This window comes from Stenella coeruleoalba (assembly GCF_951394435.1).
Source record: "Stenella coeruleoalba genome assembly, chromosome: 4".
Classification (NCBI taxonomy): domain Eukaryota; kingdom Metazoa; phylum Chordata; class Mammalia; order Artiodactyla; family Delphinidae; genus Stenella; species Stenella coeruleoalba.
In genome coordinates this window covers 81,286,345-81,574,702 of record NC_137149.1, presented here as the reverse complement: position 1 = coordinate 81,574,702, position 288,358 = coordinate 81,286,345, and the positions used below count along the sequence as shown (strand labels likewise).

The 288,358-nt window shown below is 34.7% G+C and overlaps 1 long non-coding RNA gene across 1 annotated transcript; it reads right to left on the bottom strand.

The window, feature by feature from the left end:
• Positions 1-89,404: 89,404 nt before the first annotated feature.
• LOC307185895 lies at positions 89,405-259,623 on the bottom strand. Its single transcript, XR_013828200.1, has 4 exons — positions 259,485-259,623; positions 249,298-249,415; positions 156,930-157,104; positions 89,405-89,727 (listed from the first exon to the last, which is right to left on the bottom strand). It is a non-coding gene; the product is annotated as an uncharacterized lncRNA (long non-coding RNA).
• Positions 259,624-288,358: the final 28,735 nt, after the last annotated feature.

Genomic DNA, 288,358 nt, shown 5'->3' with positions numbered 1-288,358 from the left:
CTAGTCATTCCTCTTAGAAATTCATACAAAGAAATACACGTGATTAACGGGAAGACCTTCAAGTCGTGTACTTCTGATTAAGTTTAAGATATATTTAATAATGAAGATCAGTACATTGGCTAATTGCTGCATACAGTGCTAAGAATTAGAAAATTTTTAATCCAATATGCAGAGATAAGCAGAATTGAATTCCTGAACTATCAACTAACAAGCAAAGCACTACCAAGCAGACTACATTTCCTCCTAGTTCCAGACTGGGAATAATGTGGAATCATTTTAGGTGATACGTATTTTTACTTTTTAAACACTATAACAAAATTTAATATAAAATGCAAAAAAAAGTTCTTTCATGCTCAAATAATTTTACATTTTGGTTTCAGATACCTATAGTAAAAATTTTAAAGAGTGTCTTATGTAAATGATGGACTCTCTTCACTGTTTTATCAAATAAGCTAGGTCCAGTTACTAAGAAGTGAGGTACTTCTGTGATTCCAAAGTACTTTATACTGAGCATAGTGTATTAAGTCATCTATGCCTTTTGTAAATTAATGAACATCTCTGACTTCCCACCGTGCCCTAAAAAGTCTTTTGCTTCCTCTGCAAATTTTATTAGATACTGAATGACTTATTTTAAAATAGTTTTGTCTTGGTAATCATTTTTCACTCTGTGTAAAATGGGTGATGATTTCATAATCTATAAATCTTAAATGAATATTTTTTTAACATCTTTATTGGGGTATAATTGCTTTACAATGGTGTGTTAGTTTCTGCTTTATAACAAAGTGAATCAGTTATACATATACATATGTTCCCATATCTCTTCCCTCTTGTGTCTCCCTCCCTCCCACCCTCCCTATCCCACCCCTCCAGGCGGTCACAAAGCACCTAGCCGATATCCCTGTGTGATACAGCTGCTTCCCACTAGCTATCTACCTTACGTTTGTTAGTGTAAATATGCCCATGCCTCTCTCTCGCCCTGTCACAGCTCACCCTTCCCCCTCCCCATATCCTCAAGTCCGGTCTCCAGTAGGTCTGTGTCTTTATTCCTGTTTTACCCCTAGGTTCTTCATGACATTTCTTTTTCTTAAATTCCATATATATGTGTTAGCATACGGTATTTGTCTTTCTCTTTCTGACTTACTTCAATTTGTATGACAGACTCTAGGTCTATCCACCTCATTACAAATAGCTCAATTTCGTTTCTTTTTATGGCTGAGTAATATTCCATTGTATATATGTGCCACATCTTCTTTATCCATTCATCCGATGATGGGCACTTAGGTTGTTTCCATCTCCGGGCTACTGTAAATAGAGCTGCAGTGAACATTTTGGTACATGACTGTTTTTGAATTTTGGATTTCTCAGGGTATATGCCCAGTAGTGGGATTGCTGGGTCATATGGTAGTTCTATTTGTAGTTTTTTAAGGAACCTCCATACTGTTCTCCATAGTGGCAGAACCAATTCACATTCCCACCAGCAGTGCAAGAGTGTTCCCTTTTCTCCACACCCTCTCCAGCATTTATTGTTTCTAGATATTTTGATGATGGCCACTCTGACTGGTGTGAGATGATATCTCATTGTAGTTTTGATTTGCATTTCTGTAATGATTAATGAAGTTGAGCATTCTTTCATGTGTTTGTTGGCAGTCTGTATATCTTCTTTGGAGAAATGTCTATTTAGGTCTTCTGCCCATTTTTGGATTGGGTTGTTTGTTTTTTTGTTATTGAGCTGTATGAGCTGCTTATAAATTTTGGAGATTAGTCCTTTGTCAGTTGCTTCATTTGCAAATATTTTCTCCCATTCTGAGGGTTGTCTTTTGGTCTTGTTTATGGTTTCCTTTGCTGTGCAAAAGCTTTGAACTTTCATTGGGTCCCATTTGTTTATTTTTGTTTTTATTTCCATTTCTCTACGAGGTGGGTCAAAAAGGATCTTGCTGTGAGTTACGTCATAGAGTGTTTTCTGCCTATGTTTTCCTCTAAGAGTTTGATAGTTTCTGGCCTTACATTTAGGTCTTTAATCCATTTTCAGCTTATTTTTGTGTATGGTGTTAGGGAGTGATCTAATCTCATTCTTTACATGTACCTGTCTGGTTTTCCCAGCACCACTTATTGAAGAGGCTGTCCTTTCTTCACTGTACATTCCTGCCACCTTTATGAAAGATAAGGTGGCCATATGTGCGTGGGTTTATCTCTGGGCTTTCTATCCTGTTCCTTTGATCTATCTTTCTGTTTTTGTGCCAGTACCATACTGTCTTAATTACTGTAGGTTTGTAGTATAGTCTGAAGTCAGGGAGCCTGATTCCTCCAGCTTCGTGTTTCGTTCTCAAGATTGCTTTGGCTATTCGGAGTCTTTTGTGTTTCCATATAAATTGTGAAATTTTTTGTTCTAGTTCTGTGAAAAATGCCAGTGGTAGTTTGATAGGGATTGCATTGAACCTATAGATTGCTTTGGGTAGTAGAGTCATTTTCACAATGTTGATTCTTCCAATCCAAGCACATGGTATATCTCTCCATCTATTTGTATCATCTTTAATTTCTTTCATCAGTGTCTTATAATTTTCTGCATACAGGTCTTTTGTCTCCTTAGGTAGGTTTATTCCTAGATATTTTATTCTTTTTGTTGCAATGGTAAATGGGAGTGTTTCCTTGATTTCACTTTCAGATTTTACATCATTAGTATATAGGAATGCCAGAGATTTCTGTGCATTAATTTTTTATCCTGCTACTTTACCAAATTCATTGATTAGCTCTAGTAGTTTTCTGGTAGCATCTTTAGGATTCTCTATGTATACTATCATGTCATCTGCAAACAGTGACAGCTTTACTTCTTCTTTTCCAATTTGGAATCCTTTTATTTCCTTTTCTTCTCTGATTGCTGTGGCTAAAACTTTCAAAACTATGTTGAATAAGAGTGGTGAGAGTGGGCAACCTTGTCTTTTTCCTGATCTTAGTGGAAATGCTTTCAGTTTTTCACCATTGAGGATGATGTTTGCTGTGGGCTTGTCACATATGGCCTTTATTATGTTGAGGAAAGTTCCCTCTATGCCTACTTTCTGCAGGGTTTTTATCATAAATGGGTGTTGAATTTTGTCAAAAGCTTTCTCTGCATCTATTGAGATGATCATATGGTTTTTCTCCTTCAATTTGTTAATATGGTTTATCACATTGATTTGCGTATATTGAAGAATCCTTGCATTCCTGGAATAAACCCCACTTGATCATGGTGTATGATCTTTTTAATGTGCTGTTAGATTCTGTTTGCTAGTATTTTGTTGAGGATTTCTGCATCTATGTTCATCAGTGGTATTGGTCTGTAGTTTTCTTTCTTTGTGACATCCTTGTCTGGTTTTGGTATCAAGGTGATGGTGGCCTCGTAGAAGGAATTTGGGAGTGTTCCTCCCTCTGCTATATTTTGGAAGAGTTTGAGAAGGATAGGTGTTAGCTCTTCTCTAAACGTTTGATACAATTCGCCTGTGAAGCTATCTGGTCCTGGGCTTTTGTTTGTTGGAAGATTTTTAATCCCAGGTTCAATTTCAGTGCTTGGGATTGGTCTGTTCATATTTTCTATTTCTTCCTGATTCAGTCTTGGCAGATCGTGCATTTCTAAGAATTTGTCCATTTCTTCCAGGTTATCCATTTTATTGGCATAGAGTTGCTTGTAGTAATCTCTCATGATCTTTTGTATTTCTGCAGTGTCAGTTGTTACTTCTCCTTTTTCATTTCTAATTTTATTGATTTGAGTCTTCTCCCTTTTTTTCTTGATGAGTCTGGCTAATAGTTTATCAATTTTCTTTATCTTCTCAAAGAACCAGCTTTTAGTTTTATTGATCTTTGCTATCGTTTCCTTCATTACTTTTTCATTTATTTCTGATCTGATTTTTATGATTTCTTTCCTTCTAATTTCCGGATTTTTTTTGTTTTTCTTTCTCTAATTTCTTGAGGTGCATGGTTAGGTTATTTATTCGAGATGTTTCCTGCTTCTTAAGGTGGGCTTTTATTGCTATAAACTTCCCCCTTAGAACTGCTTTTGCTGCATCCCATAGGTTTTGGGTCGTTGTGTCTCCATTGTCATCTGTTTCTAGGTATTATTTTATTTTCTCTTTGATTTCTTCACTGATCACTTCGTTATTAAGTAGTGTATTGTTTAGCCTCCATGTGTTGTAAAAATACAGATCTTTTCTTGTAACTGATATCTAGTCTCATGGCGTTGTGGTCGGAAAAGATACTTGGTACAATTTCAATTTTCTTATATTTACCAAGGCTTGATTTGTGACCCAAGATATGATCCTGGAGAATGTTCCATGAGCACTTGAGAAAAACGTGTATTCTGTTGTTTTTGGATGCAGTGTCCTATAAATATCTATGAAGTCCAGCTTGTTTAATATATCATTTAAAGCTTGTGTTTATTTATTTTCATTTTGGATGATCTGTCCATTGTGAAAGTGGGGTGTTAAAATCCCCTACTATGAATGTGTTACTGTCGATTTCCCCTTTTATGGCTGTTAGTATTTGCCTTATGTATTGAGGTGCTCCTATGTTGGGTGCATAAATATTTACAATCGTTATATCTTCTTCTTGGTTCGATCCCTTGATCATTATGTAGTGTCCTTCTTTGTCTCTTGTGATAGTCTTTATTTTAAAGTCTATTTTGTCTGATATGAGAATTGCTACTCCAGCTTTCTTTTGGTTTCCATTTGCATGGAATATCTTTTTCTATTCCCTTTCAGTCTGTATGTGTCTCTAGGTCTGAAGTGGGTCTCTTGTAGACAGCATATATATGGGTCTTGTTTTTGTATCCATTCAGCCAATCTGTGTCTTTTGGTGGGAGCATTTAGTCCATTTACATTTAAGGTAATTATCGATATGTATGTTCCTATTCCCATTTTCTAAATTGTTTTGGGTTCATTATTATAGGTATTTTCCTTGCCTTGTGTTTCTTTTTCCTTTAGCATTTGTTGTAAAGCTGGTTTGGTGGTGCTGAACTCTCTCAGCTTTTGCTTGTCTGTAAAGGTTATAATTTCTCCATCAAATCTGAATGAGATCCTTGCTGGGTAGAGTAATCTTGGTTGCAGGTTTTTCTCCTTCATCACTTTCAGTATGTCCTGCCACTCCCTTCTGGCTTGCAGAGTTTCTGTTGAGAGATCAGCTGTTAACCTTATGGGGATTCCCTTGTGTGTCATTTGTTGTTTTTCCCTTGCTGCTTTTAATATGCTTTCTTTTTATTTACTTTTTGACTGTTTGATTAATATGTGTCTTGGCGTATTTCTCCTTGGATTTATCCTGTATAGGACTCACTGTGCTTCCTGAACTTCATTCACTATTTCCTTTCCCATATCAGGGAAGTTTTCAACTATAATCTCTTCAAATATTTTCTCAGTCCCTGTCTTTTTCTCTTCTTCTTTTGGAAACCCTATAATTTGAATGTTGGTGTGTTTAATGATGTCCCAGAGGTCTCTGAGAGTGTCCTCAGTTCTTTTCATTTTTTTTTCTTTATTCTGCTCTGCAGTAGTTATTTCCACTATTTTATCTTCTAGGTCACTTATCAATTCTTCTGCCTCAGTTATTCTGCTATTGATCCCATCTAGAGTATTTTTAATTTCATTTATTGTGTTGTTCATCGTTGCTTGTTTCATCTTTATTTCTTCTAGGTCCTTGTTAAATGTTTCTTGCATTTTGTCCATTCTATTTCCAAGATTTTGGATCATCTTTACTATAATTATTCTGAATTCTTTTTCAGGTAGACTGCCTATTTCCTCTTCATTTGTTAGGTCTGATGCATTTTTATCTTGCTCCTTCATCTGCTGTGTGTTTTTCTGTCTTCTCATTTTGCTTATCTTACTGTGTTTGGGGTCTTCTTTTTGCAGGCTTCAGGTTCGTAGTTCCCGCTGTTTTCGATGTCTGTCTCCAGTGGCTAAAGTTGGTTCAGTGGGTTGTGTAGTCTTCCTGGTGGAGGGGACTAGTGCCTGTGTTCTGGTGGATGAGGCTGGATCTTGTCTCTTTAGTGGGCAGGTCCACGTCTGGTGGTGTGTTTTGGGGTGTCTGTGGACTTACTATGATTTTAGGCAGCCTCTCTGCTAATGGGTGGGGTTGTGTTCCTGTTTTGCTAGTTGTTTGGCATAGGTTGTCCAGCACTGTAGCTTGCTGGTCGTTGAGTGAAGCTGGGTGCTGGTGTTAAGATGGAGGTCTCTGGGAGATGTTCGCCATTTGATATTATGTGGAGCTGAGAGGTCTCTTGTTGACCAGTGTCCTGAAGTTGGCTCTCCCACCTCAGAGGCAGAGCTGTGACTCCTGGCTGGAGCACCAAGAGCCTTTCATCCACATGGCTCAGAATAAAAGGGAGAAAAAGTAGAGAGAATTAATAGAAATAGGAAGAAAGAAAGGAGGGAGGGAAGGAAGAAAGAAGGAAAGAAGGGAGGAAGGAAGGAAAAAACACAGAAAGAAAGAAGATACAGTAAAATAAAAGTATAATAAAGTTATTGAATTAAAAAATATTTAGAAAAAAAAAAGGGACGGATAGAACCTTAGGACAAATGGTGGAAGCAAAGCTATACAGCAAAATCTTACACAGAAGCATACACATACACCCTCAAAAAAAGAGGTAAAGGGAAAAAAATTATAAATCTTGCTCTCAAAGTCCACCTCCTAAATTTGGGATGATTCGTTTTCTAAAGGAGGGAGGAAAGGAAGGGAGGGAGGGATGGAGGAAGGAAGGAAAGAAGGTAAAGTATAATAAAGTTATTAAAATTAATTATTAAGAAAAAAATTTTTAAAAAATGGATGGATAGAAGCTTAGGAGAAATGGTGGAAGCAAAGCTATACAGAGAAGATCTCACACAGAAGCATATACATACACATTCACAAAAAGAGGAAAAGGGGGAAAAAATCATAGATCTTGCTCTCGAAGTCCACCTCCTCTATTTGGGGTGATTCGTTGTCTATTCATGTATTCCACAGATGCAGTGTACATCAAGTTGATTGTGGAGCTTTAATCCGCTGCTTCTGAGGCTGCTGGGAGAGATTTCCCTTTCTCTTCTTTGTTCTCACAGCTCCCAGGGGCTCAGCTTTGGATTTGGCCCTGCCTCTGTGTGTAGGTCGCTGGAGGGCATCTGTTTCTTGCTCAGACAGTACGGGGTTAAAGGAGCCGCTGATTCGGGGGCTCTGGCGCACTCAGGCCGGGGGGGGAAGGGCACTGCGTGTGGGGCAAGCCTGCGGCCCACCGTGCTTTCTCCCGGGGAAGTTGTCCCTGGATCCCGGGAACCTGGCAGTGGCGGGCTGCACAGGCTTCCCGGAAGAGGGGTGTAGATAGTGACCTGTGCTCGTACACAGGCCCCTTGGTGGCAGCAGCAGCAGCCTTAGCGTCTCCTGCCCATCTCTGGGGTCCGTGCTTTTAGCCGCGGCTCGCACCCGTCTCTGGAGTTCCTTTAAGCAGTGCTCTTAATCCCCTCTCCTCGTGCACCAGGAAACAAAGAGGGAAGAAAAAGTCTCTTGCCTCTTTGGCAGCTCCAGACCTTTTCCCGGACTCCCTGCTGGCTAGCCGTGGTGCACTAACCCCTTCAGGCTGTGTTCATGCAGCCAACCCCAGTCCTCTCCCTACACTCCGACCGAAGCCGGAGCCTCAGCTCGCAGCCCTGTCCACCCCGGCGGGCAAGCAGACAAGCCTCTCGGGCTGGTGAGTGCCGGTCCGCACTGATTCTCTGTGCAGGAATCTCCCTGCTTTGCCCTCCACACCCCTGTTGCTGTGCTCTCCTCCGTGGCCCCAAAGCTCCCCCCTCCGCCCGCGAAGGAGCCTCCTAGTGTGTGGAAACCTTTCCTCCTTCACGGCTCCCTCCCACTGGTGCAGGTGCTGTCTTTATTCTTTTGTCTCTGTTTTTTTTTTTTTTTTCCTTTTGCCCTACCCAGGTATGTGGGGAGTTTCTTGCCTTTTGGGTGGTCTGAGGTCTTTTGCCAGCATTCAGTAGGTGTTCTGTAGGAGTTGTTCCATGTGTAGATGTATTTCTGGTGTATCTGTGGGGCGGAAGGTGATCTCCGCGTCTTACTCTTCCACCATCTTCCCAGCACTCCTTAAATGAATATTTTAACAAAGAGCATAGATTATATTTTTCTCTGATCTCCAGTGGCTGTGTATCTGAACTTGTTTGTGCAGTCTACCTCAAATATGTGAAAGGAATCATTTGTCATTTTCTGGCTCAAGAAAGAGTATATGTCTCAATATAAAATAAAAAAATCACTACAGTTGATTAGGGATGGGGAGTTAGGGGTGAGAGGGGAGAATAGTGGATGTGATAGAGGATATAGGATTTCTTTTTGGGTTGATGAAAGTGCTCTAAAATTGACTGTGATGATGGTATAGATATCTGTGAATATTCTATAAAATCATTGAATTGTATTCTTTGAATTGATGAATTGTATGGTATGTGGATTATATTTCAAAAAATCAGTTAAAAAAAATCTCAACCTGCTTTTCCTGGCTTTGAAGATGGAGGAAGGGGCCATGAGCCAAGGACTGTGAACGGTCTTTAAAAAGTAGAAAATTCAAGGGAACAGATTCTCCACCAGGGCCACCAGAGACCTAGAACAACCTTGTCAACACCTTGCTTTCACCCCAGTGACTCCATTTTGGACTACTGACCGATGTAACTGTGAGATAACAAATTTGTGTTGTTGTAAGCCAGTGAGTTTGGGACTTAAACAGACAACAAAAAAATAATACTCCTTACCTAGGCTACATCACTGTATTTGTAGCCATTTAGTTGACAAAATTTCCAATAGATTCACACATAATGGATTCACCCAATGGACAGACAAATTCTATATTAAAATAAGATAGGGAGCGAGGGGGAAGATGGTGGAAGAGTAAGACATGGAGATCACCTTCCTCCCCAAAGATACATCAAAAATACATCTACACGTGGAACAACTCCTACAGAACACCTACTGAACGTTGGCAGAAGTCCTCAGACCTCCCAAAAGGCAAGAAACTCCCCATGTACCTGGATAGGGCAAAAGAATAAACAGAGACAGAAGCATAGGGACGGGACCTGCACCAGTGGGAGGGAGGGAGCCATGAAGGAGGAAAGGTTTCCACACACTAGAAGCCCCTTTGTGGGCGGAGACTGCGGGGAGCAGAGGGCAAAGCGGAGAGATTCCCGCAGAGAGGATCGGTGCCGACCAGCACTTACCAGCCCAAGAGGCTTGTCTGCTCACCTGCCGAGGCAGGCGGGGCTGGGAGCTGAGGCTCGGGCTTCGGTCGGAGTGCAGGGTGAGGACTGGGGTTGGCAGCGTGAACACAGCCTGCAGGGGGTTAGTGAACCATGGATAGCCAGGAGGGAGTCCGGGGAGAAGTCTGGAGCGGCTGAAGAGGCAAGAGACTTTTCCTTCCCTCTTTGTTTCCTGGTGCGCAAGGAGAGGGGATTAAGAGTGCTGCATAAATGTGCTCCAGAGACAGGTGCCAGCCGCGGCTAAAAGCACAGACCCCAGAGACAGGCATGAGACGCTAAGGCTGTTGCTGCCGCTACCAAGAAGCTGCCGCTACCAAGAAGCCTGTGTATAAGCACAGGTCACTATCCACACCCCTCTTCTGGGGAGCCTGGGAGCCTGTGCAGCCTGCCACTGCCAGGGATCCAGGGACAACTTCCCTGGGAGAACGCATGACATGCCTCAGGCTGGTGCAACATTCTGCTGGGCTCTGCTGCCGCAGGCTCACCCCTCATCCGCACTGCTCCCTCCACACGGCCTGAGTGAGCCAGAGCCCCCCCAAGCAGCTGCTCCTGTAACCCCATCCTGCCTGAGCAAAGAACAGACGCCCTCCAGTGACCTACACGCAGAGGTGGGGCCAAATCCAAAGCTGAGCCCCTGGGAGCTGTGCGAACAAAGAAGAGAAAGGGAAATCTCTCCCAGCAGCCTCAGAAGCAGCAGATTAAAGCTCCACAATCAAACTGATGTACCCTGCATCTGTGGAATACATGAATAGACAACGAATCATCCCAAATTGAGGAGGTGGACTTTGAGAGCAAGATTTATGATTTTTCCCCTTTTCCTCTTTTTGTGAGTGTGTATGCTTCTGTGTGAGATTTTGTCTGTATAGCTTTGCTTTCACCCTTTGTCTAGGATTCTATACGTCTGTGTTTTTGTTTCTTTAAAATTTTTTTTTATTTTAATAACTTTATTTTATCTTTATTTTATCTTCTTTCTCCCTCCCTCCCTTCCTTTCTTTTTCTCCCTTTTATTCTGAGCCGTGTGGATGAAAGGCTCTTGGTGCTCCAGCCAGGAGTCAGGGCTCTGCCTCTAGGTGGGAGAGCCAACTTCAGGACACTGGTCCACAAGAGACCTCCCAGCTCCACATAAAATCAAATGGCGAAAATCTCCCAGAGATCATCTCAACACCAGCACCCAGCTTCACTCAACGACCAGCAAGCTACAGTGCTGGACACCCTATGCCAAACAACTAGCAAGACAGGAACACAACCCCACCCATTAGCAGAGAGGCTGCCTAAAATCATAATAAGTCTACAGACACCTCAAAATACACCACCAGACGTGGACCTGCCCACCAGAAAGACATGATCCAGCCTCATCCACCAGAACACAGGCACTAGTCCCCTCCACCAGGAAGCCTACACAACCCACTGAACCATCCTTAGCCACTGGGGACAGACACCAAAAACAAGGGGAACTACGAACCTATAGCTGGCAAAAAGGAGACCCCAAACACAGTAAGATAAACAAAATGAGAAGACAGAAAAACACACAGCAGATAAAAATGCACCAGACTGAACAAACGAAGAGGAAATAGGCAGTCTACCTGAAAAAGAATTCAGAATAATGATAGTAAAGATGATCCAAAAATCTTGGAAATAGAATAGAGAAAATGCAAGAAACATTTAACAACGACCTAGAAGAACTAAAGAGAAAACAAGCAATGATGAACAACACAATAAATGAAATTAAAAATACTCTAGATGGAATCAATAGCAGAATAACTGAGGCAGAAGAACGGATAAGTGACCTGGAAGATAAAATAGTGGAAATAACTACTGCAGATCAGAATAAAGAAAAAAGAATGAAAAGAACTGAGGACACTCTCAGAGACCTCTGGGACAACATTAAATGCACCAACATTTGAATTATAGGGGTTCCAGAAGAAGAAGAGAAAAAGAAAGTGACTGAGAAAATATATGAAGAGATTATAGTTGAAAACTTCCCTAATATGGGAAAGGAAATAGTGAATCAAGTCCAGGAAGCACAGAGTCCCATACAGGATAAATCCAAGGAGAAATATGCCAAGACACATATTAATCTGTCAAAAAGTAAATACAAAGAAAGCATATTAAAAGCAGCAACGGAAAAACAACAAATAACACACAAGGGAATCCCCATAAGGCTAATAGCTGATCTTTCAGCAAAATCTCTGCAAGCCAGAAGGGACTGGCAGGACATATTTAAACTGATGAAGGAGAGAAACCTACAACCAAGATTACTCTACCCAGCAAGGATCTCATTCAGCTTTGATGGAGAAATTAAAACCTTTACAGACAAGCAAAAGCTGAGAGTTAGCACCACCAAACCAGCTTTACAACAAATGCTAAAGGATCTTCTCTAGGCAAGAAGCACAAGAGAAAGAAAAGATCTACAATAACAAACCGAAAACAACTAAGAAGATGGGAATAGGAACATACATATCGATAATTACCTTAAATGTAAATGGATTAAATGCTCCCACCAAAAGACACAGACTAGCTGAATGGATACAAAAACAAGACCCATATATATCCTGCCTACAAGAGACCCACTTCAGACCTAGAGACAGATACAGACTGAAAGTAAGGGGATGGAAAAAGATATTGCATGCAAATGGAAATCAAAAGAAAGCTGGAGTAGCAATTCTCATATCAGACAAAATAGACTTTAAAATAAAGACTATCACAAGAGACAAAGAAGGACACTACATAATGATCAAGGGATCGAACCAAGAAGAAGATATAACGATTGTAAATATTTATGTACCCAACATAGGAGCACCTCAATACATAAGGCAAATACTAACAGCCATAAAAGGGGAAATCGACAGTAACACATTCATAGTAGCAGACTTTTACACCCCACCAATGGACATATCATCCAAAATGAAAATAAGGAAACACAAGCTTTAAATGATACATTAAACAAGATGGACTTAATTGATATTTATAGGACATTTCATCCAAAAACAACAGAATACACATTTTTCTCAAGTGCTCATGGAACATTCTCCAGGATAGATCATATCTTGGTTCACAAAATCAAGCCTTGGTAAATTTAAGAATACTGAAATTGTATCAAGTATCTTTTCCAACCACAACACTATGAGACTAGATATCAATTACAGGAAAAGATCTGTAAAAAATACAAACACATGGAGGCTAAACAATACACTACTTAATAACGAAGGGATCACTGAAGAAATCAAAGAGGAAATCAAAAAATACCTAGAAACAAATGACAATGGAGACACGACGACCCAAAACCTATGGGATGCAGCAAAAGCAGTTCTAAGAGGGAAGTTTATAGCAATGCAATCCTACCTTAAGAAACAGTAAACATCTCGAATAAACAACCTAACCTTGCACCTAAACAATTAGAGAAAGAAAAACAAAAAAACCCCAAAGTTAGCAGAAGGAACAAAATCATAAAAAGCAGATCAGAAATAAATGAAAAAGAAATGAAGTAAACAATAGCAAAGATCAATAAAACTAAAAGCTGGTTCTTTGAGAAGATAAACAAAATTGATAAACCATTAGCCAGACTCATCAAGAAAAAAAGGGAGAAGACTCAAATCAATAAAATTAGAAATGAAAAAGGAGAAGTAACAACTGACACTGCAGAAATACAAAGGATCATGAGAGATTACTTCTAGCAACACTATGGCAATAAAATGGACAACCTGGAAGAAACGGATAAATTCTTAGAAATGTACAACCTGCTGAGACTGAACCGGGAAGAAATAGAAAATATGAACAGACCAATCCCAAGCACTGAAATTGAACCTGGGATTAAAAATCTTCCAACAAACAAAAGCCCAGGACCAGATGGCTTCACAGGCGAATTCTATCAAACATTTAGAGAAGAGCTAACACCTATCCTTCTCAAACTCTTCCAAAATATAGCAGAGGGAGGAACACTTCCAAACTCATTCTACAAGGCCACCATCACTCTGATACCAAAACCAGAGAAGGATGTCACAAAGAAAGAAAACTACAGGCCAATATCACTGATGAACATAGATGCAGAAATCCTCAGCAAAATACTAGCAAACAGAATCTAACAGCACATTAAAAGGATCATACACCATGATCAAATGGGGTTTATTCTAGGAATGCAAGGATTCTTCAATATACGCAAATCAATCAATGTAATACACCATATTAACAAATTGAAGGAGAAAAACCACATGATCATCTCAATAGATGCAGAGCAAGCTTTCGACAAAATTCAACACCCATTTATAATAAGAACCCTGCAGAAAGTAGGCATAGAGGGAACTTTCCTCAACATAATAAAGGCCATATATGACAAACCCATAGCCAACATCATCCTCAGTGTTGAAAAACTGAAAGCATTTCCACGAAGCTCAGGAACAAGACAAGGTTGCCCACTCTCACCACTCTTATTCAACATAGTTTTGGAAGGTTTAGCCACAGCAATCAGAGAAGAAAAGGAAATAAAAGGAATCCAAATCGGAAAAGAAGAAGTAAAGCTGTCACTGTTTGCAGATGACATGATACTTATACATAGAGAATCCTAAAGATGCTACCAGAAAATTACTAGAGCTAATCAATGAATTTGGTAAAGTAGCAGGTACAAAATTTATGCACAGAAATCTCTGGCATTCCTATACACTAATGATGAAAAATGTAAAGTGAAATCAAGAAAACACTCCCATTTACCATTGCAACAAAAAGAATAAAATATCTAGGAATAAATCTACCTAAGGAGACAAAAGACCTGTATGCAGAAAATTATAAGACACTGATGAAAGAAATTAAGATGATACAAATAGATGGAGAAATATACCATGTGCTTGGATTGGAAGAATCAACATTGTGAAAATGACTCTACTACCCAAAGCAATCTACAGATTCAATGTAATCCCTATCAAACTACCACTGGCATTTTTCAGAGAACTAGAACAAAAAATTTCACCATTTGTATGGAAACACAAAAGACCCCGAATAGCCAAAGCAATCTTGAGAACAAAAAACTGAGCTGGCAGAATCAGGCTCCCTGTCTTCAGACTATACTACAAAGCTACAGTAATTAAGACAGTATGGTACTGGCACAAAAACAGAAATATAGATCAGTGGAACAGGATAGAAAGCCCAGAGATAAACCCACGCACATATGGTCACCTTATCTTTGATAAAGGAGGCAGGAATGTACAGTGGAGAAAGGACAGCCTCTTCAATAAGTGGTGCTGGGAAAACTCGACAGGTACATGTAAAAGTATGAGATTAAAACACTCCCTAACACCATACACAAAAATAAGCTCAAAATGGATTAACGACCTAAATGTAAGGCCAGAAACTATCAAACTCTTAGAGGAAAACATAGGCAGAACACTCTATGACATAAATCACAGCAAGATCCTTTTTGACCCACCTCCTAGATAAATGGAAACAAAAACAAAAATTAAACAATGGGACCTAATGAAACTTAAAAACTTTTGCACAGCAAAGGAAACCATAAACAAGACCAAAAGACAACTCTCCGAATGGGAGAAAATATTTGCAAATGAAGCAACTGACCAAGGATTAATCTCCAAAATTTATAAGCAGCTCATGCAGCTTAATAACAAAAAAATAAACAACCCAATCCAAAAATGGGCAGAAGACCTAAGTAGACATTTCTTCAAAGAAGATAAACAGGTTGCCAACAAACACATGAAAGAATGCTCAACATCATTAATCATTAGAGAAATGCAAATCAAAACTACAATGAGATATCATCTCACACCAGTCAGAGTGGCCATCATCAAAAAATCTAGAAACAATAAATGCTGGAGAGGGTGTGGAGAAAAGGGAACACTCTTGAACTGCTAGTGGGAATGTGAATTGGTACAGCCACTATGTAGAACAGTATGGAGGTTCCTTAAAAAACTACAAATAGAAGTACCATATGACCCAGCAATCCCACTACTGGGCATATACCCTGAGAAACCATAAATCAAAAAGAGTCATGTAACAAAATGTTCATTGCCGTTCTATTTACAATAGCCAGGAGATGTAAACAACTAAGTGTCCATCATCGGATGAATGGATAAAGAAGATGTGGCACATATATAGAATGGAATATTACTCAGCCATAAAAAGTTATTTGTAGTGAGGTGGATGGACCTAGAGCCTGTCATACAGAGTGAAGTCAGAAAGAGAAAGACAAATACCATATGCTAACACATATATATATAGAATATAAGAAGAAAATGTCATTAAGAACCTAGGGGTGAGATAGGAATAAAGACACAGACCTACTAGAGAATGGACTTGAGGATATGGGGAGGGGGAAGAGTAAACTCTGACAAAGCGAGAGAGAGACATGGACATATATATACGCTACCAAACGTAAAATCGATAGCTAGTGGGAAGCAGCCACATAGCACAGGGAGTTCAGCTCGGTGCTTTGTGACCACCTGGCTGGGTCGGATAGGGAGGGTGGGAGGGAGGGTGGTGCAAGAGGGAGGAGATATGGGAATATATGTATATTTATAACTGATTCACTTTGTTATAAAGCAGAAACTAACCCATCATTGTAAAGCAATTATACTCCAATAAAGATGTAAAAAAATAGGAGGGAAAATGATGGTCAGGCAAGTATGTCCTATAAGTATTATCATTTTAAAATAATATAAAGTAATGCTGACAAGAGTATTTGCATCATGTGAAACAACAAACTCCAAATTGTTTAATTGATATCATTGATTTTTGTAGTATAAATAAAATTAATAAGTAAAGCCTTAATGTATCCTTTTTACCTCTTATTGTTCTTATTAAAATAAAAATATTTACCTCATTTTCTTTAAATATTTTTTAAAAAAATTTATTGAAATATAGTTGATTTACGCTGCCGTGTTATTTTCAGGTGTACAGCAGTGATCAGTTTTTATATACATATATATATATGTATATATATATATTCATTTTTTTACATTCTGTTCCATTATAGGTTATTACAAGATAATGAGTAGAGTTCCCTGTGCTATACAGCAGTTCTTTATAGGTTATCTGTTTTATATATAGTAGTGTGTGTCTGTTAATACCAAACACATAATTTATCCCTCCCCGCCTTTCCCCTTTCGTTACCATAAGTTGGTTTTCTATTTCTCTGAGTCTGTTTCTGTTTTGTAAATAAGTTCATTTGTATCATTGTTTTTAGATTTCCCATATAAGTGATATCATATGATATTTGTCTTTCTCTGCCTAGCTTACTTCACTTAGTATGATAATCTCTAGGTCCATCCATGTTGCTGCAGATGGCATTATTTCATTCTTTTTTATGGCTGAGAAACATTCCATTATCTATATATACCGTATCTTCTTTATCCAATTCATCTGTCAGTGGACAGTGTGGTTGCTTCTGTGTCTTGGCTGTTATAGATAGTGCTGCAGTGAACATTGTGTGTACATGTCTCTCTTTGAATTATGCTTTCCTCCAGATATATGCCCAGGATTGGGACTGCAGAATCATATGGTTAACTCTATTTTTAGGAACTTCCACTGTTCTCCATAGTCGCTGTACCAATTTACATTCCCACTAACACTGCATGAGGCTTCCTTTTATACCACACCCTCTCAGCATTTATTATTTGTAGACTTTTTGATGATGGCCATTCTGACCAGAATGAGGTGATAGCTCATTGTAGTTTTGATTTGCATTTCTCTAATAATTAGCAATATTGAGCATATTTTGATGTGCCTGTTGGCCATCTGTATGTCATCTTTGGAGAAATGTCTTTTTAGATCTTCTGCCCATTTTTTCATTGGGATATTGTTGTTGTTTTTTGATATTGAGCTGTATGAGCTGTTTGTATACCTTGTTAGTCACATCTTTTGCAAATTTTTCCTCCCATTCTCTAGGTTATCTTTTCTTGTAACATTAGGTTGTTTATTTAAGATTTTTCTTGGTTCCTGAGGTAAGTTTTATTGCTATAAACTTCCCTCTTAGAAGTGCTTTTCCTGCATCCCATAGGTTTTGGATCATTGTGTTATCATTGTGTTACTGTCAATTTCTCGTTTTATGTCTGTTAACATCTGCCTTATATATTGAGGTTCTTCTATGTTGGGTGCATAAATATTTACAATTGTTATATCTTCTTCTTGGGTTGATCCCTTGATCATTATGTAGTGTCCTTCTTTGTCTCTTGTAACAGTCTTTAAAGTCTAGTTTGTCTGATATAAGTATTGTTACTCCCAGTTTCTTTTGATTTTCATTTGCATGCAATACCTTTATCCACCCCCTCACCTTCAGTCTGTATTCGTCTCTAGATCTGAAGTTTGTGCTTGTAAACACCATATATATTGATCTTGTTTTTATATCGATTCAGTCAGTCTGTATGTCTTTTGGTTGGAGCATTTAATTCATTTACATTTAAGGTAATTATTGATATGTATGTTCTTATTGCCATTTTGTTAATTATATTGGATTTGTTTTTGAAGGTCATTTTTCTTCCTTTCCTCTTTTGCTCTCTTTTCTTGTGATTTGATGAGTTTCTATAGCGTTGGGTTTGGATTCCTTTTTCTTTCTTGTGTGTATATCTGTTATAGATTTTTGGTTTATGGTTGCCATGACGTTTCCATATAGCAGTCTATTTATATCCATGATTGTTTTAAGTTGCTGGTCTGTTAATTTCAAATGCAGTTCACATATTCTGATTTGTACTCTCCTCCTCTCAAGATTACTTGTTTAGATATCATATTTGTGTGTGGATGATTTCCTACCTTTACTGTATGTTTGCCTTTACTGGTGAGCTTTCCCATTCATAATTTTCTTGTTTCTATTAATAGTTGTGGCTTTTTCTTTTCTGCCTAGAGAAATTCGTTTAGCATTTGTTGTAAAGCCAGTTTAATGGTGCTGAATTTTTTTGCTTTTGCTTGTTTGCAAAGCTTTTGATTTCTCCATCAAATCTGAATGAGAGCCTTTCTAGGTAGAGTATTCTTGGTTGTAGGTATTTCCCTTTCATAGCTTTAAATATATCATGCCACTCCCTTCTGGCCTGCAGAGTTTCTGCTGAAAAATCAGCTGATGGTCTTATGGGGATTCCCTTGTATGCTATTTCTTGCCTTTCCCTTGTTTTTTTAAAATATTTTCTCTTTATCTGTAATTTTTGTCAATTTGAATTTGATTGCTGTGTGTCTTGGTGTGTTCCTCCTTGGGTTGATCCTGTATGGATCTGTGCATCCATTCTTTTTTTTTCCCATGAGGCTTCTGGGATCTTCGTTTCCTGACCAGGGATTGAACCCAGACCCTCAGCAATGATAACGTGGAGTCCCAACCACTGGACTGCCAGGGAATTTCCTGTGCATTCATTCTTTTCCAGAGTTTTTGGATCATCTTTATGATAATTACTCTGAACTGTTTCTCGGGTGGATTGCCTATCTCCACATCACTTAGTCTTCTGGAGTTTTATCTTGTTCCTTTGTCTGGAACATATTTTTCTGCCATACCATTTTATCTAAACTCCTATTTGTATTTTTATGTATGTGGAAGGTTAATTATGTTTTTAGACTGTGGAGAATTGGTCCTCTGTAGGGCATGTCCTATGTGTCCCAGCAGTACCCTCCCCTCTTGTCACCCAAGGGCCAGGGACAAGCTGGTCCCAGAGTAGGTTCTGACCTCTGTTTGTGTACTCAGTTCCACAGGCTGTGGGATTTTAGTTTTCTTGCTTCTGGTGTCTGCCCCGATTGGTGAGGCTGCTCTAGAGGCTTGTGCAGTCTTCCTAGTGGGAAGGGCTGATGCCTGCTCACTGGTGTGTGGAGCTTGGTTTTGGCCCTGTGTTGGTGGCAGGGCCATGTCTAGGGGCATGTCTAGAGGTGGTTATGGGCTCTGGAAGTCTTTAGGCAGCTAGTATCCATGACGCAGTAACTACCTCACTTAGAGGCTTGTAAGTAGAGTAAAATCCTAGACTATTCACAATTCTTGATATTAAGAAGGAATTTCAATATAGTGTTGTGATACTACAATATTGGTGACCAAAGCAAATAATTGTAAGTGGATGGAATTCAAACTTCTAAGGACAGATTGCCAGGAATTTACATTTGCCACTCTGACACAATGTCTGTGTCTTGTCTAATATTTGTTATTTCTAACCAGTGCTGTTTCATGTTGAGTTTACTGGTCATTCTGGACACAAGGACCTCTGAGTAAACCAGAGACTGACTAAATCTTCTTATTAATGCATGACTGTGATCCTAGTTTCTCAAGCTTATCTATTACCCCAATTCCCTTTATCTCACATAGAACTGACATTCTCAATTGAAAAAAATTTTAAAAACTTGAATTGTTGCTTTTCCATACATTGCAGACCAGTCCCACGTTCTTGAATTAGAAAGCATAGGATTTTGGAGCCTGTTGCTATTACACTGTTTTTCATTAAGATGTTATGGGACCACTACTTAGGTTTGTCATATTTAACATTTTCTTTTTTCTCTCTAGCTGTGCTTCTTCACACCATTATTCCAACTACAGTACATAATAAATACCATTCATTATTCTTACATCATCAAGAAGCAATTCCCCAATAGTTTGTCTCCTCCCCAGCTCCTTTGAATGAAATTTATGAATATTCCCTTAACACATGGAGCTAAATTCAGTCATTAAACAAATATTTTCTGAGCCCTTAAATCCTTTACTAGGAAATTAGAATTTAATTTTATTCCTGAGAAGCTTCTAGTCAGTCCTTTGATGAAAACCAAAATGTCTTCTGAAAAGAAGTGACAGTTAAGAAGAAAAAAGTTGACACGTAGGTTGAGGGAAGATAGTGGAAAATTCTAGGGAGAGGGAAGAGTGCATATGAACATAAAGATTGACAATAAAATATGTCATGCTCTGAGTAATACAGTTTTATAAAAATACATAGTAGCTTGCTGAGATGGAGATATATACACACACATATATGTTTATTTATTTTTAGGACTACTACCCTCTCACAGACACAATTAAATAAACACCTACCCACCACATCCTATTCGTTTCTTTAAGCCACAAAGGAAGTTTAGCCACAATAAAAAAAAAGTAATAGTTGACATTTATTGAGTGCTCATTTGTGATATTATGATATAATATGACATGATACAATATAATATATTCTCATAAAAGCCTAACGGTGACTTTATGGATATGAAGTTGCTACTAGTATCCTCACATTGAAGCTAATGAGATGGGGTAGAAGCCAAGTCGATTTTATATACTCTATACACTCGTCCACAAACTACATGATGTGTAGTTTACAGAAGCTGTTGGATGGTAGAGTGTGATTGTCCATCTCTAAATGAAGTTCCAACATGTGTTGGAACATGTCACATGAGTTCTAGCAAGAAAATACATTAATAGGCAAACAGAGTGTTTTTTTCATAATTTGAGACTTAACCATGGAACCAGTCAAACTTATTTGTATTCAGTTATTCCATTACTCATCAACTTATTGACTGAAAAAAATGGTGATCATCAATGCTGTACTGTTGGAAAAGTGAAAATATTTGATAACTTCTTATAACTGTATATATAATACACATATATAATGCACACACACATATTGAATTTAGAAAATAGTATGAACAATATTTTCTCAAGTTAGTTATGTATGTAGTGTTGTCTTTCTGAGTAGGGAGTAGTTTGTAATAATGAATAATCTCCTTTATATAGTTCCCTAAACTCATTCATTAAAATTTATCCTTGATATGCTGACATTTATTTCAGTTTAGTAATCCATACTGTTGCTTGAAAACTGATATTATGTTTGTTTCAGTCCATAAGATAAATATTGTATAGTTGCTGTGCATCAGGAAACTAAAAAAGGAAGAAGTCAGGACTTGTTCAATTTCATTATAAGGGAAAAGTAAAGATAATATTTAGTAGATCTATGATTTGAATGTAGATTTGTCTTATAGCCCAAGGTACTTTTAATTAAATCATAAAGCAAAATATCAGGTTTAATATTTAAGTTATCTCTAAAATATATCTTGTATAATCTAAAGAACATAGTTTCAATATATGTGTCCAAATCTTGTCTAAATAGACAAAACAAATACAAGCTATTAGTAGAAACAGATACAATTTACTTATGCCAGAGTCCAAGGTGAGACAAGCTCATTCTAATAAGATAGTTCTCAGTACTACTTTCTCTGCAAATTAGTGAAGAGCAAACGAAAGTAAAGGTAATGCTTTGGGAGGTTTTGGTGCTTAGCATTATTTTTTTATTGTGATAATATACAAAATATAAAATTTATTATTTTAACCACTTTTTTCTTTTATTGTGTTAAAAACACTTAATACAGGATCTACCCTCTTAACAAATTAGGTACAAAACACTGCTTTGTTACCTCTAGGCATGCTTTTATGCAACAGATCTCTACAACATATTTATCTTGCATAACTGAAACTTTATACCCATTGAATAACAAATTCCCTTTTCCCCTAACTCCAAACAAGCTAACTTTATACCTCAAAGAACTAGAGAAAGAAGAAAAATCAAAGCACTAACTTTATACCTCAAAGAACTAGAGAAAGAAGAAAAATCAAAGCACAAAGTTAGCAGAAGGAAGAAAATAAATAACAAGCATCAGAAATAAATGAAATAGAAGAAAATAGAAACTCAAGGGGAAAAAATCAACAAAACTAAAAGTTGGGGTTTTTGTTTTTTTTGAAAGATCAACTAAACTGACAAACTCTTGGCTATACTAAGAAGAAAAAGACTCCAGTAAATAAAATCATAAGTGGAAGAGGAGACATTACAGTTGACTCCACAGAAATAAAAAGGATCATAAAAAACTACTATGAATAATTATGCACCAACAAATTGGATAACCTATAAGAAATGGATAAATTTATAGAACATACAACCTATTGAGACTGAATCATGATGAGGTAAAACATTTATATGAATAATAAGTGAGTAATTAATAATCTCCCCATGAAGCAAAGTCCAAGATGAGGTGGCTTCACTGGTGAATTCTACTAAAAATTAAAAAAAAAAAAACACATTTACACCAAACCCTTTTAAAGTCTTCCTGGAGAAGAAGGAACACTTCTAAACTCATTTCATGAGGCCAGCAGTACCCTGATATCAAAGCCAAACAAAGACACTATAAGAAAAGAACTATACAATACAATATCCCTGGTGAACATAGATGCAAAAGCCCTCAACAAAATGCCAGCAAACCAAATTCAACAGCACCTTAAAAGGACTATACACCATGACCAAGTGGGATTGATCTCTGGGATGCAAGAATAGTTCAACACACAAAACTCAGTTAGTATGATACAGCACATTAAAACAGAATAAAGGATAAAAATCACATCATCTCAATAGATGTAGAAAAAGCTTTGGACAAAATTCAACAATCTTTCATGATAAAAACTCTCAACAAATAAGATATAAAAGGAACGTACTCCAAGACAGTAAGGGCCATGTATGAAAGCCCACATCTAATATCAGACTCAAAGGCAAGCTGAAAGCTTTTCCTCTAAGATCAGGAACAAGACAAGGATGCCAACACTCCCCACTTTTATTTATTTAATACACTAGTGGAATTTCTAGACAGAGAAATTAGAAAGAAAAAGAAATAAAAGGCATACAAATTGGAACAAAAGAAAACTCTCACTACTTGCAGATGAGACGATACTACGTATAGAAAACCTTAAAGACTCCACCAAAAACTGATAAAATTAATAAATGAATTCAATAAAGTTGCAGGATACAAAATTCTATACATTCATAACAAACTATCAAAAAGAGAAATGAAGAAAACAATTCAATTTACAATAGCATCAAAACGAATAAAATTCTTAGGAATAAATCTAACCAAGGAGTGACACTGTACACAGATAACTACTGGACAGTGATGAAAGAAACTGAAGAAGACACAAACAAGCGGAAAGATATTCCATGCTTATGGATTAGAAGAATTAATATTGTTAAAATGATTACAATACCCAAAGCTATCTACAGTAGCTATCAAAATGCCAATGGCAATTTTCACAGAACTAGAACAAATAATTCTAAAATATGTATGGAACCACAAAAGACCCTGAATAGCCAAAACAATACTGAGAAAAAAGAACAAAGCTGGAGGTATCATACATCCTGATTTCAGACTGTACTACAAAGCTATAGTAATCAAAACAGTATGGTATCAGCATAAAAATAGACACATACATTGAGATTGCTGCAAGATGGTAGAGTAGGAAGACCTGCACTCAACTCCTGTCATGGGCACACCAAAATTACAACTATTTACAGAGCAACTATTGATGAAAAAGACTGAAATCTAATGGAAAAGCAACTAAAGATATAAAGAAGGAATCACAGCAAGACAGATAAGAGAGACTTGTGGTATGGTCAAGATCCATACCCCTGAGTGGTTAACCCACAAATGGGAGAATAATAAAAATTGCAGAGGTTCTCCCCAAGGAGAGGGGGCCTGAGCCCCACATCGGGCTTCCCAGCCCAGTGGTTCTGTGCCAGGAAGACAAGCCCCGAGAACATTTGTCTTTGAAAGCCACCAGGGTATACTTTTGGGAGAGACAGAGGGCTGTGGGAAAATAGAGACTCTGCTCTTAAAGGACACATACAAAATCTCACGAGCTCTGGGACTCAGGACAGAAGCAGTAATTTGAAAGGAGCCTGGGCCAGACCCACCTGCTGATCTTGGAGAGTCTCCTGGAGAGGCAGGAGGCAACCTAAATTCACCTTGGGACAACAGACACTAGCAGCAGCCATTTTGGGGAGCTCCTTCTACCACATGGACACTAGTGCTGGCAAGCACCAATCTGTACTCCTCCCTGTAGCTTATGACCCTTGGGACCCAGCCCTGCTTCTTCCCACAGCCTGTAGGCACTATTACTGGGACACCTCAGGCCAAGTAACTAGCAGGGTGGGGACATAGCCCCACCCACTAGCAGGCAGGCTGACTTAAGAACCTCTGAGCCCAAAGCCACCCTGTACATGGCCCTGTCCACTAGTGGGCACAGGAACCAACCCCACACAACAGGAATGAGACCTGGGACCCCCAAGGCCCAGCAACCAGAGACCCTAGGACCCAACTCTGCCTATTACTGGGCAGGCATGAGCTTCAGAACCCACTGTGCACCAGCGTCACCACCACCAGACAGACACTAGCCCCAGGATCACAACAGTGCTGCAGCCTGCCCTGGCAGACCCAGTCCACCTACCAGCAGGCCAACACCAGCCCTGGGTCACAAAGGGCCCCATCCCTGTGCATCAGCTGGCAAAGACAAGCTCTGAGACAACTTGGGCCCCTCAGCCCACCTCCTTGGAATCCAGCCCCACTCACCATCGGGCCAATACAAGCTTTAGGACAAGATACCCTGGAACCTGCATCCAGCTATGTCAGGAACTGGACCCACCCATCAGCAGTCCAGCAGCAGCTTTGAGGTACCTGGGCCCTGCAGGAAGCAGCTTTGAGGTACCTAGGACCCACCTCTGCCTGCTAGTGGACCAGCACTAACTCCAGGATCCAACTTAATGCTCTGTTGGGTGGGTAGCAGCCCCAGGATCTACTGGACCCCATCCTACCCACCAGCATGCAGACAGCAGCCTCAAGACAACCTCAGCCCAGCAGCCTCCTTTGTTAGGATCCAAACAGCATGTCAGCAGGCCAGCAGCAACCCTACAACCACATGGATTCCATCCCTGACAACCAGCAGGCATACTCTGGGACACCTTGTGCTCCTCAGCCAGAATCCTTGAGATCCAGCTCCACCCACCAGCAGGCTGATACCAGCTTTGGGACATACAGGGATCTACAGCCAGAGACCTGGGGACCTGGCTCTACCCATCAGTGAGCCCATATTAGTCCTTGGACCCCCTAGAGTTCTACAGCCAGCTGCTGCATGACCCAGACCTGCCTACCAGCATCCAACAGCCTCCACACAAGGCAGGGACTGGCAACCAAATGGATCTGGGACCAGCCATACCTACAATACCACCTTCAGTAGTCAGCTCTCCACAACAGAAGGACCCACACAGTGCACATAGGAGACACACCTAGAGCACACAACATACAGAGGGGAGGTTGCTGCTGGGATGTATAGGACATCTCCAACAAAAGGATAATATTGCAAGGTCATGAAATGTAACCAGCCTACCAGATACACAAAAAAGGAAACAGCTGATTTGCAAAATGAGGTGACAGAGGAACATGTTCCAATAGAAGGAACAAGATAACACCCCAAAAGAACAACTAAGTGAAGTGGAGATAGGCAATCTACCCAATAAAGAATTCAAGGTAATGATTGTAAAAATGCTCAAAGAACTTGAGAGGAGAATGGATAAACAGAGTGATAGAAAATGCAAAGAAGAACCAGAGATTAAAAATACAATAGCTAAAATGAAAAATACATTAGAAGGAATCAACGGTAGATTAAATGATAAAGAGGAACAGATCAGTGAGCTGGAAGAGAGAGCAGTGGATGTCAGTCACTGAAGCTGAACAGGAAAAAGAAAACGAATAAAAAGAAATGAGGACAGTTTAAGAGACCTCTGAGACAGCATCAAGTCTACTAACATTCACATTATAGGGGTCCCAGAAGAAGAGACAGCGAGCAAGGGGCAGAGACTATATATGAAGACAAATAGCTGAAAACTTCCCTAACCTGGGAAAGGAAACAGACATCCAGGTCCAGGAAGCAAAGAGAGTCCCAAACAAGATCAACCCAAAGAGGACCACACCAAGACATATTGTAATTAAAATGGCAAAAATTAAAGACAGACAATAATAAAAGCAACAAGGGGAAACAATGTTACATACAAGGGAACTCCCATAATGCTACCAGCTGGCTTTTCAGCAGAAACTTTGCAGGTGGGAAGGAAGTAGCACAATATATTTAAAGTGATGAAAGGGGAAAGCCTACAATCAGGAATATACTACCTGGCAAGACTCTCATTCAGATTTGATGGAGAGATCAAAAGTTTTACAGATAAGCAAAAGCTAAAAGAGTTTAGCACTACGAAATGAACTTTACAAGAAACGTTAAAGGGACCTCTCTAAGCAAAAAAGAAAAGGCTACAAATAGGAAGATGAAAATTACAAAAAGAAAAAACTCATTGGAAAAGACAAACATAAAGTTAGTAAATCAGACCCATATGAAGCTAGTAGGAAAATTAAGACAAAAGTAGTAAAATCATCTGTATATACAATAAGTAGTTAAGGGATACCAAAAATGAAAACATGTAAAATATGATGTGAAAAACAATAATTGTGGGGGATTGGAGTAAAAAATACAGAATAGTTAAAATGCATTTGAAACTAAGAGATAAGCAACTTAAAATCATCATGCATAGATAGATAGATAGATTGCTATATTTAAACCTCATAGTAACTACAAACCAAAAAATCTATAAGAGATAGATACACAAAAAAGAAAAATCCAAAGATAACAATAAAGATAGTCATCAAATAACAAGGTGAGAGAACAAAGGTAGAAGAAAGGAATAAAAAAGAACTACAAAAACAACCCCCAAACAATTAACAAAATGGCAGTAAATGCAAACCTATCAGTAATTAATTTAATGTATTGGGTTGCCCAAAAGGTTCATTCGTTTTTTTCCGTAAGATGGCTGTAGTAGCACTTAGTTGTCTTTAACTTCATTCAAAGCAATTTTGTTAGATTGTATGTGACAGCTGTGATATCAGTGTGCACTAAAAAAAGACTTATGAAAATTGGTGAATTTTTGTGTAGCCATTTTAATATTGAAGGTGGTAGAGAAAAAGCAACATTTTTTGGCATTTTATGCTTTATTATTTCAAGAAAGGTAAAAATGCAACCGAAATGCAAAAAAAAATTTTGTGCAGTATATGGAGAAGGTGCAATGACTGATCGAACATGTCAAAAGTGGTTTGCGAAGTTTTGTGCTGGAGATTTCTTGCTGGATGATGCCCCACGGTCGGGTAGACCAGTGGAAGTTGATAGCAATCACATCGAGACATTCATTGAGAACAATCGTTTACCATGCAGGAGATAGCCAACATACTCAAAATATCCAAATCAAGCGTTGAAAATCATTTGCACCAGCTTGGTTATGTTAATCACTCTGATGTCTGGGTTCCACATAAATGAAGAAAACCTTCTTGACCATATTTCTGCATATGATTCTCTACTGAAATGTAATGAAACATTCCATTTTTAAAACAAATTGTGGTGGACGATGAAAAGTGGATACTATACAATAATGTGGAATGCAAGAGATCATGGGGCAAGCAAAATGAAATACCACCAACCACACCAAAGGCTGGTGTTCATCCAAAGAAGGTGATGTAGTGGTGGGATTGGAAGGGAATCCTCTTTTAGGAGCTCCTTCCAGAAAACCAAACGATTAATTCCAACAAGCACTGCTCCCAATTAGACCAACTGAAAGCACTGCTCCCAATTAGACCAACTGAAAGCAGCAGTCAATGAAAAGCATCTGGAATTAGTCAACAGAAAATGCATAATCTTCCATCAGGAAAATGCAAGACCACATGTTTCTTTGATGACGAGGCAAAAACTGTTACAGCTTGGCTGGGAAGTTCTGATTCATCTGCTATATTCACCAGACATTGCACCTTCGGATTTCCATTTATTTCAGTCTTTACAAAATTCTCTTAATGGAAAAAATTTCAATTCCCTGAAAGACTGTAAAAGGCACCTGGAAGAGTGCTTTGCTCAAAAAGATAAAAAGTTTTGGGAAGATAGAATTATGAAGTTGCCTGGAAAATGGCAGAATGTAGTGGAACAAAAGGGTGAATACATTGTTCAGTAAAGTTCTTGGTGAAAATGAAAAATGTGCCTTTAATTTTACTTAAAAACCAAAGGCACTTTTTGACAAACCCAATAGATGGAATAAATGCTCAAAACAAAAAAAGTTGAGTGACTAAATGGATACACAAACAAACTCCATACGTATGCTGCCTATAAGAAACTCACTTCAGATCTAAAGACACACAGATTGAAAGTGAGGGGTTGGAAATTGTTATTTCATGAAAATGAAAATCAAAAAGAAAGCTGGGTTAGCAATACTCTTATCAGGTAAAATAGACTTTAGAACAAAGACTGTAACTAGAGACAAAGAAGGACATTATATAATGACCATGGGATCCATCCAAGAAGAAATTTGTAACATTTGTAAATATATATGTACCCAACAAAGGAGCACCTAAATAAATAAAGCAAACATTAACAGACATAAAGGGAGAAACTGACAGTAATGCAATAATAGTGGGAGACATTAAATCCCCACTTACTTCAATGGACAGATCATCCAGAGAGAAAATCAATAACCTTCATTGACACATTATATCAGATGGACTTCATTGATATATAGAACATTCCATCCAAAAAGAGCAGAATACACATTTTTCAAATGCACATGGAACATTCTCAAGGGTAGATCACAAGTTAGGTCACAAAGCAAGTCTCAGTAAATTTGAGAAAATTCATATCAAGCAACTTTTCCAACCACAATGCTATGAGAGTAGAAATGAACTACAAGGAAAAAAACTGCAAAAATTACTAACATGTGGAGGCTAAACAATATGCTCCTAAACAACCATGGATCATTGCAGAAGTCAAAGAGGAAATTTTTAAAAATACCTGGATGTCAATGAAAGTGAAAACAAAACCTTCCACAATATATGGAACACAGCAAAATCAGTTCTAAGAGGGAAGTTTATAGTGATACAAGCCTGCCTCAGGAAGTAAGAAAAATCTCCAAGAAACAAACTAACCTTACACCTAACAGAACAAGAAAAGGAAGAACAAACATAATCAAAAATTAGTAGAAGTAAAGAAATCATAATAGAAAAGGCCAATGAAAATAAAAGCTGGTTCTTTGAAAAGATAAACAAAATTGATAAATCTTTAGCCAGAGTCATCAGGAAAAAGAGAAGGCCCAAATCAATAAAATCAGAAATTAAGAAGAAGTTGCATCTGAATCCACAGAAATACAAAGGTTCACAAGAGGTAACTATGAACAACTATATTCCAATAAATTGGACAACTTAGAAGAAATGGAAAATCTCCTGACTGAACCAGGAAGAAATAGAAAATGTGAACAGACCAATTACCAGCAATGAAATTGAATCAGTAATAAAAATCTCCCCAACAAACAGAAGTCTAGGACCAGATAGCTTCACAGGTGAATTCTATCAAATATTTAGAGAAGAATTAACACCTATCCTTCTCAAACTATTCCAAAAATTTGAAAAGGAAGGAATGCTTCTGAAACCATTCCACAAGCCAGCATCACCCTAATACCAAAACCAGGTAATGATATCACACAAAAAAAGAAAATTATAGGCCAATATCACTGATGAACATAGGTGCAAAAAATCCTCAACAAAATATTATCAAACCAAATCCAATAATACATTAAGGGTCATACATTTTGATCAAGTGTAATTTAACCCAGGGTGCAAACATGGTTCAATATCTGCAAATCAGTCAGTGTGATTCAGCACATTAACAAATTGAAGATTAAAAATAATGTCATCTCAATGAATGCAGAAAAAGCTTTTGACAAAATTCAACATCCATTTATGATAAAACGTCTTTATAAAGTGGGTATAGAGGGAACATATCCCAACATAATAAAGGACATATATGATAAGCCCACAGCTAACATCATACTCAACAGTGAAAATCTGAAAGAATTTTCTCTAAGATTAAGAACAAGACAAGGATGCTCACTCTCACTACCTTTATTCAACACAGTATTGGAAGTCTTAGCCACAGCAATCAGAGAAGAAATAAAAGAAATCCAAAGCGGAAAGGAAGAAATAAAACTATCACTGTTAGCAGATGACATGATACTATACACAGAAAATCCTAAAGATGCTACCAGAAAACTACTAGAGCTCATCAATGAATTCAGAAAAGTTGCAGGATACAAAATTAATACATAGAAATATGTTGCATTTCTATACACTAACAGTGAAAGGTCAGAAAGAGAAGTTATGGAAACAAAATCCTATTTACCATTGCATCAAAAAGAATAAAATACCCGGGAATAAACTTACCTCAGGAGGCAAAAGACCTGTATGCCGAAAACTGTAAGATGCTGATGAAAGAAATTGAAGATGGAAAGATATACCACGTTCTTGGATTGGAAAAATCAATATTGTCAAAATGACTTTACTCTCCTAGGCAATCTGTAGGTTCGATGCAATCCTTATGAAAATACCCATGACATTTTTCACAGAACTAGAACAACTAACTTAAAAATTTGTACTAAAATATAAAAGACCCTAAATAACCAAAATAATCTTGAGAAAGAACAGAGCTGGAAATATCATGCTCCCTGACTTCAGATGGTACTACAAAGCTACAGTCATCAAAACAGTATGGTGCTGGCACAAAACACACAGATCAATGTAACAGAACAGAAAGCCCAGAAATACACCCACACACTTATGGTCAATTAATCTATGACAACTGAAGGAAGTATATACAATGGGGAAAAATACAGTCTCTTCAATAATTGGTGCTGGGGAAAATAGACAGCTACATGCAAAAGAATGAAATTATAACATTTTCTTACAATGTATACAAAAATAAATTCAAAATATATTAAAGACCTAAATATAAGACTGGAAACAAAATTCCTAGAAGAAAACATAGGTAGAACACACTTTGACATAGATTGTAGTAGTATTTTTTTGTATCTGTCTCCTAAGGTACAAAAGCACAGTAAAGGAAACCACTGACAAAATTTAAAAACAACCTACTGAATGGGAGAAAATATTGGCAAATGTATAATTGATAATGGGTTAATTTCCAAAGTATATAACCAGATCATACAACTCAATATCAAAAACATAAACAACTTGAATGGGCAGAATATTTGAATTAAGATTTTTCCAAAGAAGACATGCAGGTGGCCAACAGGCACATGAAAAGATGCTCAACATCATTAATCATCATGCAAATCAGAACCACCTTGAGCTATCACTTCACATCTGTCAGAACGGCTATCATCAAAAAGACCACAAATAACCAATGTTGTCAAGGATATGGAGAAAAGGGAATCCTTTGTACACTGTTGGTGGGGATGTAAACTGGTGCAGCCACTGTGGAAAACACTATGGAGGTTCCTCAAAAAAATTAAAGGACTACCAAATGATCTAGCAATTCCACTCCTGGTTATGTATCCAAAGAAAATGAAAACACTAATTCAAAAAAATTTATGTACCTTGATGTTCACAGCAGTATTTTTCACAATAGCCAAGATATGGAAGCAAAGTGTCCATTAATAGATAAATGGATAAAGAAGATGTAGTATATGTATACAATGGAATAGTACTCAGACATAATAAAGAAACAAATTTTGCAATTTGCAACATGATGGATAGACCTGAAGGAGGGTATGATGCTTAGTTAAATAAGAGAAAGATAAATACTATATACTATCACTTTTATGTGGAATCTAAAAAATAAAACAAATGTATATAGCAAAACAGAAACAGACTCACAGATATAAAGAACAAACTAGTGGTTACCAATGGGCAGAGTGAAGTGAGGAGGGGCAAGAGAGGGTTAGGGGACTAAGAGGTACAAACTCCTATGTACAATATAAATAAGCTACAAGGAAATATTGTACAGCAGAGAGAATATAGCCACTGTTGTATAATAACTATAAATGGAGTATAATCTATAAAAATTTTGAATCACTATGTTGTATATCTGAAATTAATATATTTTAAATCAACTATACCTCAATAAATAAATAAATTTAAAAATGTTTTTAAAGAATACTTATGATTCTATTTCTGTAAAATTTTATAGTGACAGAAGGCAAATGATTGGTTATCTGTGGGTGGAATTGTGTTGGTATGGGAAGGAGGGAGAAATTACGATGTGGCTGAAGAACTTCTGGGGTGATGGATATTCTAATTATCTTAATTATGGTGATGGTTTCACAGGTATACACATATGTCAAAACTTATCCGACTATGTATCTTTAAAATTTACAGTTTGTTATTTGTCATTTACACCTCAGTAAATCTGGGGATAAAAAGATCAGAGGAACAGAACAGAGAGCCCAGAAATAAACCCACCCATCTATTGTCAATATATGACAAAGACAGCAAGAACATATAGTAGGGAAAGGACATTCTCTTCACAATAAGTGCTATTTGGACAACTAGATATCTACATGCAAAACAATAAAACTGAATTACTGTTTTAAACCATACATCTAAATTAATTCAAAATGGATTAAAGATTGGAACGTGTAAGACCTGAAATCATAAAACTCCTAAAAGAATACCTAGGTGGTAAGCTCCTTAACATCAGTCTTAATATTTTTTCTTTTTGGATCTAACTCCAAAGACAAGGGAACAAAAGAATTTTTTTTTAAAATGGGACCACATCGAAATAAAAAGCTTCTACTCTGCAAAGGAAACCACCAACAAAATGGGTTTTCCTTGAATAGTGTTTCTTAGATTTGCAGAATCTCTAAATTATTTAATGTGTATTCAGGGCATGAAATACAGGTCATTTTCTCCCAAATTTTGTGTTATAATTTTTGTATTAAAATATGTTCTATTTATTAACAGTAATAAATATTATTTTATATCACTTAAAGGAATACAGTTGTTGTAATGATAGATATTTTCACCCATGTGTCAAATACTTCATCTATGTCTAGTAGTCTGGTTTGGATTATTCTTTCTCTTTTATTTATTCATGTCTACTGATATCTTAATCAATTTGGGCTGCTGTAAAAAATAACAAACTTAATTGCTTATCAGCAATAGAAATTTTTTCACTCACTGTTCTGAAGGCTAAAAGTCCAAAATCATGATGCCAGCATAGTCTAATTCTGGTGAGAGCCCTCTTCCAGGTTGCAGACTGCTGACTTCTCCTTGTGTCCTAACATGTGGGAAAAAGGGAGAGAGAACTCTCTAGGGTCCCTTTTTACAAGAGCATTAGTCCCATTTATGAGGGCTTCACCCTCATGACCTTAAAACCTCCCAATTACCCCACTTGCTAATACTATCACATTCATCATATGAATTTTGAGGAGACACATGTAGTCTACAGCAACTGACATTTTTGATAGTCGATCTCAAGTTTTAAATACTATATGTAGACAACTCTCAACTTTACATTGTACATCTCTTCTCTGAACTAGAAGCACATAGATTCAAATGCTTCTTTGATATCTACATTTTGATATTGGATACGCTTCTCAAAATTATTATGTTTATAAAGAAATACCTAATCTTTGCAACACTACCTTCAGTTCAGGTTCTACTACTGTTTTGCCCATGTCAGCCAAAAACCCATTTTTCCAAATTTTCAGGACCAAATTTGTAAGTCATTCTTCAGGCCTTTTATTATTTCTCCCTTAATTCCAATCAGCCAAGGAAATGTGTTGGCACTTCTTTCACAGTATCAGAGAATTTGACTGCTTTTCACCACCTTCACCACTAGCATCTTGATTCAAATTCCTATCATCTCTCACAATTATTATTATAATCCCTAGTTATCTCGCAATTCCACCCTTTAGTTTCCACGATTTATTCTTACTAAGGGCTGATAATAAATAATAATAGATTTATATAGGAGTGATATAATGGAGGCCATCCTAAGTCAGATTAGAGTTTTAAATATTATTTGGTCAATGAGAAGTTTTATGAGACTTATGATCTATAAAGTTTTAAAGAGACCATTCTGATTATCATGGAGGGAATGAATTTTGGATAAGCAAATGTGAAAAGGAATCCATGGCTATTGTCATTATTAGGTGAATCATGATTGCGTCTTGAACTGTATTGGTAAAAAAATCAATAGAATTGAATGGATTATAATTTGAAAAGAAGACAAGATTTATGGATGCCTTATTCATGTGGCATAAGGAAATGGGTATAATCAAGGGTTGATCAAATGGTGAGTGAACGATGATAATTTTAAAGTTTGAAGACTAGGAGAAAAATAGGTATAGCAACAGTGAATAAAGAATTCAGATTTGGAAATATTAATTTTAGAATCCTATAAATAAAACAAGGAAGTATGTCAATCAGGCTGTTTGTATCTCATGAGAGTGGTCAATTCTGATGTTGTAAATTTACATCAATAAAGTTATAACTAGATCTTAGAGTTTAGATGGCACCCAACAATTATTACCCATTTTTCCTTCCAGAGCACTAAATAAATTTAGAAATAATACTGAAAAGTTTCCCTTCAATATTGTCATTAATATTCTAAATTTCTTTTGCATAAGTTGTGATGGCCATATTAAAATAACATTTAAGATGTTAAGAGAAATGTCATAAAACTTTTTTCACCAGTTTTACTTCTTATTCTAGGTACTAAATAACCAAGTCTTCTTTCTTTTTTGCTCTTGTCTTTGATAAAAGTTAAAAGCCAAAATTTTTATTTAAAAACAAAAGTTATTTGAAAATCAAAAAAAATATGATTAAAATCAGATAAATATTTTTAAATGTCCAGTTCGAATTGGTAGTCTCACTGAATTCACACTGAAAAAGCTTTTAGCAGTTAACTCATTTTTAAAAAGTCACAATTTGTGTTCATTTAATTTGGATTTGGATACATTTAGTGTAATAAAGATTTTTGAAAGCTTGGTGGAAGGTTATTGAAATACTTAGCTTGTTAAATAATGAAGACATTTAATCATCTTGACATAGGAACATCTGACAGTTAAAAAATATTTCAACATTTTAAAATACTTGGGGATACATGGCGAAACAGTAATTTAAAAATTTAAATCCTTCAAACCATAAACAAATAGTAGTATCTCAATTTGCATGTAATAAAATACATGCTTGTAATCAGGCCTGTCAAAACCTGGTTATACTGATAAGGACAAATAAACATTTGAAAATATTGAGAAATTATGTCAGTATATACAAACACATTTTAAAATTTTCTATGTTATTTCCGTATAATTTTTTAATAAAAAGTAAATCTGAATAACTAATTTCAAATTCAGTATTGCTTTGTGATATGAATTTCTGTAATGTTTTATGAGCAATGTAGATTTTGAAAAATGTGCTTCTAGTTGAGTAAAAGGTTTTTATAATGCCACTGATTTCCTCAGTGAGAGTGACTATTTCATGCCTTAGAGATTATTATAAAGCTTGAGAGCAAAGCATTTCAAAATGCACAGGTGTTGTGCTAATGCATTTCTTGGAATTACATCCAAACACCAGATAAATTTTAGCATTCTTGGGATCAATAATTGGAAATTGAGTTTCTGTTCTTTATCACACTTTGCTGAGGAAATCTAGAAACATAACAAATGTATTTATATTGTCAATACGATATATGACATTTTGATATAAATGAAAAAATTCATTGTGATAGTAGTAGATTAAATAATAGCATTTTACTACCTAAATAACAATGATGAAATTTCACATTAAAGCATTATATTTAAATCGAAGGTGAGTTAACAATACTATAGTTACTTGCACTGTCATGAGTTCCTGACATTTACATTGATACTAAATTTTTATTCTTACAGTGTTGAAGTCAAAAACATCAAAAACTCAATAGCTGTGAAAAAAATTAAAAACTTAGATTAAAAAAAATCTACTCTACCATTTATTTGTTAAAAAATATTAAATGTGCCTTTTTTGTCCTACTCACAAGCTAGGAAACAAAATGCCATATCAAGTCTAACACTGTTTTATAATCACACCGTATTCTGTTAAGCTTCTCACTGCCATCACAATTTGGCACTATTAGCTGTCCATATGTTACAGACTATTATTAACTATATTTGATGTAGGAAAAAAACATAATAGAATGCCGGCTTAAAAGAGAACAAGAGCCATGACCTAAATAGAAAGTTTCAACAATTATCACGCTTACTGTCGTTTAAGTAATGCATTTTAAATTTAGGTTTAAGGCAAGTTTCATTCAGTCTGCTTTCCTTCTCCCTTTGTCACATATTAAATGGAAAATTGTTCCCCAATTGTCTAGAGTCTCAGGACTTCTTCAGTGCATCTTCAATCAGCTGCAATTTATTATTGTATTTGTTCTCTAAGAATGTCTATTTATTGATTGAAAAGTTAAAGAAGAACAGACAATGCTTATACTATATGTATGCCCTCCTTGGATATCTCCTTGGTAACAGGTAATTTATCTTCTTCCTCTTCATGCACTCTGTACCATCTAGTACAATGCCTTGGACATAATATTATTTAACATATATATATATAAATTTTGAATAGTCTCAAGTAATTTCTGGGTGCCTACTGTGGCCATATATTGTACCAGGGCTTAATGTAATTCAGATATTGTGTTAGTTGCAGTGGCTCACTTTCCCTTACATTATTTAGTAAAATGAGAAATTCAAACTTATCCTGTCTGTTGAGGCAGATTTATAGTTGTTTTGAGCTTTAGTAGTTAGATTCTTAACACCATGGGCAAAAATATTAAGTATTGTTTAATAAATTGCCAATTCATTATGATGTTCTTTTTATAGTTAAGAGAGGCAAATTTTTAATTTCCTATTTTAAACAGTAATGCAATAAAATGATAAGCTTTATTTTTTAACAATGGTGTATCACCTTTTGTAACACCGGATGTATTTCATTTCATGTCTGACACTTTTGCATGATATACATGTACAGATAAATAGATTGAGTAATGCCTTTTTTGTTCTTAATAATTTGAAAATATTAATGTCATAATTTTATAAAGTTAAATATCTTTTAAATTAAATCGATGTGTTTTAACTTGTTAAACTATATGTTTGATAGACTTTATACTTCTTTCTCTGGTGAGGTTAAATTAAAGACTTCAAGGTAATAGAAAGTTCTCTTAATACTCTCCAGTTTCTAGCTCAAAACTAATAAAACCACCGTGTCAGTAGAATATATGCCCAAGATAGGATGTGGGGAACAGCAGTGCTTTCTCTCGCTACATGCTGTGGTAGTTCTGTTTAGGGAGTTCTGCCTAAGCAAAGCGTTAAGTCTAAGCATTGTTGAAAATTTATCACATTTAATTCTTTCAATAACTATGTTTAACTATTACTGGTTTTAGAGCGGAGGAAAAGAAATTCCCTAAATTGCCCAGACATGTGGCTAGCTTTTGCTAGAGCTAGATTTGAAAGTCAGTCAGTCATATTTCCCAAGAGAAGTGTCTTCAAGAAAATAGTTTTATTCAATCCCTTCCTTAGGCCATACTCTAAATTGAATTGGAAAATCCTGCAGGTAAGCACAGTGTTTAATCTTTTAGTTTGTTTTATTGTTTAGCTTAGGTGGCTGGTTGTTCTAATAAAGAGCTAGGCAAGAGCACATGGAGAATTTTCCACACAGAAATACACCACCTCCACTTGCCTTGTGCTGTACTTAAAATTGCCACATTTATTGTTGTTCTAGTTATGTTTTCTTAGATTCTGTGTATCTATTAATCACCAGGCCAAACTATCAGCCAAAGTATTTACCTCTCTCCTGTAAGTCAGCTTGCCTGGAACTGGCCTTTCCTGTGAGGATCCAAGGCTATGCCCCCACCCACCTTCTTATCTCATTCTCACACACCAAGTCAGTGTTTCCCCTGTCCTAAATCATTCCAGGGTCAGGTACCAGGTGCTAGAGACCACCCCTGTAGCCCAGAAATGGCTAGAATTACTCAAACTAGCCAGTCTTACACTGTATACCCTGCCCTGACTTGCCTTCCTACAGAAACCCCAATTAAGGCCCTGGCTCAGGCTTTCCCCTCACTCAAGTCTTCTACCTCCTGACTCCTGGTGTTTCCCATGTGAGCCTGTGTGCCCCTTCTATAGGAAAATGTAAATAATATATTCTTTCAATGACATTGGCCTCTCTATCAGCACTCAGTGATAGCTTTATAAATTAAGAATAAATGTCACATGAGTTCATAACATCTGTGGCACAGAATAAACGTCCCATTAGTTCATAACATCTATGGCACTACTAGTCCTTTACATCATTTGCACATGTCTTTATTAGAATAAGGAACAGAGCATGGATCTTACTTATAAAAGTATCTATAACTTCCACCCTTCACCCCAGATAAGGTAGACTACTGAAGGATATTAAGAATGTGGACACCTGGATTGGTAGACATTTATTAACTTACTATTGTTTAACATCATTTATGAGAGTAGTAAATGTCTCTCCACTTCTAACAATACATTCTGATTGGGACAAATTATATTTATGCCAGTTGGAAGAAAAAGGATTCTACCTGAAATCAGTCCCTGGAAGTATTTTTTAAATTTATAAATGGGAAATAGTATATTTTAATTTTTTTAAATGTAATAATATTTATCTGTGATAAAGTTAAAAAAGCAAGCTTTTTTTCCCACTAATAATCATTGAGCATGGATTGGGTTACAGCATGAATGAATAAGCAATAGTCATAATACGCTCATGTAGTTGAATAATTTTCTACCTAATTGCACATTAGATACACTAAGATCAATGGGGCTAATTCTGTACTTTTGATAAGTGAAAACAAACATGCTTAGAGATAAATAATGATTCCTAAGCTTATGCTTTTGTTAATTCCCCTGTAAATATAGTTAAAACAAGCAACAATATCAAAAACAAGCTACAAAATCTATTGCAATTAGTGCTTTTTAAATTTGTCATTTTTAGTTTGATTACCCTCATGGGATCAAGAGATGAATCAAAATCTCCTTGGAACAGTTGGATATGTGAATATTATGTTTATATTCAGCATATTTTGAGAGATATTTTAAGATAAGAATATTACTACACTAAATTACTTAAATGCAGCTTAATGTGAACTAATTTTCTAGAAGTTGTGCTAAGGTGAATCTATGCCAAGCTACTTTTATATTTAGTAGCTTTTGGGACACTGGGATCTAACTTCCCAGTAGACCGTCTTCTGGACTGAAAATGTTGCAGTAATTTTTCTTTTCCTAGTACAAAACAGAATTACTGAACAGTGGTTTCCAAACAGCAGGAAGGTTTAATTAAATTAAAGCACTGAGTCAAGAAAACAAGCATCATGCTATTAGCATCAAGAGAACAGGGTTTCTGAATGTTGGTTTAAAAATGAAATCTTGCCCCCAGATTCTGGGAATGGAAGTCAGAATATCTTAATAAATTCATATAAAATTATTCAAGGCAAAATATAATAAGGCAGTGATAAACTTTACAGCAATTATAATTTTATTCAAATGGTGGCTGATGTACAAAATAGAGCAAAATCATTTTTTTCTATTACTACTCTTTTTAACTTGACCTCATGTTTTTATATTTACTTGGTAGGAATAAAAATTTTTCTACATTTTTCATATATGATCAAAGTGAACAGATAAGAGCTAAAAATACTTTTCTCTAGCTTAATATGCTATGTCATCTCTGATATCTCTCATTCTTAATGAAGAATTTTTGAAATGTGAATTTTTAATAATACATTTGTATGAATTTTGTGTAATACAACTATATTTTACCATCTCCTTCAAAATTAAATAAAATTCCGCAAATTAAAATACATAGTTAACCTAAAATGTACTTTATTCTTAAATTGTAGGTGTCATTTTAATCACTGTTTTAATGAGAAGATTGAGAACTGACCTAACCTTGGTTTTCTGAATGATGATCCTGATCTCTATCAGTTTTGTTCCTCATGACAAGGTAAATTCACAGCATAAACAAACAGCAGCTACACATGTAGTACATAAAGAAATATTGACTACCATAACTTTTTTTCATTGTTGTCAATGACTAAGTTAAGACGAGGGATACACAATGTTAAAATCGATTTTATTCAGGCCATTGTACATTCAGCTCAGCATGGTTTTTCAATTTTATAAACAGTAGGATAATGAGGTAAAACAGGACCATGAAATTTCTAGCAGTTTTTGTTTTTTTCTTTCCCTTTGGCCATTCAGGTTCAAATTTTAATGCTCTTAAAAGTCAAAGCTAGATGGAAATTCTGGAATTCCCAAGTAACCATGATTCATGTATGTGTCCTACATATATAGTGAATGCCCAAGCGTTTATACTTTTAAGAAACATAATAACATTGAGAAATAACAAAAAAAAAATTATAAAGGAGAAATGGACTGTGTACTTTTTCCAAATGTTTAAACAAGCTGGACTTATACACTAGAGTAAATTTTAAAATGTAATTCTGAGTCATAGATATTTACTTTAAGAATATTTTTCAGATCTCTATGAAGATAGTAATCTAGGACTATCAAGCCTCTTTGAGCATGGTATCTAAAAAGTTGAGCATTCCCTAGATATAGATGCAGTATTTCACTTACCCAGTTAACATGCTTCTAACCTCCTGCTCTTATTCATATCATTTTGTATATAAGTCTTTTAGAATATCAGCCATAATGAGTGCATAAATTTTTCCCTAGCTTTTAACCATAAACTCCTATCTGGTCTTCAAATTTCAATACCAATTGAATTTTCACTGTGAAATATATATAATATATGATTCTCACATTATGATATTTTTGTTAGGTATATAACTATTACACACTGGTCTACATATTCTTTGAAAGTGAACATGTCTTTCAACTCTATTATAGAATACTGTTGGCAAAGAAATAAAACATGAATCACAAATGTGATCCAAATATATAATTTTACATTTTAAAGAAATCACATTAAATAAGGTCCAAAAAAAGTTAATTTTAATGATACATTTTGCTTAACTCAATGTTATAATTTCAATGTGTAATCAGTATAAAATATTAGCAAAATATTTTACATTTTTTCCTAACTGTAATCTATTGAAAAGTATTGAAAATCTGGTGTTTATTTTACTCATACAGAATGTGTCAATTCCACTGGCCCCATTCAAAGCTCTTTAATTGCCTCATATGCCTAGTAAACACGCTATTGTGCAATGTAGATCAGAATGATATTTGAACATGGCAGATACTTGTTAAATTGATGGATGTGTGTGTACACATATATATTAAAATAAGACGTTAGAAAACATGACAGTGATATAGTAAACAGTCAAATTAATAGTTGTTAAAGGGAAATATATTAGGAAAAGAAATAACATATCTATTCTGTATATCTAGCTATAGAATCATAAGTAAAAAGACATGAAAGGAAATGAACCAAATTTTAAGAAGGGAGAACAAAATGATTCAATTATAAAGTATTTCACTTCTTATAGCACAATGTTTAATATGCAATTCACTTAAAGATGACTTTCATCTTTATATAAAAATGTATGTAAAATTTTTGGTGGTGGACATGTATTATTTATATTCATAGCAGAAAAATGAAACAATATATGTTACAAAGCAAAGATGGCCAAAGTTTGCATTTTATCCAGTTAATTATTTTAGCCCTCTAAATTTTTTAAGGAAAAATTAATGTCAGTGATTAGAAAGTCATTCAAGCTATCCCGAGTTTATTACAAGAAGATGTACTTCACAGGTCCAAGGAAACACTGAACCAGTGAGCAATTGTAGAAACAAAGACACTTCCAGAGTTCCCATCCAGGGAATCTTAACAGCCTCGACCACCACTCATAGGGCAGTTTGTTTTCTGTTTGTCAATAAATTGGCTCAGTCTGCCAGTGTTCCAGTTTAAAATACTTAGAAGATACAATCTGATTGAAGACTGGATCTGCTCATTCAATCATTATGACTAGGAGAGTAAGGTTAGTCACATCATACGTAAAACTAGCCCTTTCAGTTGGTCACATGATTGTCGTGTAAATACTCTCAGGAGAAATAAAGCAATAGAATGGTATCTGTTGTAAACCTATCATATATTACAATATTATCTTCATTATATAACTGCCATCACGTAATTTGTTATATTTCTTCCCTTTCTTTCTCACTGACATACATTTGAAAAGAAACATGCCTTATTTTAATAAATAATTTGTTTCTCTTTAAATTTACAATACAATAAAATCTTACTCAGGAAACAAAAAAAAAATCACAAATAAAAACCTAACCTTACACCTAAAGCAACTAGAGAAAGAAGAACAAATAAAACCCAAAGTTAGTAGAAGGAAAGAAATTATAAAGATCAGAGCAGAAATAAATGAAATAGAAATGCAGAAAACAAGAGAAAAGATCAATGAAACTAAAAGCTGCTTCTTTGAAAAGGTAAACAAAATTAATGAAGCTTTAGCCAGACTAATCAAGAAAAGAAGGGAGACAGCTCAAATCAATAAAACTAGAAAGGAAAAAGGAGAAGTTTTACAACTGACACCACAGAAATACAAGCAACAATATGCCAATAAAATGGACAACTTACAAGAAATAGACAAATTCTTAGAAGGGTACAATCTCCCAAGACTGAACCAGGAAGAAATAGAAAATATGAACAGACCAGTCACAAGCACTGAAATTGAAACTGGTTAAAAAACTCCCAACAAACAGAAGTCCAGGATCTGATGGCTTCGCAGGCAAATTCTATCAAACATTTAGAGAATAGCTAACACCTATCTTTCTGAAACTGTTCCAAAAAACTGCAGAGGAAGGAACACTCCCAAACTTATTCTGTGAGGCCACCATCACTCGCACACCAAAACCAAACATACCACATACACACACACACACACACACACACACACACTACAGGCCAATATCACTGAGGAACATAGAGGCAAAAATCCTCAAAAAAATACTAGCAATCCAAATCTAACAATACATTAAAAGGATCATACACCAAGATCGAGTCATAATTATCTCAGGGATGCAAGGATTTTTCAATATTCACAAAGCAAACAGTATGATACATCACATCAACAAATTGAATAGTAAAAACCATATGATCATCTCAATAGATGCAGAAAAAGCTTTTGACAAAATTCAACACCAATTTATGAAAAAAAACCAACTCTCCAGAAAGTGGACATACATGGAACATACCTGAAAATAATAAAGGCCATATATGGCAGATCTACAGCTAACATCATACTCACTGGTGAAAAGTTGAAAAGAATTTTCTCTAAGATCAGGAACAAGACAAGGATATCCACTCTTGCCACTTTGATTCAACATAGTTTTGGAAGTCCTAGCCTTGGAAGTCAGAGAAGAAAAAGAAATAAAAGGAATCCAAATTGGAAAAGAAGAAGTAAAACTGTCACTGTTTGCAGATGACATACTATACATAGAAAATCCTAAAGATGCTACCAGAAAACAACTAGAGCTCATCAATGAATTTGGTAAAGTTGCAGGATACAAAATTAATACACAGAAATCTCTTGCATTTCTATACACTAACAAAAGATCAGAAAGAGAAATTATGGAAACAATCCCATTCACCATCGCATCAAAAAGAATAAAATAGAAATAAACCTATAAATAAACCTACCTAAGGAGACAAAAGACCTGTACTCTGACAACTATAAGGTGCTGATGAAAGAAATCGAAGACGACACAAACAGATGGAGAGATATACCACGTTCTTGGATTGGAAGAATCAATATTGTGAAAATGACTATACTACCCAAGGCAATCTACAGATTCAGTGCAATCCCTATCAAATTACCAATGGCATTTTTCACAGAACTAGAACAAAAAATCTTAAAATTTGGGGCTTCCCTGGTGGCGCAGTGGTTGAGAGTCCGCCTGCCGATGCAGGGGACACGGGTTCGTGCCCCGGTCTGGGAAGATCCCACATGCCGCAGAGCGGCTGGGCCCATGGGCCATGGCCGCTGAGCCTGCGCGTCCGGAGCCTGTGCTCCGCAACAGGAGAGGCCACAACAGTGAGAGGCCCGCGTACAGCAAAAAAAAAAAAAAAAATCAAAATTTGTATGGAGACACAGAAATCCCCATATGGCCAAAGCAATCTTGAGAAAGAAAAATGGAGCTAGAGGAATCAGGCCCCCTGACTTCAGACAATACCACAAAGCTACAGTCATCAAAACACTGTACCAGCATAAAAACAGAAATAAAGGTCAATGGAACAGGAAAGAAAGCTGAGAAGGAAAGCCATGCACTTATGGTCAATTAATCAGTGGCAAAGGAGGCAAGACAGTCTCTTCAATAAATGGTTCTGGGAAAACTGGACAACTATATATTAAAAAAATGAAATTGGAACATTCTTTAACACCATACACAAAAATAAACTGAAAATGGTTTAAAGACCTAAATATAAGGCCGGATGCTATAAAACTCTTAGAGGAAAACATAGGCAGAACACTCTTTGACATAAAACACAGCTAGATCTTTTTTGAGCCATCTCCCAGAGTAATGGAAATAAAAGCAAAACTAAACAAATGGAACCTAATTAAACTCAACAGCTTTTGCACAGCACAGGAAACCATAAACAAAATGAAAAGACAACCCACAGAATGCGAGAAAATATCTGCAAATGATGCAACTGGCAAAGGATTAGTCTCCAAAATTTACAAACAGCTCATGCAACTCAATATCATAAAAACAAACAACCAGATCAAAAAATGGGCAGAAGATCTAAATAGACATTTCTCCAAAGAAAGCATGCAGATTTCCAAGAGGCACATGAAAAGTGTTCAACATCACTAAATATTAGAGAAATGCAAATCAAAACTACAGTGAGTTGTCACCTCACACCTGCCAGAATGGCCATCATTAAAAAATCTAAAAACAGTAAGTGTTGGAGAGGATGTAAAGAAAAGGGAACCCTCTTACACTGTTGGTGAGAATGTAAATTGGTACAACCACTATGGAGAACAGTATGGAGGTTCCTTAAATAACTGAATATAGAGCTAGAGCTACTGTATAATCCAGCAATCCCACTCCTGGGCATATATCTGGAGAAAAACATTGTCTGAAAGAATACATGCACCCCAGTGTTCGTTGCAGCACTGTTTATAACAGCCAAGACATGGAAGCAACCTAAATGGATAAAGAAGATGTAGTACAATGAATACAATACAATGAAATATAACTCATTCAAAAGAATGAAATAATGCCATTTGCAGCAACATGGATGGACCTGGAGTTTATCATTCTAAAGTGAAGTAAGTCATACAGAGAAAGACAAAATATCATATGATATCACTTATATGCCAGATCTTTTAAAAAATGATACAAATGAACTTATTTACAAAACAGACTCACAGACTTAGAGAACAAACTTATGGTTACCAGGCCTGAAGGACGACGGGGAGGGATAGATTGGGAGTTTGGAAGTGACATGTACATGCTACTATATTTAAAACAGATAACAAACAAAGACCTATGGTATAGCAGAGGGAACTCTGGTCAATATTCTGTAATAACCAAAAAAAAAAAAGAAACATGGCCTATTTTAATAAATAATTTTTTGTTTATACATCAAGCAACACTTCTTTATTATTTTGCTAAATTGGCACATTTTAACATATTATTAATGAAGTTTCAAGCATTGTGTTGCCTGTCAAGATAGTACAGAGAAAAAGGGTAGGTTTATTCCTGATGTATTCCTGAAAAGTAATGTGATGTTACCTCAAAAAATATTCCTAAGAGTCCTTACAAACTCTCTCAATATAAAGTGCTCTCAAAATTAGTGCATTTAAAACAACCAAGTTCTATTTGGGGATGGTTTAATAGTTCAGATCTCAGTCATTTCTAGCATTAATTGCTTATGCAAAACACCTTTGGAATTGATTTTATTTAAAAAAGTGCTCAATTATAACACAAGTTCAATAGCTATTCATAATAATATGAATATGAAATTGAAGGAATTGAATTTTATTACACATCATTCCTGAAAGCAATAAAAATATGCTTAAAGTACAGTCAAACACCACCAGAACAAGTGGAAATGTGTCTGCCAGAATTTTATGCAAACGTCTACTTGTGAGATTAAACCCTCATCTTCCAAAAAAAAAAAAAATCTAAAACAATTACTGTGACATGAAAATCATTAGATTTCTCAACATAGAAGAAGGTCTAATGATGACAAAATCAGTAACGTCAAAGAAACATATTAGGAATTTTAACTAAAAACATTACATGAATGAGAGGATAAAGAGAAATATCTGAGTAAATGTATTTTTGTATAGCATATTTAGAATATATACAGATAAATTAGTGTTTGATATTTAAGTAGATATTGGACTATTTTCATCTATATGTCTAAAATTTTATATTGTCCCTTCCAAGAAAAGAATATTTTTAAATATTTTATTGTTAAAAATAGGATGTTGTATATTATTCAGAACTGTGTAAATGTGTGCCTAAGAAATTGCCTTATGTTTTAAATATGTGCATATAAAACAACTATATAAGTTAGAGTCTGAACTGGAAAACAAACAAAAAAGTAAGTATGACTAGTTCAAAGAAGGAGAATTCAATTCATGAATTTAGTTAAATGATGCAAAGTCCAGTCAAACATGAGTTGGTGATGAAATTATGAATAAAGCATAAAGCTGAGAGTAACAACAACAAAAAGAAACACAAAATAAGAGGAAGGTACATGATAGACTCTGGAACCATGTTAAGAGATATATCCATTGCTGGAGATAGATACTGCTCAAGGCAGAAAGCAAGAGAAATATATCTTGGCTTTTCCCTTCTTCATGTCTTGTTATCCAATTCTATTCTAGAACCTGTTGTCCAAATCAACCTGTAACCATATGTGCAGGTGGATGGACAAGAGTGAGGAAGACAGCCTACTGTATTAAACAGAATAACAGAAGAAGGGTGAATAATGTATCTGAGGGCAAACAGATCAAAGAAAGATGAACAACTCCAAACAACCATTTGATATAGATTTTATTTTAAAAAATGAAAATACTAACCAATATTCCTAATAAAAATAAGAAGAAGCAGAATTTATTTCAGGTTAGAGGAAGACCTATGCAAGAAGCCACTGATGATTATCTCTTTTCTTATTTTCCATGAAATTAACCATGAAGATATATGAAAGACTTTTTTAAAGAGTACAGTCATAATATCTTTATTTTTTTAAATCTTTTGGAAGGATATGGAATGAGTTTCCATTAAATAGAAACTAGATATTACTTGTTGGGGAGAAAAGACTCCATACCTGCTAGTCATTAACTCATGTAGGAGAGTAGCTCAAATAATACCATCTGCCTGCAATGATTGTTTTTTTCCCTATGGATGCTGACTTCTAAAGAAAGGAGCTCTTAGGCAAAAATGGAAGAGATTAATGTGTTTCATAACTACAAATATTGTAAAATAACTTTTATTACATACCACAATATTTCTCAAGTTCAGTTTCATCCAGGTACTAGGTAGCCATTGCTTTGATTAACAAATATTTAAGAGGAACTCTCAATTTTCTATGGCATAGGAAACAAAGTTCAAACATTGTACTTCACAGAATAATATAAGAAAGTAGGCATTCAGTAAAAATTGCAATGCTCTTACACACATAGAAGGAAGAAGTAAAGGTAAAATGGGAACTGTGGTGGGTAGGATAATGGCTTTCCAAAGATGTCCTCATCATAATGTTCTAGCTCTGATGTCCTAATCTCTAAAATCTTCAAATTGTGATGGGTAGAAAATACTGTGTTATGAAGCTGGGCCCAATCTAACATATAGGTTCTTAAAATCAGAAAGTCTTTCCTAGTTGTGGGCAAAGTGAGATGTTAACTGTAGAAGAAGAGTCAGAGAGATGTGATGTTGCTGATTTGAATATGGAAACGGGGGTCCCTGAAGCAAGGAAGGGGGCAGCCTCTGGAAGGTAGAAAAGGCAAGAAAATAGATTCTTCCCTACAGCCTTCAGAAGGGGATACAATTCTGTGGACACTTTATGAGACTTGTGTTAGACTTCTACAGAACTATAAGGTAATAAATATGTGAGGTTTTAAGCCACTGATTTTGTATTAATTTGTTACAACAGTAATAGAAAACTAAGACAAAAAAAGACACTAAAAAAACCCTCCTTATCTAGTGCAGGAGGATCAGGCAAAACTTCATCAAGAAGATGACCTTAAAGCTTCTTTTTAAAAAGAGAGTAGAAGTTAGGCTGGCACATAAGAAATTATTGCCCCAGGCAGAAAAGACAATGTAAGTGAAGGCAAAGAGGTGAGGCTTTTTTAGTAAAGTTTAAACACAGAAGGCGAGGGGTAATTACTGAAAGGTGAAACTACAGAAATGATTGGTGATGGACCAGAAACATGATAGCTTGGATTTTCCTAGGGCAATGGATAATCAGCAGGTGAGTGGCATGAATAAAATGTTATTTTTTGAGAAAGCACAAATATTCTAATGTACAAGATGGAATGGGGGTAAGCAGGAAACTAAGATGACACTGAAGTGAGATCAAAGTATAGAGTGACATGGACTAAGGACAGTTGTGGTAGAAAAGAAGAAAACTGAGGAAGCAGAGATATGTAGGAGAAAGAGGTAACAAACGAAGGCCTGGTAACTGAATGAAGTTGGTTTAAGGGACAAGAAGCAATCACATACAAATCCCAGGTGTCTGGATAAATAAGTTGAGCATAGTATAGTGTCACTCACTGAGGCTGGGGACAGTGAGGAAATAAATGGAAGGGAGAGAGTAAGTTTATATTTGGACATGTTGTATTTGAGATTCCTTCTGGATATCTAACTAGATACTTTAGTAAATTATTTCATATATGTTTTAAACACAAAAGAGGTATTTGATTGGATATTTGTATCTTGAAATTATGTTACTTATATGGTCATGATGTGTGGATGTCAAATGAAGCCAAGAAGGAGTAGATATCAAGTCCAAAGAAAAAGAGGTTGTAAAATATATACCTAAGGAATACCAACTTTTATAGCTAGATTATGGAGAAAAATTCAACTGAATGTTTCCAGAGAGGGAAGATGAAGTCAGGAAAGAATTATTAAGACACCCAAGGAACTTAAATACATGAAATTCAGCTCAAATAAAGGAGAAAGGTGCTAAGGATCAACTACTCCACCTCAAGTCACACTTCAATATATATATTTATATTTTTAGTTAATCTGTTCTGTGAACTATATAGTCTTTTATGATCAACAGGTAGATATAGATGAATAATGTTTAACAGTTGCTTATGAGACTATTATAAAGACTCTTATTACAAGTAGCAATTATTTCTCTTATATTTGGAGAAGGTACCTCTTTGAATCTCAGTTGTTGTTTCTAAGCCCAGAGAAGAAATATTTGATCCTCATGATACTTTCAAACTTAGTTCTAATAATAAGATTTACAGAAAGGTTCCCATGAATATTTCCCATGGAAGGCATACATTAGAAATTAAATTAAAACTTACTGTTATGAACTAGCTACAGATGCATTCAGCAATATTGGTGAAATTCAAAAACATTATGCTATGTAAAAGAAGGCAGACTGAAAAGGCTTCATGCTGCATGATTCCACTGATATATTCTGGAATATATGGTGATACCATAGTGACTGAAATCACATCAGGACTGGGGACAGGTGGAATGTATTGAATGCTAAGAAACATGAAGGCACGACTTAGGGTGATGGAATGTTCTGTATCTTAATGTCGGAGGTAGTTCTGAAACTATATACAAACCCATAGAACTGTATGCATAATTACATCACATTTTGATGAAATCTGACTTTAAAAATCTGAACACACTGTAATGACTAAAAAGCTTACTATAGGGACTTCCCTGGTGGTGCAGTGGTTAAAAATCTGCCTGCCAATGCAGAGGACACGGGTTCGATCCCTGGTCCAGGAAGATCCCACATGCCACGGAGCAACTAAGCCCATGTGCCACAACTACTGAGCCTGTGCTCTAGAGCCCATGAGCCACAACTACTGAGCCCACACGCCATAACTACTGAAGCCCACGTGCTCTAGGACCTGCGTGCCACACTACTGAGCCCACATGCTGCAACTACTGAAGGCCATGTGCCTAGAGCCCGTGATCTGCAAGAAGAGAAGCCACCAAAATGAGAAGCCTGCGCTCGCCACAACTAGAGAAAGCCCTAACACAGCAATGAAGACCCAACGCAGCCAAAAAAAAAAAAAGCAAACTCTAATACTATATAGTGTATGTGCCTAATACAATACTCATATTCATTCAATAAATGTATTAACATACTAACAAAAGATATCTATTTAATGAACTCATGCTTTTATTATTTTTAAAAATACTATTCTTTTTTAAAATGAGTGAAGTAAATTCACCCTGTGAAAATTTTATGACCGATAAGTTTCTAATTATGTTACTCATATGTTGGCAGTATGTAAGCAATTAACTGATTTAATTAAGTTGCCAGTTGATAATTCATGGCTTCTTACTTCACCTTTCCCTTTTAAGAGATATGTTGATTTTGGTGAATGGGTTTTGAAATGAATCACAGTGAAAGATTTTAAAATAAATGCATATTCATAGTAATATAATGTATTTTCCTATTTCCATTTTTAAAGGCGATTTACAATAAAAACTTAGAAAATAAAATGTCAGATTTTACCTAAACATGACAGTCCATAATACTTTTGAGTACAGATGGTCCCCAATTTAACGATGGTTTGGCTAACGATTTTTTGACCTGAGGATGGTATGAAAGCAATACGCATTCAATGGAAACCATACTTCAAATTCTGAATTTTTATCTTTTCCTGGGCTAGTAATATGCGGTACATACTCTCTCATGGTGCTGGGCAGTGGCAGCGAGCCACAGCTCCCAGTCAGCCATGCCATCACAAGGGGAAACAAATGATATACTTACAACCATTCTGTACCCATAGAGCCATTCTATTTTTCACTTTCAGTACAGTATTCAATAAATTGCATGAGATGTTCAACACTTTATTATTATAAAATAGGCTTTGTGTTAGATGATTTTGCACAACTGTAGGCTAATGGAAGTATTCTGAGCCTGTTTAAGGTAGGCTAGGCTATGATGTTTGGTAGGTTAGGTGTATTAAATGCATTTTCAACTTACAATATTTTCAACGTACTATGTGTTTATCAGGACATAACTCCATTCTAAGTTGAGGAAGACCTGTATATTTACAGCAAATTATATACTACAATATTTAATCAAATTGTATAGTTTATTAAAAGCTTAAGTTTGCAATAACAGTAAAAAAAAATCTGTCATATACAGTTTTCACTAATTACAATACGCTATCTGAAATTTTCTGTGAATTGACTAGTTATTAATGCTTTCCACATTGATTCTCATAGTAGTTATATACATAGTTACACACACATGCACACATATATAACCAATTAAATAACACATATGTATATATATCACCTTTGTTGTCATGTGCTATACTTTCTAAGGAAAGAAAGGAAATTTTAAAATGAATTGAATGACCTAATTAAATATTATTTCATTTATCACAAGCTTATTTGATCATAAATGAGTAATTATCTGTTAGTGAATTACTTTGGATTAATACCTGTCTTTGAATACTTCAAATACTTCAATACAGAAGTTATCAATTTTAGATAGAAGGTAGTGAAATTCTTACTGCATGTGTGAAGCTCAGTATATCATTTGAACCCTTGGAGCACCTCAACAAACACTTTCATTCAGTCATTTTTACTGTTCTCTGGTTTACCTTCAGAGGTTCTGATCAATTTATATACATGTGCAGGTAATTCTAATTATTTCTCTTGGTGTGCATTGCTTCTCCATATTAAATCACATCTGCTCTCTAGTTCTTCAATCAAAAATTTAGATTATATCCTTCTGAGTTTTTCACAAACAACCAATATTTGAACTAACATGAGTACCCCTCCCGCTTTTTTGTTAATCTTAAGTGCCTAATGATTTTTTTCCTTAGTAAATAGGTCAATGGATTACTTCCTAACATCAATTTTATAGCACATATAGTGCACTCTTTTCAAAGAAGGGATATATTTTAAGTGTCTAAGACATTTTGCCATCATTTTCTCCTTGGTTTCTCTGTATCAGTAACTATTATAGTTTTACCTATACCTGATTTAACATATTATAAATAAGGGCTGAATATAGTTCTCAATTTTATTTAATTGGAAAAGAAGCGTTGTTTTAAAATTTCTTAAACCTATGTCAGTATTTTTTTCTAAAAGCCAACTATAAATAACAAAAAGCATATATTCTAGAAAACTTACTAAAGTAGCAACAACCAAATCTGGGTAAATGTTCCTTTTCTCTCCAATCTGATCTTGTGATGATAACAAAGATTTGCAGTTCTCCTTTAACATTATTACATCAACCTGTGGTTAACTTTTTAGAAGAGTGTATTTATTTTACATGCTTCCTGTTCTCTAATCCTGACAGGGTTGCAGTTGAAGTTCTTGGTAATCACAGGAAAAGATTCTTTTAAGATAACATGGGGAAAGGGGCTAACAGAAAGATAGAACTGCTCATTTAAAATACAATATTTTACTTCAATCCTTGGTAAAATTTTCACTACTCAGAGAATTCACCCTGTTGTTGGTTACTCTTCACATCTCTTCCACCTCTTTGTTTAATTTATTGGTTAATATGTCTTCAAATAACAGGTCTCTTATCTATCTCTAATATCTCATATATTCTTATTTAATTCTCTTATTCAGATATGGAAATTCTGACTTGATTTTGTGCAATTTTCTAACCTCACTGCTAACTACGCCTTGTAATATGTTTAACCCAATTTTCTGGCCTTGATCTCTGTCCATAAAAAACCTTGGTTGTAAAACTCCCTGTAAAAGTTATTTTGAAAAAATAAGTTAGAGCCACTTTGGAAGATAACCTGACACTTCCTTACAAAATGAAACATACTATTACCATATGATCTAGCAATCACTTTTTTTTTAGTACTTACCCAAATGAATTGAAATTTAAATCCACGCAAAACGGAGCTGCAGGAATCATATTCCCTGACTTCAGATTATACTACAAAGCTACAGTAATCAAGACAATATGGTTCTGGCACAAAAACAGAAATACAGATCAATGGAACAAGATAGAAAGCCCAGAGATAAACCCAGACACCTATAATCAACTAATCTATGACAAAGGAGGCAAGGATATACAATGGAGAAAAGACAGTCACTTCAATAAGTGGTGCTGGGAAAACTGGACAGTTACCTTTAAAAGAATGAAATTACAACACTCCCTAAAACCATACACAAAAGTAAACTCAAAATTGATTAGAGACCTAAATGCAAGACCAGACAGTATAAAACTCTTAGAGGAAAACATAGGAAGAACACTTTTTGATATAAATCACAGCAAGATCTTTTTTGATCCACCTCCTAGAGTATGGAAATAAAAACAAAAGTGAGACCTAATGAAACTTAAAGGCTTTTGCACAGCAAAGGAAACCATAAACAAGACGAAAAGACAACCCTCAGAATGGGAGAAAATATTTGCAAACGAATCAATGGACAAAGGATTATTCTCCAAAATACATAAGCAGCTTATGCAGCTCAATATTAAAAAACAAACCACCCAATCCAAAAATGGGCAGAAGACCTAAATAGACTTTTCTCCAAAGAAGACCTACAGATGGCTCAGAAGTCCACAAAAAGCTGCTCAGCATCACTAATTATTAGAGAAATGCAAATCAAAACTACAATGAGGTATCACCTCACACTAGTCAGAATGGGCATCATCGGAAAATCTACAAACAACAAATGCTGGAGAGGGTGTGGAGAAAAGGGAACCCTCTTGCACTGTTGGGAATGTAAATTGATACAGCCACTATGGAGAAGAGTATGGAAGTTCCTTAAAAAACTAAAAATCGAACTACCATATGATCCAGCAATCCCACTACTCGGCATATACCCACAGAAAACCATAATTCAAAAACACACATGCACCCCAATATTCACTGCAGCACTATTTACAATAGCCAGGTCATGGAAGCAACCTAAATGCCCATCGACAGATGAATGGATAAAGAAATTGTGGTACATATATAGAACGGAATATTACTCAGCCATAAAAAGGAACGAAATTGAGTAATTTGTTGAGACGTGGATGGATCTAGAGACTGTCATACAGAGTGAAGTAAGTCAGAAAAAGAAAAACAAATATTGTATGTTAATGCATATATGTGGAACCTAGGAAAATGGTACAGATGAACTGGTTTGCAGGGCAGAAATTGAGATGCAGATGTAGAGAACAAATGTATGGACACCAAAGGGAGAAATTGGCAGCTGGTGGTGGTGGTGGTGTGATGAATTGGGAGATTGGGATTGACATGTATACCGTGATGTGTATAAAATGGATGACTAATAAGAACCTGCAGTATAAAAAAAGAAATAAAAGAAAAAAAATACAGGGGGATATTCCAACAAATATATAAGAAATCATTCAGACTACTCTAACACTATTTTCTAACAAAATGAAATTAATAGTTACTCCTTCTCTGTTGATCTGGAGGTTAATCTTATTGTCATTTTCTATACCATTGCTTACATTTGTCTCAGTACCAAAAGGAAGTATTCTCCTGGTATTTCCTTGATGACTACAAAGTAAAAAAATAAAGTCTAAATTAAATGTTAATTTTGCTTTTGGACACTAATGTCTGTTTTCACACCTTGCTGTTAATGCAAAACACAAACAGATTTTAATTTAAATGTGATTTCCTTAGGGGATTTCAAATTAGTGAGGCACAATAGTGGTAGCAGTGGCCCAAATATGTTAGCATTTTTAGTTTTCACTATCCTAAGAGAGGTGTAAAACAGTTTCCATTTATTGTTCTATCTTTGCCACATACATTTCTCTCAGCTTCTCATACCTATTTGTCAGAACAAATTGTACCATTTCCCACATGTTTAAAATTCCTTTTCAGATGCATGTAAAAACTTGCTCTTTTTTGTGAAGTGAGAGGTAGTGAACGTCAGGAAGGAAGTCTTTGGCAGGTTATAAATGTTAATTCACTTTTAAGGACCTACATGATGATGATAAGAGGAGAAAGATGATAACAACATCATGATGATAAATTCAATACCATAGTTAATTAAATTGCATGAAAAATAGGCCATTTTCCTTAGTGCTAATACAGATTTGTATCATTAAAAAAAAAAGCAGCTTACAGGTGCCTGTGAATAAATTTGGATGAATTTGTAAAAGCAGATTTTTGTCTCAGCATAACCAACTGGAGCATTTCATAGAATAGCTATGCTCCACAGTTTCAATCTCCAGGACTATAAGGGAATTCCTGATTGCTTTATATTGGATCCCTTACTAATAGTACTCAAAACTTGAAGCTCGAGCTCTTAGATATTTCCTCACTTAATGATTCCCAGTTCTTCTGAGTGCCACCTAAATTATTCAGATATTGGTTTGTCAAGTCCCTTATTTATTGCCTCTTTTTGAATCTCCCTGCTGAGCTTGAGTGTGCACAGAGGAATGCTCAGATAAAATAAATAAGGAATTAAAGAGCAATAAGAGTGCTGTTTCTCCACTCCAATAAGAATATTTAAGACACACATGAGATATTTATTTACTGTGATTGACTCTCACTTTTATTAACACATCTTTACTCAAATAGATGAAATAGACAAATAGCTATTCCAGTATGATCCTTGTAATACTTAACAGGGGATGGTGATGCAACACTATAGCTAAAGGATTTTCTTTCTCCCAAGGTATCAGCCCACATATAAATGGTATATCTAGTATAGAGTTTGCTTTGTAGCTTTGTAGTTATAAGAAATTCAGGAAAACAAAAAACAAAATATAGTATGTTTATATATTCTGTATAATATCTCTGAGGATCTTACATAAGATTTAAAACATATCTCTAAATAACCCAAAGTAGCTAAGCCATGTTCCTTTCTTTACACTTTGTCTAAAAAGTTTCCCTAGAACAGCAAATAATAAAGATTAGCATACTAATCTTCAAAATATTCTTAAATTAAGAAATTGAAAGAATTTATTTTTTGAATGAATGAATGGATGTTTGACAATTTTGCAGTGAAAGTTTGTCGACCTTATTAGAGATATTATTATCCTTTCTTTCCCTTAAGGAAAACAGCTAAACTTATATACAGAAAAGTCTTACATTTATTGTAAGATTTAGCTTTCATTATGTACTTTCTAAAGTTTTGAAAATTTTGATATGCTCTATAAAAAAATTAAGAAACTGATCTATTTTGATTTCTCCCTTAATAATGACATGGAATTTGTCATGAATTGACCAAGAAGGCCTTAATCTTCCTCTCAGTTTCACAAAACTTTAGACTGGCTTTTACCTGACTCTAGAACCCTGACCTCCCTTTCCTTATAACATTAACTTCAAAAATAAAACAAAACAAACAGATAAACAAAAAACCCTTGTAATTGTATATCCTTTGCCTCTTTGAGATGTAAATCTTTTGAAAAGCCTCTTGCCAGTTTTACAAAGGAGGACTGACTGTCTTTCTCAAGGACTGTGAGCCATCCTTTTGAAATGTAATTAAGAAGGAAGATAGTACCTCTATCTCCCAGTCTCTGTTGGAGGGCAGGAGCCTAACTTTGGTGGGTACCTCACTCCAACTTGTAAAAGCACCACTTATGTAGACAGAAGAAAGTTTACTTTTTCTTTGGGAAAGGCCAATATCTTCCACTATTAATACCCCGCCAACCTTTGTTTCAGTGGCGTTGAGATCAGACTGCATTCTGGATTCTCTTCCCTCTTGCAACAAACTTGAATAAAGTCTTCCTTGCCTACTTAACTTTTGCTGGTGCAATTTTTGCTATGACATAATATAAATAACTTGATAAAGGATACATATTTCATACAGAAAGCACCCTGGTTGAAAATACAGGTTTTTTATCTGTGAGATAAGAGATTTGAATCTTATCTCTATATTGGTTTGGTGTTAAGTAAATGGAAATATTTCTCCCTGTTTTTGTATTATTATACTCTTTTTTTAAAAAAATACTTCCAACTCTCACACAGGAATGCAAGGATTCTAAAAGTAAGCTTCCCAGTTGACTTAATATCAAGAAAACTCTGCTACTGGTCTTAATTATTTTTTTAACCTTTTATCTAATTTACCCTGGTCTTGTGGCATATATGGGCCCTTGCTCAATGCTTGTAATTCATTAGTGTATTACTCTGAGTAATACACTAACAGAGAAACAGAACAAAAAGAAGATAGACAGATAGATACACACACACGTATATATGTATATATATATGTGTGTATATATACACATATGTATACATTATATATACCTAATGTTATATTTATTATATATTACAACATTATAATGTTATATAATATTTAACATATAATAAATGTATAACTGTTAAAATCTATAATATATTAATATAACAATATATTAATATATAATATATCTGGTCATAATCTCTTGGTAGTAGAAAATTTAGCACTGATTTGAAATTTAAAAGTTGCTCAGTCTAACAATGATCTTTGTTAAGTCCTAATTATATTTGCACACTAATAGGAAGACATCATTAAATATGGGGAAAAGAAAAAAAATCCTAGAAGAATACTAACAGATTGAGGCCATTGGAAATGCCCTTATGATGGGGACACCTGCTGCTTTGATTAGCTTGGTAGTGCTTGTCCTTTGGAGACCAGGATGACAGAGGAGGCTGCTCTCATGGAGTTGGAACATCTGATATTACTGTGGGTCTGGGGATCTCAGATTGTAGAGGCCAGTTATTTAACTATGCAAATTGGGATAATTTAAACAATGAAGAAGTTGTATTCCAGATGCCTTGACCTAGAGGAAGCTCTGGCATTGATTAGTAGATTGATTTCCAAAGCAAAAATAGTTGGTCAGATGACTAAAGTTTTGCTCAATTTGTGGAATTAGACAAAATAGGAAGGTATTTTCAGCCATCCCAGTGTAAAAATTTGGTAGCTTACTTCATTTTGAGTTTTTGAGCCACTTTACAGATACACACCCAATGACTAGAAGCTGAGTCCCATTGAATAGGGCCAAAAAACACTGCAAGTGATCTCAATACATAATCCTTCAATTTTTAATAAGGTATTTGTACCTTTTTATTTGTACCTTTTTCATAGGGTAATGGTGCACAAAGGAAGAGGGATTATTCAGCTATTTCAAAGACAGACATAGGTATGAGCTAACACCAATGCCAGGAACATGGACTGCTTTGATGAATTTCTGGTTAGAGTTTGTGCTTATGAAAGCAAGGAGATTAAAGGAGTGCTGCCCTAAATTCATATTATAGAATTCAGCTGTGAGTTTTTTATTTGATTTTGAAGAAAGAGTATCTTGTTTTTAGTAAATCTAGTTCTTGTTTTTAGTAAATCTCTTTATCTTTACTTTTAATTACTTCTACTAGGAAATAATATGGAGTGAGGTTTTTTTTGTATTTAATTTGATTCAGGTTCATAGTAATTCTTTTCTTCCTCTTAACTATATATTTGTTTTCAGAAGTACAACATACATAGTTGAATTCAACACCATCAGTACATATTTTTCTCAAGTTCACATGGACAATTCAACAAAACTGACCATGTTCTAGGCCATAAAACATACCTTAACACATTTGAAAAAAATAGAAATCAATGTCTGCTCTCAGACCACAATGATTTTAAACTAGAAATCAGTAACAGAAAGATACCTGGAAAATCCCCAAATACATGGAAATAAAGTATCACACTTCTAAATAACACATGCGACAAAGAAGAAATCTCAAGAGCAATTTTAAAAATATTTTAAACCCAGTGAAAATAAACACATGATATTAAAATTTGTGGGATGGAGTGAAAGAATTGTGTAGAGGGAAATTTATAGAAACGAATGTATATATTTGAACAAAAGAAAGGTAAAAACAATAATCTAAGATTCCACCTTAGCAAACTAAAAAAAAAAAAAGAAAGAAAAATAACCAGAAGAAAAGAAATAATAAAAATTTGAGCAAAACTGATGAAATTGAAAATAGAAAATTAGGAAACCCTGTCTGCTCTAGGGGCTACGCATCAGGAGAGAAGACAAAATGGCAGAGTAGAAGACGTTGAACTCAGTTCTTCCCACAAGAACACCCAAAATCACAACTAACTGCTGAAGAACCAACAACAAAAAAGACTGGAACCTGCCAAAAAAGATATTCTACATCCAAAGACAAAGAAGAAATCACAGTGAGATGGTAGGAGGGGTGCACTCATAATATAAACAAATTGCATACCCCCAGGCTAGGAAACCCACAAACTGGAGAATAATTATATTGCAGAAGTTCTCCCACAGGAGTGAAATTTCTGAGCCTGATGTCAGGCTCCCCAGCTTGGGCTCTAGCATCAGGAGGAGGAGCCTCCAGAGCTTTTGGCATTGAAGGCCAGGCGGTCTTGATTGCAGGAGTGCCACAGGACTGGGGGAAACAGAGACCCCACTCTTGGAGGATGCACACAAGTTCTCATGTGCACCAGGACTCAGGGCAAATCAATGACTTCATAGGAGCCTGAACCAGACCTGCCTGTTGGTCTTGGAGGGTCTCCTGGGGAGGTGGGGGGCTGACTATGGCTCTGTGGCAACTGTGGGACATAAAACTTGGTAGCAAACATGTCCAGGAGTACTCATTTGAAAGCTGACATCTTGCTTGTGACATAAGCACCAAGATCTGGCCCCACCCAACAGCCTTTAGGCTGCAGTGCTGGGATGCCTTAGGCTAATCAACAAACATGGCAGGAACACAGTCCCACTCATCAACAGACACGCTGTCTAAAAACTTCCTGATCCACAGCCACCTCTAGACACACCCCTTGATATGGCCCTGCCCACCACAGGGGCAAGACCCAACTCCAGCCATGAATGGGCAGGCACTGGCCCCTCCCACCAGGAAGCCTGCACAAGGCTCAATACCAGCCTCACTCACAAAGGGGCAGACACCAGAAGCAAGTAATATACAATCCCACAGCCTGTGGAACTGAGTTTATAAACACAGGTCAGAACCTACCCTGGGCCCAGCTGGTCTCTGGGTATTAAATTATGACAAGGGAGTGTACTGCTGGGACACATAGCACATCCCCCACAGAGGACCAATTCTCCATGGTCAAGAAACATAACTAACCTTCCACATACATAAAAATACAAGTAGAAGTTTAGACAAAAAGAGGTGGCAGAGGAAGATGTTCCAGATGAAGGAACAAGATAAAAACTCAGAAAAACAATTAAGTGAAGGGGAAATAGGCAATCCACCTAAGAAAGAATTCAGAGTAATGTTCATAAAGATGACCAAGGCACTCAGAAAGAGAATGGATGCACAGAGCGAGAAGTTACAAGAAGTTTTTAACAAAGAATTAGAAAAACAACTTGCCAAACAGAGTTGAAGAATACAATACCAGAAATACACTAGAAGGAATTAATAGCAGAATAAATGAGGCAGAAGAACAGAAAAGTGATCTGGAAGACAGAGTGGAGGAAATCACCACTGCAGAACAGATTATAGAAAAAAGAATGAAAGGAAATGAGGACAGTTTACGAGACTACTGGGACAATATCAAATATACCAACATTCGCATTATAGGGGTGTCTGGAGAAGAGAGATAAAAGGGCCTGAGAATATATTTGAAGAGATAATAGCTGAAAACTTCCCTAACATGGGAAAGGAAACAGTCACCCAAGTCCAGGAAACACAGAGATTACAATACAGAATCAACCCAAGGAGAAACATGCTGAGACACATAGCAATCAAACTGACAAAAAATGAAGAGAAAATATTGAAAGCTATGAGCAAAAGCAAAAATAACTTATAAGGGAACCTCCAGAAGGTCATCAGCTGATTTTCCAGCAGAAACTGCAGGCCAGAGGGAGTGGCACAATGTATTTAAAGTGATGGAAGGGAAAAACCTACAACCAAGAATACTCTACCCAGCAAGGCTCCTGTTCAGATTTGACAGAGGAATCAAAAGCTTTACAGAGAAGCAAAAGCTAAGAGAATTCAGCACCACCAGACCAGCTTTACAACAAATACTAAAGGAACTTCTCTAGGCAAAAAAGAAAGGGCCACAGCAAGAAACAAAACAAGTACAAAATGTGAAAGCAACAGTTAAGGCAAACATAAAGATAGGAAATCATCCACATACATATATGATATCTAAAACAACAACTGTGAGAGGAGGAGAGTACAAATGCACAGTATTTGAAATGCATTTGAAATTAAGAGATCAGCAAATTAAAACAATCATGGATATATATATAGACTACTATAGCAAAACATCATGGTAATGGCAAACCAAAAATCTGTAATAGATATGCACATAAATAAGAAGGAATCAAAATACAACACTAAGTAAAGTCATCAAATCAAAAGAGAAGAGAACAAAAGAGGAAAGGAAAAGACCTAAGAAAACAAATCCAAAACAATTAACAAAATGGCAATACAAATATACATATAGATAATTACCCTAAATGTAAACAAATTAAATGCTCCAATCAAAAGACACAGACTGGCTGAATCGATGCAAAAACAGGACCTATATACGCTGTTTATACAAGACACCACTTCAAATATAGAGGCACATACAGACTGAAAGGGAAGGGATGGAAAAAGGTATTCCATGCAAATAGAAATCAATAGAAAGCTGGAATAGCAATACTTATATCAGACAAAATAGACTTTAAAGGCAAGAGACAAAGACTACATAATGATAAAGGGATCAACCCAAGAAGAAGATACAACAATTGTAAATATATATGCACAAAACATAGGCTCACATCAATATATGAGGCAAATGTTAACAGACATAAAAGGAGAAATCAACAGTAACAGGCAAATGTTAACAGACATAAAAGGAGAAATCAACAGTAACACAATAACAGTAACACCACATTTACACCAATGGACAGATTATACAGACAGAAGATCAGTGAAGAAACACAGGCCTTAAATGACATATTAGACCAAATGAACTTAATTGATATTTATAGAACATTCATCCGAAAGCAGCAGAATACACATTCTTTTCAAGTGCATGTGAAACATTCTCCAGGATAGATCACATGCTGGGCCACAAAGCAAGCCTCAGTAAATTTAAGAAAATTGAAATTGTATCAAGCAACTTTTCTGACCACAATGCTATGAGATTAGAAATCAACCACAAGAAAAAAACTACAAAAAACACAAACATCTAGGGCTTCCCTGGTGGCGCAGTGGTTGAAAGTCTGCCTGCCGATGCAGTGGACATGGGTTCATGCCCTGGTCTAGGAAGATCCCACATGCCGCGGAGTGGCTAGACCCGTAAGCCATGGCCGCTGAGCCTGCGCGTCTGGAGCCTGTGCTCCACAAAGGGAGAGGCCACAACAGTGAGAGGCCTGCTATCGCAAAAAAAAAACAACTAACATCTAGAGGCTAAACAAAATGCTACTAAACAACCAATGAATCACTGTAGAAGTCAAAGAAGAAATCAAAAAATACCTAGAGACAAATGAAACCAACATGTGGATCCAAAACCTATGGGATGCAGCAAAACAGTTCTGAGAGGGAAGTTTTTACCAGCACATACATACGACAGGAAACAAGAAAAATCTAGAGGAAGAAGAACACCCAAAACCCAAAGTTAGCAGAAGGAAAGAAATCATAAAAGTCAGAGCAGAAGTAAATGAAATAGAGACTGAAAAAAAAAATAGAAACAATCACCAAAATGTAAAAGCTAGTTCTTTGAAAAGATAAAATTAATAAACCTTTAGCCAGACTCATCAAGAAAACAATGGGAGCAGGCCCAAATCAATAAAATTGGAAATGAAAAGGGAGAAGTTACAACTGACACCAGAGAAATTTAAGTGGCTGTAAGAGAACACTACAAGCAACTATATGCCAAAAAAAATGGACAACCTGGAAGAAATGGACAAATTCTTAGAAAGGTATACTCTCCCAAGACTGAACCAGGAAAAAATAGAAAATAGGAAAAAACCAACTAGAAGTACTGAAACTGAAACTATAATTTTAAAAGATCCCAACAAAAAAATGTCCAGGACTAGGTGGCTTCACAGACAAATTCTATCAAACATTTAGAAAAGAGTTAACACCTATCTTTCTGAAACTGTTCCAAAAAATTGCAGAGGAAGGAACACTTCCAAACTCATTCTGTGAGGCCACCACCATCACCCTGATACCAAAACCAGACAAATATACCACAAAGAAACAAACTTACAGGCCAGTATCACTGAGGAACATAGATGCAAAAGTCCTCAACAAAATTCTAGCAATCCAATAATAAATTAAAAGGATCAAACACCATGATCAAGTGAGATTTATCCCAGGGATGGAAGGATTTTTCAATATACACAAATCAATCAGTGTCATATACCACATTAACAAATTGAAGAATAAAAACCATATAATCATCTCAATGCATGCAGAAAAAGTTTTTGACAAAATTCAACACTCATTTGTGACAAAAACTCTCCAGAAAGTGGGCATAGAGGGAAAACACCTCAACATAATAAAGGCCATATATGACAATTACACCTAACATCATACTCAATGGTGAAAACCTGAAAGAATTTTCTGTAAGATCAGGAACAAGACAGGGATGCCCATTCTCGCCACTTTGATTCAGCAGTTTTGGAAGACCAAGCCATGGAAGTCAGAGAAAAAAAAGAAATAAAAGGAATCCGAATTGGAAAAGAAGTAATAAAACTGTCATTGTTTGCAGATGACATGATATCAAACATAGGAAATCTTAAAGACGCTACCAGAAAACAACTAGAGCTCATCAAATGAATTCAGAAAATTTGCAGGCTACAAAATTAATACACAGAAATCTGTTGCAATTCTATACACTAACAATGAAAGATCAGAAGGAGAAATTAAGGCAACCATCCCATATACCATGTCATCAAAAAGAATAAAATACCTAGGAATAAACCTACCTAAAGAGGCAAAAGAGCTGTACTCTGAAAAATATAAGATGCTGATGGAAGAAATCAAAGATGATACAAACAGATGGAAAGATATACAATGTTCTTGGATAGGAAAAATCAATATTGTCAAAATGACTTTACTACCCAAGGCAATCTATAGATTCACTGCAATTCCTATCAAATTACCAACAGTATTTTTCACAGAACTAGAACAAAAAAAATTTTAATTTCTATGGAAACACAAAAGACCCCAAATAGCCAAAGCAATCTTGAGAAAGAAAAACTGAGCTGGAAGAATGAGATTCCCTGACTTCAGACTATACTACAAAGCTACAGTAATCAAAACAGTATGGTACTGGCACAAAAACACAAACATAGATCAATGGAACAAGATAGAAAAGCCCAGAAATAAATGCATGTATGTCTGGTCAATTAATCTGTGACAAAGGAGGCAAGAATATACAATGGAGAAAAGACAGTCTCTTCAATAAGTTGTGTTGGGAAAACTGGACAGCTACATGTAAAAGAATGAAATTAGAACATTCTCTAACACTGTACACAAAAATAAACTAAAAATGGATTAAATACCTAAATGTAAATCAGGTACTATTAATCTCCCAGAGGAAAACATAGGCCAAGCACTCTTTGACATAAATCACAGCAATATCTTTTTGTATCCGTCTCTGAGAGTAATGGAATTAAACACAAAAATAAACACACAGGACCTAATTAAACTTAAAAGTTTTTGCACAACAAAGGAATCCATAAACAAAACAAAAATACAACCTACAGGATTGGAGAAAATATCTGCAAATGATGTGACTGACAAGGGATTAATCTCCAGAAAAGAGCTCATACAGCTCAATATCAAAAAAAAAATAAAAATGGGTGCAAGATCTAAAAAGACATTTCTCCAAAAAAGACATACAGATGGCCAACAGGCACATGAAAAAACTGCTCAACGTCACTAAGTATTAGAGAAATGCAAATCAAAACTACAGTGAGGTATCACCTCACAGTAGTGAGAATGGCCAACATCAAAAAGCCTACAAACAGTAAATGCTGGAGAGGGTGTGGAGGAAAGGGAACCCCCCCTACACTTTTGGTGGGAATGTAAATTGGTACAACTACTATGGAGAACAATATGGAGGTTCCTTAGAAAACTAAAAATAGAGTTACCATATGATTCAGCAATCCCACTCATGGGCCTATATCTGGAGACACCATAATTCGAAAAAATACATGCACCCCAACATTCATTGCAGCACTATTTACAATAGCTAAGACATGGAAGCAGCCTAAGTGTCTATTGAAAGACGAATGGATAAAGAAGATGGGGTATATTTATACAATGGAATATTTCTCAACCATTAAAAAGAATGAAATAATGTCATTTGCAGCAACATGGATGGACCTTAAGATTATCATAAAGTGAAGCAAGCCAGAGAAAGGCAAATATCATATGATATCACTCGTATATATAATCTAAAATAACGATACAAATGAACTTATTTACAAAACAGAATAGACTCACCAAGGTAGGGGGTTGAGATAAGTTAGGAGCTGGGGATTAAAATACACACACTACTATATATAAAATAGATACCCCACAAGGACCTACTATAAAGCACAGGGAACTATACTCAATATCTTGTAGTAACCTATATTAGAAGAGAATGTAAAATATATGTATATATAGGTAGATATAATATATATATAACTGAATCACTTTGCTATATACCTGAAACTAACAAACATTATAAATCAAATGTATTTCAATAAAAATTTTAAAAAGTAAAAAAGTAAAATTAAAGAAAATAGGAAATCATCAGAGGAAATGAAACCAAAAGCCAGTTCTTTAAAAAGCTCAATAAAATTCAAAAGCCTCTATTCAGCCAAAGTACAAAAAAATGAGAGTACACATATTACTAATAACTACTAATATATGTGGAACTGAAGACTTACATCTGCAGAAAAACCTGCACATGGATGTTTATAGTAGTAAATTCATAATTTACTAAACTTGGAGGCAACTTAGATGTCGTTCAGTAGGTGAATGGATAAATAAACTGCAGTACATCCAGATAATGGAATATTATTTAGCACTAAAGAGAAATGAGTTACCAAGCCATGAAAAGACATAAAGGAAACTTAAATGCATGTTGCTAAGTGAGGGAAGCCAATCTTTAAAGGCCATGTACTGTATGATTCCAACAATATGAAATTCTTGAAAAGGTACACCTATGGAGACATAGAATGTTCAGTCATTGCCAAGGACAAGGGACAGGAAAGAGATGAATAGGCAGAGCATGGAGGATTTTAAGGCAGTAAAAATAACTCTGTATATTATAATTATGGATATGTCATTATACATTTTTCCAAATCCATAGAATGTACAACATCAAGAGTGAACTATGAACTCTGAACAACTGTGATGTGTAAATACAGGTTCATCCTTGGTAAAAAATATACCATTCTGACAAGTGATGTTGATAATGGAGGAGATTATGCATGTGTATGGGCAGAGGGCATATGGGAAGTATCTCTGTACTTTCAGTTTCTTTTCAAGCCTAAAACAGTTCTAAAAAATAAAATATTAAAAAAGCACAAGCTACAGAATGGAAGGAAAGATTTGCAAATTATATCTCTGATAATGATTTAATATCCAAAATATTTAAAGAACTTCTACAGCTCAAAAGCAAAAACCTAAGTAAAAAATTGGATGAAGGACTGGAGTAGTCTGTATCCAAAGAAGATGTCAAATCGTCAGTAAGTAAGAATCTGAAAAGTAAGAATCTGAAAAGATGCTCAATATTATTAGTCATTAGAGAAATGCAAATCAGAATCATAATAAGATATCACTTTCCACCAACTAAGATAGGTATAATTAACAGAAAAACAAAAGTGGAAAATAATTTTAAGCAAGGATGTGGAGAAATTGAAATTTCTGTAATAGTCACATTATTAGAGTCATAAAGGAAATTAGAGGTTATCAGGGACTAAAAAGGAGGAGAAATTGGGAGTTTTTGCTCAATGGGTACAGAGTTTCTGTTTGGGGTATTAAATTAGGTTTGGAAGTAGATAGTGGTTATTGTTGCACAACAAAAACTGAATATAATGCCACTGAATCACACATTTAAAAACTGTTAAAAGGGCACATTTTATACATTTATATATAACCACATTAAATATTATCTTTTTAAAAAACTGAACTGGTGCTAGAACAATGTACATCTACATGCCAAAAAACAATCAGTGTAGGCACTGAGCTACTTACACTTTTCACTTTCACAAAGATTAATTCAAAATAGATCATATACCTAAACTGAAAACAAACTATAAAACTCCTAAAAAATAACATAGGTGAAAATCTAAGTAACATTTTGTTTGTCAAAAATATAATCCATGAAAGAAAAATGTTAAGTTGAACTTTATTAAATTAGTAACTTCTGCTCTGCTCTGCAAAAGTCATAGAGAATGAAAATACTAGGTTAATACTGGGAGAAAATATTTGCAAAGCATGTATGTGATAAATGACTAATATCCAAAACATACATGCTTAAACCCTAACAATAAGAAAACAAAAAACCCAATTAAAAAATGAGCTAAAGATCTGAACAGATACTATATCAAAGAAGATGTAAGATAGTGACTAAGCATATGAAAAGGTCTCAGTATCATATGTCAATAAGTAATTGCAAATTAAAGCAACAATGAGATATTACTACACACCTATTAAGAATACCTAACATCCAAAAACCCACCAATACCAAATGTGGATGAAGATGCAGAGCAATAGGAACTTTTTCATTACTGGTGGGAATGCAAAATGACAGAGCCACTTTGAAAGACAATTTGCTAAATTTCCTATATAGCTAAATATAGGCTTACCATATGACCCGGCAATCAAGCTGCTAGACATCTACTCAGTTTAACTGAAACTATTCTGTGTGATACTGTAAGTGTGGATTTATGACATTATACATTTGCTAAAACATTTAAAAATTATACAACTCATGGTTTAATATAAACTATGGACTTAAGTTAATAGTTATGTGTCAGTATTGTTCATTAACTGTTAAAAGATGTTAATAATGGGACACTGTGAATGTGTAGGGTATATAGTAATCGCTGTACTTCTTGATTTATTTTTATGTAAGTCTAAAATTTTCTTTAAAATAATCTATTAATTACAAGAAAATAAAGTGATGCTCTGTATACCAAATTTGGCTACGAAATCTTGAACAAATGCTATTTTTCTGAAAATCAGGGCCAGAAAGTAGGTATCAAAGTATTCTAATTCTCTCTATTCTGTCTTTCTCTCTTTTTGTCTTATCTTTCTCATTTAATTATATGTATTTTAATTATTCCCATGATTCCTATTTCTCAAAATACCTCCTTGTAACCTCTAACCATTTTCTTTCTAAATCCTTTGTATGAAAGAAGAAAGGCAGTATATTCTTGTTGGATGGCATAACAATTTTGTTAAAATGGCTTCTACTTTACTACTACATTAATTAAAACATGGGGTACTAGGAACTTACACTTTCATTACTATAATATCCCCAAAGTAAATCAAGTTTGAGAAATCATCAAGACACAGCATGAATTTATATTATACCACTTTATTATAACATTGGGTATACAATTTAAAAGAGATAAAGTCTTTGTTCTGTTTATTCACTTGTCATTTCTTTTTATTTACTCCACTGATAGAGATATAATTTTAAAAGACTACATGGTATATTAATATTTAATGATTTACACAATTTATTTCAATCTTTAGCTATTTATTCAGTATGATTAAAGGGAAGCAGGCATGCCTGATTTGTTTGAATAGGTCACTTGTACCAATAAATCCTAAAAATTTCAACTCTGATCCAGATAATGAAACATGCTTTAAAGTGTACTTTTAGCATTTTCTTTATAATAAGGAATATTTTAAATGAAAATGGTAGTCTAAGAAATTAAGCAAGTTTAATAAGAATCCAAAATACAATTAATCCTTCACTCAGTTTTTTGTATGTTGATTCTTATTTGCTTGTATATACAATGTCAAAATGCTGAAAATATTATGTCTATAAATTGTCCAATAGAAATAACTTATTACTTAAAAATGGAAGGAGCTTCAAGATGGCAGAAGAGTAAGACGTGGAGATCATCTTCCTCCCCATAAATACATCAAAAATACATCTATGTGTGGAATAACCCCTACAGAACACCTACTGAATGCTGGCAGAAGAACTCAGACCTCCCAAAAGGCAAGAAACTCCCCACATACCTGGGTAGGGCAAAAGAAAAAAGAATAAACAGAGACAAAAGAATAGAGACAGGACCTGCGCCAGTGGGAGGGAGCTGTGAAGGAGGAAAGGTTTCCACACACTAGGAAGCCCCTTTGCAGGCAGAGACTGTGGCTAGCAGAGGGAGGAAGCTTTGGAGCCACAGAGGAGAGCACAGCAACAGGGATGCAGAGGGCAAAGTGGAGAGATTCCTGCACAGAGGATCGGTGCCAACCAGCACTCACCAGCCCGAGAGGCTTAACTGCTCACCTGCTGGGACAGGTGTGGGCTGGGAGCTGAGGCTTGGGATTCGGAGGTCGGATCCCAGGGAGAGGACTGGGGTTGGCTGCCTGAACACAGCCTGAAGGGGGCTAGTGTGCCACAGCTAGCCTGGAGTGTGTCTAGGAAAAGGTCAGGAGCTGCCGAAGAGGCAAGAGACTTTTTATGCCTCTTTGTTTTGTGGTGCGAGAGGAGAGGGGATTCACAGCACTGCCTAAACGAGCTCCAGAGATGGGCACGAGCTGTGGCTATCAGCACGGACCCCAGAGACGGGCATGAGATGCTAAGGCTGCTGCTGCAGCCACCAATAAGTCTGTGTGCAAGCACAGGTCACTATCCACACCTCCCTCCCAGGAGCCTGTGCAGCCCACCACTGCCAGGGACCAGTGATCCAGGGACAACTTCCCCAGGAGAACACACGGTGCACCTCAGGCTGGTGCAACGTCACGCTGGCCTCTGCCGCCAAAGGCTTGCCCCACATTCCATGCCCCTCCCTCCTCCAGGCCTGAGTGAACCAGAGCCCCCTAATCAGCTGCACTTTTAACCCAGTACTGTCTGGGCAGGAACAGATGCCCTCAGGTGACCAACACACAGAGGCAGGGCCAAATCCAAAGCTGAACCCCAGGAGCTGTACGAACAAAGAAGAGAAAGGGAAATTTCTCCCAGCAGCCTCAGGAGCAGCGAATTAAATCTCCACAATCAACTTAATGTACCCTGCAACTGTGAAATACCTGAATCCACAATGAATCATCCCAAATTGAGGCAGTGGACTTTGGGAGCAATGATATATATATATTTTTTTTCCTTTTTCTCTTTTTGTGAGTGTATATGTGTATGCTTCTGTGTATGATTTTGTCTGTATAGCTTTGCTTTTACCATTTGTCCTAGGGTTCTTTCTGTTTTTTTTTTTTAATTTGTTTTTTTTTTTTTTAGTACAGTTTTTAGCGCTTGTTATCATTGGTGGATTTGTTTTTTGGTTTGGTGGCTTTCTTCTTTCTTTCTTTCTTCTTTGTTATTAATTTTTTTAAAAATTTTAATAATTATTTTTTATTTTTATAACTTTATTTTATTTTATATTTTTCTTTCTTTCTTTCTTTCTTTCTTTTCTCCCTTTTATTCTGAGCCATGTGAATGACAGGGTCTTGGTGCTCTGGCCGGGTGTCAGGCCTGTACCTCTGAGGTGGGAGAGCCGAGTTCAGGACACTGGTCCATCAGAGACCTCCCAGCTCCATGTAATATCAAACAGCGAAAATCTCACAGAGATCTCCATCTTAACGCCAAGACCCAGCTCCACTCAATGACGAGAAAGCTACAGTCCTGACACCCTATGCCAAACAACTAGCAAGAGAGGAACATAGCCCACCCATTAGCAGAGAGACTGCCTAAAATCATAAGGTCACATACACCCCAAAACACACCACCACACGTGGACCTGCCCAACAGAAAGACAATATGCTGCTTCATCCACCAAAACACAGGCACTAGTCCCCTCCACCAGGAAGCCTACACAACCCACTGAACCAACCTTAACCACTGGGGGCAGACACCAAAAACAAAGGGAACTATGAACCTGCAGCCTAAGAGGAGACCCCAAACACATTACGTTAAGCAAAATGAGAAGACAGAGAAACACACAGAAGATGAAGGAGCAAGGTAAAAGCCCACGAGACCAAACAAATGAGGAGGAAACAGGCAGTCTACCTGAAAAAGATTACAGAATAATGATAGTAAAGATGATCGAAAATCTTGGAAACAGAATGGAGAAAATACAAGAAACATTTAATAAGGACCTAGAAGAACTAAAGAGCAAACAAACAATGATGAACAACACCGTAAATGAAATCAGAAATACTCTAGAAGGAATCAGTAGCAGAATAACTGAGGCAGAAGAACGGATAAGTGACCTGGAAGATAAAATAGTGGAAATAACTACTGCAGAGGAGCATAAAGAAAAAAGAATTGAGAACAGTCTCAGAGACTTCTGGGACAACATTAAAAGCACCAACATTCGAATTATAGGGGTCCCAGAAGAAAAAGAGAAAAAAAAGGAACTGAGAAACTATTTGAAGAGATTACAGTTGAAAACTTCCCTAATATGGGAAAGGAAATAGTTAATCAAGTCCAGGAAGCACAGAGAGTCCCATACAGGATAAATCCAAGGAGAAAAACACTAAGACACATATTAATCAAACTATCAAAAATTAAATACAGGGCTTCCCCAGTGGCACAGTGGTTGATAATCTGCCTACCAATGCAGGGGACCTGGGTTCGAGCCCTGGTCCAGAAAGATCCCACATGCCACTGAACAACTAACCCCATGAACCACAAATACTGAGCCTGTGCTCTAGAGCCCATGAGCCACAACTACTGAGCCCACGTGCTGAAACTACTGCAGTCTGCATGCATAGGGCCCATGCTATGAACAAGAGAAGCCTCAGCAATGAGAAGCCCATACAGGGAAACGAAGAGTAGCCCCTGCTCTCCACAACTAGAGGAAGCCTGCAAGCAGCAATGAAGACCCAACGCAGCCAAAATAAATAAATAAAAATTTTAAAAAATATATATAATATTAATAAAATAAATAAAAATAAATTTATTAAAAAATGAATTTAAATATGAAGAAAAAATACTAAAAGCAGCAAGGGGAAAACAGCAAAATATATGCAAGGGAAATCCCCATAAGTTTAACAGCTGATCTTTCAGCACAAACTCCACAAGCCAGAAGGAAGTGGCAGAACATATTTAAAGTGATGAGAGAGCAAAACCTACAACCAAGATTACCCAGCAAGGATCTCATTAAGATTCGATGGAGAAATTAAAACCTTTACAGACAAGCAAAAGCTAAGAGAATTCACTACCACCAAACCAGCTTTACAACAAATGCTAAAGGAACTTCTCTAGGCAGGAAACACAAGGGAAGGAAAAGACCTACAATAACAAACACAAAACAATTAAGAAAATGGTAATAGGAACATACATATTGATAATGACCCTAAATATAAATGGATTAAATGCTTCAATGAAAAGACATACACTGGCTGAATGGATACAAAAACAAGACCCATATATATGCTGTCTACAAGAGACCCACTTCAGACCTAGGGACACATACAGACTGAAAGTGAGGGATGGAAAAAGATATTTCATGCATATGGAAATCAAAAGAAAACAGGAGTAGCAATTCTCATATCAGACAAAATAGACTTTAAAATAAAGACTATTAGAAGAGACAAAGAAGGACACGGCATAATGATCAAGGGATCGATCCAGGAAGAAGATATAACAATTGTAAATATTTATGCACCCAACATAGGAGTACCTCAATACATAAGACAAATACTAACAGCCATAAAAGGGGAAATCGACAGTAACACATTCATAGTAGGGGACTTAAACACCCCACTTTCACCCATGGACAGATCATCCAAAATGAAAATAAATAAGGAAACACAAGCTTTAAATGATACATTAAACAAGATGGACTTAATTGATATTTATAGGACACTCCATCCAAAAACAACAGAATACACATTTTTCTCAAGTGCTCATGGAACATTCTCCAGGATAGATCATATCTTGGGAACAAATCAAGCCTTGGTAAATTTAAGAAAATTGAAATTGTATCAAGTATCTTTTCCGACCACAACGCCATGAGACTAGATATCAATTACAGGAAAAGATCTGTAAAAAATACAAACACTTGGGGGCTAAACAATACATTACTTAATAACGAGGTGATCACTGAAGAAATCAGAGAGGAAATCAAAAATTACCTAGAAACAAATGACAATGGAGACAAAACAACCCTAAACCTATGGGATGCAGCAAAAGCAGTTTTAAGTTGGACGTTTATAGCAATACAAGCCCACCTTAAGAAGCAGGAACATCTCGAATAAACAACCTAACCTTGCATCTCAAACAATTAGAGAAAGAAGAACAAAAAAACCCCAAAGTTAGCAGAAGGAAAGAAATCATAAAAATCAGATAAAAAATAAATGAAAAAGAAATGCAGGAAATGATAGCAAAGATAAATAAAACTAAAAGCTGGTTCTTTGAGAAAATAAACAAAATAGATAAACCATTAGCCAGACGCATGAAGAAAAAAAGGGAGAAGACTCAAATCAGTAGAATTAGAAATGAAAAAGGAGAAGTAACAACTGACACTGCAGAAATACAAAGGATCATGAGAGATTACTACAAGCAACTCTATGCTAATAAAATGGACAACCTGGAAGAAATGGACAAATTCTTAGAAATGCACAACCTGCTAAGACTGAATCAGGAAGAAATAGAAAATATGAACAGACCAATCCCAAGCACTGAAATTGAAACTGTGATTAAAAATCTTCCAACAAACAAAAGCCCAGGACCAGATGGCTTCACAGGCAAATTCTATCAAACATTTAGAGAAGAGCTAACACCTGTCTTTCTCAAACTCTTCCAAAATATAGCAGAGGGAGGAACACTCCCAAATTCCTTCTACGAGGCCACCATCACCCTGATACCAAAACCAGACAAGGATGTCACAAAGAAAGAAAACTACAGGCCAATATCACTGATGAACATAGATGCAAAACTCCTCATCAAAATATTAGCAAACAGAATCCAACAGAACATTAAAAGAATCATACACCATGATCAAGTGGGGTTTATTCCAGGAATGCAAGGATTCTTCAGTATATGCAAATATATCAATCTGATAAACCATATTAACAAATTGAAGGAGAAAAACCATATGATCATCTCAATAGATGCAGAGAAAGCTTTTGACAAAATTCAACACCCATTTATGATAAAAACCCTGCAGAAAGTAGGCATAGAGGGAACTTTCCTCAACATAATAAAGGCCATATATGACAAGCCCACAGCAAACATCATCCTCAATGGTGAAAAACTGAAAGCATTTCCACTAACAACAGGAAAAAGACAAGGTTGCCCACTCTCACCACTCTTATTCAACATAGTTTTGGAAGTTTTAGCCACAGCAATCAGAGAAGAAAAGGAAATAAAAGGAATCCAAATTGGAAAAGAAGAAGTAAAGCTGTCACTGTTTGCAGATGACATGATAGTATACATAGAGAATCCTAAAGATGCTACCAGAAAACTACTAGAGCTAATCAATGAATTTGGTAAAGTAGCAGGATAAAAAATTAATGCACAGAAATCTCTGGCATTCCTATATACTAATGATGTAAAATCTGAAAGTGAAATCTAGAAAACACTCTCATTTACCATTGCAACAAAAAGAATAAAATATCTAGGAATAAACCTACCTAAGGAGACAAAAGACCTGTATGCAGAAAATTATAAGACACTGATGAAAGAAATTAAAGATGATACAAATAGATGGAGAGATATACCATGTGCTTGGATTGGAAGAATCAACATTGTGAAAATGACTCTACTACCCAAAGCAATCTATAGATTCAATGCAATCCCTATCAAACTACCACTGGCATTTTTCATGGAACTAGAACAAAAAATTTCACAATTTGTATGGAAACACAAAAGACCCCGAATAGCCAGAGCAATCTTGAGAACGAAAAACGGAGCTGGAGGAATCAGTCTGCCTGTTTTCAGACTATACTAAAAAGCTACAGTAATCAAGACAGTATGGTACTGGCACAAAAACAGAAAGATAGATCAATGGAACAGGATAGAAAGCCCAGAGATAAACTCACGCACATATGTTCACCTTATCTTTGATAAAGGAGGCAGGAATGTACAGTGGAGAAAGGACAGCCTCTTCAATAAGTGGTGCTGGGAAAAATGGACAGGTACATGTAAAAGTATGAGATTAGATGACTCCCTAACACCATACACAAAAAGAAGCTGAAAATGGATTAAAGACCTAAATGTAAGGCCAGACACTATCAAACTCTTAGAGGAAAACATAGGCAGAACACTCTATGACATAAATCACAGCAAGATCCTTTTTGACCCACCTCGTACAGAAATGGAAATGAAAACAAAAATAAACAAATGGGACCTAAGGAAACTTCAAAGCTTTTGCACAGCAAAGGAAACCATAAACAAGACCAAAAGACAACCCTCAGAATGGGAGAAAATATTTGCAAATAAAGCAACTGACAAAGGATTAATGTCCAAACTTTACAAGCAGCTCATGCAGCTCAATAACAAAAAAACAAACAACCCAATCCAAAAATGGGCAGAAGACCTAAATAGACATCTCTCCAAAGAAGATATACAGACTGCCAACAAACACATGAAAGAATGTTCAACATCATTAATCATTAGAGAAATGCAAATCAAAACTACAATGAGATATCATCTCACACCAGTCAGAATGGCTATCATCAAAAAATCTAGAAACAATAAATGCTGGAGAGGGTGTGGATGAAAGGGAACACTCTTGCACTGTTGGTGGGAATGTGAATTGGTTCAGCCACTATGGAGAACAGTATAGAGGTTCCTTAAAAAACTACAAATAGAACTACCATATAACCCAGCAATCCCACTACTGGGCATATACCCTGAGAAAACCAAAATTCAAAAACAGTCATGTACCAAAATGTTCACTGCAGCTCTATTTACAATAGCCCAGAGATGGAAACAACCTAAGTGCCCATCATCGGATGAATGGATAAAGAAGGTGTGGCACATATATAAAATGGAATATTACTCAGCCATAAAAAGAAACGAAATTGAGCTATTTGTAATGAGGTGGATAGACCTAGAGTCTGTCATACAGAGTGAAGTAAGTCAGAAAGAGAAAGACAAATACCGTATGCTAACACATATATATGGAATTTCAGAACAAGAAATGTCATGAAGAACCTAGGGGTAAGACAGGAATAAAGACACAGACCTACTGGAGAAGGGACTTGAGGATATGGGGAGGGGGAAGGGTGAGCTGTGACAGGGCGAGAGAGAGGCATGGGCATATTTACACTAACAAACGTAAGGTAGATAGCTAGTGGGAAGCAGCTGTATCACACAGGGATATCGGCTATGTGCTTTGTGACCACCTGGAGGGGTGGGAGAGGGAGGGTGGGAGGGAGGGAGACGCAAGAGGGAAGAGATATGGGAACATATGTCTATGTATAACTGATTCACTCTGTTTTAAAGCAGAAACTAACACATCATTGTAAAGCAATTATAACCCAATAAAGATGTTAAAAAAAAAAGAAAAAAAAGAAAAGAATTTTAGTAGAATAAAATGAACACTTAGATCTTGTCAATTTGGTAGTCATTAGAAATAAGTGAGGTTAATTTACATTAATTGCCAATCTTGGTGCTAAAAGTGGAATATTCTAGGTAAAAACTAATTTGAAAAAGAAGGTTTTTTAAATACTACTGTTCTTAAATTGAAACTAGCTAACTAAAGTGGAGAGTCTCTGGTGAAGTTACGGACAAAAGAGCAAGTGAATAACTCTTTAAAACATCCCCCCAAATAAATCAATATTTTTAGAATAATGTTAGATATTCATGAACAATAATGTTGAACCATTAAATAAAATTCTCTTTGCAAATTGCTTATAGAATTATTGATGCATAGGAAAGTTAAAATTATGCATTGTAATTAGTTAACGTAAAAGCAAAACAAGTTTTCCTTATATAAGCTTTTTATCATTTAGATTTATTTACTTTATAAACACAGTGTATTTCAAGTTTTCTGTTTTAAAACTTTCTCTGAAAATCTTCAACACAATAATTTAACCTAACAGTCCAAATGTTCCTAAGACAAAGGGAATAAGTTTATGCTCCATGAAAAACCATAACTTGTGTACTTAATGTATATCTTAATATTGTGTGGCAATTAAAGATCAAATATCAACGCATTTCAACACCAAACCCAATTAATTGAATTTTACTTTAATTTGAAATGTATCTTCCTTTCTTTTTCATTATTCATTCTTATTATTACCATCTTATAGCACTTGTATGTAGCCCATAGTCCAAAATCTTTCAATATAACTACTGTGACAAGTTTGCTTTTTAAAGAGCAAACATGGATATCATCCACAGAATAGTTGAATTACAGGGCATAGAGTTGTTCTTTATTTTACTAAAAATACTGGTTCATGAATGTGAAAGAAGGAAATGAATAGAAGCTCTTCGACAATGTGTATGTGTTATTGCAATGAAGAAAGAATATGGAAGAAGTAGTGATAAAATAAAATCTATTTAAGTTTACTGATAATTAACAAAATGCAAGGCTTTAATTTGGTAATTCATGTCACTACAACAATTCCCTGCCATTTATCAAGTGCATCTGCCAATCTGTCTCTCTAGTCATCCATCAATCCATTTGTCCATATATATAAATATCCATACAGAATATTGACTGTGATCTTGGAAGAGTATTAATTTAGCATAGTTATTTTTGCTTAACATTGAACTTCTCTTTCAATCAAAAATCTGTTTTATTTTCTCTTGCTGGGCATAATGGCATAATCTCACTATTAAAATTCAAATACATAAGTTTGGCAAAATTAGCTTAAAATTAACTGTATACAGATCTTAATATGGGAGAGCACTCTATTCAACATTGGAATAACTATCTCCTATTTCTTACTAAAATAATTTAAAATTTCATAAACAAAATTTTATCTGACTTTGAAGAGATTTTTTATAATAAATTTCTAATACTTTTGCAGTTTTGTTATTACATGATTATTTTTCCTCTCAAATGTTTACATGTTCTTAAGATCTGCCACAGACTCACCTCATCCAGGCCCTAATATTTATTCAAGAATTGTAAATAGTGACATTGATATATATCAATAAGTATATACCTTATTGATGGATAAGAAAATGTTTCTAATATTATTAAATGACTATTAGTCTTCAAATGTGAGTCAATGAAGTAATTAATGCTATGATAGAAAAAATATTTGGAAAATAAATATGATAAATTGAAAGTTTAAAAAAGAGCAGTGAAAAAGTTAAGACACAACCACCAAAATGAAACAAATGATGCATTAAAATGTATCCGTACCTCTTAATTTTTGAAATATTTCATGTACTTTGCATATATTAATGTATCAGTTTCTAAATGATCTATATGCATTTAGAATAATGGGCATAATCAGGCATGAATACATTTTATACCTCATGATAAAAAAACCCTAATTTTATTTATATATCAAATAATTTAGCAAAGTCAGATGTAATTTTGAATTCCTTAAAAGTGTGAATAATTGCACAAGGTTTATATCAAAATTAAGTGGTATAAATACATTTACAAGGTGTACATTCACCAGTTGATAAATAGTGATAAGGCAATAAGGCATGATAAACATCTACAAAATAATGAAATGCAGTGATTGTGTGCCACGTAAAGCAAGCACCATAGCATTCTGTTAACATTAGTAGGGATACATGGCTATTATTCTAGTTGCTGTTCCAATATCTAAATCAAAGATGTCTAAAATGATAATAAAATCCTTTAAGAAGTCCTTAAATGCCACTTACAAACTTTGAAATACATCATTTTCCTCAACAAACTTTTTCTAAACATTTCAAAAAATACAAAGGAAAATTTGCAATTAGAATTGAAGCCAGCAATTTTCTAGAACTAACATTGTTTACTTAACAATCTATGAATATAAAGTATTTCCTGGTTAGTTTTTAAGAAACTTACTGTCTCTCCTCTGTGTTTAGAACATCTTATCACTGCAATTATATTTCAATATTGTGAATAAAATGTCAAATATCTTCATAGTTATTGCCAAATAAAAATACCCAAACCTCGTAAGTGTATGCACAGTTGTTAAACTAATAGCCTTTGAAATATGGTAAGTTTTTAGCAGTCACATCACAAATTGTTGATAGTGACTATATAAAGAACATTTTTAGGTTTATGCGTTTGCAGTTACCTTTTCAAACTCATGATGGGAAGCAATGTTGTGTTGTGATTCAACATCTGTCATGGGAAAAAAAATCTCAATATTGCCATATTGGTGTGATCTTGGCAAAACTGCATTAATACCTTAGCTCTTAGTTTCCTTATATTTAAAATGTGGATGATGAAAGAATTTAATCTGGATACACTAAATCAATAACCCAGTGCCTAGGACATGGCCATAAGCCCTGATGCCTTCTAAATATGTCAATAAATATGAGCTATATTTTAAAAAAGAGAAAAAAGTCACCAATTCATCATGAATTGAACAAATTCAGTTATTTTTGATCTCATGATATATTCATGACACTTCATCAGATTATGGCAAAAATGTATAGCTTAATTGGATAGACTTATGTTCCTAAGAAAAGTTGAGTGAAAGATAAGTATCAGCAATGAATAAAAAGATAGTACACGATATCTAAATATGGTATATCTATAGAATATGCATTATCTACTATTATACAATATATCCATTTAGTTTAGCTCATATAGATTTAGGAGGAGAAATACGTATTTTAATTTCCATTTAGGTAGAAAATAAACTCAGTATATTCAACAATCATTGATGAATAAATGTAAATTAGAAGTAAAAAGCAAACTGTCTTAACTCAAAAAGAATATTTATCAAAAATTTACAAACATCAAACACCATACAACTTACTGGCACAAGTGAGCCTTTTCTTTAAAATTAGAATCAAGATGACTATGACTGCTATTATCAAATTGATTTCAACAGTGACCTACAGTACTATCTAGATAAATTTTACAAAGGAAAAGTAAGAATATATTAAAATTGGATATGAAAGAAAATGTAGGTAGTCCAAAATATATTATTGTTAACAGAGAAAATACAAAAAGTTTTTCCACCAGATAATTAGAATTAACGAAAACTGTAAAATACTTGGATCACTGTTTTAAAGAAAAACAAAACAAAACACTTTTTATGGCTATTACTCCATTTTGTATATATACCACATCTTCTTTATTTTTTCATCCACCAGTAGACACTTAGATTGCTTCCATATTTTGGCTATTGTAAATAATGTTGGTGATGAACATTTGAGTACATATATCTTTTTAAATTACTGTTTTTGTTTTCTTCAGGTAAATACCCAGAAGTGAGATTGCTCTATCACATGGCAGTTCTATTTGTAATTTTTTTGAGGAACCTCAGTATTGTTGTCCATCTGGCTGCACCAATTAACAATCTCCCCAACAGTGCATAAGGCTCTCTTCTTCCCCACATTCTCACCAACATTTGTTGTTTTCTTTTTGATGATAGCCATTCTGACAGGTGTGAGTCTCTGTCTTTAATTTTTGACAGCTTTATTATAATCTATCTTGGAGAACATCTTTGTAAGTTAAATTTGTTTGGAGACCTATGAGCTTCATGAAATTGAATGACAAAATTTCTCCCAAAATTTGAGCTCCTTGCCATTATTTCTTTATATTTGCCTCTGCCACATCCTCCTTCTGTTCTCCTTCTGGGACTCTAATAATTTGAACATTGCTTTTTTTTGATGATATTCAATAACTTACATAGGCTTTCTTTACTATTTGTTCTTTTTTATCCCCAAACTGGATGATTTCAAAGGTACCTTTACTCCACAGATTCTTCTGCTTGATCTGATGTTGATGCTCTGTATTGCATTTTTTCATTTCATTCATCATATTCTTTGGCTTCAGAATTTTGTTTTTTTTTTTTTTTAATTTCTATCTCTTTGTTAAACTTCTCATTTTGTTCATGTCTTATTTTCCTTATTTTGTTCAATTATCTTTCTGTGTTTTCTTGTAGCTCCTTGAGCTTCCTCAAAATGGCTCTTTTGAATTTTTTGTCAGGTAAATCACAGATTTGCATGTCTTTGGGGTCAGTTACTAGAAGATTATTGTGATCCTTTGCTGGCATCACGTTTCCTTGATTTTTCATGTTCGTTGAAGTCTTGCATTGCTGTCTTTGCATTTGAAATAGCAGTCTTTACTGACTGACTTTGGTAGAGAAGTACCTTCCATCAGCCCTGCTAGGAATTCTGAAGCTCTCTCAGGCTATGGCTATGCCTGATCCACTCTTCTTGCTCCCTCTTGTGGCCGACTTAAGATTTTATGCTTCCTCTAGATCCTGCAATACATCAGTCTGCATGCTGATAGTCTTCCTTTCGCTTTCCCAGAGGTAGCACTAAATGCTGATTTTTGCCATATCCTCTTGGTCTTACAGATTCAGACAGGCTTTCACAATTAGCCATCTGTGAAAGTTCCCTCTCACTGCCATTAGAAGTGCACACAGGAGCTGGCTACAAGGTGGCTGAGGGATGTGTAGGTGAGGCAAGCTCTGGGTTCCCATGGTCCAGCTGTGCGGATGCATAGTCATAGGCCAGCATCCTGACGAAATTTGTCACGTAGTTAGTAGAATGTGCATCCCTTTGATGCCTTCCTAGATGCTGTTCTCCCAGCCGCTAACTAACCCCTAGTTTGTAGCTCACAACTTAGTACACTGGATGGACTGAGAGAGAAATGAGCCTCTTTATCTGCATCTCACACAACTGGGAAAACTGGCACTGACTCATATGCTCTTTTTCCCACAGGTGAAATCAAAGGTCAAGAAGGACTTTATTGGTACTGAGCTGTGCCGCCTTGGTAGACAGGAGTCATAGGTAATGCCACAGTTTTCCTCTCACACTCTCCAGTGTGTCTAATCTTGGATTTTTTTTTTTTTTTGCTCCAGCAATGTGCTGAAACTTCTCTGGTAGAATCTTGGACTTCCACAAAGGCTCTCTCATCTATGGGTGATTTTCTAAGTCAGTATTTTCCAGGGTTCCCCAGACAATGGCCAAGAGGGGCTGGAGCCAGTTCATAGGCCACTTCATGGTCCACAGCTGGGTCCAAGGTCTAGATGTCTATTACTTGACACACAGGGGTGTGAGACTCCTACCAGGGTCCATCAGAGTATGGTGCTGGATCTCACAGCACCCACAAGGCACTTTGTTCCATGATGAATGCCAAATATTTGTTGAGGGAGAGATATGGGCTAGGTACGTCTTACGCAGTCATCTCACTACTGTCACTCCTAATTCAAACTTTTTAGAAAGTTTTATTGTTATTTCTTGTATGTGTATTTTGTTTGAAAATGCTTAATAAGAATAGAAAAGCAAATATGAATATATCAAATACCAAGTCTCTTCCAAGAAAAACAAGCATACTGATCTGTTTTTACTTCATAAATTTGTATAAAGGAAGTAAGGGATTTCAGATAAATTTTACAATGTTATTCACATTTTCTGTCACATTAATGTATGGTATTTGACTTAGCTGCTTTATTTCCTCTTTCTTACCTGGGAGAAGCCATTAATTGAAAAAATTTTGCTTTGGAATGATTTTCTAAAGTCTATATAACAAAATAAATAATTTTATATGAGAAGAATACAAAATGACAATATCTGCTTTTCCATTTCTAATCAAGTGCTTAGGAAGACAATAAGCAATATTTTAAGTAAATTAAAATGGAATTTGCTTTTCACCATGTCTTATAAATGCCAAACAATGAAATGATTTAGTTTTCAAAGTTATTATATCCCAATTGATCTTCCAGGCAATGGACTTATTATCTAATTATGAAGATATGCACAGTTATCAAAAGTTAGAACCATCTGTCTCAATTCTGTTTAATTTCATTATACATTCGTCATTTAGACAGTCAGCTTATGACATAAGCCTTTACCGATGAGTAATTCTATACTGATTATCACTCGACTACGTGCACAGGTAGACACCAGTCAACTCTTATTAGTCTACTTTGAAATTAAAATTCTACTAGTAACAGGCTGCTGACTAGCCAGTCATCACTGATATATGCAAGAATCATCTCTGGTATTCCTCTAAAGAAACGTAAAACTGCTAATTTCTTTCAGGAAATTATATAAACTTAACATTCATAAATTCTTCTTGAATTGAGAAGTAAATACATTTAGACCCATCTACATATATTCAGAGTTCTCATTTTTAGATAGAGGAAGACCAGAAGAGAATAAATATAATTTAAAGAAATTTCTATTAAAATATTTATAACGCTCATAAGATTTTATAATTCTGGGGAATATATTAATAATCCTGGTTAGTGACTTTGGGTCAAAACACCAGATTAGATATGGAATATAATTTCTTTTTCTTATATGTGTGATTATTATTGACAGAGATGAGTAAGAATATGGGAAATTATTTACTGGAAACACTTTGCCTCTTTTTGTGTATCCAGAATGAAGATTAAAAATATCTGGCATTCTATTATAAGCACACTTAAACTCATTAGAAAAATATCATATGTCAACTCATAAATAAGAATACAGCAAGTTACTGCAAAAAAACCAAATGCATCTTACATATGGCACATCTCTGTACCTGTCATTATGGTCATAAATAACACAAATGATAGGCTCAAACACTGTCTAAAGGGAAAACTGAATCCCTTCAATCAAATCATATGTAACGATTTTATGTATATTGTTTATATATGTATTCATAATATATATAATTAGCACATTGGATAAAATGACTTAAATAAAATATATTTTAATTTAATAGCAATTTATATGAAATGTTTAAGAGAAACTATGTGTTTCTAAATAAAGAAAAGTGTTTTATATTATAAGGGAATCTGGTTTTCCCAATTTACATCATACTGAGAGATTGACTGTCAAAATGATTGCAATCTCAACCAAGAGTATTCCTGGGAAGACAGACGCCAGAGCCAGTAAGAATGGGGTAAAATTTGGACCAGGTGGCCAAAGAATTGAAATTGCTATAGAGTTAACCCGTGGGAGGACTAACAAGCAGTGTGTTACTTGGCATCCAGAGGGGCGATGCACTCAGAATGATATTAGCCAATATTAGTATTTAAGAAGGAACAATATGTTGGATAGGACAGCGTTATGAACAAAAATGGAAATGTGAGGGAAGTCAGATATACCAGTAGTTTTTTTTTTTTAATCCCTTCTTTTTTAGAAAAGGTTTCTAGCCAGCAGCTGAATTTACTACTAACCCGACCAAATTTATCCAATGGAAAAATATAGACAAAAATACTATATTAGTATTCTGACAACAAAGACTGTAATTTCAAACCCATAATGATATTATAATGCTTACCAGGATAACCAAAACAGAAAGTAAAGGGTACATTAAAAATTGTTAATCCTTTCACGTGGTACATATGCATGATGGGCTAACTTTAAACATCATAAAAACAAACATTAAGGTGATAAGAGCAATTCAGTACTCTACCTTCTTGTCACATGGAAGCTCAGAACTTAGTGATTGTTAAGACTGACAAAGTCTAGGCTGTTGTTTCAGTTAAAGTCTTTGGAATAGAATGAATGACTCACATTCCAAGGAGTCATTGCAATGTGTTATCTAAGACCAAAGGCCCTAAAATGTTAGTGTATATAAGAATTACTTGGAGAGTTATAATAAATGCACGTTCTACATCTTCCCCCTCCCAAATTTAAACAAACATTCTGAAATAGGTGGTAAGTGGTTTATGCTTTGTTGTATGCTATTCTAGTCAGATCATCATGACTGTTTAAAGGCACTATTTCCTCAAAGAATTCTGACTCCTTAGATGACATGCAAAATTGCAAAGGTGGCATTATGATCTAGGAAACTTAGAGGATTCTGAAGGCAACAATGAGCATGCTCAGCCTCAAGCTTTTATTTATCTCTAAAGGAACAAATATTAGAGGGACAATTTTCTACTTCATCTATATTTGTCTGAACCATTCTGAGTCATCAAATCAAAGGGACTAATTTCCCTAACTCTTAGGTATACTAGGTTTTTCAAGGAATCAGAACAACTTCAGGAAGGAAAGGAAAACAATGAGATCAAAGCTCAGAGGCAGACACACAGACACTCGAGTCCTTCAATAAGTAATCTTTCTTTGGAAACATTTAATTATTTGAATATTGTGTATTCTTTATTTGTCCTTGTCTGTAGAAGGCAAGAGTGTATGTGTATATATAGTCCAGGATAATATTACCCACAGTATAGCCTAATATGGGTAATTATGAAGTTGAAACTTTAGAGATTGCTTGGGTAAGCTGCCTTAACTCACAGATCTATGAGGTCTCCTCCATATCTTATTGAATATATAAGAGAGATTATAACACTATCAATTGTAGAAAATTTGAATTGACATTCCAAAATAAAGAACTTTCTTAATCTTGGGAACTTATAGTAACGTGAGGGTTATGTATTGTCTTTAAAGGTCCTGTAAGATGAAAATAATGTATAAAATTACAGACACCAAAACAGCCACTTCCTAGGTTCTCCTACCTCATCAATCTATGCAGAGCTTCCCTCAACATTTCATGTCATTTAGCAGCTCAGTAAGCTGCAAAGAGTTGTTTCTAATTTAATATCTCAGCATAAAACAATGAGATTTTATGTTTATTTCACAACTTATCTTGAGATATATATATATATATATATATATATATATATATATATATATATATATATATATATATATATAGATTTAGGCTATACTTTTGCCCATTTTTATGGACAAATTATACCTCTTTGATGTTGATCCAAAGCATTCATTGTTACTTTAGAAATCATCCTGTCACATCCGATGAAAGTTAAAGTGGACAGTAATGAACTAAGGATAAACTCATATTTGAAACTAAAAAATAAAAATGACAAATGACTTCCCACCTATTTTTCTTTTTTATTTGAACCTACAGTATTTTGTTATAAACTAGAAAAATGTATTTCTGGCATTGTAAACAAGAAAAATATAACATAGGGAATGAAAAATATTTTCATTTATTACATTACAAGTGAAATCTTCAGAAGTTAAATACCCATTGTCTTCCAGCCTTTATTGTTTTACAAGAAGTCACAGTTTTATACTGCTTGTTTGAAACACAGTGTTGCTTTTTCTCCAAAGACTACTTTACGATATTTAATTTTTTGTCTTTGGTTTTCAGTAGTTCTTTCTATTATGAGCATATGGTATATACTGCTTTGGGAATTTCAAGTCTTCTTGAGTATGCAGAATAATTTATTTTTTAATATTGAAAAATTCTTAGCCATTATTTAAATACTTCTTCTGCCTTATTCATTCTTATTTTCTTCTGGGACTTAAAATAAGCATACGTAAGCCTTTTCACCACAGACATATTTCACTACCATGCTTTCTTTCTGTTTTTTATCATTTCTTCTCTCCATGTGTCATTCTGCATTTTTTTCTGAATTTCCTCAGTTCATACTTTCTCTTCAGAAGTTTAAAACTAATGCTAAACACGGCCACTGAGTAATTTACTTTTGTTTATTATTTTCATAATGCCTATAATTATTTTTGATCTTTATAATTATTTGCTGTTTTCCATTAAAACTCTGATAACCCTCTCTAATAAAATCATCTATCTCTTATTTCAATTCTATCATCATAGTAAGGACAGTTATTTGGAAGTACATGACTGCTGAATTTAGTTTTTTGGGTCTGCTACAGTGTTTTGCTTTTGTTTTTTCTATTTTCCCTTGTTTTTGGTTATATTGTCTTTTTTATGTTTAGCTAATATTGATATATTCTTATGAATTGCAAATTGAGAATTACACAATTGGACTTCCAGTTTCAGTTCCAATATGTAAAGAACTTAGAACTTGTCACTCCCATCATGACAAAAAAGAAATATGTGAACAAAATAAAAATTAACAATTTTTCTTACACCTATTAGAGAACTGGAATTGCAGGGCAAACCACCATCATGAAATCTAGACAGACAGGCAGATCAACAGAGGCATAGACAAGGTCTTACCTAAAGCAGAAGCTTCATCAATTGGAGCCATAAACTAGTAGGGATACTTAGATGGTAATGCTGACAAATTTCTGGAAGCTGATTGCTGATTTTGGATTAGATTGAAAGTGAGAAACTACTAGGAGCTGCAATCTTAGAGGGCCCTACACTTTCATGGGTTTAACCTTCAGGAATTCCACAAGACTGTCACTGTATATAGCCAGAAATGATTTCCCAGTGGTTCTGGCAAAAGATGGAAAAGACTATCCATGATGAAATAAGCCAAGAATGCTCTTCATAAAAATTCTCCAAGGTAAAATACGTTACCAGAGCCTTATTACATGTAAGCTAAGAGAAGTTCTCTGAGTCTAGCACTGTCTATCTTCCCTTTATCGCTCAAACGGGGGAAAAAAAAAAAAAAGAAAAGATAAAACACTTGTGAAAATAATAGCCCAGAAACTCAGAGACAAACCTAACTAAAACAATGAGATTTACTCATGAGATGATAGAACACTTCCCTTCCCACACGCCCTACCACCACTCTGACAGGGTACCCCTGTAATAACAATGGATTATAGCTGAAAGAGCAGAAAGACACAGACACTATTTGATAAGGAGTTCTTATGAAAGCCCAAAGACAACAGAGGAGATAAAATCAAGGACACTAGAGGATTTGAAGCCTTTGGCACATATAGCTACAATAATCAGTTAGTATTGTCAAACTCTAGAAATATTTACATAAAATATCACACTAAGACCTGTTTATCAATACCTCAGTTCTTATGACCTGATACATTATATTTGGCTTTCAACAAAAATTACAGAGGATGCTTAGAGACAGAAAAATCAGTTTGAAGAGACAAAGCCAGCTTTAGAACCATACTCCATTATGACACAGATTTTGGAATTGTCAAAATGGGAATATAAAGTAACTATGAATAATACGTTAAGAGCTCTAAAGAAAAATCAGATAGTATGTAAGAACACATGGGTGTTGTAAGCAGAGAAATGGAAGCTCTAAAATAGAATCAAAAGGATATGCTTTATTTCAAAATATCTTTGATGGGCTAACCAGGAGACCACACACAGCTAGGAAAAAAATAAGTGAGTTCGAAGATAGGTCATAAAAAGATAGAACATACAAATAATTGGAATACCAGGAGGAGAAAAAAAAGAAAATGGAGCAAAAGAAATATTTGAAGTAATTGCTGAAATTTTTCCAAAATTAATGATAGACACCAAACAGATCCAGGAAGCTCAGAGAACATCAATTAGGATTTAAAAAAAAAAAAAAAAGACATGTAGACATATTATATTCAAACTGAAAAAACACCAAACAGAGCAAATCTTAAAATAATCCTAGGAGTGGTAAGGGGGTAACAAAACACCTTAACTTTAGAGACACAAGGATACAACTTATAGTAGATTTTTCATCACACCATGCAATCAAGAAGAGGGGTGAGTAACATTTATACTGTTGAAAGGAAAATGGTACTAATCTAGAGTTCTACGCCCAGCAATATTATCCTCCAAAAGTGAAAGAGAAATATATTTTTTCAGGCAAACAAAAACTGAAGTAAATCAATGCCAGAAGATCTGTCCTATAAGAAATGTGAAAAGGACTTCTTCAGCAACAGGAAGGGATGCAAGTCAGAAACTTGGATTTACATTAAAAAAGGAAGAGCATCAGAGAAGGAAAACGTCTTAAGGTAAAATAAAGCTTATATTTTTCTTATTCTTAATTGGTATAAAAGTTAACTGTTTAAAATAATAGTATTAAAAAGATATTGGATAATTAACACAACATTGTAAATCAACTATACTTCAATAAAAAATGGTGTTTGATGATTACAGAATATGGATAAATGAAATGAATGATAGTAATGATATACAGGTAAAAGGAGGGAATTGGGAACACTGTTATAAGGTGCCTGAACTTAAAATGAAGTGGTATAGTTTTATTTTAGGTGGAACTAGATTAGATTAGTTGAAAATGTATATACATTGAAAACTCTGTGAAAACTACTAAAGTTTTTGTAGTATATGTGATGTGCTAAGAAAGGATATAAAATAGAATTAGAGATAATTCTTAATTAAAATCAGAAAAGGAAGCAAAAGGGAAGAAGTAAAATTAAGAACAAGGCAATAAATAGAAAATAGTTAAAACATGGTATATATTAATCCAACTATTCAATGTCACTTTGATATAAGTGGTCTAAATACACTGTTGGTAAAATAGACATTGTCAGAGTGGATCAAAAAGAAGACCTAAGTATAAACTGTTAATTAAAAAATACTTAAAATGTAAAGACTCTGAATGGTTAAAAGTAAAGGGAGGATAAATATCAATATATACAATGTTAATCATAACACAAGCAAACAAACAAAATCTAAAGAAGTTATATTAAATTGAGACAAAGCAGAATTCAGAACAAGGAAAATTATCTTAAATAAAGAGGGATGCAGTATGACAATGAATGGATCAATTTTCCAAGAACACATGATAATCCTAAATGCACGTAACAACAGGAGTATAAATATGTAGGTAAAACTAGGTACAATGAAAGGATAGGTAAGTCCACTTACAGTTACAGAAGTCAGCATTCCTCTTTCACAGACTGATATATCAAGAAGGTAGAAAATCAGCAAGAATGCAGGTGATCTGAAAAACACCATTAATTACCTTTATCTAACTGAAATTTATAGAATATAGACTAGCCCATCCAACAACAGCAGAATACACATCTTTGTCAAGCTCACATGAAAATTCACTAAGATAGTACATATTACGGGCCATAAGATATACTCTAACATATATAAGATAGAAATAATACAAAGTATGCTCTTAGGCCTTAATGGATTTAGACTAGAAATCAAAAACAGATAGTTGGAAAAATTTCAAATTATTTAGAGATTAAACAACACGCTTCTAAATAACACATAGGTCAAAAAAGTAATATCAAGATAAATGTTTGAATAAATTAATTAAAAATGAAATGTAACTTATCCAAATTTGTGGGGTGCAGCAAAAGCAACTGCTTAGAGGGAAATGTATAGAATTAAATGTATATATTAGAAAATAAGAAAGATAGGAAAAGAATCACCTTGGGAAAATAGAAAAAGGGGAGCAGTTTTTTTAGACATTTGTAGATTTATTGATTCTCAGTTTTCAGATTGAGACAGATAATTAAATAATTCTAGTGACAACGATTTACACATTTCCCCACTGTACCCCATGTCCCTACTCCTTTAACTAAAAAGCCCAGCAGTTCTACTTTGCTGCCAGAGACATCAGACAATATTTTCACAATGTAAATAAAGGGGAGCATGATATTCACATAATGTTGGTATTTAATGTTGATGAAGTTAGTGGCACAGGACAAGTTTTTTCTTCAAGTAACATCATATTTTCCTTTGGCCAAAACGTGGAAGCCAGTCCCAACCAGCTCAAGAGCAATTTAAGTATATAGCAAGCAGAAGAAAATAAATACAAATTAGAGCAGAAAACAAAGAAATTAAAAGTCAGAAAACAATTAACCAATCCAACTAAACCATAAGTGGATTCCTTGAAAAGATCAAAAAATTATAAACCTCTAGCCAGGCTACCTAATTAAAGGTGAAAAGACACAAATCGCTAATACCATCAATGAAGGAAGAGTTATCACTACTCATCCCATGGACATTAAAAGATTAATGAAGGAATACTGTGAACAACTTTGTGCCCATGGATTTAATAATATAGGTAAAATAGTCTTACACCTTGAAAGACATGAACTACCAAATTTAACACAAGGCGAGATAAATTATCTGAATAGGTATATATCTATTAAAGAAATTGAATCCATAATTAATCATCTTTCAAAAAAGAATGCAGCAGACGTAGATGGTTCCACTGGTGAATTCTACCAAACATTTAATAAGGTGATATTCAGCCTCCACACTCTCTTTCAGAAAATAGTAGCAGAGGAAAAAGCACTTTTTAATTCATTCAATAAGGCAAGCATTATACCCTAATACCAATACCATATAAAGATATTACAAGAAAGGAAATCTACAAACCAATATCTTTCATAACAGATGGAAAAATCTCAAAAAATATTAACAAATTGAACAAACAAGGCATTAAAATAATCATACAGCAGGAACAAGTGGGATTTATTCCAGGTATACAAAGACTAAAATCAATCACACAACATCAACATGCTAAAGTAGAAAACACATAAGATCATATCAATTGATACAGAAAATCATCTGACAAAATCCAATATCCACTCATGACAAAAAAACTATCAGAAACTAAGAACAGTTTGGAATATCCTCCCCTTCATAAAGAATGTATATAAAAAACTGATGAAACACTGGATGCTTCTTTCCTAAGTGCAGTAAAATGTTTATTCAATGCACTACAACATCAAGAAAAGTAAATAAAAGTTATGCAGATTGGAAAGGGAGAAATAAAATTATCATTGTTTACAGATATATATACAGAAATATACATATGTATATATATATATAAATTATTTTCCTATATAACTTCCATGAACAATTAGAATTTAAAATTAAAAGGGAAACATCATTTACATTAGCACCAAGAAATGAAATATGTAGGTATATTTTTAACAACATGTATATAGGAGGAAAACTACAAAACCCTGATGAAATAAATCAAAGAACATATGTATGTATACATATAAATCGAGAGGTATTTTATGTTCATGGACTCAATATTGCTAAGATTATCAATTCTTCCCAACTCATTCAATAGATTCAATGCAATTCCAATGAAAATTCCATCAAACTAGTTTGTAGGTACAGATAATCTGATTCTAAAGTTTATAAGACAGAAGTCCCAGAATAGACGAAGTAATATGAAATAAAATGCAGTTGGAGAAACTATATTATCGAATTTTTTTTAATTTATTGAATTGAAATAACATTATAACATTGGTTTATAACATGTAAGTTTCCTGTATACAACATTATGATTCACTTCTGTGTACACTACGATGTGCTCACCATCAAGAGTTTAGTTTCCATCCATCACCACAGAGCTGACCCCCTTTACCCATTTTTCTCTCCCCCCTCCCATTTTCCCTCTGGTAACCACACTCTATTCTCTGTATCTATGTGTTTGTTTTGGTTTGTTCATTTATCAAAAATGTTTTTTAATATTCCACATATGAGTGAAATGATACGGTATTTATCTTTCTCTGACTTATTTCACTTATAGTATACTCAAGGTCCTCTTATAGCACACTCAGGGTCCACTAATGTTGTTGCAAGTGGAAAAATTTCATCTTTTTAAGTCTGAGTAGCATTCAGTTTTACGTATTACATACCACATCTTTATCCATTCATCTGTCGATGAGCATTTAGGTTGTTTCCATATCTTGGCTGTTGTAAATAATGCTAGGGTAAATGAACATAGGGGTGCATATATTTTTTCCAAATAGTGTTTTCATATTTTGGGGATAAATACCCAGAAATGGAATAGCTGGATCGTATGATAGTTCTATTCTTAAGTTTTTGAGGAACTTCCATCCCTTCACTGAGCCTGTTTGTCTTTAGACCTGAGATGAATCTCCTGGAGGCAGTGTTTAGTTGGTTTTTGTTTTTGAATCCGTCCAGCCACTTTGTGTCTTTTCATTGGGGAATTCAATCCATTTACATTTAGGGAAATTATTGATAAATGACGCCTAGTACAGCCATTTTATCTTTTGTTTTCAGGTTGCTCCATATCTCCATTTGTGTCTCTGCTCCAGATGTATGTTTTGTGGTTATCATCAGGTTTGTATAAAACCTCTCATAGATAAAATAGTCCTATTTTCTGCTGATAGCAGTTTACCTTCATTTGCCTGTAAAGGTTCCATTTTTTTCCACTTCCTTATTTATGTTTTTGTTGTCTCAAATTTTCCCTTTTTATGTTGTGAGTTTGTTACCAAACTGAAGTAGATATAGTTGTTTTTACTGCTTTTTTCCCCCTTCAAGTATATGCTATACTTTTTAAATAACCTATTCTGATATAGAGTTGCAGTGTTCTGATTCTATTTATTACTTTACTCCAAGTTTTGTGTACTTATGCCTTTTCATTTTAAGTAGAAGAGCTCCTTTCAACATTTCTTGCAACGTACGTCTAGTGTTGATTAAATCTTTCAGCTTTTGTTTGGGAAAGCCTTTATTTCTCCTTCATATCTAAATGATAACTTTGCTAGATAGAGTATTATTGGATGACAGTTTTTATCTTTCAAAATTTTGAGTATGTCATTCTACTCTCTCCTAGCCTATGAAGTTTCTGCTGAGAAATTTGCTGATAGCATAAGGAGGGTTCCTTTGTAGGTTACCATCCTTTTTTCCCTGGCTGTTTTTAAATTTCTTTGTCACTGACTTTTGACAGTTCTAATATAACTGTGCCTTGGAAAAGGTCTGTTGAGGTAATTGTGCATTCTCTTAGCTTCTAGACTTTTATATCCACTTGCTTCCCCAAGTTTGGGAAATTCTCAGCTATTATTTCTTTGAATAAACCCTCTGCTCCCTTCTCCCTCTCTCCTGGGTTACTCATCATTCTAATGTTGCCCATCCTAATAGAGTGGGATAGTTCTCAGAGAATTGCTTCATTTTTTTAGATCTTAATTCTCTTTCTTCTTCTATCTGTATCATTTCTAGATTTCTACCTTTGAGCTCGCTAATTCTTTATTCCTGTGGTCTTCTCTGTTACTACTGCTTTCTAATGTGTTCTTCATCTTATTTACTGAGTTCTTCAGTTCCAGAATTTGTTTGGTTCTTTTATAGACTTTTAATTTCTTTGGTAAAGTATTCCTTCTGTTCACTAATTTTATTCCTGATCTCACTGAACTGCTTTTCTGTGTTTTCTTATATCCTGTTGAGTTTCTTCCTGATAAGTATTTTGAATTCTCTGTCAATTAGTTCTCAATATCCTGTGACTTTAAGTTTGGTTTCTAGAAAATTGTCATTTAATTTCTGTGACACTATGTTACCATGGTACTTCACGCAGATTTGCTCCTCTGCATTTGAAGTAGTAAGCATCTTTTTTCTTTAGGTAAAGCCTTTTTTTTTTTTTTTACTTGATTCTAATGACTCAACAGTTAGTAATTAGAAGCCTTTCTTTTGTTTTTCAGTAGGTGACTATATAACACAAGTTGGGTTTTTTTTTTTCATGTTTTTTTTAACATCTTTATTGGAGTATAATTGCTTTACAATGTTGTGTTAGTTTCTGCTGTATAACAAAGTGAATCATCTATACGTATACATATATCCCCTCCCTCTTGTGTCTCCCTCTTACCCTCCCTATCCCACCCCTCTAGGCAGTCACAAAGCACGGAGCTGATCTACCTGTGCTATGCAGCTGTTTCCAACTAGCTATCTATTTTACATTTGGTAGTGTATATAGGTCAATGCTACTCTCTCACTTCATTCCAGCTTACCCTTTCCCCTCCCTGTGTCCTCAAGTCCATTCTCTATGTCTGCGTCTTTATTCCTGTCCTGCCCCTAGGTTCTTCAGAACCTTTTTTTTTTAGATTCCATATATATGTGTTAGCATAACACATAGCACAAGTTTTGGATTTCTCTTACCTGAATTGCCTCTGGTTGTATTTGATAATATGCATTTTTTCACCTTGCATCACCTCTGACAGAGGTGTTGCCCATTCTTCCTGCTGCTAATGTCATTGGTGCTTTGCTGCTGGGGGTCACTGGCATTGCCACCTGGGGCCATGAGATGGGGAGGGAAAATCGGGGGACCCAGGGCTTCAGGTGCCTCTGCCAAGTCCGGGGTTGTAAGGTTTGTGTGTGTCATCACTGTGGTCAGGGAAGGCAGAGTTGTTGGGTACCTCTGCAGCTGGAGGGAACAGGGTCACAGGTCCCTATGCAGCTGCTCAGTTCCCTGTAGCTGCAAGTGGCACTGCAACCAGGAGGTGGGAGTCTGTGCCACTTCCTCTTATGCTACTAGATTCTCTGAGGCTGTGAGCTCAGCCATCTGGCCAGAGGTCCAGGATCACAGGCACCACCTCTGATATTCCCCTCGTTTCACTTTCTCTATGTGTTCCAGTGAACCCACCTTTAGATGTGTAGATGTGTGGATTTACCCAGCATCCTGGTATGTTGAGCAGAGGCACCTTTGTTCAGTTATGGTTGTTTTACTGGTTGTAGATTGAAAGGAAGAGACAAAGGGAGCATATCAGACCACCATGATGCTTGCATCACTTTAATATTACCTAATTTTTGTTTTTTTGGTGGTACGTGGGCCTCTCACTGTCGTGGTCTCTCCCGTTGCGGAGCACAGGATCCAGACGCACAGGCTCAGCGGCCATGGCTCATGGGCCTAGCCGCTCCGCGGCATGTGGGATCTTCCCAGACCAGGGCACGAACCTGTGTCCCCTGCATCGGCAGGGAGACTCTCAACCACTGTGCCACCAGGGAAGCCCTAATATTATCTAATTTTAAGCCTTACTATAAAACTACATTAATCAAGATAGCATCGTATTGGTGATAGACACCAAGATCAGTGGAACAAAATGGGAGAAAACAGAAATAGATCCAAATAAATATAGTCAACTGACATTTGAAAAATGAGCAAAGGCAACTCAATAGAGAAGGAATAGACTTTTTAACAAATGGTACTGGAAAATTTGAATGTCAATATGCAAAAAACAAAAACAAAAACCCCAGACACAGACCTTACATCATACACAAAATATAATTTAAAATGGATCATAGACTAAATGTAAAACTTTAAATTCTAAATTTTCTAGAGTAAAACATACAAGAAAACCTAGCTGACCTTTGGTTTTGCCATGAGTTTTTAGATACAATATCAAAAGCATGACTGATGAAAGAAAAAATTGATAAATTGTATCTGCTTAAAGTTAAAAACTTCTGTTATGCAAAAGTACAGTTAGGAGAATGAATACCCAATTCTCAGACTGGTAGAAAATATTTAAAAAACACTTCTATGATAAAGGACTTACATTCAAATGTACAAAAGACACTTAAAACTTAACAATAAGAAAACAACCCAATTAAAAATTGGCAAAAGGTCTGAGCAGATGCCTCACAAAAGAGGATATAGAGATAGAAATAAGCATATGAAATGATGTTCAACATCCTCTGTTGAAGAGGATTAGAGGATTGCAAATTAAAATAACAATGAGTACTGGTACATACATATTGGAATGCCTAAATTCAAAAATATATGACAATAACAACTTCTGGGAAAGATGTACAGTATTATTATTCATTATTGGTTAGAATGTAAGGTGGTATAGCCACTTCGTACTACAGTTTAGCAGTTCCTTGCAAAGCTAAACATAGTTTTAGCTTATCATCAAGCAGTCATGATTTTATGTATTGAGTTCACTGATTTTAAAACTTAAGTAAACTCAAAAACTTGCATGTAAATGTTTACAGCAGATTTATTCATATCACCCCAAACTTGATGCAACTAAAAAATGTCTTTCAATAGGTAAATGGATAAACTGTGGTATATCCATATAATGGAATACTATTCAACAATATAACAAAATGAGCCATCAAACAACAAAAAGACATGAAAGAAACAAATGTATATTTATTGCTTAATGAAAGAACCCAGTCTGAAAAGGCAACATACTCTATATAGGAATCAGCTATCTCAGTGGTCCCCAAACTTTTTGGCACCAGGAACCAGTTTCGTGGAAGACAATTTTTCCACAGATTGGGGTGGGGGGTGATGGTTCAGGTGGTAATGCAAGTGATGGGGAGCGGCAAATGATGCTTCACTAGCTCGCCCACCGCTCACCTCCTGCTGTGCGGCCCGGTTCCTAACAGGCCATGGACCAGTACCAGGGGTTGAGGACCCCTGAGCTATATGACATTCTAGGAAATTCAAACTATAGCGATGGTAAAAAGATCAGTAGTTACCAGGGGTTTGGAGGAGGAGGGGAGAATTAAATGGGTGAAGCACAGGGGATCTGGGAAAGCACTACGGTAGTGTAGTTATAGATACGTGATATATTGCTTTGTCCAAACCCACAGAACTTTACAGAACAAAAGTGAAATTTCATGTATACAAACACAGATTACAACAAAACAACGTATTTGTATTACACGTGTATGAAATGATCTCCCTGATATGAGTGGGAGCAAAAGTTACTGATCTAAGTAATTGAAATGAGTAGAGTCTGTAAGACTAAAGCAAAAGAAACTGGATAAGCACCATGCCTTAGTTTATAAAGTTATTTCCCAGGGATGTAACAGTGGGTCCATAATTCTGACACTGCTGTATATGTACACTTGGACAATTAAGCAAATGGGTGGCAGATGGTTGGAGCTAGGTTTCTCACGTGTTGGAACATGGAGTTAGAGATAAGCAAGGGGGGAGGATTCTAGAATGATCTATGTAGTAAAGGATTAGAGTTTGAGATTTCAGTATGAACTCATGTTTAGCTTAATATGTGTGTGTGTATATGCAGCTATATATAGAAATGTTTATGGGTCTATGTAAATAATAGGTGTATACACACACACACATATTTCCTTGTTCTGTCAGGTGAGATGGCTTACACCTAGCAGCAATAAGCACATCTAGCACACAGATCTTGGTTTCTAATGCTTTCTCAATGAAAGAAACAAGATTTTCTTGCAGAAATGTCTAATTCTAGGATTGGGGCATCAAGTATACATGATGAACCTGGAACAATCTGGCTGTACAAGAGAGCAAGGAAGTACTCCAAAACAAAAATGAAACAAAAGCCTATAATGATGGGAGTATGTCAGGGGGACATGGGAGCCATCTCAAAGAGCTCCCAATGGCCAAATCTGGAACAATATGAGCAGGGAAATAAGTACAGCAGTATTGGATTATAACCCAAGGTATAAAATAAACAACAATTAGTCTATTCTGATATAAATCAATGATAATTAATAACTAACTGGAGGAGAAAGGAAAAATACTCTGTTGAAGAAATCCAAATATATTAAATTATGTAGATTCCTCCCCTCCAACATATTGACTTCCTTCCAAAGAGTACAGTATGGAAAAGGGGCTGGAAAAGGAGGTGAAGAAACCTGACTATTATTTGAGCCATATGACTATGGTTAATAGCAACAATATAAGCCGTGTTGATAGTATTTATCATTGATATGATGTAATGAAAATATCACTTTACTTCTGTGGTATTCCTCTGGAAAACCCATAACCTCAGTCTAATCATGAGAAAAATATCAGACAAATCCCAATTGAGAGATGTTCTACAAAATACCTGACCAGTACTTTTCAAGAAGTGTCAAGGTGATCAAAAAGAAGAAAAGTTTGGCAAACCTCTCACAGCCAAGAGGAGCCCGAGGAAAGATGACAATTAATATGTATTGATTCTGGGTGAGATTGTGAAACAGAAAAAGGACATTAAGTAAAAGCTAAGGAAATATCAATAAAGCATGCCTTTAGTTAGTCATAATGTATCAAAATTGGTTCATTAATTGTAACAAATGCACCAAGCTAATATAAGACACTAATAATAGGGGAAAAAGGGCATGGGGCATATGGAAAATCTTCATACTGTCTTCACAATTTTTCTATAACCTTAACCATTTTAAAAAGTAAAGTTTATTATTAAAACACTTTTTACAATTAATTTAAGGTAGAGGTGATGTCATCTTTATCCAAAAATGTTTGCATTTCTTTTCATCAAGGCCTTTAGCAATAATAATCACCTTATCCAATCAGAATTGAGGATTGGTGTATTTCTAATTTATTCTTTCTCCTTAGGGTGTTCCTTTGAAGTCCCATGCCAGAAGTTTGTTTTTAAAGAAGAAGAAGAAAGAAAGAAACTATTCTCATTGGAAACCCTGATCTACAACCTTTGTTTTCCTAGCCTCCTGAATCTGTCAAAATTCTGCACAAGTATTCCCGTTCTCAAAAGGTACAATAGGCAATTCTAGAAACTGTCCCCACATCCTCAGCTCACTTTTGTGAGGTTCCCTCCTTTGATTTATCTGGATTTTCATTCCACAATTCTTGTTGCCTGCATCTTTCTTATAAACCTTCAAAGAGATGTTTAAACAATACTATTTTTTTTCTATTTCTTCTCAGGTTATCAGACCAAACCCCTACCAATCATTATAATAAGTGAATCCTTAAGGTATGTTTTTAAGCATAAATCTGCTTTCTAATGGGTTCTCCATGATAATTTAACTTTGAAATGTATTTCCTGGACTTAAGTAAATTATTTTAATTTATGAGATCACTCAGAGTTCTACATTTTGATGATAAGACTTAATACTCAAATAATAACAAATATGCCTTGGACAAAATTGACAATTGTGTTTTTGGAACCCAGATCATTTTAATTCTAACCTATTACTCTTCCCACTATACTATACTTTGCACAGACTGAATAAGAACTACCTAGACTGCATAATGTGTTTTCATCTGCTTTCTCCTTCTTTCTTCTAGGAAAGTATGGTCAAATGATAACTGAATTAGACGAAAAGAAACAGGAATACCTTTATAAACCTAGATTCTTAACACTGTCTCCAATCCAACAATGACTTCTGCACTTGTGTATATGGTGGACTTCAAGGGACAAAATCAGTAAGGATGGTCAAATAAACAAGAATGAGTGGGATTTATCTCCCTCATTTAAACTTGCATCGAGTTACTGCTATACTGTAGTTTTACAAAAAATCTATTATATGGACAAGAATATAGGTTAAAAATAATTTGGTGAGCTTCCCTGGTGGCGCAGTGGTTAAGAAACCACTTGCCAATGCAGGGGACATGGGTTCGAGCCCTGGCCCAGGAAGATCCCACATGCTGTGGAGCAACTAAGCCTGTGCACCACAACTACTGAGCCTGCGCTCTAGAGCCCACAAGCCACAAATACTGAGCCCACGTGCCACAACTACTGAAGCCTGCATGCCTAGAGCCCATGCTCCACAAGAGAAGCCACAACAATGAAAAGCCTGCACACTGCAGTGAAGAGTAGCCCCTGCTCACTGCAACTAGAGAATGCCCACAAAGCAACGAAGACCCAATACAGTCAAAAATAAATAAGTTAATTAATAAAATAAAATAATTTGGTAATTTTCTCTTCAATTACCTTTGTTATTTACATTTATTCACAAATTAGTTTTAAATATTATATTAATTCTTCAAATTTTAAAAATTTCATATTGATATGAGTAATTGGCAATAAATGTAGAATTTAATTATGTGTATTAATTGTGCATACTGCTACACTGCTAAACTTATTTACTAGTCCTAGGATATGATTTGTAGATTCTATGGTATTTTCTACATTCTACATAATCATGCTACCTATCGATACAGAAAGTTTTATTTCTTCTTTTCCAATTGTATTTTTTTCTTGTCATATAGCTGACCCTTGATTTATTCCTGATACTCAGAAGTTAAAAGCTTTTTTTTTTTTTGGCTGTTAGGTATAATGTTACCTCCTATAGCTATTTTGTAGATGCCTTTTATCAGGTTAAAGGAAGTTCCCTCTATTCCTAGTTCTTTGAGAGTTTTTGTCATGATAGATAGTTGGATTTTGCCAAATACTTTGTCAGCATCTATTGGGATGATCATATGATTTTGTCCCATAGTCTGTTAACACGGTGATTTGCATTAGTTGATTTATGAATGTTGAGGCAGCTTTGCATTGCTGGGATAAACCTCAGTAGGTGATGATCTAGTATTATGTTTGTATATTGGTGGTTCAGTAACACAAAATGCAAGATGCGTATGTCCAGACAGCAAAGACTGTATGAGTAATGTATATTAGTGTTGACTTATCTCAAGAATTCAGCACTTAGAAACTTGCTTAGAAATGTCTTAACGATAGTGCAATTCACATGGACTGTTCAAGGAAGAATTAAACTATTTTCTACTTTCTACTCTTTTTTAAATAACAGTAGTATTTGTCAATTATAAAATTTGATTAAACAAAAATATGTGAATTGAAGATATAAAAACAGACATTGATATTGATATTTATGTAAATGTTAAGTGCAATATAGTGAGTGGTGTGCAAGATGAAAGACTTATTGTGATTTTCAAGAAAAATTTTTCTCACTGAACAGAGCTACAGATATTTCTGGCTGTTGTCAGGGATACAAAACCTTATAAGGAAACTACTATTGAGTGTGTGTGCAACTTCCTATGTATATTTGGGCATGAGATTAGAAAAGGAAGATACTAGTTGCATAAAGGAATTCCTTTCCTCTACTGTCATCTTTGAATACAAGTTGCACTCATTTAAAATAAATAAGCATAGTGAAACTTTCTAGAAAGATACTTTGATAGAATTCTGTTGTAGATAATTGGTTTTATAATAGATGCATAATTTGACCCTACAGTAAAAATCCAAATTAATTAACTTTTATTAAAAATAGTGATAGAAATATCTTATGTCACTGCAACACAAGTTTTTTAACTAAACACTCCAATGATATGAATAAAAACAAATCAAATCTTATTCTGTAATTAAACAAAAATTAATCAAGTGAAGATAATTACTTCCATAGAAATGAGACCTACTACAATGGGAAGACCTGCTGTGTTGCCTTCAGAAGTTACACCTCTTCACCTGACACTTCAGCAGGCTTTTCAAACAAGACTTCCCACTAGGCCAGATTTTCTAAATCCTTCTGACAGCCAAGATGGTATTTCAGATAGTCTATGTTCTTCTGTTTATCCAGGAACTCTCCCATGAAGTTTAAAAGATCAGTTTCACTATTCTTAGAAGCCAAGATCTTCAGTTCTTGTTGGACCTTGCTTAACATGTTCTCCAATTACAAAGCAGACTTTAAAGCTTTGTATAAGAAAACAATCTCATTTTTTCTGAGTGTAACATTTAAAACTTTTTAAATATAATAATCTCCAGAATAAGCTTTTGTAATTTCATAAACTATAGGTTTAAAGAATATACTTCTGTAAGAAAGCCAATAATTTTATGTTTTTGTTTTTTTTAATAATTTTATGTTTTAAAGCATTATTCCAGTGCACTTGATTGGATATTTGATATGCCTTTTTTTTTTTTTGCCTTTTAATATATTGTTTACTCTCTTTATTTATAACAAATAAGATATTCTAAAATGAATATATTAAAGGACTAAAACTCATATTGCTTAATCAGAAGATAATGATTTGAGGAGATGATAATATAACCATACTAAACTATTTTTCATCCATGGTGGGCCTCATTGCATATAATTAATTTTCTCCATGTGCTTTAAAAATGATTAACAACATCTAGTTCAATAATTCTGTTAATATCTAAAATGGAAACACAGAAATCATAAGAGTTAAATAAATATTGGTACAGTTAACAGCTTCTGACAAGTTAAGACCCTTATTCAGATTTTGCTTGTCATAGCATTTCATGGATGCTAGAAATACATTCTTTCTGGAATTTATTCAATAAGTTTATGACTTTATGCTAATTTTTCTAAAGAAAAATTGTATTCACCTTTCTTAAAGGAAAAGAAAGAAGGAGAGAAGGAAGGTAGGCAAGAAGGAAGAATGTTCCACTTCCATGCCTGCCTTTTGGGATGTTTTCCTTTGTCTACTTCCTCCTTAAATATAACTGAAGTAGGCACTGTGGGGTATAAACTTTTGGGGACCATATAACTTTTGCACACTGCTTCCTGCTAGTGAAAATTTGGTAACCCAATAGTTATTTTTGGCTTTCACAAGACAGACTCATGTTTTCTTAGGAAATAAATTTTCCTTAGGAACTTAGTAAGCTCATAGTGTCTGCTTCCAGTCTGTTCCATGTACCAGCGACTATTCCCCATGTTCTTTTCCATACACCATTTTTATATCTATGTTGTTACTTTTCATACTAGCTCTGCCTCAGGGAGCCCACAGTGAAATACAACTCATGGCTTATATACCTTCCACATTCACCCCAGTCCTGATCATGTGACATTTGTACAATAAGGCATTAGCAAGTATATTTCAGAAAATTGGTAAGTGCTTATAGATTGGGGCTTGATTCCTTGGAATGTGCTTGTTAGAATCCAGATGTGATGAAGAAAAGAAGCTCAAGCTAGAGTACTCAGTAATAAGAGGCCATATGGATACAGATCCTAAAAAATAAAAAAGAGGCCTTCTTGGATGTACCAGCTCCTGCCAGCTCTATGCAGTTACATGAATAACTTCTCCTAAACCTGAAGAAAAGAACAGCCCAGATGATCCTAGGCAACCCACAGAATCATGAGTAATAATAAATCATTATTGTTTTAAGCTACTAAGTTTGGGGGTGGCTTGTAACACAAGCCACCACCACAAGAGAAATACACTCTTGCTTTCTTATATTAAAGATCATTAGCTTGAGGCCATGTAAAAAAATACGGTTGGAAAAAGATTGGAGTCATCATCTTAATCTCCCACATTTTGGGTCCTAGAGAACTGGACTTTTCAAATCTTTGAGTCCTCTAATCTCAAGACTCTATGAGAATTATAGAATCATTATTATTAGAATTATTCATCTCTCTTTGCAACTTGCTGCATTTTATTTTTGTTTTTTTGGTAATACATTCTAACTGCCACTGTACTAATAGTTGGTTATTTCAACCATTCCCCTAAAACTACTGGCTTGGTAGGATTACCTTCCTAGTTCTTATAAGTGGTAATTGTTCCACCTGCAATTTTTGCTCCCTCTTTCCTTGATTTTAAATTACGAAGCCGGTGGAACATGTTTTATATTGTTAATGGGCACTCCCTGTTCCAACAAGTTGATCTGCTCTAACAAGGAGACCCAAAATATAATTATTCAGTAAGATGGAATTCTGTTTCTCTCTAATGTAGAATGTTTCTTTTCCATGTTAACATTCCGAAAGCTAAGTTTCCTTTCTTCTCTTGTATTTTGATGGTTTGCTTTTGTTTTTTGTGTGTTTGTTTTATGGTCAGCTCATAGAGCACCATCATTATCTGCATCCAGTTCATAACAACATTAGAGAAGAGAGAGTTCAGTTAGAATTGCAGAATATTTAGTTATTTGGGGTCCTAGATACGTCAGTATTAATAAAGTAGGTAAAACTATTTTTTTTCAAATAGTAATAAAAGGAAGAATGGGGGGGGGGACTCTAATGTTCATCAGAATTAAGTGCCTCCCAAGATGACTTATTTAAAAATTTATCCTCTCTTAGAATCTCTATTGCAAGAACTTTTAACTAATTTTAAGGATATTGACATTCTCCTTTAAAAGAAGGGGGTTAGCTCTCTATACAAATTGTCATGTGATGTCTTTTTCTTAAAGCTAAATTCGAGGAAAAAAAGCTATATCATTTTTTCTTTCAATATATACTTGTGTTCTTTGCATGAATATTGAATCTTATAAATAATTGTTTCACCTGCTCCTACCCTGTCCGTCTCTCATGTGACCACACAAGTTTTTGACCAGATAAATGACAAATTTGTGCCTCAACTTCAAAAAGTGTGCAGTAAATTTCTTCAAAAGCCGAATTTTATATTTTGTCTTGATCTTGACCCTATATGTGTGCATGGTATGTGCATGCACGTATGCATGGTGTGTGTATGTACATGTGTGTGTGCATGTGTGTTATTTTGAATACTGAAAGAAAAACAATAAAAATATAGAGGATTTGAAAATTTACCATATTTTCATGAATAAGAATCAAACATAGCATTATTTTCTCATGTGTTTCAAGTATTTTATGATAAAAGTAATAAAATAAGGAACCCTCCTACACTGTTGGTGGGAATGTAAATGGATACAGCCACTATGGATAAAGTATGGAGGTTCCTTAAAAAACTATAACTAGAACTACCATATGACCCAGCAATCCCACTCCTGGGCATATATCCAGAGATAACCATAATTCAAAAAGATATATGTACCCCAGTGTTCACTGCAGCACATTTTACAATAGCCAAGACATGGAAGCAACCTAAATGTCCACCAAAAGAGGAATGGATAAAGAAGATGTGGTACATATATACAATGGAATATTACTCAGCCATAAAAAAGAATGAAATAATGCCATTTGCAGCAACATGGATGGACCTAGAGATTATCATACTAAGTGAAGTAAGTCAGAGAAAGACAAATATATGATATCACTCATGTGGAATCTAATTTTAAAAAATGATACAAATGAAATTATTTACAGAACAGAAACAGACTTACAGATATTGAAAACAAACTTATGGTTTCCAAAGGGGAAACGTCGGGGGAGGGATAAATTAGGAGCTTGGGATTAACATACACAATATTCTCAGTATTCTCAATACTCAATATTCTGTGATAACCTATATGAGAAAAGAATCTGAAAAAGAATGAACATATGCATATGTATAACTGGATCACTTTGTTGTACACCTGAAACTAACACAATATTGTAAATCAACTATAATTCAATAAAAATTTTTTAAAGCAATAAAATAAGTAGAAATAAATATTTTCCATCCTCTTTGATCCTGACTTCTTTTCCCTTTCTTTCTACTCTATCCCAAACATAAATAACATGTTTTCATTATGAATGGTTTTTAAATATTGTTATGGTTTTATATACATAGTTTATTTATTAAAAATTAATATTTTTGACTAGTTTTGAAAACTATGAAAGCGTATTCATATTTATATCACTCCATTCTTTTTGTAGCTATATGCTTTTCCATATATAGTCATAGATCCTTTTTTCAACTACAGTATTTAGTCTATCAATACATCATATCCTATTTCTTCATTTATAGTTAATAATTTTATCTCCAGTAAGTGCTTATAACAAATATTACTGTAATAAATGCTGTGCCTTGTGTGTGTCCTAAAGACCCTATGCCTGAAAGTAGGATTTCAGACTCTTAGAATACACATTTTTAAATATCCCTACGTCATGTGAAATTGCTTTTCAAATTGAATAGTTTCATTCATTTCTAGACCCTTGAGAACTGCATATTTATTTTTCTAAAAATGGTAGATAAATTATTTAAAAAGAAAAACAATTTCAGATATAATTTTTTCAATATTTATAATACACACACTATTAACCATGTATTTTATTTTCTATATTCTGATGCTTTGACATCATGGGGCTTTGACGACCTTAAAAGGATTGCCTCTCCCAGGGTTAGCTAATTCCTAGAGAGAGTAAAACAGTTCACCCTTGGAGTACGCCTTTGATATTCACACCAATCAATCCAGAACCCATATCTCCAACCACTTATTTTATCAGACTCTTACACTCTTGGCCACTATCCATCTGTCCTACTCACCCCAGGGCCAGGTACTATGTAATTAAGGACACCTGCTCTGCCCCAGAACCTGATGAAATTATTTGAACTATCCAATCCTTAACCTACATACACTGTCTTGCCTGTTTCTTCCTACAGAAACCATGATAAAGGCTCTCTCCCTTTGCCTTCTCACTGACCCTGGTACCTTCCCATGTGGCCCTGTGTTTATAGGACCATGCCTACTGTTTACAGGGAACTTTAGTAAAATATTTTCCTTCATGACAGTCATTTTCATGTCTGCATAACTTAACATACCTTACTAAAATGAATCTGGGTAATTGCAGAACACACACATGCACATACACACACAAACATATAATCTTCTTTTTGTTCTTACATAGATTTTGTGCCTTGTACTAACCTTGTCTGATTTGGGTATCAGGGCTATACTAGCCTCATACAAAAGTTGGGAAGTGTTTGTTCCTTTTTTAAATAAGACTCTTGGTAGGCAGTTTTTTTTGTGGAAAGTTTTTTTTTTTTTTATAAACGAAATTTCTTTAACAGAAATAGAGCTATACTGGTCATTAATATCTTCTTGGGTCAGTTTTGTTGTTCGTTTTTTCACGGTATTTATCTGTTGGTGACTGACTGGCTGTAGTTATCAATGCAACTTTGTACATAATGTTCTCTTATTGTCTTTCTGATCAGTACAGCTATTTTCTCTTTTAATATTTTATTAGATACATTGAATACTCAAAACATCCAAAAATCCAGTGTTGGAATGATGTGGTTCCTGCTTGATACATGTTCTTTTGCTATCAAACTCTATCAGAACTCTTTTATAATGTGACTTACTATTGCTTCACTATTGTTAATACTAAAATTATAAAGGAATTTGTCTGAAAATAAACATACTGAAATGGTAATCATTCACATGGATTATTTAAGATGTGATTCACAGAAATGTTGGGAGGGAGTGGTAACTGAGACAGGAAATGAAAAGAAACCAATAACAGAGGTTATCAAACCAGTTACCACTGTGGGTAACGGGTTTAGTTCCAGAGGACAGCAGTGATCATTTAGAACAAGCACTTCAGAAACATCCAACTGCACACTGAGAGACCACAGATATTTATCATATTAATTCCTGTCTGCCATTATTTGATGGCTACACCCAGGGGCATCAAAAGTCCATCGGTTTTGGATTGCTAGCACAAATAAGTAGAATGGGCTTTAGCAATCAGAGAAAAGACCCCCAATGATGAGACTCAACTGCTGGCACTGGGTTATCTGGCCAGCATGCACAGAAATCATAAGGGCTGGGAGGATTTAGTGAGACATTGAGATCTCAGATGCAGCTGATATCCTTCATTATTTCAAATCTCATGCTCAGATAAAATTAGACACCCACATCAAGAGTAGATTTAAGAGGTAGGGTCGGCTGGGGCTTCTACTATGAATGTACCACAGTCCAACATCTCCTCTGTCCAATCCTGCTTGCCTCATACTGGATAGGTATTGAGTCTACCCAATAAAACTCCGGCACACAAATCTCAAAATCTCAGATTCTGTCTCCTGAGGAAATCAACTAAGGACAGTTCTCAACAATGAACTGCATTATACAGATCTATATCTATAGATGGAGGAGTAAAAGATGCCAGCAAATGTATTCCTACAAGTTGACAGAAATGGTTGGCTATTGGAGAGATTACCCCAGATGGTGGAATAGAAGGAGGTATGCTCACCCCTTCTTATGAGAGCACCAGAATCACGATTAAATGCTGAGCAACCACTGACAGAAATGCTGGAAACTGCCAAAAAAGATACCCTACATCCAAAGAAAGGAGGCCACAATGAAAGTAGGAGGGATGCAATCGTGATAAAGTCAAATCCCATACCCACCAGGTGGGCAACCCACAAACTGGAAAATAACTGTACCACAGAAGTTCTCCCACTGGAGTAAGAATTCTGAGCCCCATGTCAGGCTTCACAGCCAGTGTGTCTGGCAATAGGAGGAGGAGTCCCCAGAGAGTCTGGCTTTGAGGGCAAGTGGGATTTGATAGCAGGACTTCCACAGGACCGGGGTAAGTAGAGGCTCCACTCTTGGAGGGTGCACACAGTCTCATGTGCATCAGGAGCCAGGGGAAAAAGGCAGTGACCCCATGGAAGACAGGGCCAGACTGACCTGCTAGTATTGAAGGGTCTCCTGCAGAGGCAGGGAGTGACTGTGGCTCACTGAGGGGACAAAAACACTGGCAGCAGCAGTTCTGGGAAGTATTCACTGGTGTAAGCCCTCCTGGAGGCCACTATCAGCCCAGCCAAACAGACTGTAGGCACCAGTGCTGGGCTGACTCAGGCCAAACAACCAGCAAGGAGGGAACACAGCCCCACCTATCAGCAGAAAAACAGATTAAAGTTTTACTGAGCACAGCCCTCACCACCAGAGGGACAAGACCCAGCCCCACCCACCACCAGTCCCTCCCATCAGGAAAACTGCATGATCCAATTAGATAGCATCATTCACCAGAGAGCAGACAGCAGGAGCAAGACAAACTACAATCCTGCAGCCTGTGGAAGAGAAACCACAATCACAGAAAGTTAGACAAAATGAAATGGCAGAAGAATATGTCTCACATGAAGGAACAAGATAAAACCCCAGAAAAAAAACAGTGAAATAAGTAGAGACAGGCCACCTTCTGGAAAAAGAATTCAGAATAATGGTAGTGAAGATGATCCAGGATCTTGGAAACAGAATGGAGGAAAGGAACAAGAAGATGCAAGTAATGTTTAACAAAGACCTAGAAGAACTAGTTTAACAAAGATCTAGAAGACTAAAGAACAAATAAACAGAGTGATTCACAGAATCACTGTGAATAATATAGTAACTGAAAGGAAAAATTCACAAGAAGGAATCAATGGCAGAATAGCTGAGGCAGAAGAATGGATAAGTGATCTGGAAGACAGAATGGTGGAAATCACTGCTGAAAAGAATAAAGAAAAAAGAATGAAAAGAAATGAAGACAGTCTAAGAGACCTCTGGGACAACATTAAATGCACTAATGTTTGCGTTATAGGGGTCCCAGAAGGAGATGAGAGAGAGAAATGACTTGAGAAAATATTTAAAGAGATAATCGCTGAAAACTTCCCAAACATGGGAAAAGAAACAATCACCTAAGTCCAGGAAGTGCAGAGAGTCCAAGGTAGGATGAACCCAAGGAGGAACACACAGAGACACATAGTCATGAAACTAACAAAAATTAAAAACAAAGAAAAAATATTAAAAGCAACAAGGGAAAAATGACAAATGTTCCCAAACATAAAATGGAACTCCTATAAGGTTATCAGCTGACTTCTCAGCAGAAAATCTGCAGGCCAGAGGGAGAGGGACTATATAATTAAAGTGATGAAAGGGAAGAACCTACAACAAAGAATACTCTATCTAGCAAGGGTCTCATTCAGATTTGACAGAGAAATCAAAAGCTTTACAGACAGGGAAAAGCTAAGAGAATTCAGCACCACCAGACTAGCTTTGCAATAAATGCTAAAGGAACTTCTCTAGGTGAGAAAGAGAGCAGCAACTTAAAACAACATTGTATATATATAGATTGTTATATCAAAACCTCCTGCGAACAGAAAACCCCAAAACTACAATAGATACACACACAAAAAAGAAAAAGCAACCCAAACACAAAACTAAAGATGGTCGGCAAACCAGAAGAGAAGAGAACAAAAGAGGAAGGGAAGAAAAAAGACCAACAAAAACAATTAGAAAATGGCAATAGGAACATACATATCGATAATTACCTTAAATGTAAGTGGATTAAATGCTCCAACCGAAAATCACTGATTGGCTGAATGGATATAAAAACAAGACCCACATATATGCTGTCTACAAGAGGCCCACTTCAGACCTAGAGACACATACAGACTGAAAGTGAGGGGATGGAAGAAGGTATTCCATGCAAATGTAAATCAAAAGAAAGCTGGAGTAGCAATACTCATTTCAGACAAAATAGACTTTAAAATAAAGACTGTTATAAGAGACAAAGAAGGACAGTACATAATGATCAAGGGATCAATCCAAGAAGATATAACAACTGTAAATATATATGTGCCCAACATAGGAGCACCTCAATACATAAGGCAAATACTAATAGCCATAAGGGAGAAATCAACAGTAACACTATAATAGTGGGGGACTTTAACACCCCGCTTTCATTAATAGACAGAGCATCTGAACAGAAAATCAATAAGGAAACACAGGCCCTTAAATGACACATTAGACCAGATGGACTTAATTGACATTTATAGAGCATTCCATCCAAAAGCAGCAGAATACACATTCTTCTAATGTGCACGTGGAACATTCTCCAGGATTGACCATATGCTGGGCCACAAAGCAAGCCTCAGTAAATTTAAGAAAACTGAAATCATAACAAGCATCTTTTCCGACTACAATGATATGCAATTAGAAAAAGGCTGCAAGAAAAAAACTGTAAAAAACACAAACACATGGAGGCTAAACAACATGCTACTAAACAACCACTGGGTCACTGAAGAAATCAAAGAGGAAATTTAAAAATACCTAGAGACAAATGAAAATGAAAGCACAATGATCCAAAACCTATAAGATGCAGAAAAAGCAGTTCTAAAAGGAAAGTCTATAGCAATACAATCTTTCCTCAGGAAACAAGAAAATTCTCAAACAACCTAACCTTACACCTAAGCAACTAGAGAAAGAAGAACAAACAAAACCTAAAGTTAGTAGAGGAAAAAATTATAAAGATCAGAGCATAAATAAATGAAATAGAGATGAAGAAAACAATAGGAAAGATCAGTGAAACTAAAACATGGTTCTTTGAAAAGACAAACAAAATTGATAAACATTTAGCCAGACTCATCAAGAATAAAAGGGACAGGACTCAAATCAATAAAATTAAAAACAAAAAGGAAGTTACAACTGACACCACAGAAATACAAAGGCTCATAAGAGACTACTACAAGCAACTGTATGCCAATAAAGTGGACAACCTGGAAGAAATGGACAAATTCTTAGAAAGGAACAATCTCCCAAGACTGAACCAGAATGAAACAGAAAATATGAACAGATGAATCACAAGTAATGAAATTGAAACTGTGATTAAAAAACTCACAGCAAACAAAAGTCCAGGACCTGATGGCTTCACAGGCAAATTTTATCAAATATTTAGAGAAGAGATAACACCTATCCTTCTGAAACTGTTCCAAAAAATTGCAGAGGAAGGAACACTCCCAAACTCATTCTATGAGGCCATCATCACCCTGATACCAAAACCAGACAAAGGTACCACACACATACACACAAAAATTACATGCCAATATCACTGATAAACATAGATATAAAAATCCTCAACAAAATACTAGCAAACAGAATCCAACAATACATTAAACAGATATATACCATGATGAAGTGGGATTTATCCCAGGGATGCAAGGATTTTTCATTATTTGCAAGTCAATCAGTATGATATGCCACATCAACAAATTGAAGAATAAAAACCATATGATTATCTCAATAGATGCAGAAAAGCTTTTTGACAAAATTCTACATCATTTATGATAAAAAATCTCCAGAAAGTGGTCATAGAGGGAACATACCTCAACATAATATAAAGGCCATATACAACAAAACCTACAGCTAACATCATACTCGACAGCGAAAAGCTGAAAGAACTTCCTCTAAGATCACAAACAAGACAAGATGTCCACTCTCACCACTTTTATTCAACACAGTTTTGGAAGTCCTAGCCACAGCAATCAGAGAAGAAAAAGAAATAAAAGGAATCCAAATTGGAAAAGAAGAGGTAAAACTGTTCCTGTTTGCAGATGACGTGATACTATACACAGAAAATCCTAAAGATGCTACCATAATACTACTAGAGCACATCAATGAATTTGGTAAAGTTGCAGGATACAAAATTAATACACAGAAATCTTTTGCATTTCTATACACTAGCAAAGAAAGATCAGAAAAAGAAATTCAAGAAACAATCCCATTTACCATCTCATGAAAAAGGATAAAATAACTAAGGATAAACTTACCTAAGGAGACAAAAACCTATATCCCAAAAAGGTATAAGACAGAAATGAAAGAAATCGGAGACAACATAAACAGATGGAACGATATACCATGTTCTTGGATTGGAAGAATCAATATTGTCAAAATGACTGTACTACCCAAAGCAATCTACAGATTCAATGCAAGCTCTATCAAATGACCAATGGCATTTTTTACAGAACTAGAACAAAAAAATCTTAAAAATTGGAGACACAAAAGACCCCAAATAGCCAAAGCAATCTTGAGAAAGAAAAACAGAGCTAGAGGAATCAGGCTCCTGTCTTCAAACTATATTCCAAAGCTATAATGATCAAAACAGTATGGTACTAGCACAAAAATAGAAATATAGATCAATGGAACAGGACAGAAAGCCTAGAAATAAACCCATGCACCTATGGTCAATTAACTGATGACAAAGGAGGCAAGACTATACAGTGGTGAAAAGACAGTCTCTTCAACAAATGGTGCTGGGAAAACTGGACAGTTACATGTAAAAAAAATTAGAACATCCTTTAACACCATACACAAAAGTAAGCTCAAAGTGGATTAAAGACCTAAATGTGAGACCAGACACTATAAAGCTCTTAGAGGAAAATACAGGTAGAACACTTTCTGACATAAATCACAGCAATATCTTTTTCGATCTGTCTCCCAGAGTAATGGAAATACAAACAAAAATAAACAAATGGGACCTAATGAAACTTAAAAGCTTTTGCAAAGCAAAGGAAACCATAAACAAAACGAACAGACAACCCACAGAATAGGAGAAAATATTTGCAAATAATGTGACCACCAAGGGATTACTCTCCAAAATTTACAAACAGGTCATGTGACTTAATATCATCATAACAACCCAATCAAAAATGGGCAGAAGACCTAGAGACATTTCTCCAAAGAAGGCATACAGATGGCCAAGAGGCACATGAAAAGATGTTTAACATCACTAATTGTTAGAGAAATGCAAATCAAAACTACATTGACATATCACCTCACACGAATCAGAATGGCTATCATCAAAAAATTCACAAACAGTAAACGCTGGAAAGGGTGTGGAGAGAAGGGAACGATCCTACACTGTTTGTTGGAATGTAGATTGGTACAACCACTATGGAAAACAGTATGGAGGTTCCTTAAAAAACTAAAAATAGAGCTACCATTTTATCTGGAGAAAAACATGGTCCGAAAAGATACATGCACCTCAGTGTTCATTGCAGCACTGTTTTACAATAGCCAAGACATGGAAACAACCTAAATGTCCATCAACAGAGGAACAGATGTGGTACATATATACAATGGAGTATTACTCAACCATTAAAAAGAATGAAATAATGCCATTTGTAGCAACAGGCATGGACCTAGAGATTGTCATACTGAGTGAAGTAAGTCAGACAGAGAAAGTGAAATATCATATGATATCACTTATAAACAGAAACTAAAAAAACTGATACAAATGAACTTATTTATAAAACAGAAAACTGAATCACAGACTTAGAGAACGAACTTATGGTTACCAGGGGGAAGGGTGGATGGAAATTTTAGGGAGTTTGGGATTGACATGTACACACTGTTATATTTAAAATGAATAACCAAAAAGACCTACTGTATAGTACAGCGAACTCTGCTCAGTATTATGTAGCAACCTAAATGGGAAAAGAATTTGAAAGAGAGTGGATACATGTATATGTATGACTGAGTCACTTTGCTGTACACCTGAAACTAACACAACATTGTTAATCAACTATACTCCACTATAAAATAAAAAGTTTAAAATGAGTAAAGAGTCCTCCATTATACCCTATTCTACCAGAGCAGCCAAACGTGATCTTGGATGATCCCATACCAACACCTACTGGGAATAAGCTTGCCTGTATTTGGCTTTTTTCTTAGCTGCCTACATTGCCTGACTTTCTTCTCAAACTCCTCTTTAAAGAGTAAGCAATGTGATAGTGGGATAGGACAATTTAGTAGACCTTAAATAGGAATACTCAGTAAGTTAGACAGCAACTCCAGTCTTGCTTGAAAAGCAAGGCCCTGTCTCCCTAGATCAAACAAATATCAGTATATGTAGTCCTCTTTAGTTGGCAGTGAGAAGTGGAGAAAGGAGGGAAATTGTAATAAAAACACTAATTGCACCTCAACAGAGGGTGGCGAGGGAAAGAACATCAGTTAATTTCAAGATCATGTGGATTGGTGAAAGATCACCATAAATATTCTAAAATGAAGAAATATGGTTTAGAGTATGAATACACAACATATAAAGTCATATTTCTTTGTTTAGTGCCTCTTCTAATCAGTAATCCAGACTTCTTATTAAATAGGAATAGTGCTAATGTCCAAAATATATATTGTAAGTATTCTAAAACTTTATATCTATATCTATCTATATACACATATATACATATATATATACATAATACATATATACATATATATATATACACACACTGTATATACAGGCATATGTCATTTTACTGCACTTCACTTTGTTGAACTTGGCAGATACTGTATTTTTTACAAATTGAAGATTTGCTGCAACCCTGTGTTATTAGATGATGGTTAGCATTTGTCAGCAATGAAGTAGTTTTACATTAAGCTATGCAGAGTTTTTTTATTTTTTTAGACATATGCTATAGCACACTTAATAGACATAACATTTTGTGTATCGGGAAACCAAAAATTTCATGTGACTCACTTTCAGATATCCCCTTTATTGTGGTGGTAAGGAACTGAACCCACAATATCTCCAAGATAAACCTGTCTCATAATGGATATAAATAGAGTGAATATTTATCTAATTCCTCAACATATTTGAATAATACAGAAGAGCTCAAGTGGTCATCTAAAGTTTTCTAACTCAAAGCTAATAATTCAGTGCCCTGTTAATTTTGAATCTACAATACTGCTTTCGGTTCAACTAATTAGGCCCTCTGAAAAATTTTGCCTCTAAGCAAACAGCTTGTTTCCCTTCACCATATCCTGCAAACGTAATACTTCTCATTGCAATCAAGTTTTAAAGTAACATGTCTTCAGGCAATATTGTTAAGTAAGTTTCAAAACAAAGTGTGTTAAGCCAAGATGGAAAGTAATTCAGTAAAACTTGGCTAAAACCAAAACTCTAGGGTCCATAAAAATTAATATAAAATGGGTTCACATTATCATATTTGGGGAAGTTAACTTTACATTTAATTATGGTATAGGTTATTTTTACCTAACCTTACAACTATTCATCTAAAACTTATTTTTATAAATGTAGTGGCAATTTCTCCCACTAATTTTCTGATAAGAGTGTGGTAGTTCATATACTAAACCATTTAGGAAAACTTGAACTCATTTCTATTGCTGCATTTTCACTGGATTTATCAATTTTGTTGGAGAAATATTATGATAACACTAATAGACATTCTAAAGCCTGTGGATAATATTTACAAACTTACCAAAGAACAGAAATGTAGAAAACCTACTCTAAAACAAGATATATAAATATATAAATTATAATATTTATACTAACAATATTTTTTCTTTATATATTATGGAATTCAGCATATTTCACCTATTAAATTCAAACTTTTATTAAATTTACTATATTTTATAATTTAAAAAATTCTAGTCACCAATATGATGTATTTCTGTTGTTTTTTTATTTTTGCTCATATGTAAATTTCTTATATTTTCCAAAAGTTCATTTGACTTAATACTAAGCATGTTTTTAAAGAACTCCAGGATAGTTATCCTTCCCTCTATAGCTGGCAAATGTGCACTGTTGTGTAAAAAATAAAGCTCTATGTCCTGTGTATATGAGCATTCCTCCCAATACATTTCAACATTTCAAACAATAAAACAACAATGTCTAAAATCATGTTATAATTAGCAAATATATTCAATATGGTACCGAAGTTGTAAAACACAGTTCATATATCTGTGTCTTCCATGATAGTAATAAAAAATTTCAGCAAAATATAATTCTGGGGAAATGAAGTAATTGAAAGGTCAAATGTAAGTTTGGTGAAATAAATCATACTTTTATCCACTGTTTTTAGTAGAGGAATTACAGCTGAACTTAAACAACACAGGTTTGAACTGCATGGGTACACTTATACACAGACATATTTCAATAAATACATACTATAGACCCACACAATCTGAGGTTGGTTGAATCCAATTCACTGATGCAGAACTGTAGATACAGATGGAGGGTAAACTAGAATTATGCCAGGATTTTCAACAGCATGGAGGGCTGGCACCCCTAATGCCTGCATTGTTTATGGGTCAACATATATTTAGATGACAAATGCAAAAGATGGAGATATTTTCTTAGTCAGGAGAACTACTTAAGAAAAGAGAATGCTGAGTTATTAATTGTATTTGTTAATTTTAAGTGTCAACTTGGCTGGACTATAGTGCCCAGATATTTGGTCAGACGTTATTCTGGATATTTCTGTGAGGGTGCTTATCCAAAGACATTAACATTTTAGTGGGAAGGCTTTGAGTAAAACAGATAGCCCTCCATAAAGTGTGTGGGCCTTACCCAATCAGTTGAATGCCTTAATAGAACAAAGACTGACCCCTTCCTGAACAAGAATGACTTCTGCAGCATTCTGCCCTTGGACTTGAAATGTAACATCAGCTCTTCCTTGAGTCCCCAGCCTGTCTGCTAAACCTGCAGATTATGGACTTGCCAGCCTCCATAATCTTGTGAACCAATTCCTTTAAAAAAAAAATTATCTATCTATCTATCTATAAATCTACACATTCTATTGGTTCTGTTTATCTGGAGAACTCTAGCACAATAATAGTTTAATAATAATAGCAAGCTTTGATCACTTAATCTGTGCCACACAATTTTCAAGGAGCTTTACATATGTTATCCTAAATAATTCTAAAATTCATTCTATGAAATAGGTATTGGTATTACATTTTTACCACTGAAGAAAACTGGCATACATATCAATTAAATAACGTGCCCATATTTCCAGCTAATTGTAGAGCTGGGACTCAAATACAGGCATTTTGTTTCCAGAGTATGAGAACCTATTTATTATTCTAATCTGTCCACATTGATAGGCAATCTGACTTCAGAGCCACAGGAAAATTTTTACAATATTTTGGATAACATTAAGGGGGAAAAAGAAGAACTGATAAACTCAGTGTATTTCTAAATTTCCTGGTTAATGTCCCACATACAATTGTGAATTAAAATAAAATTTTATAACATAAATGGAAAGTAATATTAATAGCACTCCTTTCTGGGCTAAATAACTTTTATTTACTAATACAAAATTCAGAATTTTACCATCTAAATTTAAAGAAAATCATACCTTAAAATCATTTCAAGAAAATATAAGAAAGTATTTGGAAAATCATTAGTGTTTAATAAAAATATACTGATTCTGTGTTATAAAAAATAATATTCCAATAGGCTGGAATATTTCGATCAAAATGGTATATGTGGAATTGGATCTGTTGCAATCAATTTCAAATTTTAACTAAAATCCTTATAAAAGTATAACACAGAAATACGTAAAAACTTCTAATACAACTGACATTTTAAGATTGATAAAGACCATGAATCTATGAGGAATTTTCACAAGCTACAATATTCAAAGATCAAGACGAAAGCAAAGCCTCTGAGTGGCTACCAAAGCTAGTGTTCATTAAACAGGCATGGCATGGCACAGTATAATAAAAAGAATGAAAGATAATTTCGTTAATTGTAAGAACTGACAATAAAGTATACAACGAAAAAAATGGAGAAGCCATCTTTCCCCAACATGGGTTCTATATTTTTATTTAGAAAGTACAATCCTTTTCAAGTTAATGTAATTATTCTTTTCTTTTTTTTTTTTTTTGCGGTACACGGGCCTCTCACTGTTGTGGCCTCTCCCGTTGCCGAGCACAGGCTCCAGATGGGCAGGCTCAGTGGCCATGGTTCATGGGCCCAGCCTCTCCGTGGCATGTGGGATCTTCCCAGACCGGGGCACGAACCCGTGTCCCCTGAGTCAGCAGGTGGACTCTCAACCACTGAGCCACCTGGGAAGCCCAATGTAATTATTCTTATAGCTAGTTTTAGATTTACCATTTTGTTTTTGTTTTACGTTTTTCCTGTTATTTCTTCCCTATGTTCCTCTTTCCTTCTTTCTTTGAGATTGATTTTTAAAACAGTATTGTATTTTAATTGCTCTATTGAATTTTAAGCTATATCTATTTGCTTTATTTTCAGTGCTTGATCTAGGTATTATAATATGCATCATTAACCTATCAAGTTTGCATGGAGTTAGTATTTTACTACCTCACATAAAATGTAAGAACCTTTTAATAGTACAACTCAATTTACTGCCCTGTCTTATTTGTAGTTATTGTCACATATATTATATTGAATATAATTTAAACATACAATACTGTGTAATGATTTTAAAGATTTTTAACTTCCCACATCCACTGCTCTTCATTTCTTCCAGGAGAGCTGAGTTTCCACCTGGTGTTATTTTCCTTCAGCCTGAAAAACTTTTGGCTTATTTTCCAGTACACAGATCTGCTGGTTATGAATTCCTACAGTTATGAGTTATATAAAAATGTTATTTCACCTTTATCTTTGAAATATGATTTTTCTGGATACAGAATACAAGGTTGATTTTTTTTTTCCTTTCAATTCACCACTTTGCGTATTTCATTCCTTTGACTTCTAGTTTCCATTGTTCTGATAGAAGTCAGTCTCATTAGTATAGTTGGCTCCCCTGTAGGTAACATGGTTTCTTTTTTCCTCTGCCTTCTGGCAGTATACATAGAAAACTTTAATTTTATTTTTTAAAATTTTATTTTCAACAGTTTGATAATCTTAGGTATGTTTTTTTTTGTTTGTTTTATTCTTGCTTAAAGTGGGCTGAGTTTCTTGGATCTGTAATTTATTTTTAAATTGACTTTGAGAAATATTCACCCAATGTTTCTTAAAATATTCATTTGCTCAGTTCTCTTACTCCTATCCTTCTGGGTCTTTTATTATATATATGTTAGAGGGCTTGATATTGTCCCACATGTCGCTGTAATTATCTTCATATTTTTTCAATTATGTCCTCTGAAGTTAATTTTTATTCTCAAATTCACTAGCCCTGTCATCTGCTCCCTCCAATCTTCTGGTAAAGCCCATTCAATAAATATCATTTTAGTTACTGTGCTCTTCAGTTTTAGAATTCTCTTTACCTATTTGTATATTTAGTTTTTTCCTCTCATAATATTCTACATCTGTTTATTATGATCGCATTTACCTTTAAGTAGTTGAATATGTATCTGATGATTACTCTAAAATCCTTGTCTTGGAATTCCAACATTTGAATCATCTTTAGGCTGTTTTCTATTAAGCTGTGCTGTCCTTTTCTAATTTTTACATGCTTAGTATTTTTTTTTTTAATTTTGGCCACAATACTGGGAATAGTAATATATTTGGTTATCTTTCCCTGCCGTGTGTGGATTTTGTCCCAGAAAGAAATAATCTTGGCTGGGCTTACACTGCAAACTCAGTTTCCCCAGCAACAGACAGCAGCTGAAATCTTCACTCAGTTCAAAATGTTACTTTCCACTAGCTCCTTGGATTCTCCTCTATTAATGCAGTTTATGAGCTCAGCCAAGAACTAGTGTGGAGTTTATACAAGTATTTAGGCTTCTCCATCTTCAGCTCCTTCCTTTATGTAATTTTCGTCTTCACCTTTCTGCAGCTGTAGCAACCCCAAACTGCAGTATCTTGCTACTACTGCAGGAAAACCAGTGCATTCTTCTTGAGTTCCCAGCTCCCGTCTCTGACACCTGTGGTTTAGGGAGCACTCTCAGGTAAGAATTCTCATATATACAATCTCAGTTCTCTTCTTTCATGTTATATTTCTTCTGTAGTTTTGCCTATTTCATTTTCTCACAAAAACTACAAATACCTGTTTTCTAAAATATGTCCCATAGTTTATAAGTGTTTAATAGAGCTCGGTCTGATACACTTACTTATGTATTATCAGAAACAGAACTGATGGGATATTTTGATATGGCCAAATAATATTCTTTTCCCTTACATATTTTTACATTAAGCTAAATTGTATATTATTAAGAAGCAATTTCACAACATAAAGTACATACACCAAACACATTTTCTTTTTGAAAGACAGGGTACTCTCAAGTATAGTTACTTGGAAGCAGTTTATTTTGGGAATGGCAGTTACTTGTTTTATTTTCTTTTGTTCAATTAAATCAGACTATCAAATATGCAATAATGTTGGGGAATGCTTATTAATCCATACAATTTGAGCTCTAAGCTATAGACAACAGCTTATCTACTAATGAAAATGTGAGGAAAGAATTCACCCAGTGTAAAAGGGAGGATCACGTTTTACCCAAGTGATCTCGCCTATGCCTAGTGACTAAAATCATACACTAGAGTCTTAGGACTTTCATATATTTCCTTTGTGATTTATACCACCTTAACACAATGGCTTTTTTAACTTAGTGAATTCAAATCTAGGCATCTGAAAACCAACATGTCTAAAATTTAATTCATCATCTTTTTCCAAAACTTTCCTACTCTTGTGAAAAAGAACAGAGAACATTGTTCACCACCCAGTTCTATAAGGATTAAGTCATAACCCACTGCTGTTGCTGACCGACAGTGCACTCTGAGAGGAAATTAAGACAATAACAGGATGACACCCTCCATGCCTTGGACAAGCAGGCCCCTTAGGTAGGTAAACATCTCAGGAAGAATCATAATGACCCGAGAATCATTAACTTGAGATACCTGTTCTTTGTGACTAGCAGTAAACAAGATGTATGCTGCACATATTCCCCAGCCAAAAATCTTATGTAAACTGGTTCCTTTTCTATCTCTTCAGAGCAGTTTCCTCTGAGCTGACTGAGTGGTTGTCTCCCAGGCTCTAGTTCTCAGTGAGACCCTGAATACAACTTAAACTCACAACTAATGTGTGTCTTTCTTCAATTTGAAACTATTAAATCTATACGTTTCTTTCCATCTACCACAACACACATATAATCACTATCATCTTTTATGTGGCTTCTTCAAATAGCTTTCTTTCTGGTTCCTCTCCTTCCGAACTTGCTTCTTTCTAATCGTTGATCTGCATAATGTTCAGAATTATAGTTTTAAAACATAATTTTAATATATTACCTTCCTTAAAAAACAAACTATGAAGAAATATGTTTTACTTTGTAAAAAAGAAAAAAGTTCCCAGAAGGTATTTAGAATTATCACTATAATTTCTTATTATTTACCTTTATACTTTCATCTAATATATTCATATTAAGTATACATGAATTTTACATAAACATTGATAAAAATTGAACAAATCAGCTTCATTGACAAGTAGTTAGAGAAATAGAGAATAAGATCAACATATATACTCAAAAGCAAGTATTTTGGCAGAATCACAAAGAGGCACTCAGCAAGAATTGAGTAGTTAAGTCCTATGTGAATGAGTGTTCATTTTGAATACAATATCCCATAGACCATTTTATAATTTCCCATATGCTATATAATTACATAAATTTTGGTATATGCTGTGAATATGCTGCAAATTAACAACATTTCTTGTTTCTGGAAAGAAAGTGAGAGATTAATTTGGCAAATGTCAAGTTCAGTTCATGTCAAGATGCTTTTTGTGTCATGATCCATCATGAAAGATTAAACAGATATGTTCTACTAAATATCAATTTGGGGGCAGCAGCTGTGGCTCACATTCTCTCATTTGGCAGATTCATTCCACCTGATTTCAGAGAAATTGCTAAGATGATGTTTTCATAGCATGAGTATGTTTTAGTTACCTTTGCCCAATTCAGTTGGAGTTGGAAGAGGAAAAGAATACTTTGTTGTATTATGTATCATCAGTTGAAAACAGTAACTATAGTAGTTTTATTCATACACCAATATTTAGAAAATAAATACGTATTAAAACTTCATAACCCTACAGTTTAATATAATGTGGAATATCTATAAATGTCATTAATTGTTCTGAATGAAATATAACTTTATAAGATTTTATAAGACCACAATGAAGATGGGTATCAGTGGTGTACATATTATCTCCTGGTATTCTAAATTACACATATTAAAATTGATTTTGGGGGGGTGGACAGTTTGTCATACTCCACAGGCAAGAGGTATTTTAAGTGTCTTACTTCTGATTCCTTGTTGAACAAAAATGTAACCCAAATTTCATCATTTTACACTTTCTCTCCATAGTTGTGTGGTATAAAATTACTTCTCATGAAAAGGGCATTTTTAACACATTTTTACCAAAAGCAGACTTTTGAATAACAAGTTTAATTTATGTCTTGGAAAAATACATATACTTAAACACTTTGACTTATTCTGAATTCCTTTCTTACTTAAACATTTACATAACTTTTGTAAACATATCAAGGCTTTTAACAACTTAGTTGTCAGGCCTGTGAGATACTCTGTAACAGCCCGAGGGACAAAATATAAAGTGGTTTCAATATCTGCATGTGTGTCAGACATTGCACTAGTCATTTTACATAGGTTATCACCTTTAATATTCATGATAGATTCTATTACTCCTATTATGCAAATTGAAACTACAGATCATAAAATATTAAATAGCTTGACCAAGTTACATATTCAGCAAGTGGTAGTTGGAAGTCAGTGCAAGTCTATCTAGTCAATAACATGTGTTTTTAATCTCTGTGAGGAAACGGACCTAATAGCATTCACCTCATCCTTTCTACTTGGTCAGACTGAAGGATATGTAATGGTCTTCTGACATCCAAAACAACATGACCTTCTCTTTGTTCCAAGTGGAGACAATTGTTGAACCTTCGGTTATCTACTGTTGAATCATTTAACTGACATATGAACTTCAGACATATCTAAAATCACATGCATAATTATCTATAGTTCTTTTTTTGAAAGTTTTAATGTGGAAGATTTTTATTCAGGTAATTTTTATATGAAAGTTAAAGTACTATTATTATTACTGTGAATCAGTGTAAATTTGAAGAATATTTACACTAAATCCTTTATCCAAGTCACTGAAAATATTCCAGATACCAAATACTCTTTAAACGAAATTAGCCTACATTTTAAACCTCCAGTGATCCAGATAATCTCTTTGGGGAATTCATCTTACTATTTAGTGATCCAAACACAGCACAGCATACTCCTTAAAGAATAATGCTTTTAAAATAAAATTTAAAAAACAGTGAAACATCGCATCTATTCACAAATATATTTTAAGATTATAATTTAATACTTGCAGAAATATGTTCCAAATATGTCTATTGATTTGAAGGTTTAAATGCATAAACAAATGTATGCACCACTTAAATGCAAATATGACAGTGGTATAGGACATTGTATGTTACTTTCTGTAAAACACTTGAGAGGCTATTCGATGAATTCATGAAAATGAAAGGCCCCAGAGGCATAAAGATTGACAATGATTTTTTTCCTGGAAAAAAACCACAAAGAGGAGGCATACATAATATTATGCCGAAAGAAAACATGTGAGTTTATTTTTCTTCCTTCTCACACACAAAGCTAGTGAATCCATCTCTTTGAATATTTTAAATTCTTAATAACACAGCTGGGAATAAATATCACCTTCAGAGCTCTGCATAGGTTCCAAAGGCTGGCCGTTGGACAATATATGATTGTTTAGAAACAGGACAGTAGAGAGTATGGTCCCAAATCAGAACATTCCCTGCATATTCAACCACCAATAAGAAGTAAAAAATTTAGAAGGCTGAGAATTTTGCAGCATGAAAAAAAAGATTTAATGAATAATGTCTATAAATTTTTTGTTTTCTATTAGAAAAACTTCTAAATTGTTAAAATTGTATAAAATTGTATTAAAATTATGGATTACCTGATTTCCCAGTTTCTACATAGATTAGCATAAATATATAATAATTCTGAGCTATCAAAAGTAATTAAGGAAAATGTGCAACTTATCTCTTCTGTTCATCCTGTTCCAATGAAAGGTTGAACTATGATGCAGACACTGCTTCATGCAGAGTTCTGGACCCAAAATGACTTTTCAGAATTGTCCACCTTAAGTCAAGGAATCTGAGCCTTGCTACAGTAGTACATGGACCTGTCACTGTATGCATACTGCACCCTGGGCCAAGAGAAATGACCTTGGCTAGGTGGAACTTTTCAACCAAGAACAATTCTCAGAGGCCTCAGTTTATAGCACAAAGCCAACAACACTCCCTGCAGAGGGAGGAATCAGCATCTCAATACAAAAAGGGGATCTGGGTTGGGCCCTATTGTACCCATTAAAAACCTCTCTTGCAATGTTCAAGTCCATTATGGGAAGTGGTTGGACTAACAAACTGGTTGGACTCTTTCTGGAGAAACTTCAAAGAGTAAGATATATAGGAGAAATGATCCTCATCCCTGCAGCTGTTCTCAAAATGGCAACTAATACTTATCACCTCTCTGCTTCACCCATTGGAGATTCCTCTAATCTTTGGTTAGCATGTTTATGGGTTTGTATTAGTTACAGAGGGCTGCAGTAACAAATTACCATAAACTTGGTGGCTTAAAACAACAGGAATTTATTCTTTCACAATTGTAGAGCCTGCAAGTCTGAAATCAAGGGTTTGGCAGGGCCAGGTTCGCTCCAAATATTCTAGGGGAACTGTTTTTCTTCAGATTCTCGTGGCTTCTGGCATTCTCAAGCAAACACTAAGCAAAACCTCAGAAAGTAGTGCTAGATGAGGTCTTGTAGGTAGAAAAGTAAACCCATATGCCAAATATATGTCTCATTCACAGTCAAAATAAATCACTATCCCATTCATGTGGAAAGAATCAAGATAAGTAACTTGTCATGACGAAGTGGCTCCTGGAATTTTTGAGAGATGGTATGTTGAGGGTTTAGCATTTGTCCCTGTTGATGGAACATAGGACACCATGCAATCTCAGTCTTGTATGACAGGGGTCCCCAATCCCTGGTACCAGTCCATGGCCTGTTAGGAACTGGGCCGCACAGCAGGAGGTGAGCAGTGGGCAAGCAAAACTTCATCTGTATTTACAGCCACTCCCCATCGCTTGCATTACCACCTGAGCTCCGCCTCCTGTCAGATCAGTGGCAGCATTAGATTCTCATAGAGCTTGAACCCCACTGTGAACTGAGCATGCAAGGGATCTAAGTTGCGAGTTCCTTATGAGAATCTAATGCCTGATGATCGGAGGTGGAGCTGAGGTGGAGCTGAGGCAGTGATGCTAGCACTGGGGAGCAGCTGCAAATACAGATTATCATTAGCAGAGAGGTTTGACTGCACAGAGACCATAATAAATCATTTGTAGACTTATATAAAAACCTTATCGGTGACTGGCAAGTGAAAACAAGCTCAGAGCTCCCACTGATTCTGCATTATGGTGAGTTGTATAATTATTTCACTATATATTACAATGTAATAATAATAGAAATAAAGTGCACAATAAATGTAATGCACTTGAATCATCCCCAAACTACCACCCTCCCCCCCGGTCAATGGAAAAATTGTCTTCTATGAAACTGGTCCCTGGTGCCAGAAAGGTTGGGAACTGCTGTTGTATGAGAGTCCCTGCTTTTGGACCCACAAATATTCTCCACCCTTGCTCCCATGGCTACTCTGTTTATGAGCACACTGGGCCATTTGCGTAGGGTGCTGATGACAAAGGCTGTCTGATATCAACTGGCCAAGACATTGTGTCTACTTGAACGTCTTCTATGTTGGATGTTCTATGAAGGATGTCAATATGTGTTACAAAGATCACACTTTGTATACATTTTCATGTATCCATCTGCATGCTTCCTCCCTAGACCTCCAAATCACCAAACTTTCAATCTTTCTCTTTTCAGGCCATTGATCAACTTGCCAAACAATTCACCAATGACTATGTATCAGGGTATAGTCCTACCTCAGGTCACTTCTCTTTCCACACAATATGATGACCACATTCGCTTCTTGGAACTATGCCCATTAAGAGGATTTTTAAATTCACTGGCCTTTCAGACACACAAATGAATTAAGCTGTTATGCAATAGCAGTCAATTTTTTAAAAACTGGAAACTGTATCCTTATAATAAACCAACTCATGTATGAGGCAAAACCACCCCTTTCCTTCCTCTGTCAGCTGGCTGTAAAGACTCACGTGGCCATGAGTGTGAGCTGGGGGAGAACCACTGGCAAAACAATGGTGGATGACATGGTGTACCGTACACCATGCGAGATAAAAATCTTCCATGGATTTCTCATGCTCCTACATATGTTCTTGGGTGTGTCAAGAATGCAAGGTTAGGGCTTCCCTGGTGGTGCAGCGGTTGAGAGTCTGCCTGCCGATGCAGGGGACACGGGTTCATGCCCCGGTCTGGGAAGATCCCACATGCCGCGGAGCGGCTGGGCCCATGAGCCATGGCCGCTGAGCCTGCGCGTCCGCAGCCTGTGCTCCGCAACAGGAGAGGCCACAACTGCAAAAAAAAGGCCAGCGTACTGCAAAAAAAAAAAAAAAAAAAAAAGAATGCAAGGTTATAACCACTCTTGGGCCATTTCTCAGGGTTGTGTTTGCAGTGAGAAATTGGGAAGGTTGAGGTAATATTTCTCCCAGAATAAGAAAAGTCAGTGTTTCTCAGCTGTGATGCTGTACAATATGCACAGTATTCATCTACTTCTTCCTGCATCACCACTTTAGGACCTGGGGGATAAGAGGAATCAATGCTAACAAGAATCTCATGCCGCCTGCTGTGCCATGAATGAAAAAACTCTTTGTCTCTGTGTCAGGAGTTTCATGTCTTCTGTCCCTATCAATAAAACATACAGGTTAACTTAATCAGGTTCTGAGTAGTGTAAAATCCTAGCACCTGTCACTTAATAACGTAGCTCATGTTTGCTCACTTTTCCTGCTTATGATAAATCCTGGATATACTACTTCTATCATATGGTAGATTGCTGATGGGCCTAACAAACCTTACAATTTGTTGGTTCTGCATCACTCATCTTTTGATAAATACTCTGGCTGCACAGTAACTTTATTTTACATAGTTAGGTGCTCTATATTGATCTGGAACCAGTTGTATACTGGGTGGTATTAATCAAATAGGGTTTATATCTTTGGCAATAATAATTTGGACTTGTCCCAAAACCTAAATAAGGAGTGGATATATGGTGTGTATGTGTATGTGTGTAAGCATACTGTTGCATCTTCATTTTAGAGGTTTATAAATGTGTTTATGAAAGGTATACATTGAAGAAGTTAAAACTGTAAAGTCTTAAATGTTGTGTTAATCAGCATTCCAAAAATCTCCTGAGGCTTTCCTGATTCACTAGGATACATAGAAACTAGTAAGTTGTGGAATCAATGAATCTTAGCAGCAGAAATTTCAGTAGATACTCTCCAAGGGTTCTCCGATTAATATGTATATCTTACCTCAAGCATATTAAAAAGCAGAAACCTGTGTGAATTCATTTTGTCATAAAGAAAAATGTCCTTCAAACTCCATTATTTTGTCAATATAATGAAGTTTGGTAACTATCTCTACAACAGAGTTGATTTCGGCTGGTTATACTTTTCTTTTTTCATAATCATGTAACTACCTTTTCTTCAAATTTTATACATTCTCTAAGAAGTGCTACACTTTTTCTTACCAACTAATTTTTATCCACATTTTAAATAAAGATGAGAAATAGTAAAGTTTAGAGTAGTAGTAGTAAAAGAAGAAAAATTCAGTGTAAGGAGAAGCGAATTACCACAAGACACTAGGGGAAGATATAAAGTAGTAAATTAACAAATAGAGAGTACATGTCATATGTTTCCATTTCTATACAATTCTAGAAAGTACAGACTGATATATAGCAAAGAAACTGTCAACAACAAATCAATGACTGCTTGGAAATGGGAAGGGAGCAGTGAGAAGTTAAGAGGAGAGAGAAAATTTGGGTGGATGAACGACAACTTTCTTTATATTGTGTTGATGGTTTCAGAGATATTTGCATCTACATCTATGTCTACATATTACTATTCAATATGTGCATTTTGTTTTGACAATTTACCTCAAGGCTGATGTTTAAAAATTAAAATTTAAAAAACATAACTTAAGAAGCCTCAAGTTTTTTCTAGTGGACACTTCTCTTTTTTCTTTTTCACATAACCAGAAATCAAGTGATAATGAGAATGTTAAGCACAATGCTATCTTGCTATTGAAGTTGAAGGAGAAATACTGGGGAGATAAGGTCAGCTTCATTCCAGATGCTTAATGAAGAACTAGGGGGACTACATCTCAGGACAATATGTAGATACAGGACAGAGTACAAACTTTTGTAAACACAGCTAAGAAAAAACAATGTAAAACTTGAAGTCTGACATGAAACTATTAATTAATGAATGGAAAATACTAATTTGATCCACCCAAAAGTTCTTAATAAGCTCTTACTGGTAGGATAGATTTGCAAAATCTATGAAAAGATGAAGAAACTGCATATACATGAAAGACTAATAATTTAATTTTTTCTAAAATTTATTTTTTACTCCATACCAGGCAATGTTTTAGGCACTGGAGATAGCAGTAAAGAAACAAGATCATGACCTTATGTAACTTAAATAATAACATTTTGATGATATTTCATGTAACAAGAGAGATATATTTCATTAATACGTGCGCTAGCTATCTTTTAAATATTTCCCTGTTTAGCTTCCGTACGTACTTTTTAAATATATGTATGTTTAAGGTTTAGTTCATCACTGTTAGACCATTGTTAATATCACTTTGGTTGTAGTACAACTCAGTATGTAAAGAAAATACATTTTGGTAATGTTTTGTGCTACTTGAGGAAGATCCTCACTTAGAGTTCTATAATTTTGTAGATCAACAAAAGGACTGATTTTGTTTTTTGTTATTTATTTTTGGCTGTTTTGGGTCTTCATTGCTGAGTGTGGGCTTTCTCTAGTTGCGTCAAGAGGGGGCTACTGTTCATTGCGGTACACAGGCTTCTCATTGTGGTGGCTTCTCTTGTTGTGGAGCACAGGCTCTAGGCGTGCGGGCTTCAGTAGTTGTGGCACACGGGCTCAGTAGCTGTGGCTCACAGGCTTTAGAAGACAGGCTCTGTAGTTGTTGTACACGGGCTTAGTTGCTCTATGGCATGTGGGATCTTCCCAGACTAGGGATCAAACCCGTGTCCCCTGCACTGGCAGGCGGATTCTTAACCACTGTGCCACCAGGAAAGTCCTAAAAGCACACTTGTGTGCTCAAATGTGGCTGACTTTTTATACTAGTGTGGTGTCTTTTACATTACAAATAAAAGTCATTTTGGCTACTGTGATTTTCTTTTTTCTTCCATAATGCTTGCTTTCTAAAATCTTAATTACATCTTAACCATATGATTGTCTTCTTTCTGATTTATATTTCATATAATCTTTAGCAAATAAATTATAAAGTAAAAATACAAAGCAAAAAAGTTAAAATCCTAACATGAACATATTGGCTTTTACAGATACAGTATTACTTCTGTGCCTGTATGACATATTCTATTTTCTACAACTTCATTATAAATATTACCTTTTTTCTCCCTTTATTTACATAGATATGTGTTCACCCAATAGTTTCTTTTCTTCATCATTTTCACATATATTTCCCAGGAAATAGTTATTAGAGGGCATAGCATTTTCTTATATTTCTATATATCATTTTCACAAATACTTTGTTTAAAAAGTAGAACGTATAACCAAGGAGTAAACTTGTTACCTGCTTTCCTATAACTTACTAGCACTTCATATCTCACATTTCTTTTGTGTTATGCTTGCAGCAGTGTAACCGAATCCCTCCCGTGTTTGTGAACTCCATCCATATTGAAAAGGTAATGAAAAACTGTCTCCATGATCAATGTTCAGGTTTTCTATGAATAAATGCTTCCTTATGTTTTATTCTATAAAGATTAATTATAATGCAAATACTCATCCTTTGGAAATGAAATGGAATGTGTTTACCTGAAAACATTTCTATATAGGGATGGTGGTTATGAATATTCTTCACTGGTCCTTTATCCCTGGAATAGCCACTTGTAATTGACTGTGGGCTGCAATTAGTGAAGGCTATTTATATCCCCAAGTTATAGAGAGCTCTATATGAAAAAAAATTAACGTGTTTGGCTTGGCTACCAAGAAATAAACATTGAGAAATTTTTCTTTTATTTCTCTTTTTAAGAGTATTCAATAACAATGGGTTTTCTCTTATAAAACATATAGTCATGTGGTAAATTACAAGAAATGGCTACCAATTTTTGTATTCCACTTTTGCAATGTCACATTGCAGCCTCCTACATAACCTGGTGGAGTCCATTCTTCTACCACTTGAATGTAGCCTAGACCACGTAATGTACTTTAGTAAGGGGACAATAAAAACTATGATGGGTGAATAGCTTTGGCTTATTCATTGGAGTTTACACACTTCTGCTCCTCAAACTCTCCCACCACATAAAGTAGCCCTCATTAGCCTGCTGGAGGATGAGGGATTCACTGGAGAGAGGCATCAGAGGTTTCTTATCATCTATCTCCATAATTCTCTGTTGAGATACCAGAGAATAATTAAGTTGAGCCCTGACTAGAAGGCGCATCCAGTCAAGCCCAGACAAAATTACACACCCACAGATTCATGAGCTAACAAAGTGATTATTATTTTAAGGTGTTAGTTTTGGGGGTGTTTTCTTAGGCAGCAAATGCTAACTGAATCAGTTATTAAGGTGAATTAATTTTAAAACTGCGCACAAATTTGGCAATAACATTGTAAATAGTGACTTTTCCTGGATTTCTTCTTTACTGTTGATTATAATCACATAAAAATCCAGGATATACAGAAACATTATAAGATTGGGAAAGCAAAGAAAACCAAGAACTATAAGAAAGTTAAAAGCGGTGGATTGAACCTCTGTTCAGTTAAAAGTGGTGGATTGAACCTCTGTTCAATGTTTACCTTTGTTTCTTACCTAACTTCACTTAAAATATAAATGGAGAAATAACAAGTATAAACCTAAATGACAAATACTTGGAGAGGAAAGTCTAGAGGATTCTCAAATTATAGACAGAATATGGGGAACTTAGCAAATATAAAAGAACTGAACACCAAGTACCTACAGATGGGGCAGGCAATGAGAAAAATGCTAATCCATGTCACAGAACCAAGGCCAGGTGCAGATAGGGAAAGCATTGTGTAATGTGAATGGTTGAACTGAGACATGATAGAGAGAACAGAAGGACTGGTAAAAATTCTATAAAAGAAGATTTATGTTCCCAGTGGCCTTTCTTGTTTAATTTGTTGGTATAAGTAAACTGACTCAAACTCTGCAGGTGACATAAATTTTATTCTATGTAGAAACTGAAGCAGATATGGTCCATTCCCTGAAACAAGAGCCACAGAAGAGGAGAGACATCCTCTTAGGAGCCACATTCTAAAGAATGTGAGGAATTAATAGAAGGTTTCTTAGTGGAAAGTGAGATACCCAGGTCCTTATATTCTCAGAAGGAGAAGAACCAAATTTTGTTGATGAACTGGGGTTACAAATAACATACTTATAATCACAGAGTTTCCGATACTTGATTTTAGTGCTTCTCAAAGAAAAAAAAGACCAGAAAGAAATGATGGATATTTAATGAAAGCATTCTTCCCCATGTAAACTTAGGAGCTCAAAATCTACAACAAAATAAAGAAAAATGAATTCAAAAATTTTTTTTCAAAAGGAAGTTGAAAATAGAAACATTTTAGTAATATGTATAATAGTCTCAAATATACAAAAAAGGTATTGAATCCATTTGAAAAGATGTAATTTAAAAGGAACAGTCTGAGAGGATGAAGTGCTATTTGTCAACCTCAAAAGTGCAATAAATGATTCAGAAGGATAAGTTAAGGATATTTCCCACAGCTAAATTACAAAAAGGTCTAGAATAGTAAAATATTAAATATTCAGAGTGTTTCATCATGTGATTACTTGATATTTCAAAAGGTAAAAATCCATAAAAATTGAAGTTAAGAAAATTTGAAATAAATAATATAAAAAACAGTTCCCAGAAATACAACACATGATTTTTTAAAAGTTGGAAACATCTAACAGAAAATCGAGGTGGGGAAACACCATGCCAAGTCACTTCTTAATATATTTTCAGAACTTCTTGTGTCAGGTAGAAGGTTCAAAATCTACTAGAGGAAAAATTATAGATAACATATAAAATGTATAAAGTTTTATGGTACACATTATAAGACTTAATAGTAGACAACAGTGAATCTATGTCTTCAGACTTCTGTAAAGAAAATTATTTCCAAATTGGACTTTTATAATCAGAAAACCTGTCTCTCAAATATATGCCAATGATATTTTAGACATGTAAGAATGCAAGAACTATATCTTTCAGTAGCCCTTTATCAGTGATCTACCAGAGAAGGGCCCTAATCTAAGGAAGAGATAAATCTAAAAACAAAAGAGGCAAACAAGTTAGGCAAACAGAAAATAAGTTAATAAAATTTATCATGAGAGTTATAGATCAGGAATGGAGAGCAAGGGGACAAAAGATTCCACCTGGGATGTCTCCAGAAAGGAAACCAAAAAGAATCTGAGAGATTTCCTGATATGTCTAATATTGTCAAAAATGATAAGTAGTTTTAAAATTTTTGTTTGAGAATTTTGGAAGTAGTATTGATAAGTACATAGAAAACTATAAATAAATAAATAAATCCATCCATCCATCCATCTACCCATCCATCTATCTGGTGGGAGAGTTACAGAGTGATTATCCACTAATTATCCACTAATTGGCTCAGCGATAAAGAAATTGATTGAGCCCAAATACCTAGTTCATCTATATTGGGCATTTAAGGAAATGGTATTGCTTAGGTTGAGGTAGGTGTGTAAAAATTACTAAATCCTTATATTCTATAATAAAATATCAATAACAATATTTTAAAGTTATATTCATAAATTAAAATAGCAGTACCTCTTATTATTTTAAAAGATGATTGTAAATATCAGAGGAAAAAGTATGTGCTATATGTGTATGCCTTTAGAAAGATGTTCTGATGGGTTGGTAGGAGTCTATAATTTTTTATGTAGTTTCAAGATGCCCTCAAAATTATGGACATATTTTGGAAAAACTGTTTAAAAAATAAATGACTTCTTATTTAGTCTCGAATTTAATATGAACTTGGTTAAATACATTAAACAGATTTTTATTTTTGAGCATCTATTTTAGAGCCAGGACCCTAGGTTATTTCCAGGTAAAAGGACTGTCAGGAAGGAAAGATTAAAATGTAATTAGGAAACGACTATCAGAACATATTCACATGGAATTATTTCTCTTCAAAATATCTTTTTTTTTTGAATAGTAGAGTTACACACTATATATGCTTCATATATAGCTATAAATAAGTAGAATTAAAATATATCATAAATCTCTACTGAAATGTATAAATTAATAAATAACACTCCTTTCCCTCAAACAAATTTTGGGTGAACAGATAATAAAAGTAGAAGAATGATGCATGGAGGACTGGATAAAAACGAGGCTATCTCATAAAACACGTTCCAGATACAAGATCAACCAAGAGTCATGTTGGAGGAGATTCTGCATCATTTCAGCCAGGCCTTAAAATATTGAGAAGAAATAAAAACTACTTAATAGCTATAGTCTTTATTCTTAATAAATCCTTAAAGGTACTTGAAAAGCCAGACAAAGGCCTGCAAAGAAATTGTCAATGAAACCTAAGAATTATGAAGAAGAAAAGTTTTGCTTGAAAGTTTGGTATATGTGGAAGACTTCATAAATTATACACAGTTTTTAAGAAACATGGCTCATGTTCTTTTATTTATACTAATAATTTGGAAATAGCAAATATAAATAAATAACTTTGAAATTAGGTAATAGGAAAAGGAAAACTAAAAAAAATATTTAGTGCTTAGTTAACAGTGCTTGGTTTCCCAGACCTTCCACTAATTAAGTATGTATTCTTGGATACTGAAGAAGTTTCCCTGGCATGTAAAACTCACAAGAAATTTGATTTAAAAATTACTGATTTTGATGTATTCTGAACAAGATATCTTCAGGTTTTTGAAACATATCAGCAATTTTCAAGTAATTTTCAAAGTGATAAAAAGGAGAGGTGATTAATTGAAATAATTATTCAACTTTTCATAGATTTTGATTATTCTGTATATCTAAGTGATAACTTTTGATTTTGCATGAGTCATTACCGCTATTTAGAATTAGACTTCATTTTAAGGCCCCAAAACAGAAAGACTGGAAAAAATGCAAAAAACAGCTGTACTTTCCCCCAGAACAAATGCCATGGCTGACCTAGTAGTATTTAACAGCACTGAGAAATGAAAATTGATTTCCTTGTTAACAGTTTGAGTAAGTATCAGGTTATAGGTTTAACATAATAGGGCTTATCAGACCATCTGTTTTCTGGGTCCTGCATCCTGTATGGATGAGTCTTTGCTGGGTAGACCCCTGGAATCTGTTTTACACACCTCTCTGGTTACTGTTATATGCACTAATGTCTGAGATAGCTCTAGCAAAGTTTTCTAACTCATCCACTAACCTGATACAAGTTAATTGCAAACCCATTGTTTTAAAAAATGCTCATCGGGGCTTCCCCGGTGGCGCAGTGGTTGAGAATCTGCCTGCTAATGCAGGGGACACGGGTTCGAGCCCTGGTCTGGGAGGATCGCACATGCCGCGCAGCAACTAAGCCCGTGAACCACAACTACTGAACCTGCGCATCTGGAGCCTGTGCTCCACAACAAGAGAGGCCGCAATAGTGAGAGGCCCACGCACTGTGATGAAGAGTGGCCCCCACTTACCACAACTAGAGAAAGCCCTCGCACAGAAATGACGACCCAACACAGCCCAAAAATAAATTAATTAAAAAATGCTCATAAAATTATATTAGCCTGAAGCCCTTAAATTTCAGAACATTTCTTATAAATAAATATGGCATTTTAAAGGTATTTTGCAACCCAATGTGTAGCAAGCATACAGAAACACAGCCATTTAGGCTCATTTTCAATACATATTACTAGCATTAAATTTTGACTCTTTTTTCCCAAAACTTCACCTTGGAGAAATCAATCTGGGATAAACATAACTATTCATATAAACAGATCCTGATGGCAAAAGTAATATAGTTCAAAAGTAAGAAACACTGGCTAATGGGATTATGAAGGTTGGGAAGTTCAAAATCTGCAGTGTTAGTTGGCCATCAAGCTAGAGATCCAGGGAAGAGCTTTTATTGAAACTCAAATCCAAAAGCCATCTGCTGGTGGAATTCCTTCTTGCTCAGAGATCAGTCTTTTAATCTATTTAGGCCTTAAGGAAATTAGGATGAGGCCCATATTGTGGGCAGCAATCTGCTGTATTCAAAGTCCACTTTTTTACATGTTAACCTGATTTTTAAAAACCCTCACAGAAACATCTAGAATACTGTTTGAGCAAAAATTTGAGAACCATGACCCAGCCAGTTTGACATAAAATTAAGTATCACCCGTGTTTTATATTTTGTACATATCAGGTAAAATATATTATTAAAATTTATTTCAATCATCTCCTTGTAGATCTTTTAATGTATCAGAAAATTTTAAATGACATATGGGCTTGAATTACATTTCTGTTGGACATTACTACTATAGACATTAGGATTGGATACAGAATATTCATAGGGAAATATAAGAAATTATACAGGGAATTGATAATAGTACTTATTTTGAGGTGACTGTGGGCAACTTTTAAAATGTTATTCTATGTAATCTTCTGTTTACTAAATAGTGTATAATTAACAGACATTACTGTTAAAAATGGAAAAATGCATTTACTATTCTATATAATTTAAATAATTATGTTTTATAGTAAAGTTTGCAGATTGACAGGAAAATAATCTTCAGGATTACATTTTTTGATTCAGTGGTGAGAGAAAATTCAGCTGAGTAAATAAATTTTATTAAGAACCTCAGAAATTTTTCCTAGGCCTTGTGCACTAAATAATGATTTTCTAAGTCTACATACTGATGATTCCTAAAAGTTTAACTATTTTTTAGCTTTGGCCAAATTACTGTGACATTTGATTCTAAAAATTGAGTATGTTTTAAAATTATTAAAAAAATTATCTGACATTATGAAAAGAAAGACACTTTGAGTTTTTATCTTTTCATTTTGAGATTTGCTTCTCCATTTGGGCTTGTGTATTTTTAAAGTTTCTTTTCCTTCTCTTGCTCCTAGAGTTATAACGGTAGGGCTAAAATGCTACTGCTTCTGTGGTATTTCTATGCAAGATTGTACTTCAGAGCAAAATGAATTTTTTTGTTGTTTTTTTGTTTTTTGTTTTCTGTTTTTGCGGTACGCGGGTCTCTCACTGTTGTGGCCTCTCCCGTTGCAGAGCACAGGCTCCGGATGCAGGCCCAGCGGCCATGGCTCACGGGCCCAGCTGCTCTGCAGCATGTGGGATCTTCCCGGACCGGGCAACGGACCCGTGTCCCCTACATTGGCAGGCGGACTCTCAACCACTGTGCCACCAGGGAAGCCCGTAAAATGAATTTTAAATGCAAAACAAAGCCATCATCCTACGATGACTGAAATATAACAGTCTGAGCATAAGGAAAAACTAAGCTAATTAAAACAATCTGCAAGACTCAATTAAAAATAATACCTTTGAGAAAGAGAAATGTACATTGAATTAGATTTTACTTTTGTGAAAATAGACAAATGAAGTTTTGAGTATTAAATACATCAGTTACTTGAAAGGTTTATATTAACTATATTAATTATTCTTTAAAATGCACTGAAAATTAAGTGGAAAACATCATCAAAGCTAAAAGCAAGGGGAGATTCACTTAAATAACTGAGTATTAATGGGTTTATTATTGTGTTTCATGTTGAAGAATTAGAATATTTTACTATAGATTCTGCTTTGTGGAACTTGAGACATTCTTTCTTTCATTCATTTTAAACAACATTGATAATATTTTTAACTGCCTGCTATTTCTAAGTTATATATATTAATTATACTAGTAATCATATAAAATGTATTAATTAATTGTAAGTTAGTATATAATATATATAAATTAATTTTCTTTTCAATTTGAGAGAGCTATGGTCATTATCAATACTATTATATAAATGTATTAAGGAACAGTTTTTAAATTTTTATAAAGTTTATCATTATCATCCTTACATGGGTCTCTGGGTAGTGGGAGTGATTGTCACTAAAACATTTTAAAGAAGAAATAAATTTCACAGATTAAAAAAAAAATCAAATTTAATAAAATTAGTAAGCCTAGTTTTGGATATAAGAACTTTGGGTTTTTACCCATGGTAGACAGACTTCTAGGGTGGCCCTTTCATGATCCTACCTCCTGATGTTCATACCCTTCACTTGAGTGTGGTGGGACTTATGACCTGCTTCTAATCAATGGAACATGACAGAGATGATGGGAGATATGATGTCACTTCATAATTCTGTTACATTATAATGAAAGACCACATTCTTAGCAGACAGACTGCTAAGAATCTCTGTCCCTATTTGGCTTTGAATAAGCAAGCAGTCGGTTTGGGAAGTCCATTTGGCAAGGATCTGAGGGCAGCTTCTAGGAGCTGAGATAGACCTCCAGCTGGCACTTAGCAAGAAGCTGGCACCTCAGTCCTAAGGACATAAGGAAATGAGTTCTGCCAACAACCTGAATGTGCTTAGAAGTGGATTCTTCCCAATTTGAGCCTCCAGATGAGAATACATGCCAGCTGAAGCCTTGGTTGTAGCCTTGTGAAGCCTTCCCCAGAAGACCTCAATAAGTAGAGCTCAATTTCTGACACACAGACACTGTGAAATAATAAATGTGCATTGTTTTTAACATTAAGATTGTCATAATTTGTTAAGAAGCAAATAATTAACTAATACAGATTTTGGTACCCTGAAGTAGGATGCTGGTGTAATAAATACCTAAGCATGTAGAAGTAGCTTTGGAAGAAGGCAGTGGGTAGAGGCTGGAGAACTTCTGAGAAGCATGACAGAGAAATCCTATACTGTTTTGAATAGGCTATTACCATTCAATAGGATGCTAACAGTGAGAGCTTAAAAGCATGTGATGTTATTGGAAGCTAGAGGAAGAAGGATCCTTGTTATGTAGTGACAGAAACTTTAGCAAAATTATCTGAGATATATGGAAAGCAGAATTTTAAGTGATGAACTTGAATATACAGTAAGTCTCCTACATATGAACCTTCAAGCTGTGAACTTTCAAAGATGCAAAAATGCATTTGCATGTCCAGTCATATAAGTTAGTTCATGTGTCTGGTGTCCACTGTCACATACATGCACCCTTTACAAGTGGTTGTACTTTTGTGTACTTTTACTATACAGTACTGTATGGAGTACAGTAGTATAGTATCTTTATTTCAAGCCCAGGATGAACAGAAGCAAGTGTAAAAGCAGCAGTGATGTAGCTGGTACAGTTAAGAAGCGCCAAGAAATAACGATGGAAACAAAAGTGAAAATAATTGAGAGAATGGAGCAAGGTGAAAAGATGGTAGACATCTCTCATTCTTATAACATGAATCACTCAACCACTGGCATGATTCTAAAGAACACGGACAAGATCATGGAACACGTGAAGTCTGCTGTGCCGACAATAATATCAAAGAAGCATGGAAAAGTGATGGAGGAGATGGAGAAACTCCTCAGTGTGTGTATACAAGATCAGCATCAGTGTCGAGTCCCACTCAGCTTAATGCTGATTCAAGAGAAAGCTAAAAGCCTGTATGAAGACTTGAAGAAGAAACACGGCGAAGAATCAGAGGGTGCATCTTTTAATGCCAGTCATGGCTGGTTTCATGGGTTCATGGCTAGAGCCAACATTCACAACATAAAAGTAACTGACGAGGCAGAGAGTTGCAGATATGGTAACTGCCCAGGAATTTCCTAAATCACTTTGAGAAATTACTGATGAAGGCACATATTTTCCTGAGCAGGTTTTTAATGTGGATGAGACAGGATGCCAGACCGAAGTTACATCAGTGAGGAGGAAAAGTTGATGCCAGGCTATAAAGCAGCAAAAACAGGCTAACTCTATGGTTTGGTGGCAATGCTTCTGGCGATATGAAGCTGAAGCCTCTCTTAGTTCATCATTCAGAGAAACCAAGAGCCCTTAAAAACATAGCTAAGGGCTCTCTTCCTGTTGTGTGGAAGGGTAACCCCAAAGCCTGGGTTACACAGGCTATTTTCCAGAACTGGTTTTTCAATTACTTTATCCCAGAGGTAGAGAAATATTTACTGGAGAAGCGTATCCCATTCAACATTCTCTTGCTGTTTGACAATGCTCTGGGCCACCTCCCATTCATGGACGACTTTCATCCCAACGTCAAAGTAGTGCATCTGCCACCAAATACTACGTCGCTCATCCAACCTATGGACCAGGAAGTTATAGCGACTTTCAAGAAATATTATTTATGTCACACTTTTCATCAGGCAGCAAAGGCAAGTGATGAATCAGGAACAACCTTGTGACAATTTTGGAAGGATTATAACATCTACAAGGCCATAAAAAACATTGACTTTGCTTGGTGTGAGGTTACAGCCATCACCATGAATGGGGTTTGAAAGAACCTGTGCCCGTAGTTTGTTCATGAAATTTGTGGATCTGAGAATGTGGATGAGGAGTCCAAAGAGGTCTTCAGTAACTTAGTGACCCTCAGTGAGAAGCTGGAGCTAGATCTGCAAGAGGACGACTTCACTGAATTCCTTGCTGTGCAACATGAGGAGCTTACTAATGAAGACCTGATGGAAGTGGAGGCCCAGAGAAAGGATGAAGGGAGACAAGAGGAAGGAGAAGTAACTGAAGAACTGAAGAGATTCACGATGCAGGAAATGACAAGGGGATTTTCTTTGAGGAGGCACTGTTAGCTTTTGAGGCACAGGACCAGAACGTAGAACAGTACATGAAGGTTGCAGCAGCAGTTCATAATGCAATCCAGTGTTCCCATGTCATCTATGACAAGAAAAAAAGAGCTACTATGCAGACATCACTGGATCATTTTTTCAAGGGGGTAGATAGAACTGAATCCAGCAAGGAATCAGAACCTGTGCCATCAACATCAGGCGTGAGTGAAATTGCAGCTTGCCCTCCATCTCCTATCGCTGACCATCCTTCAGTTCTACCATCTCCCATTTCCTCTTCCTCCTCCAGTCAGTAACTCTTCTTGCCTATTCACTTGATGCCAGCCCCTGTATGCCAGCTGTTGTACTGTACTACTGTACTTTTCAGGGTACTGTACTGTAAGATTAAAAATATTTTTTTGTTCATTTTTTATGTATTATTTGTGTGAAAAGTATTATAAACCTATGACAATACAGTACTATATAGCCGACTGCATTAGTTGGGTACCTAGGCTAACTTTGTTGGACTTACCAACAAACTGGACTTACGAATGCACTCTTGGAATGAAAATCGTTTGTATGTAAGGGACTTACTGTATAGTTAAAGAGATTTCCAAGAAAAGTACTGAATGCCTACTGGCTTCTTCTTACTGATTACTGTAAAATGCTAAAGGAGAGAGATGAATTGAAGAAACAACTGTTAAATAAAAAGGAAACAGGACCTCATAATTTTGAAAATTCTCAACATTCCCAGGTAGCCAGGATGCTAAAACTGAGAACTGGCTTTCAATCAATGTTTAAAAAGTGTGAACTAGAGAAAAAGACAAGGATTGACTCTACAACATTTTCCTAAAACTGCAAAAAGATCGAAAGGTCAGAGTATTCAGCCATGCAAAGTGTTCTTTGAAAATAGTAAAGACTCTTAATCTTATGCCTCACATACTTTCTCAATAAACCATAGAGGCTCTAGGAAGCTTAATGGGGTTGTCCCTCAGCCATCTCAGCAGGATCCCCTGGTAGTGAAGGGCTTATTTTGAAAAGATCTATATGTGTAGTTGATAGAGTGAACCCCTGTAAAATCCACTAAAGCCCTACAGTTTTCTGAGACATTTGTTTCTTCAACAACACTGCCGACTTGGACTAAAAGAAGAGGAAAGTTCAAAAGAAAGAAGGTTGTCAAAGTCTCAAAAGTCTACTGACAGGAAGCAGGCTGATAAAATAGGTGCTACATCTCATGAAAAAGGAAGAGTGACTTGGAGAACAAAATCAAGGACCCAGAGACAGCTGAGAGGCATGGACAATTCTTCCTAGGTATTGAAACCTAATCAAGGAAAGAGCCAACATTTGCCCAGCTATATTTCAAAACTGCTATAGACCATGGACTCCTTTGTGACTCTCATTTATGGATGAATGTTTATAGCTATTATCTCATGCCTGTCCCACCATGTATGTTGCATGTATGGGGGAGGGGGAGATAACCAGTCTCTTCAGTTTTACAGATCAATGTAATTTTACAGGAACTACACCTAAGTAACCTCATCCAAATATAGACTTAATTTAGATCCTGTACATTGAACAGACACTGTAATCAATTTATTATTGGGACTTGGGACATGCGATGGTGAATGTATTTTTCATTTGAGAGGAAAAAGAATCACTGGGAGCTTTAGTGTAGACTGTGGCAGAGACTCCAGAGTGGTCCTCCATAATTCCTGCCTGCTGGTCTTCACACCCTCTTATAACAAGCCCCCATCAAGCACTCGCATGTGGTTAGGTCCTCTAACTTCTAATGAATAAAATATAGCAAAGTTGGTGGAACAGCACTCCTGTGATTATGTTACATTATATAAGAACCCATATTTCTAGCTGACTGGCTCTGGAGATTCTTTACCTAACTGCCCTGGAAGAAGTAAGCAGCCATGTTGCAAAACCCACCTGGCCAAGATCTAAGGGAAGTTTTCTGCCAATAGCCAACAAGAAATTGGAGCCCTAAGTTCTATACATGTAAGGAAATGAATTCTACCAACACTTTAATTGAACCTGGAAGTGGACTTTTTCTTAATTTTCACAAAAGAATGAATTCTAGCAGATACCTTGATTGCAGCCAGGTGAGATTCTTAGCAAAATACCTAGATAAACCTTGTCACTCCTGACCCACAGATATAATAAAGTGTGTTGTTTCAAGCCACCCAGTTTGGGCAATTTGTTACACAGCAGTAGAAAACCAACACAGGACCAAGAAAGAGTATGATGAAAATCAAGTCCTACTTTTGACTAAACTTCGACTTCCTTAGTAAGGAAAGTTAGGATATTAACAACATATATCTCGTAAGATTTTGGTTTGAGGGATAAGGCATTTTAAGTGTGTAGCATAACTTATATAGCTTTTTAGTTTTATAAAATAGTAGTCCTAAGTTAATAATATTAGAATTGTTGTTAAGCACTACAAGTATATAACTGCTAAGTGCTGGATAGGTTCAAGATTGAATTTTCTGATACAGGATTATTTTAATTAAAAAAATAGACTTTCTGAAAAGATTGGAGGCCATCACTACATGACACCTATTTGCTCCCCCTGCTGTCCCAGCAGCTGTTCCCAGTTCTAGTTCCTTGATCGTTATGTACGATGTGGATGTTCTGCACTCGATGGAGCTAAAGGGAATTTTAAAGACTGATTTTTTGGTAAAACTTTTATTTGAGATTTTATGTTATCCATAATAGAATGTACTCATTGAATTTTCTTATTCTGTACAAGAATGTGAACAGATTCATATGCTGTCATTAGAAGTATTAATGGTGTTTCCCTCTGATTTTGTTTACCTTTAAAAAGTTTTATTTAAAAAAAAAAGATCACATACCTTAGGAGATGACACATAACTGAAAGTATGCAATGTTGTATCATGTGGCAGACACAATACAGTTCTAGAGAGTTGGCCCAGAAATCTCCAGGGAATTGATCATTATGGAATTTGGCCTCAGTATTGAATATATTACTGACATATGCTATGTGTTATTTCATGCTTGTAATTATACGTAATTTGCTACACACACACACACAAAATAGACTTTCTGTTCTATTTTTATCTGAGGCATAAACATCCTAAATGAAGGCCAGTCACCTGAAGCAAAATGCCAGCTTCCCTACTGTTTAAAAAAAATGGCATATAAAATAGAATAGTGAATGCTTACTTAGCAAAAGCCAAGATCTGACTTCAGCTCCTCTGATACAAAATCTAGAATAGAGTTGACCACAGAATGATAGTTGACAAAGGTCCTTGATTCTTCAGCTCCAGATTTTTTTAATACTCAAAAATTCATAAGCAAGATTAAAGTTTTCAGCATATTCTTTAAAGAAAATTATGGATAAATTATAGAGTGACAGAAAAAATGTTGAGAGGAGGTTACTGAATTAGAGACAGGAATTTGTATTACTATTGCCATTACTGTGTGTAATACAGGTGCTGTGTGAATGCTAATGACAATGGCAATGCTTGAATATTTATATTTAAAACAGAAGTTATTGCAGACATTGTGTGAAGGCATAAAAGTTGAAAGAAGCAATTTAAAAATATCTGTGTGTAGATAACTGCAGAATGGCTCACTCTTATGTGCCTTACTGTGCATAAGAGACTGGAATGCTAAGGACTGGGCTTTCCAAACTTCCAAAATATTCAGATCTTGCATAGAACATAGCTTCTGCCAAGCAGTGCATGTGGACCAGATTTTGCAGATAGATATGGATATTTTGGGTCATGCCTCTATAGCTGTTTTGTAAGAAGTGCAGAAGCAAAGCCATAACTGAGTGATCAGTTTTTTAGCCAGCTTTGTGGATGTCACAGTTGGGTCGATCAATCTGGTTGCAGGGGCTGTAAAAAACTAGTGTGGTCTTGGAGCCAGTACTCTTGGCGTGGCTTCCTGATTACTCAGCTTTGAAATCCTGGAATTCACCACTGTTCCCTTGAAAGACTGTTTGCTTTGCTGTTCTGAGAAAAAGAGAGTCTACTAGTGATGCTCTTCCAACAAATGTAAACCTCCTAGTTCTCTGAATTAAATAATTTTCTGCTTAAATTAGAATGGATTCTTGTTGTCAGAAACTAACAGAAAACATTCAGAAATTTAAAAATATATATCTAAGATTTCTATTTTTTCATTACTAAAATACTGTGTTAATATATGTAAATATATCTGAAAGCATAGAGATCATATAGTCTATTTAAGTAACATAAGTAAAAAAATTATGTCACCACAATATTTACCATTTTAATAGCTATCATCATACATAGAATATGAATACTTAATAATTAATGCAATCCTTCCATCATTGCTGGGCATTTGGCAATGGTTAATTTTTGGTGAAAAATAACCACACAAGATAACTGGTGACATAAATCAGGACTATAATTTCTGATTACTTAATAATTCATATTTATATTAATTTCTGAATATTTTGAATATTTAATTAATATTTTCACTGATATTCAAGAACAATTTACACTCCTAGAACATCTTTGATAGTATCAAAAAAATTTGTCTTCTATGGATGATGTAAAGTTACAGCCAAATATATTTTACTTTGCTTTGGCTAGTGTTCTTAAATAATTAGTAAGACTCATCAATTTAAATATAACAAATGGCCAACAATGTCACCTTTTGTGTTTTTCATATACTTGACGTTGAACAAATGATTGCTTTACTATTTAAACTTAAAAAATTTTGGAAGAAAACAATTCTTCTAAGTGGTAAATACATTATATTCATACCTTAAAACCATTAGTGCAAAGACTGACAAATTTGACTATACATTAAAAAATTACATAGAAGAATGTATTCTAGGCAAAAAATAACAAAACATGCCAAATGTTAGGTACACACTTTTGGGATATGGTGTATCCCATGGTACTGATCCTCCTGTTAGCAACTGCCAGGGCATTCTCTAGTTACACTGTGGTCTCAAGTCAATTTCTATATGTAAGCTCCATTTAGCTTTCCTTATTCTATGCTTAGTAACTGGGGTCATACGTATTGTGACCTTAGATATGATACTGACCATTGTTTAGGATACTCAAATCTAATGAACTTCATTTGTGTGAGCAGAGTGTTGGAACTTATCTTCTGGCTCTAGGGTTTTTTGCCCCACCAGCCTCTTAAAAGCAACACCACCCAATCTTGGCTCTGAGAGATAATAGAGATGCATATGTGAACATAAAAATTAAATCTATGCTATCCAAATGAGACAATGAAGGAAAAGCCCAATGTTCAGTTGTGTCTCATTTGTCCTTCATTTTTTTATCAGACAAACAAACACATTAGAATCAGAAAAATGATTTAAAGTGTCTCCTACTGCAAAGACCTTCGAGATGGCAGAGGAGTAGCACATGGAGATCACCTACCTCACCACAAATACATCAGAAATACATCTACATGTGGAAAAACTCCTACGGAACACCTACTGAATGCTGGCAGAAGACCTCAGACCTTACCAAAAGGGTCTTCATGCTCTGGCTGGGTGTCAGGGCTGTGCCTCTGATGTGCGAGAGCCGAGTTCAGGATACTGGTCCACCAGAGACCTCCTGGTTCCAAGTAATATCAAACAGCAAAAGCTCTCCCAGAGTTCTCCATCTCAATGCTAAGACCTAGCTCCACTCAAAGACCAGCAAGGTACAGTGCTGGACACCCTATGCCAAACAGCTAGCAAGACAGGAACACAACCCCACCCATTAGCAGAGAGGCTGCCTAAAATCAAAATAAGGTCACAGACACCTCAAATCACACCAACGGATGCGGTCCTGCCCACCAGAAAGACAAGATCCAGGCTCATCCATTAGAACACAGGCGACGGTCCCCTCCACCAGGAAGCCTACACAACCCACTGAAATAACCTTACCCACTGGGGGAAGACACCAAAAACAATGGGAACTACAAACCTGCGGCCTACAAAAGGAGACAGCAAACACAGTAAGTTAAGCAAAATGAGAAGACAGAGAAACACACAGAAGATGGAGCAAGGTAAAAGCCCAATAGACCAAACAAATGAGGAGGAAAGAGGCAGTCTACCTGAAAAAGAATTCAGAATAATGATAGTAAAGAGGATGTAAAACTTGGAAACAGAATGGAGAAAATATAAGAAACATTTAACAAGGACCTAGAAGAACTAAAGAGCAAACAAACAATGATGAACAACAAAATAAATGAAATTTAAAATTCTCTAGAAGGAATCAATAGCAGAATAACTGAGGCAGAAGAACAGATAAGTGATCTGGAAGATAAAAGAGTGGAAATAACTACTGCAGAGCAGAATAAAGAAAAAAGAATGAAAATAATTGAGGACAGTCTCAGAGACCTCTGGGACAACATTAAACAAACCAACTTTAGAATTATATGCATCCCAGAAGAAGAGAAAAAGAAAGAGACTGAGAAAATATCTGAAGAGATTATAGTTGCAAAATTCCACAATATGGGAAAGGAAATAGTCAATCAAGTTGAAGAAACACAAAGAGTCCCATAGAGGGTAAATCCAAGGCAAAAACACACCAAGACAAATATTAATCAAACTATCAAAAATTAAATACAAAGAAAAAATATTAAAAGAAGCAAGGGAAATACAACAAATAACATACAAGGCAATCCCCATAAGGTTAACAGCTGATCTTTCAGCAGAAACTCTGCAAGCCAGAAGGGAGTGGCAGGACATATTTAAAGTGATGAAAGGGAAAAAGCTACAACCAAGATTACTCTACCCAACAAGGATCTCATTCAGATTTGATGGAGAAATTAAAATCTTTACCGACAAGCAAAAGCCAAGAGAATTCAGCACCACCAAACCAGCTTTACCAAAAATGCAAAAGGAACTTCCCTAGGCAGGAAACACAATAGAAGGAAAAGACCTACAATAACAAACGCAAAACAATTAAGAAAATGGTAATAGGAACGTACGTATCAATTACTACCTAAAATGTAAAAGGATTAAATGCTCCAACCAAAAACACAGACTGGCTGAATGGATACAAAAACAAGACATATATATACTGTCTACAGGAGACCCACTTCAGACCTAGGGACACACACAGACTGAAAATGAGGAGATGAAAAAAGATATTCCATGCAAACAGAAATCAAAAGAAAGCTGGAGGGCTTCCCTGGTGCCGCAGTGGTTGAGAGTCCGCCTGCCGATGCAGGAGACACGGATTTGTGCCCCAGTCCAGGAAGATCCCACATGCCATGGAGTGGCTGGGCCCGTGATCCATGGCTGCAGAGTTTGCGCATCGGAAGCCTGTGCTCCACAGTGGGAGAGGCCACAACAGTGAGAGGCCCGCGTACCGCAAAAAAAAAAAAAAAGAAGAAAGAAATCTGGAGTAGCAATTCTCATATCAGACAAAACAGACTTTAAAATAAAGACTATTACAAGAGACAAAGAAGAACACTACATAATGAACAAGGGATCAATCCAAGAAGAAGTTATTACAATTGTAAATATTTATGCACCCAACATAGGAGCACCTCAATACATAAGGCAAATGTTAACAGCCATAAAAGGGGAAATCGACAGTAACACAATCATAGTAGGAGACTTTAACACCCCACTTTCACCATGGAAAGATCATCCAAAATAGAAATAAATAAGGAAACAAAAGCTCTAAATGATACATTAAACAAGATGGACTTATTTGATATTTATGGGACATTCCATTCAAAAACAATAGAATACATGTTCTTCTCAAGAGCTCATGGAACATTCTCCAATATAGATGATATCTTGGGTCAATAATCAAGCCTTGGTAAATTTAAGAAAATTGAAATCACATCAAGTATCTTTTCTGAACACAATGCTATTAGACTAGATATGAATTATAGGAAAAAATCTGTAAATAATAGAAACACCTAGAGGCTAAATAATACGCTACTAAATAACCAAGACATCACCAAAGAAATCAAAGAGGAAATCAAAAAATACCTAGAAACAAATGACAATGAAAACATGAAGACCTAAAACTTCTGGGATGCAGCAAAAGCAGTTCTAAGAGGGAAATTTATAGCAATCTTACCTCAAGACCAAGAAACATCACAAATAAACAACCTAACTTTACACCTAAAGCAATCAGAGAAAGAAAAACAAAAACACCCCAAAGCTAGCAGAAGGAAAGAAATCATGAAGATCAGATCAGAAATAAATGAAAAAGAAATGAAGAAAACAAGAGCAAAGATCAATAAAACTAAAAGCTGTTTCTTTGAGAAGATAAAAATATTGATAAACCATTAGCCAGGTTCTTCAAGAAAAAAGGGAGAAGACTCAATAAAATTAAAAATGAAAAAGGAGAAGTAACAATGGACGCTGCAGAAATACAAAGGATCATGACAGATTACTACAAGCAACTATATGTCAATAAAATGGACAACATGGAAGAAATGGACAAATTCATAGAAAAGCACAACCTTCCGAGATGGAATCAGGAAGAAAGAGAAAATGTAAACAGACAAATCACAATCACTGAAATTGAGACTGTGATTAAAAATCTTCCAAGAAACAAAAGTCCAGGGGCAGATGGCTTCAAGGGAAATTCTATCAAACATTTAGAGAAGAGCTAACACCTATCCTTCTCAAACTCTTCCAAAATATAGAAGAAGGAGGAACACTCCCACTCTCATTCTACGAGGCCTCAATCACACTGATACCAAAACCAGACAATGATGTCACAAAGAAAGAAAACTACAGGCCAATATCACTGATGAATGTAGATGCAAAAATCCTCAACCAGTTACTAGCAAACAGAATCAACAGCACATTAAAATGATCATACACCATGATCAAATGGAGTTTATTCCAGGAATGCAAAGATTCTTCAATATACACAAATCAATGAATGTGATACACCATATTAACAAACTGAAGGAGAAAAACCATATGAATATCTCAACAAATGCAGAAAAAGCTTGCAACAAAATTCAACGCCCATTTATGGTAAGCACCCTCCAGAAGGTAGGCACAAAGGGAACTTACCTCATCATAATAAAGGCCATATATGACAAACCCACAGCCAACATTATTCTCAGAGGTGAAAAACTGAAACCATTTCCTCTAAGATCAGGAACAAGACAAGCTTGTCCACTCTCACCACTATTATTCAACATAGGTTTGGAAGTTTTAGCCACAGCTATCAGAGAAGAAAAAGAAATAAAAGGAATCCACATCAGAAAAGAAGAAGTAAAGCTGTCACTGTTTGCAGATGACATGATACTATACATAGAGAATCCTAAAGATGCTACCAGAAAACTAATAGAGGTGATCAATGAGTTTGGTAAAGTAGCAGGATACAAAATTAATGCACAGAAATCTCTGGCATTCCTATACACTAATGATGAAAAATCTGAAAGAGAAATTAAGGAATCACTACCACTTACCATTGCAACAAAAAAAATATAATACCTAGGTATAAACCTACCTAAGGAGACAAAAGACCTGTATGCAGAAAACTTTAAGACACTGATGAAAGAAATTAAAGAGGATACAAACAGATGGAGAGATAAACCATGTTCTTAGATGGGAAGAATCAACACTGTGAAAATGACTCTACTACCCAAAGCAATCTACAGATTCAATGCAATCCCTATCAAACTACCACTGGCACTTTTCACATAACTAGAACAAAAACTTTCACAATTTGTATGGAAACACAAAAGACCGTGAATAGCCAAAGCAATCTTGAGAACGAAAAACGGAGCTGGTGGAATCAGGCTCCCTGACCTCAGACTATACTACAAAGCTACAGTAATCAAGACAGTATGCTACTGGCACAAAAACAGAAAGATCAATGGAAGAGGATAGAAAGCCCAGAGATAAACCCAGGCACATATGGTCACCTTACCTTTGATAAAGAAGGCAAGAATATACAATGGAGAAAATACAGGTTCTTCAATTAATGGTGCTGGGAAAACTGGACAGCTACATGGAAAAGAATGAAATTAGAACACTCCGTAACACCGTATACAAAACTAAACTCAAAATGGATTAAAGACCTAAATGTAAGGCCAGACACTATAAAACTCTTAGAAGAAAACATAGGCAGAACACTCTATGACATAAATCACAGCAAGATCCTTTTTGACCCACCTACTAGAGAAATGGAAATAAAAATAAACAAATGGGACCTAATGAAACTTCAAAGCTTTTGCACAGCAAAGGAAAACATAAACAAGATGAAAAGACAGCTCTCAGAATGCAGAAAATATTTGCAAATGAAGCAACTGACAAAGGGTTAATCTCCACAATTTACAAGCAGCTCATGCAGCTCAATATGAAAAAAACAAACAACCCAATCCAAAAATGAGGAGAAGAGCTAAATAGACATTTCTCCAAAGAAGATATACAGACTGCCAACAAACACATGAAAGGATGCTCAACATCACTAATAATTAGAGAAATACAAATCAAAAGTATAATGAGGTATCACCTCACATCAGTCAGAATGGCTATCATCAAAAAATCTACAAACAATAAATGCTGGAGAGGGTTTAGAAAAAAGGGAACCTTCTTGCACTGTTGGTGGGAATGCAAATTGATACAGCCACTATGGAGAACAGTATGGAGGTTTCTTAAAAAACTAACAATAGAACTACTATACAACCCAGCAATCCCACTACTGGGCATATACCCTGAGAAAACCATAATTCAAAATGAGTCATGTACCACAATGTTCATTGCAGCTCTATTTACAATAGCCAGGACATGGAAGCAACCTAAGTGTCCATCAACAGATGAATGGATAAAGAAGATGTGGCATATATATACAATGGAATATTACTCAGGCATAAAAAGAAATGAAATTGAGTTATTTGTAGTGAGGTGGATGGACATAGAGTCTATCATACAGAGTGAAGTAAGTTAGAAAGAGAAAAACAAATACCGTGTGCTAACACATATATATAGAATCTAGAAAAAAAAGAAAAAGAAAAATGGTTCTGAAGAACCAGGGGCAGGACAGGAATAAAGACTCAGATGTAGAGAATGGACTTGAGGACATGTGGATGGGGAATGGTAGGCTGGGACGAAGTGAGAGAATGGCATGGACATATACACACTACAAATGTAAAATAAATAGATAGTGGGAAGTAGCTGCATAGCATAGGGAGCATAGACACATAAGCTAGCATAGCATAGCCACAAAGCTTGGTGCTTTGTGACCACCTAGAAGGGTGGGATAGAAAGGATGTGAGGGAGATGCAAATGGGAGGAGATATGGGGATATATGTATATGTATAGCTGATTCACTTTGTTATAAAGTAGAAACTAACACACCATTGTAAAGCAATTATACTTCAATAAAGATGTTAAAAAAATTTTTTTTTAAATTGGCCATACCTTTCCTGATAAACAGGAAGGTGAAAAGAAAGACATTTCAATTTTTAACAAGAAAAAAATAAAATAAGAAAAATAAAGTGTCTCCTACTGATATAGGGATAGAATTGATGCCCACAAATATAAACATTTTTCCTACACAAATATGAAAAGTTTTTACTTAAATGAACAAATTTTAGTTAGATATACAATATGCAATTTTACTTACAAACACACCTTTTTAAGGTAAAATATTATAATACTAAAACAAAATAAATAACATTTATACAAATTTCTTTTGATTGGCAGAAATTAATGAATTAGTGTAGGAAACAGTATACAGAGAAATAACGTGAAATTCAAGTTATTAGAGATAATATACAGATACTGATATTAATTCAAATTATATTAAAATAAGTTATTTAAATTCCTAAAGACTTCGCTCCTATCAGATTACCATATAAGGATATTAGAAACCAAAATGAAGCTCATTATATTGCAAAATGTTCAAGTCCTCCTTCATTAGTTTTATTTATCACTTTGTATATGTGTCCATAAAAATTCATGACCAGGCATCATTTATTTTCACAATATTACTTGAGTAACAAAATTTTTTCTTCATTATACAGTCAAAGCCAAGAGTTTTTTGTTTTTTTGTTTTTTTTTGCGGTATGCGGGACTCTCACTGTTGTGGCCTCTCCCATTGCGGAGCACAGGCTCTGGACGCACAGGCTGAGCGGCCATGGCTCAAGGGCCCAGCCGCTCCGCGGCATGTGGGATCTTCCCAGACCGGGGCACGAACCCGTGTCCCCTGCATCGGCAGGTGGACTCTCAACCACTGTGCCACCAGGGAAGCCCAAAGCCAAGAGTTTTAACTTCATTTTAAAAAAGTAAATTTGGGGGGAATAAAATAAGTGGGAAGATTTGGATAATGGCTATATTATTCATGGTAATGTATTTCTAATTTATGAGCGCTTTGAATGTGTCATTTAAATTGCTATGCCACCAATTAAGCCAATTTAATTAATGTGATGACTCTACTTTGTCTGAATATTAACTCCTTAGGCTACTTTTTAAATAAAAAGATAAAATTTATTTTTTATTCATTTATTCACTTTAAAATAATTTGTTTTAGTTTTAAAAATAATTTTCTACCCTTTTTTCTTTAATGACTTTTAAACATAAATGATGCAAATGTACATTTGCATTACTGCAATCTTTAATAACATCAGCTTATGTTTGTATGTGTGTGTGTATGCATCTTTCTATTTCAGATATTTAAAGAATTCTTTTTAGAAAAAATATCGATCTCCCTCCTCCTTCAGATTAAGTTTTTGCATTTGAAAAATATTAAAATATAAAATTTATGTGAAAATATGTAAATTATGGTCATATTCCAGACATCTTAATCATATTTGCTAAATGTTTTTAATTCCTAATACTGAACAGCAATTAAAGAAATCTATCAAGTGTACCTGAATTTCACTTATAGACTAAATTTATTTTCTGATAAATTAACATCAAATAATAACAATTTACCAAAGGAAAAATTGATTATTAATCATTTTTAAAACTATGAAATAATAATCTGAAGTCAAGACTTAGTGTTCACTTTATTAATTTAAGTCTCTATGAATTTGTATAATACTGAATATCCCCATAACTTATTAACTGGCCAGAGGAGATAGTATCTTTGAACATAAAAGTTAATTTATCATTTTAAATGGTAGTAGATCAATTTTTATCCCCTAAAGTTTTGTTAATTAAAGATAGCATTAAAAGCTTAGGTTGCATATGAACACTAACTATATTCAAACAGAAATGCAGAACTGAAAGGAAAAACACCAGATACATTACACTGAACCACATGAAGTTGCTAACATTACCATTTTAACCTACAAGAATGGTGAGCACATATAATTTAACTTATTATAATCATCAAAATATGAAGTAGAATACTAAATTTCAAGTACTGGTAAGAGTTAGTTTACCAGAGGAACAGCAAAAGTTGTTCTTTTCCTTTTCTTCCAAAATAAAGGAGAAAGATGTTGAGTATCAAGAGTCTTTAATGTGTCTCATGTGTATGAGTAGACAAAGTGAATATCAGAGTGCATACTGAGAACTTTATTTGGCCTCTCTTTCAGACCTATTCTAACAGCATCTCCAGTCAGAAGTCATCTCCTATTTAGCCAACAGTTTCTTATCTTTTATAAGTCTACAGGCCAATAATGTCATAATATTTACAGTATTAAATAAAATGTAATGGCCAAAGATTTGTCTCTGACATTTAAAAAACCCTGTGATAAAGTTATATTTGCACTTCTGATTTTCTTAGATACTTGCCAAATGGTTTGCCTAAAGCTATGTCATCAGATAATAATAATGTGTTCCCATTAAAAAACCACATTGATGCTGTCCTTTTCAGTTTTATTCAGAATAATGTTGAGTTAAGCACATATGAGGCTTAGGTTTATTCTCTAATTACTTGTACAGTTTTTACCCTATTTTACATAATTATTTTAGCTTGATAATAACTGCCTTCTGAAAATCTGACGTGATGGAAATTACCATCTATTTAGAGCAGACGATGAGAATTAATTTAGTAATTATTCATTGGCTGACATATTCCACAGAGACAAAATCTTCCCACTTCTAATGTGGAAAGAGTATTATAACAAAGTTCCCTCAAATTCATATGTTTTAGTGTCGTTGCTCAAATGATAAGGTGAGGTCCTTGTCAATATCTAAGTAAGGGTATTGAAGGTAAGGAACTTTATACTTTATGGCAAACAAGATAGAAGAATGTCAAAATGTTTCTGGATTCATTAAAATAAAAAAATAACTTTAAAAAAGTTAATGTCTTTAAAGAAGACATTAACAAAATACATGAGTAATATACATAGCATGTTATGTGACTTAAATGCTGCAAAGGAGCATAAATTAGAGAGGGGAAGAAATTTGTAGGAAGGAAGCCACTCCAATTTTAAACATGGTGGTCAGTAAAGGCCTCACTGATGAGGTGACAGTGAAGGAAATATGAAGGAGGCAAGGGATGGGGGAAAATATTCGAAGAGGAAACTGCAAGTACAAATTTCCTGAGGTAAGAAAATAGCCTTGATGGAAAATACTACAAATTATGGGCATTAGTCTAACCTTCCTAATGGAATAGGTGATAAAGGAAAGAAAGGAATCAGGTATGACATCTGGGTTTTGGTCCTAAGTGGGCAGATAACTGAACTGTGTTATTTATTGGAAATGAGGAAAGGTGAAGTGCGTACAGTTTTCAGAGGGCAAACCATTCTCCTGCAAGTTAATTTTAAGGTGATTTTAGTCACTTCACTTGATCCTCATCCCTAATGGCAGTCTTTTCCAGTCCTAAAAATTAGTGTCTCTGTATGAATAAATATATAAATATGTATAGCATAGTATATATAATAATACACCTGTATATGATATATTTGGACTTGCTGATATGTTGTAATTTTGTGATTTTCATTCTCTGGAAAAATCAAAAATAAAACAGTAAAATTAACATAGTAAACTTAGCACTGCTATTATGGAGAAGAAGAAATATAATTGAAATTATAATAACTCACTCAATTTCCCTAATACTGAATTCTGAATATTAAATGATGATTTATTTGTGTAGAGTTATAGAATATATCATGATCACTTCTAAGTTCTTTAACAAGAATGTTATTTCAAAATGCACAAAGGAATTGAAACAATAACCAAAAACAAAGCAAAACATATATGTAACAAAGCCCAACAGCCTTAAATCAGGGGAAATCCTCGTATCTTTGAAACAAACTATGAAGTGAGTGATTATCATGACAGAAGTAAACTTAACTTATATTGTGTCCCTCCCCTGCCTAAAATAACATTCCACTGTCAATAAAATAAATTGCAACCTCCACAGCATGGCCTACAGGGTGCTTCAGGATTGGTTCCTAAGTATCTATCCAAAATTATTGATACATCTAGCTTTTTTCACATTGCGAATTTCCTATCCATTCTCCCCATCTTCATTTAAAATGGAACATAAATTTTTCTTATGGTATCAATGTGCCAAGCCTAAAAACTTTAGCTGGATTGTCCTGGATCATTTGCTATAGGTGGCCATGTGAGTAATCCTCACCAGTAAGACACAAGAAGAGCCTACTGTCTTGGGCATCTATTCAGATGGAAAGGCATATGCCTTTGCCCTTGGACTTTCCCCCTTTTCCTTCCTAGAATACAAACACAATGACTATGGTGATAAAAGTCAGTGAAGAAAATACCTGATTCATTGATTGACTTTCACAGATGTATACTGAGTAACCAAAATCCTTGCTAGGTGAGAAAATAAACTCCTTACTGGTCTGGACTACTCTAGACCATTTAATCCAATCTAACAAAATTTTGACAGGTACTCTAATGTTTTTAAAAATTTTTAACATCTTTTAGTATATTTGTTACACTACAATGTTATCTGTATTTTCTCTTCCTTCTACCATGAACATTTCCCCAAACAGTACCTCTACTCTTCTCACGGTTACTCCTCTTCTTTTAGTACACTGCTTAAATGTCCCTTCTTCAGAGAAGCATTATGCAAAAAGTACTTTTTTATATCCCTTTTAACCTTATGTATTCTTCATTTGCTTATTCACTATAGCATTTCTTCAAAACACTTAGTGAAACAAAATACTTTAAATTTTTCTGCTTACTTATTGCGTGTGTGTTTCTTCCATTAGAATGTGGCAGACAGAGAACATGTCTTATTATTTTTGCATCTTTATTGCCCAGTATAATTTGTATTACATAGTAGGTGCTTAATAAATGATTTTATAATAAATAAATGGATGGAAGTCATTTTGAAGCTAAAAAAGATTTTTGACCTAATAATAGAGTTCAATGTTTCCTAGCTTAATAAAAATTATTAGGTAGATATTCATGGTTCATGATGAGGAAAAGCTGGTAAAACCAGAATCATCCAGTCTCACTTTCCATTGTAATAGTGTTGAAAGCAGAACAAGAGAGGCAAAGAGCATGGCAACTATTCATATTGGTTAACATTCTGCTAGATACATGAATAAGTTTTCACTAATCATAATTCAGGGAGAACCATAAAGCAAACTCGTTGAACCATTTGGGAGAAATAGAAAGTAGGAACCACTTTTAGTATATAGCTTTAAAAACAAAAACAAAGCCATGCTAGCTTGAAGGAAAAACACAACCTTTTTATTGCATGAGAGCTTTCTAGCTCATGGATAGTTATGTTTCATAACTAAACTATCCAATAAAGTTCCCATTTCTGGTCTTATTGTAGCAACACTTTACGACTGAGTATAGAAGTGATCAATGGATAGAACCTTACCTTCATGATGTGATGCTGGTGTTTCGAAGGAGATAATCCTAGAAGTGGTGTGCAAGTGAATATTGCGTAGAAGGGAAAAAAATGGCTTGCATAATATTGTCACACCTAAATTTCTCTTCTTAAATCAGTTGGCTAGGCAGCAGGTAGCAGAAATCCAATGTAACTCAGATCTGTCCTGAATAAAACACAAAAGAAGATAAGAAAACTGAAGAAGCTGTACACAATAACAAGCACATTACCTCTACACCTGAAATTATACTTCTACCAATAGCCATATGGACAGTAGGGGCCAACAGAAATAAATCTATATATAGTTTTTTTTGTTAAATTGGGATTTCCTTGATATTAAAAGCCCTCTCATGTTACAAAGAAACACCATGAATAATTAAAAAGAGTTAACAACAAAAAGGACAAACATTATAGAAAAAAATAATTTGAAAACATATTCAGTTAACTTTAGAAAACTGTAGGAATCATTGGATTATAATTTCATTAAAATTTGGAAAATCATATATATTATAAAATAAGTGATCAAACAGGAAATGTAAAGTGACCTAAGACTACAAAAGAGCAGACTAGGGAAGCATAAATATATTGCTTAAAGTACACTGTCCTTCTGTACATATTACACCCATCACTGAAGACGTTTTTTGCCCATGGTCTCCTTGACCTAATCTAAGCAGTTCAGCTCCTGAGGGTACCCCTTGTAGTGGGCCATAACCCTGGTGTCAATTTATACAGGGAACCTGCTAGAAATCAGCATTTTTCTCCCAGGACCTTTTTGTTTCTTTTGTCTTCCTAGTGGTTCAATTATTTTTAAGATCATGCTAATTTTTAAATGTATTATCTTTATGAATTCAAATAAAATTATATCAAATTATATTCTACCTTTATTAAAACCATTTTTAGAACTGTAAGCAAGAAGTGCAGTGGTATTGGAAGATTAATGTTTTTTTCCAATAAAGTTTATTCCTGTAAATAGCATGTTATATGTCAAAATAATAAATTATCTATAATTATAAATAGAAAAAGGCACTAGAGACTTGAAAACCTCTGCCACTAACCTGCTCTATAACTTGTAAAATCCACTAATATTTCTGGTCATTAGTTATCCTAGTTATAAAATAATGACATAAACTATATTATCTCAGTGTTCCATGCCATTGGTATGATTTCAAATAAATTTGCCTCCCACTGATTATTTTCAGTACCTGAAGATTATTTTTCCTGTTTGAGCTTCTTTGAATATGTTCGATTACTACAAAATCAGTAGATATAGATTTTTAGTAAAGAAGGCTCAGAGAAATGCTGGTGATTAAGTATCATAAACACTCCAGCTTCTAGTAAATATTTTAAAATATTTAAATGTTAAAAATATTTAAATATTTAAAATATTTTAAAATATAGAAATTTAAGCGTGTAATAATCACTATTCACTAAGCTTTAATTTGCAAAGTTAAGGGCAGTCATTATTTTTTCTCCAATACTAGTGGAAACCCACATCTGGATTTTAAATACTCTTTTCTCTAAAAGCCTAAAGCTATAGTTTATTACAATAATACTGCACCTGTGAATAATGCATATGAATTATAAAAGCATATCATTCATAACTCTTTATCACTCAACAGTTATTCACTGGCAGCTTGATCTTATGTAAGAGAGAACGATATTGAAATGAATATAAACTTTGGAGTAAAAAACACAGTGTTCTAAAAACAGGTATTAATAACTGCTTAATCGATCCAGTGTACTATGTGGTGGGCATATAAAAGTAAACCAATGTCCCTAACTTCAAGTTCATTTTATAGTTGGTTAGAGACACAAGCAAACCAACTCTGGTTTCTTTTCTCTATTTTTTGGTTATAGGTTTTGTGTTTTTAGAGATCCAAACGTGTGAAAATAACTCTGCTCTATTATATTTGTTAATAAGATTTTTTAAAATAAAATTTACAGAGGCATTCAAAGATGTCAATATTAATGCAAATGATAGTAGCTGCTACTCATTTAATATTTATGACAGCACATAAAGCTGAGTTTTTTTCGTACATTGTATTATTTCATTCTTAAAACTGTATGACTTCTGTAATAACAGGTGGGAAAAAAGAGGATAAGAAAAAATATTCAATTTGTCCAAGGATACAGTAAAAGTAAGTTGCAGTGAGAATTTGAATTCTGATCTTTTCTGCCTGCAAGGTTGTTGACCTTATACTATACCACCTGTCCCTACAGTCTTTATGTTTAATTAACAGAAAATTCTGTGTAATACATAATCTTAGTATAATTCTTCTGCATGTTATCCATTCCTTAATAAATATTTTATGATTAACTTGATAAAATAACCCATTGATTCAGGTTATATACTCATGCATTATAGAATTTCATAATGAGTTAAAAGGGACGTGCTTTCTGTGCTTAACACAAACTTGAATTTGGAGCTTATATTAGGAAAGCAGAAACAAAATATTTATAAAATTCAGATATTAGCCAATTACCAGATATTCTTAAAGAAATACAGTGCTTTGAATATTCTGAGAAAAATAAACTCTGCTCTCGGTTTTCTAAGTAATCTCAATTTCAAAAATAATTGACTTTCTGAGAACAGATTTATAAATAAACAGTAGAAAAATATGAAATATTTATAAATAGGAGTACAAGCTTATAAAAATAGCAGTCTACTACAGAAAGAGCAGAAGGTTTCTAATAATGTTGAGAAAAATATATATAACTTTAACTCCATTCAGAGTTAGATTTTAAAAATGAGGACTAAATAAATGTTTACTTTATATAACTGAAATTTTTAAATTGCAAAAATGACATTTATACTTAAAATTATACAACTAAGAATTATTACATCAGATGAAAAGCAGATACTGCTAGATTGGAATCAAAATTCAAGAATCAGGAAAACTCAGCAGAAAATGCATAGCCACTTTTATTAACTAAATTCCCAGGGTTACAATTATTATATCATGATACTAAAAACAATTAAACTGAGGGTGATTTCAGATAAATGTTGATGATGTTATGAATCATAACAGCACATGAAGGCAATAAGATAAAGGATAAAATAAAGGATAATATGTGCATAGCTCTATAACTGGTGCCCTATATCAGTGTCACTTAGGTAACTGAAATTAAGTGTCATGAAGGTAAATATGTGTTAAGTGTCAGGAGCTCAGCCTAACTGGGCAAGATAGCTGTTAGGTGTGGAGTAGCCTATTAAAGAAACAAGCTAAAATGGAAAGAGTTAAGCCTTTATCACTTACTGCAATGGTATAAGCAAAAGCGTAAAGCCAGAGAACACAATGACTCCCCTCTGTTTTATTTCCCTTATGAAGTCATGCACTGGTTCAGGGGCAGGTGGATCAGCACAGATGTGGGGTTGTCTCACTGTTTAGGGAGCCCCAAACAAAAGGCTCTGAGAGTTTTGTGAACCCCAAGGATGTGAGGAGGACAAGGGGGAAGGACTAGGAGTGAACAAGTGCTAAGTATTCAGTCAGAGTGGGGAAAAGTCTATTCAAGGTGTCTCCCTCCTCACCACATGAGGAACTCTCACCAGAGGCTCTTAAAGAGGGCCTCCCTGAGGGCCTCAGGTATGGAGACCTAAGAGTGAAGGTCCTGTGAAACCTGTCAGATACAGCCTTTGCAATTGAATATGGTCAGTCATCACACAGAGGTTTTTAACCAGGAGCTGGACTCCTCGGTAAGCATATATTTGAACTATTAAACAATGCTTGATAACCAGTATCATGATCAGAAAATGGTGTTCGAAGTTTCCATTCTGAAAAAAACGGTAATAAAGGATCAAGAGATTGTGAGAAGTAAATACTTAACTGGAATGTTTTTAGAGAAACTTGAAAAACAAGATATACCAAAGATAAAAGTCAGAGAATACAATAAATGACTTTTCTAGGTCTGTTCATATCTTTGAACAGTACTCAAGCAAAGAAGTAATCAATATGAAACTTTCCTATTGTGAAGAAGTATTGTACCACAGTAAAAAGCCTCAGTTCAAAAAAAGGTAGAAAAACTACTCTGAGGGGAGCCTTTGCCTCTCCCAACAATAAGCACTGGTCACTGATCTTCCTTTTTAAAGGAAAATTTTTAGTCATCACCTCCAGATGACTAAACAGGGCATCAAACTGAACTCTAGCCCTACCACTGTGAACCACTCTCCATGAGTAACCTCCTGTTAAAAGGAGGGAGAGAGGAATGGTTGTGTGTACTTCTGATTTAACTGCTGCATGTGAACAAATAAGCCCCTATTTTAAGATTTGGTATAATCAATGTTTAGTTTAAATAAGTGCATTCAGGCTATAAAGAACATTAGGAAAAAGTATAAAAGATATAAAACATTTGGAATGATATGGTTATTCAGTTTTTTAAAACTCCCTTAACTGATAAACACTGAAAAGAGATGAAAGAGAGGAATTGAGGAGAAAATGCAATCTTTAATGAAATAAGAGATTAGCACGACATAAACCATAAATTATGTTATACACCTGCCTAATACCATGAAATATGAACTAGAGTAAGAGTGCTGAGGGCTGGTATACAACTGCTTAGATATATAAAAAGTTCCTGTACAAGTTAATTGATAGTACTCTCAGCAATAATAAATGGCCAGGTTAAAATAATTAGTCTAATTATGATAGAGAATAAATTCAGGCTGAGCAAATCTTGACTAAAAAAATGGGTGCACTCACAATGCAGTGATGCTGACCTGAATTTGAATAGTGGTCAGGAAGATGGGAGGGATGCATGGATTTGGAAGCAATTAAGGAGTGAAACTGGCACCATAATTTATGTACTGTGGAAAGTGAGGAAGATGGAGTTAAGGATATCATACAACTTTCTGGCATAGTGAAATTAAAGGTAATAACATTCCTTGGAATAGCCACTTTATAATAACAGCGGACTGTTGACACTGTATGGAAGGTGGAAGTAACAAGTGCTTTGGAAAATATGGACTTGGAGGCATCTGTGGACTATTCTAGTAGAAAATCAAACTAGCGTTGATTTTGGCAATGTCAGAAATGGCCAGGGATCATCATTAGGGTGAACCAGAAAAACCAGAGCAAGCACACCTGAGGAAATAAGAGAAGAATACTTGAGAGGGTATGTAGTCCACAGAAAACCACAAAGCTATAGCCAAGAAGGAGATGGGCCTTATTCTCATCCAGGATGTCATTAAGGTATTCAGAGACTAAGGAGTCAGTGTGATAGGAAGAGAGATAATAACAGAACAGACTACATCATTCTGTGCACTTCTTTAATTTCTTTAGGAAAGATCATATCTCAGTGAGAACTGGCAATTGAATACCTGCCTGAGAGAAACAAAAAACCTGAATATGCTCAGTGCTGACTCTGAGTATGAAAAACTTCAAAAATTATAGAAGAGCCACTTGATAATATTCTCAGGAATAGTAAACTTAAAATATCAAGAAAGATTTTGGTAAAATCTTGAGGGAGGGGAGGGCTGTGAATCTCACTGTCTTTCATTTATTTAAAAATAATGGAGATGATATTCTATCACTAGCTCCACGTGGACCATGAGAATTTGTTTGAAAGTACTCTGCCTGGTTAGAAGAAGTATATATTGTGAAATAAAAGCGGAACCAGTTTCATAAAATTGCTGTTATATGACTGTGCAAATATGAAAGTATATATGATATATTCATACATAATGTATACATCGTGATTTATTGAATTAACAAAATTGTGACAGTGAGCTGAAAATTAGAAAAGCTGAAAAGTGGAGATCAGAAGAACATCATTGGAGCTATTAAATTCAGGAGCACAGAATTATAATCACAATCCAATGATCAACAAGCTGGGGTGGGGAAGCTCCTGTTTTAGCAACTCCTTTGTGCAGACAAAATGATAGCACTCAGACACTTAACCACTCACGCTGGCCTCTGCAACTATGTGTTGACATCCATGCCTCTATAACCTTGCTTGTAAGCAGTTAAAGTCAAAAGCAGTGACAATATATTCTGTCTCTGACTTCTGCCTTTCAAATCACATTGAAGTGCATTTACTGTGCAAAACATAATTACTATACAGAATGCGAGTTGTAAGGAAATCTGGCAAATGTAACTTTTTAGAATTCTGGAGACACTAGTAAAGGAAAAAGCCATATAAGAATAGATGCAGAATAGCCATCTAATTTATCAGAAATACATATTTTGTTTTCCAAAATATACATTTTAGAATTTTTAAAGGAAAAAGAATATAAGATGACATAATAGAAATGTAGCTAAACAAAAAACAAAAGAAGCATAAGAGTAGATTATACTATTAAATGCTTATTCTTTAAACTAAGAAAGATTCAAATTCTTAAAACATATAAATTTCTCAAAATGCTTTATAATAATTAAAAATAATGTACCAGTATATCACTGTTCTACAAAATTATAGCCAGAATAGCGATTTTATCAATTAGTGCACAGGGCTCTTGTAGCTAATCAGTTGTGCAATTACATACTAAAATAGTATTTCCTTACTTGTGATAATATTTTATAACAAATGCAGAGTTTAATGTTGTGACATATTCCACCTAAAACATAATTTTACTTAAGGAAGCATATGTCAATCTGAATAGCCAAATCACAAAGTATCAATGGTCTATAACAATTTATTTGAATTAGAATTTTTGTTTAAATGGAGAGTGTGTCACAATTGATTTCATCAGTAGTTCTATTTGAAACTTATCTATTTCAGTAAAGTGAGTTTTAGTAACTGTCCCAATTTATCAGGATTTATATAATTATCTTGACTGTTATGAGGAAAAATACATCAATATATATTTTCACAAAACATGAACAAGTGGAATTTGAAATTTAAAACAGATTATTAGTATCCCCAAAATGAAATACTTAGGTATAAATCTAAAAAAATATATATGAGCTATATGAGGAAAATTATACAACCATGATGAATGAAATCAAAGAAAAACTAAATAAATGGAGATATAGTCTATGTTCCTGGATAGGAAGACACAATATTTTCAAGATGTCAGTTCTTCCTGACATGATTTACAGACACAATGCAATCTTGAATTATCACTTTTTTGTTTTTTTAAAAATGGTAATTATTTTAGCACTTTGCTATATTTTGACTATTATAAATAGTCTAAATTAATAATCTTTATATACATGGTCTAAACTATATTAGTTCATAATCTCAATTCTCTCTAGAGGAAATAGGAAATATAGAATAAAAACAAATACAATGGTGAGGATTTTGAAAGTCTGTCTTCTAAACTGACATTATAGCAGGATAAGCTTAGTGAGTAACTCATACTGACTTGAACTTTGTGACTGTCCCTATTGCATAAGAAATGCATACTTATTTTTTGTTTTTTGTTTTTTCCGGTACGTGGGCCTCTCACTGCTGTGGCCTCTCCCGTTGTGGAGCACAGCCTCTGGACGCGCTGGCTCAGCGGCCATGGCTCACGGGCCCAGTCACTCCGCGGCATGTGGGATCTTCCCAGACCGGGGCACGAACCCGTGTCCCCTGCATCAGCAGGTGGACTCTCAACCACTGTGCCACCAGGGAAGCCAAGAAATGCATACTTATTAAAACTCCTAGTTATAAAAAAAACTTACCTGTCAAATTCATGAATTTTAAGAGACAGTACAGTTATAGGTCATGCCTCTAGTGTTTTGCAAAGCATCTACTATTTAATATGCATGAAATAATGAGAAGAGGAAATAGTTAACAGGCACAGCTATGCAACATGTAGGTAGAATTTTGGTTGTTGAGACTCAGGATTTTTCAGATGAATTGAGACAAACAGGGTACTGAATGGGAGAAGGAGATAAAGACCTAGAAAGGCTTCAAGTTTCTGAGTATCTTTCTTATCCTTTTGTTTAAGCCTATAATTAAAGGTATATGATTCCAACTTTGTTGTGCTATAAGGATCCTTTAAATACTGTTCTGTTTTTTCTCCTACTGTACAAGTCTGTATAAGGATGCCCTAAGACATTCAAAAAAAGAAAAAATATATAGTATTTTTTTATTCTGTTTATGAAGAAAGATAAATTGCCTTCTGGTACTATTTTCAGGTGTATTTATGTTTGTTTCCCATCCTGCTTCATCAAGACGTCTCTCGGAGCTTCTAATTTTATTTCCTTCAATTAGGCCAAATAGTCTATCAAACATACCTTATGTTTAGTCTCTAAATATCCCAACAAATCTGATTTACTTATCATGCTGTAATGACAGTTGTTCATATTGTGTTATGCAATTTTAAGATAAATAAATTACATATAATGTCACTCATTAGAAAGCAGATCATAGTGGAACAAAAGACCTGCTGCACCTTACTTTTAAATATAACTTGTGTTTTTTGTGCTTGTTCATTTGTTTTGCATCCGTTCAAATATACTCAACTTCAAATAATATGTAACCTAACTGAAACTGCCCCAAAAATGTATTGGATCATATTGCAGTAAGAAGGCTGCAGCAATTTTGCTCTTTAATTTCACATATAATGTGGTTTTCTGAACCTTAACAAGAAGAACAAAGGTTTGCCAATATTTCTTAGCAAACCACTGCTTTGGACTCATTGGTTTGCATCATATGATCATTGTAAACCAGCCATTGGCAAGATGGATGGAATTACCTGTACACCAATCAGAGCCACCTGAGGAGCTGAACTGCAGTCATCTTTAACTGAATACATGCGCTGAGTAATGCAGAAGCATAAAGTTGAGAAATAGCTTTCTGCAGAGTGATGAGAGGAGAAGACATGCAGGGCAGACAATCAATAATAACTACTTTAACATGTTTTAAAATATTCTCCTTCTTTACTCACCACTTTTAGTGATTTTTGTTTTAAATGCTTCTATAGGAAGGGAGAGTTGTGTTATATGAAGCATATCAATCCAGATATTCTGTAGTGTAAAAGGCTATTAGGTACATTTTAACAGGCCCGTATATTGTTGTTGAGAATATCTGATTTCTGCTGAAAATAACTTTTGGAAAGAGTTATCCATCAGTCTCCTATTCTGTACCAGAAGAATATACGTCTTTGAAAGTAGTGTCAGAATCATAGTTTTCAATAAAAGCACAATACAAACATGTACATAACACTAAGATTAGACAATATGCATTTTTTGCAATGACGGTGACACAGACTTTGTAGAACTATTTTCTCTTGTGTTTCAGGAAAAAACACTAACTGTCTAGACCACTTATATTACTTACTTCTCATAAGACATGGATTGTGTAAAGTAAAAATAGTCAAAATAGTATATTCTTTTTTTTTAATACTAGACATGTTCAGGGCTATTTTCATTATTTGGGAATGCATACTATATATGAACACTGTACACATTTCAATCCAAAGTTAATTGCTGAAATGATGTGGAAACTACCGATATAATAATATCATAATTTAAATCAAATATATAATGTGGCATAATAGGTCATATAAAAGCAAACTTATTAACCTAACACCTTAATATTCTTTATTATAAGCCTATGAGTTAAATGAAGGTAGAAGATATTATGGATCCCATCTTGCAGGTGCCTAAACAAGCTCATATATGCCAAGCTCACGTGATACAGTAAAAAGGCGGGACTAGATTATCTTACTTTTTGTTCATGATGCTTTCCAATTAAGAAAGGATGTTTGAGGTAACTGATTTTGGTAGACTACAAAACAAAAAATTTAAAGAAACCCTGAAGTGTCGTAAAGTGATATAATCAATGGTTTCAGTTTATCCAACTGAAAGAAAAACATTTCATTTTGTGGGGACTCTATTTCACTTTCAAGAAGGTAAATCTCCAAATGGTGATTAGGTTAATACTTTTTCCACTTTACATCAACACTTTTCTTGGTTATTTATCTAGCAAATATTTATTAAAGATAATTATAAAAATAAAGAAAAAGCATGGAAAAGATAGTAAAACCAAACAAAATTATTGCACCTAGACAAAAATCACCTTTTATATTTTGGTGTCTTTTTCTCCTATTATTCAAACATATATGTTATATTTGAATTTCTATTTTAACATGGCATAATGACTAAAAATGTAATTGGGGAATTCCTTTTGCTTTGGAATTGTTAATTATGTTATATCTATAAAATAGTATAAAGATATTTTAGTTTTTAACTTTATTTACACTTTTTATATTATAAATATTTCATGCAAAATTATTATTTGTATTCCTGATTACCTCCATAAAATAAATTATTAACTATGAAACTATTTTTCATATGTATGACTCATTTTTTATATTAAGACTCCAGTTTTTAGAACACTTCAGGTTCACATCAAAATTAAAAGGAAGGAACAGTAATTTCCCATATACTCACCCACACACAGGCATAGTCCCCCATTATCAACATTCCCCACCAGAGGGGTATGTTTGTTACAACTGGTGAACCTACACTGAAATATCATCAAGGTCCATAGTTTATATTATGGTTCACTCTTTGTGTATTGTATCTTCTATGGGTTTGGACAAATATATAATAACATGTATCCACTATTATAGTATCATACAGGATATATTCATTGCTCTAAAAATCCTCTCTACTCTGAGTATTTGTCCCTCCCCTGACTGCCAAACCCTCACAACCACTGATCTTTTTACTATCATCATAGTTTCACCTTTTCCAGAATGTCATATAGTTGGAATCATACAGTATGTGGCCTTTTCAGGTTTACTTCTTTCATTTAGTAACATGCGTTTAAGGTTCCTCCATGTCTTTGCATGGTTTGATAGCTTGTTTCTTTTTACCACTGAATAATATTCCATAATTTGGATGAAGCACAATTTATTTATCTTGTTATATACTGAAACACATCTTTGTTGCTTCCAAATTTTGGCAATTGTGAATAAAGCTGCTATAAACATCCTTGTGCAGGTTTTTGTATGGACATAAGTTTTCATCCCTTTGGGGCAAATACCAAGGAGTGTGATTGCTGGATCATGTGGTAAAAGTATGTTTAGTTTTTGAAGAAACAGCCAAAGTGGCTATACCATTTTGCATTCTTATCAGCACTGAATGAGAGTTCCTGTTGCTCCATATCATATGTTCATTTTTGTACTGGGTTTTTTATATTTTAGTTAGTGATCTGAAAAAAATATTTTTAAAACTCAGGAGGTTATATCTTTGTCTTTTATATGATTTACAAATATTTTCCAATTAACAGACTTTTTTTAGTCTTTAGTTATTTTTTGCCATACAATTTTTATTTTACTCTGGTCATATTTTTATTATTCTCTCTTATATCTTCTTGGTTAAATGTTTAATGAGAAAGAGCATTATCACTTTGATTCTATAAAATACATTTCTTTTTGACTCGCTTTTAAATGTCTTTGATAAATTTTATTTCAAATAATTAAATAATTGGAAACTTAACCTGATACAAGATGTACAGTATAAACCCAAATTTATTTTTCATAGGTATCTACCCAGTTGTTTAAAGAGATTTATAAATAATTCATTCTTGATGTTGCAGAAGTACAATTCTAGAAATTTCATTCATAGGCCTTTATGTGAATAAACTGAGCAGATGTATCTACTCCCAATGTAAAGGAGAAAGAGGATGGTAAGTATATATTTGTTAAACTGTTAAACAGCAATGTGATTTTAAAAAAATTTGTAACAAATTCTTTGATGTTTTCTATTTTATTGAATTACACACTCAAAACTTTTGACAGATCTATAGCAACGTGTATGATTGCTTAAGCAATCCCCAATTCCTGTCAAATCATACCTTTTACTGTGTAAATGTATATGGTCTGTGTTAAAAAGTAAATTAAAATGAAGGAATAATTAGGGTTGATATTTGATATCTCTGTGATTTTGAATGAATATTTTCTGGAATTCTTAATCGTTCAATTTTGATGTGTATGTGTTTGTGTGATGGGAAGGTGATGTAATTATGACAAAATAAATTAATAATTATAATATTAGAATATGTGGATAAGTAATAATCTGTGGCATGTTAAAATAAATCTTATGTTTCAGAGGCAATTTCAGATTCCTTTTTCAGTACTTCTTGTCCAGGAAGAGCCATAGTTTGTTGAATGTGGGCATTGGGATGGCAAGGAATATTAAAGACACATCTTCAAAAATGGAGCTTGGCAAGTTTAAAATTGTGCATTTTAAAAAACATCCTATTTTTCTCTCTAGAATGTAATCTGTGATATCTATGAAATCTCACATTTTATATAAATATTCATAACCCCCCACATTTTCAAAAGGCTAGCTAATATATTCCTAGAGCTTCTGCGGAAACTATTACAACTCTCTCAGCCATTAGCAAACCTCACAATTGTTAATATTACCAGTTAACTATAAAAAAGATATGTTATTGACAAGTTTTACTCTGATCAAAATTTTGTCTACAAATACTTTTAATGAGACTCTTGTGGGAGATTCCTGCCAAATATGTTCTTAAAGTGTTTCAGAAATGAGTGGCAGGTTTACATAATAATGGTATTTTTGTGACATGATCACTTGCCAACTTAGGAATATGAAGACAGGCAGCAAGCCTTCAAACACATTACTGATTTTTCCATTAGTGTTGCATTTATGTCATCTGCCCATATATTTCTGTTTACCAAGTCCATCAGAATTATAATGCAAATAGACACAAAAATAATGAATGTTTAAGAACATTTATGGCAAAAAGTGGGGGAGGTATCCCTGTTCTAGTGGCCAATGTATGTACATAATACTGTTTTCAGAAGGAAAAGAACTGAGATTATTTTCATCAAATGAAAAATAAGGGGAAAAAATCACACGTAAGTAAGTAACCCTGCATCTGAGAAAATAAAAAAGATATTCTTAAGATTAATGCAATGAGAAAGATAATTATGTTTTGAAATGATATTTGTTAACTGTGATGGTTACTTTTATGTTTCAACTTTGCTAGGACATGGTACCCTGCTATTTGGTCAAATACTGGTCTGAATGTTGCTGTGAAGGTATTTTTCAGAGATGAACATTTAAATCAGTAAACTGTGAGTAAAGCAGTTTACATCCATAATGGGGGTGGACCTCATCCAATCAACTGAACGCTTTAATAAATAAAGACTGACCTCCTCCTCAGAAGAGGAAATTCTGCCAGTAGAATGCCTTTCGACTTGAGCTGAGGTATCACTCTTCTTCGCTGAGTCTCCAGACTGCCAGCTTACCCTGAGGATTTTGGACTTAACAGCCTCCACAATCCCTTGAGACAATTCCTTAAATCCTCTGTCTCTCTATCTATATATACATATTTACATATTTACATATTGTATGTAGAGAGAGAGAGATGCACATGCACACACACACACACACACACACACACACACACACACACACATCCTACTGAATCCTATTTGTTCTGTTTCACTGGAGAACCCTGATTAATAAAACCAGTATGCTAGAAAAATAATCACTTAGTACTTTTAAACATGTCAAATTATAAACTTTAAATGTGAGATAGTTCTGAAGGCACTTGGAATTTTAATGCCCAAGTGTCACAGAGTTCCAGGCTGATTGTACTGACATAATGTCATTCTTCCCTCAGCATCCAGTGTCATGGGTAAATCCTTTTAAATAGTTAATTGAAGTGAGACATATTGACTCTGGTTATAAATGGCTCTAATTTCTAAGCTGGTACTATTTTTAAATGGATAGCTGTGGGGTTATTCATTCACTCAGTAAGTGGTTCTAATGAGTAGCAAAGAAGGAAAATCTCAGTGGACAGAATTTTATATTTTATAGCTCTTGGTTTTTGGTTTACTGTATTTCTTCACTAGAATACAACTACCATATTGATGGTAAACTCATCTCTCTTATTAGAGACTGTATCCTCAGGGCCTACATCAGTTCCTGATAAACATTAAATTCTCAGTAATCTGATGTGTGTGAAATGAATAAATGAGTAAAATAATATGATAATTTTTATAAAACATCTGGCAAGATTCATATGGAAATACCACTCTAAGCTTCTGTTAGTAAAATTTTAAACAAAAAAAAATTGATACTGACTTACGAACAAATATAATTTTAAAATCTATCTGAAGACAGGACTAGCCAATCACAGTCTAGAAGGTAAGATATTAGAAAACATGTACCACAATTCCTTTCTAAATTTTCAGTCCAAATTATCTTTTTGTTTGACTGTTTTAACTTATCTTTGCAAATATTGTAATGTGGTACTCATTAAAATCTGGAATTATAAATGTATGTCACTTGTTCATTCTACCCAAATACAATATTAATTCTAAAACTCCTAGGACTATAAATGTCTTACTCACCAACATAGTCCTTGTACCTAGCAGAGAGTCTGGCACATAACAGGTTTTCAATCGGTAATTTTGAATGACTGAACAAATGAAATATTTAATAAAGACTCTACATATTTGAATAGGCAGTTTTTTATCAAAATGGATAAAATGATTGTGAAATAAACACAGTATTATGTTTCATTACTATGCTATTCATTAATTTTACAACTATTTTTTATACCTTACATTTCAGGAAAAAGACACTACTAAAATTTCTACTATGTATCAAACAGTATACTGTGAATCATATATATACATATGATTTAATCATTTCAATATTCCAGTTTAACAGGCATAGAAAAAAAATAAATTTAAACTTCTGTGTGCATATCTACACAAGATAGCTTTGTGATGTTGTGCATTTCTCTATGCAGATGAGAAGTAATATTGATTGAACCAACTTTGAACAAGAAGGATTCCATTTTAATTGTCCTGACATATTCTTACAAACCTTCAAATCAGTTTTTTAATGAACGTACCTAAAGTAAAATTATGAATAATACTGGACTAATATTCTAACAATTCCTAATAGCATATATAGTAATATGTTTGAAATTAGTCTCTTTATTTAAAAAAGAATTGAGATACATGTCAGGTGATAAATGACATGTGATTAGGCAATTGTAAATATTTACAAAAATGTTATATTAAAATTTTCAATACACTGTTGAACATCTCCAGTTCTCAAAAACTAATGGGTTTTCAATACTGCCTATTCAGTTTGAGATTATCTCTTAAAATACTCTTTGTTATGATAAGCTTAACACTAACTCCCTATTGATGGTTCTACTATTTCTGGTTCTGTGTGCAAAAGCCACAGAGAACAAATCTAAACCTTTGTACCCGAAACAATGTAATATAATTCAGAATAAGTATGTTCTCCATGTTAAATGGATCATCATCAATACTTCACTTCTTATATGTTATATTTAATAATCATTCATCACTTTTTCTCTCTTGAAACAACACTGCCAATTTTCAATCTCTCTCTTGAATTCTAATATCCAAACCAAAAAAATATTTCAGATATTGTCTGGCCATCAATTTTGTCATTTACTATTTTATTTTGTGTTTTGGAAATTATTTATTGAAACAATTTTGTAACACTAGAAAAGTTCAAAATTTAATTCTGGTTTAAGAGCTAACATATTCCATATCTGAACTTTTACATTGGAATCTATGTTGTCACATCTGAGGCCACAGAATTCAAGTTAGTCATCTATCACCTTGCCAAGTTCATCTAAAGCTAGGAACATCAAAATAATGTATAGTTTAAAAATATTTATATTTATAATCATTGCATTAATACATTATTAAGGATATCATATTATGAAATTTCAAAATTACTAATTTATTGAAATAAAATATAGGAACACTAAAATTATTACTATAAGACTAAAAAGAAAAATGTCTCACTCTTTTAATAGAAACTGAAATATATTAAAAGTAGATCTGGTTCTCAACTCATGAATAAAACAAAAACACCAATCAATCCAAAATTTGGGTATATGGTTGCTATGTACTAAATGTTTATGGACCCCAAAATTTGTGTGTTGAAACCCTAATTTCCAATGTGATGGTATTTGAAGATGGGGTTTTGAGGAGGTAATTAGGTCTTGAAGGTAGAGCTCTAATGATGGGATTATAGAAGACACATGAGAGAGCTTCCTTCCTCCCTCTCTCTGACTCTCTTTCTCTCTCTCTCCCTCTCTCTTCCCTCTCTGTACCATGTGAGGATACAAAGGAGAGACAGCTATCTGCGAACAAGAAAGAGGGCTCTCGTCAGACTGAATCTTCTGGCATCCTAATGTTGGCTTTCTCAGCCTCAAGAACTGTGAGACATAAATTTCTGTTGTTTAAGCCACCAAATCTCTCATAGCTTGTTATAGTAGCCTATACTAAGAAAATGAACTAAAAAGTAGTAGTTGCTAAATATTATAATTCATTAATGCATTAAATAGCAAAAGTAATTACAGATAGGTCACCACATTCAGTTATAAGCCTGAAAGATAAAATCAAGTAGGATGTTTACTCAAGCATAAAGTCTGTAATAAGTTAGAAGTGCTTCAAGTTTGTTTGACTGATATACAGGTATTTCTGTTTTATCACTGATTTGCCTCTTCACTCCATTGTTGTCTCTTGTAACCTGAATTGTCAACCTCACGCTCTCTAGTGAATCACTGTCAGTGGCTTAAAAATATGCAGTGGTGTCACCAATCTTAAAAAATAAACAAAAATCAAACAAAATTGCTTTGCGGCTAGCCTCTTCCAAATATTGTTACATTTTTCTGCTCTCCTTAGCAACTGATGTTATCAACTGTGTTGTTTACTCCTGCAGACTGTATTTCAGCACACTTTACTTATTTTTCAAAAAATCAAATCTTCCTTTTATCCACACCAAGTTGCTCTTTGTGAGGGCACCAATAATCTGCCTGTTGTGAAGTCCAATAATCACCCCACCGCATTAGATATGTTCTATCTCTGCACACAGAATTTGAATTGACCATTTCTTTTTCCTTAAAATCTGGATGATACACATCTTTGGTTTTCCTCTTATATTTGACTCCTCCTTCCCTGTCTTCTTTGCCAACTTTGTCTTCTTCACTGAATCACTAAATAATGAAGCTCTTCAGAGCTCAATTCTAGCTTCATCTCTTCTCTCTATACCTTCTCCCCAGATAATCTCATCTATCTCTATGAATTTGAATAGCAATCTATCCACAGATTGTATTTAAATGTAGATCCCTAGGGCAAATATATTTGTTGAGCTTAGTCACTTATTTAGTGGCTTACAATATACTTGTTATGAGGATAATACAGAAGTATCTCAAACTTAACATGTACTGAATTCTTGATTTTTCCCTCAAGCCTTCTTTAACCCCAATCTTCTGTATTTCAGTGAATAATATCACTTTTTTGACCCAAACCAGTAATATAGGCATTGCTTTTTATTTAATAACCTGTCGACTTACATGTTTACTATTGTCTCCCTCTATTCCATCTAGACCAGAGTTTTTTATTCTTGGTACTGTGTCATTTGGGTCAGATAATTCTTCATTGATGGGGCTGTCCTATGTATTGTAGGATCATTAGCAGCATCCCAGGCCTCTACCCAGTGTATACCAGTAGTATCTTCTCTAGTTGCAATAACCAAAAATGTTTCTAGACATTAGTAAATGTCACCTGGGGTACAAAATTTCTTCTAGTTAAGAATTACTGCCTAGATGGTAAACTCTATGAAAATAGTGATGATTTTACTTCTCCACTATGTCTCCAAAACCCAGAACAGTGACAGATATCTATCTTATAAATATATTTGTGTAATTAACTTTTTGGTTTTCTTGACACAGCATTATTGTAACATTATGCATAGACTATAAAATGTGTTTTTGATAACCAGCAAAAAAATAAAAAATTAAAAATACATTTCAGTGTAGTACTAAGTGCTACTTTTTCAGTTTTCATGTCTATCTTTACCAGTTATTTCTGTACCATATGCTGCTGGTAGAAATCTGACTATGGAAATTTGGGGACTTTTCACTACTGGCTTTAGTATTTAATATACATAGGTTTTCTCAACATTAGAACTACTGGTGCTTACCTGACGATTCAGCTGCAACCTGTATACAAAATATTATTTGTAACACACAATTCCAAGGTACGTTCCCTTCTGCTGCTTGGCAAAAAACCTAAATTATAATAATATTCTTATTTTCGCTATTGTTCCTGCTGACCACATTTTTAGATTGTTGAGTAGCCACACAGCCAGTCAGTGAGGGCCATATATTTCTGCAATATAACCAGATCTCAGTGTTCACTTTCAATTTTTGTCTTAACAATATTTTTACCATTTTATTCTACTTTTAACAGTAACACCAACTATAATCATAAATTATTATATCTATTGGAATTAGAACTATGATTAAAACTTACTTATGCAATCTTCAATATAATCCTATAAAATCTTGACTATTATCCCAAATTTCAAAGTAAATAAAAAAAGAATTCATAAGATTAAGTGATAGCTAAGCTAGTTAATGATGAAGCAGCTAATAAATGATAGATCCCAGATCTATCATTTATTAGCATGGATAGATTCCATGCTTTCAATCATTTATCTCTTTACTGCTTCATATATACAGTTTGTCTTTTGTAGGCAAACTGCCTCATGGCATCAGGGATACTATAATCAGTCAAAAATTCAAAATGGCAGACAAAAATGCCCAACAATTGGGACCTACAGAAATGACTAATGGGATATCATGGTGACAAGAGCAGACAGATGGGCAGCCAACAGGAGACTGCAATATTATGCATATTTTAAAAAGATCAAGAGATGATGAACAAAGGTAATCACATGATCATCTCAATAGATGCATAAAAAGCATTTGACAAAATTTAACATCCTATCTCAATAAAAACTCTCAACAAACTAGGAATAGAAGGAAATTATCTCAACATGTGAAAAACTTACAGCAAACATCACACTCAGTATGAAAAACTGAAAGTTTGTTTCTCTAAGATCAAGGCAAGGATGCCCACTCTCACCACTTATATTTGACATAGTACTGAAAGTCCTAGCTAGAGCAGGTAAGTGAAAAAAAAGAAAAAAAGCCATCCAAATAGGAAAGGAAGAAGGAAGACTATCTGTTTGCAGATGACATGATTATATACAAAGAAAACCCTAAAGACTCTGTACACCAAAACAAAACAAAACCAAATAAACAAATTAAAAAACAAGACTAAGAAACCAATTCAATAAAGTTGCAGAATAAAAAATCAACATACAAAAATTAGATGCATTTATTTACACTAACAACAAACAATTCAAAATGGAAATTAAGAAAACAGTCCAATTTAGCATAACATCAAAAAGAATAAGTACTTAGGAATAAATTTAACTAAAGAGATGAAAGACCCATACACTGAAAGTAATAAAACATGATGAAGGAAATTAAAGAGGTACAGATAAATGGAAAGATATTTCATGTTCATGGACTGGAAGAATTAGTATTGTTAATATGTCCATACTACCCAAAGCAATCTACAGATTCAACACAATCAACTATCAAAATTCCAATGACATTCTTACAGAAATAGGAAAAAAATCCTAAAATCCATATAAAACCACAGAGGACCCCCAATAGCCAAAACAACCTTGAAAAGGAAAACAAAACTGGAGAATCATACTTCCTGATTTCAAATTATATTACAAAAGTACAGTAATCAATACAGTATGATACTGGCATATATACAGCTACATAGAGCAATGGAAAAGAATAAAGAACCCAGAAATAAACCCACACATATATGGTCAAACTGATCTTTGACAACGGTGCTAAGAATACACAGTGGGGAAAGGATAGTCTCTTTAACAAAGTGTTCTGGAAAAACTGGATATCCATATATAAAATAACACCATACTCAAAAATCAACTCAAAATGGATTAAAGACTAAAATACAACCTGAAACTCTAAAACTCCTAGGAAAAAAATAAGGGAAAATATTCATGACATTGGTCTTGGCAATGATTTCTTGGATATGATATCTAAAGCACAGTCAACAAAAGCAAAAATAAACAAGTGGGACTACATCAAACTAAAAATTGTCTGCACAGCAAAGGAAACAATTAAAGAGTGATACACTTGGAATGAGAGAAAATATTTGCAAAACATACATCTGATAAGGGGTTAATATCTAAAATATAAAAGGAACTCCTATAGCTCAATAGCAAACAAAACAAACAAAAGAACCCCAAAACACAAAAAACCTGATTAAAATATAGACAAAGGACATGAATAGACATGTCCTTTTCAAAGAAGACATACAAATGGCCAACAGGTACATGAAATGATACTCAACATCACTAATCATCAAGGAAGTACAAATCAAAACCTCAATGAGCTGTTACCTTTCATCTGTTAGGATGGCTAGTATTTAAATAACACAAAAGATAACAAGCATCGAAACATACTTGGAGAAATTGGAACACTTGTACACTCTTTTTGGGGATGTAAAATGGTGCAACCACTATGGAAAATGGTATGAAGGTTTCTCAAAAATTAAAAATACAATTATCATATGATCCAGCAAGCTTGCTTCAAAGCATTTATCTAAAAGAATTGAAATTAAGATCTTGAACATTGCACTCCCATGTTCATTGCAGTATTATTTACAATAACTGAGATGTGGAAGCAAAGAAAATGTCTACTGATGAATGAATGGATGGAGAAATTTTGGTATATGCATACAATGGAATATTATTCGGCCTTAAAAAAGAGAGAAATCCTGTCATTTTCAACAACATGGATGAACCTGGAAGTCATTATGCTTTGTGAAGTAAACCAATCACAGAAGAACAAATACTGTACCATTCTAGTTATATGAGGTATGAAAATAGCCAAACTCATAGAAACAGAGAATAGAATGCTGGTTGCCAGGGAATGGGGGGAGGGGGAAATAGGGAGTTGTTATGCAGCTAGTATCAGGTTTTAGTTATGTAAGATGAATAAGTTCTAGAGATCTGCTATACAACATACTGCCTATTGTTAACAGTGCTGTATTGTACAACTAAAAATGTATTAGGGGCTTCCCTGGTGGTGCAGTGGTTGAGAGTCCACCTGCCGATGCAGGGGACACGGGTTCGTGCCCCGGTCCGGGAAGACCCCACATGCCGCGGAGCGGCTGGGCCCGTGAGCCATGGCCGCTGAGCATGCGCGTCCGGAGCCTGTGCTCCTCAACGGGAGAGGCCACAACAGTGAGAGACCCGTGTACCGCAAAAAAAAAAAAAAAAAAGTATTAGAAGTGTAGATCTCATGTTAAAATGTTCTTACTACAATTAAAAAGAAAGTCATAATCCTCTGCCAAATTACTAAAATTAACTCATTTTCTGATTCAGAACCCACTGACTGAAGAGATGCAATTTACAAAACTAGGACAAGAATACAAGTAGTAAGTTGCTCGGTTCTTCCAACAGAATCTATGATCCTTTTATCAGATAACCATAGACTGGGGAAAAATATCTCAATATTTTTAATAATTATTGGTTATAGAGACTGAGTTACCACTAATACCTGGGGTACCAGATTATCATCATAGGCTTCTTGATAAAGCAGAAGGTCTATTAATAATAGATTACAGGCTCAGATCTCTCTCACAATGTGTACTCTGGGTCCATGGACCTACTAGTCATTACTTCCTCATTTCCCTAATATACATTGGGAGGTACATAAAACCCATTGATCAGTGAATGGAAAACTTCTAGCTTTGACAGGGCTCCAGAGAAAGAAAGAACTCTGCATGAGATATAGGCTATGTTAAAAAAAAAAAATGATATTTTGGTCCATCAATTCCATGGACTAGAGTTATTTGTAGTAAGGAGAGATACTATTTAGAGCCTTTTGCAAGTCCCAATACGAGTAGTCACAGAAAGGAAGCCTGAGTGTTTAGGAGGAAGTTTATGCCATTTATAGTGGAAAACTAAATACTATTAAAAAAAAAAAAAGATGCTTGCAAGCTACTGTACCCTAGAAGAACCTGAGCATCTCATAAAGGATCATGTGGCAGAACCCATCTTGATTTGGGTAATGTCTGACCCAACAAATTATAAGGTCAAGCAGGTCCTGCGGCAATAAATTATAGAATGGAAGGGTCAAACTCAATAGCAGGATGCAGCAACAAGCTCCAGAAATGGGGCTTTAGGTGCACAAATGCCCTATCACTGTCGCACATAAGTTTCTCCCACATCTCAGATCTGTAATATCATGAAGCAGTCCTTTTGTCTAAGCTGATAGAGATGAAAAATCCAGAACTTGGCTCCGAAGGATTAGCTATATATTTGAAAAAAATACCAAAAAATGAACTGCTATTGCATTGCAGTCTCATCCAAGGGTAGCCCTCAAAGATAGCTGTGAGGCTAAAACCAAAGTACAAAGCTTTGGACTATGCACTATCACCCATTTTCTGTGAAGAAAGAATCAAGGGCAGAGGTAAATGGCTGAGCTGGTTGGTAAAGGGCCTGGAAGGAGCAGGATTGAAAGATCAGAGGCAAAGTGATCTGGAAAAGAGATATATGGATGATGCTATGGGAGTTGGCAAAAAGTGTAAGAATCTTTATATCACAAGAGAATTTCAACCAGAATGTAGTCACTGTAGGAGAGGTACTAAATCACTAAATGGAGAAGATGTCAGCACACCTCTGTTATTAGTTACCTGAGTATCACATCAACAGAAACAGAGGTGATGGAGGACATGGAGGTTATGCATGGGCCCAGTACCATGGCTCCAAGACCGATGGAGTGCTGCTTCTGCCATTTGTCTAACCTGTCAGTAAAAGTTTTTCCTAACTGTGGTAGTTAACTGGTTAATTTTATGTGTCAACTTGACTGGGCCCCACGGTGCCCATGTGTTTGGTTAAGCCCAGGTATTTTGTTCTGGTTGTGTATGTGCATTTCTTTCTGGATGAGATTAACATCTGAATCAGATGGAGTAAAGCAGAGTACCCTCCTCAATGGATTGCTTTATCTAATCCATTAAAGGCCTGGACAGAACAAAAAGGCTGAGTAAGGGAAAATTTGTTCTCTCTGCCTACCTATATTTGATCCTGCTGCCTTTGGACTAGGACTCAGACTGGAACTTACACCATTGGCTCTCCTGCTTCTCAGGCTTTCATGCACAAAAAATAAATATTATTACATAGTATATCAATTATATATTTATATATTACATTTACTATATATTATATATAATAAATAAATGGAGAGCAAGAGAGAGAGGAAAAAAAAAAGAGATTTATATCCTATTTGTTCTATTTCTCTGAAGAACCCTGACTAATACACTAACAAAGAAAAGTCCAAGACCAGATGACTTCACCGATAAATTCTACCAAGGATTTACAGAATTAACACTAATCCTTCTTATACTCTTCTCAAAACAGGAAAATAGGGAAAACTTTCTAATTTATTCTATAAGACTATCATTACCCTGATACCAAAGCCAGACAAAGACATCTCAAGAAAAGTAGAAAAGTAAATGATACGAGAAACACAAGTAACAAAAGAAAAAAAATAGATAAATTAGACACTATCGAAATTTAAAAAGTCTGTACATCAAAGCCTATTAATAAGAAAGGGAAACAACCTACAGAATGAGAAAATTATATGTAAATCATGCATCTGATAAGTATCTAGTATCTAGAATATACAAAGAACTTTTCCAATTCAATAACAAAAGACAGCTGTCCAATTAAAAAATGGGCAAATAACGTGAATAACCATTCTAAAAAGAAGATATACAAATGTTCAAGAAGCACATGAAAAAATTATCAACATCATTAATCATTAGTGAAATTCAAATTAAAACCACAATGGGATACTACTTCACATCAACTGGTATGGCTATAATTTTTTTAAAGTGGAAAAAACAAATATTGGTGAAGATGCGTACAAATTAGAAACCTGGCACAATACTGATGGAAATGCAAAATGGTTCAGCCACTGTGTAAAACAGTTTAGCAGTTTCCTAACATTTAATCATAGAATTATGACTCAGCAATTCTACTCCTAGGGTACACACCTGAAAAGTATATAACAAGTGCTTGAACAAATTCCTGTAAACAAATGTTCAGAGAAGCACTACTCACATTATGCCAAAAGGTGGAAATATCCCAAGTATCCATCAACAGATTAATGGATATACAAACTGTTGTATGTACATACAATGGAATATTATTCAGCCATAAATGAATGAAGTAATGATATAGGCTATCATTACTCAATGAATCAACCTCAAAAATATTAGAAGCCAGACATAAAATGTCACATATTGTATGATTCCATGCATATGAAATATCCAGAATAAGTAAATCCACAGAAGTAGAAGCAGATTGTTAGCTGCATAGGGATAGGGGAAGGAGGAAAGAGGAATGACTGCCCAGTGGGTACAGAGTTTTATTTTGGGGGTGATGAAATGTTTGGGAACTAGATAGAGGAGGTAGTTGAACAACACTGTAAATGTATTAAACACCAATGAATCAATCACTTTAAAAAAGCTGATCGTTATGTGAATTTCACTTCAATTAAAAAAAAAAAAAAACATGAAAAAAGGAGTGAGAACACTAATTCCCTGACAGGTTTCTAAGTACTACCAGGTGGAAAGTGGCTTATCTCAGACCCATTCCAACTTGGAAAGAGCAATATCATATTTCATCCTGAATTGTTACACAACCAGTATGGATACACATTTTGGCTATGTTTGTGCTCTCTTGACCTCATTGCCTTAGTCAGCACTACAATCCAAGGGCTCCAAAAATATCTGATTTGCTGACATTAAGTCCAAGAATAGGTTTACATCAGAGGAAGTGAAATGGTGAAAGAATTCACTAAACAGCACACCATCCAGAGTGGATGGCTTGATAGGGGTGATAAAACAGATTTTTGAAGGTATAGATTAGGTTCCAGGTTAGAGACAACATCCTGCAAGGACAGGACACGGGTGCTTTAGAACACAGCATACACTTTACACCAATGATCACTACATAGTGGCCAGTAGACAGAATATATGAACTCAGGAATTATGGTATAGGAATGAATGTCTCCACTTATCAACACGACCGTGGGGAATCTGTCCCTGCAATTTTAGGCTCTGTTGGTCTATATGTCCTAGTTCATACATTTGGGGTACAGCAGCATTTTCAAAAAGAAACAGAGTGAGAGTTCCTCTAAATCTAAAACCATGGTCAATGTGTTTACCTCAAGACCATCAAGCAAATAAAGAAGCTACCATACTAGCAGCAGTAGTTGACCCTTATCTAAGGTTTTGGGCTGTTGTTTATAATGGAGATATAGAGGAATATATTAGGCACTCGGGTGATCCTCTAGGATAACTCTTGGAACTCTAGTGTCCAGTTTTAAGTGTAAATCAACAAATACAGTAACCATTTGCCTGATAGAGGCATGGTAACAAGAAGTTTAAAGCCCTCAGAGAGGAGAATCTTGCTCAACTCACCAGGCATGCCATGTAAGCCAATGGAAATGCAAGTTGAGGCTGAAAGTTATCAAGAATGAATACTGGAGAAAGGAAATGATGAATATTAATAAAGACTTTGGAAGCAACTGGAGTAGCAAGGTTTATTGCTTGGCGCACTGACGCTTTTCTTTTATATTTTTCTGAAATTATGGCCGCCATAAAATTCTAAACCTGGAGAAGCTTTGCCTTGATTGTGTAATTTAGTATGAGACAGAAGAAAATCTATGTGGGGCAGGTCATGGGCTACAGTGGTATTTGTGGTGCTCCACTCAAGTCCCTTTTATCAGCTGATGCACCCATCCTCCAGCTGCTGTGAGTGTTGACTGATGACAACTCACAGCTGCTGTCTTTTCTGGAGAAAACCCGTTAGCCAAATGGATGCACCATGCTCACAAGACTATACCTGCCATACACATACTGGGCCATCTATTAGTCTATGACTGACCATCATGGGGTACATAAGACTGGTCGTCTCTCCTAAAGGTAGGCCTAACTCTTTGGTATAATGTGCACTCCAGTTTATTCTCATAGAATCTGCCTGAATGTAGTCTCTAGCTGAGGCTCCATTCTTGCTTAGTTTCTTACATTGCCCTCCTGTGTTTTCTTTACTCAACTTCTCCAGAAGGCAGTCCCCCAATACCTTGCTTAAACAAGAACTCTGGCCTCAGAGTCTACATCTAGGGAAGCAGAACTAAGATGTGGTTAATCATGATATGAGTTTGGGAAGACTGAAGTCTTGCTTGCAGGATGTTACAAGCAAAATTTGTAGTTGCTTTTATTACTGTGAATAATGAGGTATATTTTGAATAATGCTTATTAATATATTGCCTCTTCCAAAGATCAATCTGTGCTATATAATCTTTTATTTCCAAAGGAAAACTGTCAATGTAACAACAACAAAAAATTAACCATGAAAAAATGGAGACTAAATAAAGGTAAATAGCTTACTATGGATGGTAATACTGCTGATTAAATATTGACAGGGATATCTTGAGATGAAATGAGTAAACAATGAAATACATTTCACTCATCATCCATGGTAGGACTCGCCAGGTATTGACAAATTTTTGTAGGCTTGAATGAAAATGAAATAGAAACGTAAAAGAGAAAAAATAATAAAATAAGATTACATGATATTTTATTTAGAGGAACAGCAAGTAGAAAAATAAGTCCTTTTACATGTAGCTGTCCAGTTTTCCCAGCACCACTTATTGAAGAGGCAGTCTTTTCTCCATTGTATATTCTTGCCTCCTTTGCCATAGGTTAGGTGACCATAGGTGCATGAGTTTATCTCTGGACTTTCTATAGTGTTCCATTGATCTATATTTCTGTTTTTGTGCCAGTACTATACGGTTTTGATTACTGTAGCTTTGTAGTATAGCCTGAAGTCAGGGAGCCTGATTCCTCCAGCTCCATTTTTATTTCTCAAGATTGCTTTGGCTATCTGGGGTCTTTTGTGTTTCCATACAAATTGAAAATTTGTAAAAGAATGAAATTAGAACACCCCCTAACACCATACACAAAAATAAACTCAAAATAGATTAAAGACCTAAATGTAAGGCCTTAATGCTGGAGAGGGTGTGCAGAAACAATAAATGCTGGAGAGGGTGTGGAGAAAACCCTCCTACGCTGTTGGTAGGAATGTAGACTGGAATAGCCACTATGGAGAACAGTATGGAGGTTCCTCAGAAAACTAAAAATAGAGCTACCATATGATCCAGCAATCCCACTCCTGGGCATATATCTGGAGAAAACCATAATCCAAAGAGATACATGCACCCCAATGTTCATTGCAGCACTATTTACAATAGCCAAGACATGGAAGCAACCTAAATGTCCATCAACAGAGGAATGGATAAAGTAGATGTGGTATATTTATACAATGGAATATTAGCCATAAAAAAGAACAAAATAATGACATGTGCGGCAACATGGGTGGACCTAGAGATTGTCATACTGAGTGAATTAAGTCAGACAGAGACAGACAAATATGATATTGCTTACATGTGGAATCTAAAAAAAGTGTATAAATAAACTTACCTACAAAACAGAAATAGAGTTACAGGTGTAGAAAACAAACTTACGGTTACCAGGGGGTAAGGGGGTGAGGGGAATAAATTGGAAGATTGGGATTAACATATACACACTACTATATATATATAATTGATAACTAATAAGGACCTACTGTATAGCACAAAGGAACTCTACTCAATACTCTGTAATGGCCTATATGGGAAAAAAATCTAAAGAGTGGATATATGTATATGTATAACTGGTTCACTTTGCTGTACACCTGAAACCAACACAACATTGTTAATCAACTATACGCCAATAAAATTTTTTTTAAAAGAAGAAAAAGAAGTCCTAATACCTAGGGTTAGAAGGCTTGAGATCCTCTAATTGAAAAATGCACATACAATATGACCCCAGTCAATTCATTTAGCCTATTTTGACCAAGGTCATCATATCTATAAAATATCAAAGTGGTTTTCTTTTGTGGTATGTTGGGACCAATCCTCTGAAAATAATTGTCATTATTTGCATGCTATTTTTAAAATTTGTTTTAAATTGTGTGTGTAAATAGAAAGCTAAGCAGACAGAATGAAACTTTTAAAGTTGGATTATTATCTATAGGCACAAACAGGAATTTAAACTTTTAGCATAAAGGTAATATGGAGTAGAATATTACATTTGACACTATTTTTCTTAATTTTCACAGGAAAAAAGAATAAAGTGAATCAAAATAAATTTTACCTCTTTTTATATCCAAGACCCATAAGTAACCTTAAAATCGTACTTAATGCATTTTTAAGATATTCTTTTCTTTTTAATGTAATGATTACTCTCAATGTATAAAATGTGACAAGCACAGTCATAACGATCAGAAGACACAATAAGCAATTTCAATTTGGGAAACAAGTTTAGTTATTGCAGTCACTCTCCACTTGTCACAGGTGGCAATACTTTACCAGAAAGATATTAGTATACTGCCCTCGTATAATTTATACTAATGAAAATTCAAAGAAGCCAGATAATATGAATGGATTTTCTACACAAAGAAAGAAAACAAGCTTGTAAAAATTGTAAAGAAGAAAAGAGTCATGACTTTTAGCTTTTATAATAATTATTTTACTGAGTTTTTAAAATGTCTGCGCCAAAAGTTCAGACAAGTACTTTGTAATTTTAAATGGAATTGGCTCTTAAGAATAAGATCTGCCATTTAGGTGTAAAACAATAATATTGGGATATCAGAGTAAGTAATTATCTCTTCAAAAGCTGTAGAAATGCCTTCCAGTTATTCTGTCAGCCTGTGGTAACAATATAAGGCCACCAGGAAGAACTATAAATCTTAAATCCTGACCTTCTATTGTTTAGGAGATACCAAGGTTGTATCTTTGTAGATTTTTTTTTAACCAATAAATTGAACATAACATTTTTTCTAATATCTGTGTAGATGAAATTTCATCACCCGTCCTTTCTTTTATCTTTCAAAACAGCATTCCCCTTGCAACAGTAAGAACAGAACCACCCAAGCTACTTAGGAAAAGGGTCCCTGCTACCCCTATTTTGAGGGGGAAAAGATATCTGGAGTCAAGGTAATAGAGAAGATCAGTGGAAATAAGTTATATCTATAAGTTATCCTGGAGATGTATTTGCTATCACCAATAAAAAATGAACACCCTCACTCTTACATGAATTTGGAAATAATTATGTCTAGAATTCTAATATTCTAAAGAAGTAGTGATGGTGGAGACTCTTAGGTTACACAGTAAAAATCTAAATGTATTTCAAGATGCCACATTCTGTATATGAGATTTGATGTTCTCTGGAGGCCCCCTTTCAGATAGAATTTGAAGTCTTTTCACACATGTATAATACATACAGCTCTTGTTTTAGTTGGTAAGTTGTAAAGCCAAAACCTTCATCCCACCACTACGTGGTTTGGTCTTCTCTTTCAACTCCAATGAATACGTTTCCTCATTGGCAAGTTGAAATTAATTAATACTGTCTTATTTACTTTCTAGTGGTTTTGTATGGGATAACATATTATTGTAAAATTATTTATGTAATATAAAATGTGAAATGTACAAATGTTTGGTGAACATTACAATGCTGTGTAAACTATTAGAATATCTTGTACCTTGAACCAGTTTATCCCCATGGCATTATAATGTTAGCATCATTCTGTTCCTTGCAGTTTTCATTCAACAGTTTATCTTGGAATTCTTTTTCTGCCAATCCACAAAGTTTCTATTATTTTTAACTGTTGAAGAATATGGTGAAAATATACTGTATTTAGATAACTCTCTACCTGATTGTTACAAAAAATGCTGAAGTAAACATCTTATTACTAAGTGAAGGTTAATTATCAGTTTTGAATTTAATAGATCATCTAAATTACCAGATAATGTGGTCATACCAATTTAGAGAAACTCTAATAGCATATGAATATCTATTTTACACACTTTTGCCAAAAATTGAGATGATAGAAATTTCAACTTTTTAATAATCTCATGTGTGAAAATGGTCCTATTTTAAAATATTTGATCTATAAAGTACCTGCAGAAAATTGCACAAACTCTAAGAATTCAATGAATTATTACAAAGTAGACAAACCCAGATTAGGAAATAAAATATTGCCAGCAACTAAGTGGGTCCCCAAGAAGTGGTACCATCCAAATATCACCCTCTTCTCATGTCTCAAATTAAATTCTATCCTGATATCTTACACCACATTTTAGTCTGAACTGTTTACAATTTTATTTAAATTGAGTGGAGAATATTTATTCTTTGGTTACAGGCTTCTTTTTGTCCACAGTATGCTTGTGAGATTTATTAATATTTCTGCAATATCATGGCATTGTTCACTGTAATTGCTGTATAATATTTTGTCGTATGACTGTACTACTATTTATGTATTTTATGCCTGAAATACATTTGCATTCATAGAAATGCAATTGATTTTTGTATATTGATCTTGTAACCAGCAAGTTTGAATAAATCATCTAGTAATTTTAAATATTTAACTGTAGGTTATTTTGTATCATGGCATCAAATTAACTTGGCAACTTCCTTGAAAATCAGTTGAACATCTAAGTGTGAGTCTATTCTGTACTCTGTTTTGTTTGATTAATCCATACGTCTATCCTTACACCAGTACTATATTACATTGATTATTCTAACTTTATATCAAATCTTGTAATCATGTGGTATCCATCCATCCATCATGTCCTTCTGCCTTAAGATAATTTGGGCTACCCTAAGTCTTTTGCCTTTCCAAGCAATATTTGAATTAAGGCTGTCAATTTCTTTAGAAAGTCTGATAGAATTTTTTAAAAACAACTTTATATGAGTTGTCTAGGAATTTCATAGGATTTGTATTGAATCTCTAGATCAATTTGGAGGGACTTGCCTTCTACAAAATATTGTCTCTCCTAATCCATGAGGATAATGCTGTCTATTTAATTAAATATTTTAAATTTCCATTTGCGATATTTTATAGTTATTCAACTAATATATAATTTCATTGTATTTATTTCCTAATATATACAGAGAATGACAATTTGTACCTAAAATATATATATATGATACACATATTTTTCAAAGAATAATGAAAGAAAATTTAGATGTTCATATATCAGGCTTTAAAGAAATTTCCAATTCATTCCATAATGTAGAAGTCATTCAGGCCATGGCCTAATTAAGGAAGTACTGTTCATGTTATGTGAGGAAAGGGATTTTTCATCAAAGAGCTGTAACAGCCTCTAGCATGCACCAGCTGGAATTAGCAGAACATACATGGGACTAAATTTTGAAATGGATAGAACAGGTGGGGTGTCAGAGTATAACACTGTATATAATAGTTTATTTGTCTAAGAGGCAGAAATCAGGATCTAATAACTCGCAGAAATCAGGATTTAATAACCTGGTAAGGTCATGTTGTATCAATCTTAATTTGCTACTGGAATAGTTCTTTGGAGCTTGGAAGAAAAATGGCGAGTCTGGAACTTCCTTGGAAGAGGAAGGGAAAGGGTTTTTAAAAGCCCAGGGAGTTGGACTTCAACCTGTGAAGCCAAAAAATCTACCAAATGACTATGTGTCCAGGGACAGCAGAGATGACCCTCTTTATCACTGTAGTGATAAGGAATGGACTAATGAGAGGATCAACAGCATTATTGAAAACCTTGGTGGTAACTGTCCTTTCTAAGCCGGTATTGATTGTAGAGGTTGCTGCTATGAACTTGACTCCCAAGTAGAATAAATGAAACAACAGAGTGGAAATTTTGGCAGTCCTTTAACTCAAGCAGGGCAGATTCTAAGGCAAGGCAGATAAACTTGGCCCCTAGACCATGGGTCATGATTAGGGTGGGTAAGTTGGCAGTGTAATCTCCCATGAGTCCAAAGTTTTCTAAACTTCACAGAAATGTTTCTGAAGAAGGATTTCTGGATACAGGCATGTGACTGTAATTTTCTAAAAGTATAGCCCAAACAGTCCCCACTGCCAGTACAGCAGTCGAGCTGTTTTGTTGTTTCTCCCTTTCCTAATGAAGAATATAATATGATTTCTGCTATTCTGCAACCATTGCCCATGAAAAACCACATATGAAAAATAGGAGCTCTGCTTATAATGACGTTTCCCATACATTCTAATCACTTGTGAGCTAATTTACATTGTAGAAATACCTATTGTATTAGAAAAGACTAGGAAAAATAGAGATGATATATATGTGCATATATAATATAAAATAATTTTTAAAATATATAATAGGATAGAATACAAATATTTATGCACAAATATGTAAGGGTCCCTGCAAGGAACACATACCACAACAAAACTGGATAATTGAAGATAACATAATAAAAAGACTTTTTTAATGTGTAAGAAGATTTAGAGAAAAATGGGGGGGGGGCAGTAAGATAGTTACTAAGAGCTCTTACCAACAGAACCTTTAAAAGAGCAATATAGTGAAGACAGCAACCTGATGGAAATTGTAGAGATTTTCACAGAGGAAGTGAGACAGCCCTTGTCCACCTGCCAGGGAAGAGGTAGTGAAATATAACTCTCCTCACTCTTCCCACCTTCTGATCATCAGCCAGTAGCAGGCTAATGACTGACTGATGTGATCCACTTGCATCATCCTCACAGGTTAGAGAGCAAAATGGTGAGAGAGGGTGTCATGTGTGTAGGTGTGTGTGTCTGTATGTGTTTTATGAAGCTCTTTATGATACATATCAAAATGGTAATAGTGATTACAATTAAATCTGAGAAAAAAGGCCTACTTATAAAAGAGAACTTTCAAATGTTACCCTCCATATTCTCTATGGCATTTTATACTTTAAATTTTATAACAGAAATTAAATTTGTACAATCTTTTAATATAAATAGCCTTTTAAAAAACAATCCTGCATAGTGCTACTGAATTGTTTTATACACTATTGTCCTGTTTCCCAGTGTTGACGGTTAGAGAGTTAACTCATAAAATTAAAAGCAAGCCTTCCTTATTCTAAAGCCTTCAGTAAAAAAGCCTTTAAATAGGTTAGAGAAAAGTTTTTTATATATTATCTAAACTGTGATATCTAATACTGTGACATTTTTATAAAAGAGGAATTTACTGCCTTTGTATGGTTTTAAAACTGTTTGCTTGAGTGAAAAGGAAATCTATAATTTTACTGTTTATATTTTTCGGAGGATATGCACATTGAGGAAACTCAGTAGAAATGGAAGTTATAAAAATCTGTCTTACATCAAAGAATTACATTACTGACACCTGCTAAAGCCTGACTTTCCCAGCTCTTTGAAGCAATTATTGTTCTAAGCACGTTATTTCCAGTAGTGACATCAACAAAGAAAAAAAATGCATCTTTTTTATAGAATCTTAGTGCTTCATTACTTCTCCTAAAGCAAAAACAGTAATACTACTTCACTATTATTCCTGCAAACTTCTTTTTATCACAGTGCAAGTCCATTTGTTCCAAAGATGTCTACTGAGCAACACAGAGATTTTTTTCCCATCACATTATCAAAATCATGCCAACTTTTAAACTACTTTATTTAAGGTTACTGCAGAAGGCAGGTGTTTATAACCAGAAGAATGATAATTGTGTTTGTATATAGCTTATTCAACCTAATTCACAAGAGGAAAAAAGTCACTTCTATGAACACAAATTTTTATGGAACTATGTTATTTAATGTACATCAGCGATTCACAGCTTTATAAAACTCAAAATGGTAATAGTGACTATGCTATTGCTATTACTTGTGCAGTACTCCCAAGCTACACACTAGCACCTGGGTAGAAAATTAACAAATACAGGCCTAATGAGTCATATACAACTTGCATGTAATTAACATGTAGTAAATAGACATTGAGATCATAATACCTATCAATCTACAACCACATTTTGCAATAAAAATATAATGGACATTTTTCTATGTTCAAAAAATTTCAGACTGGAACAAAAGTAAGATATAATTTCTAGTTCAATATATTGGTTTGGTGAATTTTAAAATATTCATAAAATCTATTATAGAAGAAAGTTTTCAGAAAGAAATACTTTGATTCATTTTCAGTGAGTATATTAATAATAAAATGTTATTTTATTATATTTTAAATTTGATTTGAATACTTGAAAAAATATCAAATAATAATGAAAGCAAAAATGTTATATCTAAATATGATAGGATGTAATGGGACTATTTTCAGTTTTATTATGCATGGTATTGAATATTGAATATATGAGTGTGTTTATATATATATACATGTGCACACGTGCATACACACATATTGTTTATCGGAGATGTTACCAGATGTTATACTAACCCCTTTTACCAGAAATACATTGTGTATTTAGCAAATAGCTTTAGCATTTATGAAGCTATTTTTCCTCATTGTGACATTAAAACTGTAAATTATGATTTATATACCTAAATAACTTGTACTATTAAAGTGACTAATTTTTATAATTTGCTTATTAACACTAAAATATGACCAATGATATTGACAGAGGCATTCATAAATTGCATGATTCTCACTTGGAAGTGGTTGAGGACAATGTGTGGAATTAGAAGATCATCCAGGGTAGATTTCTTACTAATACCACAGAATATGTCAGAGATTTTGTGAGTTCCAGACAAAGAGAGGGACTATCAGGGCCTAGGTATAAGAAAATTAAACTTTTAGAAAAATGCTACATTTGAAGAAAAGTTTTTAAAAAAACCTGAAACTAAATACATAGCTTTGATAATGTCAAGGTAAGAATGTTCTGGTCCTCATTCATCTTTCTCTTTGTGACATAAAAAGAAAGTTCATCTGCTGAAAATAAGAGGAGAGTAATGCAGGTTTTGCAGGATTTACGTATTTGCCAGCCTACATGATCCTACAGCTAAGCTTTAGGCATATGTTGGTAGATGGCCCATAGGCAAAACAACAGCACAATCAGGCAAATAAATTGAGCATATTGATAAGAGAGCAATTACAGTCATGGAACATGGAGTCTAGACTGGGTACTGTCAGTAGGAAAAGAGGTCACAACTAGGGAGAAGTTATCAGGAGATTTAATAACATGAGGTTTTAAAAAGTAGGTGAATCTTAGTAATGTGAAAAAAACTAAAAATAGAGAATAGAATGACTGAATTAATTGTTTCTGGGTGGAAAAGACTCAACTGAAAACAAGATCCATGCTATTGCTAAGGGAATGGGGGAGGGGTAAAATTGAAATGGATATAAATTTATTTTAAAAGGAGGCCAGGTAACGGACATAGCTGAATATTGAATTTATCCACATTCATAGAACCACTTAGGATGATGGACAGACTTGGGTAGAGAGGAAAGTTACAGTTTAAGTAGCAAGATATTCAAATAATGTAGTAGATAACAGTAAAATAAAGGAGGAAATGTTATATATGAACTGCCTAAGACATGAATCTTGTTTGCTTTTTGTTTTACTTAAGATAGAAGAATAATGACTGGGCTTAGAAGAAACCTAGATTCCAGAAGAGCGGAGGAAATGATAGCAAAAATCAGGAAGAAATTGAGATTTTTTTAAAGTTGATATTAATAATAATGAAAAAGGGACTCCAGATGGCACAGTGAAAAGTTTTGTAAAGGGAATTAATGTGGGATTGAGTTAGAGAATAGCAAATCCAGAGTAACATGAGTAACATGTGAATGAGGGTAACAGAGGAAATAAGAAGATAGGGTGAGAACTGGGGCAGTTAATCACACAATAGTTAATGGGAATGTGAGGTCTGATGAATTCAGCTGGCTCTAAAATAATTAGGTACAACAGTCTTCTAGTAAATAGTATATGGGGAAAGGATCAAACAAGCAAGTTTCCAAGTGAGAGTTCTGAAATGCACAAATATTTTGGTTTAAATATTACTTTATTACTCTAATTTCCAGCATTTAATGCAATGTTGCATTCAGCTCAATATTCAGATAAACAAGTTTTTCCTTTCTTTTTTTCTGGTATCCAAATTTGTGTCCTTTCCATATGTCACTACAGATTCTGAAGTTACAAGTGACTAATGTTTCATATTGCTTTTTTTCCCTCCCAGGTATACATCTTCTCTTAGAAGGCTTGGAGTTTTGTTGTATGTGATTACTTCCTTTCTCTTTCCATATTTTAACTGTGTTAGGTCATTTTCTAAATCCAAATATATGGGACACTCAACTTATATTTAATTTGAGATGATTGAACAAAACATTTAAGAAAACTATATCCTTGCAAAATGTCACCCCATCCAGATATTGACATAACTCATTGAAATGCAAAAAGTGCTAAATAATTATGTCCTTGATTGAAACTAAGAATTGTATGACTGCCATTTCATTTCACAGAATCTTCAACTGGTGAGCTACTCAGCATTTTCTAGTAAAACCAACCAACCAACCATGCAAGACACCTGGAAATAAAAGACATTTTTTTCTTTAAGCAGAATATAATGGGTTTAGCAACTCAGTGCTCCATTAAACAGATCATTCTTCCATGTACTAATATCAAAAACTATATAAATTCTTATAAAAGGCAGAGATCTAAATATGCCATTTCTTTCCATTATAGTCATTTTTTTGGCCATTAATAGCTATTTATTCAACTACTAGCCTGATGATCTTCTCTAAAGAAAATTTAGATTGCCCTTGATTTCTAAATCTCATGTGCATACATAATTAGATGGTATTGCAAAATTTTGAAAATAAAAAAGTGTTTATAAACAGAAACAATTCATAACCTAAATCCAAGAAAGATCCTAAATTATACTTTGGTATAATGTCATAGGATTTATTCTGTTAGCATACATCAATAATAATAATTCTATTTCATAATAGTATACTTCCCCTCTGTAGTAGTCCATTATTTGGATATTCAGAAATACATATAATACTTCTGTTACAGGAATTATGAGTGTATGAATACTTTTAATATTGTGAAAAAGATTGTTATAAACATTTTATTCCCATTAAAACACAATGCTGGCTATTAAAGCAAAATGTGAATAAGGGTTTCAAAGTCAAACAATTCTATAAGGCCTATTATACAAACAGCTACCCAGTGCCCCATTTTTCTCCTCTTTGTCCCATACTGAAGAATCATCCATTTCCAAATCTGTTAGCTGTGTCTCTGCATTTTCTTCTGGTTTTAAATAGAAGTTTAAACAGTGTAATGATACTGTTCTCTTTTGATCTTTCATTTGAAGAAATTATCTAAATATTTCTCCTATCATTCAAAGAATAGCTGTTGTAATCAACAATCCCCAAATCTCAAGAGCTTAAAGAAAGAAATATATATATATATATATATATATATTTTTTTTTTTTTTTTTTTCAGTGCATTGTGCTAAGCAGAATTTTACAAAAATGATTCTTGGAATTTACTGTTGGTTGACTGGATAAGGAGCCAATTTGGACTTGGGCCCCTATTCTCCTTGTGGCAGGGACTGCACTCAAATTCAACTTCTCACTCTTCAACCCTTGCTAACTTTCTTTGTTAGAAGAGGCTGCAACATCTGCAAGCCTCCAAGTCTCCCAAAAACTAAGCAGTTGGATAACCCTAGTGAACTCCCATTAACAGCGGGTACCTTAACCCAGACAGCTTAGATTCATCTGCTCTGTTTGTACTGCAACTGACTGCTTTGTTCCTCTGCTTTCCCCTTAAGAAAGGAAAGCAAGTTGGAGGAGTTTGGAAACAGGCAAAGATACTTCACTCGCCAAAAAATGCTAGAGTTGCTGAAAAACTCCATTTCCAAGAAATCTCTTAGGCTACAGTACAGTACACCTCTGTGTAAAATCATAAGTGTTAGGGCACTCACATGCCTTTTCTTATTGAACCTTGCCTGATAAATCCCTACCATGACTATAAAAATCAATTTTTTAACTGACAGCATCCAAAATCTTACTATATATTACCTGTGGATGATAAATAATCATACTCATGCATAGGGCAATTTATAGTTGCACCTAATTGAATAGGTCTCCTGGCTGTTTCTCTACACATGATCTTAAGCAAAAGCTCAGAAGCTGAATTGTCTACAAGGCTGGTTAATGAAGGAAGAAGGGAGAGACAGTACTAAAGCATGGGGTGTTTTTAAGAGCAGGAGTGCAAAATGTACCTCACTTGCTGCCATGTTTCAATAGACAGAAATAGTCAAATGACCCCCCCCCCACCTATAAAAAGACTACAAATTGATGCTTAGCTGTTTGCCAGAAAGAGTATGTGCTTAATGAAGATCTAACCAGACTCTGCCACATTCCATATGGAAGGTAAGGGCTGAAAACTTTTATCAGTTTTCCCAGATATGCACACAGATGTCAGTCACCCACAGGTCCCAATATTAACTGTAACAAAATAATGCTAGTGATCACATCATAGTTGTAAAAAATATTTACAAGTAGAATGAATAGAGGACTGTATCACTTTCCTAGGGCTGCCAAAACAAATTACCATGAACTTTGTGGCTTAAAACAACAGAAGTGTATTCTCTCACAGCTCAGAAAGCCAGAAATCTGAATTCAAGGAGTCAGCACTGTTGATTCCTCCTGAAGGCTCTAAGGCAGACCCATCTCATGCCTCTATCCTAACTTTAAGTAACTGGTTGCAATCTTTGGCATTTCTTGGCTTGTAGATGCATTTCTCTATTTTCCATCTTCATCTTCACATAGCCTTCTTCTCTGTGTCTCTCTATGCATCATTTTCTGTCTCTTATAAGGACACTTTCATTGAAATTAGGGTCCATCCTAATACAATAAGACCTCATCTTAATCCTTAATTACATCTGCAAAGACCCTACTTCTAATAAGTTCACATCCTGAGGTTGTACATCGACATTTATTTTAGAGGACACTATATTCAACCCACTACAAGAGTGTTACTAAATTAATTTTATTATATAACTTTCACCTTTCTGAAGTTAATATTGCTTTATATTTTTGTCTTTAGTTTTCTGTATACACATTAATAATTTAGTGCCAGACTTTCCTACATTTTCTAAAACACTTCTCAATCTGCTAAAACACACAATGCAAATTTTGTTTCATTTTTTTATTTTTAGGAGTCATCCCTTTTGGAGCTTCAGGACTCCTAATCCAATCTGGAATGTGTACTACTTTAGTCATGTTGCACTGCTGCATTTCTAGAAGTCTTTTCACTATAATCAAGTGAATTCAATTTGTGTTGTGCATCTTCTTTTGATCTACTCACACTACCTCCTATACTATTATTTTATAAAAATGAGTGTGGGAGCAAGTATTTTAAAAATTTGCATAAATTTGGGCTATTTTACCTTCACACTTGAGATTTAGCTTAATAGGAATCATTTTCATTTAGATTTTTGAAAGTTTTGATATTAATATACTAACTCTATTAGTTAATATACTAATTACTTATATAGGTTAAATTCCCACTTATGGAATTACTTGGCAAAATCTCATTAGCAATCTTGATACCTTATTGCCACATCACTTTTCCTAAATTAGTGTAACAATTTGTGCTCCAAAGCTGGGAACATGAATTTTAATATATGAGGAGTATAGATGTTTAATGATCATCATCCATATCTTCTGAAAATCCAAGAGCAACTAATACGTTCATAGAGCAATTATCACGTTTCAATAAAGGCAAGAAATGACAGGAAAAGAAGACAAGTGATATGTTGCTTTTAGTACATATTTTGAATATATGTGTAAGTGTGTGTGTAATCCTTTTGAATCATTTCAAGTATTTTTAGACAAAAATGAATTAATGAAGCTGAAATCTTTGAAATCATCCTTGAATCCCATTTTCTTTCATATTTTATATCCAGTCCATCAGAAAATTCTGTTATGCCTATCTTCAAATTATGTCCTAAATCTGTTACAGGAATACATTGTTTCATTGGGCTTCACTTTATTGAGATTCACAATGAAGCCTAAAGTTAGTAGAAGGATGAAAATCCCAAAGATCAGAACAGAAATAAATGAAATAGAGATTAAAAAGACAATAAAAAAGATCAATAAAACCAAGAGCTGTTCTTTTAGAAGATAAACAAAACTAACAAACCTTTATCTAGAGTCACTCAGAAAATAAGAGATGTTTCAAATAAATAAAATCTGAAAGAAAAGAGGAGAAATTACAACTGATATGACAAAAATACAAAAGCTCATAAGAGATTACTCTGAACAATTACATGCCAAAAAAACTGGACAACCTAGAAGAAATGGATAACTTTCTAGAAATTTACAATCTTTAAAGACTGAATCATAAAGAAATAGAAAATCTGAATAGAACAATTACTAGTAAGGAGACTGAGTCAGTAATCAAAAGCCTCACAACAAATCAAAATCCAGGACCAGATGGCTTTACTAGTTAAATCTACCAAGTATTCAAGGAATATTTAATACCTATCATTCTCAAGCTCTTCCAAATATTTGAAGAAGAAGAAAAGCTTTGGAGCTCATTTTATGAGGCCAGCATTACCCCAATACTGAAAACAGACAAGGACATCAAACAACAACAACAACAACAAAACAAAACAAAAAACAGGCCACTATCTCTGATGAACATAGATATAAAAATCCTCAAAAATATTAACAAATGGAATTTAACATGCATTAAAAGGATCGTACATTACGATTGACTTGGAATTATCCAGAAATACAAAGATAGTTCAATATCTTCAAATCAATCAACATGCTACACCACATTAACAAAAGATAAAAATAATATGATCATTTCAACAGATGCAGAAAAAGCATTTGTCACAATTTAACATCCACTTATGATAAAAACTCTCAACAAAGTTCTTATAGAGGGAATGTACCTCAACATAATAAAGGCCATATATAACAAATCCACAGGTAATATCATACTCCACAGTGAAAATATGAAAGCTTTTCCTCTAAGATCAGGAACAAGACAATGATGCCCTCTCTCCTCACTTTTATTCAATAAAGTATTGGAATTTTAGCCAGAGCAATTAGAAAGAAAAATAAATTAAAGGCATATAAATTGGAAAGAAGTAAAACAGTCACCATTTGCAGATGACATGACACTATATATAGAACCCTAAAGAGCTCACCAAAATCTATTAAAACTAATAAATAAAGTTTCAGGATACAAAATTGAATGTAAGACCTAAATCAAAAAACTCTTAGAAGAAAACATAGTAAGCTTTTTGACATCAGTCTTAGTGTTATTTTTTGGAACTAATTCCAAAGACAAGGGAACAAAAGCTTAAATAAACAAATGGGACACATCAAACTAAAAGCTTCTGTGCAGCAAAGGAAACCATCAACAAAATGAAAATGCAACCCACTGAATGGAAGAATATATCTGCAAATCATATATTAGATATTGGGTTAATAGCCAAAATATAAAGTGAACACATACAACTCAATAACATGAACAAAAAAGTCCAATTAAAAAATGGGCAGAAGCCCTGAATAGACATTTTTCTGAGGAAGACAGATGGCCAGTAGGCACATGAAAAGATTTCAATGACACTAATCATCAGGGTAGTTGCAAATCAAAACCACAATGAGATACCACCTCAAACCTGTTACAATGACTAAAAGACAACAAAAAAACAAGTGTTGGTGAGAACATGGAAAAAGGAACCCTTGTACACTGCTGGTGAGAATATAAATTGGTGCAGCCACCATGAAGGGCAGTGTGGAGGGTCCACCAAAAATTTAAAATAGCACTATTATATGACCCAACAATTTCACTACTGAGTATCTATCTGAAGAAAATGGAAACACTAATTCAAAAAGATATATGCACCCCTATGTTCACTGCAGGATTATTTTTAACACCAAGATGTGGAAACAACCTAAATGCCCATCAATAGATGAATGAATAAAAATATATGTATATGTGTATACACACACACACACACACACACACACAATGAAATATTACTCAGTCATGAAAAGAATGAAGTCTTGTCATTTGTGACAACATAGATTGATTGACCTTGAACATATTAAGCTAAGTGAAATAAGTCAGAGAAAGACAAATACCACATCATTCCACTTATCTGTGGAACCTAAAAAACAAAAATCAAAACAAAATAAAATCCAGACCCACAGACACAAAGAACAGACTGTATCTGATGCCAAAGGGGAGGGGGGTTGGGGGGGTGAAATGGGTGAAGGGGATTACAAAGTACAATCTTCCAGGTTTAAAATAAATAAGTTATGGGGATATTATGTTCATCATGGAAAATATACTAATACTCTATAAACTTTGTAATGTGACAGTTGGTAACTAGACTTATAGTGGTGTCTATTTCACAATGTACTGTTGGATCACTATGTTGCATATCTGAAACTAATATAATATTGTAGGTCAATTATTACTCCATAATAACATAAAAAGCAAAAAAAAAGACAGAAAATGAAAAGAAAAAGAATCTCAAACATTATTATTAGAACATTGAGAGAGGCAGAGTGAACTGAGATTGGCTGGAGAGATAGACACAGGCCAGGATGTACAACAGCTTGCCACTTGGGATGATTATATTGAGAGAACTTGTCAAATATTTTATTTTTTCTTAAAGCAGTGGAAAGACATTAAAGGTTTTTAGCAGAAGAATGACATGATCAAATCTGAAATTTTAAAAAGATCTCTCCAGTTTTTAGGAGAAAAAATTGTTCTGAGGGGAAATTGTTAGTGCAACGAGGATACTTTATTTAGCAGACAATTGCAGTAGTGTAGATAATGATAACTTCATTCACTCTCATGTAATACAGTTGTAAAAACCAGAAGTAAAAAGAGCATGTGGATTCATATACATGCAGTCCTATTTTTGACTAATGCTAAACATAGGAAGTAAAATATTGCAAGACTAAGCAAAAAAGCAAAAACTATGAACAAACCTTCAGACTTTAAAATCATTTAGTGCAGATAAAAGACTTGAGATCTGTTTTAAGTGTCAAAATTATGAATACAGTTCCATAAAACCCTTCTATTTGTCATTAATAATATGTAGACACTAAGTTCTAATAACTTAATATGGAAATTAGATTTATAAGTCAACTTTATATTACTAAATTATGACTGCATATGCAGCCATAAGATAATAAATGCTTTGCAATCTGAGTAAGGAACAGATTGAAAAAATTGATTGATTTTTTTAATATAAAAACATCTCAGTCATCTTTAAGGAAACATTTTTGTCAAATGACACCTATAATGAAAATCTAACCAAATACTAAAATAATTAAAAATGTTTTCAACTAAGCCCGTGTGCCACTACTACTGAGCCTGCGCTCTAGAGCCCGCGAGTCACAACCACTGAGCTCATGTGCCACAACTATTGAAGCCTGCATGCCTAGAGCCCTTGCTCCGCAAGGAGAGGCCACCACAATGAGAAGCCCGCACACCACAACGAAGAGTAACCCCCCACTCGCCACAACTAGAGAAAGCCCACAGGTAGCAACGAAGATCCAAAAAAACAGCCAAAAAAATAATTAATTAATTTTAAAAAATGCTTAAAAAAAGAAAACAATGTTTTCAATCAGAAAAATAACTGATTTGCTGTGTTTTAATAGAGGGCTACATTCATGTTACAATAAATAGAGTGGCTAACTATATTTTGGAATGATTAAAAAAATATTTTTACTTATATGGCAACATTCTGCTGATAAAGGTGTATATCTAAATTTACCTTTACTTATCAGAAGAAAAACTAATTAGAAAACCTCAAAAGTTCATAATACTGTCATTCTAAAGCAATAGTTTATAATATATTCATTCTAAAAGTAATTCTAAAAAAAGATGAAAAATATAGAAAATGAGAAAAAAAGAAACTTACGTTTTTTGAAGTGCATCAGAGCTTATCAACATTATGAAAAAAACAAGAACTTTTGGAAAATATTCTACCGAGTACTTATTCTGAACAAAAAAGACATCTTTTAATCATAAAATATTTAAATAGCTAGGCAAAAAATCATCTTTCTCCACAACTCACTCCTAAAATATATCTATCACACAGCAAGATTAATGAGGCAGGCTGTCTGCAGCTAACACATAACTGCATGAATTCAGATTTTGCACCACATGTTCAGAGAATTTAAAGATAAGTTGGTGATTTCTAATGAGGCATTTTTGTAAAAAAATTTTTTTGCCAGCTGTGCCGTGTGTTTGATAATTTATCACAAAAGATATAAACATACTAAGCACATAACTAGGCAAACAGAAATTTTAATTACATTGTGAATACAAGTTAAGTACCAGAATATATTAGAATCCATATGTTATCAAAGTTGGAATTAGGAGTTGTTTTACCACTTTCCTCCTTTTTTTCTATTTTATGTAAGTGCTCACTCTGGGAAATAACTACTTAAAGATAATTTAAGGACTTGCTACCTACTGTTTTCTGTTCTTCTAAAAGTATGTCCATTGTTTCTAGCCCTATCTTAACCTTCCCATATTAACCTGCCTATCCTATGCCACTGCAAAGCAAGCGTCCTGACAGTTCCGTCTCAAAAGTACTTTCTAAATTTTCCTACTTTGCTCCATTTCTATTGATTCTTTGGTACAAGCCACCATCAACTATCACCTGGATTGCTACTAGAATTTCTCAATTTGTTTCTCTGTAATCAATTCTCCATATGACATCCAGAATGGATTTTTGTATAAAGGTGTATTGAGATATAATACACTATGGAACACAAATGTGAGGGTAAAATTGCCATTTTGGTCAATATGTAGAATGCACGTAGCACTTCAAAGGGCTTTTCTGTACCGTATTCTCATCAAACATCCCCAGAGGTAACCACTATTCTGATTCCAATCACCATAGAAAAATTTTGCCTACTCTTGAAATCTATGTAAGTAGAATTGTGTTGCACTTGCCTTTTTGCATCTTGCTTCTTTTGCTCAACATTAGGTGCATGAAGTCCGATAATGTTGTGTGTAGCACTGCTTTGTTTTATTGCTGTGTAGTATTCCAATGAATATACAATTAATTTATCTATTCCATTATAAATGTTCATTTTGGTAGTTTTCCAGTTTTGAGCTATTTTGAATAAAGGTGCTATGATCATTCTTCTACAAATCTGTAGTGGATATTGTCACTCATTTTTTTTTTTTTTTTTTTTTTGCGGTACATGGGCCTCTCACCGCTGTGGCCTCTCCCGTTGCAGAGCACAGGCTCCAGAAGCACAGGCTCAGTGGCCATGGCTCACGGGCCCAGCCACTCCATGGCATGTAGGATCTTCCCAGACCGGGGCACGAACCCATGTCCCCTGCGTCGGCAGGCAGACTCTCAACCACTGCGCCACCAGGGAAGCCACTCTAATAACTCTTGATGTTAAACATAATTGCACATGCTTATTGTCTATTTGTAAGTATGTTTTTCTGAAGTTCCTGTCCAAGATTTTTGCCCATTTTTGTTGGGTTTTCTGTCATCCTGCTGATCAATAGATATTCTTTAAATATTCTGAATAGAACTCATTTGTTGGTTTCAGACAGATTAATACTATATCCACATTAATATGTATACATACATATGAATGTAGCAATGTGTACATATGCATATATTGTGTCAAATATATATTATCAGTCTGAAGCTGATTTATCATTCTTATAAGTATCCTTTTATGAACAAAAATTCTTATTTTTTAATCAAAATTTTCAATTTTTTATGGATAATTTAAAAGAAATATTTATATACTCTATTTTATTTTTCACATATAGGGCTAGAAAGCTTCTTGATTAAATTTGAGACTTAGAGGGATGTAGAGGTCATGGTTCATTCTTTTTCTATGTGTATTATTTGAACCAGTTTCATCAATTGAAAAGATTATCCTTTCCCACCGAAATATAATAGCATACTCACATGAATCATGTGTTCCATAAAAATATGAGTCTGTTTCTGGACAATATATTCTGCTCCATTGGTCTACTTGTTTATCCTTGTGTACATTTTACATGTCTAGGACATCAGGTAAAATGTTGAAAAAGTGGTGATGTTACAAACCCTTGTCTACTTCCTCATCTAGTTGCAAATATATTAAATATGATTCTAAGTAAAAGATTATTTTAAGACACATTTTACTAGTTTACTGAGCCTCCCTTTTTCTAATTTGCTGAGAGTTCTATATTTTTATGAGAAAGAGGTGTTGGATATTGTCCAATGCTCTTTTTTGCATCTATTGAGATGATCATATAGTTTACCTTCTCTAAATGTTAATAAACTGAATTATATTAAGTGATTTTCAAATATTAATCCAACATTGCATTTCTGAAATAATACCCAGTAGTTCATTCATTTGCATCTCTGGGTTTACTTTGTAAAGTGTTTCTTTTTTTTTTTTTTAATTTTTGCATCTGTTCTGGTAACAGAGATATTTAATATTCCAGTTTTATTATGACTTTGTCAGGTTTTGATATTAGGCTTATACTGACTTCATAAAATGAGTCAGAAAATGTTCCCTTTCAATTTTCTGAAAAAATTTCTTAGATTCCTTATTTACTCTTTGAGAGAATATATTATCATCAGGATAAAGACATTTCTTAGTGGAAAGAAATTTAGAGTTTCTATTTCTTTAATTGATATAGGGCTACTCAGATTTTCTTTTTTTTTCAACTTGTTTGTTTCAATTTAAATAAGTTGTGCTTCTCAAGTGATTACTCATTTAATCATATTGTCAAATTTTGGCATTAGGCTACATATTATACTACTTTATTTTCTTTTCAATATTTTCAGGACTTGATATCCTCCTCTTTATACCTCACTCTGGTAATTTTTTTGCCTTAATTTCCTGTTGAGAAAACATTTTTGAGGTTTATTAATTTTATTGATATTTTGTAAAAATTAAAATTTTACTTAACATATATTTGTGTTCTATTTCATTGATTTTGCTTTCATTTTTATTATTTCCTTCCTTCTACTTTCTGTGGGTTTCATTTGATATTTTTTAATAGACTTTTTAAAAAATGTAGATAATAAAATTTGGTATTTTTAACATGTAGTTTCTCTAATATATTCATTAAAATCATACATTTTCCATAAGCAATACTTTAACTCCATTCCATGAGATTTTTCGGTCACATTTTTATTTTTATTCATTTCAATATTTTTCTAATTTTCTTTTACTTCCTGGATTATTTACAAGACTACTGCTTAATTTTCAAACACAAGAGAAGAAAAGGACCTACAAAAACAAACCCAAAACAATTAAGAACATGATAATAGGAACAGGCATATCGATAATTACCTTAAATGTGAATGGATTAAATGCCCCAACCAAAAGACAGAGGCTTGCTGAATGGATACAAAAACAAGACCCATATATATACTGTCTACAAGAGACCCACTTCAGACCTAGGGACACATACAGATTGAAAGTGAGGGGATGGAAAAAGATATTCCAAGCAAATGGAAATCAAAAGAAAGCTGGAGTAGCCATACTCATATCAGATAAAATAGGCTTTAAAATAAAGAATGTTACAAGAGACAAGGAAGGACACTACATAATGATCAAGGGATCAATCCAAGAAGAAGATATAGCAATTTAAACATATATGCACCCAAGACAGGAGCACCTCAATACATAAGGCAACTGCTAACAGCTATAAAAGAGGAAATCGACAGTACACAATAATAGTAAGGGACTTTAACACCTCACTTACACCAATGGACAGATCATCCAAAATGAAAATAAATAAGGAAACAGAAGCTTTAAATGACACAACAGACCAGACAGATTTAATTGATATGTACAGGACATTCCATCCAAAAACAGTAGATTACACTTTCTTCTCAGTGTACATGGAACACTCTCCAGGACAGATCACATCTTGGGTCACAAATCAAGCCTCACTAACATTAAGAAAACTGAAATCATATCAAGCATCTTTTCTGACCACAACGCTATGAGATTAGAAATGAATTACAGGAAAAAAACCGTAAAAAACACAAACAAATGGAGGCTAAACAATACGTTACTAAATAACCAAGAGATCACTGAAGATATCAAAGAGGAAATCCAAAAATACCTAGAGACAAATGACAATGAAAACACGATGATACAAAATCTATGGGATACAGCCAAATGCAGTTCCAAGAGGGAAGCTTATAGCTTTACAAGCCTACCTCAAGACACAAGAAAAATCTCAAATAAACAATCTAACTTTACACCTAAAGGAACTAGAGAAAGAAGAACAAATGAAACCCAAAGTTAGCAGAAGGAAAGAAATCAGAAAGATCAGAGCAGAAATAAATGAAATAAAAACAAAGAAAACAATAGCAAAGATCAATAAAACTAAAAGCTTGTTCTTGGAGAAGATAAACAAAATTGATAAACCATCAGCCAGACTCATCAAGAAAAAGCGGAAGAGGACTCAAGTCAATAAAATTAGAAATGAAAAAGGAGAAGTTACAACAGACACCACAGAAATACAAAGCATCCTAAGAGACTACTACAAGCAACTCTATGCCAATAAAATGGACAACCTGGAAGAAATGGACAAATTCTTAGAAAGGTATAACCTTCCAAGACTGAACCAGGAAGAAACAGAAAATACGAACAGACACATCACAAGTAATGAAATTGAAACTGTGATTAAAAATCTTCCAACAAACAAAAGTCCAGGACCAGATGTCTTAACAGGTGAATTCTATCAAACATTTAAGTAAAAGCTAACACCCATCCCTCTCAAACTCTTCCAAAAAATTGCAGACGAATGAACACTCCCAAACTCATTCTATGAGGCAACCATCACCCTGATACCAAAACCAGACAAAGATACCACAAAAAAATAAAATTACACACCAATATCACTGATGAACATAGATGCAAAAATCCTCAACAAAATACTAGCAAACAGAATCCAACAACACATTAAAATGATCATACACCATGATCAAGTGGGATTTATCCCAGGGATGCAAGGATTCTTCAATATACACAAATCAATCAATGTGATGCACCATAGTAACAAATTGAAGAATAAAAACCATATGATCATCTCAATAGACGCAGAAAAAACTTTTGACAAAATTCAACACCCATTTTTAATAAAAACTCTCCAGAAAGTGGGCATAGAGGGAACCTACATCAACATAATAAAGGCCATATATGACAAACCTGCAGCAGACACCATTCTTAATGGTGAAAAACTGAAAGCATCTCCTCTAAGATCAGGAACAAGACAAGGATGTCCACTCTCACCACTATTATTCAACATAGTTTTGGAAGTCCTAGCCAGGGCAATCAGAGAAGAAAAAGAAATAAAAGGAATACAAATTGGAAAAGAGGAAGTAAAACTGTCACTGTTTGCAGATGACATGATATTATACATAGAAAATCCTAAAGATGCCACCAGAAAACTACTAGAGCTAATCAATGAATTTGGTAGAGTTGCAGGATACAAAATAAATGCACAGAAATCTCTTGCATTCCTATACACTAAAGATGAAAAATCTGAAAGAGAAATTAAGGAAACACTCCCATTTACCATTGCAACAAAAAGAATAAAATACCTTGGAATAAACCACCTAAGGAGACAAAAGACCTGTATGCAGAAAACTATAAGACACTGATGAAATAAATTAAAAATGATAACAACAGATGGGGAGATATACCATGTTCTTAGATTAGAAGAATCAATATTGTGAAAATGACTATACTACCAAAAGTAATCTACAGATTCAATGCAATCCCTATCAAATTACCAATGGCGTTTTTTATGGAACTAGAACAAAAAAATCTTAAAATTTGTATGGAGACACAAAAGACCCCGAAGAGCCAAAGCAGTCTTGAGGGAAAAAAATGGAGCTGGAGGAATCAGACTCCCTGATGTCAGACTTTACTATAAAGCTACAGTAATCAAGACAATGTGGTATTGGCACAAAAACAGAAACATAACCCAATGGAACAAGATAAAAAACCCAGAGAAAAACCCACACACCTATGGTCAACTAATCTATGACAAAGGAAGCAAGGATATACAATGGAGAAAATAGAGTCTCTTCAATAATTGGTGATGGGAAAACTGGACAGCTACATGTTAAAGAATGCAATTAGAACACTCCCTAACACCACACACAAAAATAAACTCAAAATGGATTAGAGACCTAAATGTAAGCCAGGACACTATAAAACTTAGAGGAAAACATAGGAAGAACACTCTTTGACATAAATCACAGCAAGATCAGTTTCGATCCACCTCCTGCAGTAATGGAAATAAAAACAAAAATAAACAATTGGGACCTAATGAAATTTCAAAGCTTTTGCCCAGCAAAGGAAACCATAAACAAGACAAAAAAACAACCCTCAAAATGGGAGAAAGTATTTGCAAATGAATCAATGGACAAAGGAGTAATCTCCCAAATATATAAACTGCTCATGCAGCTCAATATTAAAAAAACAAACTTAATCCAGAAATGGGCTGAAGACCTAAATAGACGTTTCTCCAAAGAAGACATACAGATGGCCAAGAAGCACATGAAAAGCTGCTCAACATCACTAATTATTAGAGAAATGCAAATCAAAACTACAATGAGGTTATCACCTCACACCAGTTAGAATGGGCATCATCAGAAAATCTACAAACAACAAATGCTGGAGAGGGTGTGGAGAAAAGGGAACACTCTTGCACTGTTGGTGGGAATGTAAATTGATACAGCTACTATGGAGAACAGTATGGAGGTTGCTTAGAAAACTAAAAACAGAATTACCATATGATCCAGCAATCTCACTACTGGGCATATACCCTGAGAAAAGCATAATTCAAAAGAGTCATGTACCACAATGTTCATTGCACCTCTATTTACAATAGCCAGGACATGGAAGCAACCTAAATGTCCATTGACAGATGAATGGATAAAGAAGATGTGGCACATATATACAATGGAATAATACTCAACCATAAAAAGAAACAAAATTTAGTTATTTGTAGTGAGGTGGATGGACCTAGACTCTGTCATACAGAGTGAAGTAAGTCAGAAAAAGAAAAACAAATATCGTATATTAACGCATATATATGGAACCTAGAAAAATGGTACAGATGAATCGGTTTGCAGGGCAGCAATTGAGACACAGAGGAAGAGAACAAACGTATGGATTCCAAGCAGGGAAAGCGGTGGGGTGGTGGTGGGGGTGGGGGGATGAACTGGGCGATTGGGTTTGACATGTATCCACTGATGTGTATAAAATTGATGACTGGGGGCTTCCCTGGTGGCGCAGTGGTTGAGAGTCTGCCTGCCGATGCAGGGGACACGGGTTCATGCCCTGGTTCAGGAGGATCCCACATGCCACGGAGCGGCTGGGCCCGTGAGCCATGGCCACTGAGCCTGCGCGTCCGGAGCCTGTGCTCCGCAACGGGAGAGGCCACAGCAGTGAGAGGCCCGCATACCGCAAAAAAAAAATGGTAACTGATAAGAACCTGCTGTATAAAAAAAAAATTAAAAAGAAAATGATATAATTAAGTTCCTTTTTTAGACACACATAAGTATCAAAATCAAGGTGCTGTTTAACATACAGAAATCGGTTGCATTTGTTTACAATAACAATTAGATACCAGAAAGGGAATGTAAAAAAAATACCTTTTAAAATCACATAAAAGAAATATTTAGGAATAAACCTGACCAAGGAAGTTAAGGACTTATATGCTGAGAACTATAAAACACTGATAAAGGAAACTGAAGCTGATTTAAAGAAATAAAAAAAATCCCATGCTCTTGGATTGTTAAAATTAATCAGATTACCCATGACATTGTTCACAGAACTAGAACAAATAATTCTAAAATTTAGATGGAACCATAAAAAAAAAAGAATTGACAAAGCAATCCTGAGGAAAAAGAACAAAACAGGATGCATAACCTTCCCAGACTTCAGACAATACTACAAAGCTACAGTAGTCAAAACTGTGGTATCGGTACCAAAACAGACATATGGATCAATGGAACAGAATAGAGAACACAGGAGTAAACCCACACACCTACGCTCAATTAATATTTGACAAAGGAAGCAAGAATATACAATGGAGAAAAAACAATCTCTTCAGCAAGTGGTGTTTGCAAAAATTGGACAGCCGCAGTCACATGTAAATCAATGATGTTAGAGCACACCCTCACACCATACACAAAAGTAAACACAAACTGGCTTAAAGACTTAAATATTATTTAAGACATGACACCATAAAACCCCTGGAAGATAACATAGGCAAAACACTCTCTGACATAAATCATAGCAATGTTTTCTTAGGTCAGTCTCTCAAGGCAATAGAAATAAAGGTAAAAGTAAACAAATGGGACCTAGTCAAGCTTACAAGATTTTGTACAGTGAAGGAAACCATAAACAGAATGAAAAGACAACCTATGGTCTTGGAAAAAATATTTGCAAATAATGTGACCCACAGGGCTTTATTTCTGAAATATACAAATAGTTCACACAACTCAGTAACAAACAAACAACCCACTTAAAATTGGACAGAAGACCTAAACAGACATTTTTCCAAATAAGATATAAAGATGGCCAAAAAGCACATGAAAAAGATGCTCAACATCCCTATTAGAGAAATGCAAATCAAAACTACAGTGAGGTACCACCTCACATCAGTCAGAATAGCCATCATCAAAAAGTCTACAAATAGCAAATGCTGGAGAGGGTGTGGAGAAAAGGGAACTTTCCTACACTGTTGGTGGAAAAGTAAATTTTTGCAGACACTATGGAGAATAGTATGGACATTCCTCAAAAAACTAAAAATAGAGTTGCCATATGATCTAGCAATCCCACTCCTGGGCATATATCTGGACAAAACTATAATTTGAAAAGATACATGCACTCCAATGTTCACAGCAGCACTATTTACAGTAGCCAAGACATGGAAGCCGCCTAAATGTCCACCGACAGATGAATGGATAAAGATGTGGTATATATATATATATATATATATATATATATATATATATATATATACATACACACACACACATACATACATACAATGGAATACTAATCAGCCATGAAAAAGAATGAAATGCCATTTGCAGCAACATGGATGAACCTAGAGATCATCACACTAAGGGAAGTAAGTCAGAGATAGAAAGACAAATATAATATGATATCACTTATACGTGGAATATGAAAAATGGTACAAATCACCCTATTTACAAAACCAAAACAGACTCACAGACATAAAAAACGAACTTATGGTTACCAAAGGGGAAAGGGAGTGGTGGGATAAATTAGGAGTTTGGGGTTAGCACATAAAACTATTATATATAACCCAGGTAAACAACAAGGCCCTACTGTATAGCACAGGTAACTATATTCAGTATCTTATAATAATCTATAATGAAAAAGAATCTGAAAAAGAATATATATATATATATCTGAATCACTTTGCTGTACACTAAAAAGTAACATAAAATTTTAAATCTAATATACTTCAATTTAAAAAGTTTTCCAAAGCTATTTAGGTCAGCTCCTTTTCTTCCTCTTCAGTATTTAAGTTATTTATTTAAAATATAGTTAGATTCACTTGTAATTGTTTTTATTCTATCTCTCCTCCCACATACTTGATATTTTTTAAAAAGTTACATAGAATAAAATCCACTTTTTGTGATGCACTTTTCTTTGGGTTATAACCAATGCTTAGATGTGTGGCTACCAACACAGTTTTATGCACTCCCATCACCCCAGATCCTCTTATGTTAGTCCTTTATAGATAACCTCTCCCAACATGCCTCAATTTATTTTTTTCACTGATGAAACTTTATCTAGGATATTTCCTATTTTCTCAATTGTGAATAAAGTTGCTATAAATATTTATCTACAGTTTTTTGTTTACATATAATTTTCAATAATGAGTGTGGGATTAAATAGGTGTAATTATCTAATTACATAGGTGTAGGACTAACAAGTCATATGGTAGATGCATGTTTATATTTATGACAAAGTACAAAATTATTTTCCAAAATGGCTGTACCATATTATGAGTATTCCCATTGCTCTTCAGCCTTCCTAGCACTGGATGTTGACAAATATTTTAGACATTGCAACATATGAAAGTGATATCTTTTGTGGTTTTAATTCTCATTTCCCTAATGACTAAATTATGTTCAACATACGTGCATTTGCTTATTTGCCATTTCTTTATCTTTGGTGAAATGTCTTCTCAGATCTTTTGTTCACTTTCAAGTAGTTATCAATGAACTTAATTTACTTCCTCTATAGGTTAGTTGAAACTAAAACCACTGTATGGGCGGTAAACTCAAACACTATTACTAGAAGTGTTGTATAGTGTATTCTATAAAGTGGGATTCGGAATATGTAACAAAACTACATGTGAATTTACCCTTTCAAACAATATCTTTTCTCTAACATTTAACTCTAGAGATGCGCTCTACCAAACACACACACATACAAACACACACACACAATTAGAGCAGTTATCAATAAAAGTATATGTAAAAATAGAATACTGGTTGCAATCTTAATACTCATCCATAGAAACCTTGTTAATTAAGCTATGGAACATCTATATAATGGAGAAATAGCAGGTACAAAAAGAATGATAAATATCACATATCTGGTGTAATATTAAGACTATATTGGTAAAAAAAAGCAAGGTGGTTAAGTGTAAAAATGTATAAATAGTAGGCAGTACAAAACCTCTTGCTTAGGGAAACAAAAATATATTTTCTTATTTAGAAGAATAAACAGGAAAGATAAATCAGAGCCAAGTGTAAATACTTAGCCATATAGGGTGACTGGGAATAGGATAAGCATGATAGCGATATCTATAATTTTTAATGTTGTTCTTGTTGTGTTATTTTGTCTTTCAGCCATGATAACAGTTTACATATATTAAAATAAAATAAATAAAAATCAAGATGAAAATAAATTAATAAAATTATATAAAAATCAGGATAGGGCTTCCCTGGTGGCGCAGTGGTTGAGAGTCCGCCTGCCGATGCAGGGGACGCGGGTTTGTGCCCCGGTCTGGGAGGATCCCACATGCCGCGGAGCGGCTGGGCCCATGAGCCATGGCCGCTGGGCCTGTGCGTTCGGAACCTGTCCTCAGCAACGGGAGAGGCCACAACAGTGAGAGGCCCATGTACCGCAAAAAAAAAAAAAAAAAAAAATCAGGATAAACTCTAAAATTGAGGGAAAAAATCTTATATTTATATTAAATTAATATTGTAACTGCAGAGAAAAAAATTAAAATTCAGTTAAAATTTGAACCTAGTGGTCTGCCAGGATACCCTGAGTGTGAATCTATCCTAAGGAAAAATGAAATGCAAAGTATCTTGCATGTTTCTTTTTGGGCATGGTATTACTAGTACTTTTGCAATTATTTTTTGTGTATTGTAGGACAGAACAGATGAGTAGATATATTGATGTTTTGGGAAACCAAGTTTCTCACTCTGGGAAAAGGAAGTCAGAGCAATGGAAGTGGGGAAGACAAGGAAGAATACTGTGATTTTTACATTTGATTTGGAAATAGTGGTATTAATTCTTCATATTTTAAAAAAGATATTTTTTAGGTTGTCCTCTGAAAGGACTTGAAACTATGATACTTCAGTACGATGTATCGCCTCTATAATGTTTGTTATGTATAACTCTTGATTAAAAGAAATTAGGATGCTTTAAATAAGTTGCAAATTCCATCTAAGAGGTCGGGAAAATATAAGATGAACCTGCAATACTTTGTTCTGTCAGAAAGCAAGGTAGTGTTAGAAGACTAAGGAGAACATGTAAATAGCAAAGGGAAATGTTTGAACTGGCTCTCAATTTTGAGACTATTTGAGCATCAAAAACAGTGGTATGTGGATTATAATGTATTGAATAAAGAAAGCCATGAATTCATAATGACACTTGAAGACTGGGAAAAGGGAGGTCTCCTTATAGAAGAACAATAGCTATTAAATGTAGAAAGAAATGGGCAGAAGACCTAAATAGATGTATCTCCAAAGAAGATATACAGATTGCCAACAAACACATGAAAGAATGTTCAACATCATTAATCATTAGAGAAATGCAAATCAAAACTACAATGAGATATCATCTCACACCAGTCAGAAAAAATCTATAATCAATAAATGCTGGAGAGGGTGTGGAGAAAAGGGAACCCTCTTGCACTGTTGGTGGGAATGTAAACTGATACAGCTACTATGGAGAACAGTATGGAGGTTCCTTAAAAAACTACTAATAGAATTACCATATGATCCAGCAATCCCACTACTGGGCATATACCCTGAGAAAAGCGTAATTCAAAAGAGTCATGTACCACAATGTTCATTGCAGCACTATTTACAATAGCCAGGACGTGGAAGCAACCTAAGTGTCCATCATCGGATGACTGGATAAAGAAGATGTGGCACATATATACAATGGAATAATACTCAACCATAAAAAGAAACAAAATTGAGTTATTTGTAGTGAGGTGGATGGACCTAGAGTCTGTCATACAGAGTGAAGTAAGTCAGAAAGAGAAAAACAAATACTGTATGCTAACACATATATATGGAATCTAAAAAAAAAAAGGTCGTAAAGAACCTAGTGGCAAGACTGGAACAAAGACGCAGACCTACTAGAGAATAGACTTGAAGACATGGAGAAGGGGAAGGGTAAGCTGGGACAAAGTGAGAGAGTGTCATGGACATATATATATACTACCAAATGTAAAATAGATAGTGGGAAGCAGCTGCATAGCAGAGTGAGGTCAGCTCGGTGTTTTGTTTTGTTTTTTTTCTCATCTGCAAAGTGGGTATGGTACTTTTTTTTGTTTGTTTTACATCTTTATTGGGGTATAATTGCTTTACAATGGTATGCTAGTTTCTGCTTCATAACAAGGTGAATCAGTCACACACACATATATGTTCCCATATCCCTTCCCCCTCGCGTCTCCCTCCCTATCCCACCCCTCTAGGTGGTCACGAAGCACTGAGCTGATCTCCTCGTGCTATGCGGCTGCTTGTGATCACTGAGAGGGGTGGGATAGGGAGAGTGGGAGGGAGGGAGACGCAAGAGGGAAGAGATATGGGGATATATGTATATGTATAGCTGATTAACTTTGTTATAAAGCAGAAACTAATACACCACTGTAAAGCAATTATACTCCAATAAAGATGTTTAAAAAATAAATAAAAAATAAATGTAGAAAGAACAATATAATTAGAAAATCATCATTGTAAATTTTCAAAATTATCACCCCTTCAATTGCTTATATATAACAAATGGAATAAAAAAGATACCTATATAATAGAGAGCTCTGAAACATACCACTTTCATCAAATAATCAAATCTAGCATCACCAGTAATAAGATGACATAGCGTGCCTCCTGATGTGATGCAGTGGAAAGAAAATATCACTTTAGTAGTATTGTTAGAAAAGAATATTTAACCTGAATCTAATCATGAGCAAAGACTCACTAAGATTCAGATTGTGACATTCTGCAAAACAGCTGTTCTTTTAATACTGATGTCATTAAAGACACACACAGCGAGGCACTTCAAGCATTTCTATATTAAAGGATATGAAAGAGAGATAACAAGTGAATACAATAACTTCATAGGTAGATCCTGGATGTGAAGAATAAAAACAAATCATACTGATGTTTTTATAGGACCATTAAAGATAAATGAATAATGATTTTAGAATAATTAAAAGACAGTTGAATAAAGATTTGTGATAGGTCAAAGACTATGACATATAAAAGTAATATAAATTAGGACAAATTATATAACTTAATCACCTCTTAATGAAGTAGGTTCAGTAGATAGAACAGTTGGTTTCTATTTCCCTCTTGTTATCATACATCTGTTTGTTGGAAATGAAATAAAATCATCCATATTAAGTTTTCATATTGAAGTTTTCATAACATCCATATTTGTTTCTAAACTGCATTTGGGGACTATTGAAATTTAATAACATCAGAGCTAGATTTACCTGTATTTTCATTAACTAGTCAAGATATGGGAATTTCTAAACTCAATCCATTGTAGCGAAAATATAAATAAGTGCTCCAAAGGGAAGGAAATAAATAAATGCAAATCAGAGAAGACAATTGCAATTTACTTTTACTATATTGGAAAGTGAGAATAGTGTATACAGAAAAAGACCTTTTTTTTCCCTTTAAATAAACATACTTTAATATGGAAAACAAACTGTTTCATCTTGACTAATATTATAGTCTATAACTTATAGAGAAAATGAAGCAAATGTGATGTGCCAGGTATTGGCAACAAAATTAAAGCATTTATTAGTGTTATTTTAAATTAATAAAATTAAATGATATTTCTCAGAATAATTATTATTTATTGCTCTCAATTCCAAGATGTATGTTGGAAATGAAAGGCAAAACTCAGGGCCATAAATAGAAAGAGAAAGCTAAAATGGGATCTTGGAAAAGGTTGAAATACATACAAATAAGATTAAATAAGATGGAGGGTAAAGGTCTTATTTTCAAATTTGCCATATTTTGTTTCTCAAAACTTCTATTTAATGTGAAATCATGCCAAGAGCAATGTAAATAAAAACAGAATTTAGTATTGAAAATGCCAATTTTGATGCAACATAGTATACCATTTGTGTGTAAAGATTTTAAATTAGATTAAGCTTGAAATAAGTGTAATTCTCACTTGGAATATTGGAAAGATTTTAAATTTATACATTATTAAATAAAAATGTATGAAAGTATTTGCCTGTATATCCATATAATTTTGGAATACCTCATTGTCAAGTGGCCTAAGCTATGCCAAGCTCTAGGAATACCTCTTAAAATGTTTGTCCCTCCTCTATCTGGAAAATTGCACTCATAAGGCTACAATATCAGCTTCTCTGTAAGGTCTTCTATGATTCATTCAGAAAAAAATGATTATTCTTATTACTAAAGTCTCATAATATTTGAACATATTTTTATTGTATCATTTAATATTATCTCGGGTTGTTCATTTCAGCTAGGTATCTAGAAGAGAAATATGTGGACTGACCATTAACAAGGACAGCTTATTAAAAATATACACAATTATGATAAGGTAACATTTGTAAGTCATCATAGGGCAAGAACTCTTACATCTGGGCATATCATTAATATGGCTCCTCCATCCAATAAATCAGCCACACATTTTATGTGTCTCAGTCAACTAGTTTCCTGGAGATACAGATACCTCTGATCAGCCAGGTCAAGGTCAGTAGCCCCTAGCTGTGATACTTTTCTGGGTGAAACAAATTATTTATAACATCCCATAAAGGCATTATAATTTAGAGTTTTTCTTTCAGTTCCGTTTTGCTTTCTATACTTTCAACTTACTAAGAATTACTAAATTTCTCAAATATCCACAAAAGCTCTTTTTGGACCTTAGTTAATCAGCAAGGACAGCATATAGATGAAGAGTCCTGTTGTCCAAACTTAACCTTAGAGAATATTATAGGAGTGAAGTATGTTTGTATGTGTGTGGCTTACATGTATGCACAAATGTATGCTTGTAGAAACATATGTTAAGCACTAAGCATATCTTTGACAAAAAAACTTGACATTATTTTATACTTTTCTTACCCATTATACTATGAAAGTTTAAGAAAATAGAAACCATATATTTTCATTTTATATCCATTGCACCTAACAGTGACAGGTGTAAACATTAGGTGAATAAATAATGTTTTTTCAGCATCATCAACCAATCTAGTTAGAATATAAAAAATAAGTGATATGATTCTAGAGATAGATAACTAATATTGTGATATATTTCATTAAAGAGAGTCACAATCTAAATATGTTAACTATTTCTTCTAAACTCTCCTCTAAGAAATTTGGCAATCTCATGAATAAACTATTGCTAACAAGATACTGGAGATCATCTTCTTTAAAAACAATTTTTTTTTTAAATGAAGATGCTAAGACTCAGAATATTTAGGAAAGTACTTAAAGATACAGGGATAAAAAAACTGCCAAATCAGAATAGTCACATAGGTCTTTTATCTCTGCAAATTTAAACTTCAAGACAGAACATATGGAAGCCATAGCTGGTTAAAATTAATGCGTTAGAAAACAGCTGTTAAAAGTAGATACACTGTGAAAGGAATAAAGGTTAATCGCTAGAATAAAATGTTAGCAATATCAACCATCAGAGAATTAAAAATCAAGTTTATATAATAGGGACAAAGGCATAATACAATACTATCCAAGGACTACATTAAAATAAAGCATAACTAATTTATTTTCTGGGTACTCTTTAAGAAGAAAGGAATTTATTCAGTGTTGGTTTTTTCCCCAGTAATATTTCAACTAAATATATTTAAAGCAAATAATGACCTGAACACTGAAATGAAGATTCAGCTAACTGAAAAAATACACTTAATTTGAGAATCTGAATATTTCATTTTAGGTTGAAAGCAGACAAAATGACCAGTTAATTTACTTCAAAAATGGCACTTTTATGATGGTGAAAGGGGAGTTTATTAATAATTATGCAGGTACAGCAGGAACAAACCAAGCCTATCCCAGGCCAAATGAGATATATGTTCCCTAAAATATATAAATAATTTCTATATATTTTAGTAATGTATAATTTTTACACATAAATAAATTTTAGATTAATCAGAGACAGGCAGATTTTTTTCTTAGTTGGAAATCTGCTTTTAAGTTAAATAATTTTATTTTTGTTGAGATGGAGATAAGCATCATCCTTGGTAGATAGAAATCAGTTCTTTTGTTTGGGAAAGTATATTTCACAAAACATTTGTTTATAGAAAATATAAAGTCAAAATTCAATGTGAAACCTGAAATACTGAGAAATTTATTTTTATAATATTATACAAGATTTTTTATATTAGAAATTTGTAAACAATACATTTTTTCAGATTATCAGGTTGATTTATTGCTTGTTTACCAATCCTAAAACTTTTTGAGTAGGAATAGTTACTGATAAATTTTAGGTATCATTCAGTACTTCCAAGAGATATATGTTGAGAATTTAATAAAGATGATGTATATGTATGCATATAATCTCTATGTTATGCTCTCTCACTGTCTTCACCAAATTCTTCCTTTATAAAATAAAGGGTCCTATCTTCCCCAACCTGCACACATGCACACATAGGCATAAGTAGGCCCTCTTTACAACCAGCAAAAAAACTGAAACTGCTCTGTTTGAGTTTGAGAAAGAAACTTTGTGCCTGTCACTGAAGTATCCTGTGAGAACTACCCACTGACTGTCTTTTGGGACTGTCTCTGTGTATGAATCAAGATATTACACAGCTCCCCATCAGACTCAGCCTGTGGGAACAAACCCTGTCCAAAGAAATGGAAAACTCAGAACTCCTGGACACTAGAAAAAATAGTGAAATATTGGTCATTTTCATTTATCTTGTTAAGGAACTAACACTTGAACAACTTATAGGGAGATTCTGTGTAGGGAAATTTTGGCTCTTTAACCAAGATTCAACTACAAGGAATCTGATAGACATTGCAAACTCACTAAGCCTACGGAGTGCCAGAGTGCTTCACAAAAGGGCAGAGGAGCAGGTTTATGTTTGTGTTAGTATTTTTACTTCATAAACACGTATAAGTACACAGAAATGCACATACTATTTCAAGGTAAAAGAAAAGAGGTATGGAAGAAATTACTATAAGGCTTCAGGATATAGAGAGATGATTCTAGATTTTAGGATTTGGATAGGATTCACTTTAAAGATTGAATTTAATTTGAACTTAAATGATGAATAAGAATTTAAAATATAGTTTTGGAGTGGAGAGCAGGTATATTGAAGACAACATTGTCATATACACACTCTCTTCCTAAGAGAAACCATTTCTTCCCCCTTGGAGTGCAAAACAACAATGGACAACATTAAAAATACTTAGCTCCCCAGATGTCCTTACAACAAAGGTTGTATATAGGAACTCGTTTTGAATGGACCACTCGTCTATTTCCCTTTCTTCCTCACTAGAGTTCGCTAAGATTCATGAAGGCACCATCTTCCAAACTTAAGGGTAATGATTATCAGTTAAGATTGAGAAGGATATGGTGGGTTTGGGAAGAATATAAAAGCTGGATCTTTGTTAACTTTCTCAAGCAGTAGCACAAACCTTGTATTTTGTTAGGTGAGTAAAATAAAATTTAAGTTTTGTTAATAAGACTGTAGTCAAGTATCTGATACAAACTGTTCGAATGCAGTCCTAGCAATCTTTTAATCTTATTAAAAAAAAATTCAGCAGGGAAAAATCTATTATGGAAATTAGAATTGCACGGCATATATGTGAACAGGGCAAGTCCTAGAGTAAGTAATATGTGAGCCAAGAATATGTTAAATCACTTTATAAGAGAAGATTTTAAGATTATAACTATGTCCTGAAATCATAAGGGTTCACTTTTGATTCTGCAGGCCACTGGAGTTCTGGAATACACAGAGTTGTGTTACAGGAAGATTACTCTTGTAGCATTTTCAAGAATAGTTTTTGATGGGAAAGACTGCTAAAGTGAGACTAGGGTATTGACCATGTGGATGGAGAAGAAAGAAACCATGCATGGAATAGGTAAGCCTAGGCAGCAGGTTAAATGAAAAATGAGTGTGGACTGGGGAGGAAGAAAAAAAAAGTAGCCAAAACAAAACTGGGAGTACAATTGTGTTATTAACAGACACAAGGAACACATGGTAAAACAAGTTTGGAAAGTAAGATTAGTTGAGGTTAACTTAATGTTTAAGTTAGTGTTGCATAAACAATATGTTTTGTAATGTAATAATAGACTGAAGTCTATTTTATCAATAAAAGCACTTTAAAACTGAGGCAAAAGTGACAAGGCAAAGATGTGAGTGTGGTCATTGGGTAACTTTCTTAGTTATATAATATTCATTGTAATATTTTAGAGTAGTAGTAGATGGAGCAGGGTTTAGAATCATTAAAATGCAGAATCAAATTTTAGTAAGGATAAAATAAGTCAAATCTATTAGTAAAGTCAATCTTATTTTTCAGCATAAACTTAAAATATGTTGTGTGGTTTATGTTTCAGAATGTGTATTATTTTAACTGTATGACTTTGATTCTTTCAAATGAAGCCTTCTTAAATGAGGAAGTTTAAATAACTGTTCACTAAGGCAATTATATCTGCCAAGAATGCCAAGAAAAGTCTGACTACTTTTACTGGTCAGGCTCCAGTTGTTGAACATGTGCTGAAACCCAGGCAGGCTGAATTCAAGGAGAGAATCATCAATCCTTCAAAATTTGAGTTATTTAGTAATGCAAAAGATTTTATTTCATGCTTTTAAGGGTTTTCTAGGAATAGCAAACAAAATTGCTTAAAATATCACATCAGGAATATAAACTGCATTAGTTTGAATACTATGCCTGGCTGCTTAAAATAGACCAAAAAAAGTAATGCTAAAACCAGATTTTAGAGAAATCTACTTAATCCATGAGGATTGACCAAAAAGTTTCTTTTCATATCAGTTTTCTACTATTGTAGAAGACCATGCATGGGTATTGATCTACATCAAGTTTATAAGAGTTCTACTCAGTTAAGGAATTCAGTTAGGTAGGATATAAAAATATTCAATACATTTAGAGAAGATAATGCTGAAAGTGATTATTACAGTGGTTTCAGATTTATAAATCTATCTGTGATACTTTAAAGTGATAAATTCATATTTTTGTACATTGAGGAAGAATTCTTTGTACTCAAAACATCATTTCTTGGTCTTATCCTTGATCTCTAAATATGTAAAGTAAAATTCTTTTCTTACATCTTAAGCTCCAACAAACAATTAAAAATAAAAGTGATGACTTTCATTGATTTGGGAAAAAACAGAAACTGCACATGCAGATTTTATTTAAAAATGAGGTCAATGTTTCAGAGAGGTGAAAAGCAACATTTCATTATTATTATCCTGCTGGATAGTAAATATGCTTGCTTTGGTTTTAGATATAGTTAACATCTTTCTGTTATATACAAAAGTTATAGAATATTCATAATATAAACTTACTTAGGCTCCTAAAGAGTTTTCTATAATCAATTATATAACATAGAGGTTAGTGTTCAATTTTGCAGTCAGAAACATTGGTGGACTCTGACTTTTAATACTGGGCTGGTTGAGAAAGACCTCTCATCTTATATTTCCTTTTCTGTAAAATAAAAATGTTTTTAGAACTTCTCTCAAATATGACTGTTAAATGAAATACTGTATGCAATAGCACTGAAGTACAAAACAACTTCCCTTTAGTCCTTTTTCCATCAAAATAGATTTTGAATAAATGCCTTAATTCAAGTCAAAACTAACTTACTGCAAAATTGTCATTTTCAAAATTCAATTTATGCCCACTCACATTATTTATTGTATGTTTATTGTTTATCTTAAAACAAGAAGTGAAAGAGAATCTGTAATAAAAAACAAAAAACTCATGCAAAGTCCAGGACCAGATGGCTTCACTGGGATGTTCTACCAAACATAAAAAGAAGAACTGATACCAATTCTTCTCAAAGAGTTCCAAAAGACTGAAGAGGTGGGAATACTCCCACAGTCATTCTATAAAGTCATTCTATCATCACCCTGATACGAAGATCAGACAAAGACACTACCAAAAAAGAAAATTACAGGCCAGTATCTTTGATGAATATAGATACAAAAATTCTCAACACAATATCAGCAAATTGAATCCAACAGCACATAAAAAGAATCCTACAATATGATCAAATTACATTCATCCCAAGGTCACAAGGATGGTTCAACATATGCAAATCAATCAATGTGATACACCACATCAACAAAAAAAAAGCACAAAACCACATGATCATCTCAATAGGTACAGAAAAAGCATTGATAAAATTCAACATCCATTCATGATAAAAACTCTCACCAAAATGGATACAGAGGGAATATAGCTCAACATAATAAAAGCTATTTATGAGGAACCAAAGACAACATAACACTCAATGGTGAAAAGCTGGAAGCCTTCCCGCTAAAATCTGGAACAAGCCAAGGATGCCGACTCTCACCATCTCTATTAAACATAAGATTGGAAGTCCCAGCCACAACAACCAGACAAGAAAAAGAAAAGGTATCGAAACTGGAAGAGAAGAGGTAAAATTGTCAATATATACAGATGTCATGATACTATATATAGAAAACCCTAAAGACTCCACACAAAAACTACTAGAGCTGAAAAATGAATTCAGCTAGGTAGCCAGATATAAGGTTAACATACAGAAATCTGCTGCATTTCTTTACACTAACAATGAAACATCAGAAAGTAAAAAAAAAAAAGTCCTTTTAATATTGCATCAAAAAACAAACAAACAAAAAACTTAGGAATAAACATGACCAATGAGGTAAAAGACTTAAGCACTGAAAACTATAAAACACTGATAAAAGAAAACTGAAAATGGTTCAAAGAAATGGAAAGACATCCCACACTCTTGGATTGGAAGAATTAATACTGTTAAAATGGTCATACTACTCAAAACAATCTACAGATTTAATGGGATCTCTATCAAGTTACCCATGACATTTTTCACAGAACTAGAACAAGTAATCCTAAAATTTATATGGAAACACTAACGATACAGCATAGCCAAAGCAATCCTAAGGGAAAAGAACAAAGCTGGAGGCATAATTCTCCCAGACTTCAATCAATGCTACAAAGCTACACTAATCAAAACAGCACGGTATTTGCACAAAACCAGACATAGGGATCAATGGAACAGAATAGATAGCTTAGAAATAAACCCACACACCTATGGTCAATTAATCTTTGATAAAGGAGGCAAGAACATACAATGGAGAAAAGACAGTGTCTTCAATAAGTGATGCTGGGAAAACTAGATAGCTACATATAAAAGAATGAAATTATAACATTCTCTAACACCATATACAAAAATAAGCTCAAAATGGATTACAGACCTAAATGTAAGACTGGATACTGTAAAACTCCTAGAGGAAAACATAGGCAGAATGCTCTTTGATATAAATCACAGCAATACTTTTTTGGATTCATCTCCTAGAGTGATGGAAATAAAAACAAATATAAACAAATGGCACCTAGTTAAATTTAAAATCTTTGCACTGCAAAGGAAACCACAAAGAAAATGAAAAGACAACCTATGGACTGGGAGAAAATATCTGCATACAATGCAACGGACAAGGGCTTAATTTCCAAACTATACAAACAGCTCATACAACTCAATATCAAAAAAAAAAAAAACCCAATCCAAAAATGGGCAGAGGACCTAAATAGACATTTCTCCAAAGAAGACATACAGATGGCCAACAGGCACATGAAAAGATTCTCAACATCACTAATTATTAGAGAAATACAAATAAAAACTACAATGAAGTATCACCTCATACTGGTCAGAATGGCCATAATCAAAAAGTCTACAAATAATAATTGCTGGAGAGAGTGTGGAGAAAAAAGAACCCTCCTACACTCTTGGTGGGAATGTAAATTGGTACAGCCACTATGGAGAACAGTATGGAGGTTCTTTAAAAAACTAAAGATAAAGTTACTATATAATCCAGAAATCCCACTCCTGGGCATTTATCCAAAAAAGACAAAAACTCTAATTTGAAAAGATACATGCACCCCAATGTTCACAGCAGCACTATTTACAATAGCCAAGACATGGAAGCAACTTAAGTGACCACTGACAGATAAACGGATAAAGAAGATGTGATACACACACACACACAATGGACTATTACTCAGCCATAAAAAAGAATGAAATAATGTCATTTGCAGCAAAATGGATGTAAGTCAGAAAGAGGAAGACAAATATACGATGTCACTTATATGCGGAATATTAAAAAATGATACAAATGAACTTATGTACAACACATAGACAGACTCATAGACATAGAGGGGGTAGGGATAAATTAGGAACTTGGGATTAAGAGATACACACTACGTTATATAAAACAGATAAACAACAAGGTCCTACTGTATAGCACAGGGCACTATATTCAATATCTTATAATAACCAATAATGGAAAAGTATCTAAAAAGAATATATATATATGTGTGTGTATATATATATATATATGCATATATACATATATAACTCAATCACTTTGCTGTACACCAAAAACTAACACATTGTAAATTAACTATACTTCAATTTAAAGAAAGAGTATTATTAAACTCTCACAAATAGTAAGTTGGTTTTATAGACAGTAATATATGTAGAACTTAAGAAACATAGTTTTGAGTGTAATAATATTAAATAGAATTATATCTATTGAATAATAATATTTTTGTAAATTAAAAATTCATCTGCATAAAACATTTTATAATTTGAAATATAACATGTCGAATGACATACTTAATATATATATCTCTTAAAATAACATATAAAGAACTGCACTTTTAGTTATAGACATTAATTTTTGTAGAAATAAATTGTACTTTCTGAAAAATGTCAGGTGCCAAAGGGAAACATCATACCTTTTAGTTATAAACCCTTGTTTTTTGGTGCATTTAATATTTATATACATCTTCTTATACTATCTATATGTGTAACTTTATAGTTCTTTGAACAACATTTCATTTATACTTTAGCATTCTGAGTTGGATTTGTGTTGCACTATTCTTGGTAACACACATTTAAATCAGTTTGTAAATGCTGGGATTCTTGCCAATGTGGAGAACAATTAGGTTACTTAAACTAAGTGGTAATTTTCTAATTAATTCAATTAAATACTATTTAAGTGTATTTGTCTTGGGAGAGGATAATGTTAAAAACTATAGCTGGACTTGTAATCTGGCTGTGTGCCTAGAAACAGTGAACTGTGATATTAAGCAATGACATAGTAACTGGGAGCAAATGGTAAGAAAAATTAAGCCATTGTGTCTAAGAGCAAAAAGCTACACATGGAGTGGGAGATTTATAAATTTGTCTTTAACTCACAGTCGTTTAAAAGTGTAACTGATCTGTGAATACTAAGACACAGGAATTGAGATTTGAAGTTTTTCTTACAGGATAGAATTTGTTGTATATCAGGTTCAGTTGAAATTGTATATAGAGGGCTTACTGGGGCAAGTCGTTGGGGTTGATACCAAGAGGGAGTGAAGGCAGCCCAAGGAGCTCTGGAGCTGGCAGGACACTACAGAGTTGCCCTGCACTGTGGTGAGGCTAGACGTTTATATCCCCACACCACTCAATGATTGGTGCAGATTATTTAGCCCAGGGCATTTCTCGGCGAGGGACTCATTTGGGTGCTGGCAGCAGCCAACATTTCCAGCAGCTGTGGGAATGAATATAAGTTTTAAAAAGCCTATAGGAGTATTTTTAAAACAAGTTTTAAAAGCCTATTTGAACATAGTGATAACTATTAACAATTACTTGTGTTTTCAATCAAAAACTGCTTTTAAAAATTTTTAAATTTAAAACCTAGTTTGTCTCAAGCCAAAAATTTTAATTTTTTACTTTTTATAACCCTAGTAAAATAAAAATAATCATATTCAAATTTTTATTAAGCATTATACTTTGACACCTTTGTTGAAGATAAATTGACCATCTAAGAGTAAGTCTATTTCTGAATTCTCTAATCTGTTCATTTGATCTGTAAATCTATCCTCTCACCAATACTATAGTGACTTGATTAATGTAGTCTTGCTCTGAGTGTCAAAAATAGGTGTATAATCCCTTCAAATGTCTTATTTTTTTCATATTGTTTTGGCTATTCTAGATACTTTGTATTTACATACACATTTAAAAATCAGCTTCTCATCTTTAAAAAAGCCTACTAGCATTTTGACTGGGATTACCTTAACATCTTGATCAATTCTGGGAGAATTGCCATCTTAACAGTATTGAGTCTTTCAATAATGAACATCTTTTATCTCCCCATTTAATGTGGTATTCTGTAATTTACCTTGATGATATTTTGTAGCTTTTAGTTTGTAAGAGCAATACTTAAAAATATATACAACTTTACATATGTAAGTAGTCAAATCTATCAATATAGAATATTGGCCCAAAAAGTAGATAAATTCATTGATTTTAATATGCGTTTCTATCTTGGGCTCTAAAGCTCAGTTATTTTTTTCATTCCCTATTGCATTAAAATTACATGAAGTAAATGGCCTCATTCACATGTCTAGTTTCTCAGCTCAGATATCTAGAACGGATGAAGTAGCTGATTTCTCCCCCCAGGTGGTCTCTTTCCACATGGGACCACATCCTTAGGGAAGATAGACCAGGTTTGTTAAAAAGATGGCAGTGTTCCAAGAGTTAAAGCCTTATCAATTCTCATACTTGTTGATTTCCCATTGGTCAAAGTAGGTCACATAGCCATGCCCTGAGTAATCTGGAAGGGAACTACACGAGGGCATAAATACCAGAAGGCATGATTCATTGACAGCCATTGATCTAACAAACTTATACAAAAAATAACAGATGATGCCTAAATCTCAGCAACTTAGAACTTTCACATTACATTTCTATTATGGTATGGCTGTGGCTGTACTCCACAATAACATCACTCTGGAAATCTAGTGCACAGAGTATCCCCAATCTCAAATTACACTCATATTTCATAGGCCAAAACAAGTTGTTTCACCATACCTATTTTAACAGGAAAGAGATGCTTTATTCTACCTTGCAGAGGGATACTTCACACCAAATATGTGTGTATGTACAGTTGAACACTGTATAACATAGTTCAATTCTCACTAACATTTGATAAGGTCCAATTTATCAATGTTTAGCTATCTAGATGCAATAAAATGGTTTCACATTATGGTAATACTTTGCATTTACCTGATAACTGACAAGTATATTAGCTGTTAGATACTATGTTACAACTATTAGTAGTTCTAATAGATTGATTTGCCCTTTAAGTTTTCTTTGCTGTTAAATGCTGATGTATGTATTTTGCCTATTTTTATTAGGTTTTGTATCTTTTGCTTATAGATTCTTTGTTATTTTTCATGATATAATTTTGATATTAATTCTTTTTCAGATATATGGGGTTTACACATCTATTATTTTTTAAGACAGATGAAGCTCTAAATATTACTTTTATTATTGATATAGTCAATCAGAGAAAAGATCTTCAGATTGGCAGCCTTGCTAATATTTTGTCCCAGAGGACAATTTGCCCTCCCACTTATGGACATCAGTGGACAATTGCAGGTGTCCTCAGGAAAAGCAAGCAGGTTATTAGCTGCAGAGAAAAGAAGAGACCAGAAGTCTTCATCTCAATGGGAAGTCAGAACTGAATAAAGGGAAGAAAAGACTGAACTGAGCATGCCTAGTTCCTTCTCTCAACTCCTCTATCAGGTAATCCCTTCTCTTCTCAAGAGGAATAAATAAGAGGTGGGGAGAGAATCCAGGTGTTAGGCTAATTAAAATCCCACAATATAAAAAAATGAAGCCAAGGTCTAACAGGTTCTTCAAATATCATCACCACCCAGCATTATCATATTTATTGATTCAATTCCTTAAATAGATATTGGAATTTTTAGATATTTAAAAGTTCTATTTTTAACAGTTTTATAAAGTGTTTTTCTAAGAATCTATTTCATAAAAAATTTTCCTTTGCATAAAGATGTTTATATATTCTCTTATCTTTTTAATGTCTGTAAGATCTGTAGCAAAGCTCCCTTATCCACTCACTAAGAATAATTAATGTCCTCTCTTAATTCTATTTGATCAGTCTTGCTAGAGACTTTTACATTTTCATAGTCTTCCCCCAACCCCAGTTCTACTGAGAAAGAATTGACATACATCACTGTATAAGTTTAAGGAGTATAGTATTATGGTTTGATTTACATATATTGTGAAATAATTGCCATAGTAAGTACAGCTACCATCCATCTCCTCACACAGATTTAAAAAAAAAAAAAAAGGAAAAAATAAAGGAAACAAACTTTCTCCTTGTGATGCAAACTCAGGATTTACTCTCTTAACAACGTTACCTTATATTATACAGCTATAGGCATCAGGTTGTACATTACATACCTAGTGCTTACTTATGACTGGAAGTTTATGGCTTTTGACCACCTTCTTTCAAAAATTTGTATTTTTTACAAATTGAAGATTTGCGGCAACCCTGCATTGAGCAAGTCTGTTGGTGCCATTTTTCCAAAATAATTACCTTTTGATTAAGGTATATATATTGCTTTTTAAGACTTATGGTATTGCACAATTAATAGACTACAGTATAAACATAATTTTTACATGAACTAGGAAACTAAAAACTTTTTGTGACTCGCTTTATTGTGATATTCACTTTATTGCAGTGGTCTCTAATCAAATCTGCAATATCTCTGAAGTATGACTGTAAATTTATTTCCTAAGTGCGCAAAGAAGTATAATTAATTTTAATTTATTTTTATCTAACAAAGGTGTAAATATATCTTGTTAATTCTAAGAATTCATTTGTGTATTATTTTGAATTTCCTATGTATATAATCATATCATTTGAAACTGAGATTTTTGTTTGAATTATTATAATGTGTATAATTTATAAAATAACCTTGTCTTTCTGAACTGATACTGACTGTTCATGTGATAGTAGTAATAATCACTTTACTTACAATGTAAAGGAAAGGTTTTCAATGTTCACTGTTAAATATGATACTTGCTTTAATTATTTATATATTCATTTGCCACTTAAAGCAGTTTCCTTCCATTCCTAGTTGTAAGAGATTTCATTTTTTATTATAAATGGATATTTATTTTAAAATATTTTATGCCCTTATTAAAATGATCATATACATTTACTCATTTATCTATTAATGAGTAACTTACATTGAATTTTTTAAGTAATAACCTAGTTTAACATAATCTGGAATAATTTGAACTGGGTCATTAAGTAATGTATTTTTCATAGAATAGAAGCTTCATTGTAGATTTTATTTAGAATTAAAATTTATATTATGAATGAAATGAGCCTGTAATTTCACTTTTCATTATTTCTTTTAATTTTTTTAGTATGACATTTACCTGGAATAATTTAAAATGTAACTCACAAAGAAAAGAGAAGTCTTTTAAAATTGGAAACAAATAAAACAAATGAACTTAACTATATATTAAATTAGTGGGACAGCTATACATATACACAAAGTACTTTCTAAAACATTTAATTTCTTGATCTTTTCATTGAAAAGCCTAGAAAAATTTATTCTTAAACAGTGGATTGAATTTCTAGATCTTCGGCTACAACCTCTAAACATTATTTCCAAGTGAAAATAATGAGGGATCTTTTAAGAAATGTTTTAATTCAGATCTGGAGAAGAAATGTTCCAGATGGGCATTTTCTTGAACTAGAAAGCAAGAAAACTATCAAATTTTAAAAGCACCTTGTCCAAAGAACACAAAAGGCCACTCAAAGGTTTTGCCCCTGGCCCAAGATGAGACAATCTGAGAATCATAAAGATAATAATTTATATTTAAGAAATTCATGAATTCATAATAATTCAATATTAAGGTTGTTAGGACAGCAATGTGTTAATCTGAAAATGGACAATTTAAGAATAAAATCAAGCATTATCTCATCTACCCTTACTGATTTTATTTCAGCAAAACCAGTTGTTTAAAATTTTTTTGACAGAAAAATTTATCTAATAAATTCAGAAGTAAAAATGGAATTAAAATATTACCATTTTGCAATTTATAATGGGACAATGAATCTAAATAATAATCAATATGATATTAAATGATTACATGAAAATTTAGTGAGGAAACTTTATAGTGGAGTGATCAGGCTGAAGCACTTTATCCACTAATCAATGTTTACATTAATAAACATGGAACAACTGAGATTTTATGCTTCATAATTTAACACAATAGGAAGTACAAAGAATCATGATTATTTTTATCCCCCAAAGTTGATAATAACTCTAATCAAACCTCTAGTTATATTTGCCATTTTATAGGAAATATGATGAATAGAGAAACTAAGTAAACGATACCACAAAAATGCAATTTGCCAGACCAGATCTGAGTTAGCCTATAAGACAGATAACGTGGTATTTCTAAGAAATTAATGCTCTTTTTAAAAAAAAGACATCTCTAAAAGAGTTTTTGTGCAACTTTTTGTGATATGTATAAAGTATACATGGAAGTCTTCACTGATTAAACCACCTTATCTAATAAATTCATGCATTATCAAAAAGATCTGATGCATTCATTTTAAAACCAAATGTGTTTTTAACAACCACAGTCATGAATAAAAAGGTAATTGGGAAAGTCGCTTACTCTAAAATCAGAAAAAAATAAAATCACATAGCTTATTTTACTGATGCAATTTTTAAACTCCTGTAAAATACTCTTGTTATGGATCAAATAATACAGAGTTATAAAATCTGAGTGTTCGAAGTCTTAAGACAGTGTTGCTATATAATGTATTGAATGGCAGAGCTTAAAATCATCATAAATATGTTTCTATTCCCTATTTTCCTGCAGATTCTATCCATTTGGTAACTAATGTTTGACATATCATAGATTCAAAAACTGAAATCATAATGGGACAAATTATTAGAACTGATAAAATATTTTGTTTGCATACTCAGAAACATACAAAAAGTATAGTGTTTCCTTAAGACAACTGCTATAAAATTACAAACAATGATATCTCTTCTTTTACAAAAGTCGTAAAAACCAGTTCTACTCTTGTAATACCAATGACAATAGCACCTCAGAAGTAGACACTGTTTACTGAGACTAGACAGAGCAAAACAGAAAATAGAAGTTGTTCTTTCTCTATTTGCTAACCAGTCTTAAAATTGATATTCGTTAGTAACAGTCAAATTCTGCTTTTTATACTAACTTTAGGATATGCAGATATGTAACATTTTCTAAAAGAAAGTTTTTCTAAAACATCTATAGTCTAATCAATATGTATGTATAGTGTGTAGTATGTATAGTTTTATACATAAATAAAATGAGTCAAAGGATATTGTGATCTGGCCAAGATCACAATTATATTACTATATTTAAGTATATTTATGATGTGAAATGTGTTTATCACAGTTAAAATGTTTCAGGAACTATTCTATGTTGATTCGTGGGAAGAATGATCTTTTCAGGCAATCATCTATGGTCGAAGGAGAATAAATGTTGACCTCTCTGAATTGTGCTGCAAATGTATGAATAATACTGAACAGCAGAAACTGAACTTATGTAATGGCAATGCTGAGTCACAGCAAAAAAGTGATATATGAAACTATTAATGGCCCTCAGCAAGACTATCTCTTTTTCCTTGTGCCAATAACCCAAAAGATGAAATGTAACTCACTGTGAAGGACAAAAATAAATGTGTCAGATATGATATGTTAGTCCTAAAAATGAGGAAAAAGCACACTCTTTTGAATATCATATTAATAAAATTGATTAATTCCTCTCATCCCTTCCTCACCGTATCTAGAACAGTAATTTCAATGCATACAAATTCAAAGGTTTTGGATCACATCAGTCATTTTTCTTCACATAAGGAAATCATTTTAGCTGAGTTGTTCAGTTTTGGAGGCACTAATGATTTACTGAATTGTATTTTTTAATAAAATGGTATTTTTCATCACTGAAAGGAATGGTGACAACCTAAATTCTTGCTCATCACAGGTAATACACACAAAAAAATGACAAAGAAATATCAAGTCATGTGTGACCTTGGATAAACATATTCCTTTTATAAAATAGACCTAATTTTCCTAGTTTCCAAATTTAAGGAAAATATGTAATTTATATAAAACTGATTAGAAGACTTAGGCAGTGTTTCATAAATGCACTTCTGTCATATATTAATAGCAGTGGAATAATTGACTAGAACTATTTTATGAGAATGTTAATTAACCATAATCAATCCCATGGCATTTTTTCCCCTTGGCAACAACAACAAAATAGCTTTAAACACAGAGACACGGACTAAAGAAGGGATTCTGTTAAGACTATGATGAGAAATTGTCTCCTTTCCTTTATGCTAAAAACATAATAAAATCTTCCTCTTCTGAGTCAAATGATAATTTGAGCTTACATGCAAATAAAGTTTTGAGTTCTAGGGAAAAAAGAGCTGGTATTTTACTTTCTCCCTCAGTATTTTTGGCAGGTGCCTGGAAAATAGATTAAAGAGCTTTCTTTGCCTCTTTTGTATCCTCAATTGAAATTTGAACAATATTTAACAATAATATCAAGTAATTTCACTAACCCACAAAAATGAATTGAGTAGGTTAGCTGAATCCTCTTTCTCTGTGTAATTCTTGGGGAATACCTGGAAAAGAGAGAGGCGGGAATGTTCCTTTATGTACATTTGCAGGGGAATACAGTCTCCCTTCTTCTGATGGTTCACATGGGGAGGGCTTGGATTTCTACCACTGTAATATCATCACAACCTTAACTAAAATTAAACTACAGTAAATAGGCAAAGAACAATAACAACTGAAAAAGAGACCATCAGATAAAATGAATGATAGTAGTACTAGCCTACAAAGATATTAATAACAAATATATGGCAATGGAAAACATATTTGTAATACAGATAATAAGCAAAGTGTCCTTACATGTTGTAAAGAAAAAGATGAAACATTAACAAAAAATAATGGTCAGGTATTATGAAGAGTAAATACACCAAAAAAATAAATACAAATCAGGAAACATAGCAATATTCAGAAAAATGCAAATAAAACAAATGTTGACTCATTATTGTCCTTTTTTATGTTTTACATGTTTCAAACTGTTAAAAAATTTAAAAGACATAAAGGTGTTATTGCTTTTGGAGATTACTAGAAAATGACACTCATCTACTCATCTATTGCTTGTAAAAATGTCAGTTATTTTTAAGACAAGCAATTGAACAGCACAAAATAAAATTTATTAAAATAAATTTTCCTTTTAAACACAATATCCTGTACCAGGATATCTACTCCATAGAAATAAAACACATTACATAGCAATATAGGTATCAAAAATTTAATTGCAAGCATTGTTTTTAGTGGAAGAAAAAAGCAGAAATAAAGTAGATGACTATTATTTGAAGGATAACTATATAAATTGTGGTATATCTCCACTATGAAGTATTATTCAGTCATTAAAAATAATGAATTACACATAGACCAGTAGACATGGAAGAATTTCCATAAAATATTGTTCACTGAGAATAGCAGAAAAGATTGTGAAAATGTTTCCACTTGAAAAACATAAGATGACTAAAAAACCCTATGTACTGTCTAGATAGTTAAAATAGTTAACTTTATAGTGCTTCATACTAGATTCTTTATATGAGTTATTTGGTGGAACATTGGTTGGGTGAATGGATAGGAGTTAGCAAAGTCAAAAGAAAAAAAAGACTATACCAAAAATTAGCAAGTTTGGTATTTGCATTTATGTTAAAAGTATTGTAAAAAATAATTTGTATAGTAGATGGCCTTAAAATAAGTCATTTTAAAATATTTGCTGATACTTAAATAGGCCAGGGTGGAGCTTTGGCCTGGTAAAAGTCCCAGTACACTTGAAGAATAAACAAAAAAATTGTTTGTGATAACCAGAGAGGCAGTAAAGGTAAAAGGTGAAACCCCAGTTTGACTAGTTGGGTGGAACTGACCAATCATGAAATACATTCTCATAGAATTTACAGATATAGCCACAGTTGCTTTCAAGATCATTGGTCATCATTTGTGTGAGCTCTAGTCTAATTACAAAGCTATAGACTATTGAGTACTGAGTCATCATGAGGTCCGGATTCCAACACTGAAGCAGAATAAAAAGGAAGAGAGAGGCACAAGAGAGGGGAAGGAAAGGAGAGACATGGAAATTTGTCTTTAAGACACCTCTGGAACCTGCACTTTTGAGACACAGCTGCTTTTCAGAAAAGGAAGCCCTACTTCAGTTGCACTAACTCAAGCTACAATGTATTGGCCAAGGATATGACAGAAATGACTTTGTTCTGAAGAAAGACCTCAGATTTGATGTACAATCAGAAAGACATTGAGAGAGACAGAAAGGAGAGGGAGAGGGGGAAGAGGGGCGAAGAGAAAGTTGAAAGGAAGAAATTCTGTTACTGTGGTAAGGCTAGAGTTCTGGAAAATCAGAGTGAAACCATACTGTTAATCTCCAAACACCAGACTCCCTCAGCACCAGTTGCACTGTTAAATTAGAAATCTAAGACCAGAGTCTGGATTATGATTTTTTCAGTCAAAAAAGAACATGGCATCAGATTGCAGTTAGGGACTAACACATACTTCCTGTCAAATTTAAACAAATGCAGCTAAACAAGATATATCTAATGCTTTTCCTGGATCTGAAGAAGTTTTAATAATATATGTGGATGAGTCTGAGGTGGCTAAGAGTTGAACTTCTAAGTTAGATTGGAAAGTGTGGGAGGAAGTCAAGCATACTGGGGAGTCCTTCAAAGGAGATGCAAAGATTTAAATGCTCTTTTAATATCAATTTCTATAACTTACACTAATAATAAATACTAAAATATATTTAGTGCTTAAGTGTAAGGCATTATTCTAAGCCATTTACCTAGATTAACTCACTTCATCTTTCAATATCCCTATGAAGTAGGTACTATAATAATTTTTAATGACAGGACAAGAAAATTAAGGCACAGTTACGTGGCTTGACCAAGATCATATATTTAATAACTGACAGAGTTGTAATTCAAACCTAGGCAAACTGGCTCAAAATTCTGTGCTCTTCATCATTAAACTGAATACCATCTACTATGATAGCATGAAATTGGGTGAAAAGATAAATTATATTTAACAAAGGAGGTAGCTATGATGAAAGAGAAGGATAGGGAAAAACCTCTTTTGCTTTTTCCCATAAACCATTCTGGTCAGAAACAGAGTTGGTAAAAAGAGATCAGATCAGCCTACAGTAGCTTCCTCACCTGAGATTCTAGGAAGATATGCATGAAGCTCAGCAACAGTGAGATCTGGGGGAGGGAACTCTAAGTGCGCATCTCCTTGCATGTATCTTGTGGATATGCCAAGTTTTCTGGAGATCCCCCAGGGGAACAACCAGCCTGAGGTAGTGAGAGTTCTGTCACAATGGTGGAGGGAAATGGATGCATAGGTGAGACATGGGAGAAGTAGGTAAAAAGGATAGTCTCTCATCCATGAGATGAGATCAAACTTACATGTCGTCATGATCTAGTTATTGTCTTAGAATGTGACGAAATGCAGATTGTTATTTATTCCAGTGAGAGAAGAGGAAGAGGTCTTCCTTTTGCAATAATAACACTTTTTAAAAGCTTAAGACATTAAGTAACTCAGGTGATTAATAATTTAGTAATTGTACCCAAATCTAGCTGATTCCAGACCCTGGCTCTTTAAATCATCAATGAGGCACATAAAATAAATATTTAAACATCTGAAAGTAGATGACATTTACCATACAGACTTTGTGAAATGAGTGAAAAGAATCCAGAATATAATTCTAAGGAGTAAAAAACAGTAGAAATAGTAGAGGTAGAAAAGGAAAAACAGAATAGAATAACTGGTGTGAGTTGTCAGAGAAATGACTGATGCTCCAGAGACTGGGAACAGAGATTTTTGAGAATAGTTACTACCCACGTCAAATAACAAGGAGTCAGGCAAGATGAAGATTTTAAAATGTTCAATGGCTTTAAAATACCAGAGGTTTCTTTGGTTTTTGCAAATGTAAGAAATATGAAAAATATGTTGGTTATAATAAATATTGGTTATAAAAACTTAAGTTCAAATTCCTATCCCCACATCCTTCAAAATCCAAGTTAACAGTATTGTTTGGTCTAAAACAATGACAATATCTGATATGTTACTAAAGCTATTGTAATTAGTTAATGCAAGGGTCCCCAACACGCGGGCCGCGGACCCATACTGGCCCACACCCTGTTAGGGATGGGGCCTCAAAGCAGGAGGTGAGCGTCAGTCAAGCCAGCGAAGCTTCATCTGCCGCTCCCGATTGCTTGCATTACCGCCTAAATCACACACTGCACCCCTTCCACATCCATCCATAGAAAACTCATCTTCCACGAAACGAGTCCCTGGTGCCAGAAAGGCTGCGGACCGCTGATTTAATGTATTCATAATAGTATTCTTGTTAGCACTTTAATATATTTTATAGAAAAAGTTTGAGAATATATTAAGGAACAAAACTAAGCAACCAACTACTCTTGTACTCATTTCACAAAGACATGCATTGCTGTTTAGTTCACTTTGAAATTCCAGCATAGAACAATTTGTTTGCTCAAGCATTACAATCTTAACTATGACAGCATAGCATTATCACCTCCCCCACTGATTCTCTCTTATTTATTCTGGTTAAAATTATCACCCTATTATTTTGGAGTTTTCTTAACCTTTTAATATACTTTGCTTGCTTTTATATTCCTCACAAGTATATGCATGTCCCCAGTATGTTAGTCAAAATCTATTCTTAGTAACCAGAAAAAAAACCAATAGAAACAAACATAGGTGATTTATTTACTGCTCAACATAAGAAAAATAAATTTGTCCCAAACTGGAATATCAGGAGAGGGTATAAAAATGCAGCAATGATGAATCAGGAAGAAACAGAAAATATAAACAGACCAATCACAACACTGATATTGAGAATGTGATTAAAAATCTTCCAACAAACAAAAGCCCAGGACCAGATGGCTTCACAGGTGAATTCTATCAAACATTTAGAGAAGAGCTAACACCCATCCTTCTCAAACTCTTCCAAAATACAGCAGAGGGAGGAAAACTCCCAAACTCATTCTACGAGGCCACCATCACCCTGATACCAAAACCAGACAAATATGTCACAAAGAAAGAAAACTACAGGCCAATATCACTGAGGAACATAGATGCAAAAATCCTCAACAAAATACTAGCAAACAGAATCCAACAGCACATTAAAAGGATCATACACCATGATCAAGTGGGGTTTATTCCAGGAATGCAAGGATTCTTCAATACATGCAAATCAATCAACGTGATACACCATATTAACAAACTGAAGGAGAAAAACCATATGATCATCTCAATAGATGCAGAGAAAGCTTTTGACAAAATTCAACATCCATTTATGATAAAAACCCTGCAGAAAGTAGCCATAGAGGGAACTTTCCTCAACATAATAAAGGCCATATATGACAAACCCACAGCCAACATCATCCTCAATGGTGAAAAACTAAAACCATTTCCACTAAGATAAGGAACAAGACAAGGTCGCTCACTCTCACCACTCTTATTCAACATAGTTTTAGAAGTTTTAGCCACAGCAATCAGAGAAGAAAAAGAAATAAAAGGAATCCAAATCAGAAAAGAAGTAAAGATGCCACTGTTTGCAGATGACATCATACTATACATAGAGAATCCCAAAGATGCTACCAGAAAACTACTAGAGCTAATCAATGAATTTGGTAAAGTAGCAGGATACAAAATTAATGCACAGAAATCTCTGGCATTCCTATACACTAAGGATGAAAAATCTGAAAGTGAAATTAAGAAAACACTCCCATTTACCACTGCAACAAAAAGAATAAAATACCTAGAAATAAACCTACCTAAGGAGACAAAAGACCTGTATGCAGAAAATTATAAGACACTGATGAAAGAAATTAAAGATGATACAAAGAGATGGAGAGATATACCGTGTTCTTGGATTGGAAGAATCAACATTGTGAAAATAACTCTACTACCCAAAGCAATCTACAGATTCAATGCAATCCCTATCAAACTACCACTGGCATTTTTCACAGAACTAGAACAAAAAATTTCACAATTTGTATGGAAACACAAAAGACCCCGAATAGCCAAAGCAATCTTGAGAACGAAAAATGGAGCTGGAGGAATCAGGCTCCCTGACTTCAGACTATACTACAAAGCTACAGTAATCAAGACAGTATGTTACTGGCACAAAAAGAGAAATATAGATCAATGGAACAGGATAGAAAGCCCAGAGATAAACCCACGCACATATGGTCACCTTATCTTTGATAAAGGAGGCAAGAATATACAGTGGAGAAAAGACAGCCTCTTCAATAAGTGGTGCTGGGAAAACTGGACAGGTACGTGTAAAAGTATGAGATTAGAACACTCTCTAACACCATACACAAAAATAAGCTCAAAATGGATTAAAGATCTAAATGTAAGGCCAGAAACTATAAAACACTTAGAGGAAAACATAGGCAGAACACTCTATGACATCAATCACAGCAAGATCCTTTTGACCCACCTCCTAGAGAAATGGAAATAAAAACAAAAATAAACAAATGGGACCTAATGAAACTTCAAAGCTTTTGCACAGCAAAGGAAAACACAAACAAAACCAAAAGACAACCCTCAGAATGGGAGAAAATATTTGCAAATGAAGCAACTGACAAATGATTAATCTCCAAAATTTACAAGCAGCTCATGCAGCTCTATAACAAAAAAACAAACAACCCAATCCAAAAATGGGCAGAAGACCTAAATAGACATTTCTCCAAAGAAGATATACAGATTGTCAACAAACACATGAAAGAATCCTCAACATCATTAATCATTAGAGAAATGCAAATCAAAACTACAATGAGATATCACCTCACACCAGTCAGAATGGCCATCATCAAAAAATCTAGAAACAATAAATGCTGGAGAGGGTGTGGAGAAAAGGGAACACTCTTGCACTGCTGGTGGGAATGTGAATTGGTACAGCCACTACGGAGAACAGTATGGCGGTTCCTTAAAAAACTAAAAATAGAACTACCATATGACCCAGCAATCCCACTACTGGGTATATACCCTGAGAAAACCATAATTCAAAAAGAGTCATGTACCAAAATGTTCATTGCAGCTCTATTTACAATATCCAGGAGATGGAAGCAACCTAAGTGTCCATCATCAGATGAATGGATAAAGAAGATGTGGCACATATATACAATGGAATATTACTCAGCCATAAAAAGAAACGATATTGAGTTATCTGTAGTGAGGTGGATGGACCTAGAGTCTGTCATACAGAGTGAAGTAAGTCAGAAAGAGAAAAACAGATACCATATGCTAACACATATATATGGAATTTAAGGGAAAATTTAAAAATGTCATGAAGAACCTAGGGGTAAGATGAGAATAAAGACACAAACCTAGTAGAGAATGTACTTGAGGATATGGGGAGGGGGAAAGGTAAGCTGTGACAAAGTGAGAGAGTGGCATGGACATATATACACTACCAAATGTAAAATAGATAGCTAGTGGGAAGCAGCCACATGGCACAGGGAGATCAGCTCCGTGCTTTGTGACCACCTAGAGGGGTGGGATAGGGAGGGAGATGCAAGAGGGAAGAGATATGGGAACATATGTATAACTGATTCACTTTGTTATAAAACAGAAACTAACACACCATTGTAAAGCAATTATACTCCCAAAAAGATGTTAAAAAAAAATGCAGCAATGACAAATTATGATGGGCACTATTAAAAAAATTTCCATGGGAGCTGTAGGTTATGTTCCCTTGTAGTTATGGTATATTAATTTCTATTTATGTCATCTATATTAAAAAGTCTTCTTGCAAAAATTGTTGGCTGCTAGTGCTTATACTCATAACTTTAATAACAAGTTAAAATACTTAATATTGAAAACCACTTTATCTCCTACATCTTTCAACTAGAGAACAAAATATATTGTTTAAAGAAGTTAAAATTAACTAGCACTTTCATAAATTGAGTTCCTATTTCCATTTCTGTTACCATTTCTTTTCTCAGTTTATTTTAAATTATATTTGAGAGTCATTCCTATGGAGTGAAGTGCATCTGGAGTTTAGAGACACAGCTGCTTCCAGTTCTCCCTGTGCCATTTTGGGCAAGTTATGTATCACCTCTAAGCCTCAAGTTTCACATATGTAAAATGAAAGCAATATTCTAACTTACAGTGTATAGAAATCTTAAGCTAGATAATATCAGACTGGGTCCTCAAAATATTTACAGTGAGTGACTGTAAAGGCAGAAGGTTTCATCTAATAGAGAAGCCAGCAAAACATTTGGAAATCTTATAGAGCTTAACAAAAAGAAATGAAATTCAAAGTTTGAGACTGCCGAGGTAACCAGAACTTGCATGGCCAAAATCCCAGGGAGAAGGGAGTCACAAGAAAATGAGTCCAACACATTGCTGAATCCTTAAGCTCCAATCTTGTGCAGGTAAGAAAGCAGAAAATGAATGAAAATTACAGTGAAGTTTTCAGTGGTGTCACAGCTTTTAGGGGTTTCAGACAGTCAAGGGAGGAGTGGTAGTAAGCATCCTCAGGCGATTTATTTACTGGAGAGCTATAAGCTACCATGGGGAAACCACATATAGCCTGAGCCTCACAACAACAACAACAACAACAACAACAAAAATGCCCTAAAACAAAGCAGGTAAATTAACCCAACAATGTATAAGGTGAAACTTCTGTAGAAGAAGATAAAATGTATCCATAATGTCTATAATTTTTCATATGCAATGTTAAGCATTCAAACCCAAACTATCAGATATATCATTAAGCAAAACCCAGAATACAGATAATAAAAATTAACTGATTGATGACCTTATGATTGTGGTTACCAGGGACAAACTTTAAAATGAATACATCTATAAATAAATATGAAGAAAAGTGATGCATATGTTAGTTTCCTATTGCTGCTGTGACAAATCACCACAGACTTAAAACAATACAAAGCCATTACCTTACAATTCTGGAAATCAGAAGCCTGGAATGAGTCTTACAGAGCTAAAATCAGTGTCAGCTAGGTTGGTTCCTTCTGGCAACTTTAACAGAGAATCATTTCCTGTCTCTTTCAGCCTCTAGAGACTGCTGGAATTCCATGGTTGTGGCCACCTCACTCTCATCTCTGCTTCTGTTCTCACACTGTCTTCTCTTCTTTGACCTCCTGTCTCCCTCTTATACTTGTGTTTTCATTGTGCCCACCCAGATAATCCATGATAATCTCCCTTTCTCAAGAATCTTAATGTAATCACATCTACAAAGTCACTTTTACCATGTAAAATAACATATTTACAAATTCTGGGAGAAGGACATGAACACCTTAGGGCAGCCATTATTCAGCCTACCACAGATGCTAAAATGGAAAATTCTTGTGAAAATAAGAATTTATAAAAAGAATCAAATGTAACTCTAAAACTAAAAAAATGTGTTAATTGGAATTAAAAATAATAAAAATAAAAATACTTGTAACAACAAATTGGAAACGACAGTAGAAAGGATTAGTGAACTAGAAAAATAGGTCAATAGAAAATGTCCAGGCTAACGTATATAGAGAATTATAAAAGAAAGGCAAATAACTACAAATACTGAGAAGGCCTTACATATCTGTAACTCAAGCTTAGAATCCATGAAGAGCAGAAGAGAAAATGGAAGATAAATAATTTTAAGAGGTAACCCCCCCCCAATTTTTTTTAAAGCTACAAATTCAGAGAAATCTATGAGATATAAATAGAAAGAAAAATCACTTCCAAGTGTGTGATAAGATTAGTAAAAATGAACTACAAAGAAAAAACAGTGAGAGCAAATGGAAATACACTGTCTTCAAATGAGCTAAATAAGACTGCTAGGAAACTTCTCAAAAGAAATGATGGATCCCTCCCCCCCGCCCCCCTCTGCCACCAAAAAAAAGATCTGCCTAAAGTCCTTGTAGACCAAGCTAGAAGTCTATATTAACTGAGAATATCCTTCCAATGTTGAAGAAATAAAGAAATTTCAGACAAAATTCAACATACAAACCAATAAAAGTCATTATTTGTAATCATGTATGTATCCAGCATAACTTTGATACTAACATGGCAAGGACATTTTATATATATATATAAACATCTATCTATCTATATCTATATATATATATATATCTCCACACATATGTATCCATTCTCTTTCTTATGAAAATATTAAGAAAAAATTAGGAATAGAATTTTACCAAACTGAATCTAGTTATCTAAAAGACAATACATTACAGTAAAGTTTGATAAGGTCCCAAAAAAATCAACTGAAATTTTAGAAGCAGTTGATTTTATTGGACATGACTGGAAAATTTTTAAAAATTAATTTTGAAGAAAGAAAACATTTTTCCAAATATGCTTATATATACATCTATATCATTTATTCAATAAATCTATTTATATTTACATATTCATATTTATTTTTATATTCAATAAATATAAACTGTAGGTATAGTAGACATCAGACTCTGTATTCAATGTTAGGCATCTGTTTTAAACAGGATTCATTTCTTGCCCTCAAGTAGCTTGTAGTTCATTGAAAATATAGTTGAGGCCTAGTGATAGTGGTAAGAAAGAGAATAAAAGAGGGAGGAAATAAAAAGCATTTTCATTAAAGGGATAGACAATTCCTAAGCAGGTATTGGTGTGAAATAAAGTTAGAGTGATGAGTAGATCATACAGTTTATGTCTTATGCTGTTCTGTGCTGTCATTTCATGTCGTGTGATATGATGTGAAATTATATTGAGTAGAGAGACCACTTACTAATGGCAGTACTTGGATTTAAGAGCCTCATCACATTTGTCAATTAAAAGATAACCTAGCTACAATGTGGCACACGGACTCGAAAACCCAAGAGGGGCTTCAAGAGTATAAAAAATTATCATGACACTTGTGAAAATTAATCAGAATAAACCAGGGAAATGACTGGAAATTTAAAAGAAGTATGTGGACTGTGAGGGAGAGGAGCAGTAGGAACTCTCATTTATTGCTGGTGGGATTGCAAAACAGTACACCCAGTTTGAAAGACAGTTTGGCAGTTTCTTACAAAACTAAACATACTCTTACACAGGATCTAATAATCATGCTCCTTGGTATTTACCCAAATGTAAAAAACTTAGGTCCATACAAAATCCTGCATGTGGATATTTATAGCAGCTTTACTCATAATTGTCAACATTTGGAATTTTTGGAATTCCAAAATTTTGGAATTTGGAAGCAACAATGATATCCTTCAGGAGGTGAATGAATAAAATATGGTACATCCAGACTAAGTAAAAAGTCATGAAAAGACATGGAGGAGCCTTAAATGTATATCACTAAGTGAAAGAAACCAACCTGAAAGGGCTACATACTGTATGACTTCCACTATTTGACATTCCAGAAAAGGCAAAACTATGGACAATTGTTGCCAGGAGTTAGAGGAGAGAGAAGGATGAATAGGTGGAGCATAGTGGATTTGGGGGGCAACAAAACTACTCTTTGTAATACTATAATGGTAGATGCATGTCATTCTACATTTGTCCAAACCCATAGAATGTACTACACCAAGAGTAAACCCTAATGTAAACTATGGACACTGGATGACAATTATTTGCCAATGTAGGTTCATTAAGTGTAACAAATGTACCACTTTGGAGGGATTATTGATAATGTGGGAGGCTGCACATGTGTGGGGAAAAGAGGTATGTGGGCAATCTCTGTACCTTCCACTTAATTTTGCTGTGAACCTAACACTGCTCTGGAAAAAATAAAGTCTATTTAAATAAATCAATATAATTGCCTATTTAACCTGCAGCTGACTATAGACACATGAGTGGCCCTAGTCAAGACCAGAACCATCAGCTGGTCCATTAATTTGTAAGCAATAATAAATATTTATGTTATTAAAGAAATATGTTGAATTAGTATATTCAAGAGATCTTTAAACAGTAATAATCAGAGGTAGAAGATTAAATGAGGCAGGAGACAAAGATAATACTTATGTCTCTGGCTTGTTCGAATTTTATTTTTGTCATGCTCTGAACAAGTAGCTGGAACATATGGAAAGATTTTTTGTTTCCCTTTTCTTCCCTCTGTCATCACATCTAAAACATTTTCTACACATATACATGTTCTTTTAACTGAATAAAAATTATAACTTGCTATGAAAATAACAATAAAAATGATAATAGTTATCACTTATGGAGTACTTACGTTAAGTGTCCTGCACTGGACTTTGTGCTTTATATTATTTAATCTATAAAATAGCCTCTTGATAGAGAAATTATTTTTCTTATTTTACAGAAACCAAAACTCAGATTTTGAGATGTTAAGTCACATAAAAAAATTCTCAAGCTTATAAGTGGCAGGATCAGAATTCAAACAAAAAAAGCCTAGCAAACCAGTCTTTTAAATATTTATTTATATCAATTATATTTCTGGGAAAACACATAACATCTTCCTGTCTTGGAACCTCTGACCTGTCTTCTTCATGTCTTCTACTTCTATAATTAGGGCAATATTCCTTGTCATACTTGCCAAATTCCTCTGAAGAGCTAGTTCTTGAATCTGTCTGCTCAAATCCTGATTTCCTTCCACTTACTGAACCTGAGATGTTACGACTTACTGAACTTGAGATGTTACCACTTACTGAACTTGACATATCAGCTGAATTATCTCTGTGCCTCATTAGCTCTTAATAACTGTAAGTTTGTTGTAAGGATTAAATAGTCACACAGCATTTAGCACAGGATCTGGCAAATAAAAGCTCAAGTAGATTTTGTTTTGTTTTGTTTTACCTTAATGTTATTCTCACCTTCATGGGCCTTTAAATAAACTACTTGAAAATTAACAGATCTTCCATTGCACATTGCTCATAAAGCAGTGGAGAGAGTTCAACTTTCCTTTCTCAAATTATCACTTTAGTTTAGGTTACTTTGGAAAGGTGAGATTATTAGTAAAAGAGGTGGCTACGTAAATGATGTAAATCAGAAGCTTAAATGTATAAAGTAACATCTTATAAACCTGGCAAGTGAATATTTCAGAAAAGCTAAATTGAACAGTTTATGGAAACAGCTAACACTGATATAGCACAATATGATAGAGAAAGGGACCCCTCAGAGTGTTTTATATATGTTAACTAATTTTATGCTTAGCATAAGCCTGTGAGGTACATACTATAATTATGCTCATTTTAGGGTAAGGAAACCAAGGTACATAGGTAAGTTACTTGACCAGCTAATAAATGGCAGAACTGGGATTCTAGATCAAGACCTCTGGCTTCACTCTTTGTGCTCTTAACCACTGTGCTAAAATTAACTATTCTTAACAACGCTGTATCTTAAATGCTGGATATATGGACTAAAAATAATAAAGTTTTCTATAAAGCTCAGGGTGTTACAAACATCAGTTACTGTCCTGAGGTTTAACCCAAGACATTATTATTTTAACTAGAGATAGCTACATCTTTAGTGGAAAGAGAGCTGGAATCCTACCCACTATCTAACATGACTTTTGTCACTTTCTCTAAGATACGAGGAAATGTGTCATTGAAAACAGTAAGAATCAAATATACAATATTTATGACCATGGGATTAAAAAAATCTTTCGGTAGATGGTCTGGATATTATGATAAACTTTGCCTTTCCAGTACAAAGCTTCATATTTCCCTCACTCAACAAATTCACTAATATTGGCCCTCCTTTCTTGGAAAATGTATCTCAAACAGCAATCCCTGGAATGTCTTATTCCAAGGAAATGAAAACAGGCAAAAAGAATGAGAAGATGTACAAAAGGGGAAAAAATATCTGAATGATATATATTCAAAACTAAAAGACATTTTTAAATACTTAGGGAAAAAATGATTATACATAGATAATATGAAATTCTTTATATGTCATGCAAAATTATTACATCTAGTGCTACAGCCAGATTGGGATCTTGCCTTCAGCTTTTATCCTTACAATGTTCCAGCTCCTTGAGGATTAAGTGCAAAATCAGGAAGAATTTCTACTTTGGAATCTCTAGTTTTCCTATAATATATTCAGACAAATTGATGTGTTTGCTGAGTTCATGGATTAGCTTTTTATCTTATTTTCTTTCCTTTCAGAAAGATTTTTTTTTATGGATGTAAGTGTGCCTTCAAATATTTTTAATTTGTTGCTTCTAATATGCAAGGCTCTGGCAAGTGGGGGATAAACAGTGTGCTATAATTGGGACTAGATTAAATAGAGGTTCTTTGCTTGTCTGCAAAATTTCTCATCTGTGTTCTGTATAGCTAAGGTTATCTCCTAGGTAACTACCAGATAATTGATGTTGCTCTAACAGATTTTAAACATTCCTAAAATGTTCAGTTTTTAATAGTGTTCAACCAGAAAACAATTTTCTACCAGAAATCTTAAGTTTATTTACTTTTGAAATTCCAATCCCTGTGGTTTTACTAAACTTCTAAGGATTTTCAAGAGTCCCAGTCTTGCTTGTCATTATTTAGTTTCTTATGTTAGTGTTGCAAATCATATATATATATTTTTTAAATGTATAATATATATTTTAAATATATATAATATATATTTGAAAGGAAAATTACATTGATTTACTTCTGTCTATTCACTTGTAATTAAAAAAGTCACAGAGTTATTTAAACTCATGAACCACTTCTCAAAATTCATTCTACAAGATGCCATTTGATGAATACAAAGTAAAATTATTAATTTTTTGAAATTTGAATATATGAAGAAAATTTTATTTATAGAAAATAACTTGTTGACTTGTTCTTCAGGAAAATCAAACTAATACAATTTGTCATAGCTTGTATTTATGCTTATAAAAACAAACTTTTGAAAGTTTACTTTATTACATTGTTCTTGTTAACCTTAGTTTTATGCTGGCTAAAAAAAGCCAAATTATTCTTCTAAACCAAAGTATTTGATGGGAAAGTACTCATAATTTACAGAAATTCACAACTAATATTCAGTCCTCTTCTCTTTCATTAATTGCTCTAACATTCCCCCAAGTTATCAAAGAAGTAGTGATTACAGATATTAATTTGTCTCTGAAACAGTTCCAATAGGGGTGTGGGTTTCCCCACACCAACAAGCAATGCTCTGACACAAGCTGGGTGTTCTACAGTTCAACTCAACTTTGATCTACCTACCTATCAGGAGATAGCATCAAATTCTACAGCTTAAGGGGTCAGTACCACAAGACTGCCCCTACTCCTCACTTCAGAAGCCAGTTGCAAGCCCAGGTTATCACCTGTGCTTCTGAACAACTGCTTATACATAAGAGATTCCCAGGACCCACTCCTCGTGTTTAAGAGCCACTCACAGAACTCAAACACTTTATGGAATAGATGCATAGGGTAGGGTATGGGAAAAGGGCAAGGAGCTTTCATGCTATCTCCCAGCACGCCACTCTCCCCAAATCTCCACGTGCTCACCAACTTGGAAGCTTTCTAAACCCTGTCCTTTTGGGTTTTATGGAGGCTTCATTACGTAGACATAATTAATTAAATCATTGGCCATTGGCAATTGAACTCAATCGCCAGCCCTTCTTCCCTCCCTGTAGGTGGGGAGAGAGGTGAGACTGAAAGTTCCAACCCTCTAAACACACTGTTGGTTCTCCTGGCAACCAGGCACCCATCTTTAGGTTACCAGAGTTTTCCAAAAGTCATCCCATTAACATAACAAAAGACATCTTTTTAACTCCTATCATAGAAAATTCCAAGGGTTTAAGGAATCAGGAGCCAAGGACCATGAACAAATGCCAAATATATATGAGAAATAAAATCTGGTAATCTAAATGACCAAATATATATTTCTTATAAATCACAATATCACAGATATACAGGGAACGCCCTACCAGATACGTAAAACTGGCACAAAAGCTGAGTTTCCATGAGGGAAACTTTTTCTATAAATTTAATGTAAATTCATAATCAATAACCTAACACCTATATTTGTGAAATTTTACATGGTGTAAAACGTAATATACAGAAACCTCAATTAAAACAGAGCTGGGAGACCAGAAGGAGCAGCTCTCATGCCCCATGATCATAGCAGGGCCCAAAAAGGAAGAAGAAAGACTTCTTTTTCTTGTCTGCCAAGAGTTTAGCTAATGTGAGACTGTCACAACTCAGCCAACCGAAAGTCAATATACTTCCAACTCTCAGTTCCTCCAATGGACTCTATTTACAAGAGCCCTCCCCTCCCAACTTCCTTTTCCCCTCTTTAAAAGAGTTCTCTCATTGCTGTGCAGGGACTTGCACGTGGCTTGCCATAGTGGCAGAGCTCAAATTTCAATTCTTTGCTGATTCTGGATAAACCTGCTTTTGCTGGAGAAATAACTGGCCGTCTATTTGTTTAAGGTCAACAATGGTATTACAATGTAACAATAAATTGCTTATATACAATGAACAAGCCCGTTATGCAGAAATAGTGCTCTTTAAGCCTAGTTTCCCTATGGTAGCTTATGACCTATGACATGTGTCCCTTCAAACTGCTGGAAGAAAGCCTACCACCCTTTAGCTCATTATAAGTTTTATTGCTGAGAGTATATTTACTTATAATGAGCTCTTGAAAGAATTTTGGAGTGCTCTGTAGATAATCATATTAAAAAAACAATCAAATTTATAAGAAAAGAAGACAAGTTATCTGGCATGTATTCTACATTTTCTCTATATTCATTCAGGGCAAAATTGTACTTTTCAAGCGTCTAACAGTTGTTGTGCAGGGTTTAGAGTTTTTGTATTTAGTCCTTTCCTCTATGGGCTGTTCCTATTTGGTTTGGTATAAGGATTACATCTGTAAGACATTTTAGATATCTTCAGTAATATATCCTATTGTGTTTTTTCTCAAAATTTAATATTATCTAATCTGAAGTAAGTAAACTAACTCTTTTAATTTTTAAGAAATGTCTGCTCCAAATTAACTGAAATGAAAAATTTGGATGTCAGATATATGTCAATGGAAAAAAAGGCAAATAACATGAAAAAAGATATAATAACCCCAAAACACCCATACACAAAATTATTTTTCTATCTATGAAAATATCTCCTCACTGTAAAGGTATATATAAATAGGAACTTTTATATATTTTGTGATAATACTAATTGGTAACAATCTTTCTGGAGGAAAATCTGCATAATGTATCAAAATTTTTAAATTATGATAACCTTTGATCCATTTGTTTTACTCACAGGGATGTGTAAAAAAGAATAATTAGACAAGTGTAAAAAGATGTGTGCCCAATCATAAAAAACTGACATTTTTTCTAATAGTTAAAAATAGGATTAAGTAATCAATCTCTTATTATAGACATTAAAAATGAAACAGTACATACCAAACAATTATCATAGAAAAATACCCAAGAGAAGGTTATGAATAAAATATGTTAAAGAGGGTTACTATGTCTACTTCTCATTGCAACAAGTTTTACATCTTCTCAGAGTGAAAGAGAGGGACTATAGAGCTGTGCTGCTCATGGGACATACTGAGACATATGCTACTGAAGTCACAACCAAGATATTTTTTGTAGTGGTTTGTTTTCTCAGCATTGTTAGGGTCAAGTAATGTCCTGTTCATTGATTCAGAAGAGTCTTAGCTGTGACCTGCACTAGATCCTCTGAGTCTCTGTTCCTTTCTCTATCTCATCACTGGCCCAAGTAGTCCATGTTGCAGTATCTGTCTTGGAATTACTTTTTTTTTTTAAGCACAGTGATTATCTGCCAAGGCCAATGAATAGCCCTATAAATTATATTTGCCTCCTTCAGCGGGAGTACTCACCAATACCTGGATCCCATCCTCATCACAGAGGGGTCAGGGAAGAATTAAGGGCTCTCTCTTCTGCCTTAATAAATCAATGTATCATTCCCAATCAAGGGTGGCCCAGACTTATTGGCTCAGGAATACATTTTGAGTTAGCTCCCTACATACCAATGAAGAAAGACAAAGACAAGCTCCATACTTACAGGTTTATTCCTTAACCAAACTGGAATTTTCTGTAGTGTACTCCACCTCAAGGGCCGATAATATTCAGAGGTGGTGAGAATTCTAATTCTTCATATTCTCTTTTCTTCCTGTGGACTTCTGTAAAAAAGGGTTTTCCCTATTACTTTTTGGTTTAGAATTGCTTATGTCAACTTCTGAGATCTCAATATCCATGACTTATACCAAAATTTGAAGTTTAGACTTTGTCTTTTGATATGTAATAGAGAACTTATCATTTTTACTCCCAATAATCAAAGATGGACAATATGTTATACTTTTTAAGTGATAAAATTTATCGATGGCATATTAATCTGGAAGACTGTTTTTCCAAACACATCAAAAACAATATAGAATCATGCACAGAATTTTGAAGAAATATTCAAAAGATTATTAAATGCAACATTTTGAACATATAAAGACCTCACTGAATGAGATTTACATATACCTTTTTGCATTTTGATAATGCAATCTCTCTATATTAAACACAAAAGAATAAGCTATTATGTAACTTTATTTGTATTTCTGTTTTCTCTAATAAAGTCTAAGTTTGTTGTTGTCAGCAAAGAAACTAATTCACATTTCTCTATCTTAACTGTTCCTAATTCATCAAAAGAAGCTATTTAGTGGATGGTTGCTGAATAAGTAGCAATTTCTATCTATCTATATTTAGTTTACTTTGTTATAGCTAAGTATATAATTATCTGTGTCTATAAAATGCCATAAGGGACATAAAAGTGGTACATACAAAACAATTTATGTATAAGAATAAAGTCTCTGTCTATATTACCCTAATCCTGGTTTGGTAGATTAAAGAAGGGTGCAAATGCTTTGACACTCTTCTTGTAGGAGGTTGTGTCTATCACCCTACGTCTTGAATATAAGAGGACTCTGTGGCTACTTTGAGTAATAGAACACTGTAGAAATGATGTTGTACCAATATCTAGTCAGGCATGAGGAGACTGGCAACTTTCACTTCCTCTTTTTCTTTCACTGCACTTTTTCTGGGAACCTTGTATAAGTCTGTCTATCCTACCAAAGAGACTACATAGAGAGGCCCTGAAACAAAAATATAAGGGAGTGGGGCCCAGCTGAGCCCAGTTTCCCACTGTCTTCATCAAGGTGCCAAGTGTGTAATTGACACCATGTTGGACCTTCCAGCTGTCAGCCTAATTACACCAAGTGATACCAATTACAGCCATGCAATCCTTGGCCAAATTCCTCATCAAAATTTCAACAGATATAATGAAATGGCTTTTGTTAAGTCACTAAATTTTGGAATATCATGTTATGCATCAATAGATAATTGGAAACATAAGTTTGGGGTATGTATTAAGGATGACAGAGAACAGCCTTGAATAGACTGATGTATTAGGATATTATGGCTATTAAAATAAGACTAGTTAATTTTTTTGTACACAGAACTGGCTACATAATTTTCAGGTCAGGCAAAATGAAAATGTGGGTCACCTTGTTCAAAAGTTATTAAAAATTCCAAGACAACAACAGTAGAGCATTAGACCAAGTACAGGGTCCTTCTGAGGGTAGGGTCCTTGTAACTGTACATGTCATATGCCCACAAAGCCTGCTTGTACATGAGCTTTAAAGTATTGATATGTAGACATAAAATTATTCAGTACTGTAATCATACTCCCTGTGATACACTAGAAGCAGTTTAATTATATTCAATTAATGTTAAAAACACTCTTTAGCATCCAGACAATATATCATCGAATAACTTAACTGTTATGACCATTTCCTTTAGGTATCAGTATAAGCCTTCAGTTATAAAGGCATAGAGACAACCTTCTGTTATAGCTAAGAAAACAAGGATAGAATTAGAATATAAATAAAACACAGCAAAGATTATATTGACCAGACATACATTCATTGGAAATGTAACTGTATTTTCTAAAAAAAGTATATTGTTCAATGAGTGGCTCAAAATATTGCCTTTGAACACCTCCATCCGATGACTCTGAACTATAACTTATTGAATTTAAATTATATGCGGCCATGAACATATTTAAAGGTGTTTTATCCTTTAAATATTATATTTTCTTATTTGTTATTCAGTATTTCATGATGTCAGATTGGTGTATTGTGTAACTAAAGGTCTTAAAACTTTACTCATACTAAATCCCTTTCTGATTCCATATACTTGTGTTTACTTGCTGTGCTGATTTTATGTTCAGCACCAGCTTTGTCATCAATCCCCTATATTACTCTGCCAGACTACCCTACCTGTGACATTAGATTTTGCATGAAGTTACAAAACAAAGAAACAAAACAAAAACCCCATTATTTTATAGTTATTTATTTCTTCAGAATCTCTCTATGTAATCTTTTAGAATTCTATTTCTAAACGCCTGAGAGATACAAGTGTGCAATATTAGTTTAAAAGAGATCTTTTCTGTTAGGAGATTTGGGAAAAATCCAACAACAACAAATCTTATTCCCCTAAAAGGATATACACAACCAGCCAAGTACTGAGAACATTCTAGCATGCTAGCACGAATTATATCCCGATGTTATTCTGTTTCCTGTTAATTTATTTCCCAAATAGGCAGATAAGAAGGAACCTATAGGAGTAATTTTATATTTTTTGCCTCCTGGTTACAGAATTTCTAGTAAACTATCTTCTTTTAATTTAAAACCCTTTATTTTTCTCCAATTAAAATCACAATCAATATACAAAATCCAGGTACACTGTGGAAATATTGGAAAACTGAAATGAGTAAAATATGAAGAAACATCCACTCTTTCATTAACCATATGTTTCAATAATTATTACTTGATGCATATTTTATCGGAATGTGTTCTATGCATATAGAGTAAATATACTGTTTGAAAACACATTTCAACCTTATAATACATTGTGATTATCCCTAAAAGTAAATGTTCATTTAGCATATCATTTAATGACTACACATGTAAATGCACTATTTATTTAACTTATATTAAACTATTTGATGCTTATAAATATATATATGTGTATGTATATACACATACATACACATATCTATCTGAAAAGATGCAGGTAGTCCTTTGCTAAGAAATGCAAGATTATCTTTAGAATATCTTCTTCAAAGTGTGAAAATCTTGGGCAAAAGTATACATATTTTTTATGTTTTTTAAACATATTATCCAATTGACCTCCAACATGGGTTTCAATTTTTCTTTTTAAATTTTTAACAAAATCATTAAAATTAAATATTTTGCATACAATTTATATCATTATTATATATTATAATTATTTTACATAAATGCCCTTATTAAACTTGTAAAAAACCTTATGACATTGGTTTTATTCTTATTCCCATTTTATAAAAGTACAGTAAAGAAAGTCTGAACAATTTGCTCATGGTTACACTGCTTTGTAATGGGAAAGTGAGTGATCTGTGATTTAAATCTATCTTTAGGCTATCTTTAATCTAGAGACTATACTAAGACTCTGGATTAATCCAGAGTCTATAGTCTTACATACTTAGGTATACTTATAATACATAAAATTTTTATATAGTAAGATCATGAAAACATTGCAATAAGACACAGAAAACTTGATGTCAAAGCTACCAGAAATCGTTGCACATTATTCCTCACCACTAGTAGTTTTACTTCCACACTAATTCAGCTTCTCTGAAAGAGAAAGCAAATATGTTGCTACTAGATAGTCATTATACTAGGTGTTTAAGTGTCTCTTAGAGGTTTTGTGATCCCAAGCTTAGGAAATGTGCTCTGATGAAAGATAAATAGTGGGACATTATTTTTAATATGAATAGAATGTTTTTTCTACTATGGTCAGTTTTAAGTGAGCATTTCTTTCCTTTTGCATGGCATTTATCTCACTGGATTTTTATTATATTGTTATCTGCTTCTAGTATTTCTTCTCCACTACACTGAAAGCTACTTAATGGTTAGAATCATTTGTGCTGATCATTGGATTCCCAATACTTGGCAGACTGCCTATTATACATTCATGTTTTCATTTATTGATTTGATAAAGATTTATTTAGCACATATTATTTGACTACAATATGGTTGACACCGAGGATTAAACAAAATACAAGAGAGACAAGCCTTGTATACTTGCTTGTCTTGTGCTTTAGTGGAAATGATAAATCAACTAATAAATATGTAAGTTACCCAAGTATATTCTTTGAATATAATAAGTTGACTCACCAAGCAAGTTGCTATTAAATAAATTAGGAAAAGTCCTGGGTATGATGAAAGCTTTTTGACCAGATGTCCAAGCTCAAGGACTGATCTGATATGCAGTCTTGTGGTCATATATGCTGGGGGGAGGGGAGTGGGGAGGTGAAGGGGAGCTATATTAGCATAGTCAAGAAAAGCTTCTCTAAAGTATAGCCTTATCAGAGTCCTGTAGCATGATAAGTAGCTCACTTGAGGAAACAAAGGTAAGAACACTCTGCACCAAGGGAACAGAAAGCACAAAAGTCCTGAGAGAGGCATGAGAGAGCTTGATATAACTTAGAACTAATAGGAGAAGACAAAAGAGACTGGAAAGTAGTAAATGTTTAAGCTAGATGAGGAGATTCATGAGATGAGAGGTTGGAAATGAAAGCAGAAGCAAGTTTATTCAGGTATTGCAGGCTAAGAAATTTATATTCTAACAAAAGTAAAAAGACAAGGAAAAGCTTTAAGGGGAGACAAAGTCTATAATTTACAATCTAACTTACAATTTTTAAAATATCACTCTGACCTCTCCACTTGAATAGATTGGAGGGAATGGTATTTGTTGAAAAGAAGGAGACCATTTGAGAATTTGTTTCTGTAAACCAGGCTGATGCAATTGTGGTTTGAAATAAGATGGAAATAGTGGAGGTGGTGTTGGAGAGAAAGAAAACTTCCTCTATGCTTCTAGGTTCTTCTGGCTGGTCTAAGAATTAAATTAATAACTGGAGAAAATAAAATTTAATTTTGCATATACAGGAACCTTGCATACATAAGAAGTTTAAATACAGTAAGGTAAAAGGAAGTAGATATTCCATCCTGAGCTAAGGAGTGAGATAGGGGCCTAGGGCTTCCAAAGACAGGAAGGTCATTCACGAGACAATTAGAAGAGGGGCACATATTTGGAAATTAGTTGTTTGCCCTGCCGTACAGATGGGGCCATTTAGATAAAATTTATATCTGGTAATAATACTCTTTCTGGGAAAAATTCCCAATTTAAACTCTTATGGGTAGTTAAGGGAGGTGCAGTAGTTTTTCTTGAGCCTATAGGCTCTCCACTGCCTTTAGTGCAAAATAATTCACATGCCAAAGTAGCACATCTTGGGTAGGCCTGCTCTGAAGCCCTACAATGGTGTAAAAGAGTGTATTTGAGATATATTTTGGACTTAGAAATTATACAGTTCTGTGAAGTTTAAATGGTTCTTTGGTTCTCTATAAATTTTGAGCTCCTGAAAGAACCATTTTTTAAACTATCTTTTAATGCCTTATGTCTATAATAGAACCATACCAAATAGAATGCTCAAAGACTGCTTAAAAAGAAAGAATGTTTCTTCTGGATAATAAATATCAAAACTTATCTGTAACTAAATCTTCTCCTTGGCCCATACATACATATCTTAATTTTCATTCCTTAATCAGCACATTCCATTCTCTTTCTTCCATTTCTCATAAGAAACTTAATTGAATTCCAATAGAAAAAATTGAGGAATTTTATGTTTCAGACATTAAGTTATATGTTGAAACTCAAAATAAATAAATCATGTGCCCTTTTTCTCAAGGAGTTCATAATCTACAAGGAAAGAAAACTTGTAGAATTTAATTATATATAATTATGTTTTCTTCAATATTGGCTTATTGCAAATCAAAATTCTCTGAGAAAGATTGAACATTTAAAAAAATCTATTTTAAGGTACTGGACTGCTGCCAGAAAAGATAGAACTTGCTGAGGTAAAATTCTGGAGAGAAGGAAATGCCAGAGAGAGCCCAATATTTGATGCTACTTTTTCTCTTGAGGTATTGGTCTATTCAAAAGCCATGATTAATGTGCTGAGAAGCTTGACAGAAAGAAGTAGCAGCTGAGATTCTGAGAACCAAAGCAGCTGGAACAGAGTTTTTGACAGTTTCATGCATCTGGGGCAACAAAAATTTGAGTTTAGTGCCTGCCAAGAAGGAGAAACTCTGAAATAAACATCCCATGAAGGGATACACATGAAAAGAGTAAATGTGGAGCAGAAATTGAAAATTTGAGTTAATCCTAGATATAAAACAAATCACCCCAAATATTGGCAGCTTAAAACAACAATCATTATGTAGGTTGGCAACTTGGGCTGGTTTTGCCTTGGCTTACTGCAGTGAGTGGACAGTTAGACTGAGGCTGCATCATCTAAGAAGTCCTCATTCATATGACTGATGTTTGGTAGGCTGTGAGCCAAGCGGTCTGGGTTATTTTGCAGATGTCTTCTCTAGTGAACTACTCAACCTTTCTCACACTGTGAAGGTGGGGTTCCCTTCAGCAAAAAAAGGTCATGGACAATATGCAAGTACATTTCAAGTTCTCTTTATACCCTATTTATTAACATTCTGTTGGCCAAAAGCAAATCATATTGCCAAGCCTAGATTCAAAGACTAAATAAATAGATTCCATATCTTGATGAGAAGAGCTACAAAGAGTTTGTTGCCTTTTTTTTCTTTTTAGTCTATCACATTTTACAAGGTTAGGTCCAAATTGAAGACAGACGGTTAATCCCTGATTTGATTAAGGTGATTTCCCCTGGCTGAATTAGCTCTACAATTTTTCATATATAGTACCTGGTACTCAATAACAAATAACATGAAATCAAAAATAATTGTTAAGTGAAAGCCAAAAAGAAAAATTAACAATAGAAACAGGTTACAGGAGATCCAAATATTGTTAATATTCCCAGATTTTAAATAATTATAAATATTCAAGAAGTAAACTTAAATTATCAAAATTTTAAAAATACAGAGAAAATGGGGTACTTGTCAATTTTCAATATTCTAGACAAAATCTGATGGCAGTGAATAAAATGTCCTTGTTTCCTGGACTCAGTAGAGAGAAACTATTAGGCCCAGTGACAATATTTAAAGAACTATATAATTAATTCATAAATGACACTCAGCACTTAAAAAAGTCTCCAGGAAACTCCTGTTTTTAGTCCTAGTATTTTACATCTCTAGTTTTGTTCACTACACAGCAAAGAGGTTTTAAAAATTAATCATATTATAATTAATTAAGATATATAATCAACACTTCTTTTGCACCAATGTAAATAAAATCAACCAAAAAGGGAAAAATGTAATAAAAGGAATCACAAAATCATTGAATAACTATATTTGATTAAATCTGTCTTAAGGAAGAGAAATAAACCAAAAAAGAAATGAAGAAAAAAGTGAAAAACTGTCATCACGTCCCCCTCACCTCTTTTGCCTAACATCATGACTAACAAACATATCATATACAAAAATATATCATATATAAAATATGTCATAGTAATGTCCAAAAAGAATCATATTCCTCAAGCCTTATATACTAAGTCATGAAAAATTTTTTAAAAATGCCTAAAAACCTTTGCATTCTGAATAAAGCCAAGGAAAGTAAGAATATCTTGTTTCTAGCTATATCAAATCTAACTCAAATATCATACAATCAGAATTTATAATTTCCAGGTAACAAATTGAACTTGAAGTTTTGCCTTTAAATTCTGCCTGGGTTTTTTTTTTTTTAAATAAATTTACTTATTTATTTTTGGCTGCGTTGGGTCTTCGTTGCTGTACTCGGGCTTTCTCTAGTTGCAGCGAGCGGGGGCTACTCTTTGTTGCCGTGCGTGGGCTTCTCATCACGGTGGCTTCTCTTGTTGCAGAGCACAGGCTCTAGGCACACAGACTTCAGTAGTTGTGGCACATGGGCTCAGTAGTTGTGGCTCTCAGGCTCTAGAGAGCAGACTCAGTAGTTCTGGTGCATGGGCTTAGTTGTTCCACGGCATGTGGGATCTTCCCAGACCAGGGCTTGAACCCGTGTCCCCTGCATTGGCAGGCGGATTCTTAACCACTGTGCCACCAGGGAAGCCTGCCTGGTATTTTTATTCAGGGAACCACTGTTACAATAATTGGTCTCTCCTCCAAGGACTCAAGTAAAAATTTAACTCAGAGCTCAAATTTGTCTTTGAGTTTTCTTTGACACAGGTTATTTATAAATATTCAGAACAGCACACACAAATGTAGCAGATGCTATTTCCAAAGTCCATTGAGGCCTAGCAGGTGTTGTGCTATTCTCTTAGTGGTAGTGGATACAAGATGAATTTATCCATCTTCTACTAAGGGGATACTCTAACATATCTCAGACCAAAAACTTCACTGAAATACAGGCCATTGAAATTTCATAGGCTTTATCTGCAACCCCCAGAATTTTGTATGCTCCTAAGGTATTTATGGTCTCTATTTCTTCAAGCTCACCACCTCCTATCAGCAGAATGTCATTAACATAATGACCAGCTTGAGATCTTTGATCTTGTGAGATGACCAACTTCCCTGTGAATTAAATTAGGACAGCAGAGAAACTGATGTAGACAGATATGAGAGTGAAATGTTACTTCTGTGCATGACAGATGAACACAAGCTGTCACTACCTTTATCTGCTTATTGCTTGTAGGGGCTGGAGGTGGGAAAAGATGACCAGATAACAGTTCTTTTTTTTTTTTTTAACCGGTTGTTGTCTTGGAGCATTTTAAATCTCTTCATTAATCATATTTTGACAGAACTCCAATTAGAATCACTACCTGATTAAGTCTGTAATCCAATGTCACTCTTCCAGAACCCTCTGTCATTGCTCAGGATAAACCAACAAATAAAGGGAATATGAATGGAATCACTAAAGTTGCAATTTAGTCTCTGATTGGCACCAAGCTCTGTAATTTACCCATGTGGCATGAATCTGTAATTTGAAACATTGCTTTAGCTTTACTATCCTGGTAAAGAGGGCTAAAGCCAGGGCTCTTTTTCACACAATAGCTGTTACTCCATTTATCAGATATAGTTTGACACATATGTCTATTCCAACTGCTTGTTTAAGACCTGCCTGGAAACAAAACGGAAACACAGGACCCAAAAGACATATAGTGAAATGGTTTTGGTGAAAACTTCACAAATTATCTGATCTCTGAACTCTAACATAAAGCATTCTGTATCTCTAGTTCAAGGCAGAGTCCCATAGTTCTGAAAGTTCTTATGCCAGTTTCTCTAGTGCACAGCTGCTCTCAAACATGACTGCTAGACTCTTTGGAGAAAACTTGGAGGAAGATTTAGAATCTTCTGGTGGAAATAATACTCAGTCTGCCAACAGGGCAAAATTGACCCCAGGTACCAGAATCACCTTTCTCTCCTCTTCCAGATTCTAGTCCTGCAATTCCTCACTATCTTGGTAGTTCTTTGATACTTTTAAGAGGATATTTTCGTATATTTTGTCCACTAATTTTTGTAGTCTTTATCAAAAGCTTAGTCCAAAATTACTAAATTTACCAACACCTAAAGTACCTCTCATTTTGTCACTGGCAGAGCCCATTAACAATTACCAGGAAAACTGGGCTTCCCTGGTGGCGCAGTGGTTGAGAATCTGCCTGCTAATTCAGGGGATACGGGTTTGAACCCTGGTCTGGGAGGATCCCACATGCCGCAGAGCAACTGGGCCCATGAGCCACAACTACTGAGCCTGCGCGTCTGGAGCCTGTGCTCCGCAACAAGAGGCCGCGACAGTGAGAGGCCCGCGCACCGCGATGAAGAGTGGCCCCCGGGCTTCCCTGGTGGCGCAGTGGTTGAGAGTCCACCTGCCAATGCAGGGTACACGGGTTTGTGCCCCGGTCCGGGAAGATCCCACATGCCGCGGAGCGGCTGGGCCGGTGAGCCATGGCCGCTGGGCCTGCGCGTCCGGAGCCTGTGCTCCACAACGAGAGAGACCACGACGGTGAGAGGCCCGCGTACCACAAAAACAAAAACAAACAAACAAAAAAAAGAGTGGCCCCTGCTTGCCACAACTAGAGAAAGCCCTCCCACAGAAACTAAGACCCAACACAGCAAAAATAAATTATTTAATAAACTCCTACCCCCAGCATCTTCTTTAAAAATAAATAAATAAAAATAATTACCAGGAAATAAAAATAGAATCTGGGTAATAAAGTCTGACCTTTTTTTTTCTTTGTGTGTAGTCCAGCTTCACTTGCTCACAGGGTGCCGCGTTCACAGGCCTCGCAACAGCCCTTCAGACCCGAGTCCCAAATGGGAAACGGCAGCGCGAGCACTTCAGCTCAGCGGGCCGTGCGCAGAACTGCTGCGCCCGACACCTCGATTCAAGATGGAGGCGGCAGCGGGCTGTGAGCAGAGACGCTGCACCTGGCACTGCGCTCCGAAGTGAGTACAGCTGCGCCGGCCCAGCGAGAACTGCACTCCTTCCCCTCCGAGGAGAGCCTTATAAAGCAGCCCCGCCCACAGCCTATCGGGAGAGCGTGTGCTCTAGAGTCTGACCTCGCACTTTTCCATTCTCTGATTAAAGAACAGTTTTCCTTTGCTTCTGAACAAACTCAGTCAGGTTCTGTTGGCCAGAACAACACTGAGCAGAAGGGCCCTTGTTGAAGACCAACTCGAGAGGGTTGATAAAAAAATTTTAGCACCCCAGGTGGGATGGACCATGGCCTTTTAGCCTGAAGCTATGCACTAGACTCTGGGTTTATCCCAGCTCTAGTGGGAAGGTGACTGAGAGGTGAGAACAGGAAAAGGCCCAGGTCATAAAGACAACCTGACAAAACAGAACGAGGAGACAGGATCCAAGTTCAAAAAAAGACACTGAAGACGCCTGAGTGCAAAATGGTCCCAAGGTAGGGACCTAACTGGCAGGTGACTTGACCTCTTTCTGTCAGTGCTAGTTTCTTTGAAGTAAGCTGGGGAGCCTTGTGAGTTGCTCGCAAGGGCTGTGGGAACTGAGGGTGTACAGGCAGTATGGTACCACAGGTCAGGCCCAAAACCACAGGCAGGTGTAGTATTAGCTCAGAATGCTGTTACTGCTTATATTTTGCTTAATGGTAATGATCTGCCCTGTATTGTGCCTGTTACACATCTTACATTTTGTCCCTAGTCTGAGTGGAGGGAGTCAGTTTGTGGACTGAGCAACCATGGTGGTCTCACTGCAAAATGAGTCTGATTGCTGGGTCTATAGTAAAATGGTGCTGTCGTTCTCCTCTGGACTTTCATGAGAAATTGACCCAATAAGCACCTGGCTTACTCTTTATACTCTTTAGCTGCTGGTGTCTGTATTGCATTTGTGGTATTTGGTTGCAGTGCACCTCTACGTATGTCAGGGATATCACGGAAGAGGGACAGATCAAGATCATAAGAGTCGTGCAGGGTATGTAGGGGTGGAATGTTTGGTTAGACACTCAAGATGGCTGTTCTCTTGCTCTTTGCATGTCTCCTGCTTAACCAGTCCCTGCTTCACTTACACCCTACTCACATGAATGTTCTTGCCCCCTGCCCCAGCTAGTTCTAATTCTTAGGCCAGAATAGCTCCACTTGTTAGTTTAAAGGGAAAAATCTGCCCTTGTGATGATCGTTGACCTGAGGGGCAGGGAGGGACGCACCCCAGCTGCTCGTTTCCCTGGTAACAAATGAGCCAACCTGATGTCAATTCCAACTATAAATGGTAGCCTCCTTCTCCCCTGAGTAGCCAAGATCGCTGCCATATCCTGCCTGCAGTCTGCTGTTAACAGTGAGGTATTGCTCCAGGTCCTTTGGCCGCAGATGTGTAAGATCCCCTATCCAAAGAATTGTTGATGTCTCTGTCACTGTTCCTGGGCTCTTTCTTTGATCTGAAGGCTGGGCAACTACAAGGCTTGTAGGTCTGTGGGGTGCAGCCCAACAGCAAGGTAGTGGCATGTTTACCTCTGTGCTCCATTGCCAGGCTCAGTGGTGCCTCTTTCTGTAAACAGAAGATAATCCTCAAATTTATTTACTAAAAATGTGGAGTTTACTCTTGCAGTAGATCACACACTCAGGGCTCTTATCATCTTGTATATTTTCCCCCAAATTAAAAAAATTTATAAACTAAACTAACAGAAAACTAGAATATAAATTGCTTGTACTTTATGGTACTTCAAGATCCCTTGTGCTTAGAAAACTGGTGCTTCTAGCTAAATCAGATCTGTGAAATGTGTGGGCTTTTTTTTTTTTTCTTTTATTGCTGATTGCGTTGTGTTATGTTTTGGTTTTACAGCCAACAAACTTGAGATACTGTTTCAACTATTCGTTAAAGCCACATTAGCAGAAATTTGTAAAAGGGGCCTAAGTTTATATTTGAACCATTTTAATATGCTTTCTTTTAGAATAGAAATCTATTTTCAAATAATCAATTTGCCTGCAACACGTGCTGTGCTTAATTTAATGCATAATAAAATAATCCAATATAAAACAGAGCCAATTTTACTCTTTAGGGGAAAAAAGATGCAAATCTAGAGGAATCATGGATATAGTATCAAGATACTGATTCAGCTAAATGAGGTAGAGACTCAAATGTGCCTAAACAAAATATAATTTTCTCTCTTTGTCACTAAAAGACCAAGATAATATGGCTTTACATATTTCTTGTGGTCTGAAGTCCTTCTCTCTTCTTGTAAATCCACCTCTAGAATATTTCCCTGATCAACAGAATCTAAGATGTTTCAAAATTAAGGGGAAGTTTCTTTCATAATCTTAAGGAAGAATTAGCTGAAGATCTGACCTAGAATCTGACTTTGGGAGTTGCTATATTATAGCATATATTGAATTCACAATCTAGTCAGGTCATTATGTGAAATGCTTGATTGAAATCCCAAGGAAAACCGGACTTTTTGATATATTTGGCTGACTGGTTAATCTGAATTCTAAGCACCTCTGAGTCTTCCTTGGAAGCAGAAGAAACAAGTTCTCTGTTAAGAATGAGGCTGGGGCTTCCCTAGTGGCGCAGCGGTTGAAAGTCCGCCTGCCGATGCAGGGGACGTGGGTTCGTGCCCCGGTCTGGGAGGATCCCGCATGACGCGGAGTGGCTAGGCCCGTGAGCCATGGCCGCTGGGCCTGCGTGTCCGGAGCCTGTGCTCGGGAGAGGCCTGCGTAAGGCAAAAAGAAAAAAAAAAAAGAGGTTGTTTGGTCACTGATTAAAGAACTTGTAAGGAACTCATTTGAGGTAATTACCTTGCAAGTTAATCTCAATCTTTTTATGACTAATCTCTACCACCTTTCTGACTTTTTGAGTCAAAACTCACCCTGTCTCAGATGGATAAGAATTAAATCTGAACTCTGGTAAGATTTATATACCAAAATATTTGCAAGAATTTTATGATTTATTGTGAGAGAAACCTGGGAATTGTATGTTGAAATGGATACTGATGGTACTGGACCAAGGAGGAAAAAACTATGATTGTCTGTTGGACTGAATCTACTGATAGAGCACATTTGGTAATGAATCTGGATTTCATGCACTAGCTCATTCACCAGAGAGTAGATTTCACTTTTTAGTCAAGTTGTTAATTAAAACTTGCATTTATGTGCAGCCTGTGCTAATTCAAGCTAAGCTGCAAAAATTTATTAATAAAATGTAAATATTATAAAGTGTTAAGATAGCAAATTTGGAGCAGATTTAACATGTTCTACCCAACCAGCAAGTCTTCAATTATGTCTAACTGAGAGGGCTCAAAGAATACTTTATTTACCATCACTGAGATATGCATTGGTGAGTAGGTTACCAGCATCTCTGAAATGTACTACTGGGATTGTCGTCTGTAGGGTGGAAATGAAGATGGGAGAGGCTGCCATTCCCTGATTTTAGTGAAGATGTCAGAATGCCAGAAATGTCATTCAGAAATGTCAGAAAGTGGAAGTAATTAATTCCAAGAAGCAAGAAGTTGATGACCATAATTGACATCGAGGTAAGAATGGCATTGAGAATAGCTAGCAAACAGGGATCTTTGGTGTAGTTAAAAGAAGCTCTAGGACTTAAATATAAAGACATCTCTCTTAACTTGGATTCATTCCCTAAAACCCAAGACTGAGACAAAATCTAAGGTGTTTAACAGAGGATGTAATTCCAGGAAAAAACTAAATAACGAAAAGCCACAAGATGAATATGTCCATTTCCCTACTTCTATTCAGTACTGAGTATTTTTCTGGGCACATTAACTAATACAATAATGAGCACAAAGAAATCAATGTATTGATCATAAAGGGATTAATAAATCTGGGGAAGTAAATATAATGAAGAGATCAAAGGCCTAAGAACCAGACAACCCAAATGTTTGGAGGTTAAAGAGTTTTGGAGAAACCAGAAAAGGAGTTGGAGAAGGAAGAGTCAGTAAGGTAGGAGGGAAACTGAGAGAGTGTGGTATCTACCAATACAAGGGAGCTATGATCTTTAAAGAGAAATGAGATCAAACATAACAAAAGCTACTTACAGTTCAAAAATAAAGGATATTAGCAAGATGGAGGTCATGAAATAGGTAAAGGAACTTTCTGTGCAGTGGTGGGAAAAAGTCAAGATGGTAAGAATTCAAGAAAGAATGGGAGAAAAACAATGAAGACAAAATCAGGATTAGCATATGATTTATTATTTAATACAGGACAATTTTCTTCAGGAAAAACCAAACTGTGACTAACTCAGATAAACTAAGATGAATGATTCAGCCTAGGGAGAACACACAACTCTTTCAGTGATTTTTCTTTAAAGGAAAGTAAATATGGTGGCAGCAGAAGGAAGGAGTGGAGTTCAGAAATATGTGTGTTTTTGTTGTTTTCAGATGACTGATGTAAATACATGTTTGAATGCTAATGGGGATGAATCTGTAAAGAGTGAAGAATTATAGATACATGGTAGAATTGCTGGGGCATTGCCAGGAGTAGTCAAGGAATGATATCTACTGCACAAAAGGATGGCTAATGGACAAGGTAGAAGCATGAATAATCCATCCATAATCAGAAAAGGTAGAATGTTGGGCACAGGTACTAGTTCGGAAGATGTGGTGGAGGCCTGTGGAAGTTTTCACTAAAACAGTAATTGAAATCATTACCTAAAAATAAAAATAGTGGATAAACTTTTTCATCAGGGTAAAATAGATGTGTTTAATGCAGTCAATAAAGTTTTAATTAATATGGGATGTGTAATTAACCATAAAATATTGAAACCTAATTCATCTTATAGAGCAAATAATTTTTTCTATAGATTGAAGAAAAGTGAAAATATAACACTAGAGATAATATTGTAAAATATACTTTTATGACAATATTTAATATCTTTTCTAAAGAGAATTCTTTTAAAAACTAAGGAAAAGGAAAACATTGCTATAAATATGCACCTATCACATAAATAATGCTAATAAAAATTACAAAAGAATACTAAATACTAATGAAAATATTGCAAAAGAATGGTAAATATAATCAATCACACTAGTATATAAAAACATTTCTAAATAAAATACATATTTAAATAGCAATAATCTTTTAATAAGTCACTTTGGTCAGGGCATGCAAACACAAAACTCACAAATTGCTGGTAGGTAATTAAGTTGGGGAAAGTTCTGAATTCTTAGCAATAACACCTGTAATTTTTGATGGAATAAATTCACCTCTAGGATTTTGAGACCAAGAAAGTAACCTAAGATGCACACAATTACTTATTTTCTAAGGAAATTATTTATAGCACTCTTTACAATTGTAAAAAATCAAAAATAATCAATGTTTAACAATAGGAAATGGGTAAAATAATTGTGTATCAATATATTAGAATATTCTACAATTTAAAAATACTTAATGACATGAGAAAATGCTTACAGTGTGTTATGAACTGATTTGTATACCCTCAAATTTAATGTTGAAGTCCTAACACCCAGTGTACTTTAGAATGTGACTGTACTTGAATTACCTCTTTGAAGTAAGCCCTTCAAAGGAGTAATTACGGTAATTTAAAGAGGTAAATGAGGTCATATGGGTGAGTCCTAATCTAATACTGCTAATGTCCTTATAAAAAGAGGGAGAGACACCAGGGATGTGTGAGCACAGAGGAAAGATCATGTGAGGATGAAGTAAGACTTCTGCAGTCTGCAAACCAGGAAGTCTCAGGAGAAATCAAACTAGTCGTCCTCTTCATCTTGGACTTCCTGGCTCTAGAACTGTGAGAAAATATATGCTTACTGTATGAGCCATTCAGTCTGTGATATTTTGTTACGGTGGCCTGAGCAAACACAATACAGTCTTTTGTCAAATTTTAAAAATGTTAACTCTATCAATAGTGTGATCACAACTTTCAAAATACTTTATTCTTTCCAACTATATATCTATCTGAGATCTAGATTGAAGTATAAGTCAATGAAGGAAAGAAGAAAGAAAATAAAGGAAGAGATGAGAATAGGATAGGTGTACAGATTTATAAAATATATATCAAGATTGTAAGAATTAGAGATGGATTATAAATTGCTTTTTTATTTTTTATATAATTTTTTATTGTAAGTATAGTTGATTTACAATAGTGTTAATTTCAGGTGTACAGCAAAATGGTTCAGCAAAAATCAGATTATTTTCATTATAGGTTATTACAAGATATTGAGTATAGTTCCCTATACTCCCTATAAAGTAAATGTTCATTGCTTACCTATGTAATGTATAGTAGTTTGTATCTGCCAATCTGTTCTCCTAATTTATCCCTTACCTCCTCCCTTTCCCCTTTGATAACCATAAGTTTTCTATGGCTGAATGTGTTTGTTTTGTATATAGATCCACTTGTATTATATTTTAGGTTCCACATATAAGTGATAACATATAATGCTTGTCTTTCTGACTTATTTCACTTAGTATGATAATCTCTAGGTCCATCCATGTTGCTGCAAATGGGAATACTTCATTCCTTTTAATGGCTAGGTAATATTCCATTGTATCTGTATACCACATCTTATTAAACCAATCATCCGTTGACCATCACTTGGGTTTTTTCCACATCTTGGATATTGTAAATAGTGCTGCTATGAACATTGGGGTGCATAAATCTTTTCAAATTAGATTTTTCATCTTTTGGGGATATATGCCCAGGAGTAGGATTGCTGGATCATGTGGTAACTCTGTTTTTAGTTTTTTAAGGAACATCCATACTGTTCTTCATAGTGGCTGTTCCAATTTATATTTCCATGAATAGTGTATGAGGGTTCGCTTTTCTCCACATTCTCTCCAGCATTTGTTATTTGTAGATATCTTGATGATAGCCATTCTGACCAGTGTGAGGTGATACCTCATTGTGATTTCGATTTGCATTTCTCTATAATTAGCGATGTTGAGAATCTTTTCAAGTGCCTGTTGGCCATCTCGATGTCTTCTTTAGAGAAATGTTGATGTAGGTCTTCAGACCATTTTTTGATTAGATTGTTTTTTTTGTTATTGAATTGTATGAGCTATTTGTATATTTTGGAAATTAATCCATTGTCAGTTGCATCAGTTGCAAATATTTTCTCCCAGTCTATAGGTTATCTTTGTTTTCTGTTGATGGTTTCCTTTGCTGTGCAAATGCTTTTAAGTTTGATTAGGTCCCATTTGTTTATTTTTTCTTTTATTTCTTTTGGCTTGGGAGACTGATCTAAGAAGATACTGATACAATTTATGTCAGAGAATGTTTTGCCTATGTTCTCTTCCAGGAGTTTTATGGTGTCATGTCTTATATTTAGGTCTTTAAACCATTTTGAGTTTTTGTGTGTGTTGTGAGGGAGTGTTCTGTTTTTGTTGATTTACATGTGACTGTCCAGCCTTCCCAATACCAGCTAAAGAGACTGTCTTTTCTCCATTGTATATTCTTGCCTTCTTTTTCATAGATTAATTGACTGTACATGTGTGGGTTTATTTCTGGGCTTTCTATTCTGTTCCATTGATTTAGATGTCTGTTTTGTGCCAATATCATGCTGTTTTGATTATTGTACCTTTGTAGTATTGTCTGAAGTCTGAGAGTGTTATACCTCCACTTTGCTCTTTTTCCTTGGGATTGCTTTGTCAATTCTGGATCTTTTCTGGTTCCATATAAATTTTAGGATTGTTGTTCTAATTCTGTAAAAAATAAAATAAAATAAAAAGGTAATTTGATAGGGATCACACTGAATCTGTAGATTATTTTGGGTAGTAAGGTCATTTTAATGATATTCTTCCAATCCAAGAGCATGGGATACCTTTCCATTTCTTTGAATCATCTTCAGTTTCCTTTCTCAGTGTTTCATAGTTTCAGCATATAGGTTGTTACTTCCCTGATTAAGTTTATTCCTAGGTATTTTTTATGGAATTTTAAACAGGATTGTTTTACTTTCACTTTGTGATATTGTCAGTGTAAAGAAATGAAACATTTCTGTATATTAATCTTGTATTCTTCTCCCTTGCTGAATTCATTTATTCTAATAGTTTTTGTGTTGAGTGTTTAGGGTTCTCTGTATAGAGTATCATGTCATCTGCAAATAGTGACAATTGTATTTCTTCCCTTCCAATTTGGATTTTTTTTTTTCTTGTCTGATTACTGTGGCTAAGGCTTCCAATACTAATTTGAATAGAAGTGGTGGGAGTGGACCTCATTGCCCTGTTCCTTAATTTAGCAGGAAGGTGTTCAGCTTTTCATTGTTGAGTATTATGTTGACTGTGGGTAGTAAATGGCCTTTATTATGCTGAGGTATGTTTCCTCTATACCCACTTTGGTGAGAATTTTTTTAATCATGAATGGATGTTGAATTTTATCGAATGCTTTTTCTGCATCTGTTGAGGTGATCATAGGTGTTTTGTCTTTCCTTTTAATGTGGTATATTACATTGATTTGTGTATGTTGAAACTTCCTTGCAACCCTGGAATGAATCCAACTTGATCATGGTATATGAGCTTTTTCATGGGTTGTTGGATTCAGTTTGCTAATATTTTGTTGCATATTTTTGCACATATATTCATCAAGGATATTGGCTTGTAATTTTCTTTTTCTCTTCCTTCCTTCCTTCCTTCCTTCCTTCCTTTCTTTCTTGTAGTGTCTTTTGTTTTGGTGTCAGGGTGATGGTGTCTTCATAGAATGAATTTGGGTGTTCCTTCTTCTTCAGACTTTCAGATAGTTTTAGAAGGATAGGAATAAGTTCTTCATATGTTTAGTAGAATTCCCCAGTGACATTGTCTGGTCCTGGACTTTTATTTGCAGGGAGGTTTTTATTATTATTATTATTATAGATAATATTTTACTTCTAGTGATTGGTCTGTTGAAATTCTATTTCTTCTTGACTCAGTTTTGGCAGGCTTTGTTTCTAGAAACTTGTTCATTTCTTCTAGGTTGTCCAATTTGTTGGCATATAATTGTTCACACTATTAAGTTTTCTGTGTGTTTTTGTGGTATCAGTTGTTATGTCTTCTCTTCCATTTCTTATTTTGTTTATTTGGGTCCTCTCCCTTTTCTTCTTGATGAGCCTGGCTAGAGGTTTGTCAATTTTTTTTATCTTTCAAAAAACCAGATCTTGTTTTTTTCAATCTTTTCTATTTGTTTTTCATCTCTATTTTATTTATTTCCACTCTGATCTTTATTATTTCCGTCCTTCTGCTGATTTTGGTATTTATGTGTTTTATTTCCAGTTCTTTTAGGTGGTATCTTAGGATATTTTTCTTGCTTCTGAGAAAGGCCTGCATCACTATGAACTTCACTCTTAGAACTGCTTTTGCTGTATCTCATTGATACTATAAGTTTGTGTTTTCATTGTTTCACTATTGTGGTTAGAAAATATGCTTGAAATTTCTATCCTCTTAAATTTGTTGAGACTTGTTTTGTGACCTATTATGTGGTCTATCCTCGAGAATGTTCCATGCATGCTTGAAAAGAATGCGTATTCTGTTTTTTAGCATACAGTGTCCTGTAGATATCAATTAATCCATTTTCTAACCACAATAGTGTGAAACTAGAAATCAACCACAGAAAGAAAAATGGGGTTGGGGGGAAGAACACATGGAGACTAAAAAACATGCTACTAAAAAACCAGTGGGTCAATGATGAAATCAAAGAGGAAATCAGAAAATATGTTGAGACAAACAATGAAAACACAAACTTACAGTATCAATGGGATAGAGCAAAAGCAGTTCTAAGAGTGAAGTTCATAGTGATACAGGCCTTTCTCAGTGCTGAAGTGTGTGAGGCCCATGTGATCACAGTGAAACTATGAGCCATCTGTGCAGGTGTCCGTGGTTCTGTCCAGAAGCAGTCAAGGATGCATCCCTTTCTCCACTGTGTTTGTTCCAGACCTAGTGCTAGACTGGTGCTGGATGCCTGGGCACTGGGGCTGCAGGTATCAATGTGGTTGTGCCACCTCTGTAGGAGGACTCTCCCTGGACCTGTCTGCCCCAGATCCAACTCCAAGCTGTGGTGGGTGGAACTGGAGGACTCCTGCTGGGAAATGAACTGCTGCATACTCCTCCCCAGGGGCTGTCTCCCTGAGACACGTAATCTGTGGCACACTCAGTGTTCATGGTGATGAGATCTGTCACTGCCAGACCTACCCCCACAGTGTGAGCACTGATAATTGGCTCCCAGGTCAGCACCACCCATTAAGTGCATGTGCCCACACAGTCTGGGCACAGTCTGACAATGGGCTACAAGGTTGAGCCCAGGTCATACCCTAGGCCCTCTGGGCTATCTTCTTTGCAGCTAGACCGAGTTCTTTCCCCTGCCAGTCAACCCAAAATTTGGTGCCTAGAAGTTTTGTGTACTAGCAGACCTGCCCAGTGTGCATTGTGATCTGGGAAGTGCAGAGAGGTGGCAGTCTGCAGCGCAGGTCTCTCTCAGCCCTGATTGCCAGCTAGCCAGCATGCGCACACTCCTTGTGAGCAGAGACCAAGCTCCTACAGCCCCCCTCAATATGTCCTGGTGGACCCCCCAGTAGGCAAGGGGGCTTCCCAGGTCAGCAGCCTACCCGTGTTTACCTTCATTCCTTTACAGATTCCTCCTAGGGATGCTGTTCCCATCCTGATGCCTTTTTTCCCCAACCTACCCAGTTACATGGGGATTTTTCTTGCAGCATTGGTTGTATAAGAGATTATCTACCAGTTTACAGTTGGTTTTCTGTGAGAATATTTCCACATGTAGATGTATTTTTGATGTATTTGACATCCTCCTACGCCACAATCTTGATCCTCTCCTCTCTAAATTGTTTTTTCTTAATTGTAAGATATCTCAAGTATGATATCAATCATATACATCATATATAAAATCACTTTAAGGACAAAAGGTACTTTCTTTGTGACACAATTCAATATTATTGATACATTTTAGTAATGCCAGTCTCCATTATGCATCACTTTTTGTGGTTATTGTTTTAAGGTCAAGCACATAGGGTCAGATAACCACAGTGGTAAATATATCAAAACAATGTTTCAGTTAAATTAATATAGATGATACCAGAAGACACTAAAATATTTACCATTCTGTGATATTAGTACTAGATAAGACTGGTATCATAATGTGACACTTAAGTAGGCTTTCTTACATTTTGGTGAGGGTGAAATATTCTAATCAAGAACATTCATACTCCATTTTACATGTCTCACTCAATTCAGGTTTATTATAATATTAGTGATCTCTGAAATATTTACCTAAGAAGTTGTGAGTCTTTGTGTGTGCTTGCATTATAGTATGCTTTTCATATTCTGGCCATCAGAGCTAGTTGAACAATTTCTGTATATATGGTTACTGAATATTTATGTGTGGCCACTTAAGCACTCAGTTAAAATAAGCAATCTACAAAGCATTTATGAGTTCTGTATTTTTAGCAACCTATATATACTTTTATGCAAACAGCATTTTTTTCCCCAAGTGATGGCTTTATTTATTTATTTACATCTTTATTGGAGTATAATTGCTATACAATGGTGTGTTAGTTTCTGCTTTATAACAAAGTGAATCAGTTATACATATAAATATGTTCCCATATGGCTTCCCTCTTGCGTCTCCCTCCCTCCCACCCTCCCTATCCCACCCCTCCAGGCGGTCACAAATCACAGAGCTGATCTCCCTGTGCTATGCAGCTGCTTCCCACTAGCTATCTGCCTTACGTTTGGTAGTGTATATACGTCCATGCCTCTCTCTCGCTTTGTCACAGCTTACCCTTCCCCCTCCCCATATCTTCAAGTCCATTCTCTAGTAGGTCTGTGTCTTTATTCCTGTCTTACCCCTAGGTTCTTCCTGACATTTTTTTTCTTAAATTCCATATATATGTGTTAGCATATGGTATTTGTCTTTCTCTTTCTGAATTACTTCACTCTGTATGACAGACTCTAGGTCTATCCACCTCATTACAAGTAGCTCAATTTCGTTTCTTTTTATGGCTGAGTAATATTCCATTGTATGTATGTGCCACATCTTCTTTATCCATTCATCCGATGATGGACACTTAGGTTGTTCCCATCTCCGGGCTATCGTAAATAGAGCTGAATTGAACATTTTGGTACATGACTCTTTTTGAATTATGGTTTTCTCAGGGTATATGCCCAGTAGTGGGATTGCTGGGCCATATGGTAGTTCTATTTGTAGTTTTTTAAGGAACCTCCATACTGTTCTCCATAGTGGCTGAACCAATTCATATTCCCACCAGCAGTGCAAGAGTGTTCCCTTTTCTCCACACCCTCTCCAGCATTTATTGTTTCTAGATTTTTTGATGATGGCCATTCTGACTGGTGTGAGATGATATCTCATTGTAGTTTTGATTTGCATTTCTCTACTGATTAATGATGTTGAGCATTCTTTCATGTGTTTGTTGGCAACCTGTATATCTTCTTTGGAGAAATGTCTATTTAGGTCTTCTGCCCATTTTTGGATTGGGTTGTTTGTTTTTTTGTTATTGAGCTGTATGAGCTGCTTATAAATTTTGGAGATTAGTCCTTTGTCAGTTGCTTCATTTGCAAATATTTTCTCCCATTCTGAGGGTTGTCTTTTGGTCTTGTTTATGGTTTCCTTTGCTGTGCAAAAGCTTTGAAGTTTCATTAGGTCCCATTTGTTTATTTTTGTTTTTATTTCCATTTCCCTAGGAGGTGGGTCAAAAAGGATCTTGCTGTGATTGATGTCATAGAGTGTTCTGCCTATGTTTTCCTCTAAGAGTTTGATAGTTTCTGGCCTTACATTTAGATCTTTAATCCATTTTGAGATTATTTTTGTGTATGGTATTAAGGAGTGATCTAATCTCATACTTTTACATGTACCTGTCCAGTTTTCCCAGCACCACTTATTGAAGAGGCTGTCCTTTCTCCACTGTACATTCCTGCCTCCTTTATCAAAGATAAGGTGACCATATGTGCAGGGGGTTATCTCTGGGCTTTCTATCCTGTTTCATTGATCTGTCTTTTTGTTTTTGTGCCAGTACCACACTGTCTTGACTACTGTAGCTTTGTAGTATAGTCTGCAGTCAGGGACCCTGATTCCTCCAGCTCCATTTTTCCTTCTCAAGATTGCTTTTGCTGTTCGGGGTCTTTTGTGTTTCCATACAAATTGTGAAATTTTTTGTTCTAGTTCTGTGAAAAATGCCAGTGGTAGTTTGATAGGGATTGCATTGAATCTGTAGATTGCTTTGGGTAGAAGATATAACAATTGTAAATATTTATGCACCCAACATAGGAGCACCTCAATACATAAGGCAAATGCTAACAGCCATAAAAGGGGAAATCGACAATAACATATTCATAGTAGGGGACTTTAACACCCCACTTTCACCAATGGACAGATCATCCAAAATGAAAATAAATAAGGAAACACAAGCTTTAAATGATACATTAAACAAGATGGACTTAATTGATATTTATAGGACATTCCATCCAAAAACAACAGAATACACGTTTTTCTCAAGTGCTCATGGAACATTCTCCAGGATAGATCATATCTTGGGTCACAAATCAAGCCTTGGTAAATTTAAGAAAATTGAAATTGTATCAAGTATCTTTTCCAACCACAATGCTATGAGACTAGATACCAATTACAGGAAAAGATCTGTAAAAAATACAAACACATGGAGGCTAAAAAATACAGTACTTAATAATGAAGTGATCACTGAAGAAATCAAAGAGGAAATAAAAAAATACCTAGAAACAAATGACAATGGAGACAGGACAACCCAAAACCTACGGGATACAGCAAAAGCAGTTCTAAGAGTGCAGTTTATAGCAATACAATCCTACTTTAAGAAACAGGAAACATCTCGAATAAACAACCTAACCTTGCACCTAAAGCAATTAGAGAAAGAAGAACAAAAAAACCCCAAAGTTAGCAGAAGGAAAGAAATAATAAAAATCAGATAGGCAAACAGCTTTGACATAAAATAGCAGGCACTGAAACTGCCACAAGACACGAAAGAAAGTATACCATTTTATGGGTTAAAATTCACGTTTTTGAATGGTTCAAGATTCCTTTAAAGGAAAGTTCCAAGGAGAAGTCTATAGAGGAAATGGAGTAAAGTTCAGCAGATCACTAGAGCTATGTGTGAGTCTTGGGATATTATAGATGTGTAAACATCACTGCCTTCTAGGAGTTCAGTCCAGCAATTGAATCAGGTCTAATTGCTGATTGCTGGCCAGGGAGAGGTCATGATTAGAGAGGATTAGGAATAAAGAGGAGAACTAATACTTATGTAAAAATATCTGGAAATACTTCTCCATGAAAAATTGACATTAAGATTCTTGTAAGTGCATAAACATACTTTCAGGTATATTTGTGATTGATGACCATGTTTTTCAATGTGAGAATATAATTATGAAGACTTTGCAGTTCTGTGATTTGCTTCATTTTCAAAGAAAATGAGAAGAGAATAACCCTAGTATTTTCCTATATTTTAAGAAACCTCTGTTATTAACTTGAAGCTGCCCATCCTACTTTGCATCTTAAATACATTTGAAAAAATGTAAAAATATACAGGAAAAGCAAATCATTGAAATAATCAAATTGTATTTTAATCAAAGATTGAATGACATTTCTTCTAATTATAATAAAGTAAGCTCCATTATGTAATCTAAAATTCCTTTTGCAGATATAGAGGAACCAGCTTCAGAAGTATAGATTGTAAATGTGGCACCTGACAGTCCCATCATTCTAAAGCATTGTTTTATGACCTGCCTATATTTAATAATAGTCCTTTGGAGGCTCATACCCTTTTTGTGATTTACTGTGGTTATCCCTTACACCACCTGTGCCTGATATTGATTAAGAATTGGGGATACAATGTTATAAAAATGAAAAATTTTCTTTGTCATCAGGGGAACAAAAAGGCACTCAGTAAGTTCTTTGTTCATCAGTGTTTGGTGACACTCCAACTACTTGTCCCAAGGCTGGCGTTTTATATCTCCACAGCTTGAAGCAGTAGAGCAGCTGAAAGATAAAGCTTGCAATTTCAATAGTCAGCTTGGATATATAATCATGTGTTTCTGTCCACTTGAATTAAATGTGCTTAGAGACCTGAATGTGGCTCGTGCATCCTTTAAAGCCCAGGATTGAAATAAACAGCATGGACCTAGAAAGACTTGATGCTAGCTGTTAATCTACAAAATAGTCCATTAGTATCTGTCACTAACTGACTGTTTTTATGTTCATCATGTTTTTAAGTATACCAACTTATAGATGACTATATAGATAGATTCCCAGAAAACATCCATCTAGAAAATTTTATATATTAAAAGTATTTCTCCACATTAAGCCCCATAAAATGGGCTTTGTCATGACAAACATTAGATAGAATGAAGTAGCAGCTCTAAAGTTTCTAGCTTTCTACTATTAAGAAATGTAAAAACTAAAATTAAACCAAAGCATATAAAAATATAGACTTTCTTTTCTCCCCTTCAATTTCCTAACCCTAAAGTAACCAGTGTTAACGTGGTATATAATTTTCTTTTTCTGTGTATATACCAAAGCAAAACATACATATAACACATGTATTACGTTTCTTTTATTTGGTTTTAACAAAAATGGGATCAAACTATATATAGTATCATTAAAAACTTTTACAGGTAATATATCTAACTTTAAGAGCTGCTTATTACATAATTTATAATTAATATATTTTCTATTGATTTACGATAAGATTTGTAATAGTGCTGCAAAATAAACCATACACGTTTGTTTAGGTGTATATATATTCATGCTTACTTTTATTTATTTATGTAGCTTAGATTAACCAGGTAGCAATTGTTTGGTCAAAAAGTATATGCATTTTTAATAGATACGATCAAATAATTTACAAATTTACTGAGGCAATTCACATTTGTATGGGGAACTTCATTTCTTCACATGTACTGCAGCGATAGAAATATTAAAAAATTTTTGCAGTATCTTAAAATAGGTGAAATTGGTATATCATGGAATTTTATTCTACTTATAAGTTAAAGAACTTAAGAAATATAATAGCTAAGATAAATTCTGCATTTTACATAGAATTTTGTCATACAATTCAAATGTTATCCAAATTTTGAGAATTTTATGCTATATGAAAATTTAAGAAAATGAAAGGGGCAAAAATGGAATAATTTTAATCACTTTATAGTGTGCATTCTGGAAAAAGGGATGGAAAATGTTTCCAGACAAAGCTCAGTGAACTGAAAAATTGGGAACAAAAGTGTTGATCTATATATTCTCATCATCTAGTGAGAGATACATCATAACAAGGGTAGATGGCATTTAAGACAAGTAAGTAAAAAGTTGTAACGGAAACCTATTGGTGAATGTGATTGGAATATTACTAGCAGCAGCTTTGTTGATGCAAATTATAGAATGATACTTCCTGTGGAGCAGCTTTCATAATTCTTCTTTAAAATGCTACTAGAGGGTTTCTCAATTACAATAGAGCAGCTTGATTATAATTATAGAACTTTGGACAGGGAAACTCAGACAGAGGACATCAAATTTATAACTGGGAGATAATTGTATTTGACATTGTGTTGAAGTTAATAAGGATAATTATTGCCATTAAAATGACATTAAAAACAATTAAAACCTTGCAATTTTAAAGGCATAATTTTCCAACTTGATTATTTTGAGCATTTTTCCTATATTTAAAGAAAACTTTTCAAATTAGCATACATAGTGGTATAGAAACATATTTACTTATTTCAGGGTACTAAAACGCCACCAACCTTTTTATGAAATTTCAAGTTAATAGAAACATAATAATCAGTGTGATCCAAGTATTTATTCCTTTATAATTTAGATGAAATTTAAGACCTCTGCCTTGCTAATAATCTTGCATGCTGTACTATGATTATTCTAGAGTAATAAGTTGTTATGATGACAAACTTAAGTAAATCTTTTTATGTGTTTGCTATTGATATGAAACTCTATTTTAAGTACATCTTTAAAATAACAATTACAAATTAAATGATATTAGTGGGTATAATTATAACACTTTTGGGTATAATGGTGAGTTGAGGAGATAAAAGTGTTTAGATCCAACTGGAAATAATGAAATTACTCTAAAAATGTAGAAGAGATAGGGAAGTCTGAGTCACTTTTAGAATTTTTTGATTGATATCATTCAAAGGCCAGCCCCTTCAGAGGAATTTTCTGCTAAAAATGGAGATGGAACCATAATAAAGAAGGACTGAAAGTGATTCAATGTCAGAAGAAATAAGTTTATTACATTACCTTTCTAAATAATATAGAAGGACCCACGGTAGATGAGAGTACAAACTCTGAAAGGTTTTGGACACATTACTTAGAATAATTTTCAATGACATGTAGCAATGTATTTGAAACGATTTGCTCAAAGCTACAAAAGTCAAGCAAAGATACCTATACGCAGGGCTCATTGGGTAGGGTTTTTCCTAGGTATGTTAAAGCTTAACCTTTTATATAGGGAAGCAGAATTGCAAAGCAAGCAAGATAAACCTGATGTTATATTTGCATGACTAAGATGAAGTAAAATAAGTATCAGTGTATATGTTGTTCCAACAAAAACTATTATGATTATCTCTTCATTTTTCAGGGCACAGGCTCAGCTTCAATAAGACACCACCTTAGATGTGACAAAATTTTAGTCTCCTTCACTTAAAGTCTAGGTAGCTTTATCCATCTTTAATATGTGGCATCCATTTCACTATCCACTATGAGTACTCTAAATCCCACCATCAGTTCTAGCAAGGAGAAAGGAGAAAATAAATCAAGACAAGGGTCCACCAGTTATCTTGAAAGATAGTACCTAGAAATTGCACATAACACTTTTTTAGATGTTACTTGATTAAGGTACAAACACTTAGCATGAGATTTATTATCTTAACTATTTTAAGTGTACAATATGTTATCGGTGACTAGAGGGACAGTGTTGCACAGCAGATCTCCAGAGCTCATTCTTCTTGTCTAACTGAAATTTTATCATTGTTGGCATATCACTATTGCTCATATCTCATTGGCCAAAATTTAGCCCCATGGTCATAATTAGCTCTAAGGGAGACTGTAAAAGATTTTGGTGGGGAGGAAGGGAAAGATGGTATAGCTATGTGGGCAACCCCATACTCTTTTATTTTTTTTTAAGGCAAACTATGGAGTAAGCTGCCCAAGATCAAGTCCTAACTTCACATCTTACTAGCTATTCAGTTTAGGAATGTATACTTCTCTGTGCTTCAGTCTCATTATATGTGAAATGGGAATAACAGTACTTATTTTGCAAGATTGATATGAGAATTATATGGAGTGGTTATTTGTTAAAGATCTCAAAAGAGTGCCTGGGATAATATCTGCCACATTGCCATTGAAAGAAGGGAAACAAATGAAAAGCAAATTATATTTAGTTTTAGTGCCTTTTTGTTTAGAATATACCAGAAGTCATAGACAACTATGTGCTGTTAATAAGACAGAATGATTCAGCTGCTAACAACTCACATACCCAGACACACACACACACACACACACACACACACACACACACACACACACACACTCTGATCATTCTTGTGATTGAATCTTAGGAAAAACCAGTTAATGAAGTAATAGCCTTATTATTTAGAACTATACCTGTCTCCAGTAAACAAGCCATAGGTATAGTGAGACAGAACACAATAAGAGGACCAAGTCTTAAACTGTGTAGTACATCTTTTGGCTCCTTAGATCATGGTTAAAAATCTAAGTTTGTGCCCCTTCAATTTCCTAATATAAAAATAAGCAAACAAGCAAGAAAAAGAAACCCAATGTTATTCAACTCACCGTCAGAGAGAAGTTACTAACATCACATTTGTGGTCTGACATATCTGCTTGAACTGAATGTTTGGATCACTGATGTAACTTACATTGGCTGGAGGAGAAGAATATTGAGTAGATGTTTAGCTGACTTGAGTTGTATTTTTGTTTAATCAATGTCACCTAAAAAAATCAGCATTCTCTTATTACTTTATATGAGCCAGATATTAAAACATTTAAATTATTAAAACCAAAGAGATGGACTAAAAAGTTAACAGATAAGCTGGTCTCAAATGTTTTTTTTTGTTTGTTTTTTGCGGTACGCAGGCCTCTCACTGTTGTGGCCTCTCCCGTTGCGGAGCACAGGCTCCGGATGCGCAGGCTCAGAGGCCATGGCTCACGGGCCCAGCCGCTCCGCGGCAGGTGGGATCCTCCCGAACCAGGGGCACGAACCCGCGTCCCCTGCATTGGCAGGTGGGCTCTCAACCACTGCGCCACCAGGGAAGCCCTCAAATGTTTTTAAGTTGACCAAAACTTAGTCTGATAAAAGTACTAAATGAATAAAGAAATTTTATTTTTTTGCAATTTTTAAAATTTATTTTTTTATTTTAAAGTATATTTGATGTCCAATATCATAAGTTACAGGTGTACAATAAAGTGATTCACAATATTTAAAGATTATACTCCACTTATAGTTAATATAATATATTAACTATATTCCTGGTGTTGTCTAATATATCCTTATAGCTTATTTTATACGTGGTACTTTGTACCTCTTAATCCCCAATCCCTATATTGCCCATCCCAGCTTCTTTCCTGAGGAGACCCAACAAGACCCATTGGTAGGTCTAGCCCCGGATCCTATGTAGTCACTGCCATGTGCTGGGGCCCAGTACATATGAAACCTTGTGTGTGTCTTCCAAGAGTGGAGTCTCTGTTTCCACCAATCCTGTGGCGATCCTACACTCAAGTCCCACTGGCCTTCAAAGCCAAATGCTCTGGGGTCTCTTCCTCCCAGTGCCAGACCCTCAGGCTAGGGAACCTGGCATGGGGCTCAGAACCCTCACTCTTGTGGGAGAACCTCTGTGATATAATTATTTTCCAGTTTGTGTGTCGCCCAACTGGCTAACTATCTTTATTTTAAAGTCTATTTGTCTTATATAAGTATTGCTACTCAGGAGATGGGGATTCACTGTGGCTCACCATGGGGGAAAGGACACTGGAGGCTGGGGCCCTAGGGAATACTGATCAGTGTGAACTCTCACAGAGGTCACCATTTTGGCACTGAGACCTGGCCGCATCCAACAGCTGGCAGGCTCCAGTGCTGGGATGCCTCAGGCCAAACAACCAGCAGAGTGGGAACACAGCCCCAGCCATTAGCAGACAGGCTGCCTGAATTCATACTGAGCTAACAGCCACCTCTAAACACACCCCTTGACATGGCCCTGCCCACCAGAGGGACAGACCGAGCTTGACCCACCATTGGGCAGGTAGCCATCCCTCCCACTAGGAAGCCTACACAGGCCTCTGGACAAACATCACCCACCAGGGGGTAGACACCAGAAACAGGAGGAACTACAACCCTGCAGCCTGCAGAGAGGAGACCACAAACACTGAAAGTTAGACACAATGAGATGGCAGAGGAATATAGTCCACATGAAAGAACAAGATAAAAACCCAAAAGAACAACTAAGTGAAGTGGAGATAGGCAATCTGCCTGAAAAAGAATTCACAGTAATAACACTAAGGATGATCCAAAATCTCAGAAAAAGAATGGAGGCATGGATCAAGAAGATACAAGAAATGTTTAACAAAGACCTAGAAGAACTAGAGAAGACACAAACGGAGGTGAACAATACAATAACTGAAATGAAAAATACACTGGAAGGAATCAATAGCAGAATAACTGAGACAAAAGAATCTAAATGTTCTAGGGGCTCATCAGGTTTCCCACCTAGGGGTATGAGACTTGATTATATCATGAGTCTGCCTCTCCTACCTATCTCGTTGTGGTTCCTTCTTTTTCTCTTTAGTTAGTAAAAGTTAGTAAAAAAGTTAGTAAAAGATCTTTTCTGGTAGGTTCCAGTCTTTTTCACTGATGGTTGTTCTGCAAATAGTTGTGATTTTGATGTGCCTGCACGAAGAGATGAACTCAGGGTCTTTCTATTCCACCATCTTGGCTGATCTCCACAATTATTTCTTAACTACCATATAAGTACTTACTATGTACCAAACACTCTTCTAAATATTTTACACATGATGATTCATTTAATAATCATAAGAGTCCTAGAGGGTAGGTATTATCATTTTAATTTTACAGATCAAAAATTTAATACCAGAGAGATTAAGCAAATAGCCCAAGATCACCTAATTTGTTTGATATGTAGCTAATATTTGATTCCTGGCAGCTGTGTTCTATTGTCTGCACACTTATCCACCATGTGATTTTTTTATTGACAAAAATTATAATCCACATTGGCGATACACTTAACATGATCTTCCTATATGTCTCTTACTACATAACAAAGAAATATATAAGATTTTCTGGAAATAAAGATAAATAATCTTGAGAGATATTAATGCAACATTATCATCTCACACTAGATCAAAGAGAAACTAGAGCTACAACATGAGAAATCTGTTAATGTTCTATCTACTGGCATCTGGACCCATCTTCAGTTTGTTCCTTTGTTTGCTCATCCCATCTAAGCCAAGGTGTTCCTTCTGGGTTCTTGGACATATTTCCTTCCATATTCCTAAAAACCTTATATTATTGATTATATGAGTTTCCATGGAATATTCTACATCTTTCAACCAAAACGGAATCTTTAACGACCATCATGTAAACATAAATTCTCTAAATCCTTTCACACTGGGAAAAATCTTCCTCATCCTCTCCTCACTTCTCCTCTGCTACATTAGTCCTTCCAGGCTGCTACAACAGAATACCACAGACAGGGTTGGTTAAACAACAGACCCTAGTTTCTCACTGACAGCCATCTTGTCACTGTGTCCTCATATGGCAGAAGAGGGAGATATTTGGGGGTCTCTTTTATAAGGGCACTAATCCCATTCACATAGGCTCATGTCCTAATCACCTTTCAAATGCCCCACATCCTAATACCATCACATTGGGCGTTAGCATGCCAAAAAACAAATTCTGTGAAGACTCTAGAGAATCTAATAAACAGAACATTCATGGCGCACTGCTGCCTTTTCAGGTGTCAAGTTCTTTTGTGTCAAAATTTTCTAAGGTAGAAGGTTTGTCGCTGAAAAATGGTCAAATAGTGCTGGCATTAAACTCTTATAGATGAAAATTACGTATTCACTTTAAACTAGAGATTTTAGACTAATAGAGTTTAGTGAGATTGCTAGCATATTTCAATAATATTTGAGATGAAAGTTTCACAAGAAACAAATTTTCTTATGTTCTTTGAAAGCTTTTGATTCCAAGATGAACAAATCTGTGAACCAGCTTTCTCTAGACCTTACCAGTCTAGGGTACAAACAAGGTCACAATAATCTTAATACACAAGTGAAGCTATAGTAAAAGAGTTCTGTCAATGTTAACAAAGAAAAAAATTGTCTTGCTGCAGCAGATCTGTGAGAAAGCTGTCAGAGCACATTCTGCTAAATAAGAGGTACAACCAGAAGGTCAAAACTGAAGAGATACAGTAGCCTTGAGGCAAGATGTTATTAGACTGAAGCAAATTGAAGATTTCAACAGAAGTGGCATACAAACTTCAGCTGAGTATAGGTAAAGCTTAGTGGATGTGAGTCAGGACATAGATGACCAATAAAGATAGGCACCACCAGCTCCCCAGAACAGGATCCTGGACCTCCTTTCTCTGCCAGACATAAATGCTTCACTTGTTGTAATAAGGGGAGGTGGGAGTGAACCAGGGCAGGAGCTTGGAAGGCCAGGGTGGTGAAGGTGGACCACCTACTGGGTGAGAAGTGTTTCAACATTAAAATGCAGAAACCCATCACATGGCCTTTCCAGGGTGTACCAGCTCTCCGGACTGATAAAAAACAGGTATATGTTTGCTTCTGAGGAGAACGAGGTGGCTGGGAAACAAGCTTTGAAAAGAATCACATTTGAAAATGTGGGGATTTGAAAAATCTTTATATATTACCTATTTTAAAATAAATAGCTTTGAAATAAAGCAAAATACCTGATCCTCCTTAAAAAGGAATGTAGAACAAGGTCTCCCAGAACTACAAAGAAGTTATCTTAAAAGTCAAAATATTTACTATCCCCCCAAATTGATAGTAGCTTTCTTTATTCTGTGTTCATTGTTACAAAAGTATATTGTAGATTTAGAATCTTTTAAAATTGTGTGTGTGTGTGTGTGTGTGTGTGTGTGTGTGTGTGTGTGTGTATATAGGCCATCCTATGATATAGCAATGGTGAAACAAACATGCTGCTTAATTTTGACTTGATCCTACTTAGGTAAGCTCACACTAATTTTATTCCATAAACCTTCACTTCTACATTTCACTTTGAGACAAAAATTAGAAAATCGTAAAACATACAATTAAAATTCTTACTATGAAAGAAATGCTAACACTTATAAGTGGAACCTAAAAAATAATACAAATGCATGTATATGCAAAACAGAGACAGACTCACAGATAGAGAAAACAAACTTGTGGTTCCCAGAGTGGGAAGGGACAAATTAGGGGTATGAGAGTAACAGATACAAACTACTATGTATAAAATAGATAAGCAACAAATATATACTATATAGCACAAGGAGTTAAAGCCACTATCTTGTAGTAACCTATAATGGAGTATAATCAGCAAAAATACTGAACCACTATGCTGTACACCTGAAACTAACATAATATTATAAATCAACTATACTTCAATAAAAATGATGCTAAACATTTTATAACTTTCTAAAAAATGATCTTTTACACATTATTTGATCTTCTTACAATGTAGCTGTCCTATCTGTAAAGTGGAATTGATGCGTTTGATTGCTCATTTTTTACTTGTAATGGGCAATAAATCTAAATCCAGGCATAGATAAACTTCTGTTCTTTTTTCTTTCTTTAATTATTATTGGAGTATAGTTGCTTTACAATGTTGTTAGTTTCTGCTGTTACACCAAGGTGATTCAGTTATACATATACATATATAGACTCTTTTTTAAGATTCTTTTCCATATAGGTCATTACAGAGTATTGAGTAGAGTCCCCTGTGCTATACAGTAGGTCATATACACAGTTAGTTATATATTTTATAGTAGTGTGTATATGTCAATCCCAATCTCCCAATTTATCCCTCCCCTTCTTTCCCTAATGGTAACCATAAGTTTGTTTTTTACATCTGTGACTCAATTTGTTTTGTAAATAGGTTCATTTGTACCCTTTTTCTTAAGATTCCACATATAAGCAATATTGTACAATATTTGTCTTTCACTGTCTGACATACTTCACTCAGTATGACAATCTCTAGGCTCATCCATGTTACTGCAAATGGCATTATTTCATTCTTTTTTATGGGTAACAGTCCATTGTATATATGTACCACATCTTCTTTATCCATTCCTATGTTGATGGACATTTAGATTGCTTCCATGTCTTGGTTACTGTAAATACTGCTGCAGTGAACATTGGGGTGAATGTATCTTTTCAAATTATGATTTTCTCTGTTTATATGTGCAGGAGTGGGATTGCTGGATCATATGGTAGCTCTATTTTTAGTTTTTTAATGAACCTCCATACTGTTCTCTATAATGATTGTACAAATTTACATTCCCACCAACAGTACAGGAGGTTCCAGTTTCTCCACACCCTCTCCAGAATTTGTTTGTAGATTTTTTGAGGACGAGGATGGCCATGATGACCAGTGTGAGGTGATACCTCATTGTAGTTTTGGTTTGCAATTCTCTAATAATTAGTGATGTTGAGCATGTTGTCATGTGCCTGTTGGCCATCTATATTTTTTCTTTGGAGAAATAGCTACATGTTCTGCCCATTTTTTGATTTTGTTTTTTTGTTTTTTTTGATATTGAGCTGCATGAGCTGTTTGTAAATTTTGGAGATTAATCCCTTGTCGATTCATTTGCAAATATTTTCTCACATTTGAGGGTTGTCTTTTTGTTTTATTTATGGTTTCCTTTGCTGTGCAAAAAGTTTTGATTTTAATTAGGTCCCATTTGTTTATTTTTTATTTTATTTTCATTATTCTAGGAGGTGGATCAAAAAATATCTTGCTGCAATATATGCCAGAGAGTGTTCTGCCTATGTTTTTCTCTAATAGTGTTACAGTAACTGGTCTTACAATTAGATCTTCAATCCATTTTGAGGTTATTTTTGTGTATGATGTTAGGGAGTGTTCTAATTTCATTCTTTTACATGTAGATGTCCAGTTTTCCCAGCACCACTTGCTGAAGAGTCTGTTGTTTCTCCATTGTACATTTTTGCTTCCTTTGTCATGGATTAGGTGAACACAGGTGTGTGGGTTTATCTCTGGACTTTCTGTCATGCTCCATTAATTTATACTACCGTTTTTGTGCCAATACCATACTGTCTTGATGGTAGCTTTGTAGTATAGTCTGAAGTTAGGGAGTCTGATTCCTCCACCTCCATTTTTCTTTCTCAAGATTGCTTTGGCTATTCGGGGTCTTTTGTATTTCCATACAAATTGTAAAATCGTTTGTTCTAACTCTGTGAAAAATGCTATTGGTAATTTGATAGGGATTGCACTAAATCTGTAGATTGCCTTGGCTGGTATAGTCATTTTGACCATATTGATTCTACCAATCCAAAAGCATGGTATATCTCTCCATCTGTTTGTGTCATCTTTTATTTCTTTAATCAGTATCATATAGTTTTCTGAGTGCAGGTCTTTTGCCTCCTTAGGTAGGTTTATTCCTAGGTATTTTATTCTTTTTGATGTGATGGTAAATGGGATCATTTTCTTAATTTCTCTTTCTGATCTTTCATTGGTAGTATATAGGTAGCAACAAATTTCTGTGTATTAGTTTTGTATCCTGAAACCTTACCAAATTCACTGATTAGCTCTAGTAGTTTTCTGTTAGCATCTTTAGGGTTTTCTATGCATAATATCATGTCTTCTGCGAACAGTGACAGTTTTACTTCTTCTTTTCCAATTTGGATTCTCTTTATTTCTCTGATGCCATGGTTAAGACTTCCAAAACTATGTTGAATAAAAGTGGTGAGAGTGGATATCCTTGTCTTTTTCCTGATTTTAGAGGAAATGCTTTCAGTTTTTCACCATTGAGAATTATGTTCACTGTGAGTTTCTCCTATATGGCCTTTATTATGTTGAGGTATGTTCCCTCTGTGCCCACTTTTCTGGAGGGTTTTTATCATAAATTGGTGTTGAATTTTGTTAAAAGGATTTTCTGCATCTATTGAGATGATCATATGGTTTTTACTCTTCAGTTTTTTAATGGTGTGTATCACACTGATTGATTTATGTATATTGAAAAATCCTTGTATCTCTGGGATAAATTGACCATGGTGTATGATCCTTTTAATGTGTTGTTGGATTTGGTTTGCTAGTATTTTGTGGAGGATTTTTGCATCTATGTTCATCAGTGATATTGGCCTGTAATTTTCTTTTTTTGTGATATCTTTGTCTAGTTTTGGTATCAGGGTGATGGTGGCCTCATAGAATGAGCTTGGGAGTGTTCCTTCCTCTGTAATTTCTTGTAATAATTTCAGAAGGATAGGTGTTAACTCTTCTCTACATGTTTGATAGAATTCACCTGTGAAGCCAGCTGGTCCTGGACTTTTGTTTGCTGTGTTTTTATTTTATTTTTTATTTTTTTAACATCTTTATTGGGGTATAATTGCTTTACAATGGTGTGTTAGTTTCTGCTTTATAACAAAGTGAATCAGTTATACATATACATATGTTCCCATATCTCTTCCCTCTTGCGTCTCCCTCCCTCCCACCCTCCCTATCCCACCCCTCCAGGCGGTCACAAAGCACCGAGCTGATATCCCTGTGTCATGCGGCTGCTTCCCACTAGCTATCTACCTTACGTTTGTTAGTGTGTATATGTCCATGACTCTCTCTCGCCCTGTCACTGTTTGCTGTGTTTTTAAATCACAGTTTCAATTTCAGTTCTTGTGATTGGTTTATTCATGTTTTCTATTTCTTCCTGTTTCAGTCTCCAGAGATTTTACCTTTCTAAGAATTTATCCATTTCTTTTAGGTTGTCCATTTTATTGGCATATAGTTGCTTGCAGTAGTCTCTTATGATCTCTTTTATTTCTGTGGTGTCCATTGTAACTTCTCCTGTTTCATTTCTAATTTTATTGATGAGTTCTCTCCTTTTTTTCCTTGATGAGGCTGGCTAATGTCTTTAATTTGTATCAGTTTGATTAATATGTGTCTTAGCCTGTTCCTCCTTGGGTTTATCCTGTCTGGGACTCTCTGCATCTTCCTGGACTTCGGTGACTATTTCCTTTCCCATGTTATGGAATGTTTTGGCTATAATCTCTTCAAGTATTTTCTCAGGCACTTTCCCTTTCTTTTCTTCTAGGACCCCTATAATGCAAATGTTGGTGCATTTAATGCTGTCCCACAGGTCTCTGAGGCTGTCCTTATTTCTTTTCATTTTTTTCTTTATTCTGTTCTGTGGCAGTGATTTCCACCCCTCTGTTTTCCAGCTCACTTATTTGTTCTTCTGCCTTAGTTATTCTGCTATTGATTCCTTCTAGTGTGTTTTTCCTTTCAATTATTGTATTGTTCGTCTCTGTTTGTTTGTTCTTTAGTTCTTCTTGGTCTTTGTTAAACATTTTTTGCATCTTCTCGATCCTTTCCTCCATTCTTTTTCGAAGATTATGTTTCATTTTTACTATCATTACTCTGAATTCTTTTTCAGTTTGATTGCCTCTTTCTTCATTTAGTTGTTCTTGTGGGGTTTTATCTTGTTCCTGCATCTACAACATATTTCTTTGTTGTCTCACTTTGTCTTACTTTCTGTGTATGTGGTCTCCTTTGTGCAGGCTGCAGAATCATAGTTACTTTTGCTTCTGGTGTCTGTGCCCTGGTGGGTGAGGTTGGTTCTGAAGCTTGTGTAGGCTTCCTCGTGGGAAGGACAGGTGCCTGCCCTCTGGTGGGTGGAATTGTGTCTTGTCTCTTTGGTGGGTAAGGCCATGTCAAGAAGTGGCTGTGAGACCAGGATGATTTTAGGCAGCCTAATAGGTAGAGCTGTGTTCCTATCTTGTTTTTTGTTTGTCCTGAGGCTTTCCAGCACTGGAGATTTCAGGTTGCTGGGTGGAGCTCTGGGCAGCATTGCAGGACAAGCAGACTGGGGAGCCCCTTGGTCCTCCTCCCATCTCAGTTTGCCTCTTCTCACAGACTGTGATATACTCTGCAGTCAATAGCCTGTGAATCTGGAGTTTCTTGAGGCATTTCCAAAATTCGCTTCCCTTGTTGAGTTTATATGACAACCCATAGCCTTCTGCCAGTTTCTGTCAGTTGTTGAAGGATCTCTTAGCTACAGCAGCCTCAGAGTGAGTAGTGTCCAGTCAGTCAAGTTGAATCCTGCCTCCTACACCAACTGTCAGGGAGGAACAATTTTTCCTCTACCTTTCTAAGTCCTTCTGGCTGAATTAAATTGACATGAGACAGGTTAGCAAGAGAAAATCTTGCAAAAGTTTAAGAACAAGTATACATCAGAGAAACCCAGGAAAACTGAGTAAACTCCTAAACTTCTGTTCATAGGTATTCCACCTCCTAATACAATGTAAATGCTAAAGGATATTACACACCTCAGGAAAGGTCATCCCCCAACAATGATATCATCAATGAACACCCTGATAACCATACAAACACAACAGTACTTACTTTCAATATAACAAAAAGTGAAAAATATTCTGTT